We start from the raw sequence: 277,627 nt of genomic DNA, 5'->3' as shown, positions 1-277,627 counted from the left end.
CCTGCACAAGCTTTTTGCCTGCCGCCACGTAAGACGTGACTTTGCCCCTCCTTTGCCTTCCACCTTGATTGTGAGGCCTCCCCAGCCAAGTGGAACTGTGAATCCATTAAACCTCTTTCCTTTATAAATTACCCAGATTTGAGTATGTCTTTATTAGCAGCATGAGAACAGACTAATACAGTGGGTAAACAAATATTGTTGAATAAATAAGTGCACACATGAATCACACATTCTTTTTGCTCCCTCACAGCAAATTTCTGATGGTTCCCCCAAATTACTAAGCTATTGGCCTGCTTTTCTGGGCTCCCATAGTCCTCTCCTCTTAGTCCGGTTGCAGCTTTTATTACACTAATGTTAGCTTCAGAGAGGCAAAAATCTCTGCTTCTACCAGAGAACCCAGCATGTCTTGAGTGCTCTGTGCCTGACACTCTTTTCAAACTCTCATAGGACAATAATCTATGCGGTAGTTACTCCTATCATCCCCATTTTACAGATGAAGAAACTGAAGTATAGTTTGTCCTAGGGCCCACACTCTTTATCACTTTGTCTTGGAAGTCAGACCATCCTAGGTGCAAATCTCAGCTCTTCCACTTACTAACCATGAGTCTTGGGCAGGACAACTGACTGATGCAGGGCAGGCAGGCCCCAAAACAGAGCTTAGCCCATGAGGGTTCTTGGCTTCCTCCAGGCAAAAATTCAAGGGCGAGAAGAAAGTGTAGAAGAAAGCAGAGCTTTATTGAAGGGCCAGTGATAAAGCTCCAGTCTTTGACTGCTCCTGCAGAGCAGGGCTACCCCATAGGCAGAACAGCAGCTCAGGGCAGCCTCACAGTCGTATTTATACCCATGTTTAATTACATGGAGATTAAGCAGTGGTTTATACAGCAATTGCTAGGGAAAGGGTGGTAACTTTTGGGTTGTCAGGTCATTGCCATGGAAAGGGGTGGTAACTCCTGCATGTTGCCATGGCAATGGTAAACTGACATGGCCTACTGGTGGATGTGTCTTATAGAAAGCTGCTTTGCCCCCTCTATTTTAGCTAGTCCGCCATTTGGTCCGGTGTCCAAGCCCCACATCAGGAGTCAAGTCCTGCCTCCCACCTCATGATCACTCTGAATCTTGCCCTACTCATCTTTGAAATGGGGATAATAATATTTTCCTCTTGGGTTGTCTTGAGGTACAAATGAGCCTGTCCACATAGAAATTTTAGCCACAATGTCCACCCTAGAACAACCACTTACTCTCAGTAAATGACAAATTTCATCCGTTCTAAGACACACATTTTCACATTTTCACATCCTTGAAGTCAAAATGTGTTTTACAATCGATGGCATCTCATAATCTCCTTGGACAGTGACAGTTGTGACAGTCGTCATTGTCTCTGCAAGAGCAAACCTGGTTCCAACTGTTCCCATTGTTGACACTTCCATGCCTCAGCATCAAATAGCTCTTTCAGTAAGAATAAAATAAAAATATGATGGGCTAAGAAAGCATCATGCCATACTTTCGTTCACAGCCACTTTTCTTTCTTAGTGGTACATAAATTAATGGTGTGTCTTGCAGCTTAGGTTTGATAGAATGCAGTACAATATTATTATCATAAGTCTCTCGTCCACACTGTGGGTGATTGGATTATTGTGACCTATTCTTCCTGCCTCCCTGTTAGAGAATTAGGCATCCTTGCTTTTGCTATGTGATTTTGCAGTGCCTCACATCAGAGGAGGCAAAGTGTATTTCCCCACCACACTGATGATGTAGGCCTTGCCCGTGTAACCTGTCTCCATATGTGGGCAGCATGACAGTACCCCAGTTCTAAGATGAACCCTTAGGAGACATTGTGTGTTCCTTCCCAGTCATGAAAACAGGACCTGAGTATTTTTCTTTTTCACTGGTGCAAGGAGAATGAGAGACAGGTGAAGCCAACCTGGCCAACCTGCAGCCTGAAGCAGAACCACCCCAGCCGACCCAGCCAGCTGGGAACAAGAAGGATAACTGCTTGTGGTTGCAAGCAACTGAGATGTGGGAGCTGGGGGCTGCTTGTTATGGGGCATTAGCATAGCAGCAATAGCTAATACACTCACTAAACTACAGGTGCTTTAAGGGCAAGGCTCATGGCTCGTTTATCTCTATATCCCTAGCATCTAGACTGGTACCTGGACATGGTGGGTGTAGAGGGCACAGGGAGAGACCATGGAAAAAGGCAGGCTTTGGAGTCACACAGATTGGATTCAAGTCTCAGCACTGCCACTGAAAAGCTAGGTGAACTTGGGCAGTCCTCTGGAGTTCCCAAGCCTCAGTTTCTTCATCTGTAAAATGGGGAACCCCATATCACAGGAGTGATTCAAAGGGAAATGAAGGATGTGCGGGGGCCTCGCTCAGTCCCTTGCAGCAGGCGCTGCAGACGCACACTGGTTCGCTTATCACGGTAGATGTTTGTGATATAATACATGACCAAGCCCCCTGTAACCCATTTCTGTACCCCCAGACCTGCCAGAAAACTCTCTTCCAGATGTTCCTGGCACATGGCAGCAGGTTCTAGCGAGGAGGGAATATTCCTGGGATAGAAGGTCTGGAAGGAGCCAGGAGAGGCAGTTGCCAAGCTGCTCCCAGCAGCCCAGTCCCCCAGGGACCCCTTTACCAGTTCTATTTCCAAGTGCCTGGCAGCCAGGTGCCTGGGTTGGTGCCAGGTTTAAACTTGGCAGACTTTGTGCTCCCCTAGAATTTTCCACCCCAGTCACTCCCTGTGAAAAGGCAAAGGTGGAGAAAATAGCAGAGGAGAGGGCTGCCCATCTGGCCCAGGGAGGGGGCAGGAGTGACCCAGCTGTCCTGACGGGAGTTCTGCCAGCCAGGGGGGCCCACATGCACAGCACATTCTGGTCCACCCACTGTGGGTCCTACCCTGGGAGAGTGTTCAGCAAGGAGGCCTGGATTCCAGGCCTGACTTTGCCACAGCCTGCTGTATGGCCTGGACAGGTCTCTTAACCTCTCTGTGCCTCCATTTCCATGTCTTTACAATGGGTAATATCTAGACAGTCTCCATGGTTTGGGTCCCAGACCCATCTGAGAACCTGGTGGAAGCCATGGACGGCCTCCTGAAAACAATGCATTAATTTCAGCAGTCCAGGGCCTGGGAGCCAACGACCCCAAAGGAACCATCTACTGGGCCCAGAGAGGCCTGTGCTTCCTGGACTGTTAGGGCTACAGGCCCAGGGGCTTATCTCCCACCTGGACCCTCTCTGATATCTCTCTTCCAAGGAAGCCCACATGGTCACGGAGAGAAAGCCCAGTGGACCTTCCTCCCAAGCTGCTCTCCACGTGGCCTCGGGGACACCAGGTTCCTGGCCTCCTCCATCCCTGATCATTAATTATCCCGTGGTTGCCATGGTTTTTCTGAGTCTTCCACACAGACCAGGGCCAGAAACAAGCAGCAAATCAGATCATCAGCCAGTCTTGGGCTGGAAGGGTCTCCAGAGGTGACCTATACACACACACACACACACACGCACACACACACACACTCACTCCAGTCCTGTGCCTCAGTCTTCCACCCCCAGTACCCTGGGGCTGCTCCCCACCCCAGGGGCCCACTGACTGGCACCATCACTTCCTCTTCTGCTCCCCACCCTCTGACACTGTTGTTCCATTTCTGGCAAAGCCTGTGGTGCCCACCACAATCAATAAGGATTAGGGGGCACAAATGGTTAAAACCGGGCAGCTAGGAACTGCAGCATCATCAGCCCTGTCACACCCTGGCTACATGACCCTGGGGTTCATCGACGATATTTTCTATGCTGCCATTGTTTTCTTACATTTCACACAGCCTTCAACATACATCGTGTACTATACAAAGTGCTTACGTGAATTTAATCCTCACAACAAACCTACAAGATAGTTATCCCCACATGTTATTTATCCATTACTGTGTAGTCAATTACTCCAAAACTTAGCAGCTTAAAACAACAAACATTTATTATCTCATGCAGCTTCTGGGGATCAGCAATCTGAGAGTGGCTTAGCTGAATGGCTTTGGGTTTCCCGTGATGTTGTAGTCACCTGTTGGCCAGGACTGTGGTCTCACCTCAAGACTTGACTGGGGCTGGAGGACGTGCTTCCAAGCTCATCCAAGTGGTCACTGCAGGCCTCAGTTCCTCACTGGCTATTGGCCATGTGGGCCTCTTCACAAGCTGCCTGAATGGACTCAGGGCATGGAACTGACTTCCCCCACAGTGAATGGCCAGAGAGAGAGAGAGAACCTAAAACAGAACCCACAGCATCTCTCATAACCTCACCTCCAAAGATACTAACATCAATTCTGCTATATTCTATGGGTCACACAGAACAACCCTGGGACAATGTGGGAGGAGATTGACCAAGGCTATAAATACCAGGGAATGACACTCTTTGGAGGCCATCTTGGAAGCTGGATAGCACATCCAGTTTCACAGATGAAGACGCTGAGACTCAGGGAGATGAAGGGACTTACCTAAGGTCGTGTAACCAGCAAGTGATGGAGTAGAGATTTGAATGCAAACTGTCTAGCTCCTACATCTATACCCTTGATTGTATATTGTCTCCCCATCCCCAGTCTGGCCTCAGGTTCCTCAAATGCTAGTGTTAGACTGGATAATCTTTAATGGCCTTTCCATTTAGAAAGTTCAAAGGCTGAATGAGCCAGGTACAGCACTAGGACCTGAATCTCAGTCTCCTGACTTCCAGCCACCAGGCTCTTGTCTGCTTCAGTCCTCAATCCTAGGCAACTTCTCTTCTGTATAAAATTGCCTCGTGCAAGTCTCAAACATCTCTGGGTCTTGGTTACCTCTTCTGGAGAATGTGAGGAAGGGAAACAAAAGACAAGAGCTGATGACGATGCCAATCACAAGGAAGCCAGTGATGATGATGGTGGTGATGATGATAAAGAAGATGATGCCGGTGATGGAGATGAAGATGAAATGGCGATGATGATGTTGCCAACCACAAGGAAGCCAGTGATGATGGCAGTAACGATGATAAAGAAGATGATGCCAGTGATGGAGATGAAGATGAAATGGTGACGATGATGATGATGATGACAGATGTGGTGATGATGATAAGTAGTGTGTACTTTGAGCACTTCCTACAAGCTAAGAACTTACCTTGCATTTTGTCTTCACAACCTTTGCCTTTCAAAATGTGGCCCATGGACCAGCAGCATGGCTGTCACCTGAGCACTTGTTAGAAATTCAGAGTCCAGGCCGGGCGCGGTGGCTCACGCCTGTAATCCCAGCAATTTGGGAGACCGAGGCGGATGGATCACAAGGTCAGGAGATCGAGCCCATCCTGGCTAACACGGTGAAACCCCGTCTCTACTAAAAAATACAAAAAAATTAGCCGGGCGTGGTGGCAGGCACCTGTAGTCCCAGATACTCGGGAGGCTGAGGCAGAAGAATGGCGTGAACTCAGGAGGTGGAATTTGCAGTGAGCCGAGATCGTGCCACTGCACTCCAGTCTGGGCAACAGAGCAAGACTCCATCTCAAAAAAAAAAAAGAAAGAAAAGAAAAAAAAAATTCAGAGTCCAGAGTCCATCTTACCTCCACCTCGCCACCTGCCCTGGTGATTGGTGTGCACAGTGCCATTTACATCATCTGGAAGGGGAAGCGTTATTCTTGCCCCCCTTTTGCAGATGACAAAACTGAGGCTTGGAGAAGTTCCCCAGCCGACAAGGGGTAGAGCCAAAATAAGGGTCTGGGTCCTCACTCCAGACTCCTCCCCCGCCACTCCGTTGGGCTGAGCCTCTGTTTGCCCCTGGGTGAGGTGAGGCTGCAGCCATCCTGGGCCCAGCCCTGAACGCATCAAGACTGGCCCCGTGTGGCTCCCCAACCATGCAGCCTCCTGCTGTCCCAGCACCTCAGCCTTGCAGGCCTGCCAGCAAGTAGATTGGGGGTAAGGAGGCGCGCCTGGTGAACAGTGACCTTGTCCCAAATTACTCTGGGGGAAGGACACGCAGAATCAAGAGATAGCACTCGGTGCAACTGCAGACAAGCATTCCTGAAAGAGGGGGAAAAATTAAGTCTTTGAAATAACATTAATCATGATAATGCTTTTGCTGGTTCCCTCCCTTGGTGGTTGCTAGATGTTGTTTCTCGAGGTAGATTTAACCCTCAGTAGCCCGGCCTCCTGAAGGGTCCCCAGGGCTGTGTACTCTCCCTCCCTTGGCCAAGTCACTTGCCAGTTCCTGGAAGCACCGAGAGCACATCTGTTCCCATCTCCACCGGCCTTCCTGGGTCTAGTGGTCACTCCCAGGCAGAGGCAAAACTCAGGAGCCAGGCAGGTAAAATAAATGATGGAAATGGGTTGAGGTTAGGATGAAAGCGACAAATTCAAGCAGGTGTGGTGGCTCATGCCTGTAATTCCAGCACTTTGGGAGGTCAAGGCAGGTAGATCACCTGAGGTCAGGAGTTCGAGACCAGCCTGGCCAACATGGCAAAACCCTATCTACTAAAAATACAAAAATTAGTTGCGCATGGTGGCATGTGCCTGTAATCCCAGTTACTCGGGAAGCTGAGGCAGGAGAAACGCTTGAACCTGGGAGGCAGAGGTTGCAGTGAGCCAAGATCGCACAGCTGCACTCCAGCCTGGGCGACAGAGTAAAACTTGGTCTCAACAAAAAAAGAAAAAAAGAAAGCAACCAATTCATCTTGGTTTGCCTGGTTTTAAAATAGAGAGTTCCATCCCAGGCACCCCCTCAGTCCCAGGCAAACCCTAAAGGTTGGTCAGCCTAAGTGGGACTGTCATGAACAGAAAAAAATATATATATCCTGTCCTGTGGGGGCAGCAGCTACTCAGTCTTGGGCCGATTGCTACCATGTGGTGTTATGGGCTGAACCCTGTCCCCCTCCAAATCCATATGTTGAAGCCCTAATCCCCAATGTGACTACATTGACAGAGAGAGCCTCATAGGAGGTGATTAAGGTTAAATGAGGTCCTAAGGGTGGGACCCTAATCCAGTGTGGCTGGTGTCCTTGTGAGAAGAGGAAGAGACACCAGGAGGACCCACACACAGAGAAAAGGCCATGTGAGGGCACAGCAAGAAGGTGGCCATCTGCAAGCCAGGGAGAGAGGCCTCAGAAGAAACCAACCCTGCCTGCACCTTGATCTTGCACTTCCAGCCTCCAGAACAGTAATGGCAGCCCTAGCTGCCATAGTATCTGCTGCGGGGGAAATAACAGTAACAAAAGTTAACATGTACACAGCCCTCAATGTGTTCTAGGCTCTACATGGATTAATTTACTCAACAAACGAACCTATGAGGCAGGTTTTTTTTGTTTTTTGTTTTTGGTTTTTTGTTTGTTTTTTTTTTTTTTTTTTTTGCAGGAGACTGGAGTTTTATTATTACTCAAATCAGTCTCCCCAAGCATTCAGGAAGCAAAGTTTTTAAGGATAACTTGTTGGGTGGGGGAGGCCAGTGAGCCACGAGTGTTGACTGGTCAGAGATGAAATCATAGGGAGTCAGAGCTGTCTTCTTGTGCTCAGTCAGTTCCTGGGTGGGGGCCACAAGATCAGATGGGCCAGTTTATTGATAGGAGGCCAGCTGATCCATCAAGTGCAGGTTCTGCAAAATATCTCAAGCCCTGATCTTAGGAGCAGTTTAGGGAGGGTCAGAATCTTGTAACCTCCAGCTGCATGACCCCTAAACCATAATTTCTAATCTTGTGGCTAATGTGAGTCCTACAAAGGCAATCTAGTCTCCAGGCAAGGAGATCTGCTTTGGGAAAGGGCTGTTACCATCTTTGTTTAAACTATAAACTAAGTTTCTCCCAAAGTTAGTTCAGTGAGGCAGGTATCATCTCCATTTCACAGATAAGAAAACTGAGGTACAAAGGGTTTGAGTCACTTCCCCGGAAGACTAACAGCTAAAAACGGCAACACTGGGATTGGAACCTATCAAGCTCAATGCAAAGCTTAGGCTCTCTGCCACTGTGCTGGGAGCAGGATCCCATGTTGCCTAACCTTTCAGTTTTCCAAAGAAAGTTGAAAAATCACCTGATTTTAAATGCTGGCTGCTAATTAAGAAGAAATAAATACTATTTGTGGATGTACACAAAAGATACCTGTGTCTCATTCTCAGCTGCCAGCTTATAATTGCTGCTCTTAGAGAATTTCAGCAAGTCAGAATTAAAATGTCATCCACCACCGCCCACACCACTCCCTTGGATTTACAGGATGAATGTGGATCTTACAACTGTGGAGTTTGGAGATTTAGAAAATTAGTGAACACTGAGGCCCAATGGGATTTTAGGAGCTGTGGTATCTAAGCCCTCATTTCACAGATGGCATCATTACATTCAGAGAGAATCAATGGATCGCCAAGTTCACACAGCAAGCTAGCATCAGGGCCAATGAGACTTGTTCACTCATCGCCCATGAAATTGAGAACAAAGAGATCCACTGTGCAGCCTGGCTTCATTACCTGTTTTTCTCTGTGCCTCCAAATCTGGCTTTCTGTCTGTCTATCCATCCAGCTAGCCAGCCAGCCTGGTTCAAGGTCTCTGAACTGCTTGACATCAACAGCTTGACTTGCCTGGTTTTGTGTCCTCAACTTGCCGCAGGGTGGCGTCCGGCACAGTCTTCCCCAACTTAGCCCCTTGTTAGCTGTTATCCTTGGACAAGAAACTTCACCTCCCTAAGCCTCAGTTATTTTATCTATAAAAGGGGGACATGACATCACCTACCTCATGTCATGAGGAGGAGGAGGAGATGCAGGCACATAGTAGGTGTGCATTCACAGCTAGCTGTGAGCATTGGCTGTCATGATGAGTAGGAGCCCAGGCTCCAAGGCCCCTCCCAGCTCCACACCGCTGTGACATGACAGGGCGGCTGGGCAGCCTTCCTGCATGAGAGGAGACTGCGGTGGGTCACAGATTGAGGAGTGCAGGCCAAGACTGCAGAAAGCTGACCAGAGACTCAGCCTTGCAGAAGACAAACAGGGACAAAGAGAGAGGTTAGCTTGGCTGTGAGGCCAGTGAGGTCTGCCCCGCAGTCCAGTCGGGGGGAAGACATGCCCGGCCTCGGTGTCCCTCCTGGGACAGCACATGCTCAAGGAGGCAGGGACACCCGCCTGCTCCCTGCCTGGCACAGCTACCAGAATCACACAGGGCTGCTCCAGCTTCCCCATCACCAGCCTCTGTGAAAAATCAACTGTGATAGCTGAACTTCTGTTCCATTGTTGTTATTGTTTTTTAATTACACCTCTTTAAAGAGAAAAAAAAAAGCCTTAGGAACCAAATTGGATCTGGCCGACCTGAAACTAATTTGTAGCATAACACAGGGGCATGGAAAACTGGGCCATCAGCTCTCGGGTTGCCGGGGGTGGGGGGTGGGAAGGTGACTGCTCAGCCTTTCTGCCTCTTCCACTCTCTGCAGGGGGAAGCCCTTCTTTCTGCAGCTTTTGATACCTTCATTCTTCCACAACTGCTTATGAGCACCTACTGGGCGCCAGGCCTTGGCTGGGCATTAGAGAGGGATACAGCCGTGAATGTGCTGGTCAGGGTTTCTGCCCAAGGAGCTTGCAGCCCAGCTTTGTCATTGAGAATCTTAAGATTCTAAAGAACAAAAACAACAGAAAACAGTTTTCTCCAGAGCCTCCTATCAGCCTGAGGTTTAGTACAAGATTTTATTGATGTCCCCAATTAGATTTTATCAAAGAAATGCAGGAAGGAATGAAAAATCACTCTTGTATCTTTCACTGGGGTAGACACTTTACACAATGAAGCATCTCATGTCATCCTTAGGGTGCTAACTTTATACCCATTTTACGGATGAGAAAACTGAGGTTCAAATGGGGCCAAACTGGCCCATGATGAGGAAGTGACAAAGCTGGAACCTGAACTCAGACCTGAGTGATTCCCAAACCTGTTCCTAGAACCATCAGGCTGTTCGGCCTCTGACAGAAAACCACTGTGTCTTGGGCCCTTCCCTGTCCCCAGGAGCCGAGGGTCAGACCTGAGTGTGATCCTGTGATCCTAGAACGCCAAGTGCCAGAAATGAGTGAGGGCCAAGGTGTGTGATGGCCACAGTGGGGACTGTGGGCAAAAGTCTCGCCTTGGCAGGGGGCGATGTTCCCCATTCCTGCCCCCCAATCCTCCTCTCTGCCTTGAAGTGGAGATGGACAGCTGGTTCAGGTGGCCTTTTTGTCCTCTTCCTTTCTCCTTGATCCTGTCACCATTAGGGAAAAAAAATATGTCCTCCTCTGCGGATCTGAGACTGAAGATAAGCCAGTGCATGGGGATGTGGGCCTCTGTTTCAGGGCTCGGATGCTTCAGTGTCTTTTTGCTCAAGGTGGAGGGTGGGGGAGGAGAAGGAGCAGCCTCCCACAGCATTCAAGGGGTCCTCTTGGAAACAGCCTCTCCTCCCCTCCAGAAGTGGACAGATAAGCCCAGAGGCCCAAGCTGAGAGCTCCTCAGGGCAGCCAAAAACCAGCCCTGTGCGGCTCAGGATTCATCTTGCAGCTGTCCGGGACCCACTGGGATGTGCATCTTGGGGTCTCGCGGTCCCTGCCCCATGGCTGGGTTCTTGCAAGTTGTTCCCAGCAGCTTCTGAGCTCCCAGCAGGAGCAGGAGCAGGAGCAGGCCCGGCCCCCTCCCCTCCCCGCCTCTCCTCAACCCATCCCTCCTCCACCCATCCCTCCTCCACCCTCAGAGGCATCAGGCAGCTCCCTCAGAGGGAACACCCCCAGGAAAGAGAAGTCTACTTTGTCCATTTCCTATCACCCTGGACTTGATTTCCCAACGGCCGTCTCCAGATTTCCTTTTTAAACCGGAGTCCACTTGGGACTCAAAATACAACAGCCTCTGTAAATACGGTCTGTATAAGATGGCCTTTAAATAGAACATAATATTAGGGCAAAAATACATACAGACATTAAACTGTGAACTTTGAGCAGGGGAAGATTACCAACGACTTCCCCCTTCTACCTTTCTGTATTATTTTAATGTTTTGCTATAAGCAAATGTTACTTTTTCATCAGGAAAGCGAAAGAGAGTTGTTTCAAAAACAGACAAGAGCCAGAAACATTGATTCCTCTAAGAAACCCCCAAAGAGTTTTCAGTCTCTGGAATAAAGCCAGCAAACTATGGCAGGCGGGCCAAATCCAGGCCACTCACTCCCTGTTTCATTGGAACACAGCCACTTCCACTCATTCACACGTTGCCTACGGCTCCTTCGGCACTACAGCAGTGGAGTTGAGTTGTGCAGTTGTAACAGAAATCATATGGCCTCCAAAGCCAAAATAATTTACTTGTTTGGTCCCTTACAGAAAAAGTTTGCAGAAACCTGGTCTAGGAAAACATCACTTTGTGAAGATTAGTTGGACATCACAGAATCCTGGGTCATTCAGGATTCAGAAGCCATTCAGTCCATCCCCTGCCTCCATGCCCCGTAGAAGAGGGTCTCTGCTCTGACCACTCACCCAGGGAGAGCAATACCACAACCATCTACTGCAGGTGAAGTTCCTTTTTTTTTTTTTTTTTTTTTTTTTTGTGACAGAGTTTTGCTCTTCTTGCCCAGGCTGGAGTGCAGTGGTGCGATCTTCATTCACTGCAACCTCTACCTTTCAGGTTCAAGCGATTCTCCTGCCTCAGCCTCCCAAGTAGCTGGGATTACATGTGTGCACCACCATGCCCAGCTAATTTTTTATATTTTTAGTAGAGACTGGGTTTCACCACGTTGATCAGGCTGGTCCCAAACTCCTGACCTCAGGTGATCCACCTGCCTCCCAAAGTGCTGGGATTACAGACTTGAGCCACCAAGCCGGGCCCAGGAAGTTCTTTCTTAAATCTGACTTAAATCCTGCACCCCCTAATCCTCCTGTTCCCAGCTCAGACCCTTAGCCAACTTTGGTAGGTCTCTAGCTGTTATTGGTTAAGGCTTGGAGCTTGCTCAGTGCCCTGTCAAGCCTGCAAGACCTCAACCATCCGGAGGGCAATGGCACTACGGACAAACCTATGACCAGCCAGCCCTGCTCCTCCCCTTCTTGGGCTCCACACCCCAGGGATGTGCACAGGCAGGGGCTGACCAAGCGGGTCACCACACCAGCATTAAGAGAAAGTCGATGGCTTTGGAAGCAATCGCTACCACTTCTGGAAGAATGATTATTTGAGCGCTGCATAAACACCCATCCAGACCTGTTCTGTGGGGGTAAATGAAAGTACAAGAGCATCCGGGCTGATTTATCTTGGCCAGAGGAAACCGGAGAAATTCATTTCCCCTCTAAATGATCTGCTCCGGCTCCTAAATATTCAATAATTTCCAAGCTGGGAAATGGATTTCCTCCCCTTTCCCCGGCAGCCGGTTTGCATTCTCATGCACGACCTCCTTGAGGTTTTAAGGGGCGCACTCTATAGCAGGTTCTGGTCTGTGGCCCCCAATCCCTTTCTAGCTCAGGGAGGCTTAGTAGCATCCCAGGACCACCCTTCTGAGCTGTGTCCAATCAGCCCCACCTGTCCCTGAGCCAGGCCAGAGCCAAGGGCTGCAGCGATTGTCCGAGCCTAGCCCGCTGCTGGGTCTGCTCAAAAAGAGGTCTGGCCACCCAGACCTGGAATCTGCTGAGAGCTCTGCACTCAGAGCCCCCCAGTTGTCTGTCTGCTTGTCTGTTTTCCCCACTAGGGGGTGACTTTGAGGGCAGAGATTGTCTCGGGTTTACTCCTATACAGTAGTAGGTGCTTGCTATTTACCGAATAAATGAATGGATACATGAATGAATGAATGAATGAATGAATGAATGAATGACAAATGGATAGAAGGGTGGGTGAATGGCATCTTAAGCATTATCCTTTTAACTCACCAGGGTAAGGACTGTGACTATTTCTCTCTCCCTCTGCCTGAAGCACCACAGGCAGTCAATACCTGTCACCAAATTAATATTGATCAGAGAATGAACCACAGCCACCACCCCGACCAGGCTTGAGGACCTCGCTTCCTGACCCAACCAAGATTGAAACCTGCCCATTGGGGGCTCTGCCCCTTGAGTAGCCCCCTGGTGCACAAGCCTGGGGAGAGGGGAAAGGCGGGATGCTCCGTGTGCCCTCACCAGGGAGGGAATCTTATATCCACAGGTAGTGGGAGGGAAACAGGTCAAGCAGTTGCCAAAGGGGTCTTGGAGCTTGAGGTTTGGAAAGTGTTTATCAAGAGGAAGGGGGTGTGGGCAGGGAAGAGAGCCAACCAGGAAAGGTGCTGTCCAAGGAGACAGAGCTAGAAAAAAATCCAACTGTCCTAAGGTGTCAGTGGTCCGACTGGGTGCTGGAGGGGTGGAGATAGGCAAACAAAGGAGAAACAGAGATGGAAGGGGTCAAAAACCGGAGACAAAAAAAAAAAAAACCCTTACCTGGCGCGGTGGCTCACGCCTATAATCCCAGAACTTTGGGAAGCTGAGGTGGGAGAATTGCTTGAGCCCACGAGTTCAAGACCAGCCTGGGCAGCATAGAGAGACCTCATCTCTATTAAAATTTTTAAAAAATTAGCCTGACATGCTGTTATGCACCTGTAGTCCCAGCTACTTGGGGGGCTGAGGCAAGAGGATCCCTTGAGCCAGGGAAGTTGAGGCTGCAGTGAGCCATGATCATGCCACTGCATTCCAGCCTGGGTGACAAAGCAAGACCCTGTCTCTAAAAAAAGAGAGAGAGAGAGAGAGAGACTGTCAGCCAAAGAAGGAACAAAATGGGGCAGAGACCTAAGATAGAAGGGGCTCCTAGACCACCACCAGGAGACAAGCCCATGAGTAGGGGAGGCTGCTGCCATCTTTGCTGCAGGCAGGAGTTGGACTGGGTGACCGTGAGGTGCCTAGAAACTGACCAACGTCTGCCAACAAGAAACAGTCAAACCCCTTCTTGGCTGGTTTTGGAGAATCTCCCCAGAGGGTATACAGAGAGCCCACCCGCTGTCCCCTGCCCAGCCCTGACTCCACTGCCTGTCCCAGTATCTAGCTTCCATCACCTTGACAGTCATGAGTATGAACAAAGGGAGCCTTGGGTGCCAGGACACCTTTGGACCATGAGTGTGGTCCAGTGTGGTCCATAGCCACATTGATGCTATGAACTGCTTGATGGTGGGGAGCTCTGTCTGCCTCATTCATCCCCATGGTCTAGAACAGTGCCATGTCTACTGAATACAGGCAGGTAGATGAATGAATGGACCCCCTAGCAGTGCTACCTCAGTAGCTCCAAGGGGAGGCCCCTGCGCTGCCTGGCCCTGAGTCTGGGGGTTCCCCACTGGGAGCTAAGCCCAAGGTGTGTCTTTTGCCTCCCCCATCTCAGAACCTTTAGCAGGGTACAGGTGCTCACTCACCTCACCCCAAACTTGGCTGATTCCCAGCTCATGACTGCACCAGAATCACCCAGAGAACCTTTTAAATGTCCTGCTCCATCCCAGACCAATTAAGTCAACCTCTAGGAGTGAGGTCTGGGGCCCCTGACAGAGTTTTCAAAGCTTCATGGACGATGCCCGGGTGCAGCTGGGGCTGAGAACCCATCATCTCACCTCTAGAACAGTGGTCTTCACAGTGTGGCCTCACAGACCTTGGAACTTGTTACAAGTGTAAATTCTTGGCCTCTACTCCAGACCTGCTAAATCTGAAACTCTGGGAGTGGGCCCAGCAGGCTGTGTTTTACAAAGCCCCCTAGCTGATTGTGATGCAGCTCAAGTGTGAGAGCCAAGCTCTGGAATGTTCCTCCAAATTCCCTCCTGGAAGAAATCACTCACAGGGACCCCTGCTGCCCCTAAATGAACTCAGGGAAAGTCAGGTTGCTGAGAGCCTGGAGAGTAGAAAGCAAAGCTCCTGGGGTATCAACAGCACAGTAGAATCAATACTTGCAGGGGATCAATTTCCTGAGATGGGCACTCAGTACTTCTTAAATAACAGTGTTCTTGGGCAATTAATGCTCCTACAATCACAATTTCCAGAGCTTGAGGTCCCAATAATCCTTAAAGATCAGTATTCCTGGGGCATTCGCTTTCTGGGGTATCAGTAATCCAATAGGAACATTACGAGACCAACAGGGTTGGGGCATCAGTCTCCCAAGATGGGATCCAATCCCCCTTCAATATTGGGTCTGGCAGGGCATCGTTTATTTCAAGGCTGTTTCTCTCCACTTTCTGGGGGATCCCTTCCTGTCTTCCCCACTCATTTGCCAAATGGGGCCAGTTTCCACAGGTTTTTTTTTTTTTTTTTTTTTTTTTTTTGACAGAGTCTCACTCTGTCGCCAGGCTGGAGTGCAGTGGCGAGATCTTGGCTCACTGCAACCTTAGCCTCCTGGGTTCAAGCGATTCTCCTGCCTCAGTGTCCCAAGTAGTTGTGACTACAGGCATGCACCACCATGCCCAGGTAATTTTTGTATTTTTAGTAGAGACGCGGTTTCACCATGTTGGCCAGGATGGTCTCGATCTCTTGACCTTATGATCCGCCCGCCTCTGCCTTCCAAAGTGCTGGGATTACAGGAGTGAGCCACCACACCCGGCCTCCACAGGTTTTTTTGGAAGGTGTGCCACAGATGGACACAGTTTGTAACTGGCCAGACCCATCAGAAGAGGCATAAGAGGGCTGAGCCAAGAAGCCACAGAACCTGCAGCTGGGATGTGGGTGACACCACCCACCAGGTGGGGAGGATCCTGAAGTCTCAACAAGGAAGGCCACCAGAGGTGACTTCTTGGACCCGGGCTCTGGATGCTGGAAACTTCTGGCCCTGGCTGCATCCCAAACGCTGTGTAATTCTGGAAGCTCTCTCCTTTTCTCTATGCTTTAGTGACCATAGTGTTAAAAGGACAGAATGAGCCTGGATGGATTCTGAGGCCCCTTCGAGTCTATTCCATTCCATCTAATCAATCCTCTGCCTTCTTTCAGCAGAGGATATCACCATCTTAAAGGTGCAGCAACAGAGGCCTAAAGAGGTGAAGTAACTTGCCTGAGGTCACATGATGAGTCAGGGACAGAGGGGAGACCCAGAGCCCTGGGCCCCTGTCCGCAAAATAAGGTGGAAGGATTTAGAGATTTAAATCCCAGCTCTCTAAGGTCAGATGCGGTGCTCATGCCTGTAATCCCAACACTTTGGGAGGCCGAGGAGGGAAGGATTGATTGAGGCCAGGAGTTCAAGACCAGCCTGGGCAACACAGCAAGGCCATGTCTCTAGCATAAATAAATAAATCCCAGCTCTCCCTTCAAAGCTATGTGGCCCTGGACAAGTTCCTCCCCTCTCTAATCCTCAGTTTTCTGATGACCTCTCAGAGGGTTCTCACATGAAGATCAAATAGAAGAATGACCACAAATGCTTACACAACCCTGACTCTGGGCCAGGCATGGTTCTAGGCACTCACACAGATTGACTCGTTTGCCTCTCAAAATCGCCTGGTACTCCTTACTGCCAGTGTCCCCAGCTCACAGAGGAGGAACCTGAGGCTAAGAACAGTCAGATTCCTCACCCAGAGACCCTGGCTTTCGAGTAGCAGAGCCAGGATGCCACGAGGTCTGACCAAGCCTCCACATTCTTTGAGCTGTGTTGAGCCACCTCCGTGGTGAGCATCTGAAATGTGGGCCCATGTCACAGGGGTCAGCTGTTTCTCTCTCCCTCCAGCATCACAGCCAAATCTGGGTCCCTTTACCATGACAAGGGTCTCCCAGCAGAGCAAGTGAACCAGCTAGAGTCAGCCAAGGAGGCAGAGACTTTAGGTAGGGCAACAGCAGTTTCACCTCTCTACTGCCTATGAGGCAAGAGCCCTCAGGGTACCCCCGAGAAACAGAGCCCCCCTCTCCACCATGGCTAGGAGGAAAATGAGCCAACAGCCAAAGAGGATCAAGGGGAGCGCCATCTTTTCTTTCTCAAATTAGGTACTGAGACCCTTCCCTGCCAGGCCAACACCAGTCCTTGTCCTTGCAGGTGGGAGCTCATAGCCTAAAAGTGGCCCTTGCCATGACACAGCCTCCACCCCGAACTAGACAAAGTACCATCATTTCCAGGGGAACACCGTCACTCCCTGCTTGGTGACAGAGGCAGGCACCAATGCATTGCATGGAACCAATCCAGCACTGAGACTTCACACAAGCAGCTCGGGGTGCATTTCCCAACAGAAGCCCTGGGCTTTAAGGAATTTCCAGGTAGTGGCTGGGCACTCGCAGCAGCAGCTGGGGGTGGGGAGGGGAAGCAGCCAGCAGACCAGATAATTGTTTCATCTTGTCTGAGAAGGAAAATCTGAGCGCTGCCTGCAGCCTGATAAAGAAGCCCTCCCCACCCTGGGCCAGAGGTGCGCAATGGCCCCAGATTTGGCTGGGGTGAGATAAGGTTATTAATTCACCATTCGAGCCCTATTCAATGGTTCTCATCCTTAATTGCAATCAAGCAGGCATGAGGCTGAGGGAGGGATGGGAAAGGAGGGACCTGCTCCCAGGACCAGGGACTGGGGCTGAGGCGGCCCCAGTACAGCAGGCAGCAGGGTGCTGGGGGCTTCAGGGATATCCCCAGACCCGTAGTGGGGGTGGAGGGGCTGCTGTCAGAGTTTCACCCAAGCTGGGTTCATTCTCCATTATGCATATGGATCCCAGCATCAGATAAATGGGTTCCAGTCCCAGCTCTGCCCCTCGGGGGCTGTGCAGCCTTGGAAAAGTTACCACACCAACCTGAGCCTGGTGTCTCCACCTGAAAAGGGAATCCTAATACCCCCATTTCAGATGGTTACCTAGAGATTAAACTAGATAATCCATAACAAGCACCAAGCCCAGCACCTGCTCCCTGTCCACAGTCAGTGAATGAGAACTGGCACCATCCGAGTCAAGAATAAAACAAAAGACTTTTTTTGTAAATAAACTTCTCTGCAGAATGCCCGCTGATGGCTGTAAAGGGAGGCCTGTGCCTTTAAGAGAGGAATCGATCCAGCCCTGGGCCAGGCCAAGGAAGAATAGCAATCCTAGGGCACATTAGGAACAGGGATTGATTGGGAGCACGGAGGGTGTGAAGAGCCCTGACTCTGGCCAGCCCTCATAGGCTACCCCTTGCAGTGGGGCTCAGGGAAGCGGGGGCTGTGGGACCCGTGGGGGTGAGAAAGCCACTCCAAACCACTACTCCGAGGCCTTTTCCCACAGGAGCAGCTGGCATGTGAGACCCCTGCCCAGACACACACACACCGAGCCATGCCCACGTCCCACCGATCACTGCAGGACAGCTGTTTACAGAGCACCTACTAGTGCCAGGCCCTGGTGCACTGACCGGAATGGGGGACAGGCCCTGCCCTCAAGAGGCTCACAGCCCTGTTTGGAAAATAGATGAAATAGGGAGTTACTGCCTGGGTGATTACTATGCTGAGAGAAGCAAACCCAGGGGCTGCAGGAACCCAGGGGAGGGACACAAGCCCAGGCTAAAGGCAAGGAGGGCTTCCTGGAGGAGGCAACCACTGTGCTGAGCCCAAAAGAGGAGGAAGGGCTTTGTTAGGCTACGAAGGGAGAGGGAAAGGTGTTCCAGCTGGGGGAACAACATGAAAAAGAGCCAGAGGCAGAAAAAAGGGTGGGTGTGTCCAGGGCTTAGCAGCCATTCTGCAGTGGGACAAGAGCCAGGGGGAGAGCAGGGGTCCTGGTGTTATCTTATGTACTTTTGAAGAATCAGTTCTAGGCCGTCTCTCTGGAGTGGGGCCTGGGTGGGAGAGCGGGTGACATGGAAGAGAAGGGTGTTATCCAGAGCTCCAGGGAGGCCCCAAGCAACCCCAGATTCTCCAGGATCCCAGTCTATCCTTCTGGAAGCTTTGTGACCTCTGCTGGGAGTCCAACAGAGCAGGGAGCCATCCTTGACTCACAAAGCGACCTCCGCAGCTGACACTTGGGCAACAGTCCTTTCGGTGAGAGTTGAAGGGAATCCTGGATACAGAAGGGAGGTTTATCACCACCTGATTCCAGTCCAGGCTCCCTGTGTGACCCAGGCCATTCACTCCAACCCCTGGGTTTTCTAGTTCTCTTCACTGTAATACCCCCTTCCTTCCCTTGGTGGGAGGGAGGGAGAGGGGGAAGGAAACAAACTTAAACCTAGTAAGTGCCAACTATGGGTCAGAGGCTGCCGTTTGTTTCTCTGTTGACCACTAGAAAATTTCTCTTTGCCGAATTTGCTGTGTGATCTTGAGCAGGTCACATTCCCTCTCTGGGCCTCAGTTTTCCAACTGTAAAATGCCATGGTTGGTTCTTGTCTTTAGGGGTTCAATCGGTGCTAACACTCTGGGTAGGACAAAGAAAATTCTTTTTCTGTTGTTTTTTGTTTTGTTTTTGAGACTGAGTCTCACTCCGTCGCCCTGGCTGGAGGGCAGTGGCGCGATCTTGGCTCACTGCAACCTCCACCTCCCAGGTTCAAGCGATTCTCCTGCCTCAGCCTCTCGAGTAGCTGTGATTACAATCGCGCATCACCACGCCCGGCTAATTTTTTGTATTTTTAGTAGAGATGAGGTTTCACTATGTTGGCCAGACTGGTCTAGAGCTCCTGACCTCAGGCGATCTACCTGCCTCGGTCTCCCAAAGTGCTGGCATTTACAGGCAGGCGCGAGCCAAGAAAATTCTTTAGGAGTCAAATTCCTGGCTTCCTGATTATTAGGTTGTGTGACCTTAGGCAAGTTCCCCAAATCTTCTGGGCCTCATCTTCTTCTGGAGAATGGGAATAATAACTCTCACCTGGCCAAAAAGAGCGGGCATGCAGTGAGACAGCTTATGCAAAGCACCCAGCACATCTTGGGCACACAGAGACGCCTTAGTACAGAGCTTCTGATTCCTGGTGAGGAGCTGACCTTCTCCAAGCCCAAACCAGCTCCGGCCAGGCCAAGAAACTAGCTGCAGCAAAGGACAGGGGCAGCCGAAATACACACAGGCGCCGGCTGTTTGTTCAGGCTCTCAGCTTGGAATGAATCTCCTTTTATCCCAGCGAGTGAAGTCGCCTGCGCTGGGCCACTCGCGTCCAAAGTGAGGGTCTACAACCACGCGGGTCCCCATTTATCACGCGGCGTTTGATGGAATATTCCTCCTTGAGGAATCGTGCTCCCAGACACTCCTCATGCTCTGCAAGGGTCTTTGAAACTTAACAGCGGGCTCTTTAAAGGGACAGGAGAGGCGTGCTGCATCCCAATATGAGGCTTTGAACATGTCAACATTAATAGAGGTCACCGTTCCAGGGGACGCCGGGCCCTTCCCAGAAATAAATCAACAGCTGCTCCTGCCGGCCAACCGATTCATTTTGCTTGAGTTTCCTTCTCAATCGTGTGCTGGTGTCGGGGCCGGGGGGTGGAGGGTTAGAGGGATGGAGGAGGAGGCAGACATATCTGCACCCGCATTATTGGACCTTGAGGGGAAGAATCCTGTCTGAAATGGGCCTAGAGAGGTCATCTGTCATCCTGTCCCTTCCACTACTGCTACAGAGGATGGCGGTGTTTGGGGCTGGGACACCAGGGAGCATTACGGAGGGTTTACTGGGTGCCAGACCCCCGACTAAGGGTTCGGGGTACACCCTCTCATTTCATCCTTATAGCTATCTGGGAAAACTGAGGCCCAGAGAGGTTAAGATCCTTGCCCAAAGTCACACAGCCAGGAAGAGACTTATCTGAACCTCAAACTCCAGTTTCCCCAATCCAAAGTCTGACCTTAACCATGCAGCAAGCTGCCTGTCAGAAAGGCTTTCCGATCAAGAATGCGAGGAAATGGGATTTCCTGACCTGTAGGCCCACTGGGCCGAGGGCCATCTATCTACCCTGACCCAGCACCCTGGAGCAGGGCTACTGATTTAGGAAGACTGGAGTCAGTATGACCTGAAAAATAAGCCTGGGAGTTTGCAACCAGATACAGCTGGTTTGAATCCCAGCTCTACCATGTCCTAGCTGTGTGGCCTTGGGCAAATGGCTTGAGCTCTCTGAGCCTCAATTTGTACACATTCTTTCACTCTTGGTTTGAAGGCAAGTCCCCTCTGGCAAGGCCTTTGCTCAGTAGGATCTGTGTGCATCACCCTCATGGCCTCAGGTCCCTCTGACTCTTTTCCCAGCCCATCACTGTCTGCAATGATGCAGGCACAGACCAGCTTGCCCCTGCGATGGTCCTGCCACATTTAAAACTCCTAACAAACAGCTAGATATAGATTGTTTTATGTTTCTGTCATTTCTCAGTTACTGATTGTTTTATCAATAGTGCTGTTTATGTGACTTCCACAATTTATCTGGTTCTTCTCCCACCTCCCTATGTGGCCCTGGGTGAGTCATTCATCCTCCTGAATCACAGAATACAGGCACTGGAAGGGAGTGACCTCAGAGATCATCAATCCAGGCCTTTCATTATAGGGATAATAACCACAGTAACAACTCAAACTACCTATGGATCTGCGGCAGACCAGCACATCTGCTGGTGGTCCCAGTGAACCATGCCTCTCAGTGTTTCTGCCCTCCTGAAGTCCCCTCTCACATTGACTCTGGGGGAGGCCATGCCCCTTGCTTTGGTCTTTGGGGCATTAGCTAGCAGAAGCAAGTGGGTGCTCTATGGGTGCTCACTCCTTGGGTTTTGTTTTGTTTTTGTTTTTTGTTTTTTTTTTTAGACGAAGTCTCGCTCTGTTGCCCAGGCTAGAGTGCAGTGGTGCGATCTTGGCTCACTGCAACCTCCGCCTACCGGGTTCAAGCGATTCTCCTGCCTCAGCCTCTCGAGTAGCTGGGATTACAGGCGCGCACCATCACGCACGGCTAACTTTTGTATTTTTGTATTTTTAGTAGAGACGGAGTAGCTGGGACTACAGGCGCGTGCTACCACGCCCGGCTAATTTTTTGTATTTTTAGTAGAGGTGGGGTTTCACTGTGTTAGCCAGGATGGTCTCGATCTCCTGACCTCATGATCCACTCGCCTCGGCCTCCCAAAGTGCTGGGATTACAGGCGTGAGCCACTGCACCCGGCCTTGTGTGTGTGTGTGTGTGTGTGTGTGTGTGTAAGTGACAGGGTCTCTGTCTGTCACCCAGGCTGGAGTGCAGTGGTGCAATCTTGGCTCACTGCAACCTCCGCCTCCCAGGTTCAAGTGATTCTCCTGCCTCAGCCTCCCAAGTAGCTGGGATTACAGGTGTGCACCATCACACCCGGCTAACTTTTGTATTTTTAGTAGAGACGGTTTTGCCATGTTAGCCAGGCTGGTCTCAAACTCTGACCTCTAGTGATCTGCCCACCTTGGCCTCCCAAAGTGCTGGGATTACAGGCGTGAGCCCGGCTGGGCTTTCACTCTTGGGACACTCCCTCTTGGAATGCTGCCTTGAGAACTGCATGCTGTAAGGAAGTCCAGGCTATAAAGAAAAACCTAGAAGCCCTGGCAGAGAGTACTAGCTGAGCTCCCAGTCCACAGCTAGCACCAACTGCCAACCACATGACTGAAGCCATCCTGGATCCCCCCAGCCCAGCAAGCCTACAGCGGCTGCAGCTACATGAATGATCCAGGCAATAACAAGGTGACCAACTCATCTCAGGTGGCCTAGGACACTCCCAGTTTTCAATTCCCAGGAACACTCCCCCCTGCCCCTACCCCACCACCCTACGGAACACAGATTGAGCAGAAAACTCAACCCATTAGCCCATAGAATTAAGAAAACGATCAATAGCTGTTGTTTTAAACCTCAAAGTGTTGGGGTGTGTTGGGATGCAGCAATAGATAACTGGAACAAGTCCCTAATATGTGCCAAGCACTGGACTCAGCCCTTCCTGTAAGAATTTGTAGTCTGTACGACAGTCCTGTAAGATGGCTTGATTACCCAGCAAGGGAAGGAAATGAGGCTCAGACAGGCCAAGTGATAAGTCAAGTTCAGGCATGAAGAAAGGGGTGAAGCTAACGTTCAAACCCCAGTCTAATTCTAGCAACGAAGCTTAGCGAGAACTGTCACCACGAAAGCCCTGGGTGTTAAGACTGCCACTTAGCAAATAGGAACTCACAGTTCAGAAAGATGTGACTTCCCCAAGGCCACATAGCAAGTTAGTACACAGGGCTACCTCTGTCATTCTAAAGTAAATCATACAAGTATCTATATCAGTTATCTAGTGCCATAACAATGCTGTGTAACAAACCAGCCCAAAACTCAGTGGCTTGAAACAACTGGCATTTCTTAAGTTTATGAGTCTGTGGGTCAGTTGGATGGCTCTGGTTTGTGTCATGGGGTTGGTTGACTGATCTGGGCTGGCTTCAATTAGGGCAACTCAGCTCCTCCCCATGTCTCCTCTCCACTAGGTAGCCAGGAATGTTCTTCTGACAACGGAAGTGCAAGAGCATGCCAGTGGAAATGTACAAGGCCTAGACTCTGATCTGGCCCATCATTGCTTCCACCACATTCTATGGCCACAGCACATCACAAAGCCAGACCAGGTGCAGAGGATGGGGAGATCACCTCTGCTTCTTGAGTGAAAGCAACTTCAAAGTCTCATTGCAAAGCCTCTAGGTATGGGAAAGACTGAAAACTTGAGGTTGTTAATGCAATCAGTTTATCATAATAGAGTCTCTACCAGGCACCAGGCACCAGGCTGTGTGCTGGGTGTTTTACACTTGTTATCATTTATTTCTTGAGTCATTCCTATAATTTAATTACATATTGTTATTAGTCTCCATATCCCAGTTAGGGATGCGGAGTCAGATGAAGGTTAAGCAACTAGCTCAAGGTCAGACAGAATAAATGGCAAAGCCAGAATTCAAGGCCAGGGTCGCTTTACTCCAAAGTTTGCGCCCTCAACAACTGAGCCACCCCCTAGTCCCTGCACTAAGCAGCCAGAAGTTTCTGCTGATGCGGCGGGAAGTCCTATGCACAGAGATGAAAGCCTCTTTGCCGGGCAAGGCAGCTCTGCTGACAAAGGACAGGCTTCCTTTGGAGTCAGCCCTCTGGGAGGGGAGCAGGTGGGAGCCACTGGCAGCGGGGGAATGCGGCAGTGGAGAGCCTTCCCTGAGCATGCAGGTGGGGCGGGAACCCCCAAGACTTACCTGCGTCCGTGGAACCCAAGGCAGCATGGGGTTCAGAAGACAAAGGCTGCCTGAACTACTAAGGAACCAGGGATTATCCAGGCCAAGGGCTTCTGGGACAGATGGAGAAACTGAGGCCGGAGAGGTGCAGAGACTTAACTGAGCCACACAGCCAGATGGAGGCCAACGGGACCCTGGGTACTCGTCTTGCCAGCTGGTAGCCCAGCTCATCCCTGAGTCATGTTGGGGGCCTCTCTGGGTGCTCCCCCTGAGAAAGGGGCCTTATAAAAGCAGGGGTCTTCCACGGTCTCACATTGCCTGGTCCTTGTGTCTTCTGGGGAAGTCAGGCCTTGGGGAATGTGGAGCCCGCAGAGCTATTTCTGGGTTTTTTTTCAAGGAGATTCTTCCGAACACAGCGCCCAACGGCAAACACCATTTATTAAGTCCGCTCCTGGAGCTCCGCTCTCTGAGACAGATAATGCTCCTTATCTCCACCTGGAGAGCAGGGTGCAGGAGGCCCGGAATGAGATGCCCGCTTTAGTGATAAGGCTTTGGAAGCACCAGCCTCTGCAGCTGTGAGCAAACGCAGCACCCGGGCAGGCGTGGCATTTGCATAGGGGATTTCACAAAGTGCAGCTCTGGAAGGCTCCATGGAGACCCCCTGGCAATGTAGAGGACTCTGGGGAGACGTGCCTGGGACACCATGCAACTCAGGCCTTGCCTCTGCCCCTGACTCCTCAGATGACCTTGAACAAGTCAGGAGACCTCACTGGGTCCCCTTCCCCCACCTGCTCAAGGAGGGGTATGGACCAGACTAGGGGTTTTCAAAGTACATTCCTTGGGACCCCAGGGTTCTCCACAATGGCCTCAGGGGCATCTTAAATAGGAGGAAGAGAAAGTGGCACCCTGTCCCTGACCCTGACTGCCACCAGACCAGACCTGCTCTAATCTGTGTGATGTGCCGGGAGTCCCTGTAAGATGTCATTTCCACAAAGGATTTCACTACTTTAAGGGAAGTCCAGACTAGATGGGCCATGAGGACCTTCTGGGAGTCTAGGCGGGTGAGGAAGAGATGGTGGAGAGACAAGACTGAGGGCTGCAGGATGGCTTGAGGTGGGGGCTGTCAGGACTAAGAGTGGGCACAGCCGCCACCTGGCAGAGCTATGGCCACCTATTTCATCTCCTCCCACTCGGCGCCTCCCCAGGGCTCCCTGCCTTGTAAAATATAGTGCCTGCCTTTCACCTGGGTGGTCTGGCCTGGAAGGCCGAGCTGCAGAGGCAGGGGATGGAAGTAGGGATGCAGGGGACGTGATGGTGGGGGTCAGGGGGCAGGGGGGACATCTGGTTGCCAATCCTGACCCCACTCCTGCCCAGCCAAGTAACCTGGGGCTTGTTTCTTTACTTCTTTGAGTCTGGTTTCCTCCCTTGTAAAATGCAGAGGGAAGTAACGACTGCCTTGTAGAACTGGGAGGATCAAATAAGATGTTAAAGTGGCCGGGTGTGGTGGCTCATGCCTGTAATCCCAGCATTTTGGGAGGGATGCAGGAAGACTGCTTGAGGCCAGGAGTTCGAGACCAGTCTTGGCAAAGCAGCAAGAGCCCCTACTTCTCAAAAAAAAAAATTAGCCAGACATGGTGGCTCAAGCCTGTAGTCCCACTGCTTGGAGTGGAGAGGGCGACATGAGCCCAGGAGTTCAAGGATGCGGTGAGTTGTGATTGTGCCACTGCACTTCAGCCTGGTGATATGGTTTGGCTGTGTCCCCCCACAAATCTCCACTTGAATTGTATCTCCTAGAATTCTCATGTGTTGTGGGAGGGATCCAGGGGGAGGTAATTGAATCATGGGGGGGCCAGTCTTTCCCATGCTATTCTTGTGATAGTGAATAAGTCTCATGAGATCTGATGGGTTTATCAGAGGTTTCTGCTTTTGCTTCTTCCTCATTTTATTTTGCCACCACCATGTAAGAAGTGCCTTTCACCTCCTGCCATGATTCTGAGGCCTCCCCAGCCACGTGGAACTGTAAGTCCAATTAGACCTCTTTTTCTTCCCAGTTTCAAGTATGTCTTTATCAGCAGTGTGACAACAGACTAATACACTGGGTAACAGAACAAGACACAGTCGAAAGAAAAAGAAGGAAAGAGAAAGAGAGAGGGAGGGAGGGAAGTAAGGAGGGAGGGAGGGAGGGAGGGAAAGAAGGAAGGAAGCAAGCAAGGAAGGAAGAAGGAAGGAAGGAAAGAAAAAGAAAGAAAGAAAGAAAGAAAGGAAGAAGGAAGGAAGGAAAGAAAAAGAAAAAGAAAGAAAGAAAGAAAGAAAGAAAGAAAGAAAGAAAGGAAAGAAAGAAAGAAAGAAAAGAAAGAAAGAAAGAAAGAAAAGAGAGAGAGAGAAGAAAAAGATGTGAATATGCCCAGCACAGGGCTGGAACAGAGCAGTTGCTCATCAAGAAAGACACAAAAATGGCCAGGCATGGTAACTTATGCCTATAATCCCAGCATTTTGGGAGGCTGAGGTGGGTGGATGACTTGAGTTCAGGAGTTCAAGACCAGCCTGGCCAACATAGCAAAACCCCAACTGTACTAAAAATACAAAAATTAACCAGGCCTGTTGGTACATACCTGTAATCCCAGCTACTCAGGAGGCTGAGGCATGAGAATCACTTGAACCCAGGAGGTGGAGGTTGCAGTGAGCCAAGATCGTGCCACTGCACTCCAACCTGGGTGACAGAGCGAGACTCCATCTCCAAAAAACATGGAAGACACAAAAGCATGGAAGTCCAGCTGTGGTCTTGGAGTCTAGGGACCGAGAGGGACTATTACTGCAGGGTACCCCTCAGCACTCCCAGGCCAGGGGTTGGGGACTGAGTGACCCAGCGAGGCAGAGATGCAGGTGTGCACCCTCCTTCACGCCTATTGTTTCGTCCCTGCAAATCCATAGCTGGAATCACCCCAAAAAACAATGGCAGGGGAGTTCGCGCAAAGGAGTGCCCCAAGCTGTACTAGGACAGGGCAGAGATTCCAAAGAAAGAAGCCCTAAACGCCAGGGTAGTCCGTGCAAAGTACTCATTAGGGAACTTACAGAGTGCTATGACAATCCTCTGAGGGACCGTGAGAGAAAAGGGGCATCTACTGAGGTTATGTCAGCAGCGAGGGGGTGAGGTATGGAATTTACATGAGGGCTTAAGGAGTTTGGCTAAAGGGCTGGGCCAATTTCTTTCTAGTAACCCTAGATATCTTTTGCAGTGCCTAGGAATGTTCAAGGTCCTAGTTTGGGTTCAAACGTGCTGTGAAAAAAATTGAAGCTGGCCTGGTCACAGGCCGTGGGTCAAGGCACTCTGATTTTTGGTCAGCACACAGCAAAAAAGCCGGGGACACTGGCGGATTCTACCCCTCTGCAAATCCTCTCACTGCCCCTGCCATGCCTTCTCCAGCCACTGCTGCAGGGACCAATTCTACACAGACCTCCAGCAACATCTTGCAAGGGTCACCTCACAGTGCTTGGAACTCCTTCTCTGAAGCAGCAGAGGGATTCACAGATGCACAGTCCGGACACAGGGGAGTTAACACCTGTGGGGCCACCTCTACTGGCAGGGACACAGACTGGTGGGTAAACGTTCCATCTCCCCTGGTGGACAGTTCAGAGATGCATTTCCTAAGGCTTCTCAGAATGTTCCAGCAAGAGGGAGCACTGTCCCCCACACCAAAGTCTAACTTGTAGCACTTGAATCCTCTCTTCTCTTCCCCTGGTTCCCAGAATCAAGCCCTACATAAACTACCTGTAACAAGCACTGTCTTGGGGTCTGCCTTTGGGAGGGGGACCCCAAAATGAGAGAGATACGCTCCAGGAAACGATTCTCTAGGGTGATGTGCCTTTGGTGCTGCCTGCCAGGCAGGTTTACAGGGATTCTTCTGGGGATACCCCAGGGCCCACCAACAGCCACCAACTGGCCATCTCAGGGTCAGGCCACACCACCAGCCACCAGGTGGAGAGGGGGCTGGGAGCACCATCTGCAGGTGGAGAGTGGGCCGGGAGCACCAGCTGAATGACTCCTGAAGCCCAGCTCCCTGGCAAGCTCCAGGAGAGTATCATTGCCCCAGCAGGGAAGATTCTATAAGCTTGAGGGATTAAAAAAACTTTGAGGGGCCAGGCATGGTGGCTTACGCCTGTAATCCCAGCACTTCGGGAGGCTGAGGTGGGTGGATCGTTTGAGGCCAGGAGATCAAAACCAGCCTGGCCAACATGGTGAAACGCCATCTCTACTAAAAATAAAAAAATTAGCCAGGCGTGGTGGCACAGGCTTGTAGTCCCAGCTACTTGGGAGGCTGAGGTAGGAGAATTTCTTGATCCCAGGAGGCGGAGGCTGCAGTGAGCTGAGATTGCATCTCTGCACTCCAGCCTGGGCAATAGAATGAGACTCTGTCTCAAAAACAAAAGGTGGGTTTTGAGACAAAGGGTTATTTATGCCTCAGGGAGAGAGTCAAGAGGAGCCACACCCTGAGTCCCCAGCTGCCCGCACTCCCCGGGGAATAATGGAGGCTGCTAGAGAATCCCTGGGAAATCCTGAATCCGGCTTCACCTTGAAGCTCTTCGCAGGATCAGAACTACTGCAGCCATAGCCAAGCACAAGCGGGACTGAGAAAGAGAAGGGCAAGAGGAGCTCAGGCAGGCCACGGAACCCCAGCTCTGCCACCTCCACGCTGCATGACCTCAGGCAGGTGACTCAACTCTGAGTATCCACCCCATGGGGTGTGATGAGGAGCAAATGAAGTTAGAGGTGGGAAGAGTTAGGTTGGGGCCTAGTAGATAGTGAGAGCTCAAAGAATTCAGCTAAGTCTGTATGTGGACATTGTATACTGTTACTTCTCTAGGGTCAGAGGAGGCATTATTATACCTGTTGCTCAGATACAAAGCCCAAAACCAGAGAAGATAAGGAACTTCTTCAAAACCACAAACCTGGAAACGGGTAGAGCTGGGATTCAAACCCAGGTCTGTGCGACTCCAAAGTTTATCTTCGGAACACGATGGCAGACTTTCCCTTCTCACTCAAACTGGTCCTTTTTTTTTTTTTTTTTTTTTTTTTGAGAAAGAGTTTTGCTCTTGTTGGCCAGGCTGAAGTGCAATGGCACGATCTCAGCTCACTGCAACCTCCACCTCCTGGGTTCAAGCAATTCTCCTGCCTCAGCCTCCTGAGTAGTTAGATTACAGGCATCCACTACCAGGCCCAGCCAATTTTTGTATTTTTAGTAGAGACAGGGTTTCGCCATGTTGGCCAGGCTGGTCTCGAACTCCTGGCCTCAGGTGATCCACCCACCTCAGCCTCCCAAAGTGCTGGGATTACAGGTGTGAGCCACCTTGCCCAGCCTCAAACAGGTCCTTTAAAAAGAATCCCTACAGAAAGCTTTCCTGGATTCATTAGCAAAGAGCTAAGCCCTTGTCGCCTCTTCACCTCGAACCTCATAACCCAAACTCTGGCCTCATTCCCCAAAGGACCCTGTCAGTGCTAGAAGTCTAAGAGCAGGGACCACACCTCCTATTCACGCCCCCTAATGGAGTGAGATGAGCATGAGTCGGGGAGGTTCAACCCCACGCTGCCCCTCTCACTGGCTGTGTGACGGGGGTAAGTGTCTTCACCTCTCTGAGGCTGTTTTCTCAACTATTTAAGGTGAATCATCACATAGGGCTGGTGGGAAGATCCGATGAGATGGCATATAGAGAGAGAACACAACAGTAGGTGCTCAGGATTCCACCCCGCACCTCAGACAGGAGTGGGGCTGGATGTAGGGGTGGAAGGAGGCTGGATTTCCCAGCCCCACCATGGAAGGAGCTAGCTAGCCTCCAAGGCCCCCATGCAAAATGCATCTGCTGCAAGAAGCCTCAAGGTGGATCATTCAGCAACTCCACAGGCAGAGCCAAGGTCAAGGCCAGTGGGCTGGAGATTTAGTTGCTGCAGCAGAACATTGGCCCATGAACTTCTCAGAGTGGCTCAGCCCTTTCCAGGCGCAGGCAGTTCACAGCAGCAGGGAGCAGGAAAGGGGGCTGACCCTGAACTTCTTTCCTCCTCCAGACCAGCTCTGAGCCCCCAAACCTCTCCAGCCCCGCTCTCAGCACCAACACCCCTCAAGGCCCCTGCTGGCCACGGGAGAGAATGATTGGGAGCAGAAAGTGTGGAACTGGACTGCCTAGGTTCAAAGCCCCGTCCTACCGTTCCCAACTGTGTGGCCTTGGATGAGTGATTCCCCTGTCTGTGCTTTAGTTTCTTCCACTATCAAAGAAGGTTTCACAACAAATAACTGAGCAAATCCACGTAAATCAGTTAGAATAGGGTCTGGCACCTAGCAAATGCTCAATAAATACTAGCTGTTCTTATTTGGGGTTCTAACCAAGGTTCCTCCAGAGTCTTCTTCGTGTACCACCCCACCCCCAAAAAGTTCAGAAAGCTGGGGCATTCTGTGCTAACTGCCTAGCTTCTGACACAGGCAGAAGATGTGGAAGAAATCAGGAGGTTCGTTTAAAAGCAATGGTTATTACCACAAGCCAGCTAAGGAATCCCCAGACCTCCATGAAAGCGTGGGGATCTGAGACAGAGGGAGTCTATGCTGCCAATCCCAAAGGAAGCAAGGAGACCCCAAAGTCCCTGCGTCAGCACAGCATGAGAGCAGAAGAAAAGACTGCCTGACCACCTGTGGGGTCCACGCAGAGGGCCTGACTGCCTGCCGCATTCTCACAACCCAGACAGAGAATGTTTTCTATACACAGAGAACCGTGGGACCAGAAGAGCCTGTAGGATCAGGAATGGAGAGGCACAGGCGGTGGCCAAACAGATCAAAGACTGACAACCACACCACACCAAGAACCTCATAGGTGCCAGTGCAAGATGCAGTCCAAAGGGGGAAATGTGGTGGGGGTCCCTGAGCTGACAGAGACTAGGTTTTTGCCACTTGGTCATCTCAGAGTCTTGAAATAAAAATTAAACTCAGTTCTAGAACAATAAAGAGGGTTGCATTTTTCTTACACATGGCAGTTGGCAGACTGAGATGGATACTAATGACATGTAAGCATAAAAAATCAAGATCACGGTGGTGCCAGGTTTTCCCCGCTATGAGTAACACAGCCGTGGATGGCTTTATATATCATTCAATGTCCATCTCTCCCATTATCTGAACATGAATTCCTGGAAATAAAATTTCTGGAAGTCAAAGGGTACAAAATGCTCAAGACTCTTAAAACAATGTAGAAGCTCTCACTTCCAGAAAGCTCATATTAATTTCTATGTTATCAGGCAGGAATAAACAACCTGCATCACTCCACACTCCCCAGCATCAAGAAACATGGTTTGTTGTTTGTTTGTTTGCTTTGTTTGTTTGTTTTTGAGATGGAGTTTCACTCTTGTTGCCCAGGCTGGAGTGCAATGGCATGATCACGGCTCACTGCAACCTCCGCCTCCAGGGTTCAAGCGATTCTCGTACCTCAGCCTCCCGAGTATCTGGGATTACAGGCATGCGCCACCATGCCAGGCTAATTTTTGTATTATTAGTAGAGACAAGGTTTCTCCATGTTGGTCAGGCTGGTCTCGAACTCCCAACCTCAGGTAATCCACCCACCTCAGCCTCCCAAAGTGCTGGAATTACAGGCGTGAGCCATCACACACAGCCCAAGAAACATGGTTTTATTCACCTTTGCCAATTTGAGGGGCAAAAATTAGCCTCATCTCCATTTGTATTCTTTGGTTTCCAGAGTGAGGTACAACAGTGGATTTGGGGAAAGAAGTATGAAGACTGTGTGCGCCTTGTTCAGCATATGTGTACACACAGGATTTTTGCTGTAAGAAACCCACAATGGCAAGCTGGATCTCCTCTCCAGGGAACACACCGTCCCTCAGCAGACAACGCCATCCTGTTTCCTGGCTGCTCTGATCGTCAGTTTCCTCCTCCATGAAATGGGGGGAATAATATCTCTCTCGTGGGAAGAAAGGAGTGGGTATTTATTTGTCATTTGCCTCCTTGATATTCTCTTTTCTTTTCTTTCTTCCTCCCCTTGTCCTAAATTTCTTGCCCATGCACTTTGGCCTTGAGAGTGCTTGACTGGCTTAGACCAATCAGTGTCTCCCACCTCTTCAGCCACAGTGATTGGCTCAGGAATGGGCTTGTGTCCCTAGTCTGACCAACCACAGGTCAAATCCTGAAACTGGGATTTGAGTTATTGGGTGGAATAGACCCTCTCATTTACTCACAGATGTGGAGGAGGAAGCTGCTGGTGACTCTCTTGGAGGCAGGAGGGACATGCCTGCTGTGAATGATGCTGACACTGAGGAAGCAGAGCCTAGAAATGGAGAAAAAGAAAACTCACTGGTCCTATTCATACCAATCAATGCATTGCAGCTGGATCAATCCTTGCCTGAAGCAGACACTACCTGTTTTTCAGTTATGTAAGCCAGTGAATTCTCTTTATTATTTAAGTCCTTTGAATTGGATTTTCTGACATTTGCAACTAAAACTGCAGTAATCGGGATGGGTATTAATGCAGAAAACAGGGCCCGGTTTGGCACAGAAATGTCATTTGGAAGATCACAGACTTGTGCACAGAGGGATAGAGCAGGCAAACTAAGAGCATGGGCCTCCATATCAGGCAGATCTGGGTTCAAAGCTCAGTTCCATCTGCTCTGTGCTCTGCTGTGTGAACCTGGGCAAGGGACTTTACCTCTCTGAGGCTCAGTTTGCCTAGCTGTAATTAAGGATAATAACATCTGTCTTCTCATCGTTTGTAAGAATTAAAATAAAATCCATGTAAAGCTCTTTACATTTCCTAGCCCGTAATAAATACTCAATATTTAGTAATTATTAAAGATGTTGTGACCGTAATTTTATTAAAGATGTTGTTTCCTATCTCCCATGCTTGGCTATGAGCTCCTTGGGGGTAGGGGAGGGTTTGAGTTGCCTTCTGTGTCTACCACACCGATCTGAATTATCACTTAATGGTCAACTGTGTTTTGTGTTTTGCCTCCTTGAACCCAGGAGCAAGTTCTCTAAGGACAGGAGTGAGGACACATGGCTTAGCTCTGCAGTGGGCAGATGGGCCAAGTGCCCCACACTCTCCTAGATGCATGAATCATAAGCCCTGCTGCGTCTAAGAAGCATAACACCCAGCAGGAGGCCATCACCATGCTCCAGTTTTGACCAATGAAGAAACTAAGGCCTGGTATGGGGAGGTCAAAGGCCCCAGGGTCACCGTGGCAGGTGCCAGGACCCGCGTCAGAGCCCAAGTCTGTCTGACACCAGGGTCCAGGCTCTCTACACAGGCCTGAGCTGGCATTCAAGATGGTGAGGGGCATCGGTGAGCTGGTGATTCACCCAATGGGAGAAGTGACAAAGGCAACCCCCCGAGCAGACAGGACTAAGGGTTCAGGAGCAAACATCGACTTCATTATGGTTATTGTTGGCGTGATTGATATACAGTTAGACCTCAGTTCTGGTTGCTGCAGCTTGAGAGAAAGAAATGGTGGAGCTGATGAAGAGTAAATGGCCAAGAGGATTGGTGAGGAGGAGGCCTAGGCAGGTGGGGGAGAAAAGGCTGAGGAGTCGAGGCCTCTCAGTCTGGGGTTCCGGCCTCTGGCTCCTGGGAAGCTGGACAGGAGGGTGAGGAGCCTCTGCCCCTGACTTCACATCCTCCCCTCAAGGCAGTTCCTTTAGGTCCAGTAGGAGCCCCCTCCCAACTCCCACACAGGCTGTGAGCACACAGCGGGGGCAGTGGCTAAGGGCCTAGAAAGACCTAGAATATTCCAGAAATTGATCCAAAAAGAGATACTGAGGGGGATTCCCTCACCTCGGACACCAGAAAACAGGCTTCCTGGTGACTCAGCAAAACCACTGCAGAAACTGGGTCTCCGAGAATTGTGTGGCTCACCCAAGGCCCCACAGCTGGGCAGAGAAAGCCAATTAGACTTAGAGTCCACACTCTTTCCCGGCACCAGGAGCCTCCTTCTCAGAGGACATAGGCAGCTGGGCACCCCTCTGCCCGCCCTCCCTCAAAGGCCCTGCCCAATGGGGACCAGGGCTGCCTACACTGAGTCAGGCAGTGTTTGGCACCCACATTTGTCTCTGAGGCCTGAGATGGGAAATCCTGGTCTCCTACCCTCTCTGCAAGGCCAGGGCAGGCCTGAGAGGCTTAGCATAGCCATTGGACGGATGAGGAAACTGAGGCTTATAGAGGCGCATGATATGTTCCTGTTCCCCAGCCAGCAGGAGGCTCTGTAGAAGTTAGATCCCAGGTCTGTTCCCACCTTCTGGTCCCCCCAGGCAGCTCTGAGCTTCTGCTGCAAAGCCCGAGGCTGGAGGCCCTTCCCAGCAAAGCCTGTGTCTGACAAGGTGGGGAGGGTCTGGAGCTTCCAGGCGGCGAGTTTCTCAGGATGCAGAAACACCAAGGTGAGGAAGCCAGACACTCTCTCTCCTCCGAGGAGGCTATCGGAGGCAGAGGCGACAATTTACAAGCACCTTGCGATGATGGGGGAACCATCTCTGCAGACACCCAGCACCTCTAAAAGCAATTTAACTTGACGTCCCTTCCCCTCCTCAGCCTTCCTCTCTCCCCACAACTATCGATCCCCCAGGGTCTCCTCTGTTCCTCCCAGCAACATATCCAGCCCCCGGCTCAGCCACCAACCAGCCACACCACCAGCAGCACCTTCACCTCTGCAACCCCGCCTCCTCATCTGAAACTGCAGATGACAATGGCTGCACCCCACAGGACTGTTTTTAGGGTGGCTCCTGGCACTTCGCAAACACTTGGTAATGTGGGTTTCTTTTTTTATTATTTTTTAAATTTATTTATTTATTTATTTTGTTGTTGCTTACTCTTTTTTATTTTTTTTAATTTTTTATTTCCATAGGGTTTTGGGGAACAGGTGGTATTTGGTTACATGAATAACTTCTTTAAGTAACGTTGGCTTCTTTCCTGGCCAGAAGCAGCCACAGGCTCAGGCCCTGCAGCACACCAGGCCTGTGCATCCCTCCCCTCTCCCTGTGGCTCCAGAGAGACCCTCGCTGTGCCTCTGGTACTTGTCTTCCCTCCCTGCCTTCCCAGAACCCAGGGTCACACATGTCCATTTTCTCGGGAGTCATTTCCCCCAGCCTTGTTCCCTGCTGTCCAACCAAGGCCTGGAGCAGGGCCCAGCCTGTTCTCAGAGCTCAGTGAATAACTGTCTAGCGACTGACCAACCAACAGGGAACACCAAATCCAGCAAGTTGCTGCCAAGAACCCCCTCTTCCAGGAAGACCTCCCTGACCTCCACCCGGGCCAGGTTAGGGGCTCTTCATGCAAGATTCCGTGACGCCCAGAACTGTAAAATAGTTATAAAGTGTAGGTTCTGCAGTCCAAGTCTCAGCTGTCACTGATTAGTTGTCTTTGGGCGAGTGGCATAACCTCCCTGTGCTTCCATGTCCTCACCTGTAAAATAAGAATAACAATACCAGTGCCTGCCAGAGAGCATCCTCATGAGGCGTCACGGGACACGTACAACACGCAGAATGAGACCCAATGCATTCCGAACACTCACAGGCGTGAGCGGTGTGTGTGGTCGCAGGGAGGGCGCTGTATTGTCTCATTTATTTGACTGCCTTCTGCCACCTGCCTGTGAATCCGTCAGCACCTGTAGCTGAGCCCGTCAGGTGTTGCTTCCCATCCCATTGTCGTCCCTGTGAGCCTGGCTACTGACCTCAGCCTCCCCTCCAGTGGCTGCATCTGCAACTCTTCAGCAGCCCCCACCACCACCGTGCCCACATCTTCAGGGAGCTGAGCTGTGTGGGAGTCGACACCCCAAAGCCTGGCCCTTGGCCGATGACTGACAGGCCCCCGAGTCAGGACCAACTCCAGAGTGCCCTATGGTATGAGGCTGAGGCCACTCTCTCTGGGGCTTTTCTGGAAATCACACCCTGGCTTGGCTGCTCCCACCTCCCCAGCACCTCCCCCACTTTCCCTACTCCCTTGCTCTTTCTCCTGGGAGCACCGATTGTACCCAAATCTTTATGCCCCGTTGCAGCCACCTAAGACAGTGACTAACATCTGTTCACTTCTATCTCATGCCTAGCAGTGCCCAGATATGGACTTGGACAGTGTGAACAGAGCAATGTCATCAGGAATAAGACTGAGGGAGTCAGCCTCAGCCAAGGGAGGAATCCTAAGAGGAAGAAGTGGAGGCTGAGAGCTGGTGGCCTCCCCGTTCCAGCCGCCTCACCCTAAGCATGCGCAGCCCCCTCCCTTGCCTGCACGGAGGAGCCATTTGCAGCCATAAATGTTCAATGGAGCGTGTGGTCTTTAGTGCATGGGCCTCGAGCTGCATAAACAAGGTTGTAAAATTTAAAGGCAAACCAGGCTGGGATCCCATGGGCAGCCACGCTGACATCACAGACAGAGGTGGGGCTTGCGTGGAGGAGCAGGAGGCAGCCATGGCAGCACTAAGGCTGGGACAGAAAGAAGGGGCATCTCGCCCTACCTGATGGCGGCTCACGTTTATTCGTTTTTTCGCCGTTGACCCGAATGGAAGCAGGCCCTCCGTGAGACTGTGCCACAGTTCCAGGGGTGTAGATAGATTATCTTTTCCAAAGAGAATCAATGCTCCTCTCTGCTGGTGAACCAGCGACCCAGCACGGAATTGTACATGTTGGGGATGAACCAGCAACTCAGCACGGGATTGTACATGCTGGGGATGAACCAGCAACTCAGCACGGGATTGTACATGCTGGGGCTTCAGCTTCAAGTGAACAAGATGAAGTCCTTGCCCTCCTGGAGCTTACATTCTAGAGGAAGGGAAAAAAAAACACGCAAGTAAAAAAAAAAAGTAAACCAAGAGAGTCATGATAATTTTAATACTGATCAGTGATAGAAAAATGAGATTGAGGCCAGGCATGGTGGCTCATGCCTGTAATCTCAGCACTTTGGGAGGCCGAGGCGGTCAGATCACTTGAGGCCAGGAGTTCGAGACCAGCCTGGGCAATATGGCAAAATGCTGTCTCTACTAAAAATACAAAAATTAGCCGGACGTGGTAGCACACGCATGTAATTCCAGCTATTCGGGAGTCTGAGTCAGGAGAATCGCTTGAACCCGGGAGGTGGAGGTTGCAGAGAGCCAAAATTGCACCACTGCACTCCATCCTGGGCAACAGAGCAAGATGAAAGAAAGAAAGAAAGAAAGAAAGAAAGAAAGAAAGAAAGAAAGAAAGAAAGAAAGAAAGAAGGAAGGAAGGAAGGAAGGAAGGAAGGAAGGAAGGAAGGAAGGAAGGAAGGAAGGGGAAGGGAAGGGAAGGGAAGGAAGGAAGGAAGGGAAGGAAGAGAGAAAGATGGGATTGGGAGGGAAGCCTACTTCAGATGGGAGAATCACAGTGAAATGAGACTCCAGTAACATTTGTGGGACTTCTGGCCTCCTGAGTCCTCAGGAAGGAGGCGTTGGCCACAGAGTTCTTTGCTGCTGAGCAGCGGCCAGCTACTCTATCAGCAGGCTGTTCCATCAGCAGGCCACTCCAGCCTTCTTCCCTGCCTCCCTTCACTGCAAATCAGGCAGCTGTTTACAGATCAGGCCCATCTTTTCTTTTTCTTTTTTTTTCTCTAGTGTCAGGATCTCATTCAGTCACCCAGGTCATAGTGCAGTGGCATAATCATAGCTCGCTGCAGCCTCAAACTTCCTGGGCTCAAGCAATCCTCCCACCTCAGCCTCCTGAGGAGCTGGGACTAAAGGCACATGCCACCATGCCCAGCTAATTTTTTAAATTATTTCTAGAGACAGGGTCTCAATATGTTCACCAGGCTGGTCTCGAACTCCTGGGCTCCAGTGATCCTCTTGCCTCTGCCTCTGCCTCCTGCCTCCCAAAGTGCTGGGATTATAGGCATGAGCCACTGTGTCTGACCTGGGCCCATCTTACGGAGCATCGCTGAGTTGGGAGTTCTCCTGGGAGAAGCCCAGCTTCCAGACTCCCCACATCATCACTGGTTATGCATGTGGACTCTGGAGCCACGGTCCGGGGTTCCATTCCCACCTCTGCCATTTACTATCTGTGTGCCCCTGGGCAAGACACTTCCCTTCCCTGAGCCTCATTCCCTGCACTGTCAAATGGAAATAATGACAGTACTCACCTGGGAGAATTCAGTGAGGCAGGGCACGGTGTATGCTCAGCCTGCCACAGAGCTATTGTTTTTGCTGTCATTATTCCCTCCTTCCTGTGACCAGGGACGGCTCTACCGCAACATAAGCTGATCCAGCAGGCTGGGAGAAGGGGTGAAGGCAAAGAGTGGGGGACTCAGGGGTGCCAGCTGCAAGAGTCTGGCTGAGTGAGGAAGAGAAGCACCCAGTCAAGTGGGGATGGAAGTAGCTGGCATGGTGAGGAAGGGGCTTGGGCAGAGAGGCGAGGCCCTGAGTGCTTGAGGATCAGGACAAGAATGAACGTGGAGCCAGGTGGGGGCTGCATGGCCTCATTCAAGAGATACCACAGCAGATTCTGCAGGCAGGGAGGACAGTCCCTTCCAACTCTGGGGTGCCTGTTGAAAGTTACCCCAATTTGTGAGATGAAAGAGGCAGCAAAGGGGGACAGAGGTGTCTGATAGGCCTGGGCCAAATCCTGGCTGCAGGGTCGTGTGAACTTGGCCAAAGTAACTTGCTCTCCTTAGGCCTCAATGGCATCATCTGTAAAATGGGGACAATCCTAGGATCCATCACACAGTCGTTGCGAGGACTGAGGGAGACGATGCATGAGGTCTGTGCTCACTGGGTGCAAGTTAATAACAGTCACAGTGAAGAGTCTCTGGTTTTAAGATTGGGTGAAACCAAGACTCAAAATTTTAAGATTCTAAGTGAGAAGTTTAAGCCTAAATTCTTACTAGAATGTTGGGTCTGTGAAGACAGGGGTTTGGTCTGTTTTGTTCATGGCTTTATGAACGGTACTTGGCACCCACGGCCTGGCATACAATAGGTGGGCATATGTGTGTATATTCACATGTGTATTTGGTGAGTGAGTGAATGAGTGAATGAATGAATGAATGAATTGGCAAGGCTGACCACTCTCTGTCCAGTTGCTCAAGCCGGAAATGAGGCTACCTGCACCCCGTCCCCCACTCCTCCTAAGGAGCAGGCCTCCCGGCAGCTCCCTGTCTTCCTTCCCATAATGACAGCCACCCTCGCTCACCTGGAGCCGCCACAGCTCCGTATTGGCCTCTCAACTTTCAGTCTCGCCTGTCTTCTCCTCCCATCTTAAAAATCTCATTTACAGAAAGAAAAGAAGTTCATTTACCAAATTGGGGGCATTCTGCTGCAGGGCTGAGCCATTAGCAGGCACAAAAGAAAGTCATATCTCAGTCACTTACAAAATTAACAAGGAGGAGCTTGGAGCAAGGAATCTGTCTGTGCTAGAATAAAAAGGCCTCCCAGGTACTGCAGGTCGCAGCACATCCGCCTGCTCAAGAAGTCCTGGAGTGATAAACTGGCACCTGGCAAAGTGAGGACTTTCGCAGGGGGAAGGAGGAAATGACCAGCGGTGATCATTCACAGCCCTGAACGAGGACAGAGCGGGAAGCCCACAGCAGTCACAGTCACGCTGACAGCTCCACTCTCCTCCACTCCAGGACACTTGGTACCTGAGTCCAGCCACTCCTGCCTCATTAAGCAGCCTGCACAGGGCCCTGGGAAATGACCTCATTAGGTGGCCACACTGGCTTGTGTAAATTAATTTGATAAAGATAATGAAGTTCATCAGAGCAGAGCTGACCATGTTTCCAGGAGCAACTATCCTGAGGGCTGAGCTCTGAGGACCAGGAGCCAGGAAGTGGTGAATGGGCTTTGGCAGCAGTGCCTCCGGGGCACACTGTCCCCCCAGCCCAGAAGCATTTTATCCTCGGCAGGCTGAAGGACCCAGGGAATCCATGTTGTCCTAATGGTTTCTGGAAGCAAGCGGGTCTTCAGTCTTGGCTTTGCCATGTGCTACGGGCGTCTAGTCACCTGGTTTCTGACAGCCTGTTTTCTCAGCTGTAAAATGAGCATAACAGTTCTGCCTCCCAGCACTAGTTAAGCAAGAAAACACACATAGGCCAGGTGCAGTGGCTCACGCCTATAATCCTAGCACTTTGGGAGGCTGAGGTGGGTGGATCACCTGATGTCAGGAGTTCGAGACCAGCCTGGCCAACATGGTGAAACCCCATCTCTACTAAAAATACAAAAAGTAGCCGGGCGTGGTGGTGAGCACCTGTAATCCTAGCTACCTGGGAGGCTAAGGCAGGAGAATTGCTTGAACCTAGGGGGCGGAGGTTGCAGTGAGCTGAGATCACGCCACTGCACTCCGGCCTGGGCAAAAGAGCAAGACTCCATCTCAAAAAAAAACAAAAAACAAAAAAACAGAAAACACACATAAAGCATTTGGCACCTGCCTGGAGTACATAGTGGGCCCTCAATACATCAGAGCAGTTATTTTCGTCACTGAAGTGAAACAACGGAAGCCCCCCTCTCTGAGCCTGGAGCGTCCATTTGGAAAGTGGCTCTTTTAGCTAAACCTTTCAAGCCTGGTTTTCGTAAGCTTCTCTCATGCTGCTCTGCTCCTTTTGGGGTTCAAAGCGTTGATGAATTTGGCCAAGGTCACACAGCTGGTGAGTAGCAGATGTAACATTTGAACCCAGATCTTCCGACCCCGCAGAAAGGCCCATGAACGTGCTAAGAAGGGCAGCGTGCAGATGTGTGGGCCTGCAGATAACGGGTAGAGCCAGCGCCTGTACATGTTGGATGATTCTGTTTCCTCTCTGATCCGGATTTACCAACATGGTCAGCTGCAGAGGAGATTTAAACAACCTTGAGGCCGCATTGGCCACACACAGTGGGTGGAAAGACTGTCAGCTTAGGGGTCAGGAGAGCTGGGGTTCAGGCATAGGTCAGTCACAACCAACTGTGGTACCTTAACCAAGTTGTATCCCTCTCTGAGCCTCAGTTTCCCCCATCTGTAAAAGAGAAGGAAGGTTTCTGGCCCTGAACAGCTCCCAGCCTGATTCCTTCCACAGATTCTCCTCTGAGCCACCTGGTCTTTGGGTTGGAGTACCTGAAATTTGTCACCATGCATCCTGCATCCTGGCACGGTGTCATCCCATGGGGCTGAGTTCATTGGAGCCATCTGCATTCCATCTCCTCAGAGAGCAGCCAGAAGACCTAAGGGTAGACATCAGGGGTTCCCTGATTCTAAACAGTCTAGTATTGCAGGGATGAAGGATCCTGAAACTGAAGTTCTCCTTGGGATGTAAAATCCAAGGAGAGCTGGGGTGACAACTGCTGCTCAGCAAGGAAGAATAACAATGAGAGTGCAAAGCATTTGTTTCCCTTGCTGTAAATGAAAGTGATGAATTGGGTGTCTAATTAGCAAAATATTCGATAATTGGTGTAATCTGGTACTATTCCCTTTCTGACAGCCTCTGCCGTGTTGTCCCATTTCAAGCTTGAGCTGCCGGTAATATCGGGCAGATAATTGTAATACTGAAAATGAAAAATCAAATCAGAGTCATCGGAGGCTCCCATTAAATTGATTTAGGACTGGAAAAATTAATGGGATTCCCTTTCCTCCCCCCTTCTCCCCCGCCCAGTCTCTGCTTCATTCTATCCCAGAGCAGGGACACCGCACCTTGAGAGGGAATCGGGGGCATCCTGAACCGCAGATCCCACCTCAATGGGTTTCTGCCTCTCAGCCTCTGACCTGCCACCATCTTACCCTGAAAAACAGTCAGGAGGCACCTCCCTGGAAGGCAGCGGTGAGTGTTTGGTAAGAGGAAAGAGGAAAGCACCCAACACTGGGGCCTATGACAGAGCACGTGTACATTTTCTTTCCTTCCCCATGAAAACTGAGCCTCTGAGACAGAGAACAGCACAGCCCGTGCTATTTCTAGCTAGATAAGGAGAAGAACAGAATTGGCATGAAATGGATCCCATCAGTTGCAGTGACAGAAATCAACTCAAACTAACTTAAGGAAAAAAGAACATTTATTGGCTCATGAAACTGGGAAGTCCTGAGGGAGAACTGGCCCAGAGACGCAAAGAGCCCAAAGGTGTCACCACCACTGCTCGGTCCCTGTTTTGGCCCCCTTCCCTCTCATGTGGCTGGGACTGCTCCATACTGAGCAGAGGTGGGAATGGAGTGGGGGACATGACCACACCAATTCAGGGTTTACATCTTCCCAACTTAGCAATCCCAGAAAAATCTGAGTTCTTCTCCCAACAAGCATCAACATGTGAAAGCCAGAGAAGGGCCCTGATTGGTTCCTTTTGGGCCACATGCCCATCTCTGGACCAATCACTATTGCCAGGGGTGAGTCATTTTACTGATCAGGCCTGGGTCCCACATCCACTCCTGTGGGGGAAGGGACAGTGTATGTTTTTTATTGGCATCCCCACCAGGTTAGCAGGTGAGGGGGGATTTCAAAAGGATGCTTTTACTACCAAAAGAGGAGAGATGAGGTCACACAGAACAAACCACCCCAAAACTGAGCATCTTAAAACAGCAAGCTTTGTAATGATCTCATGAGTCTGTGCTCAGCTGGGCAGTTCTTCTGCTCGACAAGATGGCGTCTGGCCACTTGAACAGGCAGCAGTGTCTGAGATGACTCCCCAGTGTGTGCTGCCTGGGTGAGGCCAACTGGGGGTGCCAGGCCTCTCTCTCAGGTCCTCTATGTCTCCATGAGTATGCCCACATGATTTCTCCATCAGGGTACCTAGACTTCTTTTGGGATCAGGGTTCCTAAAAGCATGAAAGCAGAAGCTGCCAGGCCCAGAACTGGCACAGCACTCCTTCCATCATATTCCACAGTTCAAGCAAAGACCAACTCAGATTCAAGGGGAAGGAAAATAAACTCCACTTCGCAATGTGGGGAAGTGGCAAAGAACCTTCCAACCACATTTAACTTACCCTGGGAGGGTTGGGCACATCAAGAAGCACCTATGGAGGTCCTGCTTGGGGCCAGGCCTTGTAGTGGGGGCTGGGGCTGAAGTTCCTTCCCTCAAAGGACACAGGATCTCTTAAAGGACACAGGATGTTCTCATAACGAGCTGCCCCACCACCCTGCCACATTGCCATGGAAACCTGGAGGTTCAGGGGCTCCTACTGTTCCTGCCTTCCTTGTACCTGAGGCAATCCAGTGAAACAGAAGAAGAGAAGTCCTTTCTCTGGAAAAGAAGGGAGGTTCAGGAGGTTCTGAGGAAGGCATGGAGGCCACCACACCCATGGCTCCTGGGACTGCCAGAGGTTGGGTTTCTTACTCTCCTAAATCAAGACAGTAAAGTTCTGGAACCAAATCAACCTGTGTTTGAGTCTAGGGCCTCCAAAGACCAGTCACATGGCCTTGGATAGGTCACTTTGGGTCTCTGAACCTCAGTTTGCTGATCTCTAAAATGGATTTGAAAGCAGCACACATCTAAGTCTCTGAGGAGACAATGGGCTGACAGAGCAGGCGCGTCACCGTGTTTGACAAACACCACTATTTTAAGTTCACCTTGATTTAAAAACTGCCCAAATCCGGCCCCAAAACATCAGCCTAATAGCTAATGTCAGCATAACCAGAAACATTCCAATCCTAAGATAAACTCTCCTCCAACGAGAAACACACCAACCCCAAGATGGCCTCCGCTCCAACCAGAGACATTCCAACATCTCAATCAACTTTCCCCCACATAGAAACATTCTGAGCCTGCACTAAGCTCTCCCCTTCCTAAACCCTTAAATGTCCTTAGACTGTAAGAGAGAATGCCCCTGACCAAAATCGGCCAGAAGCCCCTCTCAGATTTACTCTCCAAAATAAAGCTGTCTTTGACTGTTGAGCTGCTTTTTGTGTTTCTTTCCTCTTTCTTTAACTGTTACACTAACATTCCTGAAGACTCTGGTGCAGTGCCTGGCACATAGTAGGTGCTGAACAACCAGGGCCTATTAGAACAGGTGCCACCATACCCCGTCTACACCTGTCTGCAGTTCTGAGGTCTGTGCTGGGCAGCTGAGGATGCCCTGTGCTGTGGTTTCATCTCAGCTTCTTTAGCTCCTTTGCACCCAGCTGCCCAAAGCTCCCCTTTCCCCCTGGTCCAGAGTTACACAGGAAAGAGCTGACCCCGGGGTCCCTCCCTGCTCTAACCATCCTTTGGGGACCACCCACCCCTCTGAGCTCCTCCATCCCTGCCTGTGCAGTTCAGGCCAGCTAAGAAGGGTAGACTTAACACACTTATTTTGTTTTACACACTTTGAGTTTGGGCCTCTTGAACCTCACACCCAGAGAAACATGCAAATAGGATGTAAATAGGCCCTCTGGTGTATGCAAAACAGTCTATAAATGCATGGCCTCAGAAAGGAAAAATGAAGCAAAACAACAAAAGATAAATAAATGAAATAAATGCACGGCCCTGGATTTGCCAAAGAAAAAATGCCTGGTCATCCAATTTAGCATAAATAACAGGAGAAGAAGACTGTATCTCCTCCTTAGAGTTAGGTTCAGACCAGAAAGAACTCACAACACCTTCTGGAAGGGAGCTGAGGGATCCCTGGCCACCCTGGGTCACAGCACTCCCCTGACAGCCCAGTTCCTGAAGCCACAAGCCCCCAGCCCTGGGTTTGAGAACAGAGTCCAGCCTCACAATGGTGCCCAATTCCCCTGCAGCTGAGCACCTGGATCTCTCCACCTTCCAGATGGGGTCCTCGCAGAGGATGGTCCCCAGCCCCAGGCTCAGTCCCATCATACCAGCCCCACCCACACACAACCATACACTCACAACAGGTCAGGCCCACCATTAATGTTATTACCATTAAAAATAGTTGCTGTTCTTTGGGAGGCCGAGACGGGCGGATCCTGAGGTCAGGAGCTCGAGACCATCCTGGCTAACACGGTGAAACCCCGTCTCTACTAAAAATACAAAAAATTAGCTGGGCGTGGTGGTGGGCACCTGTAATCCCAGCTACTTGGGAGACTGAGGCAGGAGAATGGCGTGAACCCAGGAGGCAGAGCTTGCAGTGAGTGGAGATTGCACCACTGCACTCCAGCCTGGGCAACAGAGCGAGACTCCATCTCAAATACATACGTAAATAAATAAATAAATAAATAAATATAAAAAAATAGTTGCCGTTGATGGCACACCTCCCCTTCACCAGGCCCTGTGCTAAGCACTGTGTACACATCATCTCCTCTAATCCCAGCAGCAGCCCAGGATAAGTCCTGTTACCACCATCTTACAGAGGGGGAAACTGAGGCCAGTAGAGGGTAGAGCCCCAGGAGTGGAGCCAAGTGGGAGACTCCACATCTGTGAGGCCCCAAAGCCACCAGCATTCTCTTCCCTGAACTCTTTTTTTTTCATTATTTTTTTTCTTTCTTTCTTTCTTTGTTTTTTTTTATTTGTTTGTTTGTTTGTTTTGAGACAGGATTTCACTTTGTCTCCCAGACTGGAGTGCAGTGGCACCATCACAACTCACTGCAGTCTTAACCTCCTGGGCCCAGGTGATCCTCCAATCTCAGCGTCCGAGTAGCTGCACCACAGGCATGTGCCACCACCCCCAGCTAACTTTTTCATTTTGTATAGAGACAACGGTCTCCCTGTGTTGGCCAGGCTGGTCTCAAACTCCTGGGCTCAAGCAGTCCTCCCACCTCGGCCTCCCAAAGTGCTGGGATTACAAGTGTGAGCCACTGTGCCCAACCAAACTTTTTCTTTTCAAGCCTGTCTCACCTATGAAGCTAGAGGCTCAGATCCAGGAGGGTAGGGCTGTGTCTGTCCTCCACTGCCCAGGTGCCAGAGCCCAGCCCAGAGCCCGGCACACAGTGGCCAGCAGTAGACATTTGCTGAATGAATAGGTAGCACTTACCCAAAGCCAACTGGGTTTTCTGCAAATTCGCACCACCCACTCTCTAGACCACTGTATGGGCCATGATGGGATATGTATTTGACAGTACACTGCCTACTACAGTTTGTCCTTGTTTTCTAAAAATGCTTCGTGAGTGGCATCAGTGTTTGTATGCCCTAAGCCAGCAGAATGGAAAGAAGTTTCTACACAGACAGCGGGGCTTTCCAGCAAGCTTAAGGGGGACTGTGCCACTCTTAAGAAGGTGCTAAGGGCTGCTGGGCATGGTGGCTCATGCCTGTAATCCCAGCACTTTGGGAAGTCGAGGCAGGAGGATCACTTGAGATCAGAAGTTTGAGACCAGCCTGGCCAATATGGTGAAACCCCGACTCTATTAAAAATACAAAAATCAGCCCGGCATGGTGGTGGGTGCCTGTAATCCCAGCCACTCAGGAGGCTGAGGCAGGAGAATCGCTTGAACCCAGGAGGCAGAGGTTGCAGTGAGCCAGGATCACGCCACTGCACTCCAGCCTGGGCAACAGAGTGAGACTGTCAGGAAAAAAAAAAAAAAGAAGGTACTGAGGGCTCAGCAAGATGCCTATGCCTGGGTGTGTGACCCTCCAAAGAGGGGCCTCTCAGAACACAGGTAGACACCTGGCAGACCCTGCGCAAGACGGTGATAATCAAGTTAACGAGGGCCCACTAGAGGCCGGGAGCTGAGTATTTTACATGAGTCAATTCATTTCATCCTTGAAACAGCCCCTGCAGTGAATGCTGTGAAAAGCCCCATGTTCTGGAAGAGGAAACTGAGGCCCAGGGTTTGCAAGCATTCTGCAGCTTGTATTGACACGTCACCTGTTCTCACACAAGGTCCTCACACAGCAAAGTGTTGGAGGGTTGGGGGTTGCTGGGAAACAGGCTTTGTTTTCTGACTGAGGATAGGGGCAGCAGTCGGGGCACGGTTAAAGCTATGGTATTGAGTCCATAGCCCTGGGTCCGCTTCTGTTCTGTGTGACCCCGGGCAAGTGACTTCACCTCCCTGACCTCCGTTTCCTCTGTAAGGTGGGGACAATAATAGCACCTCCCCCTGGGCGTGGTTGTGAAGACTCCTGTCATGGAAGGTGGAATGCACGCATCCCAGTACCGGAACCCAGCGAGAGTGCAGCACATCTGGACAGGATTGGATTCACAGAGGATCACCCAGCAAACCGGTGACAGAGCCAGAACTCAAACCCAGGTCTCCCAAATCCAGGACCCTCTGGAACCTACAAGCCCGGCACCTGGAAGGGCCCACGATGCAGAGGGGGAGCCTCAGTTCCCTGCCTCAGGCGGAGAGCCCAGAATGACCGCCACTCACCAGGAAAGGTTTTGTGGTTTCTGTGGAGATTAAGAGTTGACAAGAAATAGCTCGGGTAATTATATTAATTTTCCTCAATTTACACATTCTTGCTACTTGCCATTTCCCCAGGAACGTGTAAATGAGGAGTTTAGAGTGGTTGGCAATGCCGTAATTAGGTCTGCATTGTTAAAAAGTGTCTGCTGCGTGTCTTATTATTGGGTCTCTTTCACGGTTGGGCGACCTGTCTCCCATTCAGACTGGGAGCTCACCAAGGGCACGGGTTTATCTTCCACTTCAGCCCGGGGATCGGATTGGAGCATCCTCTGAGGACAGGGAAATATCTCCCCCAGCAGCTTAGAGTCTCCCCCTGGGCAGAAATTAGATCTTCCCCCATGGGAGAGCAGGGTCAGGGCTCCCTAGCAGACTTTTGGCTTCCCCATCAAACCCGGTGATAGGAGCTATGCGTCCTCCAGCAGCCTGGGAGCTCCCTAAGAACAAGGCCATCTCCCCCAGCAGGTGGGGAACATCCCGGGTCAGTGGCTCAGTATCACCCATCAGAGCGGTAGGACTGTGAAGACTAAAGTTCAGACCTCATCCTCCTGCGACCACCCCACCACCCCATGGCCTCCTGCATGAACACACAGGCTCGTGCTTTGGAGTCTAAAGAAAGCAGGCATTGAGGCTGGAAGCGGTGGCTCATGTAATCCCAGCATGGTGGGAGGCTGAGGTGGCAGATTGCTTGAGCCCAGGAGTTCAAGATTGGCCTGACCAACATGGCGAGATCCCGTCTCAACAAAAGATTGGAAAAACTAGCCAGGCATGGTGGCATGTGCCTGTGGTCCCAGCTACTCAGGAGGCTGAGGCAGGAGGATCTTTTGGGCTTGAGCAACACAGCAAGACACTGTCTCAAAAAAAAAAAAAAAAAAGCAGGCACTGGGCCCTTCAGAAGGCATGCTTCAGAGGCTCCATTACCCCCAGGGAACCACAGGGAAGCTCCTGGGCTGTGTGTGTATCCTGGGCTTTCACAGGGCTGGAGCCAGCTGGGGGGCCACACAGAACAAATTGGTGGCAGGAGGGCCAGTTCCACTCTGAAAGGGCAACAGACCTGTGGCCAGGAGCCTGACATGGCTCTGGCCCCAGGGAGTGATGGCTGGGGTCTCCTCCTGAGCCCAGGTTTAGAAACAGATCACACCAGCTTGGACTGAAACACAGCCTCAAGCCCCAGCCTCAGCCCTCCCAGGACCAGATCTCCCCAGGACCTCTTCAGTCCTCCCTCCCCCAGCCCCAGCTCTAGCCCCAGCCCCAGCTCATGGCCCAGCCCCAGCCCCAGCCCTCCCCAGGGCCTCCCTCAGTCCTCCTTCCCTCACCCCCAAGCCTGTGAGCACTCCTGCAGGCCACTGCATCCACCGAGGCTTCATTTCATCTGTCTCCCTTTCTGGTTAATTTTGAGGATTCCCAGAGATAATGCTTGTAGAAGCAGCGGCAGGGCCTGGAGACACACTACAAACCGCTCACACCTGAGGCCCCCTAGGTGCTCACAGCTACCCCTTAAGGAAGCCCTCAAAAGCCCATTTGTTCAGCTGAGGACACAGAAGCCCAGGAGGTAGCACTCGTCTAAGGCCACACAGTCAATATGTAACAGAGCCAAGATCCAAACTCAAATCTGCTCCAACACCTACATCTGCTGTGCCACACCTCCCTGCCTCCAGGAAGCCTTCCTTGGTTGACTCTCCTTGGCGCCAGCATCCTGCCTATTGGACTACATGTTCAGAGAGGACAGGGACACTCTTACATCCTCAGTACCTCTAGCCTAATGTCAGGTACAGCAAAGGTGCTTAGTTGTGTAGTGGGGGTGATTTGGTGGAGACATAGCCTGAAGTTTATTTTTATCCTTTATTGTATGAGTCCTTTCTCACAGTGCTATAAAGAAATTCCTGAGACTGGGTAATTTATAAATAAAGGAGGTTTGATTGACTTACAATTCCCCATGGCTGGGGAGGCCTCAGGAAACTTACAATCATGGTGGAAGGGGAAGCAGACGCCTTCTTCCAAGGCAGTAGGGAGCATCTGAGAGCAGGGGGGCCGGGCGCGGTGGCTCATGCCTGTAATCCCAGCACTTTGGGAGGCTGAGGCGTGTAGGTCACAAGGTCAGGAGATCGAGACCATCCTGGCTAACACGGTGAAACCCCGTCTCTACTAAAAATACAAAAAAATTAGCCGGGCGTGGTGGTGGGCACCTGTGGTCCCAGCTACTCAGGAAGCTGAGGCAAGAGAATGGCATGAACCCTGGAGGCAGAGCCTGCAGTAAGCCGAGATCACACCACTGCACTCCAGCCTGGGCAACAGAGAGAAACTCCGTCTCAAAAAAAAAAAAAAAAAAAGGGCAGGGAAAGCTGATCTCGAGAACCATCAGATCTCATGAGAACTCACTATCACGAGAACAGCATGGGGCAAACTGCCCCCATAATCCAATCACTTCCCACCAGGTCTCTCCCTAAACACTTGGGATTACAACTCAAGATAAGATTTGGGTGAGGACACAAAGCCTAACCGTATCACTTAGAAATCTTGATGAGTTGATGTTTCCCCACCTCCACCTCACTGAGTCGGTGCCATTTATTACATGTTGTGCGGTGGGGGGTAGGAAGAGTGTTATGGCCTTAACATTTGTGTCCCCTCAAAGTTCATGTGTTGATGTTCTAAACCCCAATGTGATGATATTTGGAGGTGGGGCCATTGGGAGTTGATTATGTCATGAGGGTAGAGCCCCCATGATGGGGTTCACACCTTTATAAAAAGAAGAAAGAGGCCGGGCATGGTGGCTTACACCTGTAATCCCAGCACCAGCACTTTAGGAGGCCGAGGTGGGCGGCTCACCTCAGGTCAGGAGTTTGAGACCAGCCTGACCAACATGGTAAAACCCTGTCTCTACTAAAAATACAAAAATTAAGCAGGTGTGGTGGTGCGCACCTGTGATCCCAGCTACTCAGGAGGCTGAGACAGAAGAATTGCTTGAACCCAAGAGGCAGAGGTTGCAGTGAGCCGGGTTCGCACCACTGCACTCCAGCCTGGGTGACAGAGCAAGACTCCGTCTCAAAAAAAAAAAAAAAAAAAAAGGTGAAAGAGAGACCAGAGCTTACACTCTCTGCCACGTGAGGACACTACAAAAAAGCAGCTGCCTGCCACCTGGGAGGAGCCTCCCAGACACTGAATCCCCCAGCTCCTTGCTCTTGCACTTCCAGCCTGCCGAACTGTGAGAATAATTGTTTGTTGTTTAAGACGCCTGGCAAGTGGTGTTTTGTTAGAACGGCGTGAGCTGAGACAGGGGGATATAACCTAGAACAAACAACCAGCTTTGAGTTCCAAATTCCACATCTTTGTGTCCACAGCAAGACTGTCCTCTTGAAAGTCTGGCTTTGTTGGGATGGAAAAAATTTTCAATGATAAAAGCCACAGCTTGCTATGGGCACTTGCTATAGCGCACAGGCAAGCCTGCCGGCTCTCTCCACCTTAGTCCCCTCTCTGGCTAACAAGGAAGCAGACAGAACTGACAGGGACTCACGCCTCCAGGGGCAGCTCAGCCAGGCACCCAGCTGGTGGGGGTCGGAGGAGAAAGCTCTGCACCGTCTCCCAGAGCCCCTCAGCAGACTTGAGCCCGAGGTACCCACTTAGTAACATGTTCAATACCTCCCCCGGCACTGGCTGCCTTCTCTTCCCCATTTTATGCCCCCATCGGGGTTCCCTGGTCTCCCCTCCCAAATAAACGACCTGAATCAAAATCCTTGTCTCAGGCTCTGCTTCCTTTTACAAAGCAAGAACAGAGCTCAGCGCCTGAGCACACAGCTCCTACAGGCCGAAGGGCAGCTTTCTCGTTAGGAAATCCCTTTGTAAGCAGCAAGTCGGCAACGGGATGGACTGGAGGGACCTGCCTGAGGTTGGACTCACCTGGCCTCTAGGAGTCAATCAGAAAGGTTGAAGGGAGCACGAGAGCCCACGGGCAGGGGTCTGATCCCCGACATGCCCCCCAGGGTGGGGATAGCAGGGCAGAGGAGGGGTCTGGGGTACACAGGTCTGTGAGTGTCCTGGGGGTGGAGGCTGGTGGGGGTGTGGAAAGGTTAAGGGGGACTGAGATAGGGTTGGGGGGTACAGAAGGTGAGGTGCCCAAGACCAGAGACAGGCAGCACTGATGATGCCAGCCTGACACCAAGGATGCCAGCCTGACCACCATGGCAGGGGACCTAAGGGCATGGAGACCAAAAGAAGCCAGAATAGAGAGTAGGGACATCTCCAATGCCTCTGCCACTGTGCAGACACCTGCACCCTAGTTATTACCACTGCATCCTATTAGTGTCCCCCGGGTTCATATGCCAGGCGGGGGACAGAAGGGAAGGAAAGGGAAGGAGATAGGCCTAAAAGACTGTCAGTTCACCCCAAATAGACTGTGTTAGCCCCAAGAAGCAGCTTAAGCTCCAGAAATGACTATGTCACCTTTAATGAAGAATTAGAGGCCAGGCACAGTGGCTCATACCTGTAATCCCAGCACTTTGAGAGGCTGAGGTGGGTGGATCACCTGAGGTCAGGAGTTCAAGACCAGCCTGGCCAACATGGAAAAACCCTGTCTCTACTAAAAACACAAAAATTAGCCGGGTGTGGTGGCCAGCACCTGTAACCCCAGCTACTTGGGAGGCTGAGGTAGGAGAATTGCTTGAACTCGGGAGGAGGTTGCAGTGAGCGAAGATGGCGCCACTGCACTCCAGCCTGGGCGAGAGTGAGACTCCGTCTCAAAAAAAAAAAAGAATTAGAGTTTTCTGCTATGGGGTGTCCAAACTACAGTAAGGTCAGTCATCGGAACAAAGTGAGAGGGCCATTTCTGTGCCCCCCACCACAGGCAGTCAGGCTCCAAGGAAGGGGACTGCTCAGATGCTGGATGAGGACAGCCTCTGCTTCCCTCCCACCTTTGGAGTCCATGTCTCGGGGCCAGAAGTGCCCAGAGAACAACCCCCACCTCCATCTGAGGGATGGGGATGTCAGGCCTTGACCTCCCCAGGCCTGAGCACAGAGACAGGAACAGAGGCCTTTGGCAGTAACCCAGCATGGCAGGCTGGGCTCCCCACGGGGTGGGGTTGGGGCAACCTGTCACCAGCCGGAGATTCTCAATCAGCCGCTGCTCAGGATTCCTGCTGGGAGACCGGCCTGGCTCACAGCTGCCTCCTGATAACTGGGCTTGTCTGCAGCCTCGGCCTGCTCACCAGGGGTAGAGAAAGTGATTCTCCCCCTTGGGCAAGGGCAAGGGGATGAAGGCCCATGAACTGATAAACTCTGGGCCCTCTGAGCTGTGGCTTGCATGGCTGGGGCATCTGTCACGGCCCCTCCTTCCCTCCACCGAATCACTGGGGCCTGAGAACCACCCAGGACCCCGCTGCTCACATGCTCCTCTCCCAGACCCTCCCTCCGCATCCTCAGGCTTCCCCGCCACCACTTCTGCCCACATACCTCTCGTAAGGGCACAGAAGGCCTCCGTGTGGCTAAATCCAAGGTAGGCCTCAGGCTCCTCCTTAACCTCAGCAGCATTCAGCACAGATCACCCCCTCCCCTTCCAACCCTCACCCTGCCCTTCCGGTCTTCCACCTTCATCCGGGCATCTCAGCCTCCCCCGTGCTTCCTGATCAGCTCCTGGACCTCCCGACACTGGCCTTCCCTGGACTCTGTCCTCACACCTCCTCCGTCTACTCTGCTCCCTTGGAGGCTGCATCCAGGCTCAGGCACCCCTGGCATGGACCTCTCTGCTGACTCCAAATTCACACAGTCAACTGTCCTCCCTACGTCTCTGCTCGGATGCTCAAAAGCAACTTAAATGTAGCCGATCCAAACCCCATTCCCGCTCTTCCTGTGGAAAAGCTGCCCCTCACAGCCACCCTGCCAGGGAAGCTGGCAGCTCTGACCTTCCAGTCGCCAGGCCAGACCTCAGAGGCATGCTTGACTCCTCTCTTTCCTTCCCAGCCCATCTATCTGCAAACCCAGTGGGCTCTGGGACATCAGAATCCACCCGGAAGCTGACCGCTCTCTATTGCTGCCCCCCACCTTGCAAACCTGGCTGACTGCAACAGCTCTCAACAAGGGGACTCCTGGCTCCCACACTGCTGTCCCCCTCTCCATGGATTATTCTTAATTTAGCAGCCAAACGTGATTGTTTGAAAACATCAGACAGACAGTGTCATTCTTCTGCTCGAAACCCTCCAGTGATTTCCCACTGCCCACTGCCTCCCCTCCCCCGCCCGCACCTGCTCCAGCCACACTCCTGCCCCCACACTTTGCTCCTGCACTTGCCCTCAGCCCGAAATGTTCTACCACCCGATGTCTGCTCCACCTTCAGGTCTTAGCTCGGACGTCATCTCCTCAGTGAGGCCTCTTGACCACCCTCTTTGACATCATGAGCCCCCTCCCCAGCCCTTCCCATCCCCCTTCTCCAGAGCACAAATATCATCTGACATATTTTTCTCCCGGTCTGTTCCCTCCTGACCCTGCCAGTAGAATGGACAACGAGGTGTGCCTGGGATTTGTCTTTTTCACTACGCCCTACCCAGTGTCTACTTGAAAACGGGTCCAGGCACGTAATCGGCGTTCAATGAATACTGAATGAATGATGGTCCGTTCCCATGGCAGGGTCTCCCTGAGACACAGATTAAGGCACTTGCCTGTTAAGGCAACTCTGCTCTGTTTGTCTCCAGAGTTTTGCTCTGGGGGGCAAGTAGTCTGGTAGTTAAGAGCCGTCTTGGTGGCAGACAGACCACAGTCCCGGGCCTGACTTTTAGGCTCTGAGGCTTCCTAGGCAGGTTGCTTAGATCCCTGAGCCTCAGACCCCTCACCTACAAAACGAGGCAAACAAAAGCAGCCTCAGAGAGCAGTTGTACCGACGAAAGGAGCTCAGGCACCCGGAGCGCTCTGGGTATTATTACTCTTATCAATATCTAAGGCCAGGCCTCCACTCACATGTGATGCACGTCCTCAGTGGGTCTCAGGAGCCATTCGCGGCGCCCCCGACCCTCCCTCGCTCTGTTGTCGGAGGCATGGGAGATGAGCTGGTGACTGATGTGATAATTTCACTGAAGTAGCAAAGTCAGTCGTTTTCTCCGTGACGTGATTTAACGGGCTCCATTCGATCTCCCAGGTCCCTTTTAGCTGAGCGATCTGTAGGTCTAGGATCTAACAGGCCCACGGAGATCCCAGATGCCAGCTCCAGCACCAGAGGAGACTCCTCAGTAAGAACCACTGGCCTCAAATCGTTTGGAGCGAGGATATAAGGAACCATCACCAAAAATGCCACCGGAGGGCTGTTCCAGATGCTTTCTGTGGTTCTGGTACCTTGAACTCTGTGACACATCATCCCCTCTGTTCTAGAGATATGGAAATGGAGGGACGTGCTGGGAGCCACGGAGGGACGTGCTGGGAGCCACACAGACGCGTTTTGGTGGTGCTGGACTTGATCACAGGCCTGCCAGACCCTAGAGTCCAGGCTTACTCCTTGTCCCAGGCAGCCTCGACTCACTGGTCTCTGTCTCAGGAAGTCTTGGTTGACATTTGATTGATGAGATAAACACACCCCCTGGGAGTCCCATCCAGAGAGAGTATTTATTCAATAACCCACTTGTGCAATAAAAATGGAACTAGCGTACTTTATTCTCTTCCAAGAGAGGTGGACAGGGCAGTGATGGTTCTTTTGATACAAAATGGGATCCTGAGGCCCAAAGGAGGTGGACATGTCTGAGCCGTAGTCAGTGTAGGAGCCAGACCTTCAGGTGTACTGGTTCCTCTGGACCAGCTTCCTTTCTCCCCTTCCTGGGGACCCACACTGGCTACCTCCCTCTGGGAATAGCCAACCTCTGTCCACCCTCCACCTGAGCACGGGCTGCTCCTCTATCCCCCTTCCTCCTCCGCAGCACCCTCGATCTCCCCAAGCCTTCGCTCGCTGGTGTTTATGCTTGCCTTCCCCGCTACAACATGCACTTCCTGTGGGCATGGACGGCTGCAGTCTTGTCCACATAGCCCAGTGCCCAGCAAATAGCAGGAACTCAAGGGGTTTGCAAAACGAATGAATGAATGACTTCTCTAGTGGGCGAGAACCTATCATGAGGTTAGAACCCGGCTGGAATGTCCACTCCTTGGTGGCTTTTCCACTGGGTTCCCAGAACTTCAGTGGAAAGATCTCAATGCAAGTACCGGTGGGTGGTGGGTAGACAGATGACAGAGAGGTAGAGGGTGGAGAGATGGAGGAAACACTTCCCTTTTGGGTGGCGGCTTTTGGTTTTGATTTTCTTTCCTGCAAGCAGCTCTAGAAATCTGAGGACGAACTGCGACAGAAGAGAGGAGCCAGGGCCAGAGGCAGCCCCACCCGCCCATCCCACCTGCAGCCTGGGCTCTGCTCCTGCAGCTGATGGACCTCACCTGAAGCCCACCCTGTCCTCCCTCTGACCCCAAGTCCTGGGACATGGCTGCCAGCCTGCAGAGAAGCCCCTCATCTTCCCCTCGCTTCTGGCTTGCACTGTTAGACACCAAGGCCTTCTGCCCCCATGCTACTCCAGACCTGGGGTGAACCAGTCTTTTTTCCAAAACATATTCACAAAAGAAGCTCCCAGAGCCCCTTCTGGAGCAGAAGTGAGCTTTCTTCTATAGCAGAAATGGTCATATCTGTGCCGTCTCATCCTTCACCACTCACCACTCAAGCCACATCTGAAATGTGGCTACGGTGACTGAGAGATTGAATGTTTGATTTTTCATTAATTTGAAAATTAATTAGCCACCTGTGGCTAATGGTGACCAGATTGGACTGTGAAGTTCTAGAGCTGATTCCCGTAGCAGCTCCACCCTCCCACCAAGCCTAAGAGTGGCTCCTGGGTCCCGAATAAACCCTCTCTACCAATAGCTGCTCTCTCTATCTCTTTCCCATCATGCTTTAAAAAACCACAACAAAACCTCAATCCAAGTCCAGATGTAACTCTTGTCTTTTATTCCAGCATCTCCCAGAGCTCCAATATGTACAGACTTTATTTATACACATATAATATACACCATATATACTTATTTATAGATATTCACACACCAGCCCACACACTCGCACACACTCACACGCACACACCCTTCCAGGAGGGGCGTGTGGCTGCCTTGGAGTCCCGCTAGGGCCCAAACAAGTGATACTGGGCTTGCCAGGCAGTTGTGAGGTTTTGTGTTTTTTGCTTTTAAAAAGAAGGCCATTTCCTCCAGATGTGTCCTCCCTCTCCCCAAGCCCTAAAACTCCTCCCCAAAACACTCTGAAAAAAATTTTTTTAAAACAAGAGGTTTTCCTTTGCTCTGCCCAAGTAGTTTCTGGAGAGTCCAGGCCCATCCACAAGTCCCGTGCAGGTCCTAGAGCACGAGAGCCGGGCGTGGCCTTGGTCAGGCCTGCAGCTGTGCCCTCTGAGGGGAGAGGGGAGGCGCTATAGCATCAAGGGCACCTGCCAGATGAGGAGGGTGCTGTCCGTCTCCCCACACGGGGCCTGCCTCCCACTGCTGCCCAGAGCGCTGCCAAAGTTGCGGTAGCCCTGCCCGCCGGAGATGATGGCCACAGAGCAAATCTCCTTGCGGTGGGCGTCGCGGGCGCAGGGCCGGCTGCGCACCCAGATGTCGGGGTCGTCGGCCATCTCGTAAATGGAGCCGTCCTCCTCGCTGTGCTCCAAAGCTGCGCCATCAGCAGGCGCCGGCTCCCGCATGGAGAGCAGCGGGCCCGGGAGGTGTGCGGTGGAGCGCAGGCGGTACTGCAAGAGGATGCCCTTCTTGCGGGTCAGCTCTCGGCCCACGTGGCTATCGGGCATGGGCTCGTGTGCCTGCCCGTCTGGCTTGTCCTCCTCAGCCCGGGGCCCCTCAGCCTCCTCCTGGTCACTCCGCAGGATGTCAGGGGCCAGGATGCTGGTAGCCACAGCCAGGAAGGCCACAGGCCCACAGTGCCCGTTGAGTGAGACCATGCCTTTCCCTGCAGAAAATGGGGCGAGAGAGAAAGGGGCCCAAAGGCCCAGCGCATTAAGGGAAGCACCTGAGTCTCTCTCCTGGAGAACATTCTGGGTGGGTATTTGGGGGGGTCACTTCTGTCTATGTTGGCACCTCCCCCGAAGGCCACAGGCTCTGGCTATCCCGTGCTCCTGCACAACTTCCTCAGGGGAGTGGAACAGAAACCACCTTATACACCACACGGGGGAGCCTCAGTGTGAAATTCCAAGAATTTCCTGAGCCTTTGCCAAGCAGCTCCTCTGCCTAGAAATCCTTTCCTGTCTACTTGATTCTGCAACTCTTTCAGCAAGGCCCAGCTCACACTCCTCACTGTGAATCCCTCCTGAATTCATGCATGGGGAGCTGCTCGCCCCAGTCTCTGTGTCCCCAGCCCCCGGAGCACCCTCATCCCAGCACCTGTCACCCGAGCTATGATGACCCCCAGGAGACCATCAGCTTGTTGAGAGCAGGGTCTCTGCCCGATTTCATCCCTGCATCCCAGGATTCTACCTGGAAATAGACCCTCCACAAATGCCCCCTGGATGGACAAAATGCCCTATTTGATGAAACCTTGAAAATAGAAAATCTCAGAATTTAGAAGCAACTTTTTTTTTTTTTTTTGAGATGGTGTCTCACTCTGTCCCCCAGGCTGGAGTGCAATGGCGCAATCTCGGCTCACTGCAACCTCCACCTCCCGGGTTCAAGAAATTCTCTTGCCTCAGCTTCCCAAGTAACTGGGATTACAGGCGCACACCGCCATGCCCAGCTAATTTTTTATTTTTATTTTTTTTTATTTTTTAGTAGAGATGGGGTTTCACTGTGTTGCCCAGGCTGGTCTCAAACTCCTGAGCTCAGGCAATCCACCCACCTCGGCCTCCCAAAGTGCTAGGATTACAGGTGTGAGCCACCGCGCCCAGCCAAAGCAATTCTTCTTTATCAGAAGGACTTGAGGTCTGCGCAGGGAGCCAGCCCACCCCCAGGGCTTCCTATTGGCCCTGCTCCCTTGCTGGAAAAGACCACAGTCATCATTCTCAGGGTGGTGGAGGGGGACCCGGAGCTCCAGGCATCCAAGTGTGGGGGTCTTCTCTGATCCTGCCCTTGTTGTCCTGGGCCCAGTAGTGCAGATCAGAGCAGACCTTCCTCTGATCTATGTGAACACATTCATTTGCACATGGACCCCACGAGCAGGCCGGGCCTGGCCCCAGAAGCACTCAGTTATTTCTTTCTCTGGAGCCTGGACATCTTGAAACTGCTATGGGAAGCAGCAGAAAGGGCCAGTGGAGCCCCTGCCATTAGGCAGGTGTCTCAGCCAGGCCCCAAGCCACTCTTGTGTCCATCTGCCAGATTAGGAAACTGACACTCAGAAAGGTGGGAGACTGGGGCCAGGACGATTCAGTTCTACTGGCCACCATGCCACCTGAGATGAGAGGAAGCTGGAGACTGGAACCCCATCCCTATACCAATGAGGGCATAATACACCCTCCCCGCCAAGCCCCACTGGCCACCTGCAGCTGACCCCCTGGTCCTGCCAACACCAGCTCCCAAAGCCTCACCTGTGATCTTGGGGATGCCTTCCAGCCGAGGCACGGGCAGCAGGACGATGACACCCTGGTCAGTGCCCACCCAGAGCAGACCCTGGCAGATCAGGAGGCTGGTGACACACAAGTGCTTCTGGCCTGCAGAAAGAGAGGGCGGCTGAGCAGTGCCCTCCTGGGGAGACAGCATGGGCTCTGGGTACCACCACGAGATGAGGGCCTGGCACAGCGGGCTCCTCCCCTGAAACCAGCAAGAAGTTGGGCGGTGGGGTGGGGAAGAGCTGGGGCTTTGGAGGCTGACCTGCCTGGGGTCTGGCCACGAGGTCCTGCAGCTGAGCACTCCCCTAACCAGCCTCAGTTTCCGCCTGTGTAAAGTGGGGCTGCCATACGGATGCATTGGGGGAACACCACAGGCACAGCGCCTGGTCTGTGTGCGCTCTCAATACACGGCGGCCAGGTCATCCGGCACAAAGGGTTGTCCAAGGGCAATCCATGCAGGGATCCAGCCAGCCAGCTACGAGCAAAACCAGGGAAGACTGGGGAGGTGCAAGCTTCTCATCGGTGTTGGTGCAGATGGAAGGCATAAGTAGGGCCGGGTGGGGCTCGAGAGGCATCGAGGTGGCTCTGCTGCAGCCCCTCAGGGCCTGCCCGTGTGGGTGCTTCTTCAGATGAGGTCACAGCACACCCTGCAGGCCCTGGGCCCAAGAGTGAAGCACAAAACTCGCTGGTGGGAAGCAGCATGTTTCTGATGCCAGTCCAGATTCATTCTTTTTAGCTCTCCCCTCAGCTCTGTCTCTTCATTTTAGCAAGAATAGCAATGTCAGAGAGGGCGTGGGGGCAGGCCCCTGCTCCTAACAGAGAGGATGCCAGGTGTGGGCTGCCCAGCACGGTGGCTGAGAACAGGGCTCCAGAGCCAGGTGCGGGATTCACACCTTGGCTCTGCCACTCTCCAGCTACATGACCTGGGGCCCATCCTAAACTCCTCTGGGCCATGGTGTCCTCACTTGTAAAAGGGGCCAAGGATAATACAGTCACATGTCACATAATGACCTTTCAGTCAACAACAGACCATGTATACAATGGCAGTCCTATAGGACCGTATTTTTACTGTCCCTTTTTGATGTTTGGAACACAGATACTCTCCATTGGGTTAAATGAATGAACGTAAAACAACCCCGTGCCTGCACATGGCAAAATGGGCGCTACCTGCTGTCATCGCTGCTGCTGCACTGTTGCCAACAATTCTAGCAATGGGAATGGGCACAAGGGAGAGGCTGGGAGTGCAGGGGGCAGGAGGCTTTCTGAGGGGGCTGAGAGGCGTGGGGTACAGGCTGCCGGCTCAGGGACAGACCCTCCACCATGTCACACACAGGGTGGACGGCGCTGCCACACTTCCTTAGGCTTCACTGGGCAGCTGCCTTTCTAAAGGGCTGTCTCCTTCTTGCCCTGATCCTGCTGCCCTCTGGGAGAGGCTTAGGCTGCATTCCAGAAGGTTTCCACTTTCTGCTGCTTCTGGTCCATGGATCACATTTGAAAAAACACAGCTTTGGAGTTTCCAAAGCACTCGTATACCTGCTCTCATCTGACACAAGGCTTGCAACAGCCAAGACGTATGCAAGACACAAATGCCGGCCCCATTTTCCAGGCACGGATGTTAAGGCTCAAAGAGGTCCCCCACCTGGTGAGTGCAGGGTGGGGTGGAGTTGAGGTCTGCTGCTCACCACTGCCCAGTGCTTCCATCACCTCTCCCTCCTTGGGCATGACACTTCAACTCCATACATGTGGGTGTATGTGCTTCCTCTGCAGTGCAGGCACAGAGAGAAATGGTGTGGCTCTCTCACCCCAAAAGGCAGGTTACCGACTCGGGGTACACCCAGCATTGCCTAACACAGTGTGCCATCCCATCACCAATCCATTTACCTCCCAGATGCCTACTGCATGGCAGACCCCACACTAGGTGCTGGGGGCACAGCTGGGACCATGTACATAGAGTCCTGTCTTAAGGAGCAGACACTCTAGAACTTTCTTTGATGATGGACATGTTCCCTACCGTGCTGTCCAATTTGACAGCCATCAGCCACATGTGGCTTCCGAGCACTGGAAATATAGCTAGTGGCACTGAGGGACTGAATGTGTTATTTTCTTTCATTGTAATAATGGCTACTGTATTAGACACAGAGGTGTAGAGAGGAGATACAGGAAACAAAAACAGAAACAAGGGATGTAAACACCAGGCAGAGGATTGAAACAGGGCGACAGGGCAGAGCCAGTGGAGGATTCCCGGGTCTTCAGGCCTCCCTCTACTTCCTGGAAGGATAGGGAGGCAGGCGTGAGGCTGCTGGGTGACAAGGCGGAGGTGGCCACACCAAGACCTGAGCCAAGGCCCAGGAGACAGGGCATGCAAAGGCCCTGTGACAGGAATGAGCTCATCCAGTCCGCCGAGCAGAGTGAAGCCAGTGCACCTGGGGCACAGAAGGCAGACTCCAGATGGTCAGAAGAGGGGATGGGTCAGGGCCAGGACTGGGGCTCATAATTCTGGCTGCAGTGAAAAGCTACCGGAAGGCCTAGGCAGGGGAGTAGCGTGACGTGATTTGAGTGGAACGTTCTAGCTACAGTTGTGGAGGGTGGGAGTGGGAGGAGCAAGGAGCCCAGCAGGGGCTCCCGCAGCTGCCCAGGTGGGAAGGGCGGCGGCAGTGAGGTGAGGAGAGCCCAACCTGTTTTAGACCTGTTTGGAGCAGAGCGACAGAGCTGCTGGGAGAGGGGAGCAGAGGTGGAGCAGAGGAAGGAACCCAGGATAGCACTGAGGCTCCTCTGCCTGGAGCAGCTGGGTGCATAGCAGTGCCATGGCCTGGGATGGCAAAGGAGCCGGTTTGGGGGTTGAAGCCCAGAGCTCCTGGTTGGATGTGTGGTCTGAGACACAAATTAGACACACCCGAATGGAGCTATCAAGCAGGCGGTGGGATTCGAGTCTGGCAACATGATGCAAACTCAAAAAATCACATTCATAGCGTCCCTGCAATGTGGAAATGCAAACTAGGCTGAAAAAAAAAGCCCACTAGTGACTTACAGCCTTGGCCAACAGGGGCTATTTCACAAACAGTACCTGGGTGTCTGTGGAGCTGGGACTATTTCCCACACCTAAATCCATTCCAAAAGTGAAGGCTCAGAACTATGATGGCAGCCTCCGGTCCAGGGTCAGGCCCCCAGCCCTCCTGGAGTTGGCCAACATGGGAGGCTCAGGCCATGAGCCCCTTTCAACAGCTGACTTCTCTTCTTAGCCCTGGTCAAGGTCTGTGATGACCTTATTTTGCTATTTGTTTACTTATGACAAGCTTTGTGAGGGCAGTGACTTATCTGTGTGCTCATGGTTAACTCCCCAACTCCTGGCCAAGTACCTTGGCTCATGGTAGACTCTCAAGAAGTATCTGTGAGTGAATGAGTAAATGGATGGATGGATGGACAGATGGATGGATGAAGGAAAGGAGAAAACTTGGACAAATCATTTCTCTCATCCATCAATGAGTACTACAAACCTGCCTTGCTCAATTTTATAATTATTAGAAATATTAAATATATACACACATATATATATACATATAATATATATACACAATTGAGCACAGCTCTTAGCCCATAGTATACAATCAATAAATAGAGGCTATTAGGATAATGTTTATGATTATTAAAAGGATCTGGACGCTAATGTCTTAAGATCAGCTCCATCAGAGCCATAAACCCACAAGAACAATTAAGCCAAGAGAGGGGACAGTGGTGAATTTTTCATTCCACAAGCCTCATCGCCTCCCTCTCCAAGACCCCCAGGGCATGGAGACCGGCAGGAGACCATTTCCTGCTGCCCCTGCATCCTCCCAGCCCCCACTGGACGGCAAAACCGACAAATGGGAGGAAGGCAAGCAAGAAACCGAAAGAGATGCCGGAATTGAGAAATGGCTTCATCTGCAGACCTCATTCTGGGGCCTTCCCCCTCCCCCTCCACCTCAAGGAAAAGAGCAAGACACTTCACAAACAGTCCGAAAGAAAAAAAAAATTCTAATGGTGAATAAATATTTTATCACAGAGACTTAATGCGGCAGTGTTCAACTCACCCAAGCCATCTATCTGGAGATATACAACTTTAAAAAGCTCAGGCTCTTGGAGAACATTTTATTAATGACCTGTCTGGTTAAAAGGAGGAGGGAGTTTAGGTTAAAAAATGCATTAATACCAGTCGAGTATGCGAGTGGAAGAAAGGGGTCAGGGGAAGGAAGTGCAATAAATTGTTAACACACACTAAAAAAATCCACACTTAGTGTAGGAACAAATTTATTACTAATTATGCAATTATTTCATTTGCTGGTGTGGGGGAAGAAAAAAATACTTAAAAGCCTTTTAAAAATATCTCTAATAAAGAACTTAAGAATCCTGCTGTGTTGCGCTTCTGCAAAGGCACAACGTGGGGTGGATCTGCAGCTGCCCCCCACGCTCTGGTCCCCAGCATGGTGGCTGGGGCTGGCTCTGGCTCAGCTTGGAGCTCAGGGAGCCACTCTCAGATATGAGGGGTCAGGAGGAACTGGTCTGGCAGGGCCCCAGGCTCCACTGGGTTACTGATTGGGAAAGTTCAGGCCTGAGGGAAGAGGGAACCTTCGGGAAACCCCACACTCTGGAACCTCGGCCTACATCCAGCCTTCTCCAGGGTTCAGCCTCAGGGAGGTCTGCCAAAAGAGCGGTCACCTCTGTCTGCACTGATGCAGCTGATGCGACAGGAATGGCACACTGACCTGGAGGGTCTTAGGAGGGGCAAGGAGCCCTCGCAGGAGATGCAGGGCGGGTATGCCGTAAAGACGATGACGGCAAAATGTCACCATCATGGACCGCTGCTGGCTTGAGACGGGGACTGTGGGCACTGTCCTCACACTGTCTCACACAACACCTACACCTGCCCTGCGGGGTAGGGACCGAGGATGGGAAGCTGGTGCTCTGAGTGCTCCCAGTCAGAGCTGGAAGACAGGGGAGGGATTCCAGGAGGAATTCTGGCTCCAGGCTCTGGTGTACCCCACCCAGCATGGCCAAGCTGACTCAAATCTCAGCCCTTTGTTATATGAATGGGGAAACTGAGGCCCAGGACAGGGACACAACCGCCCAAGGCTACACAGTAAGTGTGAGGAAGCTCTAACGAGAGTCCGTGGGGCTGCTCCTGGCTCTGTCCATATCAGCACTGCGATAGCAGACCAGTCATTTCACCTCCTGAGCCCCAGTTTACCTGGCCCTCAAATCATCATCATAACAACGAATGCCCTTCCTTCCTTAAAGGGTAACTGCAAAGAGTAAGTAAGACAACGGGCGTGAAGGTGCATGTGAAACACAGTAAAGTCAGGGTTGTACAGGCAGGAGTGGCTGTTCTAACTACAGCCAGGTCTGTCCACACATCCTGCCTCCCACCACTTGATCAGCTTGACTCTCTCTCACTCTCCTCTGCGCAGACAAGACGAGATTCCAAAGATTTTTAAAAGCCCATGAGATTATCCATTTCTTCATTGTTCCACTAACTTGAAATAATTTAGCTATCAGAGGAAATGTGGAGATAGTTTTGTGATACAGAGACATTTTTATCGTAGTTAAAATGGATTGAACCTGTATAATGGCTAAATACTATGAAACAAGAAAGGGAGGAAGGAGGGAGGGAGGAAGGAGGGAGGGAGGGAAGAAGAGAGGGAGGGAGGGAAGGAGGGAGGGAGGGAAGAAGAGAGGGAGGGAAGGAGGGAGGGAGGGAAGAAGAGAGGGAGGGAGGGAGGCAGGGAGGGAGAGAGGGAGGTAGGGGAAGGAGGCAGGGAGGGAGGGAGAGAGGGGGAAGGAGGCAACCCAAACACAGGTCCCATCAAGCCTCTCACACACCCCAGGAGAACGTGAGTGAAGGGTTCAGTCTCATCGGGCACCTGCCACCCTGCCGGCCCAGGACAGCCACCTTCCCAGCCCACCAGCATTTATCCTCATAACAGTCCCTGAGCTGGGACCTACATCCCATCTTACAGAGGGATGAGGGGCTCCGGGAGATTAAGGGACTTGTCTGATACTGTGTGTTGGCCAAGCCAGGCCTCAAGCCAACTCTCTTTCTCCATTACATACAGTAGGATGCTGGACTGAGTCCGGCCTGATGTGACTGTGGTCCTGCCTCTGGTCTACTGCATGACCACGAGCAAGACGCCCGGCCTGCTGAACCAATCTCAGTGTCTGCATCTGTAATGTGGGGATAATCCCCAGCTCGCAGGGTTAGGGTGAAATGAGATCCTGCACATAAGCACTTGGGGCCTCATCACCTCAGGCCCGGGCAGGGTGGCAGTTATTACACCATTGTGACTGCCGTGGACTGTGTTGTTAGTAACCACCATCCCCGTGTGATCAGTTCAGACTCAAGGACCATCGTGACTGGCTAGAGGGAAGCAGAAACCAGGGTGATTTCCAGGGCCTCGGGAGGGAGTTAGGGACCGGGCCCCTGGGGTAGGCAGAGGTCCCTAAGGCTCCTGCAGTGCTGGCTAACATGCCTGCCCTCAGTATGGCCCCAGAAGACAGGATGCTCAACCCTGCTGGGCATATGGCCACTCCCAGCCTCTGCCATGGCCCATCTGCCAGGTCCTGTGACAATCAGCTCCAGGCCCCCACCTGCCACACGGGCTGTGTTTCCCTGGCCCGAGGGCCCTTTGGCTCTCCCAGCTGCTGAACCCAGCCCTGCCTGGGGCACTGGGACAAGACAGAGCCACTGCACCCTCCCACACTGGCCGCAGGTCAGTCTCTCTGGGGGAAGCTGGGCCAAGGAGGGAAGCAAGGTTAGCTGATGCCTGCTGGCCCCGTGGTCTGCTCTGAAGCCAGCTGGGGTGAGGATGGGCATGGTGCCTGCATCTTGAGCAGCAGATGGCAACGAAAGGCTGAGAGCCAATTCCATGGAGGCCTTGGGGGGCATTTGGTGAGCTCCAGCCTTAATCCTTCGCCGCCATTCCCCTCCACCACCAATCCTGTCCACTTCATCTACACACAGCTACGCAGGAGGGGCCCCAGCCACAGCAGATGCCATCCAAACCCACAGACTAGAAGGCCCAAGAGGGGAATTTGCCTTTCTCAGAAAAAACTCCAAGGACAGAGACCACCCGTTGGCTTTCTCACTTTCCCATCACCTCATCCTGCAGGGCATTTGAGGCAGAATTGGGTGTTTGGTCAACCTGGGCAGTGGGGCAGAATGAAAGGCCTGGGTTCCTGCCCAGCTTGGCCTTTCCTTAGCAGCTGCCTGACTTTGGAGGGTCCAGTGGGCTGGGGGCCATTTCCTGAGCGCCCCAGGCTGCTGTGATGCGGTGGCTGGGCACAGTGACAGGCAGGGGCTTTGAGATGACAGTCCTAGGTGTGAATCCCAACCCCACCACTTCCTGGGGAGTGCCCCAAATTAAAGCCCCAGTTTTCAGGGCTGATGAGGGAAAATGGGATGGGCTGCCCAGGTCACACCACTACCTGGCCGTGGAAGGTGCTCTGTGACTGTCCGCTCCCCCGTGCCCGAGGCAGCCTCACCTGGCAGGAGGAAGGTGGTCCTGGTGGCGATGTTGATCTCTTGCAGATGCTCCAGGGTCTCAGTGTGGAAGAGGCGGATGGAGGTGCCGGAGGAGAAGGCCATCCAGACGCCGCTGCCCGCCTTCACCATGTGTGTCACGCTCACTGCCTCGTCCTGGTGCGCCTCGAAGCTTTGCTGTGGCACAAAGGGAGGAGTGTCGATACTGGCTGGGCCTGCCAGCTGAGCCTCCCTACAAGCCCCCACCCCTGGGCCAGCCATTCTCACATTCTTCAAAAGCTCAAGCTACTCAGGGAACATTAGAAGCCCAGCTATGAGGTTGGCCAAAGTTTAACAACTGGAATCTTAGAAGCCCAGCTGTGCTGTGTTGGCCAAAGTTTAACAACTGGCAGGGAATCCTGGTTTGCAGCGTTTGCCAATTTCCATGGTGTAAACATTCTAACGTGGCCAGTTGCAAACTACCAGCATGATATCACCGAGTGAGGAGCAGGAAAGACATGCACACGCTCACTCACGAGCAGACAGGACCAGGCATGGTCCCAGTGGCCCCTCAGAGCTTTACCTTACGGAAGGGAAAGATGGAGCCGAAAATCATGAAAGAAGTTGTGGTTTATGTAAATGATTTAAAGTGACAAAGGCAACCGAGAGAATGACCGGGGAAGGAACGGGGGTAATATGGGCCAAATCCTCATCATTCACAGCAAGGAGACAACAGGTGATGTCCCAAAATTGATACATCAAGAAGCAGCAGAGTGAACAAGTTTGGGTCCTGAGGAAAGTGCCAGGTGGATTAAAAAAAGAACAGGTGAAAAGCATTCTCTTCCAAAAAGCAGGACTGAGATGTGGAGTGTGGACGAGCCTTTCAGGATAAACCACTCCATGCTTTTTTTTTTTTTCTTGCAAGTATATGTACCATTTTGATCTTAAAACAAATAAAAACTTTTTTAAAAAAGAAGATACAAATGATCAAGCTTCCCATCCACTGCAGGAGAAAGTCCAAGTTCCTTAGCTCAGCATTCGGGGCCCCAGTGCTGCCCCCACTCCTGCCCTTCCTTGTGGGCTCCCTACGTTTCAGGCCAGCCAATGCTCAAGATGTACCACACAGCCGCACCCCTGCCCTGGCCATGACTTGCACACAGCACGCACTGCCCCCCCGAACTGTCCTCCTCCAACATCTGAAGACTCCACTTCAGAGTGGCGTCCTCAGTCCAGGAGGCAGGCCCCACCCCGCCACGGACCAGCCACTTCCTTCTGAATGGCGTGCTCTGCTGTCTAGCCTGGAATACCTACACCATTCTGTGGTTCTACTTGGCCACTTCCCACATAAGACTGTGGACTCCAAGGACAGAGCCTGGGCCTCATGCCCTTTAGTGCCTGTCACCTGCTTGGCACAGGGCCCAGCACAGTAAAATTTGGTCAAAAAAATGAATGGATGGACACTTGAATTCTATCTACAACACTCAGATGTCACTAACTCAGGCACAGCAGACTAGAAACAACCCAAATCCCCAAGCCATGGGGACAGTCAGGTAACTCTGTGTATCCAGCTCTGTACTGTCCTCCCTGCATTTAAACTCACACTTACAGACACTGCATGACAGACACAGAAAAATGTGAATGCTACAGAAAATGCAAAAAAAAAAGAAAGAAAGAAAGAAAGAAAGAAAGAAAAAAAACAAAACAAAACAAACACACCAAAAGCTGGGGGAAGAAGCGGGACAGGGGAGGAAGAGCTGCACCCTGAGGCTTACTCCAGGAGCAGGACGGGATGATTTTCCTCTTTTCCAGTTTTCTGGCTTTTCTCCTTTTTCCATAAAGAATTTGTCCTGGGAGGAAGCCCAAGACTGCAGGAGGATCCTGGACGGGGCATTTATTTGAGATCCAACCTGCTATTAAATCTGACTTCCTTGGCAGCTTCACAGGCCCAGGCCTCAGTTTCCTCAATTGTAAGTACACGCTGCTATGAGGATTACAGGTACCTGGGTGAGGAGAGCTTGGCACAGGCCCAGTGCCTAGTAGGGTCTCATTTATTCAGCAGATGTTCTTGAGTCCCTACTATGTGTCTGGTGTGGGTGTAAGTGCTGGAAATGTCGTGATGACTGCAAGACCCACTCTTGTGGGGCAAACGTTCTCAGGACAGGAGGCAATTAAAACAAAGAAAGATTACATCAGATAGTGAGAAGCACTGCACAGAAAAAATACTGAAAGCCATTAAGACTGGGGTCAGGGAAGGTGTCTCTAGGAGGTGACATTTAGTGAGAGACCTGAATAATGGGGAGGAAACAGCCCCTCAATGATTGGGAGGAGGGGGAAGAGCATTCTAGGCAAAGGGCACAGCAGTGCAAAGGCCCGGAGGCAGGAATGAGAAGCAGAGGGACCCGTGGTGGGGGGCACAGCAATGGGACAGGCCAGAGCAGGTAGGGCCAGATTGCACCAGGCCACCTTGGAATCCATGGGGAACAGTTTAGATTTTATTTGCCCACTGGAGGGGGTTGAGCTGGTAAGTGACAGAGTCAGTTTTACTTTTAAAGAAGCTCAGTCTGACAACAGTGTGGGGAAGGCTGGCTTCTTTGTCCAGCCCCCGAAGACCTCGCGTGGGCTTAGCAAGTGGAGAGGGAGGAACAGGACTCAGCTTCTTTTGCCCTGGAGGATGGCCCCAGCTCCTTCCCAGCTCAAATCACTAAGCGGTTTCCCACTGAGTTAAGGAAGCTTGTGAGGGGCGGGGGTCTCCATGCGGAGCTAAGCCAGTGAGCTCCGGGCTCATTCCTGATCAGAGTGTGGGGACCAGGAGGGCAAGACTGTGAGCTGTCCAAGGAAATTGCTTTTTCTGAGCCAGTCCCTGATGGCTGAGCTGCGAGTAGCAAGGGAGGCAGGGGTAGCAGGAAAGGCCAGGCTCCCCAGAGGAGGGGAGGGGAGGGGAGAAGAGACAGCAGTGTGGTTCCTCTCCCCAGGGTCAGGCTGCTCTTGGAACAGGGGTTCTACTGCACAGCCCACCCCTGACCAGGGGGATGCCCCCAGAGCAGAAGCTGTAGTTTCCTCAGACCGAAAGTTCACCAAAGGCAGGGGTGCGGTGTCTCCATTGGGTGGGGGCCCCCCAAGAGCAAGGACAGAATCTTGTATCAAGCTGGGCATGCTCAGAGGAAGCGAACTGTCTCCTGTCTCAGATTGGGGGCTCAGGCTAAGGGCTCCAGAGGTATCGGGGGTCTCTTCCTCTTTTCTTAGCCACCCACTCCCGGCCCTCAGAGAAGGCCCAGGTGCAAGAGGCTCAGAGCCTCTGATTTTTGGGAGGAGGCCACGCCTCCTCACAGCCTGTGCAAAGTCAGGTTTAGTAGTCCATGCTGTGTAGGGGAGAGACCATGCCCCCATCTCTCTAGCCCTCCGCCCATATCTGCTGCCCACAGCCCGGGCCGTCCTGGCTTTCAGTTCTCTCTTCCTGCGATGTATGTTCCTTCAAGGAAACATGCAGAATGATTTTGTTTTGCCAAACCAGCCTGTAGGAGGAATCCAGGAGGAAGGAAACCTCCCATGAGGCCTTGCTGGGAAAAGCCAGCTGAGGCAGCATCAGCCCAAATCACAGATGAGGACAGTGAGGCCAAGGGGACCCCTTCAGCACCTGCTGTCGGCGAGCAGTGGGGCGAATGGATGGGGTAGCAGGACAGTCAGTGAGACCCAACATGCTTTGTCTGCAGGCTTTTCCAAAACACAGCACGCAGCTCCTTGCTCACGGATGCACAAACATGCACACACTGAGAGAGGTATCTGCATGCTCACACGCGTGCAGCCAGCCTGCCGCTCGACTCCCGAAGAAAGGTCAGAAGTATTTTCAGCCTCCGAAAAAGCCAAGCGCACTGAAACCCAGAGGCCTGGGACCAAGGAAAGCTGCACCTGAATCTGCAGCCAGCCAACCCTGTGTGCTGCTGTCAGAATCTAATTAAAAGAGAAGTCGGTGGTGGAAATCCAGGCTCATTTCTCCAGTGGCATAACAAGTCTGTCTCCAGGCCCAGAGGGCTTAGCAGAAGGCTTGTGCAAACCTGCTGAGCCCAAAGCGGGGAGGCCGGCGGGGGAAAGGGCAGGAATGAATAGGGAGAACAGCACAGCACCTCCAGCCCCAGCCCTAGCCCCAGCCCCAGCCTGGCATGTCTCAGCTACCTCTGGGCTCCTGGGTCCCCTTCTCACACCACGAGCCTGGAGTCCTGCCTGAGCCTCCTGGGCCCACAGGGCAGGGAGTAGGTGGAGCCAGAGAGACATGCCAGGATCACGGGTCCCAGAGGGGGCTGAGGGACTGAGCCTGGCACCCAAGTGAGAGCAGGGGGCAGTGAGCACCCGGGTGAGAGCAGGAGGCAGTGAGCACCCCGGTGAGAGCAGGGGGCAGTGAGCACCCCGGTGAGAGCAGGGGGCAGTGAGCACCCCGGTGAGAGCAGGGGGCAGTGAGCACCCGGGTGAGAGCAGGGGGCAGTGAGCACCCCGGTGAGAGCAGGGGGCAGTGAGCACCCGGGTGAGAGCAGGGGGCAGTGAGCACCCGGGTGAGAGCAGGGGGCAGTGAGCACCCCGGTGAGAGCAGGGGGCAGTGAGCACCACGGTGAGAGCAGGGGGCAGTGAGCACCGCGGTGAGAGCAGGGGGCAGTGAGCACCCCGGTGAGAGCAGGGGGCAGTGAGCACCCTGGTGAGAGCAGGGGGGAAGCCCTCACTGCTCACTGGTCTTGCTGCTGCCAGGCCATGCAGCTCATTTCATTTTCCAAACACAAGGTATCCACGTACCCTGAGAGAGCTCAGAATTCATTGCCAGGGGAGGCTGTCAGCTCATCAAACTCTGCTCTCCTCCCAACCAGAAAAGGGTGAAACCCTGCTCACCCAGCACCCCAATCCCAGGCCAAGCACCTCCAGACCTGTGCCCTCATCCTTGGCTGGTCTGGGAGGCCCAGAAGTGTGGGGTTGGTGGGGTCAGGGGCTGTCCTACTCTCTAAGAGGCCTCTAGCCCCCTTATCCCTGAAAAAGGCCACCTGCCCACCCACCACCAGGAATGCCCAGTGCTTCCTGCCCCCTCAGCCTCCATTATCCAGACACAGCTATTTACTGGGTGAGCGCTCACCCTGCACCAGAAACCGTGCTGTTAGGTTTATACACTAGAGCAGCCGTCTGCAAACAATGCCCCTCAGGCTACAACCAGCCTGCACCAGTTTTGGTAAATGAAGCTTTATTGGAACACAGTCACATCCGCATAGAAAAGAACCCATTCAAGTAGCTCAGGATCATGGCATTCCAACTGTACACCCCTGGTCCCTGCTGAAGGACAAAATGATCTGCAAGGGAAACCTCAACTTCCTTGGCAGGCTTGGAGGTGGTGGGGCAGGCACAGTGATTCTGAACCTATGTGGTGGGACTGAGATACACTGATGTTATTGGGAACCAGGGTTTGCACAGAGAGAAGAGAGTCCGGTGTGGAATGGGAGAGACGAGGGTAGACTCCAGGATCTCAAATCTAAATCAGAGGTATCAAAACGAACCCCAACTCGAGAGTTCTTCCCTGGCCCTGTCCACTGAAAGAGCCTGAAGGCAGTGACTCTAGCCAGGGTGCCCTGGAGAAATGCCTAGAACTTCTCACAGATGAAAAGCAAGGAAGGGCTCAAAGAACAATGGGGATGTGTCCAAAGGACCCAGGAGCCAACACGAAGGGGTCCCCGCTGGCCAAATTCAAGACAATGTGAACATCAAAAATAATAATGATGGTCCTGATTAGAGCACGCTGGATTTTTTTTTTTTAAATCTAGGAATTTGTAGTGATAGTAAGGGCAGGGTGTGGAGTGGGGTCAGGTGAATCTCTGTAACTAGTGACAACTAGTCAATGCAGAAGGCAAGGCAGAATTAGACAATGGTGAATTAGCAATCACCAAGGATCACCCATGGATGACAAAGCCCCAGGGGGAAAGTTTGTGGAGGAACTGGATATTCACACAGTCTCCAAGAATCACCCAAAGGTGACTGAGTAATCACAAAGGGAAACCAGCACCTTTAGAAGGAGAGATCCAGCCGACGCTACCCTAACCAAGTGATCAGGACGGGGCCAGCTGCTCTTCTTCCTCCCCGAGGACTGCTGTGGGAGGTGTAGGGCTCCCCTGACCCCCAGCCCCACAGCACCTGGCCGAACACTGGCAGCTCATTGGGAGGAAATAACCAGGCAATTCCAGACTGTGGAACTTCTATGAGACGCTGGCTTGGACTTGTCAACAAAGTCAATATCATGAAGAAAACAAAAAAGCAAAGGGATTATTCTAGATTAAAAGGAGACTTAAGAGACATGAAAACCAAAGGCTGCCTGTGATTTCAGGCTGGATCCTGGATGGCATTTGGGGGAGTAGCTCTGAAAGATATTTTGGGGACAACTGGGAAAACCTGTACCTGGACAGTATTTAGATAGCATCAGTGCATAGACCTAAATTCCTGGGTGTGATATGCCATGCAGTTACGTTGAAGAGACATGCCGAAGTATTTAGGGGTAAAGGGTAATGATGCCTGCAACTGACTTTTTTAAAAGTGGGTGTATGTCTCTGTGCATGTATAATATGGGGGAAGATTGTAGCAACATGTTAACAGTTACCTGGGTGAAGAATATCTGTGTATTGTATTATTCTCTCACCTTTCCTGTAGTTTGAAATTTTTCAAAGTAAAAAGTTATGGGGGACCAGGCGTAGTGGCTCACGCCTGTAATCCCAGCACTTTGGGAGGCTAAGATGGGTGGATCACTTGAGGTCAGCAGTTCAAGACCAGCCTGGCCAACATGTCTCTACTAAAATTACAAAACTTATCTGGGCATGGTGGTGGGCACTTGTAATCCCAGCTACTTGGGAGGCTGAAGCAGGAGAATCGCTTGAACCCGGGAGGCAGAAATTGCAGTGAGCCGAGATCACGCCACTGCAATTCAGCCTGAGCAACAGAGTGAAACTCCGTCTCCAAAAAAAAAAAAAGTTATGGGAGAAAAGGCAAAGTAATTTAAAAAAAAAAAAAAAAAGCTGGCAGTTGGAGGGGAGGGGTTGTGCCCGCCTCCTCCAGCTCCCAGATCCCCACTACCCAGTGACTCAGTCTCCTCTGTCATCTGTACACGGGGACAAAAAGAGAACACGCCTCTGGGGCACGGTGAGGATTCCAGGGAGAGCATTGGCGCACTGTGACCTGGAATGAACCCAGGTGAGCTGAGACAAACCTGTGTGTCCTGAGCCTGCCCACGGAGCCCCTCCCTGCAGCCCCCCATCCACCCGCTACAGGCGCCCACACAGTCAGTTTCAGGTGGGTGATACTGCTCCAAATAGTGCTGACACAGCCCAACCTCCAGTCCTACAATATTTATGTGCCTCCAGGTGACGCTTCTGTGCATGGTTTCCATAAATTCCCAGGGTGAGCAGCTCAGCACTCAAAGTCATTAGAGCTGAGATGTCGCCAAGGGGCCGGAAGGCTCGCTGGGCACAGGGGCTCTCAGGGGCTGCCAGCTCCTGAGGAAACAGCAGGATGCTGGTGGGGCTTCTACTTTACAGGTACCCACCGTGTGTCAGGACTTTCCAATGCCTGACTGGGCACTGTGCGCGCAGCGTCCCACCTCACGGAGACTCTATGAAAAGAGAGCGAACCAACCCCGGGTGGCCCAGATGGGCAGGGGCAGGGCAGGGCAGGGGCAGGGGCAGGGTGGGGCAAGGCGGGGCAGAAGCGTGCACCTCGCTCCAAGCTCACATGCTGTCCTCCGAGGGTCTCATGGGGGACTCTCAACGCTGAGCACCAGAGCTGAATGTGAGCATGAAGGGGCTGTGCCACCCATTCCCGGCCCAGTCACCACCGAGCTGGCCCTGGGAGACACAGTCGTGGGCCCAGAGATCACCCACGATCACCTGCAAGCACCTCACCTACTCTGCCTCCCTTTAATCCCCACAGACACCTGGCAGGTGGGTGCCACCATTCCATCCTCATCCCATAGCTAGGGCACAAGAAATGACCTGTGCAGGGCCACCCCGCCAGCAAAGGGCAGGGCTGCGAATTCAGACCCGGGGTCACGTCCGCTCTGCACGGCTGCACTGAGCATGTGGAAGGGCCATCTTCTACAGGCAATTAGCACAACTCCCTTCCCTGTCTTTATCTCATTCTTATCAACACTTTACCGCTGAGGAAACAAACTGACAGGCTAAATGATGTGCAAAGTCGCGCTGCTTAGGACATGGGAGGAAAGCCAAATTCAAACCTAGGGTGACCAGTCCTACCCGGTTTGCTCAGGACTGTCCAGGCTGCGGCACTGGAAGCCCCAAACCCAGGAAATTCCTCAATCCTGGGCAAACCAAGACACTTGGTCACCCTAACGGGACTCCAGTGCCAATACTCAGCCTCCAAGCCATGGATGGATCCCTCTCTGTGAGCTCTGTCTGATTCCCCAACACTCCTGCCCTCAGAGTCTGACCTGGTTGAGGCCAAGAGGTTGTGCACCAGGAGCAGATCTGCCCTGCCTGACGCATTTCTCAGGGAGGCTCCGGGTGCAACGACCAGTCCACCTCTTCCCAGCAAACTGGTTAAGGTCTCTGGGACTCTGTTCATTCATCTGTAAGGTGGGTGTGAGGTCATCCTTTGGAGCAGAGACTTCACTGGATGCTGGACTCTCCTAGCTCAGGGCCATCATGGGAGCCTGCAAGGGATGGAGCGATGGACGTCCTGCCAGCTCCAAGACTGGTGGCCAGACCCCAAATTTCCTTTAACAATCCATTTTGGAATTGATTGTACAAAATTTGGTATTTTTGGTGTGTCTTTCTAGAAAGATCGTTAACTATTTTTACTAGCATTTCCAAGAGGTCTATAAATCACCCTTGCCTACCTCCGAAAAAGTTAACAATTCCTACAGTAAGGCCTACTTGTTACTAAGCACACAAGAAGGTGGACACAGATGTTGGTGTCAACCCAAAAACCCAGACCAAGGCATACAGAAAGTGCCACTGCAGAGAACGCTGTCCTGACCTGGCTGTGCCAAAATTTTGCCTTTAAAAACAAAACTAATCTGAAATCCAGCCGGGTGCGGTGGCTCATGCCTGTAATCCCAGCACTTTGGGAAGCTGAGGTGGGCAGATCACCTGAGGTCAGGGGTTCAAAACCAGCCTGGCCAACGTGGTGAAACCTCATCTCTACTAAAAATACAAAATTAGCCAGGGGTGGTGGCGCATGCCTGTAATCCCAGCTACTTGGGAGGCTGAGACCGGAGAGTCGCCTGAACCTGGGAGGCAGATGTTGCAGTGAGCCGAGATCACGCCATTGCACTCTAGCCTGTTCAACAAGAACAAAACTCCATCTCAAAAAAAAAAAAAAAAAAACCCTGAAATCTATCAGTGCACCTGGCTATTCTGGAGGAAGTGGAATAGAAAAAGCATCTTGAAGTATGGGCTATTGATATTCTCCTCATTAGTCCTATTTAATTTCCTTTTGTTTTCTTCAATTATGACAGCCAGCCTAGTGTTTCTTCTCCAGCATCGACACTTTAGGACGGAGGGTTGGGCAGCCAGCCACCTGGGTCACCTGGGGCCAGCAACCACCTTTGCTGCGAGTCTTACCCTTGGCAGCTACTCCAACCTTGCCCTGTACAAGCAGGTGCCAGGGCTGAGCTAGTGCCTGTGCCTGCCCACCACCCTGGGGACCCGGTGAAGACTGAGCCATAGAGAGGGGGCCAGGCATCTTCCGGCTCCTGCACGTGCTGGGCTGCCCACAGCTCAGCTCAGCTCAGCTCAGCTCACCCGCAGCCCCCATGAGGAAGGAGGGACCACCGAGCCTCTAGTCAGAGAGGACAGGGAGGCCCAGCAGGGGAGTGACCAGTGCAGGCAGTGATGGCGCCCAGCCTGGGTCTGCATGACATTCACCGTGGCCTGGGATTGTCTTGTTATCTGTTCGCTATTTGCAAGAAACAATAAACCCACAGGCCCGGAGGCAGACCTACAGGGTTCAGCTCCTGACCCCACCACTTCCTGCCTTGGTTTCTTCCATTTTAAAGTGGGTGTGATAATATTAATAGTACCTACTGCACAGAGCTGCCGTAAGATGACTCAAGTTGCTGCTAATGGAGAGCTCAAAGCAGCCTCTGGGACCCATGAGTCTTAATACAGATTAAGTGGATGGTGGTGGTCTCTCCCCCCCTGATCTCCCTCCCCTACCATGCCCATATCAGAGAGGCAGGTCCATGAGGGCAGGGGCTGCTGCTGGAACCCAGTGCCAAGCACAGGGACTAAAGCTCCAGCCAGTGCCCACCCTGGGCCAGAAGGCCTGGAAGAGCCGGGGCGGCACCGATCGAAGGAGACACCGATACAGAGTTAGAAGCTGAGATCAGCAGAGAGTGAGCGTGCAAACCAGACCACCAGGGAGGAAGAGACGAGTGAGTGCTGAAAGAGAGACAGACAGACAGAGGTAAGGCAGAAGAAAGAACGCCTGTGCGTGCACGAGGGTGCAGGTGAGCAGGTGCAGTCAGGGTTGTTTCTCTGGATTCATTTAACATCTAGAAAGTGAAGCACTGAAGGCAAAATCAGGTCCCTGGCTGAGCCCCCGGCACACAGTAGGAGTCAAAACTCCTATCGGCTCCTCACCTGACGTAAAGGGATTTCCTATGCCCTGCTGATCGCAGGCAAGCGACTGCCTCTGCCCATCTCCTTTCCTTGGTCCTGCTAGCTCACTCAGCAAACCTCATGGAGCGTCCATGCCTGCCGGGCCCTGAGGACACAGCACGGCCAGGGAGATGCCCAGAGTCCTGTTTACGGCCCGATGCAGAGAGTGCGATGGAGGAGGGAGTGAGGACTAAGGGAGCCCAGAGGAGAACTAGTGGAGGCAGTTGGGCTCCATGGAGAAAGGGGCAGGAAGTCAGAGTGACCACGAAGATTCTGCCCAATCAGAAGACAGCCTGAGAGTCCCAGCAGGGAGAGCAGTGGGTGCAAAGGCCTGGGGGAACAGAGTGCTCAGGCAGAGCCTTTAGGGGACTGGGACCTGTCCAGTGGCTGGAGAAGGGGAACCCAGGGGATATCGACCAAGTGCAGCCTGGGGGGCCTTGACTTTGGGCCACAGGCAACCTGGATAGTTCTGATGCAGGGTCAGATGTGATAGGAGCTTTGTTCTATCACGTCTGCCTCATAGCAGTCAAGCCTCAGCATGAGGCCCAGAAAGCGTCCCCAGGCACTGGCTGTGGCTGCCCTGCTCTGCTCTGAGCTCTGCATAGGGGAGCCACATGGAGCCTGCAGGCCTCGCCTGCATGATATTGAATGGTGGAATCCAGACAACTCACCTGGCCCTCCACCACCCCACACCTGCACCCACACCTGCACCCATGCCTGCACCTACACATGAACATACACCTGTACCCACACCTGCATCTACACCTCACCCACACCTGCACCCACACCTGCACCCACGCCTGCACCCACACGTGAACATACACCTGTACCCACACCTGCATCTACACCTCACCCACACCTGCAACTACACCTGCACCCACACCTGCACCCACGCCTGCACCCACACATGAACATACACCTGTACCCACACCTGCACCTATGCCTGCACCTACACCTGTACCCACACCTGCACCCACGCCTGCACCTACACCTGCACCTACACCTGCACCCACGCCTGCACCCATGCCTGCACGTACACCTGCACCTACACCCGCACCCATGCCTGCACCTACACCTGCACCCATGCCTGCACCTACACCTGCATCCATACCTGCACACATACCTGCATCCACACCTGCACCCACACCTGCACACACCTGCACCCACACTTGCACACACACCTGTACACACACCTGTACCCATGACTGCACACAAACCTGTACCCACACTTGCACACAAACCTTTACCCATGCCTGCACCTACACCTGCACCCACACCTGTACCCACACCTGCACCCACACCTGAACACACACCTGTACCCACACCTGCACCCATGCCTGTACCTACACCTGAACACACCTGCACCCATACCTGCACTCATGCCTGTACCTACACCTGAACACACCTGCACCCACACCTGCACACAGGCCTGCACCTACACTTGAACACACCTGTACCACATGTGCACCCACACCTGCACCCATGCCTGCACCAACACCTGCACACAAACCTATCCCCACACTTGCACACAAACCTGTACCCACACCTGCACACATCCCTGCATCCACACCTGCACACACATCTGCACGCACACCTGCACCCATACCTGCACCCACACATGCACACAAACCTGTACCCACACACCTATACACACACACCTGCACACACACCTGTACCCACACCTGCACCCACACCTACACCCACACCTGCACCCATACGTGCACAGTATCTGCTCAGCACCCATTTGCCCGTGCTTAGCCAGAGGGGGCATCACCAACATCTTGAGGCTGAGACTCTAAGTTCCCCTTGGTGACAGTGCGGGGAGGTGGGGAGGCCACAGGGTGGGATGGCTCAGCCAAGGCGGTTGCCCTGCTTCCCACATAGGCTGTGAGAACTGCAGGGAAGGGTGGTTCTGTTTCCACATGTAAATCCACATCCAAGACTGCTGGGCGGTGTTGGGCAAGAAAGGTCAGAATTGATGCGACCAACACAAAGCTGGGACCAACCCAGAACAGGTAGGGCTGGGGAGGGGGAGTGGGAGAGTTGGGGTTTCCAGGCTTGATCAGACCCCCAGCTCCCAACTGGACATTGCCCAAAAGACTCAAGCCACAGTCAAGAACTTATATGATACAGCCACGTGTTGCTTAACGACAGGAATAATGCCGTTCTGAGAAAGGCATCATTAGGCAATTTTGTCATGTGATCATAGAGTGACCTTACACAGATCTAGGCGGTAAAGCTGACTGCACACCTAAGTCATGCTGTACAGCCTGTTGCTCCTAGGCCTCATACCCGTACAGCATGAGACGGTACTGAACACTGCAGGCGACTGTAACACAATGGTATTTGTGAATCTGAACATATCTAAACATAGAAAAGGTACAGTAAAATACTGTATTGTAATCGTATAGGACCATCATAATATGTGTGGTCTGTTGTTGACTGAAAGTCACTATGCAGCACGTGACTATGTTAATATAACTGACCAGTTTCCCACCCTCTCACAGGCATGCACAGGCATCAGCTCACGCTTCTCAGGGGCCCTCCCGCTAAATGCCCTCCAGAGAGCCTGGCCCACCCCGCTCTCACTCCCCTCTCTCGCTCCCCTCCTGGGTTCCTTCCTGGGCTCCTCGGATCAGTGGCAGGTGTGTCTGCCTCACAGCTGGGCACGTGTATGCGGCTGACCCGCATCCTCTCCTGTGGGTGAGACTCCCTCATTGGGGCACCTGCTCTGCAGGACCTGTGCTGTCACTGGGCTGGTGTCACCACCCACTCTATGAAGCTCGCTTCTCTCCCCAGGTACCTGGGAGGAGCCAAGATCCCGGTCTTCACCTGTGGTCAGCAGCCCCAATCAGGGCCCACTAGTCATGTAAACACCATGGACCAAGGGTCCCAGGGGTAACTGGAGCCCTGGAAGGCTCAGGGTCAGGCAGAAGGGAAGAGCTGGCGTGGGAAAAAAGGGGAGATTTTGGGGAGAAAGAAAGCAAAGGAGAGAGAGAAGCCAAGTCAATGCCTGTACTTGCACTGCAGGACAATACAGAGAGGATAAGACACTGGCCCTGCTCACAGATATTTTGCCATCTGGAGGGAGGATGGTGCGGACATACGCACCCACAAGACCCAATGGAACACGGGGCTGATGGGGCAGAGGACGGCAGACCAGGTGGGGGCTTCAGAATCAGAGGCACCCTGAGATCCTGGCTCCACCAACGAGTGTGTGGTCCCAGTCACCCTGAGCAAGTCCTGTGACCACAATGACACAACAACTGACACGTGGTGCTTCCTCCCACCAGGCACAGCCCTGGGACCTGCATGTACACGGAGCTGCTTAGTCCTGGGGCAGGTTCTATAATTATCCCCCATTTTACAGGAAGGAAACTGAGGCCATCAGTGGGAAGGCCAGCCAACCCAGCCCCTGAGCCCACACTGACCACCATCCAAGCCCACTCAGACAAGGCATGCAGGGGCAGCCGGGAATGCCTCCTGCAGAGGTTGCCTCCTGTGGACCTTCCCTGCTACCCCGCTGCCAGGCTCACAGAGGACCATTGCGTAGCGGCCACTCTGCCTGAGTGTGCATTAGGCACTAGCCTACACCCTCTGCACATGTGACCTCATTCATTCTTCCCAACCACCCAGGGAGGGAGCCTCCCTAATTACACCCAGGGCCTGACCTCCACTGCATTAAGCCCTCAGCCTAGCAGCTGACATTCAGCGGATCCATGTCCATGGCTCTATTTGTTCCTTGCCAAGTTCCAAAAGGACTGGGCAGCTGCCCCTTGGGCATCTGCCCTCCCCCTCTCCCTGCTGCCGGGCTCAGAGGGGAGGGGGATGTGGAAGAGACACACAGAGTGGAGGGGAGGCGAGGATCGGGGGCTGGCTGCTACCAGCTAAGACTGGGGGGTGGCTCACAAGGACAGGACTGCCCCTGCCGTGCCAGCTCCCCTTCCTCACCTCCCGTCCCATATGTCCTCTCCACGATGTCTGTTCATCCGCCTTCCCTGTACCGGTTCCCTTTTTCCTCCAGGTTCCCTCCTGCTCCAGGTCAGGCTTCACCAAGCCTGTTCCCTGAGCCATCAGCGACCAACTTCTTTTTAAAATCATGAAATCTTTTCATCACCTAAATCTTCTGGTTGGGGGGAATCCAAGTGCTAGACACAGGAAAGATCTGAGCTCCTCCAGGTGAGGAGAGAGGGGCCTGGAGGCCTGACCCTCAGCCATCTACTGCCCCACAAGACATGCCTTGAGATGCTCTTCACCCCCTCCAGGCCCGAGTTTGCAACCAGCCAACTTATTTCTGACCCTCCACATAAGAAGGCCCTATGGGGTCCCAAACCCACCCCTACCTCCCATGCCTCACAAACTTCCTGAAAGGGAGTCCTTCTGAACATCTAACTTCAAGCCTTCCTGATGCTGGAAAACACTCATCTTCCTTGTGAACTTGTTCTTGTCGGAGCCTCCTGGGAAGTCTCCACAATCTTTAGAAAATCCATTTCTCAAGTTTTGCTTGCCAACTTTTAATTTAAAAAACATAACAGGGTGACAACCACAATGACACACACATTAACAAAAAAAATTAAGACAAACTGCCGAGCAGAGCCGACTCCATGCAGTGATAGGACGCGAGACCCTGCATGCTCTGGCAGTGGCCCAGACACCAGGCGCTCCTCCTCGGCAGCTCCTGGGCGCTGGGAGGGCCTGGTGCATCTTTTCACCCTCACGCCAATTTGCATACCATTACCCAAGAAGCCCTGCGCCTGAATTTCTCTTTTGCAAATTCCCACCCGTTTCATGTCATAAATAAGATAGGAGACAGAAAACTAATACAGCCCAGTGATGCATTATTCATGCCGCATCACACTCGTATGATAGATTTACAACAGCTAATACATGCAAACTAAGTTTAGGCACTAAACATGAAAATTAAGGGTGGGGAAGGCGGCTGGGGCGGGGGGTGGGCAGGGGAAATCAAGGGGCTGTTGGTGTTCAGGAGCCCAGAGAAGTTTCTTCTCTGTCCTGCTTAGGGACAAAAAGCATGAGAGCCGGTATGAGAGGCCAGTGCAGAGGTACCGGCAGGAGGCATCAGATGCAGAGCAGATTGCTGACCGCACGCGCTTCAGGAAGCACCTTCATGCTCCGAAGCCGGTTAAAACCAAGCCTCGGTCAGCTGCTCTGCAATGCCCCCACCCCCCACTTGGGGAAACATTACAGACAGAGCCCATCTCCCTGAGGGGCTTCTGGCCTTAACCACCCTTTACTGAGCACCTGCTCTGCGTCAGGCCTGGCCTTGGGCCATGGGGATAGGATGGTAACAATGGGAGCCAGCCAGGCCCAGTCCCACCCTACTCAGCTTCAGTCTGGTTAATCCCATAACCGGCCCCAGGATGTCAGCATGTAGCTGTGGTGTATGTAGGAGGTGAAATGGTCCAGACAGGCTTCTCCAAGGATGGGAAGCCCGGGTCTAATGGGGGAGGGGCTGCCCCAGTTAACCCCACCACAGCCCCTCAAGGCAGGAACCAGGCCTGGGGTCCAAATGCTGACGCCACTTGCCCTGAGTTCCAGCACTTTCCAGGAAGGACCCAGGCCTGTGCTTCTTGCAACTGCACCAGGGAGGCTGAAAATCTGCTTGGGGGAAGGGGGTTGCCATAGAAACACCACAAGGCTGGTGCGGGTGCAGGTCCAGGCAGGGTTCTCACCCTTGAGTGACACTGTTGTCCATCTGTCCCCGGCTGCCATCCAGGCAGGGACTATCCCCACTGGCCACAGACCCTCTGGACAAGCCCCTTCTGCGAATTCCTCCCTCCCTTCTCTTGGGAGGGGACTCCCTGCCCTACTTCCTTGAAGGCACAGTTCTTCCCAGGACACTTCCCTAACTGCCCCAGCGCAGAAAGAATGCCTAACCCCCCGAATCTCACCTTCCTGCAGAGTCCTGCGAGGGCCCTGCGACCGCCCTGCACAGGCGGCTCCGCCGTGGCGGAGGAAGGTGCCGGCACACTCACCCCTAACTGGCTGAGAGGCTGCGCCGTGCCCGGCCCTGGGACTCACTGGTTAACAAGGCAGTGAGGCGCCGGTGCAGACGGACAACTGCACTCAAGGAGATAATTGCAGAAAGTGACCAACACTCTGAAGGCAATAAAGCCGGGTGATGTGCTGAGACCATGAAGGGGTAGGGATGACTCGGCTGGAGCAGTCAGGGTGGCTTCACTGAGGAGGCGGCAGTTAAGCCGAGACCCAAGCTAAAGAAGAGCCACACAGGAGGGGAACAGTGCTCCAGGCAGAGGGAACAACAGAGGTGAAGGCCTGGTGGTGGGAAGGGGCCAGCATGGCTGCACACTGCAAGCCAAAGGGCCTGGCTTCTAGTCCACATCCCCATCTGTAAAATGGGCCCAGCGGGTCACTCCTCAGCGTTGCGGAGATCCAATAGCATAATGTGTATTCATAGCCCAGCCGGGTCCCCAACGCCCCACGCTGTCACTACTGTTGTCCTCCCACAAGCCAGGGTGGCAGAGACGCCAGCTCACACCTTGTCAGGGAGCAGCCTTGCAGGGCACTGGCCCTCCATGCAGCCGAGCACACCTCATGTGCCGCAGGCCTGCTATCAGCCTGTTCCCAATAAGTTTTTTTAAATTAAGATGCAACAATCATCCCACAGCCAGCTTCCCCCTCCAGCAATCGGTTAAAATGAACTCCAAACGACTGGATTAGACTTTGAAGGCGGTGCGATCTAGATCATGAACGCGGAGGACGCGGTGTTGACACGGGCCCCGGTGAGCGACATTATTATTTAACAGGCCTCGCTTCTGCCTCTGCTGGGATCAAGGAGCTGAACAAGCAGTTGGTGGGCAAGCGTAAAACCCAGAGACAGACCGCGGGTGCCAGCTCTGCAGGGGATGGTGGCACAAAACAGGTCAAGGCAGCCCAGCAGGGACCAGCTGGACAAGGCGCAGAGTCCAGGCCATGTGGGCCTCAGGGAGGCAGTCTTCAGCTCAGGCGCCCCACCCTTGGAGGCCTTCTGGCCACTTGCGGGCTGCCTCTGGCCTAGGCGTGGCTCGCGGTGCTTTCTTCTGGCCAGAACATCACTTCCCCTCTTCCTTCATAGTCACACACCAACTCACCCGCATAGCCGAGCTCGGGGATCCTGGCCTCCAGACAACTGTCTCCTGCTCCTGTCCTGCGTCCAGCTGGGTCTGGCACCCCTCTCGCCTCCTCTGGGATCCCGCCTCCCCTGGGCTTTCCCTGTCCCTGGTCTCATGACACTGGGCGGAAGCTGACAGTCCCAGCTCTGTCTCTGCACACTGGACTCCGAGCTCCTGGACTGCTGAGCCCACCTTGCTCATTTCTGTGCCTCCAGCACCTCATACAGAGAGCCTGGAATTGGGAGCCCCTGCTAGATGCCAGTGATCCAGGCACTGTGGAAACAAAGATGAACACAACACAGTCCTCGGCCCGGAAGGCGTGCTCATGGAAACAAGAGGAGCTCCTGGGAGTTACATCTGACGCAGACAGAAAGCTTTGGGGGGCCCAGGCACCCCAAGGAAACTGAGACTTCTGCCCACCAAGGTGGGTGGGTTAAGCACAGGGGTTAAGACTCAGAATGCCTGTGTTCAAATCCCAACCCTGCCTCTTCTAGCTGTGTGACCTTGGGCAAGTTACTTAACCTCTCTGTGCCTCTGTTTCCTCATCTGTAAAGTGGGAATAATCGTATTCATCTCAAAGCGTGATTTGAGGATTAAATGAGATCCTATAGGTAAAGCGCAAAACTCATTTCTGGTCCAAAGGAATCGCTCAGTATACATTGGTTTACTTCCCGAGGGTGGGAGGAGTCAGAAAAAGCCCCTTAGAGGTAACACAGTCCTAGATTAAGCCCCTGTGTTTTCACATTTGGTCCTGGGCCATGCTAGCCACAACCTCAGCCAAAGCACATGCCTGGGTCTCCTGGCTTGGAGCATTGAACGGCTCTAAGAATCTCAAACCCCATAGGGGGTTTTCTCAAGCCTGGGGCAGATTCTGCCACATGGCTGCCAGCAAGGAATGCCCTTCCTCTGAAGGCAGGCATTCTGCTGCAGACATCACACGCGAGGCACAGCCCACAGATGCTGAGCCCTAGGCACACATACGAGACCACAGCCAGTGAGAGAGCAGCAGCAGCCCCGGCTCCAGGCGGCTCCCCCAGGCCTGGCTGGCCATGCAGTGGCCACTGTGGTGAGCGTGGAGCCGGGCAGCCCAGGAGCAGGTCAAGCAGTCGTTAGCAGCAACCAGACGGAGCCATTTCCAGATCTCCAGCGCCAAGGTGGAGCCGGCTTCCCCTGTATTCCAAGCAGCAGGAGCATGGCTTATTAAATACGCATAGCGATCACCTTGTTACTGTGCCGAATGGTTGTGTGTACTGAAGGCAAGCTGCCCGCACCGCGCAGCGAACAGAAACTTTTCCATTTCCCTGGCTGCACATGGGGGCGTGTGCTCCCTCTGGCCCCTGCTGCAGAGGCTCCCTGGCCACCCCTTCCTCCATCTCGCCTCCCTCCAGCCAACAGCCCTCCTGATGCCCCCGAGGTGTGCAAAGCAGGTGAAAGGCCATATTGATCCCCTTCTTTACAGCAGCTGGTCCAGAACTAATCTTAAATCATCACAGCCTCGTGCTGTAGCCTGGTGGCCATTGGGGCCCCAGGGATGGTCACGCCAGAGCTGAGCTCTGTGGGCTGGGAGTTGACTGCACTACGGCTGGCAAGGGGCAAGAACAGGTGAGAGCCAGGCAGGGCCTGACCCGGGCCCCTGTCCTTCCCTTGGCCATCCGTCCCATGCTCCTGGACAGCTGTCGGCAGGAGGAAGGCTGTCTTCCAGTGAGGCGAGAGGATGGCAGACCTGCAGTGTGGGCTCGATGCCCCACACCCACTGACAACACCGACCCCGGGAGCAGCTTGATTTTCCAAATAAACGACATATACAGCAATGCGGATTTAAGATAGGTAAATTATTACAATGACAGCAAATAATGTTCACCCTGCCCTCGCCACGTGCCAAGACCGTGTGAAACGGCCCTTTCGCTTGAATGTTCTCGGTTTGTCCTCCTGCTAACTCCCCACTGGTACTGTTTTCATTCCATTTTACAGATGAAGTAACTGAGGCCCAGGAAGGCTCCATGACTTATGCAAGGTTGCATAGCTTGGCAGGGGCACAGCTACGGTCCCGTCTGAAGCAGCCTGCTCTCCAACTGCACACCTCCAAGGGGGTAGGGTGCCAGCTGCCCGGAGTTGGAAGTGGCCGGGACACAGGCAAGGGCTGCTGTCTTCAATGACGCCTCCCCAGTCCTACCCACTCCTGAAGTCTCAAGTGCTCCTGAGCTGCCTGAAGAGCCTGGGAGGAGCCCCACAGGCCCAGCTCACAGGGGCAGCTCTGTGCCCTGGGGCCGCGCCACTCACACCTCCCCTGCCAGCAGCCGGCAGCCACTTCTCTGCTCTCGCAGGCCCCTGCCTGTAATTTCTGGCTTCCCCTCCCTCCAGACCCTTTCATTAAAAGATTCTTCCTTGGAAACCCCTCTCAGTTTACCCTGCCTCCTGTTTCCTGAGCTGCCTCCTACCTGGTGTGCCCCAATTCTCCTACTGGCAGCACTGAGAGAATGTCCTCTGACCAACAGGGGGCTGAGGGCCTGCACCCTCCCATCCCATTCTTTCTCTGTTCTCGGCTTCTTCCTGTCTCGGGCCCCACTCCCCCCAATATTGAGAACAGGGACTGGGTCTCCCTCATCAGACTAGAGGCCCTCAAAGGGCAGGCTGTGCCTCCTCCGTTAGACTGGAGGCCCTCCAAGGGCAGGCTGTGTCTCTCTCCACAGACTGAAGCCCCCACCTCCAAAGACAGGCTGTGTCTTCCACATCAGACTGAAGGTTGCCCCAAGGGCTGGGTCTCCCCCAGCAGATTGGAGACCCCCAGAGCAGGCTGGGCCTCCTTTCCTCCTCACACCACTGCCCTGAATGGGCGCCCAGCACACTAGGCCTACAGGCCGAGCACCTGTCCACCAGTATACTCCTGGGCTGAGTCAGACGCTGTGCTAGGGGGTCTGCAGGAGACCGCTTGCAGAGCAGTCAGACCTGCTGTGAGGACAGTGCTCAGACACTTGGGGGCTACTGGGAGAGGCAGGCCAAGGGGTCAGACATGTCCTTCCTGGCTTGAGACCCAGATGGGTCAGAGGACCCGAAAGGGCCTGGGAAAGCTAGTGCTCCTCGCTCACCTTCCTCTCAGAAGGCCAAGGAAGTGCAAGGCCCTTGGAGGAAAGAGATGGGGTGGGGTGGGCTGGGGTGATAGCAGGGAAGCCCCCAGCGTGAACCAGGGGCTGGGAAGGGAGGGGGTGGGGTGGGCTTGGGGTAGAGCAGGAAGCCCCCAGCATGAACCAGGGGCTGGGAAGGGATGAGGTGAGGTGGGCTGGGGGGATAGCAGGGAAGCCCCCAGCATGAACCAGGGGCTGGGAAGGGAGTCTGCAGCTGCAGTTGCTCCAGCTGTTCTTGGGGGAGAAAGGGGACCGAGGAACCGGGAGTGCTAAGGCAGGAGTTTCCCTCCTGTTGGTGTCTCACTGTCCCTTGGCCCAGCCCAGTAGCACCAGTGAGGTTAAAGGTCCTCACTGCCAGGTCCTGGCATGAGTCCAGGAGATGAGGTTGGAGCTCATGCTGCCCATGAAGGGTGCCCAGCCCAAGAGTCACCATCAGCCCCCAGGCCCCTGCTCCTCAAAAGAGCAAAAGCTCACCCACTGGTCCTGCACATGGCACTGCCTCTCCCTTCTGTCTAAGGAGCTGGGCTGGGTAACTCCACCTCCCCTTCCCAGCACCCAGGAAGAGCTGCTGATCAATTATCTCCTGGGCTGGCAACTGGCCAGGTACCATGGCTTCCAAGCATCATCTCACTCCATGAGAGATGGTTAATTTTATGTGTCAACTTGACTGAGCCACGAGGAGCCCAGATATTTGGTTAAACGTGGCTCTGAGTGTGTCTGTGAGGGTGTCTCCAGATGAGATTAGCATCTGAATGGTAGGTTTAGTCATGCACATGGCCTTCCCAGTGTGGGTGGGCCTCACCCAATCTGCTGAAGCCTGAATGGAAAAGGCTGGGAGGGGAGAATTCGCTCCCTGCCTGACTACCTTCCACTGGTTCTTTCCTGCCTTCAGAATCACACTGAAGCATCAGCTCTTTTGGGGTCTCAGGTCTCCCAGCTTTTGAACTGGAAGGCACACCACCGGCTCACAGGTTCCCAGGCCTCCGTATTCACACTGAACTATGCCGGCAGCTCGCCTGGGTCTCCAGCTTGCTGTCCACAGATGCTGGGGCTTCACAGCCTCCATCACCCCATGAGCCGACTCTTTATAATAAGTCTCTTTCTATATACGTGTGTATACATATACTTGCGCAAACACACACTCACATACGTTCCATTGGTTCTGTTCCTCTGGACAACCCTGACTGATACAGTAAGGAAAAGGATTCCAGGAACGGGACACTTATTCCCATTACAGACTGGAAGCCTCGTGCTCCCACGGGAGCCAGCACAGAGGCGCCCAGATGTAAGTGGCAGAACTGAAAGACGGTCTGGTAGGTCCGGCTCCAACGACAACACCTCTGTGCTGCTACAACACCAGAAAAGCAAGCCAGGGAAAGGGGCGGACCACATCCCCCAGACTCAGCCCCCAGTCTCAGAGCTCATCCATAAGGCCCCGTGCCTCAGTTTCCCCCTTTGTCAAATGAGAGTTGTGTCATCTGGAGCCCAGCCCTGATCATCTGTGCTCTTAAGATCCCAGGACTCCACTTAGTGTCTCTGCCAGGCTGTTGAGCAGCTGATTTACAGCTGCATGAGAGAGAACTAGGCAGGCGAATGAAGACTGCCCCTCATGAGGGAGCGCCCTGGGAGAGCTCCACTCCAGGCCAGGTGGCGACTCATTGCAATCGATAATCCAAACAAATCAAATATCACCAAAATACCTCTTGGGGAACCATGCTGAGTCTCCCGCCCAGGATGGACTGCAGGTGTGAAGGTGAGCGGGCAGTGCTATTGGTCAGAGACAGGCACGGGCCTAGGCTGAGCCAGGGATGAGCCCCCCAGACCAGTCCCTCATCCTGGGGGCCAAGGCATGGGCAGTGCTGGAACCAGGGCAAGGCAGGACCCAGGCAGCCTCTCCCTCCATGTGGTTTGAAGAGCCCAGCGGATGGCTGCATCCACCCTGGCCACACCCTCAGCATTGCCCGGGCTCTGTGGGTACAAGTCCTGGGTACCAGTCCAAGGACAGGGACCCCAATCCCACTTCCACAGGCAGCAACCGACACAACTCAGGATCCAGGCCACAGTGCAGTGCAGCTGGGCACTTTCTGTTCTTGGTAGCCTTGGCGATGTGTGGCAGAGGAAGAGGTCAGGCCCAATAGGGACCTTGGGCCCCCTCTGCTTCCGGACAAACTCTGCCCAATCGATCCTTGGAATGCCACTGGGAGCTGAAAGCGGTGCCGGGGTGGACATAAGAAAGGGTCAGCAAAAGGAAGGCAGGCCTCCAGGGCCACAAGCCAAAGGATAGTGCAGTACCTGAGGCTGCAGGGTGGTGGCTTCCAGGACAGTGACCCGGGGCCCACAGCTGGCCCACACGGCATCCTCCAGGCTCAACAGGGTGCGGACAGGCCCGGGCCCCACAGTCAGGCACACGGGAGGGCTCTCCAGGTCCCACAGGACACCTCCTGCAGGGAGAGAGGGGAGGCAGGTCAGGGGCCAGGAGCGGCAAGCAGGTCTCCTGGGAACGCAGGCCAGCAGCAGGGGGCTCAGCAGGGCCCCCCACACCCTCTCCCCGCTCTCCAGGGCCTTTCTCTCTCCATCAGCTGGGTGGTGGCTGTCCCCATCTGCCTCCGACTCCCACCATTCATGTCCCACACCCAGCCACCCCTACTCTCAGATTCGTCCCTTCCTTCCTCCCTCCATTCTCTTTCCCCCTTCCCTTCCCTGCCTCTCTCTCTCTTTCCCTCTCTCCCATTCATTCATTCCGCACACATGCAGTAAGCACCTACTCCACCCATGCCATGCACTGGGTGCTGGGAAGACAGAAAGGAATCAGACACAGGTCTCGCCCTCTAGGAAGCCCCACTGGTCAGAGCAACCAACAGGTTAATCAACAGTTATCACATGACACGCCAAGCACAAATGAGCAGGTGTGCACAAGGGCCTTGAGAACTGCTGAGATGGAAGGAACTAACTCTGCACCAGGGGAAATCCAGGGAGGCTTCTCAGAAGAGGCAGCATGATATGGTGGAAAGTGTCCTGGACCCGGAATCGGGAGACTTGGGGTCTGGCCCTGGTTCTGCTACTACTAACTTGCTAAGGACCTTGAGCACATCTCTACCCTTCACGAGGCCTCAGTTTCCCCATCTGTAAAATGGGGTGGGGAGCTGACAAGATTGTCTCTGAGGACTTTTCTGATGCTGTAGCTTATCTAGACTGAATCTTGATTTCTCATGAATCTTCTGGCCGACTCCAAGGCACTTCTGTCAAATTTACCAAGATCTCTTTCTCTTCCAGAAACACCACTGCTGCCAGGTGAGGTGGAGGGTGGTTTTTTTTTGTTTTTTTTTTTTTCTTTGAGACAGAATCTCACTCTGTCTCCCAGGCTGGATTGCAGTGGCATAGTCTTGGCTCACTGCAACCTCTGCCTCCCCGGGTTCCAGCGATTCTCTTGCCTCAGCCTCCGAAGTAGCTGAGATTATAGGCGCCCGCCACCACACCCAGTTAATTTTTTGTATTTTTAGTAGACACGGGGTTTTGCCATGTTGGCCAGGCTGGTCTTGAACTCCTGACCTCAAGTGATCCACCCACCTCGGCCTCCCAAAGTTCTGGGATTACAGGCATGAGCCACCGTGCCTGATCCAGAGGATGTTCTGAGAGGCAATGAATCCCCAGTCGGCCATCCCTGAAAACCAAACAGACCTAGGAGCCTGGCCCAAGCAAGGTCCTCCCCTCCCCTGGGATGATCAGCGCACCCAAGAACCATTTTCTCCGGCATCCAAGCGGCGCGCGCCAAGATTGTTTCTTCTCAGAAGTCACACCTGATGCCACACAGAACCCCGGTGGCTGCCCTGTCTTGTCAGGGTGCCAGGTGGGAAAGGGGGGTTGAAGAGGAAGCTGGGTCCCAGCCTGGAGCAGCCTGGGCCATGGCATGCTCTGGAGAGACAGGCAGCAGTGGCGGGGGACTAGAAGGCAGGACACAGCTAGCTGTGAGCTTGTCAGAGCCCTGCTACCCCACCTGCCCTCCACTGGGTCCCTGGTAAGAGTACAGAGCAGCCCATCACAGGCAGACCCTTCCCCTCTGAGCCAGCTGCTTGGTGGCACGATGGGGCACAGCTGTCTCCAAAGCCGGAAGGGCCCCAGGGTACGTGATGGAAGCCACTGCTGGGGTGTGGTCACAAGAGCCAAACTAGACTCCCACCCCCTCCCCATCCTTCCCTACCATACCCTGGCCTACCCCATGCTCTGCCAGGCCCAGTTTTCCCTCCCTCCCCACCTCTTTCCCATCTATAAAACAGGTTCCCCTTCTGCCCTTATGCCCTACTTAAAATGGGCAGAATCCAAGCTCCGCAAAGAAGCAGGGGAACAGGGACTCCCCTCGACCTCCAGGCACACAGAGCGCTCTGCCCGGCCAGCCAGCGTGAGCACCAAGGGAAGCAGGCAGAGCAGGGCAGTCCTCGGCCTCAGAACTTCTGTGTGAACTTGGACGGGGGCTTCGCCTCTCTGGACCTCAGTTTCCCTTATCTGCACACTGGGCATGATAACCACGCCTGCCCTTCTCCGGATGTTGCAGGGAGTCAATACAATATGCAAGAATATTTATCTGGGCACACAGTCAGGGTCTTGACAGCGGTTGTTACGCAGCGTTCTGTGTCCGCACACCAGGCCCTCCTTCCTTGAATTATTTCCTTAACTCCCAACAAGCATGTGTGGTAGATACTATTATTATCCCTGTTCATAACGGAGACAACCGAGACACAGCGAGTTTAAATAACTACCCCAATTCACTCAGCTACAGAGGAGTCTGTGTCCGTGGCTCTTACTGTTTGATGCCATTTGCCACAACACAACAGTGTGTGGAAGCAAGTGTTGACTTCACTTAACCAACGTGACAACGGCGACCCATGGAGCTAAGGCCTTGCACAAAGACACCCAAGGGGTGACAGGCCAGACGGGTTTTGAACTCGGCTCTGTCTGACTCTGGGCCTGGCCTGCTTCTCCAACCCCACTGCCCTCTCAGGTTTCTGAAGGCCTCTGCAGCTGGGCCTGGTGTCCAGGAGGGGCGAGTGACCCGAAGGCGGCCAGGGCTCCGCCAGGGATGCTGGTCCACAGCAGGAGGCTGGAGCCAAGAAAATGCAAGGCTTTGAGCGCCCCCCAGTGGCCAGAGGTGAGTAGTGTTCGTGGCTGGAAGCTGGAGTCTAATTAGGCTGCTATGGCTGAGATGGGGGCTGGGACCCCTCCCAGGGAAAAAGCAGCTAGGGATGCTGAGAAAACACCCCCCCAAAACTGGAAAGTGGGGCTCTATCCAACAGTGATAGCCACCGGAGCCCTTGCATCCACTCCCCTGGAACAGAGCCTCGCTGTGGAAGCCTAGGGTAGGAGCTAGGGTCTAAAACCCTAAGGACTGCATGAATGCCATTCCTGCATTTGCTGGGAGTCTCCAGAAATCCTCTAAGAAGTCGACTCCAGGGCAGAATGATGAACTGTGATCAAATTTAATAATGCTAATACTGATAGATCAAAAAACTCATAAAGGCCGGGTACGGTGGCTCACGCCTGTAATCCCAACACTTTGGGAGGCCGGGGCGGCCGGATCACCTGAGGTTGGGAGTTCGAGACCAGCCTAGCCAACATGGTGAAACCCCTTCTCTATTAAAAATACAAAAATTAGCTGGGTGTGGTGGTGTGCGCCTGTAATCCCAGCTACTCGGGAGGCTGAGGCAGGAGAATCACTTGAACCCGGGAGGCCAAGGTTGCAGTGGAGTGCCACTGCACTCCAGCCTGGGTGACAGAGTGAAACTCTGTCTCAGAAAAAAGCTCATAAGGGACACTGGACAGGAGTCCCTGAGTAGAGGGCCCATGGTGGGATCCTGAACAAGAGACTTCCCCTTGCTGGGACTCAGTTTTCCTATCTGCACCATGAGGACAAAACTCTGTCCTCTGAGATTATTTCCAGCTCTCACACACTGTGATTCTGAGATCCTAAACCCAATTGCTGTGAGCTCTGGTGAGAGCCGCCCCTGCCTGATGGGAGCCCCGCCCTTTCCACCCCCTCCTCACCTTACCCTCCAGTGGCTGTGGGAAAGCACGCACATATTCTGGAAAACAGACCCACACGCACAAGCCTGCCCCTGTATGACAGCCCATTCTTCTGGGCCTGGCACCAGCTCTTGTGGCCAGCGCCAGGGAGATGAAGGCCCTGTCTCAGCAAAGGCACCTTCAGGAGGCTGGCATCCCTCCTCCCCCAGCCAGCAGTGGAGAAAGCCCCTGGGTCTCCCTCAGGGGTCGAGATTGGGCTGGAGCCAGAGAGCAGGTCCCAGAGTGAAAGTCATCACGGCTGAGAGGGGCCCAAAGGGCAGCCCCTGCCTGGTGACAGTAAATAGCGACTGTGATGATGATGACTGTGATAAAGGGACACGTGGGAGGTGCCAATCCTCCAGGCTGTGTCGCGGCACTCGTGGGAATTGCCATGTCTACCCTTCACAACCATTCTATGAAGTGGGGCTGTCCACACCCCCATTTCACGGGTGAGGAAACTGAGGATTAGAGGGGCAAAGGAAAGGCCCAAGCTCTCACAGTGAGGACTCAATCCCGGCAGCCTGATGCCCAACCCATCCCTTACCCATTATGCCATCTGCCTCCTCAAGGGGGGACTCCGAACCACAGCCCCAGCGCCCAACCAGGGATAGTCCCGCATCCCCACCCAAGGCGTGGCAATGCCCTTGTGCCTTCTCAGAGGCAGGGGAGAACCCAGGTAGCACGCCAGCAAGGACAGTGGCCGGCTGTCTCAGCTCCGGGCCCCAGCACCCTGCTGCATGCCTGACACCTCAGGGGCACTGGCTTCTTGAGCAAATGAAGGAGTGAATGAATGAATGAGAACAAGCAGATGCTCCTGAGGACAGCAGAGTGACTGCCATGGCCACATTGCTCTTGGCCTCAGTTTCCCTGTCTCTCAGCTGCAGGTGGGACTCTGAGGCCACTCCAGCTCTGCCAGTCCATTCCTCCACGTGGCCTGGTCACCCTGGAGCCTGGACAGTCTACTCTCAGCTGCTGGTTCTGTGGGTTCTGTCCTACAGACCTATATGTGTCTGGTCCTGTCCTTCTCCAATAAGCCAAAGCATGGCCAGGAATGCCAGTTTTAGCAGGAATGCCAGTCTTGGTCTCAGCCTAACCCGGCAGGACAGTGAACATGTCACTTCAAACACCAGCAAATATTTCATGGAGTACCTGCTTCTAGACGAAGATGAGGGGTCTAGATTTTCACAATCCCTGGACCCTCCACACCACCAGGGCCACTATGGTGGGTTCTGAGGTTGATACAGAGCCTGCGAGGTTGATGCGGGTGCAGTTCCAAGCCCTGGCTCTGCTGCTGGGATGGGTGGGGGTATCTGAGGGGTATCTAAGGCCTCAGTGAATCTGGATGAGGGCCAAGCTGATGCCAGTCCCACAGCTGGTCACGGACCAGGTGGATGATTCAAGACCTGGCCGCATGTAATCCAGGTGGAAGGTGATGGGGGTGAATCCTGCCCACCACATACCATGTAGCAGGTCCTGAGAACACAGCTGCCTGCTTGGGCCACCTCTGAAAGATACCACTGGGTACGGGTGGGGAGACCAGGTAAGGCAAGCCCCTTCTCAGGGGCCTCCTTGGCCACAGCCAAACTGGACACCCAGAGAGTAGGTTCACTGGGAGAGCGTGACCACCAAATTCACCTGCCCAGGTGGTGCCTCAGCCTCCCAGCCAGCCAACCTGCCTCCCCTCCTGTCTACCAGCCAGAGGGAACCCAGTGCTTGGCCACCTCTAACATGCCTCTCTACTCCCTGACACACTGAGACAAGTTGGAGCCCTCGCAAACAGCTCTGTCTGCCCCCGGGTCACGCCCAGTGCCACTTCCTCTTCCAGCTGTCCAGCAAAATGGCTTCCTCTCCGGGTTCCCCCACCAAATCAAGCATTCTCCTGCCTCTGGGCCTTTGCGTATACTGTTCCCTCTACCAAGAACACCATTCCCCCAACTCTCCACTTGCCTGGCTTCTTAAGATCTCAGCCCCAGGATCCCCCTCCTCAGGGAGGCCTTTGCAGCACAGCTTGCCCCACACTTGGGCAGTGAGGCTCTCACACAACACTCTTTCCTTTCCGTCGGAGCCCTCGGCATCATGTACAGTCTTATACTTCTGCTTGTTTACTAACCGATTCCCTCTCCCTCTATAGACTGTAAGCTCCATGAGAGCAGGCGGCCTGTCCATTTTGCTCACCACTGTGTCCATGGCATATAGTACGTGCTCAGTAAGCGTTTGGTACACACATGTTTGCAAGGCAGGAAAGCTGGTAGAACATCTCAGCCTTCAGACCCCATGTCCTCCACTCTACCTGGACAAGCCAAAGCCCCCTCACATCTGCAGAGAGCTCAGCCTGGGAGGCAGGGTACTGGGTGCAGGTTCAGCTCAGTCAGGGGGCTCTGGACAGTCTGCTCCCATCCAGAAAATGAGGGCGTGGGGTTCAATGGTCCCAGTGGCTCTTTTGGTCCTGACTAACAGGCTCCAACCCCAGACTAGAAGCCAATGGGTGGACCCCAAACCCCATGTTTTGGGGTAAACTGTGCCTCCTCATCTGTATGTTGAGGTCCCAGCCCCCAGTACCTCAGAATATGACCTCCTTGGGAAGTAAGGTCATTGCAGATGTAATTAGTTAAGATGAGTTCATACTGGAGAGGGACAGGTCCCTAATCCAATATGACTTGTGTCCTCATAAAAAAGTGAAATTTGCACACAGACACACAGCCAGGGAAAACACCATGCAGAGGCTGGAGTTCTGCTGCCACAGGCAAGGAAACACCTGAAGCAGCTGGGAGTAAGGCCCTTCCCTAGTGCCTTCTGAGGGCACATGACCCATCCAAACACGGACCCCAGGCTTCCAGCCTCTAGGATATGCGACGCTACATGTCTGCCATTTGTGGTCCTTGTCAGGGCAGCCTCACCTCCTTCCAACCCAGGTGCCCAAACTGGTGAATCGAGCAGTAAGAGGGAATGGGCCAAAGCCAACCCAAGCTGGGGACCAGAGCGCCAGGGTGGCACAGGCCGGGCTCACAGTGTTCCGTGGGAGCCGGTTGGGAGTGGTCGCTCTAGAACTCCCCATGAGTCTCCGCAGATCTGAGCCCATATTTACATTCACATGCACGCTCTGTCTGACGGTGAGAAGGGTTTTTTCCCTCCCTCTTCCCCCTTTAATTAAAAACTATAAATGCCTTATCAAAAGCTAATTAAAAATACCAACACAGTGCCAAGTGGCAAAAAAAAAAAAATTAGCTCAGTACAAATATCCGTTTATAACCCTGTAACAGGCTGTGATGACGCGGCAATCACAGCCTGGCTGGCGGAAAAGGCAGGGGAGAAGAGACGCTGCGGGCCCTTCAGGCTCCTCTGCCCCTTCCAGGGGACTGGGGGCTGGCTACACTCTCTACTCAGCCCCCTTCATCAAATCGGGGCTGAACAAGCCCAGAGGATGGGGACCACAGCACTCCACATGGCTGGGGAGAAGGTGCGTCTGGTCTCCAGTCAGCATCATCTCAGTAAAGCAAAGGAAATTCTCAAGGGGTGCATGAGAATTAAGATAACACACACGCATTAAGCACTTTACCCCTGCCCTGGAGCACAGCAGTCCAAACACGGTTAGCCCTGCCCTCCTGCCCTCCTGACATCGTAACCTGTGCTAGGGATGGCTCAATAAAACAACCCAGATGGAAATACTTGACTCCACTGAGCCCTTGGCCTGGCCCTGTGCTTTGCCCTCATGGAGTTGTCTAACCCTCCAGGACCCATGAGTGGTGGGCACTGCCCTTATTCTCATGAAGAGTCCCAGGCACCAAAGAAGGGAGGCCACGCAACAAGGGATACAGCTGTCATCGGGCAAAGCCTGAACGGGAAGCCAGGTCTCTCCAACCTGCGAGTACCTCTCTTATCCACTACAGTCTCCTGTCAACAGGTTCCACTGCCCACATGGTAGTGAGCACCCTATTCCAGCAGGTATTCACATATGGGGGACCACCCATTGAACCCCAGCGGGGCTCACGGATCTCCAAATGCCCTCAGCACTGAGATTTCCCAATTCATTCCTGCCCAGCCTCCTGTATCCTCTCTTGGTAGAGAATCTGGCACCCAGCTGGCATCCAGGACTGCCCCCCTTCCCCCATTCCCCCCAGTCCTCACCGCTGGTCCGAGGGTAAGCAGCAAGGGTCCCATCCTGCAGGCCAGCGAGCAGGTGGAAGGGGCTGTGTCGCAGGCAGAGCACAGGCTGCAGACCTGGGCTCCTGCAGCTCACCAGGCACTGGGTGCCAGTGTCCACACTGCTGTAGAGGAGGATGCTGCGGGGAGAGGTTGGAGAAGCGGTCATGACACACTGAGCACTCCCACCCACTCACTGCCCCCATGCCCTCCTAGGGAGAGGGCCCCAGGGAGCTGACCCCTCTCAGCCACGCCTTTCGGCTGTGTGGCCAGGCCATAGCTCCACCATGCGGGAGCTCACTTTTCCATGGTTTTCTGGGACGGTACCCTCCCTGACACCTCTGTCACGAAGAGGACTCAGGGAGGCAAAAGAGCCAGCCATTCTGCCTGGGAGGAGCCAGGCAACTGCACTGCAGGCCGCTCCCGACACTTTGGCTCCCACACTGGGCAGCTCTGGTGCCCACCTTCCTGGAGACCAGGGGCAGAGAATGTTGGTGGGCAACAGGCAGATCCGGAAGGCTACAGGGACAGCCCCCACCCACTGCCCAGCCCTGCAGAGGCTGCTCTCACCCCTCCTTCCGGGCCCCTCACCTGCCATCCTGGAGCCCGAGGCAGATGGTTGGATGCACCGTGGCCGAGGGGTCAGCAACTGTCGGGCTCTCGTCTCTGCTCTCCGCCTCCTCCTCCAGCTCCGGGATATACTCCATGCAGAGCACAGGGGCTGCCAGTGGGAAGGACTTGACGGTGCGGGGCGAGGGCCGGTTCAAGGAAAAGATTTCCACCTGGCCCCCTGCGCCTTCCTGTCCGCCCCCGACCTGGGAGCAGAGACCCAGAGAGGCCATCAGGTGGGAACCACAGGAGGGAGCAGAGGAGGACCTCAGCCCCTGCTTTCCCAAGGACCCCATCCCCTGAGAGAAGCATCCCTTCTCCTGCCCACACACATCCTGCCTTCACAAAGGTCATTTATCCCCAGCTGCCATGGCAACAAATAAGCTTCAGGGCCCACAGGAAATCAGGTAAGGAGCTAAGGTGGACTAAATACTCAGTCAGCTTTCTATTTCCTCCTCTGCAGGGTGCATTTCAACCAATATAAAGTAAACATCTACTCCATCCCTTTAAAATGCCCTTCTCTGTGTTGACCATTGTTTTACCTCTGTGTCTAGCATATGATAGATACATACTCAATATATTCTTGTTGGATGGATGGATGGATAGATGGATGGATGGATGGATGGATGGATGGATGGATGGATGGACAGATGATAGACAGATAGATGGAAGGATGTATCGGTGAATGAATGGATGGGTGGGTGGGTGGATGGATGGACAGATAAATAAATGGATGGATTAAATATATATTCTTGTTGGATGGATAAATGGATAGGTAGGTGGGTGGGTGGATGGATAGATGGATAGGTGGGTGGATAGATGGATGGATGATGGATGGATGGATATACCATGTGCTAGATCATGGGAAATGATGAGGAACAAATCACTCTCAGAAGGGAAGCAGCAATGACAGGGCACAATTTGCAGCACAAGGAACATAGTGGAGGGTACCTCACTTGAATCAAGGGAGGCTTTGCCAGGAAGCCCAAGGATAGAAAGGTGGGCTGGAATGTCTGCATGAGTAGGGCACTAGCCAGCCCTGCCTCCTGACTCCAGGGGTGAAGATCCTGAGACCCAGGTCCTCTGCACAGCTCCCCCTTTCACTTCCTTCTCAGCCCTGTCACCATTTGCAAAAGGCACACTCTCTTTTTAGCTCCCTGGTTTTCTGTTGCCCCAGATGAGGTTGCACCTCCCAACTCCAAATGCAGTGCCTGGCACCAGAGGTGCCCAGGAAGACCTTGGTGGATGAAGCTGCATGAGATGAGGCAGGCAGCTGCTGTCTCCAGCACCCCCTCCCAGGTGCCGCTCTCCCTACTCCTGTCCTGAGGCCAGAATGCCCAGCTGGGCAGGGGGGTGACTCACCCAGAGGTAGCCCTGTGGAAGGGAGGTGCTGACTGCTGAGAAACCCAGCAGGGGACAGTTGACAGGACTGTGGACCAGGGCCCCAAGCTGCAGAGACAGAGACGGTACATGTGAGGTTAATCATCAAGGTGCCCAGATGCCAATATTTGGCAGATTCCTGGGCCCCATCCAACTCTCCCTGGATTAGAATCCCTGTGGGTGGGGGCCAGGAAAGCAACATGCTTCACGAGTGCCTGCTTCTCCAGGCAGTTCCTACACGCTCACATTTGTTCTTCCTTTCCTAGAACCTTCCGGCTAGAAGAGGCCTGCAAGAGGCTCTGTATCAGCCCAGGGTCTCTGAAAGTGAGCAGCTTTCAGATAAGATTTCTTGAAAGCCACCCACCCCTCCTTATTTTACAAACAGGGAAATGAGGGTCACAGAGGGCAGGTGACTACCCTAGACCACAGAGGAGGTGAGTGGCAGGGCTGGGCGGCTTGTGAGGGCCACGCACAGAAACCAGGGCTCAGCCTGTCACCGCTGTCACCAGTAACCACCTTCCGCCTGCTCCCCCCTGAATCAGCTGCCACAGACCCCATGTTGGGTGGCCTCTCTCTGAGGCCTGTCTCCTGAGCTAGACCTGGTCAGTCCCTCTCTCTGGCCAGGACAGCAATTCTAGGAAATGGCCTGGCCCACTCATGGGCCACACTGAAGGAGAAGACAGAGTAGAGACTGCTCTTGGCTGGAAGGAGGATGCAGCCGACCACTGGGCCCTTTTCCAGGCAGCTGCTGCCCTCTGCTGGTGCTAAAGGCCCCAGCCGTCCCTGGACCCATTGTTAGAATATTCTAACAAAATTTCTAATGGCCATGGGCGAGGGCCCTAAGAGGTCACCTCATCCAGCCTCCTCATTGCGCAGATGCCAACTTGAAGGTCAGAGGGAGGCGTGCCTGGCTCAATGTCACACAGCATGTTAGTGGCAGAGTGAGGGCTAGAATTCAAACCTTCAACATCTGGTTCAGGGCTCTTTCTATTCTGGTTGAATTTTACCCCAGAAGCCTGGCTGCACACCAGAGGCCTTGGCACTCTGGGGCCCCAGTTCTGCCTGCTGAAAAAGTGTGTCCTCACATTCAGAGCAGGGGGCTTCGCTAAGCCCGGCCTCTGGGCTCCCTGTCTTCTCTGCTTCCTGGTGGCAGCATCTAGTTGAGGGTGCATGCCCTTTCTGCTGGGCTGATGCTCTCTCTGCTCCCTTGGTGGAGACGAGGCCACGGCAGCCCCTGCTGAGGCATTTCCATGGCAACTCCAGTGGGCCCTGATGTCAGCTGAGTCAACAGAGCCGGGTCGAAGATGGTGGAAAATACTCAAATGGCTCCTCTCCTTCACAGGCAAGGCCCTAGCCCCTAAATGTCTTGCCTGTGCCAGGAAACTGGGAAGTCAAGGCACCCTATGCAGAAGAGAGGAGGGGAGCACGAAGCTGTGAAGGGAAGCAGCTTTAGGTACAGCCAACACGGCTCCAGCCCCAGCTCAGTGGTTACCATCTGGATGGTACTGAACAAATCAGGTCCTCACCTACAGAGCAGAGACCCTGAAATCTCTCAGGATGGCCGTGGGGACTGGAGAGGGAAAGTGTAAAGCACCCGGCCCAGGGCCAGGTACCCAGTACCCTGCAGCTACTAAGGCTTACCAAGGGCCTCTCATGGGATATTCTAGCACTTCACACACCTTAGCTCATTTCATCATCAGAGCAAGGCTATGAGGGCAGAGCCATCAAGGATGAGCAGGAGACAGGGTACACGGCCAACAGCAGTTCTGGCTGAGGTTGGTGAAGGTCAAGACACAGCCCAATGAGCTTGTGAGCTTTGGCCTAAGCAAGCCTGGCCACAGACCCCCTGTGGGTCTGGGCTACACCCCTTAGGCTCCCAAGGTGCTCGAGTTTTAAAGCATCTCAGAGCAGGCAGCACCCCCAGCCCCATCCCCAAGGCCCTGTCCCCAGGTGGGCTCTGAGACTGACCATCAGGGAAATGGGTTTGCGCTGAACCCTCCCTGCCCTCCTGCCACCCCTCCAGAGACAGCATTCCCCCTTGGATGGAGCCAGGGGTCCAAGAAGAACCTTCGACACCGTAGTAGTCAGGCGTTCAGAAATGCCACAGAATAGACTCCGGTGTCCTCACCTTCCTGGGGACCAGGGTGTCCTCAGGTGTTTGCTTCTGTTTCTTGACCCCTGAGCGCACCCCATGCAACTGGCTAAGCACTTGACCCAAATCATATCCTTTAATCCTCAAGGTGACCCAGTCAGGAAGGTGCTGTGACCACCCTAGTTTAAGATACCATGAGCTGAGGCAGCATTCCTGATGTCACACTGTTGGGACTCAATCCAAGGCAGGTGGCCCCTGCTGATGCTCCTTCACACTCCCAACTGATTCCCTTGAGTCAGAAGGCCTTGGTGTGGCCCAGCGTGGGCAGGGGCCACTGTCAGCACAGACAAGAGACCTACTCCTGCCTCCTGCCCCAACACCCCTGATCCCTTGAAGGAAAGAACCCAACACATCCTCATCCACTGGTACAGAGTGCCGACCCTGTCTACACTGTGGCCAGCAACTCCCTCTGCCCAGCCCAAGCCCTCCCTAGACAAATAGTCTGGGCCACTGCTCGCCATGAGGCCAGCCAGAGCTGGAGTCACCCCCTGCCCCAGGACCACCTGGAAACGTGGTGAGCTGGAAGGGGGCCTGGGCAGAGGTTCACACAGTCACATCTGCTTCTGCAGTAATTGGACAGGGCCTTGGTACTCCCAGGCCCTATTTCATCAGGCTGCCAGCACACAGCTGATGGGGCACATTTGTCTGGACTGGTGGTGGGGTGGGGTAGGGTGTGGGCAGAGGGGGACAGCGATTTGAGGCCTAGCTAGTGCAGCCAGGCAGGCTCTGCTCTGGCTTCTGGGAGCTCCACAGGCCCCTTACCACAGAGAGTCACTCGCCTCCCTCCACTAGCCCTGGCGCTCCTAAGGAGACAGTGAGCCGGGGCCAGCAGGACTGAGGATGCTTCTGGCCTACATATTCCTGGGCCCTGAGAGCTCGCACTGAGGAGGTTCGTGGGCCCTGGTTCCCCAGGTTCGAGGTGGCAGAGGCTCCCCACCTGGATGGGGGTTTCTTTTGGGGAGGCCTTGGAGGCAGTGGCCAGTTCTGTGACTCCACCACTGGGGTCTGATCTGTCAGGGCTCAGCCTGCATCCTGTGCTCTCAAGAGACCCAAGGCCCTGGGGGAGACAGGAGAATCCAACGCCCACCATAAAGTCACCCAGGGCCAGCCTTCTGCAGGGATGCGCTAAGGCCAAGCTGGCCGCAGGCACAGTGGGCCCTGATACTCCCTACTCCATGGTCGCTGCCTCCAGCCCAAGGCCCCAGGGCCCACAGGTAACCCCCCATCTGGCATACGCCATCTATCACCAGTTAAGCCTGTCCCACCCCAACACATCCCCAATGTGTCCACCTCCCTTGCCGACGGCCTCCACCAGGGCCAGGACTAGGGTGATAGACTGGGGCACCTAGCTTGGGTACAAAATTTAAAAGGGCACCAAAAACTCAGTCACAAAAATGTATATATATAGAGAGAGAGTAAGGCAACTTTAAAAAAATCAATATTAATGCAAAAAATCCACACTGAATAGTTATTTAAAAGTTTAAATACAGACAAAACTTCACCCTACACTTGCACGACCCTGGCTCACTTGCCTCACCCTAATCCTGGCCCTTTATGTATCAAGAGACAAAAAGAGCGGCCAAACCACAAGGAAAAATTTGCTGATTTGATTATATTTACGCACTGCATTAAAATAGTATTTATCTTAATTATTGAGATTTTTGACATCGGCTGAAATTTTGTGCCTGAGGCAAAGGCGCCTTACTCCAGTCACAGCCCTGGCCTCCGCCCACATCAAGTCTTGCCACGTCTCAGCAGGACCCTGAGCTGAGCTCTGAGCTGCTCCCTCCAGGTCCATTTTTTTTTTTTTTTTTTTTTTTGAGACAGGGTCTTACTCTGTCACCCAGGCTGGAATGCAGTGGCATGATTTCGGCTCACTGCAACCTCCGCTTCCCGGGTTCAAGTGTTTTTTCCACCTCAGCCTCTCCAGTAGCTAGGACTACAGGTGTGCACCATCAAGCTCAGCTAATTTTTGTATTTTTGGTAGAGACAGGGTTTCACCATGTTGGCCAGGCTGGTCTCAAACTCCTGACCTCAAGTGATCCACCTGCCTTGGCCTCCCAAAATCCTGGGATTACAGACGTGAGCTACCTCACCCAGCCGACATCCAGTCCTTTTGTATTATTTACTTATTTATTTGAGACAGGGTCTCACTCTGTCCCCTAGGCTGGAGTGCAGTGGTACAATCACAGCTCACTGCAGCCTCAACCTCCTGGGCTCAAGCGATCCTCCCACCTCAGCCTCCCAAGTAGCTGGGACTATAGGCTCATGGCACACCTGGCTAATTTTTTTTTATTTTTATTTTGTAGAGATGGGGATCTTACTATGTTGCCCAGGCTGGTCTCGAACTCCTGGACTCAAGTGACCCTCCCACCTCAGCCTCCCAAAGTGCTGGGATTACAGGCATGAGCCACCACGCTCAGTCCCGGTATCCATTCTTATCTGCAATTCACTCTCACACACCAGCCAGAAGGATCCAAAAAATGCGAACTATATATCAAATTGTGCTAGTCCCTAGCTTGGGAAACATCTGTTTCCAAGGCTTTTTACTGCTCTGAGAACAAAATCCAAAGCTGACCCAGCCTGCAAGGCTGGCGTGGTCCAGCTCACCCACCAGCGAACCTCGGGGCCCGCCCTCTCTCCTCCTGCCTCGCCTGGCTTCCCCCACTGTTTCTGCTGCACCCTCTGTGTGGGTTTGTCTACTGGGAATATTGTTCCCATCCCTGGGCTGAATCCTTCTCGCCATTCAGTTCTCAGTTTAAATGCCACCTCCTCCAAGAGGCCATCTCTGAACCTCAGCCCACCCACGTATCTACTGTGGCCCCGATGTCTTTATTACACACCTCACTCTTTTCTATTTCCTTTGGCTTGCTGGGGTTTTGCCTCTCTCTCTCCCTGCTAGGATTCAAAGCTACATAAGGGTTGGGACCTTCTATGTCTTAGTCACCACTGTATTCCCAGGGTCTAGCACACAACAGGTGCTCAGAAAATTGCATGCAGAATGGACAAGTGAACAAATGAACTCATATCTCAAGGATTTGTTCTTTCAGCTGTTTAGATCCCCAGTCTACAGCCCAATCGGCGCATCTCTTGGGGCTCACCAATCTGGGCCTGGGTCCCCAACTGGTGCTCCTATCCCTGGAGCTGAGATGACCTCATCTCCCTGGGAAAGGGGAGGCAGTAATTGCTCTAGATGGAGGGCGAGCTAGGACAGGGTATAAGGGCAGGTAACCCGTGAAGGCTGAACATCCTCATGGTTAAGACCCTGGGTGTTGTGATCAGGCAGGGCAAGGTTCAAATTCTTACTAGCTATGTCCTTTTTGGAAAATCATAGCACCTGTCTTAGCCTTAGTTTCCTTATCTGTGAAATGGATAGAGAAACATCTACTCGCAAGGTTCTTATAGATATTAAAATAAGAGAATAGCAGGAAAGAACCAGGGGGCACAGCAGGTGCTCAATACACGGGAGGCCTGATGGCGCTGGAGCATTCCATGATGAGGGCAATCCCTGCGCCAAAGCCGGCTCCCGCCTGGCGAACCACAAAGCACCCAACCCACAGTGGCTGGCACAGCCGCTTCGGCATGATCTGGAGCCATGCCATCAACAGATGAGATCATTGCTGTTTATTATCTCAAAATAATGGAATTTTCCATTCACTTGACCCACAGTGGTCGTTCGCCTCCATTTTTGTGGTGGGAAAGCTGATTCCCGAAGCAACAAAAAGGCTTGACCAAATCTGTCAGTAAGAATTTAGAAGCCACAGCTGGAACCTGAGCCTTCCCTGCTGTGGGCGCTCCCTGGAAACTCTGGTTCTCCCAGGCGAGGGGGAGCCGCAGCCACCTTCGAGGTCGGCTCAGCAAGATCCGCTCCACTCACCTGCAGGCTGAGTGCCCGGGAGGAGAAGGCAGGGATGCAGCAGGCCAGGATCGGGCACCAGAATGGGGCTTTGCTCTTCTTGTCCTCATCCGGGCATAGCCAGCCTGGCTGGTTCTCCTCCCCTACAGCAAGAGGAAGGAGGTGGGTAGAGCTGGTCAGAGTCCAAGGACCAACTGGGCCATGAGGAGCCCTCCAAGCCCCAGGGAGCCACTGCAGGCCCCAGAAGCCTGGCCCCATCCAGTCACTCCCCACCCTACTCCTGCCGGACTGAGATGAAATCCAGCCTCAGGAGTGATGCCGTGGCCAGGGTCTCAGGCAGGGAGTTGAAAAACAAGGTCCCAGCTTGACCACCCTACCGCTGAACAACCCTGTGCCAGTCACCCCAACTCTCTGAGCCTCAATTTCTTTGCCTAGAAAATAGGAATGCTAGAAATGCCTTCGTCCTGTGGTTGTTGTGAGGACCAAATGAAATAATAGATGTAAAAGGGTTTTTAAAAAATGTTAAGATGCTGAACAGAGTCCAGACCCCTGTTGCCTTGAATTTCTGTTGCAGAGTAGGAGACAGACCATGAACGATCAGAGGACAGGAGGTCGCCATTGCGGCACTCACACTTGACCATGGTGGTGATGGAAATGCAGAAGAATCACACTCCTGCTTCCTTCAAGACAACCCTGAAATTAGGAAGCCGCCTGCCTCCAGTTCACCCACCCTAGCTGGGCCTCAAAGCTCCCAGGGACCCGTTACAAGTACAGATGCCTAACCCGACCCCAGACCCAGGACTCACCACGGGAGGTCACCATGCTAAAGAGCATCTGCTAAACCTCGTTCTCTGTGGAGGCTCCTTTACATGGCTCGGGGCTCTGCTCACATGTCCCCTCCTCCGAGAAGTCCTCCCTGACCACCCTGACTACAGTGGCCCCTTCTCTCAGGAATCACTCTAAAGACCCTGTCTTACTTTCCTCGCAGCCTTCATAATGATCTAAAATCATCCGTGGTCCATTTCCATAAGTCTCTAATATCAAAGCTGTAGTCAGTGGGGGTCTGCACTGTCTCATTCACCACTGTCCCCTGACACCCAGCACACTGCAAGGCACATAGCGAGTGCTCGGAAAACATGGCTGGAAAGAATGAATAAAAGGAAGGAGGGAGGAATAAACCACCGTCTGTCCTGAAGAATTCTCCCTGCGGAGGATCCCTTCCTTCTTTACACTCCCTATGAGGACTCCCTTCCAGCAAGCCCACAGCAGGGATGAGCGTGATGAAGACACCACCTACTATGCACCCACACATCAGGCACCACACTGAGCGCCGCCGTCTATGCCCTGGCTTAGTCTTCACAATCGCTGAGCACAGCCAGAATCATTATTTTCACTCCACAGAGGATGACACTGGCACTCAGGGATTTAGTAACGTGGCCAGGCCACAGCCATGGCTAGGGGGCAGCACCCAGATTCAGGCCTAGATCTGACACCCAAGACTGAATTCTCTGGACTAAACCAGGCAGCCTTCAGCAACCGCGCCCGCTGATGCTCCATCGCAGAGGCCTGTGGGCACGGTGATGCTAGAGTAGCTCTGTCGCAGGCAGCCGGAGCCTGCCCCTCCCCTAGGAGGCGCCAGGTCAGCCGGAGAGTTCCCGCCAGCCACACTGGGGCCCCCTGACACTACAGTCATCTTTGCTCGGCAGCCAGGCCCATCCTGCTAAAACTTACACCTGGCCTCGCCGTTCCCCTGCTTGGAAACATCAGTGGAGTCCCAGTCAGCCCAGAATAAGATCCAAACTCTCCTGGAAGAGCTGCGAAGGTCCCTTCCCTCCCCAGCCTCCTCCCTCGGCCACTGGCTCCACCGTGCTGGACTGTGCTCAGCAACCTCGCCGGGACGGGCCCAGAGGTTCCCGCTGTCCGGAACGCTGCCCCTCACCTCCCCAGGGCTGGCTCCTCTCCTTCTCAGAGAGGCCTGCACCACCCATGTCTCCATGCCCTGGCCTCCACCACCTGTCGTCTCAGCCCATTGGAGGGTATCACACCTCTCACAGCTACTCCCTGCTCCTCCACCAGTGTGGCTCTTCTTCGTTGTGTGCACATGTGCACGTGTGCACGCGTGCGTGTGTGTGCACATGGAGGTAGGCGCTCCCCCACCATGCCAGTGTTCTATGAAGGCCGAAACCTCCCACCCTATTTCCTTCTACACCTCACCCAACCCACCCACGCAGGGCTGGACCCACCACAGACCATCACTACATTTAGGGATATGAACAAAAAGTCTCTTTTCTCAGAGCCTCATTTTCCAGGTTTGTCAGATGTACCCACGACATGAACGTTAATCTGACTCGCTTTCATCAAAGAGATCCTGCCGGGTCAGAGAGAAGGGCTGGACATGAGTGAGGAAGGACCACCCTGAGAGCAGCCCTCATGCCGTCACTGCCCGAGAGAGGTGGCACCTGAATGCTGGCACAGCAAGAGGAGCTGGAATGAGGTGGCAGGTGAGGATGCTATTTGAGAAGTGAAAGACATTCCCAAATGTCAGGCTTGATGATGTGAAGGCGCCAGCACCCGGCGGGCTCACACCCTCCGGCCTGAGTCACTGAGCAGTGAACTCATTCCCGAAATGGGCCCAGAGGCATCCTCCATGTCTGGTCCTCTACCCTGCTGGGCCCTGGAAACAGAGTCATGTAAGACCTGATCCCTGCCACCAGGGAGGAAAGGCCTACATAAGAGACCCTCAGGGAAAGGGCACGACCACACAGGGCACGCGCGTTGCCATAACAGACACTTCTACGTGCCCTGCACCTCACAGTTTCCACACTGCCTCACTGCATCCTCACAGCCATCACGGGAGATACGTCCTTCTATCCGCACTCCACGCTGGCCAGCAGAGGAAAGGGGAAAGCAGGGGAAGATCCAGATGCCAAGGAACTAACCCACGGGGGCGCCTTGCACGGTGCCTGCGACGCACCTTGTCCCGGGGCAGCACGGCTCTCCTAGCCTCTGCTAGTGTGCCAGCGCTCGCCATGCTGCCTCTTGGACAAGCCCCTGGGCAGCAAATAAAGATAGGCCAGATTTGAGAGCTTGTCCCTGCTCTCAAGGAACTTACAATCAAGCAGACCCTCACCTCTACCAGCCAAGAGCTCTGGTCTGGACCCCCAATTCCTCACCCCACAACCTGTAGGAGCTGGGTGAGCGAGCATCTCCCCACCCTAGCCCCTGTCACCAGGGCGCCCAGAGCTCAGCTCCTCTCTTTCCTCCCCGAACACCCATAGCCCATCAAGTCCTGGCAATTTATTCATACGTATTTTTTTTAATGATCTGACCTTCTCCTTCCAGATGGTGCCTTCCCTGCCTGCGACTGGGGACGTTACAAGAAAATGGAGTCGTTGCTCCCCATCTGCCACTGCCATTGTTCCCGTCACAAAACCAGAGTGGCGGAGACCAAATTAGAAGACTGCTGTCGCTGAAAATTGAAAGCCCGCTTGGGATAAGTGACATTAAGAACTGGCACCGACTGCAGAACCGCAATTTCCAGTTGACGCTAAGTGGGGGCTTATTTAGCACCCAGCTCTGTTTGCCAACACCCCCTGGGCATGAGAGCTCCCCATGGGACACAGGGAGCAGCTCCAGGGTTGCAGATCCCCCGCTACCCTCAGAACAATCCCCTCTGATCTGCTAGAAGGGCCCGGGCAGATCCCACCTCAGTCTCCAACTCACTATGTGACACGGAGCCAAGTGCTTACCCTCTCTGAGCCTGTGGCCTCATGTAGAAAATGGGGGAAGGAACGCCAACCATCTGGAGTTGTGAGCACTGGAAATCATATATATCATGACCAGCAGACACCAGGCACTCCGGAAATAGCAGCCATGGTGGTCACTGTCCTCGCTGCTCATGGTCTGACTGTCGCTATTACTGAGGGCAGCTGAGCCCACCGCGGGCCCAGCCCTGCTTCTCCAGCCCGACCTGCCTCCCAGACTCCTACTGGGCTCAGTCCCAGTATCGTGCCTTTACTGCTCTTCCCGAACTTCCCAAACTTAAAGCCACCTTCAAGATACCGCTCACACCTCCCCAGCACCATGGAGATGCTGCTGGCCACAGCCACAGATGTCAGGCTGGGCTGGACCTCAGCAGGCATCTCATCCAACCACCTGTCCCCTACAGAGAGGGCCACTGGTGTCCAGGGAGGCCAAGCAAGTAGCCACAGTCTCCCAGCTGGGGTAAAACCAGGGTCGGACTCCAAGGCCACGCCCTCGGCCCTACTCCTGGAGAGGAGACCCATCCCTTCCAGCTGCAGGGTGTGGGCAGATCCCAGCACCAGCCTGTGGGACAGCAGTGAGGGTTCAAGGACATGCTGAGGTCTAGAACACACTTCACACTCTGCCAGGGCTGTGCTCAGGACCCAACAGCTGGAGTCATCCCGGAAGGAATATTGGCGTCAGTGTGACGACTATGGGCCGGAAAACTAAACCAAATGAGAGGCAGCAAGGGAGGGCCCAGCCCTGCGCTCAGGCTCACTGCCTTGGGCCACCTGGTTATGTCCCTGTGAGTTTGGCATTAGCCATGGCCTGCCAGGCCCATGTCCCCTTGAGAGGTGGGAATGAGAAGGGCCATGGGTGGGAGGAGCTCCAAGGGCCCGGGGAGGGTAAGAGGCAGCAATGCAGCTTTGTGAGCAGAGCAGGTGGTGGCGGGGGAGGGTACAGGAGGGAAATGAGGGAGCCCCCTACCTCACCTCTTCCTTCTCTGGGACCTTCCATCTGCAGCCCTGTTCTGGAGCTTTTACCAACAAGAGCCTAACCGGTAGAAAGAGGTAGGAAGATATCCTGGCCCTGTACTAAATCGCGTGTGACCTCAGAAAGGCCATTCCCCATCTGAAATGCAGACACTCCTTGACCTAGGAGCCCCTCTCACAGCTCCTATGTGCCAAGGGCTGGCTGTCTAGGCATCTTCCATGCACCATCTCCCCACATTTTCACGAGAGCCCTGTGCAGGGGGCACTGGCATTTTCCCCGTTTTCTGGTGGAAAATCCAAGGCATCTCAGAGTTAGTTTGCTGGGATCACAGAGCTGGTCAGTGGCAGAGCTGGGAACGGAACCCACATGGTCTAGCTCCATTTCCCATGGTGCTGAGGACCACCCCTTACTGCCTCTCAAACCTTCCTGTGTGCCAAAGAATGCAACAGGGCCCTTGGAGATCTATTCCAACTCACAAATAGGAAAACTGGGTCTCAGGATGGAGTCTGCCTTTCCCAGGACCACAAGGCGTGGTGGTGGCCATGCTGGGGTTTGAACGGGGTCCCCAGATTCCCCAGGGCTCCCTGCCCTTCCAAGGGGCAGAGCTGATCCCCTCTCCCAGATCGCAGGCTCCCCCACCACATCCCTCTCCTTTCTCAATCTTCAGATTATGATCCTGACACACTGTAGTCAGGGAGGGAGGAAGATATAGAAAATAAAATAAAGGAATAACAGCCTTTGTGAATAAATGTTTTTAACATATTCTATTTCTAACAGGCTCATATTATCATCCCCTCCCAAACCAGCCACTGCAGATAAAAAGAAAAAAAATACTGGCAAAATAAAAGAAACAAATTATTCAAGCCCCAGGGGAACCCAGGCATTCAAATAAGATTTCAAATGACTCTTCTTCCATTAAAACTTTTGCTGCAGTGAAGCTGTGTGGAGATAAGGCAGCCCAGCATCTTCACAGGCTGCCAAGAGCTGGGGCTGCCCGAATCACCGTCTCCCATCCCTCCAGCACCAAGCCCCATGCAGCAAAGCACATGCGGTTCAAACAGGACATTCATCTGCCTTTAAAGCAGGTGTAACATGGGGCTCGGGCACTTCTCAGGATGGAAGTGATGCATGGGGTGGGGAGGGGAGCGCATGGCCCAAGGGGCAGGGAAGCCACATTAGCCTTTCTGAGGGCCAGGATTCCCAAAGTCTTCTGCCAGGGACAGGACAGCTTCTGCTTAAAACACTTTCTGCACCCTCCAAAGGCCTTCTGGTCACCCAGAAACATCCAGCTGAGGTCAGAGCAATATCAGCACTGGATCCAAGAAGGGATGGGCTGAGTAGAAGCCTCTGGTCCAGGTTCCTCCACAGGCAACCCCTCCCCATTCCTGCTCCCACCTCCACACCTGCCCCTCCCATGCCCTCTCCCCACAGCAGCCAGAATGACCCACTTAAATGAAAATCAGATCGGGACACTATCCAGCTCTCAATGCTATAATGCACAGCTTCCCATCATGCCCAGAACAAATCCCATACGGCTCTCCCCGGCTTCCCAGAAAACCTGCCCGCAACACACCCACCTACCTCCCTCCCCTTCATCTGCCAGTGCTGGCCACTCTGGGCTTCCTTCTGTCCCTACCTCAGGGCCTTTGTACTTGCTATCCCCATACCTGGATCACTCTGACCAGATATTTGTGCAGCTTCTGAGGACCCCGCCTCAGGGGTCCCCCAGATGGCAGCCCCAGCCCAGCTCTATGCCCTGTACAGCATAACACCTGCTTGCAGATTTGCTCCCCATTTAATGTCCACCTGCCTGCCCCTCATAAATCTAAGTTCCTTGAGAGCAGAGATCTCTCTGTTTTTGTCATTATTCTTCCCCCATGCCCAAAACTATGTAGAGTCTCAACAGTTTTTTCCATTAATGAAAACCAGTGACATAGGTCCTAACTTCTTTTTTTTTTCTTTTTTTTTTCTTTTTTTTTAAGACGGAGTCTCACTCTATCACTCAGGCTGGAGTACAGTGGCACGATCTTGGCTCACTGCAACCTCCGCCTCCTAGGTTCAAGTGATTCTCCTGCCTCAACCTCTCGAGTAGCTGGGACTACAGACATGCGCCACCATGTCTGGCTAATTTTTTTGTATTTTTAGTAGAGATGGGGTTTCACCATGTTGGCCAGGATGGTCTCGAACTCCTGACCTCAGGTGATCTGCCCGCCTCGGCCTCCCAAAGTGCTAGGATTACAGGCGCGAGCCACCACGCCCAGCCAAAGGTCCTGACTTCTTTCCAGAAATGTCTTTTTGTTTGTTTTGTTGTGTTTTGTTTTGTTTTGTTTTGTTTTTGAGATGGAGTCTGGCTCTGTTGCCCAGGCTGGAGTGCAGTGGCATGATCTTGGCTCGCCGCAAACTCGAACTCCCGGATTCAAGCAATTCTCCTGCTTTGGCCTCCCGAGTAGCTGGGACTACAGGCGTGTGCCAGGCTAATTTTTTGTATTTTTAGTAGAAACAGGGTTTCACCATGTTAGCCAGGATGGTCTCGATCTCCTGACCTTGTGATCCACCCGCCTCAGCCTCCCAAAGTGCTGGGATTACAGGCGTGAGCCACTGCGCCCGGCCTTCCATAAATGTGTTAAAACCTATTGAAAATGTAAGCTTCTCTATAGAAAGATCATACCAGAAACAAAAATAAAAAAACGTTCCTGCTATTGGCTGGCATCGGCAAATGGGAACTGTAGTACATCATAGGGAATAATAGCTCTGTCTGGAGGGGACATAAGCCTCTCACCAACTCAAAAAATGGACAAGTAAAGTAATTATAACTTAATGAATGCAGTCTGCAGACAGACTCTTGCCAAGCCAAGGAAGCAGAATGGATGGGGATCGAGACTGGGCTTTGGAGTCAGGCCACACAGGGTCTGCGGCCCAGATCTGCCCCTTCCTTCTGTGTGACCTCAGGCAAGTCCCCGCACATCTCTGGGCCTCAGAATCCTCAATGGAAAAAGAGATTCTCAACAGACCTAACTCTTAAGGCTACTGTGAATGTGAAATGAAAAAGATGCACAAAAAATACTCAGAAAAGTGCATGTAAATATCCATTTATGTATCTGTATTCATACCATGGGGTGCACAGGAAGAAAAACATAGTAACGAGGTCTTTGGTCTTTGAGAATCAGTATAGTCCAACCTGCATCATTTTTCTGGGTAACAGCTTTATTGAGATACAATCCAGTTACCATAAAACGCATCCTTTTAAAGTGCACACGCCACTGATTTTTGGTGTAGTCACAGAGTTGAGCAATCACCACCATCTAATTTTAGAACATTTTCATCACCTCCACCAAAACCCCTAGCAGTCTAGCAGTCATTCTCCATTATCCTCTCCTCTCAGGTCCCTGGCAACCACTAATTTACTTTCTGTCAAGTTCCATCAATTCCTGGATGGGGAAGCTGAGGCTCAGAGAGGGGAAGTGACTTGTCCAGGGTCACAAAGCAGAGCCTCCGGCTCTGGCCCCAGCTGTTTCTCCACCGCACCACCTCCCTCCCACTCAGAAGCCTCCCTGCCCCCCGCTGACCCCGAACACCCATCCTGTACCCTCACTCACCCCAAACCTCCCCGTTCCACACCCCTGCCCCCTGAGGCACTCTCCCTGGGGCTATACTCACGGAGTCCGATTTTGGCCAAATGTAACCTGTTGACCCAGGAAATCTTGCTCAGGGGGTTGGGGGTGATGAAAACCACCATGAAGCTAATGGGGCGGCCGGACCTGTGGTGAGAAGGGTTAGAGTGGATGTGTGAGTACCCACACAAGGGCCAGGCTCCCCCAGCTGTCACGTAGTACTTCCTCCAACCCACGCGCCCTGGAGATCAAGGAGGTCTGGTCAGAGCATCCCCAAAACGTGGCCAAAGAGGTCAGTGGCTTGGCAAAGCCTCGGTCCCCTGGGGGAGGAATCCCTCCGCCCACAATGACCCCCAGAGGGAGGTACCTGGCCAGGGTGGCTGAGCCACGCTCCCCAGCCTGGCTCCAGGAGCCTCTGGCTTTGTGCCCGGCAGAGCCTCTGCAGGCTGTGACTCCACCTGGTCAGCGGTCAGCTGTCCACAGGTCTTAGACACCTTACATGTCTGACCACGTGCCTCTAGAGGGAGGAATGGGTCTCACTTGGGTCTGTTCCCAGCACCTGGCATGGGACAGTTGCTCAGTAAATGTTTGCTGAGTGGACACAGGAATGAATGAAGAAATGAATGAATCAGGTTAAGCACCAGCTTGGGGCAACCAGAGGTTGCTGTTGTCACCACGCTGTCCTCTCACCTCAGAGCAGTGGGGGCCTTCCCAGCCCTTTGGGAGGTGGGCAGGGCAGTGTCACAAGCCTCTAGGGTGCACGTGGAGAATGAGAGGCAGAGAGAAGGGAGATGGAGGAAGGGAGACGGACAGGCCACTCAACAGGGAGGCGGCAGATTCAAAGCTGCTGACTCCTACACATGGTCCCCTGGGGGACTGAGCCCATGGTCCTACCTCAAATGATAGTGCTCCAACCTTCTCTTCCTTGCAGCCACTGTGCTTGTGACACTCTATCCCCACCTTCACCCCACCCTGGAGGCCAAAACCTGGGCATTGAGCCCCCTCATTGCACTGGCCTGGGCTTCAGAGTCAGACCTCATCAGGACCCAGCTCTGTCTCTCACGATGTGGCCTTCAGCCTCTCCTGAAACTCTGAGCCTCACCTTCCTCATCTGTAAAATGGAAATAAAAAGACCCAACTTACAAAGCCTCAGGAGGACCAGAAAGATCCCGTTCCCTGTCTCTGCCAGGCCGAGCAGCTATGGCTGTCATCAGTTCCACAAACCTCAGTTGGGGTCTACTGTGCACAGCTCCTGTGGTGGGCATTCTGGGGCTAAGGTGGTGCTGGGGGGAGGCTGGGTCCAGAGAGAGGAAACCCAGGGCCTGGCCTGGGGGCCTAGATAGGCTGAAGTGACTGAAAAGGACACAGCGCAAATGGAACTGACCAATGGCAGAGTGTCTGAGTATCCTAACAGTGGGCCAGGCTTATCCAGGACATGACCAGGCTGTTCATTAATTCATTCATTCATTCCACAGTCTTTTCATGAGCACCTACTGCGTGCCAGATGCTATCCCAGACATGGCCCACGATGCCTACATATCCACTCCCACCATGGCATCTCGACAAATAAGAGGGCTCCAGGTACCCTCTCCGGATCCCCTGCTCCACTGGAAGCCCAGCAGAGGCAGCAGCCCTCCCTCCAAGACCCCCTCCTCTCACTTGTCGGGTTTCCCAGGAAGCAGGAGCCTGAGACGGCACTTGTTGGCCGAGTGGATCTCTTCCTCCTTCACCCGCATCAGCCTCTGCAGGGCCAGGCACCAGTCTTGAGCCACAGTCATGTTCAGGTTCTAGGGTTCAGGAGGCCAATGAGGTCACCACACAGCACACTGGCTCCCCAAAAGCCACACCAGATCCTATAGGAATCACAGCACCCCAGAGGAAGAGAAACTGAAGAAGTCCTGGAGCCTCACTGAGGCTGCACATTTAGCCCCACGCAGGAGGCCAACTCGCCATGCCCCAGGCTTCCCAGCCCTGGGCTCAGATCCCACCTGGAGCCCTCCTCTGAGAGGGACATGCCGTCGCAGCCAGCTTCCCCTCCACACTGGGTAGAGGCCCAGGAGGGGCCACATAACGGAATGGCCACTGTGCAGAGAACAAACAAAGGCCCCACAGCCAGGCTCCACTCAACCCAAACCAGAGGATGCGCCCGAACCAGCGGCCGCAAAAGAGACTTCCAGGCAGGGACATGGAGCTTCAGCAGCGACAGTTGCCAACAGGAGCTCAGAAGCTAGGAGCACATCGGGGACATGGGCCAGGAGAGGAGCCCCTCCCTACTCAGCTTTCTGAATCCAGGCACTGCCCACACTGGGGAGCTCAGGCCAAAAAGGTCAGGCCAGGCCACGTACCTGGTAGGTGCCGTGCAGCGTGCTGATGAGAAGCGTGATCTGCTCCACCACGGCCAGGTCCTTCTGCAGGTCCTGCAGCTCCTGGAAGAGGCGTGGGGGGCCGAGGTACACCTTATCTGGGCAGAGAAGAGACCAACTCAGGCACAGGTGAAGGCGCTAACAAGAAGCCAAGCATCTGCTCACAACAAAAAAGATCCAGAGGCTGGGCGCGGTGGCTCACGCCTGTAATCCCAGCACTTTGGGAGGCCGAGGCAGGCAGATCACGAGGTCAGGAGATCGAGACCATCCTGGCTAATACGGTGAAACCCCGTCTGTACTAAAAAATACAAAGAAAAAAATTAGCCGGGCATGGTGGCGGGCACCTGTAGTACCAGCTACTCAGGAGGCTGAGGCAGGAGAATGACGTGAACCTGGGAGGCGGAGCTTGCAGTGAGCCGAGATCACGCCACTGCACTCCAGCCTGGGTGACAGAGCAAGACTCCAACCCAAAAAAAAAAGAAAGAGTTCCAGAAAGTAACATCCAGTTCCTACCCTGACCAGAGCGCCCAGACTAGCTGGGAAGCCAGATCCTTTCAAGAGTAAAGTCTAACACCTGAGATCCAGGCCATAGTCAGTCTGTACAAAGGGCTGTATGAGACCACAAGACCAAGAGCAAGCTGTGCCTGGGAGAGAGGAGGGGCCTGCATAGGGCTGGAAGTGTGGTGGGCACTGCCAGGAGAGAAAGACAAGAGCGTGTGCAAAGGCACTGTGGCTTGAGGCAGCCCATGAACAGCAAGTTGTTCAAAGACATCCTGAGGACCTATCGTGTGCCAGACTCCATGCTAGAGACTGGAGACAGCAGTACACAAGACAGACAGGGTCCTCATTCTTCCGGAGCTTATGACCTTGGCAGGACAAGTGGCGGAGGAAGCAGTCAGTTAACAATGGTGGGTGGTAGGAGGTGGTGGGGAGAAAGATATCAGTGTGGTGGGACAGTGATGGGGTGAGGGGGCCCAGATCACCAGTGATGATACAGATGGAGTAAGGGTGAGATGGGGGTAGGGGGTGGCAGGTAGAGATAGAGCAGGAGGGTCCAGGAGGACCAGATGGGGAAGGCCTTGAACGCTAGGCCCCTGGGCTAGGAATTTGGACTGTATTCTCTAGGCCGTGGTTTTGCACACTGAGGTCTTATGAAGCCCCAGGGGAGTGGAGGGGAAGCCTTATTTGGGGTTTTCATTTAGATAATTATCTGAGTCACCTGTGTGGAATGAGTTTAAAGCCACACTCTGCTGCCTGATATCAAGGCTTCCATGGACTATGGCACCTGAATGGTCACCTGGTAACAAGCAAAGAGCATGGCGAGCTTGGGATGTGGACAATGTGCTCACATCAGAGGGGCTCTGCAGTGACCCAAACTGGGGAGCTCATGGGAAATGCAGATCCCCACAGGGCACCCTGTGGCACAGGCACGAAAGCGCAGAGGAACCTGCTCTACCAGGGCCTGAGCCACATCCACACTGTGAACAAATTGGTTTCAGCAAAACAACATCATCCATCACATTACATTAATGCTGTTAATTTGAATGTTATGGTTTTGTAGCTTTATTTTTATTCAATTTGTGATTTGGTGTTGGTTTTATGGTTCTTCAAGGGCTATAAGCAGAAGGAGTTGATTACAGGGAGTTTTGCGTTTGTATATATTTGAATAACAATATAATGAAGGGTTCCACAAGAACTTCTTTCCCCTTTCGAAGGGGTCTGGCAGTACGTGACTCTGGTTTGAGGAATGCGGCCACAGACACATCATTGTCACCGAAGGAGGGATCCCCTAAGCGTCCCTGGAGTGCATGAAGGATGCTAGACCGCATGACCAGCAGAAAGGAACCCTGTGCCCCAAGCGGCGGGGAGGGAGTGCAGTTGAGCCAGGGCAGAAGGTGCCTCCGAGGAAGGCACGTGGGGCAGAGGACTCTTCCTACCCAGCAGAGCTGAGGAAAGAGACAGCATCTGGAAGTGGGCACAGCTGTCACGGACCAGCACCCAGACGGCAAGAGTAGGTGGTGCAATCACTCCCTCAGAATTTCCAGAATTGTGGGTGGCCCATGAGGCAGCCTCCTGGGTCAGACAGCAGACAGAGGGGGAAGTGAAACCCCAGTGCCTTTCTCACCCACAGAAGATGCCTCGGGCACCAGGGTTCCTTTCTGCTGCAATTTAGCATCCTGCATGCATTCAAGGAACACTTATTAATGCCCACCGTACCCTAGGCTCCTGGACAGAGCTGCAGCCAGGCTGAGAGGAGAGACATCAACCGATCAATCACCCATAAAGGGGAAAATGTACCAGAGGTCTCGAGAGCACAGGAGGGGCGACCTGGCCCAGCATGAGGGCATAAGAAAAGGCTTCTCTGAGGAAGTGCCATTTGAGCCAAGAGCAGATGAGACAAAAACAGGATGGCAGGAGAGTACTTGGCAAAAGGCACAGGCTGGAGAGGGCGTGGTGGGAGGGAGCATGGCCCATCCAGGAGCCCAGAGGGGCTGGCATGGCTGCAGCAGAGAGAAGGGGCAGAGGGAGGTGAGTGAGGCAGGTGGTACACCCTCAGGACCGGCAATGGGAAGCCACTGGGGCGGGATGACGTGCACTGATCTGACCTGCATTTGGAAGAATCAGCCCTGGGGATGGGCAGAGGATGGACAGGGAGGGGGCCCAGGTAGGAGGAGGGAGGAAGAGCAGCCAGGTAGCTGGCACAGCAGGACAGAGTGTGTGGCAGCCAATGTGAAGGTGGAGCAAAGTGTGTGGATTGGGAGATGCACCTGCGCACACCCAGGTGAGGCCATGGCTCTGCATTAAGGTCCAGGGTGGGGCTGCAAAACCAGCAAGAGCTTCCTGGCCAAGCCACCCATCAGCCTATGTAGGGGTCCCCAAGACAGGGCCAAGCCTGGGTAGGAGCAGCCCAGGCTGTGGCTGGTGAGGGCGAGGGTGACGAACGCAGGGCACAGAGAGGGGGTACTCACTCTGAGCCTGCCCTGAGGCAGAGGCCTTCTTGGCGCCTGAGTGCTGGATGAGCACATTGTCCTTGTCATAGGTGCCACCGTCCTGGCCCACCTCCACCACCTGCACCTGGGGCAGCGCCGTGTTCCACTTCACCACATACTTGGGCCCCAGGGGCACCAGGCTGCTGATCTCCAGCTGGCCCCTGTTGGAACAGAGAGGACAAGGCCCTGGAGAGGCTGCAGCCACCCTGCCCCAGGGCTGGCCCAGGGCATTGCTCCTCCACACCAGCTCAGCCAGGCTTCACGCAGCCCCAGCGCAAGACCTCAGACCAAAACCAAGCCAGGCAGAGCAGGGATCCCTCGCCAGGGTAGAAGCACCAGGCGCCCAGGCCCCAGCCCCATATCCAGAATCACATGGCACCAGAGCCCCAGAGCCCCAGAGCCCCAGAGCCCCGGAGCCCCCTGAACCACGTACCTGTGGTTGGCAGGCCTGGGAAAAAAGACAAGAAGGAAAGGGAGATTGTTATTACAATGGAGTGGCTAATCTGGGGGCTGTGACCCCGCTGGGGGCCAGCCATGGGGCTGGGCATCGGGAATAGAAGGAGAGACAGCCTCCTGCGGGGAATGAGGGCATCAGAGGCCAGGTGTGGACAGAAGCGGGCCTTCCTTCATCTCTGGGTCTCACAACAGCCCCGCTAGGAAGCTTAGATGATCCCAGACAAGGACACTGATCCTCAGTCAAGTGAAGTGACTCAGCCCAAATCACCCAAACTGATTCCCCAAAACCGGGCCACTAGCACCCCACTTTGCACTTTGCGCTAGAGCAACATGAAGGCAGAGAGGGTATTCATCATACCGCCGGCACCACACGGTGCCCAGGATATAAACGGGACTGAAGAATTACCTTCTTTGATTGAGTGAGTGAGTAAATGAATGAATGGGTCAGCCATAAGCCCTGCCCAGACCCATGTGTGACAGAGGCTTCCTTGCCTGAGTCCCCAACCAGGCCCTGAGCTCCCGGAGGCAGGGGCTGGATCTCATTCTAGGTGTGAACTGGCACAGAGCCAGGTCTCGGACTACATTCAATGGATTCATAGACGGGTGGACAAATGGGTGGATGGTGAATGAGTGCACAGGTCCTGAAACAGCCCTGCTTGTCCCCTTCCAGGACTCGTGATCGGTAACCATGGAAAATCCCCAAACCTACTCTGTGGCCAAACCCAGGAAGGCCCAAGCTGACTCGGTACAGGGCCTAGAACTGATTCAGCTGGGAGGCGGGAGAGCTATGCTGGGATTCACATTCCACTGAGGTGATTGTTTCCCTCCTGGATTTCGGTGATGGTAGCCATACTATTGCTTCTGTGATGCTTTTTAAAGTGGTGTCGAGGTGGGGCACGGTGGCTTACGCCTGTAATCCCAGCACTTTGGGAGGCTGAGGCGGGCCGATCACCTGAGGTCAGGAGTTTGAGACCAGCCTGGCCAACATGGTGAAACCCCTCTCTAATAAAAATACAATTAAAAAAAAAATTAGCTAGGTGTGGTGGCACATGCCTATAATCCCAGCTACTCGGGAGGCTGAGGCAGAAGAATCACTTAAACCCAGGAGGCAGAGGTTGCAGTGAACCGAGATCATGCCATTGCACTCCAGCCTGGGAGACAGAGCAAGATTCCATCTCAAAAAATAATAAAATAAAATAAAGTCTTGTCAAATATTGAGAGCAGAGGTTCTCCTAAGAGCCTGGCTAGAAAAACCACAGCTGAAGTTCTCAGGGAGTATTTGATACAGGGTCCCCTGCAGGACCAAGCAGGGGATGCGAGCAGGTGAGCTGGGCAAAGCAGAAAGGCTGGAGAATGGCAGGGCCCAAGCCCCAGTGCCAGGCCCACGTGGCCTCAGGCAGCCAGGCCCCAGAATGTCAGATCTCTCCTATGTCTCACCCATGGTGTGGGCTCCCTGTGTTAGTAAAACATAAGATACCCAGGAGCCTAAAGCAACTGATGGGCCACATCTTCAGGCTCTGGCCTAAAGCCTCACCCTCACCCCACACCAGGGCTCCGGCTCCCAGGCACAGCCCAGCAGCCGGGCTTTGGGCATTTCCACAATCCCCGGCCCAGAACCAGCAAACCAGGCTCCTCTGGGCCGATGATGATGCTCCGGTCTGTGGGGGAAAGGCAAAGGCTCACACTGAGAAATTCTGCAATCTGGCCAGAGCAAAACAGATTTGAGTTAAAGCCGCAGGGATCTGGGGTAGACACAAGGAAGAATCTCTTGAATTTCAATGTGGACAAAACCACTGTTTAGTCACCAACTGCAGAGTTCCAAAACAAACAACTCTGTACCATGGACAGCTGTGTGCCCGAGGCTGAGGGCTGCCCCCGATGACTGCTCCAGGTACTTCCCAGCGTTGGGGACCAGTGGCAGAGCAGGGCAAGAGGGATGGGAGAGGAATATTGGAAGCCTAAACCAAGCTCACATGGGGTCCCACTGTAGTGCGGCCGGCCAAGAGACTGGAGTAGGGCGGGATGGGGTCTCCAGGGAGGGGTGATTGCCCCCTCCAACCCAGGCCCACTTACTTGAAGTTGATGTTGGCACAGACAAGCATGTCGTTGAGCAGGAAGACCCGACGCTCCTTGGACTTAATTAGCTGCCCGCGGTCACCGTACACGGTCTCCGTCAACGTCTCACACAGGAGCAGCTGCCGCTGGCCTGAGGTCAACAGCTGGAGGAGGGGCAGGGAAGGTCAGCATCAGCATCGCGGCCCGGCGGCTTTACCGCGCCGGAGACCCAGAATCCTCCCATGGTGCAGAAAGGGAGACTGAGGCTGGGAGAGGTGGAGGAGATGAAGCCACTCCCTCCATCCCTGGGTGACAAGATGCACTGGGGAGGAAGACCAGAGGACCACACATCGGGGCCTCCTCTCGGAGGCCATGGGGAGACTGAGCATTCACCAGCACCCGTGTGGGCCCAGCAGCCAGTGCCCCCTTCTCAGGTGAGCCAGCCATTGCCAGCCCCTCTCTGTAGGGATTCTGCCTGATTGCCACTGCCAAGGACACAGCTCTGGAGTTACAGAGGTGGCTCTGCCCCCATCCCCACTCCTGCTGTGAAGCCCTTGGGCAGGTCACTTCACATGTCCAAGCCTTAGTTTACTCAGCTACCAAGTGGGGGCAGATACCTCTACTGCTCAGATCACACAAGGTAATGAACATGTGACCGGGTCTGGCTACATGACTCTTGCGGTCCAGTGCAAAACGAAAACACAGGCTCTTGTTCAAAGTGACTATGAATTTCAAGATGACCATGGCAGAACATGAAAGCAAGCATGGGGCCCTTCTGGGCACCAGCCATGTATGATGGCACAGGTCATGTGTGATGGCACAGGTCACGTGTGATGACACGGGTCACGTGTGATGACACAGGTCATGGCCTGAGAGGCCGGCCCTGTATGTGTGCTCCATAGACAACTACTGTCTGTGATGGTCTTCACAGTGGAGCAGGCGTGGCCTTGTGCAGGGGACCCCATCCTGCACCCCAACCTGTTGAAAGCCTTGGCCTGTCTCGCCTCTTAGGTGGCCTCATGACAGAGTTGGAACAGACCTGCCAGTCAATAACACCACCCTCTGAGGACAAAGACTTTCACACCCCAGGCATCCAAGCAGGCATTTGCCAACCTCAGGCTGGATGTCAAGACCCCCCCTGCTAGTGTCAGGGCCACCAACCCATCCAGGGACACCCTGGGAAAACGTCTTTTTTCTAAAGGGGATTTTTTTCTGGGAGGGAGGGAGGATATTCAGCAAAATTCATTCCCAAAACCCGTGACTCTGACGACAACCATTACTCTCCCCTTCCTTCCCCATCCTGTCTGGGAAAAGGACAGATCACCCCGAGCCTCCCCGGGACATAAAAGGACAGATCACCCTGAGCCTCCCCAAAGAGAAAAAGACAGATCACCCCCAGGCAACCCCAGGACAGAAAAGGACAGATCACTCTGAGCCTCCCCAGAGAGAAAAAGATAGATCACCCCCGGGCATCCCCAGGACAGAAAAGGACAGATCACCCCGAGCATCCCCAGGAGAGAAAAGGACAGAACACCCTGAGCCTCCCCAGAGAGAAAAACACAGATCACCCCCAGGCATCCCCAGGAGAGAAAAGGACAGATCACCCCGAGCCTCCTCGGGAGAGAATGCTGTTGTTCTCCAAAGCATCATCTCTCTCAAGTCGGCACACAACCAAAAGTCCCAGTGGGACCAAATGCCCAGGGTGTGCCAGGCACTGAGGATGGCTCTTAATATTCCACATCTCATTGAATCAGCTCAGCGGTCCTTGAGGCCATCCCCATTGCCCAGGTGAGGAAACTGAGATTCCAGGGGTAAAGTGACTCGCTGAGACCCACCCACTGTTGATTGACAGCACAGGACAGAGCCAGGCCACGTTCACCATTCCCTGCATTGAGCAGCTAGTGCACAGTGTGACAGGAGCCAGGGGAGGCCCCACCGCTCCTAACATGCAGGAGGACTTGGGGTCCCCCACAGCTGCTAAGGCCAGGCTCCGCCTCACTATTTCCACAAGGAAACCAAACGCCAACTCAAGAGACCACTACTCGGACCTTGAAGACAGCAGGGCCCCCCGCCCCAAGGGCTGCCAAATGTGCCATGACCCAAAACTTGGAAGAGGAAAGTCCCGTGGGCTCTGGCAGTCAGCGCTGCCCCCTTGGCAGATGAAAACCAACAAAAAGAAAAAGAAAACCAGGATATTGCACAAACGGCCCTCTGGAGGCTCCTGCCTAGGCTATTTTGAAACAGCTGGCATGGTTCCGTTTCGGGTTACACCCAGTTTCGTTTCTGCTTCTCCCTGGGTGATGGTGATAGGGACATCACTAAACAGGTCACAGAACTGGCCAGGACTGTCCAGGGAGGGCCCTGGAGGGGGAAGCCCAGGGTGCGGCCTCCACCACACTCTTCCTAACATCTCACATGGTCCAACCTACCCTCACCCAGCAAATGGAGACATGGAAGCTTAGAGCCTCTAGTCCTTTGCCCAGCATCAAAGAGGTCTCCCTTACCTCCAGCCAGGGCCCACCTCACAGAGCAGGAGAGGGCAGAACGGCTCTTCCCAACCACTACGGAATTTATTTCCTCCTCCCAAGAGGCCTCTCCCCACTGTGGCTGCACAGGTGTATGAGGCAAAGCAAGAGAAAGCCTCTTGGTCACCGAAGAGGGAGCCGAAGGTGGGGAGAGGAGAAGATTCCTGAGCGCAAAGGCCAGCACGGGTGGTCATGGCGGGGCTGAAGGCTTTTTCTCCCGAGACATTCCAAACTCGAGGCTTGTGTGGGGGATGGCTGAGTTAGTCCTGCCTGGAACCAGGGGGTGGAGAGTGACCCTGCCCCTCATGCCCAACCTGAGCCACGTGGATGGGGACATCCCCAGGAGAGGGCGCTGTCCCCTCCCCATCTCGTCTTCCCCAGCCCAATCCTCCTGGAGCAGGTAAAATAAACTCAGATGCCTTAGGGGCTTGCAGGTAACATCAGTGGGAAAGGTGGGTAGGAACCAAGGGGAAGTGGGCAGCTGCCACTCGGGGGCTGGTGCCACGTGGGAAGGTGGGTCGGTGAGCCAGCTCTTCCTACCCTCCCAGGAGACCCACAAGTCTGAATTTTATAGGATCTCTCTCAATTTTTAAATGTTGGCAACTACTGCCATGTTCTTAAAACTACTGTGTGGGCCGGGCACCGTGGCTCATGCCTGTGATCCCAACACTTTGGGAGGCTGAGGCAGGAGGATCACTTGATCCCAGGAGTTTGAGACCAGCCTGGGCATCATAGTGAGACCCCATCTCTACAAAAAAAAAAAAAAAATTAATTAGCTGGGTGTGGTAGCTCGTGCTTGTAGTCCCAGCTACTCAAGAGGCTGAGGCAGGAGGCTCACTTGAGCCCAGGAGCTCAAGGCTGCAGTGAGCCGTTATTGTACCACTGTACTCCAGCCTGGGCAACAGCATGAGGCCCTGTCTCAAAATAAAATTAAATTAAATAGAATAAAATACTGTGTGGGCCACAACACAACCTGCAACCTGAATTTGGCCTGAAGCAACAGAGTCCTAAGATGTGGGTTGCCTGAAGCTTGGCACTGCAGGGGACCCTACAGGAGGCCTTGTCCCTGCCCCACTTCACAGGCATGGGGTGGAAAGCAAAGATGCTGATGCAGGTTAGACAGCATTCTATACTGTAAAGTGCAGCACACATGGAAAGGGCCACTCTCCCTCTGGGTACTCCTTCCTGGACTCTTAGAAAGGTCTACCCCGTGCTGCTGAAACCTCCCTCCTGGGAACAGCCAGCCATAGGCCTTAGTTCTGCTTCTAGGACCCCACAGAGCCAAGAGGCTCCCAGTTTATTCCCCAGAAAATTTGAACCTCTCCCTATGACCTCACACAGTATCCGTTCTCCAAAGAACAGTCCTGCAATGTGCCCAGGGCCTGGGCACCCCAGCCTAAACTATCCCAGCCCTCCCCTACCCTCCAGTAGGTGAACAGGGGGGCTGGGGTGTGGGACCTCCCAGAGACCCCAGCACAGAGCCAGGCAGTTCATGTCATGTGCTGAGAGGGAAGAAGAGGGACTCCAGTGACCAACAGGTGACTCTGTGAGGTGACCTTGTGCTTTAAAAACAGGCTCCTCTACAGACTCATTTGCAAGTCTTTTGGTTTTGTTTGGTTTTTTTCCTTTAGAGACAGAGTCTCCCTCTGTCACCCAGGCTGGAGTACAGTGGCACAATCTCGGTTCACTGCAACCTCTGCCTCCTGAATTCAAGTGATTCTCCTTCCTCAGCCTTCCGGGATTACAGGCGTGTGCCACCATGCCTGGCTAATTTTTATATTTTTAGTAGAGACAAGGTTTCACCATGTTGGCCAGGCTGGTCTCGAACTCCTGACCTCAGGTGATCTGCCTGCCTCAGCCTCCCAAAGTGCTGGGACTACAGGCGTGAGCTACCACGCCCAGCCCAATTTTCTTTTTTTTTTTTTAATAGCATGTTCCTAAGCGGCAACCCCAAAACATGGCATGGACTTTTCATCTTTCTTCTTGTGTTAAGGACAATCACGAAGCCACTTTGCCAGCTCCCTCTTTTGCGGCAGCAGCCCTAGGGCTCCGGTGCTATTAAATGCTCCTCATTTCAAAGGGAGCAAGTGAGGTTCAGAGAGGGTGGGTGATTCCCTTGAGGGCACACAGCAAGCACCTATGGCAAAATCTGGATCTAAACCCAGATTCTGACTCTCCAGAGCCTGTTCATTTAACTAGGCTTTGATTTCTGGAGACTTTACTGGAAATCACACTGATGCACAAAATGAACTTTTATCTTAAAATAACATGAACAGGAATGAACGTGGGGGTCCCGCTGAGGATCCAATCCCCAAGGTCACATCCTTGGAAGAGCAAGGCCTCCCCTCCCTCAGAGAACACTGCCACCTAGTGTGGGTGGCGTGGGGCAGGGGCACGGGCAGGAGCACAGGTGAGGGCAGGCAGGTGAGGGCAGGCAGGTGGGAGGCCCAGCTCACCTTGTTGAGGCTGCTGCGGTCACTGACGCTCTTGGTCAGCTGCTGGATCTCAGCCACCTGGTCAGCCAGCCGCTTCTGCTCGTTCAGCTTCTCAGCCAGCGTCTCCAGCTCTGTGAGGGCCAGCTGCAGCGACAGCCTGTCCGGATGGCCCCTGGGGGTGTTCTTCAGCATGTCCTGCCAGGTCAGAGCAGAGACTGAGCAGCCCACCCATGACCAACTCTACCCCAGCCTGGGGCAAAGCCTCACCCTGCGCAACCCCCTACACACACTGGGTCTGCAAAGGGCCCGGCCTGAGGCCAGGACAGATGGCACCAGATGCAGAACAAGACCTCAAGAAACAGCTAATGCATGAAAAAGAAAACAAAAGCATGGATCTTTCTAGGAATAGACCCACATGAACTGAAAGCGGGGTCTCAAACAGATATTTGTCCAGCCATGTTCATAGCAGCATTAGCCACAGTCGCCAAAATGTGGAGGCAAAAATGTCCGTCGACAGACTAACGCGTAAACAAAATGTGGTCTCTCCATACAATGGCGTATTATTCAGCCTTGAAAAGGAAGGAAATTCAGACACATGCTAGGACACGATGAATCTTGAAGACCTCATGTTAAGGAAAACAAGCCAGTCACGAAAAGAAAAACATTGTATGATTCCACGTATACGTGTTTTCCTAGAGCAGTCAGAGTCATAGAGACACAGGGTAGAATGGTGGTTGCCGGAGGCTGTGGGGAGGGAGAATCGGGAGTTGTTGAATGGGCAGAGTTTCGGTTCAGGATGATGAGAAAGTTCTGGGATGGGTGGTGGTGATGGTTGCAGAACAATGTGAATGCACTTAGAAATGGTTATGATGGTAAATAAATAAACTTATAGATCAATCACTGATCAATTGATAAATGGTATGGTTACATAAGAGCCCACTCCCACAGGCCAGCAGCACTGAGAGTGGATAGCAATGTGCCACCGGACCCCTCAGCCTGGTAGCCACCCTCTCAGCTCCCTGATGAGGGCCAGCCCCTGCCCAAGGACCCTCAGTGGTTGGGACAGTGTCCCAAGCTCTCCAGGACCCTGTGTGGGGCTAATGTCCCTTAGGAATCCCCTGTTCTGAAGCTCGAATCTGAAATGGCCAAGCTCAGCATGTTTACTGAGCATCTCCTCCATGCCAGGAGCCCTGCGGGTCCCGGGATTCCCTGTGCCTTCACTCCCTTCCTGCAACCCAGACTCAGGCCACCAGCAGTCCCTCAGCGTCCCCCACAGAGGGGCGTGCAAACTGAGCTGTCAGTTACAATCAATTTCACTCTAGAAGTGGAGAAAGATGAGGCCAGAGTCCCACAGCAGGTTGGGTGGGTTATGGATCACGGACAAGAGCCCAGACCTCCTCCCTCCTACCCCAGGAGGCACCTCCCAGCCCACAGGCAAACCCTGTGGGTTGAAGCTGCTGGAATCCTGAGCAGTACCTGAAGCAGGAGTATGAACTGTGGGAACCTCTGGATGGGCTTGACCATCAGCCCGTAGAGGGTGACACGGTCTGGGCTGCACACCTGCCGTCGCTGGTGGAGACAAGGTTCCGTCATTCGCTGACCCCCTGCAGAGAGGGCCCAGTGCCCCAGAGTCCAGACACTGTCCCCATTCTGGGCTCCTCTCCCCAGGCCCTAAGACCCTGCCTATCCCTGGGCTTGCAAGAAGAGCTGAGAGAGGTCCGTGGTTCTGCAGCCAGGGATCCCTCTCCCACCAGTGCCCCTGCATGGCCGCGCACCCTCAGGAGACTAAAGCAGTCATCTTAAGGTCTCTGAACTAAAGGCATAACTGGGAAACTCAGCAATTTATTCAAGATGTCAGACTTCTAGAAGTGGCCAAGGCAACCATTCCCTCCACTTAAACTAAATGCAGACAGATTTGGGCTAGGGTAAGGGGCGGGGCACAGGGGGACCTTCTGTCCTGTCTCTTGCATCCATCCCCCACTCCATCCACACACCTGTTACCTGGTCCTGGCCCCCATATGCTGCAATCCCACAGTTTCTCCACCTGCCTCCACTTCCATCTACCCTAGCTCAAAATCCTTCAATGGCTCCCCATTACCTGAAATATTACATCCTAGGCCCTGGGCCTGGAGGTCTAGAACCACCCAACTGAACTCAGCCGCCTCTTAGTGTGCACACTCAGGCCTTCTCTCCTGGGACTCCCCAACAGGCATCAGTGCTCCCAGAATCCAAACAGACCTGCCCATCCCTCTCCTCCTGCCTCTAACCTTTGCTCCACTATCCTTACACCTGATATAGGCTCTCCTCTGTCTTTATTTGGCACAATCCCACCATCCCCCGCCAGGGCCCATGTCAGATGGTGGCTCCTCCTGATCCCCTGTTCTCTTTGATGGGGACAGTGGGTTCCTCCACTGAGGCCGTGGCATCTAACCTGTGCTGCCGGCACATGTGTGCGTGTCCTGGCACCTAGCCCAGTTGCATCCTCTGCCAGCCAGCAGGCTCCCTACAGGCAGGGGCTCTGACTCACCAGACTACACTCCCAAAGAAATCAGCAGAGGCTGGGCACATGAGAACTCAGAAGCTTTTCGAAGCCTTTAACCTTTACTCTCCCAAGCAATGCCCAAGATACCCCTATAAGGAATTTCCTCACCCTTTTATAAATGAGGAAAAGGAACCAGCTTAGCAACCCGGGAGCCACAGCCCACCACAGGGCCAGCCAGGCAGACCCACCCACTCACCAGGGCACAGGAGGCAAAGGGTCAGCAAGATGACACAGGTCTTCCCTCCACCCTGCCAAAGCTCCAGGATCCCAGTTGCTTACAGACACTTGGCTACGCTCCTCCCAGGGGCAGGAGGGAACGATTTTCTTCCCATGGGACTGGGCTGCCCCAAAAGAAAGAGGGGAGCTGTCCAGGCCAAAGCTATGATGTCATACCCAAAGCTGGGGCCAAAATGCTCCCTTCCTCCTGAGCAATCTCCCTGCCCACCCTGACCAGGCACGGTACCACCATGGAGGCCCACCTTGAGGAACTCGAGGAAGGCAGGCTTGGTGAGGCAGGCCTTCTTGATGATGGACATGGCACTGGTGAAGTTGTTCACGTAGTCACTGTACACATCTAGCACCATGGACTTGGAAAACTGAAACAAGGCAGGTGTGGGCCAGGGAGACCGCCTCAATGCAGGGAGCAGAAGGAAACGAGGCAGGTGTGGGCCAGGGAGGCCGCCTCAAGGCAGGGAGCAGAAGGGCGCCTGCACTCACCCCACACTCCCTTGGGACCTCGAGCTGTGCAAATCCATCACCCCCACTGGGGTGTGGACATGGAGCTCAGAGAGGTAGAGAGGCTGGCCTGAGGTCACAGGTGGGATGGGGTGGTGCCACAGGAGAGCCCAGGGGACCTTCGCCTCCCAGGTCTCCATCCCCAGTGCAGCAGCCCAAGCCCACAGGTGGAGGGAGGAGAAGGGCAGGGGGAACACCCCTTCTACTGCATTCACGTTCAGGAAATCGAATGCCCCTTGCCCTCCACCTTTAAGGAAAGTGCTCCTGGCCTCTCACCGGGCAGCGTGCCCAGAGTTGAGTTACCAAGGGAGGGATGGTCGGCCTGGAGTCAATCAACTCTCTCTCCAGAGCCCCTTGATATACACCCAGAACATCAGACCTATTCAGTGACTCTATCGAGCGCTGTGGCTTTCAAAAAAAAGTTTTTTTCTTTTAGCAAAACCTAGTTACCTAAAACACATCAAAGTAGAGTGCTACCAACTTGACCTTCCCTCACCCCATGAACATCTGGGGTCCGCAGACTTCAGCTAGAAAAGCCAGAAATCCAGTGCACCCCTCATTCCACAGATGGCAAGCCTGGGCTCAGAGTGGGCCCTGGACCTGCCCTAGGTTGCAGAACTGAGCTGGGACCAGAACCAGGTCCCCCGGATCGTGAGCCAGTGCCCTTTCCCCAGCACTGCGGCACATCCTCTCCGGGCCAAAGTTGTGGTCTTTCACAGCATTTCACACTGGCTTGAAACCCCTCAAGTGCTCGGTAAGAGAGCTTGTGACCGGCCAGGTGGCTGCCCACAGTGACTGGGAGGCCAGGGGGTGCTGCCACCTGGGAGGAGCCAGGACAGCCACCTGGCTTCATCAGCACCATGGCCTGCCAGGTATATCCAAGGACATCCTGGCCACTTCAAGGTGTCACACTCACCCCTAGATCAGGCCCAGAAGACCCTGCCACCCTCTAATCCCACTGACTTGAACAAGGCAAGCAGGCAGAGGCAGGAGGCTGGACTGCATGGCCCCGGGGTCAGACTGGTTGTGGTTTTACCTTGGTGGGCTGGGGAAAAAGTTTGGGGACACTTACCGAGGCCACGAAGAGGTCCCCGATCTTCTCGGTGGAATCCCACTCAGCCACGCGGGAGGACAGGGCGATCTGGAACATGGAGTGGCAGTGCAGGATCTCCTTCACGCGGAAGAACACCACCTGGCACTTGCGGGCGCTCAGCGCCTTGGGCTCCATCTCCATCAGGGGGTTGCGGTAGTCCTGCCGGGGAGGGCGGGGTGAGGCCGCAGGCCAGGCCGCAGCCTCTCTCCCTACCTGCCCTCATGCAGAACTCGGCCAGCCATGAATGGGCCTTCCCGTGGCACGGAGGGGAGGCACTCATCCCTCACTCCTCATGCGTCCTTCCGGAAGGATCTCCATCACCATAACACCCCTGGCCTCACTGGCCACACACAACACCCCCATGCTTCTGTGTTAATTGGTCGGGAGGAAGAGGGTCTTTTATGCGCCATCTGCCTGCAAGGAGCTCCTTGGAGGCCGGCCTGAGGGCGAAGCTCTGCCTGTCACTGAGCCCACGAGCGGTAAGGTCACTACAAGCTCCCTTGGCTCCCACACCCCGCGTCACTCTCCAATTAGCTTTGTCAGAGACAGGTGATATATTCATCTCTACCTGCCTGATGCCTAGGATCCCTCTCTGAGGATCCAAACTCAAGAGGGGAAGAGAGGGTATCATTAGCAACAATTCCCCACCCTGGTGGCCTTACTCTGGTAGCCCACAACCGCCCGGAAAAGTCACTGTCTCAGGGATTCAAACACTGTCTCAGGGATTCTCAGGTTGGCACATACTAGTCACTTCATGCAAGCATCTGCTCAGCAACCCCTGGGCCTCCTGATGCAAAAAAGAGGACTCGATCCTACTCCTCTCGATGCAAGAAGGAGGACTCCATCCTACACATCTTCCCAACTAAGGATCCCAGGAGGATGGGAAGACATGGCCCAAGCCCCAGGGGCTTCCAGAGTGGCAGGAGGACACAGTGCCTTCCAGTCATAAATGGGAGTATATGCCCTCAGCTCTCCAGGAGTCATTTCAAAGAATCCCATTTTGTTCACAAAGAAGTCACTCCCGTGAACACCAGGGCATCAGGAATTCTTGCTGCCTACATTTGGAGGTTCTACTGTCCCCATAAAGCAGTGCTGGCTTATGGTCCTGTCCCCTTAAAACTGCCCACAGTCCCCAAACACTCCGTATAAAGTTACCCTCCAGGGCCCTCCCTGCTTCTCCCCAGAGACCCTTGAGAACTCCCTGAAGTCGCACCTGGAGTATCCGCTTCAGAGACTCCACGTAGCTGCCTTCGCTCTGCACGATGGAGCCCAGGATATGCCTCCGGACCACCTGCTCGGGCCAAAAAGCACGGTCAGCGCACATGACACCTGCTGCACAGGGCCCAAGTGACAGGAAGGGGAGCTGACAACTATAGGACAGAGAAACCCATCCCTCCCAGGTCCCACCTGGGACCACTGGGCCTGGTGGCCACTCTTCCTTCCAGAGCCCCTGCCAACCCTAAATAAATGCCCTGCTGCCTGGCTACAGAATGGAGGAGGAAGGGCACATCCCAGGGAAAGCCCCTCTGTGCACATACATCTGGGGATGGGGTAATCACCACGCTCCTCCATGGTGGCGGGTGACCACCTCCATCTTTGGACAACTCTAATAGAAAATCCTAGGCCAGGCAAGGTGGCTCATGCTTGTAATCCCAGCACTTTGGGAGGCAGAGATGGGCAAATCACCTGAAGTCAGGAGTTCGAAACCAGCCTGGCCAACATGGTGAAACCCTGTCTCTAGTAAAAATACAAAAATCAGCTGGGCGTGGTGGCACGCGCCTATAGTCCCAGCTACTTTGGAGGCTGAAGCAAGAGAATTGCTGGAACCTGGGAGGCAGAGGTTGCAGTGGGCCAAGATCGCGCCACTGCACTCCAGCCTGGGCAACAGAGCAAGACTCCATCTCAAAAAAAAAGAAAAGAAAATTCTGTCTTAGCATTAGCATGAACCGAATCTCAGCTCCCTTCACTTGCGAATGAAATCCTTGAGCTATCCCTCTTCCACAAGACAGGCCTTGGGGTACCGTCCCCCCACACGAGTGGTCTCTGCTTCTGGCTAAACATCCCCAGTCCCTTCTCCTTTCCCTTCCACCATCACCGTAACCCTCCAGAAGCCTGGCCCACGGAGTGGATCACAACCCCTCAGCTGCAGCCTGCAGTACCCCGTCGAGCATGGTGTGGCTTGCACCTCCCTCAGCTGAGGATCTTTCCAACACAGTCACCTGGCTCCCACCCCAGACCTTCTGAAGTTCTACCGTCCTCTGAACAAGGTGGAACCTGGATACCAGGGACTTTGAAATCTTCCCAGGTGGCTCTATTGTGCAGCAAAGTTAGGACGCTGCTCACAGGAGGTGTCACATGTGACAGGGGTCTGAAGGGGAGCCCATCCCTCTCGATCTCGGGTTGGGAGGTGACTGACCCCCTACTCTACCCCCACAGCTGTCCTGAGCGTCCATCAGGAGCCCACCACCACCAGAACCCCGGCTCCCTGCCCTACTCCCTCTGCTGCCTCCTCCTGCCTCCAGCAGGCTCTTCTCCCATCTTCCCACTGCCCTGCCTGCAGCCAGGCCTGGCCATGGCCTGGCCACACAGTCCCAGCAGATGGCAAGACCACTGTCCCATTGTTGATCCATTGTCAACAATCCCCAGGTACTCAAGTGGCACCCAGAGCAGAGCACAAGGACATCTGGGGCCAAGTAACTCCCCATAGTGGGGCTGTCCCGTGCCTCGTAGGATGTTCAGCAGCTTCCCTGGTCTCTACCCACCATCCTACAACACATCCTGCTCAGTGGCCTCACAGCCAGAGGAATCAGGGATCTCGCACCCTGTTTCATGGCTGGCAAAACACAGATAGCGAAGGGACAACATGACTGGGCTGAGATCCCAGAGCAAAGCTGCCCGACCTCAGCACGATGCTCTACAAGAAGGAAGCCATTTTTTTTTTTTTTTTTTGAGACAGAGTCTCACTCGCTGTGTCACCAGGCTGGAGTGCAGTGGCGCGATCTCGGCTCACTGCAACCTCTGCCTCCCAGGTTCAAGTGATTCTCCTGCCTCAGCCTCCCGAATAGCTGAGACTACAAGCGTGTACCACCATGCACATCTAATTTTTTTTGTTTGTTTTTTGTATTTTTAGTAGAGATGGGGTTTCACCATGTTGGCCAGGATGGTCTCGAACTCCTGACCTCAGCTGACCCACCGGCTTCACCCTCCCAAAGTGCTGGGGTTACAGGCATGAGCCACCGCACCCAGCCAAGGAAGCCATTCTTAAAGAGCCTCAGTTCCTGGTGGGAGCTTGTGGCAGCTCTGAGGCCCAGGGTGAGGACAGGTGGACAGATGGCAGGGACTGGGCACCTACACACCTGCAGCCTCACCTGAGTCTGGATCCCATCTCATTCTTCAAATGACACCTTAGTCAGAAACAGCCAACGGGACTGCTCTGCATGCCATGGAGTTGGGGGACGCAAGCGTTCTAGATGCCGGGAGCCCACCCCCCAAAACCAACAGCACAGAGCACACGGGGTAGAAAGTGGAAAGCCTGTTCAATAGCTGAGGAGAGAACCTAGGAGGCCCCTATCCAGCTGGGCTCTGCCAAGAGCCCCCAGTCATCATATCCCCTGTGAGATCCAGACAAGCGTGGCCCCAGAGAACAGGCTGGAACCCCCAAGCCACCCCTTCCCCTGCAGACCCCCACCTGCCCCACTCCCCCACAGACCTGCTGAGGGCTCAGGCCCTCTGGCATGGGGCCCAGCTCTGGGGCTGGGGGCTTGATGTCCGAAACGCTGACCTCCAGGAGCCCCATGTCCTCCTCCTCCGAGTCACCTGGAAAGTCAGATGGGCCGATGACACAGCTAAGGCAGGGACAGCACACCCTGCTCAGGCCTCAGGAGCTGAGAGCCCCCCTAGACCAGCCTTGGACCCAGGTCCTAGGGTGCAAGCAGCTCCTGGGGCCCCGTGGGGTTAGAGCCGCCCGGTAGCTCCTTCTCAGGAGTTCCCTGCTACGTCCCAGGGCCTGGAACATTCCATCAGTGAATAATTGTGAGCAAGTGAGCGAGAGGGTGAACAGGCAGAAATCAAAGCTGCGTCCTGTGGGGCCTGGGTTCTCGGCGTCCATGCTGCCAGAAGCCACTGTCCCTGCTCAGGCCCGCCCGCTCTGGCCTGGCGAAGGCTAGCTGCCCATGTCCCCATCACTAGGAACTAAAAATAGTTTTCTTCTGGAAGTCTAAAAGGGGGAAGAAAATAAGCCCCGAGAAGAACAGGGCAGCGTGGTTTGGCACTTTCCTTTTGAAATAAAACATGCAGAGCTAAAGGGAAAAAGTTCAACAGGAGCCTGACATGGAATCCCAGGAGTGAGTGGAGCTGGACCTCAGACGGAGGACGGAATGAGATGGACAGAGGCCCAAGCCTCTGAGAGTGGGAGGAGGTCAGATAGTGAGGGAGGCTCCGGAGAGGGTTCCAGCCCCCAACAGAGCAAGGTACAGGTGCCGGGAGAGGGGATCCCAGCTGCTGAATGGCTCTGACTCCAGCGGTGGCTGTGGGCAGCAGGAAATGGGAGCTGTGAGGAAGCTGGGGAGGAAAGAAGAAGCGGCAGCAACCCCAAGGGTGGGAGGGGGTAGAGACACCCCAATAGGCCCTTACCTGAGCAGGAGACAGAGGAGGAGGAGGAGGAGGGACAGCGGATGACGGCGTGGGGGTGGGGGTGGTGCAGACCCTCCTGCCGGGCCCACATCACGCCCCGGGCATCACTCCGCACCCACCCCAGCCTGCCTCGCAGCTTCCTCTTCCCCCACGAGCTGCTGGGTAACATTCTTGGCCTGTGATTCGAGCCCTGCCACGGCTATTAATATCGCCTCTGCAGGGAGGGTCACTTCAGGAAGGCGCTGGGCTTGTGGGCGGGGTGGGGAGGGCTGAGGAGAGCCCTAGCCAGCCTGGGGTTGGGAGGGTGACCCAGGAAGAGTTCCCAGCCAGCTGGCCTGGCCACGTTATCCTGTCTTCGGACCATCTCAATGAGTTTAGAATGGCCACTTGGCCTGCTCCCTCCATCATCGGGGGTCAGTGCTCCCCAAAATGCAGAGGGAACATGGACATTCACTGAGCACCCAGCCTGTGCCAGGCCTGTGCACACCCACTCTGGCTGAGCACCGCACCAAGTGCACGGGTGGGGCTCAACCCATGTTACAGATGAAAACCCATTTATGGTCTGCCGCCCCAAGAGGGGAAAAAGTGCAAGGCGACACAGCCAGAAAGCCGCAGAGCCAGGGTCTGAACAGGCCAGCACGAGGCCGTCCTGGCACCAAACGCCTCCACTTAGGGACTGACCGCCCACCAAGAATAACGTCTGCTACATGGGGCTCTCTCTCTCCTCATACTACCTAGGACATCCTCACCACAGCCCTACAAGACAGACAGCCACCCCACTGTACGGATGAGGAAACTGAGGCACAGGGAGATTACAGAATTTTCTAGGATGACACAGGCTCTCAAAGTCCTGCCTGGCTCGAGGCCTGTGTTCCTTCTGCTGCATCAGGCCATGTGCCGAGGGCAGGCAGCAGACAAAGCCTCCTTCCTTCCAAAGAGAACTGGCATCCCAGAATTCCATCAGCTGTGAGCCCACTGTACTGGGATTCCTTGTCTCCTTGTCTGTCACCTCTAAAGATGTGAGATGGGCAGCAGGGGCCGGTCTTACTTGACCCTGTCCCACCAATGCCTGGGAATACATCAGGGGCCCTGACCTAGACATTCTCCAGAGGAATGGACTGGAGCCTGGTGGGGACCAGGAGCAAGGGTAGGCACCTGAAGGGGGCTTCAGGGGATCAGGGGCAGGACTCATATTCACAGCTGTGTCCCATGGCTTTAGGACAGTTCCTAGCACATAGTAGATGCTTAATAAAACTTGTCACATGAATGATCAATTGATCAAATCTGACCATGGGACGCTTCTGCGTAAAACCCTCTAATGGGGTTTATGCAGCATCCTTAAGACCAAAGGCAAATGCCCAGCAAGGCTGACAGAGCCTGTACTGACCGGACCCTGGCCTATCATGCCCGCCCTCACTTCCGCCACCTGAGGCCTCCTCTATCCCTTCCAGGCCTGTGTGTCCTCAGCCCTGACACAACCTCTCTGTGCCTATTCCCTCATCTGCTGCGTGGGAATGTGAGAGTTCTGTGCGCCTTGTGTGGTGAGGATAAGGATGAAGTGAGGAACTGTAGGCTCATAGGGCAGCACCTGGCACACAATAAATACTCAGTCAGTGCTGACTAAGAGCATCTCTGGAACATCTCGTACTTTCCCACATCCGGGGCTCTGCACACCCGCTCGCTCCTCTTCCCAGAGCACCCACTCCGCTCTGCCTGGTGACCTGTGCCTCCTCCTTCCCTGACCTTTCATCCCCCAAGTCCATCCTCATTTCCTCCATGCCCCCCAGGGCACCCCAGTGGACCACTTGTCAACCTGTCCTGTCATTTCCCATGCCTGTGCCTGTCTCCCGCGCTGTGCCAACAGCTGGCCCCAGAGGCACTGCTGATACATGCATCGTGGGTCCCTGCATGCAGCACAGGCTGTGGCGCTTAGTAGGATTCCGTAAATGTCAGCTGGTTGGAGAGATGGGTGGATGGATAAAGGAAGGAGGGAACAGGAACAAAAAAGATGAGGACAGGTGAGCCAGACAGCGCAGGGGGCAGGAGGCCAAGACGGCCGTGACAAAAGCAGGAGCAGGGACGCTGAAAGAAGAGGCCCAGCTCTCCCAGAAGGGACAGGCCACGCCTGCCAGAGGAGGGGGAGGCACACTGGGACCTACCAGGATATTTGGGACTCAGCCCCCAACCCCCACCACCAGAGGAACCATACGCCAAGTGGTACCCACCCAGCATGACCTCTGGGGTGTAAAGCAAAATCCCACCCTCCCCGACCCCCAGTCAGAGCTGGGCACCAGACCCTCCCGCTCGGGCAGCGCCTCACCGAGGACGTCCTTCCTGTGCAGGAAGGAGACTTTGCGCATCACGGCCATCCGTGTCTTCTCCAGCCCATCCTTGGTCCCGCTCTTGGCGGCCTTCATGAGCTGGGTCATCTGAGCAAAGGTAGAGAGGCTCATCAGGGAAGGGACGGCCTGGGATGCCTGCTACCGAGGGCCACCCGCCTCCCCAGGCCTCGGCCTGCAGAGATCAGAACCACCCAGACCCTTCCCTCCCAGGTCCGTGAGCAAAGGCCAAGGACGACAGTGGGGGTGAGAAGGTGCGTTCATGCCCGGGGATCTCCCTCTTTAGGGGCAACAGGAGGCTGTAACCGATTTTTTTCCTTTCAGGACAGACTATGTGAGCAGATTTCTAATCCAGGAGATGATGTGACCTGGTGAGGAGGGGGCCGAGGGGTGCTGGAGACCTGGAGCCCTGGGCCACCCGCCAATGGCATGACTCTGGGCACGTCACTGAACGTCACTGAGCCTCCATTTCCCCAGGCAAAACTGAGGAACAGCAATACCGATCCTTGCCAGGGTCTGTGAGCACCAAACATTCCGGGTCTGGGAAAGCTCCCTGAGCAGAAAAATGCACTCCACGAATGTTGAACATGACCTTAGGAGCAACTAAAGGAGGTGTGTGCACACCCCCATCCCATCCGCCAAACCCAGGTGAGGGACCCGTCCCTTGCCTCCCCCGAAACAGCCAGGTTTCTTACTGAGCCACCATCCGGGAAAAGGAGAAAAGGCTGAAGTTGCCAGAAAGAAGAGGCAGCTTCCTCTGGCAGTGGGGAGGGGATCCATGGACACGAGCGTAGCAAGCTAAGCAGAACATGAGACGTAAGGAGACCGCGTGCCCAGAAGAGGGAAGTGGGCATCCGAGGTGCTGGGGGAACCCAGGCCTGACAGAGCTGCTGTCCCCTCAGCCAGTCCTTTGTCCTCCCAAGCCCCAGCCCTAGCACCCGCATCTTCTCCAGCATACAGCAGCACCAGCAAAGAGAAGGCTCTGCAATGACAGAAACACTCTGTATCTGCCCTGTCCAAAATGGGAGCCACGGGCCACATGCGACTATTGAGCACTTGAAATGTGCTGGTGCGAGGAAGCACCCAAATTTCTAATTATATTTACTTTTAGTTAATTTCCATTTAAAGAGCCACGTGGCTATCATAATGGACAGTGCAGTCCTAAGAAAACCTTCTCCTTCCTAAAACTCTCTGCTGAAGGTGGGGAGCACTAATCTGCGGGGTGGGGTTGTCTCTGGTCTCTGCTCTATCACCTCCAATAACCCTTTGGTCCCCACTTAAGTATCCAAGCACTTCTTGGGGGTCTGGGCAAGGAAGGGTTGCTGAAAAGCCACCAGGTGCTGTGCATGGGGAAGCAGGGGTGGTGGCTTTCAAGGAACAAGGCTGACTTTCTGGAAGGAACCAGCAGCAGGGAAAAAGAAGGAAGTCCCCTGCCTGCCCTGCATTTCTACGGGACAATCCTAGAGAAGCTGTGCTTGGCCTTTTCTGGGGTTGGGCAAGGGGAGTAATCATAGAGGCCTTTGAGAATCTAACGAAAGGGATGGCATAGACGCTCATCTTCTTCTTGTTGGGGGGTGGGAGGAGGGGGTCACACCCTCAGAGATCTGAAACCTCTGTTCCAGAATCCAGTTCCTGTCCTGGCAGAAAGCCATCAGTGGTGCTGTCCTGCGAGCCCCCAAAGTGGTCTTTCAAGGGATCATCTGAGGCCCTTCTCTTGGCATTTTCCTGGGCAAAAAAGAACAGGCCAACACCCTAGAAGGTGTCCCCGAGTACACCTGCCGAATCCACCCATTCCCACAGTGTGTGGCCGAAGCGGGGGAAAGGCCCAGTCTTAGACTCTGCCCTTCTCTAGCTCTGGGCACCTCTCTAAGCCTTGGCTTCCTGAGAGGTTAGCCCCGCCCCTACCCTGGGTTGCAGGCCTCTCGCGGGTATCTGTGAAAGGTCTCGTAACTGTAAAGGGTCTGCTCTCCTCCTCCTGGAAGGCTTCACATTCCAATAAAGCGGGCAGCACTGCAGGATGGAGGACGTTTGAGCTCTGGCACACTGCAGACCCAAGTTGGAATCCCAGCTCTGTCGTGAACCACTGCTGTGGCCACTAGCCGGGTACTTGACACTAAAAGATGCAGAAAGGCAGCTACTGCCCAGAGTGCCACAAGGACAGGGCGGTCAGGCATGTAGATAACAACAGCCACTGTCCACTGAGCTTCTAGACCCAGCACAGCACCGTACACCCAAGAGGCCTGATCGTTGACCTTCAAAGCCACCCTGGGGGCTGGTACTGTGAATGCCCCCATTTCAAAGGCAGGGAAACCGAGGCTCAGAGAGGCCAAGGGGCCTGCTCAGGATCACACCATGAGGAAGTGGTGAGATTGGGATTCAAACCAGGCCCACAGACCTCGAAAGTCCATGCCTTTAGCCAAGACACAGAGCAGGTGCTCAGTTAATGGAAGCTACTGTTGTCGATATCATCATCCAAAAGTTTAAGCAAGTACTGTGATTTCTCCTACAGACTTCCTTATCCTGGATTCCTCTGAATAGTGTGGAGAGATAGGAACATCCAATGTCAGCAACACTCACGTTTTTCAATGTGTAACCCCAACTGTGCAGATTATGAAATGTGCAGATTCCTGAGCCTCGTCCCAGACCTACGTAAGTGGCACCCTTGGGGCTGGAACTCAGGAACCTGCATTTTTAACACAGCACCCCAGGTGATTGCAAGGGTCCTAAAGTTTGAAAACCCTCCTGGGAATTCTTGTGGACTATCAGGGTTTCACTTGCAGGTGGGGAGAAAGATAGGGGTGAGAACATGGAAGGGAACATGTGGCTTAAGGCATCTGCCAGTTCCAGCACAGATGCAAGGGTGGCCAGGGTCCAGGTCTCAGGACAGCCCTGGGACTCAAGGGTGGGCCTGGTAGGCTTCGTGGTACCAGGGCAGCAGGAAAACCCTTGGAGGTAGCTGCAGCTGGAAACAGCCCCCATCCAGGGCTTGAGGGGACAGACAGACAATACCTTACAATCGTACTTGTGCTTCAGCTCCTGCATGTCTCTCCCCCCAACTCTCAAAGCCAAGATGTCTCTCTTAGTCCTGGCGTATCTCTCCTTTAGCCTAGTCAGGTCTGGAGAAAGCTGGAGCCCCAAGCGGCCAGGCAGAAGGAAAGCAGGTGAGAGGAGCAGGCGGGACAGGAAGGAGACAAAACACAGACAACAGGGGAGAAAGGAGACTCAGGTAAAGTGCGGACGGACAGCTCGGGCAGGCGGGATGCGGCACCCCAGGTCCCAGGCAGCAGTCCAGCCAGATCCTGCCCGGAATCTGCTCCAGCTGTGTCCAACCCCACCATGCCAGGCAGCTGGGGGCCGGGTCTCTGCAGCAGGGAATCTGGGCTGCTGGGGCGGAGAGGCGGGAGGGGAGTAAATCCAGGTCTCCTGTCTTAGGGAAAAGGGAAAATGCTCTGAGGGCAAGAACTGTGTCTTCTCCCCGGCCCTGTGGCCCAGCACAGGGCTTGTAACATAGGAGCTTCTCTGTAAGTTTGTGAGATAGACAGATGGCAGGTGGATGGATAGATGGAATGAGGTTGGGGGATAAATGGATAAGTGGGTAAATCCACAGAAAGATGAATGGAAGGGTAGAAGAAGAGTTTGGCAGATGGATGGGCAACAGACAGGCAGGTGGATGGGTAGACGAACAGGCTCATAGAGGGATGGATGGATGAATAAATAAATGGATGAATGAATAGATGCACAGATAAATAGATGGATGAGCAAATGGATAAATTTGGTTAGGTGACTATATAGCTGGGCAAATGGACAGATGGATGGATGAAGAGACAGTCAGATGAAGGAATAAGAGGATGGATGGACGGTAGGAGAATGGATTCAGGCAGTGCTGTGCTGGCAAATATTTAACAACCAGTTCTGCAGGAAAAAGGGCCCTGCTTTGAAGCATTTCCATGGTGTGAATACTTCCACCAATTCCAAGCTACCAAAGTGACATCACTGAATGGGAATTTGTAAAGAGATGCTCATAACTGGCTCCTGAGTTCTTGTGAGCTGACACTAGCTGCCTCTGGCACACTGCTGGAGAATGAATGGAGGGAGGATGGGTGAAGGGTAAAAGGGAGGGAGGGGGATGGGCAACTGGATGGAAGAATGGATGCTCAGCTTACAGACTATCTGGAGGATGGATGGATGGATGGATGGATGGATGGACAAACCGATGGGAGAACAGGTAGATGGACAGAAGAACAGATAGATATTCAAATGCACGAACCATATGAGCAACAGTGATATTTGGTAAAGTACACAAAAGACCAAGACAGGTGCTACTTCTAGAGAAGTAGACAGAAGGATCAAGAGTGTGAGTTCTGGAGGCATGTAGGCTCCTGCTCAAATCATGGATCTCTGCTTACTAGCTAGAGAAGTCTCTTTACCTGAGCTGCAGCTTCCTCACTGGTAAAGTGGCCATAATAGTAGCTACTGCATAGGGTTGTTGAGAAAATTAAATGTACATGCAAAGCCCAGAGCTTATTAAGTATTCAAAAAATGGAAGCCATTATTATCTTTTAAATTGCAAGTGCTCAATATTTGTTGGATGGGTGAATGGATGAGTGGATGGATGGATGGATGGATGGATGGATGGATGGATGGATGGATATACAGACAGATGAGGCACCTGTGATATTGCATTCTACATCATTTAAGTCTCTCTGAGCTTCACACAGGTTTTCTGATCAACAAAATGAGAATCTTAAGGACAATAATACTGACCACTTAGGGTACTGGGAAAATTAAATGACACTGCTTTGTAAAGTGTACCATTCTAGGCAAATGTTCAATATTGTTATGCAAAGAAGTATGCATGCAGGACAGGGGTCCCTCTGAGAGCTACCCAGACTCCCAAAAAACTGAGGAGTTTGGGGTTTGACCTGAGTCCTGTTCATCCATAAAATAGTTTCACATAATAAAACCATAAAGCCCCTGGGCCTTCTGGTGCTCCATCACTTCTCTCAGGGTCAGAAGAACTAGGAAATGTTAGGATCAGAGGCCACTTGCTGAGTTGGCCAGATCAGAGCAGGGGGTAGACCAGGCTGGGCCAGGGCTGGCGTTTCTGTAATGAATCCATGAGTTCTGCCCAGTCCCCGTCCAGCTGGATCAGAGACCTTGATTTCAAAGAGGTCACCACTGGAGAGTGGGAGAGTTCAATGCAATCCATCCCACAACTGGAAAAAAAAAAAACCACAGATCCTGGATTGGCACCAGCAGGACCACTTGTTCACATAACAGGATGAGGCAGCTGCTTCCACTTGGGTCCGTGCCCCTCTACAGACCCCATGGTCACTTTTTTTGGCAAGAGTCCACCTGCCTAGGGACGGCCTCTTCGGATCTCTGAAGAAGGGGTTCCATTAGTTCTCTTGCAGCTGGGCAGGGTGCCTGGCCATGGTCAGTCTCCAAGAACAGGACAAAACACATCCCCAGACCCCTGCTGTCAGCTTGTGCCCACAGCACACACAGCACATAGCCAAGCAGCAGTGGCCCTAAAACATGCAGCTGCTGCAATGCCAGCGGGTGAGCAGGTGCGCCCCAAGCAGCTCAGGAGGGTGAAGCACCACAGGCAGGCTCAGTAGAGTCCCTGGCAGAAGTGGGTACCAGAGGAAAAGCCCTCCGCAACCTCCTGTCTCCCTAGGAGCCTGCTGATCAGCGAGCAGGTGGGCCTTGGCCACGGCCAGAGAAAAACTCCAAGTGGTTAGAAATCCCAACAACTGTGCCACATAGTTTTTCTGCTGAGGAAGGGTCCAAAGCCCCCAGCCTGAGAGTGTGAGGGACACGAGCTCACAGGCAGCCCCCAGAGGTCCCAGGGCCAGGCCATGGTGAGTACAGCCCAGCATTTCTTGGAGTGCTCTGTGGGCCCCTTATACCCCCTGGGGGCAGAGAGCTGCTTAAAAGGCAGATTACCGGGCCCCACCCAACCCCTGAATCAGAGTCCCTGGTGAGGCCCTGGCATCTGTGATTCAATCAGTTACCCATGTGGTTCTGATGCCCGTGGAAGCATGGGGACCACCGCTGGAAAGCCTGAATTCAGCATTGTCATCCCTCCTTCCCTCTGAGAGACACGCATGGTTTCCTCCCAGTCCCAGCAAGAGGGCCGGGGACAACATGGGAGAGGAGGAGGAACGCCAGAGGCTGAGGCTAAAAGGCTGGGCCAGGACTCGAGAGCCCCATCTGGTCACACTGCCCAGAGCAGGGCTGGGACGCACGGGTCCTGCCATATGGAGAGGCTACTGGGGGGAGTGGGGGCTTCATAACCAAAGCCCCCTTCCCTAAAGCAGTGCATGCTGCCCCTTCTGAACTGCAGGAAGCAGCAACGAGCTGTTCCTGGGCTTCTGCCTGGGCCGCTCCTCCAGCCTGGATCACCTGTCCTGTCTCCTCTAGCTCCTAAGCCCAGCTCCAACTCACCGCTCTCAGAGGCGTCTCTGATTGGTCTCATCAGTCCCTACCCCTGTCAGGCACACAGCCAGGCTGGACACAGGCTCATGTTTACGTAAAGGCATTTTTGTCTTCATTATGTTTTGAAGGGCATGATAGTTTAGCTTTGAAAATTGTACCACACTGATCATGATGACCAGCATTTTGTGTTCATTTTTGACAAACTGTTTCCCATTCAGTGTCTCCTATGGACCGTAAAGGTTCACTGAGCACAGATTAGGTCTTCCTGTTCCAATGTATCCCGTCCCACAACTGAAGATATGGACTAGGCACACAGTAGGTGTTGTAAATGCTTCGCTTTTTGGCTAGCAAGACATTAAGGCTGTTTTCCACAGCCCACCCCTGGAGGCCCATCCCTGGAAACAGCAGGCTGAGAGAGACCTGCTCAGTCCCAGGCTTGCTCAGGACTCAGGGAGCCCATCTTGGTCTGAGGAATGGCTGCCTGAGGACTCAGGTGTGGGTGTTCCTCCGGCCAGCATGCCTCTCCCAGAGTGGATCCCCCAAGCCCAGAAAAGGTGGGAGGCACTGGGAAAGTCCCCTCTCTTGTCCCCACCCTGCCCATGCAGGAATGGCCCCAGGTGGAGCTCTCCCGCCCCGCTACATCTTTTAAAAGGAGCTTGAGGCTGGGCATGGTGGCTCACACCTGTAATCCCAGCACTTTAGGAGGCCGAGGCAGGTGGATCACTTGAGGCCAGGAGTTTGAGACCAGCCTGGGCAACATGACGAAACCCCATCTCTACAAAAATACAAAAATTAGCCAGGCATGATGGTGCACGCCTGTAATCCCAGCTACCTGGGAGGCTGAAGCAGAAAATTGCTTGAACCCAGGAAACAGAGGGTACAGTGAGCCGAGATAGGGCCACTGTACTCCAGCCTGGGCGAAAGAGTGAGACTCTGCCTCAAAAGAATAATTAATAAAAATAAACATAAAAGTAGCCTGAGAGGGACGCCATCCCCTCTGCTCAGTCAGGGCCTGTAAGAAGCTGTCCCCATGAAACTGCAAATCTCAGCACGGACAGACACTGCCTCTTGGTGGCTTCCGCAGAACAACAGGGAAGGAGCATGGGTGCCATGGGAAAGAAGGAACCAGATGACCTATCCCCCTCACAGCCTCAGGGGCTCCCCTCCAGGAAATAAGCAGAATGGTCTCTACTCCAGGCAGAAACACGAGGAAAGCTGAATGCATGGATGGCACCGTGTGAGGCCCTGGAGAGAAGGCTTCCAGGCCGCTCTGGCTTAGCCACAGCAGCCCCCACTCTCCACTGCCCCAGAGCAGAGAGGACTGCGCGGGCTGAGGCCTGGTCTGAGCATCAGTCCCAGAAGGCGGGGAGAGCAAGTGGATCTGATCCAGGCTCCACCTCTAAGCAAGTGGCTGGGCTACCTGGAGTGCGGCGTTGAGAGGACTCTGAAGCCCAGTCTGAGCCCGTGAGCATCAGGATCAATTGACCAGGTCTGCCATAGCAAGGGGGTGGGGGGAGCACCTGTGCCAGGTACCAGCCATGCCCATCCCGGGCTTAGGGCTGCCAACAGCAATGTCTACGAGTCACCTCCTGTTTCGGGATGACCTGGGCTTCTGGCTCCCCTCTCACCACACATACCCGGGAATCCCTGGGACCCAGACGTGAGTCCTAGGCCTGGCCCTCACTACCCAGCTCCCTCCCTCCCTCCCTCCCTGAAGGGGTCTCCGTGCCCTGACTGAGGTGAGCGACACCCCCGGTCCCCTCACCTTGGGCTGGAAGGACACTCGGTGCTTGGCGGGCTCGACCTCGACCTCCGGCTTGGCCTCCTCCCCCGAGTCCTCGCTGTAGCTCTCGAACTCACTGGAGCTCCAGCCTAGGTCCTCCGCCTGCCGAGGGGCCCCAGCCCGGTGCGCATCCTCGTAGAGCAGGTTCCTCTCTGCCCCTGCTGGCCAAGCGGCAGCCGGTGAGCCCAGGCCCTGAGGCCAAGCCTACCAGACTTCCAGCCTCAGACCCAATTTCTGAACCCAGGTGGGGCGAGGGGGGGTCAGGGAGAACATGGGGGCCCTGGGGCTCCAGCTCTACCTCCTCAACCATGAAACGAAGATGATAATACATTTTCCCCCTCGTAGGGCAAGGAGGGCCTGAGAAAATGGGGAAAACCCAAGAAATGGGTCAGACGTGCACAAGCCCGCTCACTTCCTTTTGCTCCCAGCACTGCTTTTGTATGGTCTCAGCGCTCATTGTGAGCCTCCTTGGCAATTTTGTTTTAGAGACAGGGTCTCATTGTCTCGCCCAGGCTGGAGTGCAGTGGTACAATCATAGCTCACTGTGGCCTCAAACTCCTGGGCTCAAGAGATCCTCCTATCTCAGCTTCCCAGGTAGCCGGGACTACAGGTGTGCACCATCACACCCAGCTAATTTTTTAATTTTTTGTAGAGACGGAGTCTTGTTATGTTGCCCAGGCTGGTCTTGAGCTCCTGGACTCAAGTGATCCTCCTGCCACGGCCTCCCAAAGTGCCAGGGTTACAGGCGTGAGCCACCACACCCAGCCGAGCCACCACACGTGGCCTGTTTCTTACTGGAAAAGAGAAGACCCGGAGCCAAGTCCTGGCTCAGGCCCTCAGCATCCTCAGGAATGAAACAGAGATTGTTGGGGCCTCAGGGCTCCTCACCCCAAATCTGACTTCACGTGCAGCCTGGGATCTTCCAGTAGGGGGCGCAGCTGGCCCAGAGTCCAGGAGCTCCTTTCCTTCCTAAGCCTGCGGGAAATGCCTTGGACTGAAAACTTGGGGACAAAAAGCTAAGAGTCTGGAGGGACAGGTCCCACAAGGGCCAGGGCACTCGTGGGGCCCATTCAACTCGGCTATGAGATGCCACTTGAAGCCTGAGGTGGGAAAGCCACTGTCCCGAGGCCGGAACACAGGGTCCCAGCCCCAGCTCCGTCACTGGGGGATCTTGGGCAAGGCCCTTTGCCCCACTGGGTTTCATTTCTTCATCTGTTACCTGGAGAACTGCAGACCTCATGAAACTGGGGTCAGACGCCAAAAAGTACATGAAGATGAAAATGCTTTTGTCATCACAGAAGAAATATAGCATTGGGAAGGGTTTTTTTGTTTTTGTGTTTTTTTAAAAAAAAAAAAAAAGGAATCTGACTGGTCGCGGTGGCTCACACCTGTAATCCCACCACTTTGGGAGGCTGAGATGGGTGGATCGCCTGAGGTCAGGAGTTCAAGACCAGCCTGGCCAACATGATGAAACCCCATCTCTACTAAAAATACAAAAACTAGCCGGGTGTGGTGGCACGCACCTGTAGTCCCAGCTACTCAGGAGGCTGAGGCAGGAGAATTGCTTGAACCCGGGAGGCGGAAGCTGCAGTGAGCCGAGACCGTGCCACTGAACTCCAGCCTGGGTGACAGAGAGAGACAACATCTCAAAAAAAAAAAGAAGAAGAAGAAGAAGAAAAGAAATCTGCTCAGAAACGACTGTGCTGAAAAACTGCGAGCTTTGGTCATCAGAGACCTCTCTGCAAAATGTGGCTAATAATAAGTGGACAAGTTGAGTAAATAAAACAGGCACGGAGCTCTTGGCAAAGTGCCTGACACATAGCACGCACTCGGCTGAGAGCAGTAGGCCGTCACTCATGGTGGCTCTGGGGGAGCTTGGGTGTCAGTCCATAGACCCAGGGCCCCCCAGCTTCACCCCACAGGAAAGGTGGGGTGCGAGAGGTTGGGGGCAAGAGTGTCAGCCAAAGAACAAAACAGATGTGCCAAAGCTTAGTGGGAGACGGGTCCCAGAACCAGGAGGGAACATGAGGCTATTTTTAAGCAAAAGATAATAGTAACTAATGTCTTTAGAGAGTGGAGCAGCTGCGACCTTCAGAAGGCCAGGCTGATTGTCCTGTTATTGCAGTGGAGGCCCCTGAACTAGTGGCCAAAGAGGCAGAGTTCTCAGGGTAGCCCTGAGGAGGAACCCTGGCAGCATGTGGCAGGTCCACGCCTCCACAGGGCTGAGCCGTGCACCCAACCACCTCCATCCTCGGTGTGCCACGGCTCCCAGCGGCCCTGTGCAGACAGCAGGGTGTGAATGATCACTCCTCCTATTAGACAGATGGGAGAGATGTGGCTGGCCACAGTAAGACAGTGAACGGGGCCAGGGTTCTGTACCACCTTCCGTTGAAGTCCCCGCCATCTACACATATAGAAATATCCTCTCCAGTGGAGACAGAGTCACAGAACTCTTGTGCCTGTGTGCAGCCCGAGGGCCAACTCCTCAGCTTTCAGGGACCACATAAGGGTCCCCTCATGCTTCCTGCTCAGTGTCCTCATCAATTACCTCATGGAATCTACGCTACCACCCTAGGACTGGCTATTATTGCCCCAGTTCTACAGATGGGTCAACTGAGGCCCAGAGAGATTGGTCAGGACCCCGTGTGACCCTCCCCAAAGGCCTGTGAGCTGGGGATTTTCCTGCTTTATGTGAAGAAGCCAAGGCACAAAGGCACAAAGCCCTGTGCCCAAATCAATGGCAGAGCTGGCCCGAGCTCCTCTCCAAGCTTCTGCTGAGCCCACATCAGCCCCAGGCAGGCCAGTGCTGGGACCCTCGGCAGGCATAACACTAACAACAACAGCAACAGTGGCCCTGTGTGAAAAGCATCTCCAAAACTCCACCCTGCACTGAGCTTTGTGCAGCCTTGTCACAAATGATCCTCCCACAGCCCAGCATATGGGGATCCTGGGGTGGGTACTGTGGTCCCCATTTGCAGGCTCAGAGCTAGGGTGCAAACACAGGCTGTGTGACACCCAGGCCATGAACATGCCACATCCTCCCAGACCCTGAGGACAGTGAAGACAGGAGCCAGGGACTTAGTGACTTGATTGAATTCAGGTGGGAAATAGGCCAAATGGGTTAAACAACAACTGAGGCCCCTCAGCCGCTCAGACCTCCCAGCTCTGGGACTTTTCTGAGACTCCTTTGCCTCCTAATACAGTGGGAATCCATTGCTCCCTGGACTCAAGTGAGCTACAAACAGGAAAATGTGCTCCAAGCACATCCCAGGCTTGCTAAAGGGATAAGCATATCCTTGGCCCAGGTGTCCCCGTTCCTGAGACAGGAGTCAGGAGTGTGGCTCTGGGGCCCTCGGGCCTTGCCGTGTTGTCTGTGTGTCTCTCCCATTGCGCTCTGTGCTGCTCAAGGATGGTTAGAGCTGCCCCATCAGACTCGGAGCTCCTCAAAAGCAGGGGCTGTGCTTCCCCATTGGACGGAGAGCCCCTGAAAACAGGAAGAATCGCATAGTAGGAAAAGAAGTCGCTGTTCAAATCCTGGCTGTGTACTCTGGGGCTGGTGATTTAACCTCTTCATCATGGGAGCCATAAATAAGCCTGGCCCTGCTGACCTCAAGGGGTCGTGGGATCAGTGGGATCAAATGTGCCTCATCTGTCACAAAATGCCACAGAAATCCTCCTGGGGTAGGGGACAGAGCATTGAACTGGGGGTCAGAATGACCCACATTCAAATCCTAGCCCTGCCTCTGCCGTTCCCTTGTCTGTAAAATGAGAAGGTAACATCCCAAAGTCTTGAAGCCATTACATGATTGAAAATATGCTTGGCCTAACGTGTCCAAGCAAAGACGGCTCTTCCTGTTAATTGCCAATGAACAGTCCTCTCTTCCATCAGGTGAGTTCCAGCAAGACTCGCCCCAGGCCCGCCCCATCTCCCTTCTGCGGCCACAATCGCCTGCCTGCCTGCCCACCTCAGCCCTCAACCCAGAGCAGGGCGCAGGGCTTTGCAAAGCTTTATCTGCTTCACCCTTTGAGTGTAACAGTCTGTCGTCTTCCCCAACAGCCCCAGAAAGCCTGGGGTATGGCCCCATTTTCCTGAAGGAGGAACCAAGGCTTAGAAAGGTGATTACCTGCCCGGGGACCCATAGCCGGAGCATGGCCCTGCCCATGATGCCCAAGCCCTGCCCGGCCCCGGTGGCCACGCCCTCAGCCATCTCCAGATTCTCCCCGATGACTACAGTTGTTTCTAAAGACAAGAAGGAGGGGCACTTGGCCAGGTGGGGACAGAAGGAAACGGAAAGAGACAACCCTCCCCAGTCCCAGCCTCCCTCCCCTGTCCCCAAGAGAAACAGGGAAGCACTGCAGACATCATACCGGGCTGATGCGCATCTGGGCTCTCGCAGGGGACGTCGTCATAAATCACATCCTCTTCCAGGGCGGGGAAAGTGAACCGGTCAACTGGGAGGGAAGTGGGGAGAGAGAGCACCACCGTGGGCTGTGGCAGCCTGGCCAGAGGTGCTGCAGATGACATCAGGACTGCACCAGCTGGTGGCACGCAGCACCCTCCTTTCTGATAGCCCAGCCCAGCCCTTAGCTCCGCCAGCTGCCCTCAGGGGATGCCGGCTCCCTCGCTTCTCCCCGCCCCCCACCCCCTCCAAGGCGCCCTCCCAGTGACTGCACAGACCCCACCTGGCTCCCTGCTGCCCGCAGGCCTGCCCATCTGGCTAATGGACAGCTGCTCCCGGCCCCTGCAGGGAGCATGACGCAGTCCAGCACCTGTGCCCTGGCCCTAGCATCCTCAGTCACCCAGGACCCCGGGGCTAGACCCTCGTCACTGAGCAGTGCTAGGACTTGGAAAACCAGCCCCCACCCCTGATGGGAGCCGGTCCTTGACCCACAGGCCTTCCAGGAAGAAGTCACGAGACCCACTGGCCTGTGATGCTTCCCTAGGTCCTGGGCCCCTAGAGCCCTGTCAGAGCCCCCTCTTCCTCCCCACACCAGCTCCCAGGCCTGCCCACCTCTCTCTAGACCCCTAGTTCCCACCCTCAGACTTCCTGTCCTACAAGACCACGATAGCCTCCCAGCAGGCTCCACCCTTCCCCACCTGGTCTCCTACACTGCCCCCACCCCAGTGCAACAGGACTGAAAGGCAAAGGCAGCCACATCACTGGCCTTCCTTCTGTGGCTTCCTATTGCCTTGAGAACCTTAAGCACTGCCTCTGGGGCCCTGAGGAGCTGCAGGGCCCGCAGCCACACCTCACCCCATAACGCTCCCCCACACCCCACAGATGAGGCCCTTGCTGCTTCCCGGGAGTCAGGGGTCCTCCTGCCCTCAGGCCCTTGTACAAGTTGGCCCCTCTGTCTGGGACCCTCTTTCCCCCACCCCTGCTGCCTCCCTCTCTTTCTGGAGGGCTCATCTGGGCAGGCACCTTCCCATGGCAAGGTGTCTGGTTCTGTTAACAGAGGGACCTCATTCTGGTCCCCAGGGCACTCCCACCACTGGGCCGCCCTGGCCTGTTGTGGGAACTTCGTAAGTATTTGAGGAGCAGATGAAAAACTGGGTGTGTCAACTGATCCTGGACCTTGGCTCTTGGGGGCGGTGGTTGGTCCTCCAGGGCCACAGAAGCCCCCGGTGAGGATGAACCCTGGGCTCACAGGAGCCCACATCAGCTCTCTTGGGTTAGAAAGACTAGAATATCCTGGAGCTTGCTACCTGGGGTGGGCGGTGGGCCGGAGGGGAGACTTACTGCGACGGGAACTCTTCCGCTTCCAGCTGGAGTGCCGGGCCCCGGAGAAGGCTGCGTCCGCTGCATCCCCATTGCTCACCCAGGCTGGCACCCTGCGGGCAAGAGATGGCACTGCAGAGGTGTCCAGAGGTGGCTCCCAGAAGCCTCTGGCAGCCCCTCACCTGGTCAGCGGGACATGATGGGCAAAAGTGGGCTGAGGGCCAGGCTGCTGGGGAGACCTGAGGTGGAGTTGGCCTCAGACAAGCCCCCAGGCTCCTCATCTTTAGAAGGCGTGCATAAGGTTGGGCTGGCACTTCACAAGAGCATGAAGATCAACCTTGTTCACAGTGATAAGCACCAAGCACTCTCCGCAAGGGGGCTGTCTCGTCTCTCCCTAGTGCAGACTCAAAGGGAACCTCCACCTCTCCACTCTCCCACATACAACAGAAGGGGCAGGCTGGGGGATCCCTGCCTCTTGAAAGAAACAAGGACTTGGCTGGACACGGTAGCTCATGCCTGTAATCACAGCACTTTGGGAGGCCAAGGCATGTGGATCACTTGAGGTCAGGAGTTCAAGACCAGCCTGGCCAACATGGTGGAACTCCGTCTCTACTAAAAATACAAAAATTAGCCAGGCGTGGTGGTGCATGCCTGTAGCCCCAGCTACTCAGGAGGCTGGTGCACAAGAATCACTTGAACCCAGAAGAGGAAGGTTGCAGTGACCCAAGATCATGCCACTACACTCCAGCCTGGATGACAAAACAACACTCCATCAAAAAAAGGAAAAAGAAACAAGACTTGCAAAGCTTCAAAAGACTGTAAGTGGGAGGTAGAGCTTAGTCCCTCATGCACACTTGAGGATGGGCTGGCCCAGTGAGTCCCTTCCACAGAGCAGACATGCAAATGGGAAACAGCAGAGGAGCCCAGCAGACACGTCCCGAACCAAGAGACCCAGGTGAGCATCTGTAGAGACGCCACGCAGGTGCCATGTGTCCTGATAAGACGTCATGAAATGGGTACTTCACCTCCATGGTGTTTTTATCCAAAACGCATAACCCCAGTCTAATCACAGAGAAGACACCAGACAAAATCGGAGTGGGGAACATTGTACCGAATACCTGGCATTACTCCTCAAGACTCTTTTTGTTTTTTTAGAGTTTTTTGTTTTTTGTTTTTTTTTTTTTTTTTTTGAGACAGAGCCTCGCTCTGTCGCCCAGGCTTCAGGGCGGTGGTGCGATCTCGGCTCACTGCAACCTCTGCCTCCCGGGTTCAAGCAATCCTCCCACCTCAGTCTCCCAAGTAGCTGGAATTACAGGCATGCGCCACCACACCCAGCTAATTTTTGCACTTTTGGTAGAGATGGGGTTTCACCATGTTGGCCAGGTTGGTCTCAAACTCCTGAACTCAAGTGATCCACCCACCTCAGCCTCCCAAAGTGCTGGGATTACAGGAGTGAGTCACCGCACCTAAACATCACTCCTCAATATTCTCAAGGTCTTGGAAATCAAGGAAAGACTGAGAAACTGCCACGGGCTGGAGCAGGCTACAGAGACATGACAGTTAAGCGCAACGTGGGATCCCAGATTGGATCCTGGGTCAAAAAATAAACATAAGTAGGAAAACTGATGAAATCCACACAAAATCTGTTTAGTGAATGGTAATGTGCCAACGTAGGTCTCAGCTTTGACAACTGTGCCAAGGCCATGTGAGATGCTCATAGCAGGGAAGCTGGATGAGGGGTATGTGGAGCTCTATGTTCCCTCTTCAGAACATCTCTGAAAATCTAAAGCTATTCTAACGTGAATTTTTTTGAAGTCCAGGTTCAAAAAAACAAAACAAAGACCAAAGACCACTTATGCCAACCTAGAGGGCAGAGGCCTTAGACTGTCAAGAGAACAGCACCGTTGCCAAAGAATCAACTTGAACTTCCCTTCCTGGCACCCGAGCCTGTAGCAGATGAAGAGTAGGACAGGGCAGGGGAAGAGGGAGGGGAGGAGGCTGCGAGGAGGGATCTCTGCTGTTGAGCACCTCCTGTGAGCCAGGCCCTCTGCCTCACCTTCCCAGCACCACACAGGATCCTGGCATCTTCTGCATTCTGCAGGGAAGTAGAAGAACCTGCCCAAGATCACTCTGCCAGGGAGTGGCAGGGCCAGACCATGAGGCCAGCTTGTCTAGCTCCCAAGCTGGGCTCTGAGTGCCACCCTCCACTGCCTCTCAGATAATAAGCAGAGCGGTGGTGGTGGCGAGAATGCTCCTGCCTGTCCTATCCGGTGCAGCAGCCACCAGCCACGTGGCTATTGAGCACTTGACATGTGGCTAGTGGGACTAAGGAACTTAATTTTTAACTCTATTTGATTTCAAGTAATTTAATTTTAAATAGCTACACATGACTAGTGGCCACTGGACTGGGTGGTGCAGGTCTAAGTCACCTGCCCTATTAGAGGAGCAAGTGTCAGCTCACATTTCACTGCCAGAAGTCAACAGTGTCACCCCAGGGCAAGGAAGGCAGCACATTTGGTCCTGGGGAGACACTTTCCACCAATGACAGGAAGTAAAGGCCAAGAGAGGACAGGGCTTCTCTGGACCAGGAAGGTGGGTGATGGGCTGATGGGAGCCACCTGAACCCCGATTTCTAACAGCTGCTTCGCTGAGCCGCCACCTCCTCAACACAGAAACATCCTGAAGGCGCCACATCAGTTGCTCGGAATTGCTCAGACAGAACCAAACTCTTCCGGCTGGAACAGACGTGAGCTTAGAAGAGGTTGGCTGGACAGTCTCCCGGCCACAGGTCCTCTTTGCTCTGATATGTGGCCATGACAGTGACCGTGACAAAGCATCCGCCATGCACTGCTTGCTCTGCTTTACATGTAATTGCACGTTTTTTTTTTCTTTTTCTTTTTTTTTTTTTGACAGTCTCACTTGGTCACCCAGGCTGGAGTGCAGCAGCACGATCTCAGCTCACTGCAACCTCTACCTCCTGGATTTAAGCAATTCTCCCATCTTAGCCTTCCAAGTAGATGGGACTACAGGCACGCGCCACTATGCCCACCTAATTTTTGTATTTTTAGTAGAGATGGGGTTTCGCCACGTTGGCCAGGCTGGTCTCGAACTCCTGACCTCAGGTGATCTGCCCACCTTGGCCTCCCAAAGTGCTGGGAGTGAGCCTACAAGCCCGACCTGCACATTTAATTTTGCAGGAACACACCGGAGGCAGGTGTTGTTACCCCTATTCTACAGGTGGGGAAACTGAGCCTCACAAAGTTTCAATTACCCAGAAATCACTCAGCTAATTAGTGGGAGCTGGGATCTTACACTACGTCTACCTGCAAAGCTTCTATTGTTTCAACCAGACCACCTGGAAGTCGAGAACTTGCATGTAGACATTCACCTACATCACAGGTTTGCTGTGGCATATGGTTACCTCAGATCTTGCCTGTTTAGCTACCATTTTATAAAAAAAAAAAAAGAGAGAGAGAGAGCAGTAGCCCTCGGCACACTCAGAGGCTCAAGTTCAAGTCTCCATCTGCTATGGTATGAATGTCTGTGTTCCCCTGACAAAAAAAGTCCATGTGTTAAAATCCTCACCCCCAAGGTGATAGTATTAGGCGGTGGGGCCTTTGCAGAGGTGATTAGGTCATAAGAGCAGAGCCCCCATGGTTGGGATTAGTGCCCATATAAAAGAGGCCCTAGAGAGCTCCTCTGCCCTTTCTACCATGTAAGGACACAGTGAGAAGGTGTCATCTATGATCAGGAAATGAGCCCTCATCAGACACTGAATCTGCTGGCACCCTGATCTTGGACCTCCCAGCCTTGTGAACTGTGAGAAATAAGTCTCTTAGGCACAGTGTGGTGGCTCACGCCTCTAATCCCTGAACTTCGGAAGGTTAAGGTGGGTAGATCACTGGAGGTCAGGAGTTTGAGACCAGCCTGGCCAATATGGTGAAACTCTGTCTCTACCAAAAATACAAAAATTAGCCAGGCATGGTGGTACATGCCTGTAATCCCAGCTACTCAGGAGGCTGAGATGGGAGAATCGCTTGAACCCGGGAAGCGGAGGTTGCAGTGAGCTGAGATCGTGCCACTGCACTCCAGCCTGAGGGACAGGGCAATACTTCATCTCAAAAAAAAAAAAAAAAAGTTTCTCTTGTTTATAAGCCACCCAATCTATGGCATTGTCTTACAGCAGCCCAAATGAACTCAGACACTGTCCAAGAGAAAGCGTAACACCCAGCTCAAAGGCTGCAGCACGCTTTAACCGAAAGAATGCAGTTTAACCAAGAGAACACCAGAGAAAGCCCCATGTAAACTGTAAAGGTGACGTGGAGGTGGGCAGAGGCATCACTGGGTGAGGTCAGGCAACTTCAGGAGGGATTTGGAAACACCTGATGAGCCGACTCATAGGCAGGGGGAGGCTCCTCCTCGCTGCACCTTATCAAAACCCAGTGAGCGACCAGCCCAGGTACTGGCTCTGGTGTACTGGGCTGGGGAATGGGGGTCCCCACAGCATAGAGAGGTCACTTCCTGCCCACCCCCACTACCCAAGTCACCTGACCAGCAAGTGGCACAGCGGCAGTTTGAACCCCGGTGATCTATCTGCAAAGCCTTGCTCTCAGGACCACCTCCGCTGCCTCCCTAGACTGGAGCAGGTGTTCCTCGGGCCGATGAGATGGGGAAAGGGCTTCCCAGGCAGGGGAAGAGGAATAAAGTTGGGGGAGCAGGGACACGAGCAACGTTCCAGCTCAAGACACGCATGCAAAGAGGGCACGGCAAGAAATGAGGCTGGGGGCCCCTCCTGTACCCGTGACCCTCCCTGATGCCTGCCAAGGCCCTGGACCCACCCTGTACCCACCCGGAGCAGCCTCTCCCAGCCGCTGTCCATGGAAGCCACGCAGGGCTGCCGTGTCTAATTCTCCCTGTGAACAAACACTCCTTCAGGGGCCTCCGGGTCATAAAAGAGCCATAAAAACCAGTAAGAGGCAATTATCTCACCCTTATCTGAGCTTCCTGCTCTCCTAATGCCTCTCAGCTTGCAAATGAGAGTAAGGCCAGCAACCTGAATGCAAAGGAAAGAAGCTGAATCCATGGTGAGGGGCAGGAGATGGGGAGGAAAAGGCAGAAGCAGATGCAGAAGCAGGGAAGAGAGGAAAGGACCCCTCCCAGCACCCCCAAGCAGCAACCTACATTGCCGGCAGAGGAGTTCAAGTGCACCAGAAGGCCACCTGGTGCGTTTCTGGTCCACAGAGCTCCAAGCACCTTTGTGCCCCACCTCTTCTCTCTCCAAAGAGCAGCAGGGCAGGGAGGGGTAGGTCCCCGTGTGCCACCACGCCCATCTACTTTTTTTTGTATTTTTAGTTGAGACAGGGTTTCATCATGTTGGCCAGGCTGGTCTTGAACTCCTGACCTCAGGTGACCCACCTGCCTCGGATCCGCCTAGTACTCCCAAAGTACTGGGATTACAGGCATGAGCCACCGCGCCGGGCCCCCAGCCTGTTTTAAAGATAAGAAGCCCCACTCCAGAGAATGGCACCCGCCACCCCTGCAGGGGCTGCTACAGGCCCCAGTTTCTCAGTGAACCTCCAAGGGTCCCTTCCCAGAGGCTGCACCATGTGGGTGGTCGGGGAGGAGACCCCCAAAACCAGAACAAGCTAAGGATTCCTGGCCAGCATGGTCCACACGCACAAGCATTCTGGGGCCCTTGCCAGGACAAGGCATAACAAATATGAGAAAGGAAAGAACTTCACCTTTGGGGATGGGACTAGAAAGGACTGGAATGACATTTGCCTTATAAGGCCTCAAGGAAAACCCAAGCTGCAGCACAGGGAGGGACAGGACAGGAGAGTTTGCGTAGGACAGCCCCACACAGTGTCACCGCCCGCCTCGGAAACTCCTCCCAGCATGATGGCCCGATCAAGAGACACGAAGGAAAGGGAAGAACACGCAGCCCAGGTTCAGCCTGCTGCTGGGTCTCTTTTTGGCCCTGGCCACTTGACCTGGTTGTACAGCATGTCAAAGCTGAGGACCTTAGAGAGCATCTGGCTTGGCGGCCCACTAGAGTCAGCAGGGCGCCCCTAGAAGATGTGGGCGCCAGGGCCCCCGCCCCAGAGACTCTGACTGTTGGTCAGGGGTAAGCTCCCTGCAGGCTGCAGCATGCAGCCAGGGTTGAGAACCAGGGCTCCCAGGCGTGAGGGGGGAAGAAGTAAGCACCCCGGGGCCACGACCTGGGATATGACTGTGGCTCAGCCACTTGGCTGTGTGCACCGGGACAAGTTACTGAATGTGGACCAGGGTGAAGTATCAGTCCTACTTCCAGCTGTGAGGATTCAGTGAGATGATGCAGATAAAGCACTTAGCATTTCTCCGTGCCTCAGTTTCCATATCTGTAAAATGAGGCAACACTACCTCCCTCGCAGGGTTCTGGTACGGAGTAAATAAAGAAGGCATGTAAATCCTCTGGCACAGGGGCTGGCACGTGGTATGGCCTCGTGTGTGCTGCTTCCCCGCCCCCTCCTTCCCTCCGCCTCTCCTCCAGGCACGGGGGCCTCACCTGCATGTGTTCCCTCTTCCCTCTGTGGCCGCCCATCCTGTGCACAGAGGGCTTCCAGGACCCCGTGTGTCTCTCCTGTGCCACCCCACACATGGTCACAGATCCCCTTACTGGATGAGTAGAGAGCAGTGAGAAGCCCCCCAGGGGAAGTCTCAGAGCGGCCCTCAGGTGGCATCATATCACAGACCTCAGCAGGGAGTGAGCGTCGAGGCCTCTGGGGAGCCATCTCTGTACAGGTGGCCCCCCACACACATGCTGGGCCAAAGCCCAGCCTCTGGCCTCCTGCTCTGTGGCAATGCACCTCCCTCCCTGACATCTCAGGGGCCCCAGGGCTTGGTCAGACATGGAGAGGCCCTGCACCCCTGGCAAAAATGTATCGAGAGCCATGTGGGTTGTTGCAAAACAATACAAGTTCCCCTGGGGAAATGCTCATGATATGTAATTAGCTTTAAAAAAAAAAAAAAAAAAAAAAAAAGGTGAGCCACGAAACAGCATGTGCAATAAACCACAGTTCTATAAAAACAATCATGCATACTTGCATACATGCCTAGCAAAGAAGCTGGACAGAAACACATCATGGTAGGATTAAAAGTTGCTTTTAGTCTATCATTTTCTGTACTTTCTAATTTTTCTACAACAAACTGTATTTTTTTTAAAAAGGAAGAGAGAGGAGGAGGTAGGGAGGAGGGATGGACTGAAGAGCATCTCAGGTAATGCTAAGCAATGCACAGGCCAGGGAGGGGTCCCTTGTGCCTGGAGTCAGCCCCAGACAGCTCCACACCCTTTGGAGACAGTGACAATGAGCAGCTCACCGAGTAAGCACCTAATCTCTCCCATCTCATTTCATCCCCACCAACAGTGCCATCCGGTGAGTCTCATCACCCTGCTTTACAGAGATTAGCAACTGAGGGGGCCGGGTATGGTGGCTCACACCTATAATCCTAGCACTTTGGGAAGCCAAGGCAGGCAGATCACTTGAGGTCAGGAGTTTGAAACCAGCCTGGCCAACATGGTGAGACCCCGTTTCTACTAAAAATAGAAAAAAATTAGCCGGGCATGGTGGCGGGTGCCTGTAATCCCAGCTACTCGGGAGGCCGAGGCAGAAGAATCACTTGAACCCAGGGGGCAGAGCAGAGGTTGGAGTGAGCCAAGATCACGCCACTGCACTCCAGCCTGGGCGACAGAGACTCCATCTCAAAAGAAAGAAAAGAAAAGAAACTGAGGGTTAGGCAGAGAAGCCAAAGAGCATGTCCTGGGTCATGCAGCTAACATGTAGGGCAGGCGGGATCCAAACCAGCTCTGTGTGGGAGACGGTTGCACCAGAGGGATTAGAACACAGGTTCTGGAAGCCAGCTGGGGTTAACTCTGGCTCTGCTCATCTTTCTCTGTGACCTTGGGCTGATGTCATGTCCTCTCTGTGCCAGTTCCCACATCTCTAGAATGCAGATTGTATCAGCGCCTGTCCTGTGAGAGTGTTGCAAGGATGAATGGCACTGGGGAGGGAAAGCTCTCAGAGCGCAGCATGTAAGAAGTGCTGGGTACATTCAGGCCATTATGATCTGGCCCTAGAGCCAAACACACACACAGGCACATAAAAATAACATGGCCTGGCAGAGCATGTCAGCCCCCATCGCAGTCACTCAGTAAAGAGGTGCTGGGTGAAAGGACAGGAAGACGCAAGGGAAGGGCAGGGGAATACCGGCCAGTCAGCAGAGCACCATCCTAGATGCACAGAGAGGGCCATAGAGAAAGGGCAAACAGAGCCCCTGGCCTGAGGCTTTGAGCCCAAGCACCATGCCTGCCAGCCCAGCCCCACAGACAAGTGACGCTCTCTCCCAGGTCTGGTCTGCAAAATGGTGCCCACGATAATTTCCTCTTTCCAGGGCTGTCGTGTTAGTTTCCTATGGCTGCTGTAACAGATGACCACGAACTTAGTGACTTACAACACAAATCTGTTCTCACAGGTGTGGAGGTCAGAAGGCCATCAAGGGGTTCGCAGGGCTAAAAGCGAGGTTTCGGCAGGGCTGTGCTCTCACTAAAAGCGAGGTTTCAGCAGGGGCAGCTCCAGGGGAGAAGCCATCCCCCACCTTTTCCAGCCTCGAGAAGCCACCTGCATTCCTTGGTCACAATCCCGTCCTCCATTTCCAAGGCCAGGAGCGTGGCATCTTCCCACCTCTTTCTGACTCTGGCCCTCCTGTCTCCCTCTTGTCACAACCCTTGTGGTGCCACTGGGCCCACAGATAACCCAGGGTCATCTCCCCATCTCAAAACCCCTCACTTAATCACATCTGCCAAGTCCCTTTGCCACGCAGCGTCACAGATTCACAGGTGCTGGGGATGAAGACACGGAAATCTCCAAGGGGTGGAAGGGCCATGATTCTGCCTCCCACAGTTGTGAGAATCAAAATGAGATGTAAACTGTAAAGTCCGTGCACGTGTAGGCTGTTAGTATTGTTGCACCATCTCTGCCAGGCACTGGGATAAAAAACGAGTGAGGCAGAGTCCCACCGCTGCAGGGATGCAGGGAGGAACGTCACAGGATTCCTTGAAGGCATATTTATACCATGAAGAGATGTGCCAACCAGGTACCCTGCAAGTGCCTTCTTCAATGAAGAGGCTGTGGGGGTCCTCAAAGGGCCTGGGATCCAAAGGTCCTGGCTCTGATTGGAAACTGGGAGCCCTTGTTTCTACCCTCGGAGAAGGAAAAGAAGGAAAGAAAACACAAAAACCAGCTTGTCCAATTTATGGATTTGGCAAGGGACCTTTAAAGAAAGATTTTTAATGGAAAGAAAGACCTGGTCCCCATAACCCTCCCATGGGGGACTCCATGGGCGGAGAGCCGGTATCTGCCATGCCTCACGTCCCGCATGGACCCTGCGGGACAGGACGCAGGAGGCTCAAATGTTCCGGATTTGGGAAACAGCACATGTAAGGAGAAGCCCAGGATTCCAAACAACTCCAGACTAGGTCTGCGGCAATCTGGGAAATCTTGAAGATTTCCTCCAGACGCTGCGGACCCACTCCGGCCTTGCTGACCTGCCCTTCCCATGAGCCCCTATGTCCCCCACACCTAGCAGTCTCAGAAGCCACAGGCCACCAGCGCCCTGTTTCCATCCTGTGCCAATACTGCTTTGCTGAGCCTGGTCTCCTCTTGCCCTGATCCTCTCAGCCCCTGATACATCCAGGGAAGATGAGTCTCCCTGTCCTCTCCCAGAATACGGCTGCCCCATCACTTCCCCTGGCTCCAGGCCCCAATGAGAGACACTAGCCAACAGGCAGTACAACCATCTTATCCAGAAAAGCCCAGGAAGGGGTAGGCCAGGTACCTTCAGGGAGCCCATGAGAATCCCTGCGACCAGGGCCAGGAGCCAAAACCCTGACCCACAGAAAAGTGCTGAGGTCACAGGGGGATAAAGGCAAAACTAAACAGGAAAAGCAAACAACTCCAGAGGGGGCCAGAGTCCATGGGGCTATTGCACTCAGAGGTGAGGGGTGCAGGCCTGAGTCCAGGAAAAACACAGGAAGCCAGCGATCTGTGGCGCTCACGTTTCCCAGGCACTGCTGGGTACTCAGGGCTGCTCTTTCAACCACGACTCCCCCAGCGAGAGCTCAGGGTGGACATGAGTGCACGTGCTTCAGAGTCCACCAGGAGAAGCAAACCCTGTGGGCCTCAGTAGACAGCTTTGAGGGCAGACAGGCCTAGTCCCAGCCCTGCCATTTACTAGCTCCATGAGATTTGGGTAAATTACTTCAGTTCTCTAAGCCTCAGCTGCTCATCTGCAAAATGGGCATATTCAATAGTACCTGTCTTCTAGGGCTCCTAGGGGTACAAGTAATAAGATAATACAGGCCAGATGCAGTGGTTCATGCCTGTAATCCCAGCACTTTGGGACACCAAGGCAGGAGGATTGCTTGAGCCAAGAGTTCAAGACCAGCCTGGGCAACAGAGTGAGATCTCCATCTCTACAAAAAATATGAAAGTTAGGCCAGGCGCGGTGGCTCACGCCTATAATCCCTGCACTTTGGGAGGCCGAGGTGGGTGGATCACCTGAGGTCAGGAGCTCAAGACCAGCCTGGCCAACATGATGAAACCCCATCTCTACTAAAAATACAAAAAATTAGTTCGGCGTGGTGGCACACACCTGTAATCCCAGCTACTCAGGAGGCTGGGCAGGAGAATCACTTGAACCCAGGAGGCAAAGGTTGCAGTGAGCCGAGATGGCGCCACCACACTCCAGCCTGGGCAACAAGAGCAAAACTGTCTCAGAAAAAAAAAAAAAAAAAAAATAGCCAGGCATGATGGCACATGCCTGTAGTCCCAGCTACTCGGGAGGCTAAGGCAGGAGAATCGCTCAAGCCTGGAAGGTCAAGGATGCAGTGAGCCATGATCACACCACTGCACTCCAGCCTGGGCAACAGAGTGAGACCCTGTTTCAAACAACAACAAAAAGAGATAATGTACACAGAGCACTTAGCACAGCCTGTGGCTCAGCACAGCACCATCAGCACCAGTGAGGTCAGGTGGCTCTAGCCATGTGGCCTTGGGCCACACAACCACTCTGCGCTTCCCTTCCCTGGCCTCTGTCTTGGCCTCTACAGCTGCCAGAGTCAGAATCCAATAGAAACCCTATTGACATGCCATTCATTTGGGGGTAGAGGGGTGGGGTGGTATTCTTTGGTTGGTTTTGTTTCTTTGTTTGTTTGTTTTTGAGACAGAGTATCGCTTTGTCACACAGGCTGGAGTGAAATGGCGCAATCTCGCCTCACTACAACCTCCACCTCCCAGGTTCAAGCGATTCTCCTGCCTCAGCCTCCCCAGTAGCTGGAATTACAGGCACCGTTCACCAGGACCGGCTAATTTTTGTATTTTCTGTAGAGACGGGGTTTCACCATGTTGGCCAGGCTGGGTCTTGAACTCCTGACCTCAGTGGTCCACCCACCTTGACTTCCCAAAGTGCTGGGATTACAGGCGTGAGCCACTTCACCAGGTCTGACATGCTGTTTGCTTTCTCCTTGCTTCCATGGAACACAGACCCTCCTTGTCCTTCTGTCCATCATTCGTTCACCAAGGACGTCTTTGGCACTCACCCCGTGCCTGCCACTTAAGCCATGAGGTTTGGCAGCAAACAAAACATCCCCCTCCAAAAAATCAAAAAGTCCCTGTCCCCATAGAGGCAACTGCTGGTGGAGAGACACACCTGCACACCCCTCCGCCCTCACAAGATCTCTGTGTTGGGGGAGCGAAGAGCCGGCTCTTTTTGCTCTGCTCTCATGTCAAGGGAAGGGACCTCACCAGGAATCACACACCAGGCACTGCCGCACAAGCCTCCCCGGGAGGGACCTATGGAACATTCCACCGACTGCTTAGACGCCACTCTCCCAAGAGCTCAGAGATCATCTCTGAGTGGGCAAAAATCTTTCCTCAAAAAATGTACACACAATCAGATCATTCCTATGAAGCCAGCCACACCCTCTCATCAGGGACCAGCGCATGAGCTCCTGGAGGCAGAGAAGCACGGTGGCCCAGCGCCTGGCCTCGGTGTCAGAGGGGCCTTGGTCTCTCTTCTGAATGAGCATCTACTTATCTACATGGAACCCTGAGCACATCACCTAACTCCTGGGGTCTCCAAGAGGGTAGCTTGAAGGAAGTGAGTGTGCTGACCACCCTGTGTGCCAGCCCTGTACCTCTGCTCAGGGGCTTCCTCAGCAGGCACTCCCCCTGCCCCTCTGCCATCCTGAATGGAGAATTTCCATTCACTCGCTGAGCCAGGACCTGGCCCAGAAGTCTTCCCTGACGACCCCATCCTTGCTCCCCTCCAGTCAGTGTCCCAGCTCCCTGGGCGTCCGTCTCTGTCCCACTCTGACGCATCTGCATCTCCCACCAGACTGAGTTTCTCCACAACTTCACCCCTGGCCCACCCTGGAGATATAAACCCTTGGAAGACTGCAGCCATCACGGCCCTTCCCAGCCCAGGTGCAGGACGAATGGCTGCTGATTCATTTCAGGTCCCTAATCAGGAAGGAGAGGCTGGCCTCTAATTCTCACCTTAATTACATAGTAGCAAGCTCAGGAGAAACCCTCCCCAAGTCCACCCACTCTGGACAGCAAATGAGCACATGAAGGACTTCTCCTCTGGGGGCCTGGGCCTGCAACCTGCATCTCTGAAACCTCCCGTTGGGTGACACCACCCTGAGAATTAGCCCCTCTTGCTCAGTTTGGGGCACCCCAGGAAGACAAAGCAGGGCTCAGACATGCCTCCCCTCACCAGGGTAGTGAGGATTTAAACTCAGGGTTCCAGATGCTTGGGCCATTCATTTGGAGCCTAGACCCCTCCACTGCTTAGGCAAGGAGGCTCTAAACACCTGGTCCTGAGAGGCCTCAGCTCCCACCACCTCCAGTTACCCAATTACCCTTCCAACCCAGACCTGACTTGCAGAAGACAAAGAAGAACTGTGATAAAAAGCAAATGCCTTGATTAGGCACCTACCACGAGGCTGGGCATCTTACCCGATAGCCCATTTTACAGATGAGAAAACCAAAGGGGGACTTGACTGACATGAGGACCTGTGGCCAGTGTGGGGGCCACAGCCAAGACGCAGGCCCTCACCCCAACATCCAGGCTCCTAACCACTAGGCTACACTGCCTCTGACAGGCTCCCAGGCACAGAGGGCAGGGTCCCTAATAGCAACTGTCATAGGAATGGGAATGATATTAACAAGACAAATGGCAACTGCAAAAATAATTACAATGGGCTGCACCCCCCCCACCCTCAAACCCCCCCAACCTCCCCCACTACACACACACACACACACACACACACACACACACACACACACACACACACTGGGGACCCTCCAGCTGTTTGCTTCTCCAAGACAAACCCAACAGAGGGGGTGCTCTCATTGTTTCCCCTTCAGCCGCAAACAGACTGACACTTGGAGAGTTTCTGTGACTCCTCCAAGGCCACAGAGGTAGGGTTTGGAGCCAGGCCTGCCTCCTGCGGTTTCAGAGGTTTGTGGGCAAAATAAAGGAAAAAGTACCATGAGTTTCTGGAACTGACCTCTTCCCCCAGGGCACAGGGCCTCAGTGAAATGCTTTCCTCCTTAGCCAAAGACCAGTCGGGTCCTCTGGGCCTCAGCTCCACCCCATCCCCACCCACTGCCCGGTGTCTCCCTGTTTCCAACCGCCAAAGCAAAGGAGCAAGGTTCACTTACCCTGTGCCGGGTGGAGCAGCTGCTGGGTCTGGGTCTGCAAAAGAAGAGCAGACAGAGAGCCTGTCAGGCCAGAGGCTGGCCCCAGGCACTCAGGCCTTCCCCGCCCCTTTCCCAGCCTCCCCAGGGGCGCCGCAGACAGGGCCTGGCCAGTCTGGGTGCCTGCTGAGCCCCGCCTCCCTCCCCCAGCCCTGGCTCAGTCATCAGCTCCCCTACCTGGCCTGCACCACCCCCACCCACCCCGTGGCCCACTTCCCAACTCCAGCCAGAACCCGTGGCAGCCACCCTGCCTGCTCTGGGCCTGCCCTCCACCCCCAGCTGCTCCAGGAGCCCGCTGTCCCCAAGCCTGCAGGAAGTTCCAGCTGGTCCAGTCCCCAGATTCTCTCTCTCAGATAACAGACTCTAAGAGCCCAGAAGCTGCCATTTAACACCAGCTTATCAGGGCCCTCCTGCCCCCCAGGGTTGCCAGCTCCCCAAGGCAGACAGGAGAGGGAACCTCTGGGAGGCTGCTCTTCTGGCTGGTGTGGATTCTTTAGGAGAAGCTGCAGGGAGGACTTCAGAGACACAAGCTCTGGGCAGCAACTGTCTCCAAAGCAAAACTCAGGCCAACCACTTCCATTTACAATGTGCCAAAGTGCGCCAGATGTTGCAGGAATGCTAGGAATTTCCAATTCACCAGGGAAGCCACAGACTGCAGCTTCTTCCCACTGGCTTTTCCCTTCCTGCTTTCTGGGGACAGCGGAGGGGCCACCAGGCATCCCTGAGAGCCTGGAGCTTCCGCCCAGTTCTCCATGCTCCCTGTAGCCCCAGGACCGGAAGTTCCCAGAAACATCTTACCAGTGACAGGGATGGAGTCCAAGTGGATCAGTGGGGGGTCTGTGTCCCTCTCAGGAGCAAGGCTGGGGACGCCCAGGGCTGCGCTGGTGTCCTCTTCATCATCACTGTCATCAAACTCAAACGCCTCTCCTGGGTCGTCCTCTGCCTCAGAGGAGGGGCCTGGGACTCCTGGAACCAGCTGATCTCCTGGAAGAGAGAAGGAGTTGGCCAGGCTGCAGGATCTCCGAGGTTTGGTCAATGGAGAGATGGCTGGGGTAGGTGGGCATGGCTGGAACTGGGTGAGCACCTCAGGTCTGAGCCAGGGAATGAGAGCCATCAAACTCAAGCCACATGGCCCTACAGTGCTGGTAAGGCCGGGGGGAGGGGGTTGGGTTAGGTCTCTAAGCAAGTGGCAGTTGAGGGAGGGAAGGGAGTGTGCTCCCAGGGCGAGCCTGTGCACCTCAGTACTTCAATGTATATCTTTCCTCTTCTTATTTCGTGTTTCCCTGTTTTGTGAGCAAGGGGTCTTTTTACATGTGTGTTTATGCGTGAGCACAAGCTTATTGTATGTTTGTGTGTTGATGTGTCTGTGTGCTTTGTGTGTGCAAATGAGCACAGACAGCGCATCCTTCCCACTACACTTTATTTGGTATGTGCAGCAGCATGAAACACAGCTGCCTGGGAATGCCTGGACTTGGAGGCAGCCAGCTTGCAGGTACTAGGGCACAGACTGGCTGGGGCAGGGGAAGGCACCAAGCTCTCAGCATGGAGGTCAGCTTGCTAGGCCTCATTCCCTGCTTTTACCCTCCTGGGGAACCCCTTTCGTGACTATGAACTCCTGTCCTCCTCTCCCATTAAAGCTCAACTCAAGCAGAGAGACTGTCCCCGCCTACCCTACTACAGGAGGTGTGGCCTCTCCTTCTCTGCCCCTGCCCCTTGTTTGTACTCCCCACCAAGCTCGGATCCCTGAGAGCAGACATCTCACCTGTCTGTCCCCTCTACTCTCTGGTCCTGGACCGGCCCAGACCAGGAGCTCAGCGGCTTTTGTTACATGAGTGAAGGGATGAATTCTCTATCCTAGAGAGCACGAGAAGCCATTTCCAGCCATTTCACCACATGGAGGTTCCCCAGTCCTCTTCCTAGAAGACTTCCTTCCTAAACTCTGGGCTGAATGGAACTTCAGGAGTTCAATAACTCCATCCCCTACCTTATGCAAACCATTGCAAAACCAACGGGCAGTTTGGTTCTGTTTTTAAACATCTGCCAAGCTGACCGCCCTAAGCAGCCCTCTCGTGGGCACATGACACACAGCTTAGGCATGAGCTCTGCGCTCACATGGCCCTGTCTGAGCTCCCTGCTAGCTGTGTGGTTCTGAGCAAGTCACTTTGCCTCTCTGAATTTTGGTTTCCTCTGCAAACTGGAGAATAAAAACAGCACTTTCCCCATAAGGCTGACATGAACATCAGCTGAGCTGCAGCTTAGGTTTTCTCAGCCTTGGTACAATTGATACTTGGGACTGGATAATTCTTTTTGTGGGTGGAGAGGGGGCTATCCTGTGCACTGTAGGACGATTAGCAGCATCCCTGGCTTCTACACCCTACAGGCCCAGGGGACCCTCCAGCTGTGACAACCAAAAATGTCTCCACACATTGCCATATGTCCCCCTGGAGGGTAAAATCACCACTATCAGAGAACCACTGGGTAGGAGTAGCCCTCGGCACAGTGCCCGTATATGTAAGGATTATGACAACAACAGCCGCAGATCCTTGAGGACAAACAGGATTTTCTAGCCCATGGGTCTGCGGACCCAGCCCTGGCAAATGCTCAATAAACATTAGATGGATGGATGAGTGATGGGTGAGGAGGTGGCTGGAACAGAGAGATGGGCAGATGGTCCAGCAGATGAACAGATGGACAGATGGACATATCTGATTCCAACAGTCTCTTGGACTAGAAAAATCCAGTCACTCCCCTACAATGACCTGGAGGTTCCCAGAGCATAATATTTTGGGGGCAGATGTAAGAAACCCCTTCTTCAGCTGCTCGACTGCAATGGAAGCCCAGAGTACGCCCTCCCTCCCCAGAATGAGAAGTACCCAACTTCCTCTGAGGCCACGGAGGAGGAGACACAGCCACTCCTCCTGGGGCTTTGGGGATCCCACAGGCCAGGTCAGCAGGGGTGGACTCTGGGCAGCGATGTGGCCTGTAGAGCAAACTCCTTCCCCAGGTGTCATGAAGCAAGTCCTGAGAGATCCCGAGCTGTGCCCCAGGCAGCTTCCTGATCCAGCCTCAGGATCACCTCCATTTACCCAAGACCCCAGAGACAGAAGCAAAGCAATGTGCCCACAGTCAGCAGCTAAGAGGATGGGGATGGACTGGAACCCAGCTCCATTCACCCTCCATACTCTTCTACTAAGCCCTCAGACATTCTGCCCTGCGCTGACAGAAAGGGCTTGGGTGGGAGCTGGATCTGTGGTTTTCGGACGCAGTTCCCAACCCCTGGTAGCTCATAAGTTTAATTAGGGGATTCCCAATCAGCATTGTATTTGGTGTTTGGATTGATAGCTTGTTTTGTTTCAGATGTTTCTAAACATTGTATTCTAATATTAATAAAATCATATGGGGTATCTTTTTGATATTATAATACCAAATAAAATACATTTGGTATTGAATTATTTCAGATGTTTAAAAAATAATGTATTGTGATACTAATGAATTCACCTTGGTATAATTTCAATATTGGTTTTGACACTTCTGTTTCAGTTACATATACACATTGGGTAGGGGTGTGTGTGTGTGTGTGTGTGTGCACGCACACGTGCACATGTGCGTAGAATCTTCTGCTCATCCCTTGCTCCCTCCACTCCAGCCACACTGATCTCCTTCCTGTACCACAAATGTGCCAGGCATGCTCCTGCCTCAGGACCTTTGCACCCGCAGCCCCAGGGCCTAGCACGTTCTTCCTTCGAGTATCTTCTCCTGCTCTCCCCTCTTTCAGATCTTTACTGCGCATCATCTCTCTGCATGCTGCGGCATCTCTACTGCACGCTGCCATAGAGACCTGCTGAGACTCCCGGTTTGCCCTGCCTACTTTACCTTTCTCTATGGCTGTTGTCAGCATATGATGCCATATGCTATTTGTGTTGCTGTCTGTCTCCTCTACTCGAATATAAGCTTCACGAGGGCAGGTATTTTTGTCTGTTTTGTTTGCTGTTGCATCCTCAGCATCTAGTGTAACGTCCAGCATACAGGAGGCACGTGATAAGCATTTGTCCCCCTGTTGTCATGTCTATGGGTGGTAATTTTCAAAGTTTAAAACATAGGCTGGGTGCTGTGGCTGACGCCTGTAATCCCAGCACTTTGGGAGCCTGGGGCAGGAGGATGGCTTCAGCTCAAAAGCTTGTGACCAGCCCAGGTAACATGGTGAGACCTTGTCTCTACTAAAAATGAGAAAATTAGCCAGGTGTAGTAGCATACACCTGTAGTCCCAGCTACTTGGGAGGCTGAGGTGGAGGGATCACTTGAACCCAGGAGTTCAAGGCTGCACTGAGCCATGATTGTGCCACTGCACCCCAGCCTGGGTGACAAAGCGAGACTCTGTCTCAAAAAAAAATAAACAAAAGTAAAAATTTTTTAATAATTTTAAAATCGGCTGGGTGTGGTGGTATGTGCCGGCAGTCTCAGCTACTCAGGAGGCTGTAGCAGGAGAATGGCTTGAGCCCAGGAATTTGAGGCTGCAGTGAGCCATGATCACACCATTGTACTCCAGCCTGGGTAACAGAGCAAAATCCTGTCTCAAAAAAAAATTTGTTTAAATACTGGAATAAATGACCACAAAGTCCCTACCCACTATTTTGGGGGTACCAGCTACAGGCCCATCCTGACTTACACAGGGTTTTCTTAGCCTCTCAGTGCCCACTGGTCCTTGCCTAAGTGAATCTGCTGGGCAGGGAGTGGGGGTGGGGGTCTCCCTTTATATGTGGATGGTGTCACTGCAGTGACTAAGGTTCTAGAGTCGGGCCACCTGGGTTCAGCTCAGACTCCAGCTCACCCAGGTACCAGCTGGATGAGTGTCGGGTTATTTGACCCCCTCCTAGTTTCCTGATCTCTAAAATGAGGTCAATAACAGCAACTACCTCACAGGGTTGTTGGGAGGAGGGAATGAATGAACATAAATAAAGCACCTGGTGCAGGGTGCGTGCTCACCAAATGTTAGCTTTTCTGACGATGATGATTCTGCTTATTATTATCACCATCGTTACATCATCACTGTCGTATTATTACCACCATTATCACTGTTATTATTATGATTACAGCCTTGTCATAGCCCAGTCCCTGCTGCTGGGTGAGAAGGGCAGTCCTCTCCAACTCACAGGCAAGACCCGGCCTCAGGCAACCCTGCCCCCAGCCATGTCCAGGGACTCAGGTCATTTCTACACCTTCTTTTTTTTTTTTTTTTTTTTTAAATGAAGCTCACTCTGTCACCCAGGCTGGAGGGCAGTGGTGCGATCATGGCTCACTGCAGCCTCAACCTCCTGGGCTCAAGTGATCCTCCTACTTCAGACTCCCAGGTAGCATCACCATGCCCAGCTATTTTTTTTTTTTTTCATTTTTTGTAGAGACAGGGTTCCACTCTGTTGTCCAGACTGGTCTCAAACTCTGGAGCTCAAGCAAGGTTTCTCAAAGTGCTAGGATTATAGGCATGAGCCACTGTGCCTGGCCTGCACCTCCTCCCTTTAAGAGTACAAATAGCTTCAGTTATCCATGCATGCAGTGAGCAGCTCCCAGCATCCAGTGGGCAGGGAGGGGGAAGGAAAGGTAAGACACAGTCCTGGGGTTCGGGGTGGGTGACTGTGAGCTCCCCTCCGGAGCTCACTGTGAGGCTGACAGGACAGAGCCAGCAGGAGAAAACCAAAAACCTCAGAGACTGAGACGGTGCCAAGAGGAAGGGGCTGGGGCTCTCTGGGGCTTCAGGAAGGGCTCCGAGGATGAGGCTGCCCTCGCACTGAGCCTTAAAGGATGAGAAAAGGCCTGACAAGCTCCAACTAAAGCGTGGATTCCAGGCAGAGGCCACAGCAAAGACAGAGAACAAACACCAAGTGCCCCGGGGGTGCTGAAGACACGCGCAGGAATGAAGGTCATTAGACAGTTGACAAGGTGCGTGGGGAATCCCCTACTCAGGAATTTGAATTTAATTTGGGAAGGTAATGGGAAGCTCTCAGAGAATGAGAAAATGGCAAAGAGCTGGGTTCACCCAGATGATACTAGCCAGCAATATTAGAAAGAGCTGGAACAACAAATATTTGTCAAATGTTTGCTGAACAGAACAGAATTGACTTAGTCATAAATTTTTTTTTCTCACTCCCCATGTTCAGGTTCAGGCCTCTTGGTGGGGAGAGGAAAGGGAACAGGTGCCCATGGCAGCAGGGGCGGGATGGGGCAAGGCCAGGCATGCTGGGACCCAAATCCCAGTCATGAATTGGGAGGTGAGATGTGCTTGTCTCCAAGGCCGCCTTCTATCCTCCCCCCGGCAATCAGGCATTGCTCCTTATCAGAAGGAAAACTCAGGAGGCCCATCCCAGCACAGCTGAGAGCTGAAGGAAGCCCTTCCTAATAGCCTGCAAAGGTGGCACAGCCAGAGCTGGTCACTCATGCCTCTGATGTTCCTGGACAGACCCGGTCCTTGTGAGAAAATACAAGCGAGTCCAGGAGGCGAGGGACCCTAGGAAGCCACCCATTGCCACAGGGAAGACAGGTCTGCTGTGCTGCTCCCCACCCCCCGCCCAAGAAGAACCCCGAGGCTCAGGGAGGAGGAGATGCATCATTTGGCTCTCCCAGGGGTGCAGGGCATGGCACACGCTGTCTGTCCTGCTGACACCCACGATGATAAGCACTCCCGTCAGTGAGCAATTGATTACCCCATGCCCACGCCTGACATATATTTAAACCTTGCAACAGCCCAGGAGAGGGTATCATTGTCCCCATGTTTACTGATGATGAAACTAAGCCACAGAGACAACATGTCACTTAACCAGCCCCACAGTCTAAGTGGCAGGGTCAGGATTCAAACTCAGATGGGGCTGAGGACAAAGCCCTCACTCATTACCATCTGCAATTCTGCCTCTCTCATAGTGATACAAGAGGACAGGAAGCTGCTGCCTGGGTGAAACAGCCCTGGGCCCATTTCCTCCCAGGCGGGGCCTGGATTCCACCTGCAGTGTCTGAGGCCCCAGTGCCAGGGTTGCCAAATAACATACAGGACACAGACTTGAATTTCAGATAAACGACGAATAATTTTGTTAGTATAAGTATGTATTTTTCTTTTTCTCTTTTCTTTTTTTTTTTTTTTTTTTTTTTGAGACAGTCTTGCTCTGTCACCCAGGCTGGAGTGCAGTGGTGTGATCTTGGCTCACTGCAACCTCCATCTCCCAGGTTCAAGCAATTCTCCTGCCTCAGCCTCTCAAGTAGCTGAGATTACAAGTGCCACACCATACCCAGCTAATTTTTGTATTTTTGTAGAGATGGGATTTCACCATGTTGGCCAGGCTGGTCCCGAACTCGTGACCTCAAGTGATCTGCCCGCCTCGGCCTCCCAAAGTGCTGGGATTACAGGCATGAGACACCATGCCTGGCTGTATTTTTCTTTTACTTTCTCTTTTTTTCACTAAATGCGGCAATGCTACCACTGTTCAACGGCCTGACCCTATGGCGCAACCCTCTCCTCCAACCTCAGTTCCTCACCCCTGATTTATAAGCTTCAGCCTGAGACCCCCGTGTGTTCACCTCTCCGGCGGATCTCAGGGAGACAGGAAAAGGATTGACCCTTGCTCAGAGCCTCCTCCGTGAGCAGAAAGTTACTTCTATTTTGTAGACAAGGAACGTGAGATAGAGGATGCGGCCCAGGCAGGGCCAGCAGCCAGCAGAGCAGACTTCCCACCCGGCGCCATGCTGCTCCAGAGCAAGGCCCTCCGCCGGCCCCCAGCGGCCCCCTTCTAAGAAAGGATGAGAGGGACAGGAAGCCCTGGGTACGGTACCTATGGCAGGCTGTGGAGGAGGGTTGGAGGAAGCCATCAGACAAGGTCCAGCTCAGACCAGCACCGTCCCAGCTACACACCTGTGGAAAGAAGACCAGAAATCGCATTAGCTGGAGTCAGGGCTGCAGTTTCAGCTACTGAGACAAGTCACTGGCTCACAACCTGTGCTTCAGCCCAGTGGCTCTCAGAGCACAGGGCAGCCCCAGAAAGGCCCCAGCCTCCAGCCTTCATAAATCATTAACCCATAGAAACATCAGCAGCTGTGCAGCCCAAATCCTTCTTCCCAGAAAACCCTGCAGCCACAGACCTTCCTGTTGCCAGTGCCAAGGGACCTGCAGGGACCTGCTGGGTGTCCGTCCTCATCCCCTCTGGCTTACAGGTGAAATCTGGCCCCAGAGTCCAGGATCATGCTCAGCCCCCAACCTTCCAGGAATCAGATCACACCTGACTGTCACAAATGGGGCTGGATACTTCCTCCTCCTGGCTGCCCAGGAAGCATGGGCTCCCTTAGGTCTGCCCACTCCTGTCAGTCCCTTCCGGTAGCCCTGCTGAAGGCCACTCTGACTCTGCCTCTTCCTGTCCTGCCCCATGGGTTGACCAGCAGGCAGGAGGTAACCTGGCCTTGGCACATGGGTGTGAGGAAAGCAATGGCTCCAGAGGCCAATGGCATAAGACAGGGACAGAATCCCAAATGCTCAGCGTGGGGGCACAGTTCCTCCTGGCCCAAGGTGGCACCGCCCTCCCCTCACAGTGGGAGCTCACATAAGCAAAAGGCTGATGCCTCCGGTGGGCTTCCTGGGCCCTGGAGCCAACCCTGCCCCCGCTCCCTACTGTCACCTTCAATTGTGCACTGGGGGCTGTCCTCCTAGACATCTTGTGGAGGAGAGAATGCACCCTGGAGGGAAAGCACCCAGCCCCCTGGTCTAATCTGCCCAGGCCACAAACCGGCTGTGTTCCTGTTTTCCTTTCCATTCCTAAAGGCTTTATTTTTATTAAACTGGCTTACTAAACAAAAATGAAATGCAGGTTAATGGCAATATTAGTAACAGTAGACATTCTTGCATTGCCAACGATACCTCAGACATAATTTTAAGCACTTTACAAATATTAACGTCTATTATTCCAAATTATAAATGAGAAAATGAGACCAAGAATGGTTAAGTAACTTGCCCAAGATCACACAGCTAGGAAGAGCCAGGGTTCGAACCCAGGCCATGGGGCTCTGGAGTCTGTGCTTAGAAGCAGCTACTACACTCTAGCACCTTTCAAGACTCAAACGATACAACAGGTAGACAATGAAAAGTTAGTCTCCGAGCCGGGCACAGTGTCTCACGCCTGTATCTCAGCACTTTGGGAGGCTGAGGTGGGCGGATCACTTCAGGTCAGGAGTTCGAGACCAGCCTGGCCAACGTGGTGAAACTCCATCTCTACTAAAAATACAAAAATTAGCTGGGCATGGTGGCACATGCCTTTAATCCCAGCTACTCAGTAGGCTGAGGCAGGAGAATCACTTGAACGTGGGAGGCGGAGGTTGCAGTGAGCCAAGACCGTGCCACCGCACTCCAGTCTGGGAAACAGAGCAAGACTCTGTCTCAAAAAATTAAAAAAAAAAAAGTTAGTCAACCTCCCACCCTGGTTGCCCTAATCCCCCAGTCCCCCAGAAGAGATGACTGTTACTGACTTCTCAAGAATCCTTCCAGAACTCTCCCATGCATGGGCCAACTTGCATATCTGCAGATATGCCTTGTTTCATACAGAAGGAGCACACAGCACTCACAGTGCTGCAACTGCCTTTTTAACCTAAATCTCAGTGATGATTTCAGAATAGTACTAATACATAGAAATCAACCCCACTTTTTTTAACAGCTGCATAGTAGGTTTGGTTTTGTTTTGAGGTAGGTGTTTTTTGTGGGGGTATAATTTATATAGCCCCCATCGATAGGTACTGAGGCTGCTTTGGTCTCGATTTCCCAGGTTGGAGTGCAGTGGCACAATCATGGCTCACTGTAGCCTGGAACTCCTGGGTCAAGTGATCCTCTCGCCTCAGCCTCCCCAGTAGCTGGGACTACAGGCACACACCACCATGCCTGGCTAATTTTTTAAAATTTTTTCTAGAGATAGGGTCTTACTCTGTTGCCCAGGCTGGTCCCAAACTCCTGGGCTCAAGCCATCCTCCCTTGTTGACCTCAACAAGTGCTGGGATCACAGATGTGAACCCTGACACCTGCCTGCATTTCTCACTGTGACTGATGATACCAGTTACTCTCTGCTAAGCGTGTGACTGTGCCTTTTAGACCCACGCTGAAAACTCTCAGGACTAAACTTTTACTTCAGCAAAGGATTTTGGAAAACAAACCTGTAGCTGCACGGCACTCCTGCTACAGGGCCCCCTCCCAGTGGGCTCATTCAAAACCTCTGAGGTCTGCTCAGCCTTTCTCTGAGGGCTCTGCTGCCCCAAGAGTTCCAGGAGGGAAGCAGCAGAAAGACCTATACCCATTTTACAGAAGGAAAAAGGGAGGCACTTTGCCCAGCCTCCTGTCCAAATTGCTCCTTAAATACAATTTGATGATGATACAGAAAGAGGCTGCTACTCTACCCTGGGGCCAAAACCCAGGATCCTTCCCTTCCAGGGCAGAAAGTCCAATGTCCTCCCCTTTCTTCACCCTTTGGGACTGATTCCTGCCCTCCCCTCCAAAGCCCAAGGCTTTCCCTAGAAAGGAAGAGAGACACCAACATGTATGGAGCCTGACACTTTATTAGCATTATTCTATCTAATTCTCGTAACACCCCAGCTTACGGATGAGGAAACAGAGGCTCAGAGAAGCAAATATTTGCCCCAGGTCACAGAAGCAAGAGGACAAGGTGACCACACTAGGATTCCAGCCAGTGAGCACTGACCCTAAAGCCTAATCTCAATCCTCTGATCGCACTGCCTCCCTAGCCTTTGGGGCTGGAATCTGGAAGGTGTTTGCTACAGGCTAATGCGGGGCTCTGAAGTGTCGGGACGAGGACGCAGCCCAGCAAGCCCTGCCCATACCCATAGGCCTGTGGCCACCATTTTGCACACACAGGCTGTTAGTCTCAGAAGGATGTGGACAAGGGAGTGGGGATGGCTCACAGCAGCCCCCTGCCACCACCACAGATCCTCACGGGGTTAGAAAAGAGTTCAGGTTCCCCAATACCACCTGGGTTCCACTCAGCAGCTATGAGACCTTGGATGAGTTAATCCTATCTCTGGGCCTCAGTTTACTCATCTGCAAAATGGGGATTAAAAAGTACCCACTTCAGGCCAGTCATGGTGGCTCATGCCTGTAATCCCAGCACTTTGGGAGGCCGGGGCAGGCAGATCACTTGAGGTCAGGAGTTCGAAACCAGCCTGGCCAACATGGTGAAACCCCATCTCTACTAAAAATACAAAAAATTAGCCAGCCGTGGTGGCACATGCCTGTAGTCCCAGCTACTCGAGAAGCTGAAGCAGGAGAATCACTTGAACCTGGGAGGTGGATGTTGCAGTGAGCCAAGATCACACCACTGCCACTCCAGCCTAGGCGACAGAGCAAGACTGTCTCAAAAATAAATAAATAAATAAACAATAACCATTCTCATCTTTAAAAAGAGAACTAATACAAAAGCATGGCATGTCAGAACCAGAAAGTAGCTCCAAGAGGGCAGTGTTGCTCTTGCTTTACAGATGTGGAAACTGAGTCCAAAGGAGGAGGGCACTGCCCACAGCACGGTGACTCTCCAGGCGGTGACACCGAAGGCCACGTTTAGAGGATAGGATTTGGTGCCGGGATGATTCAGGTTCAAATCCCAGCTCTGCCACTTGCCACAGCAGCAGTGAATTCCTTTCTCACTGGGGCGGTGGGAGTAAGACCAGCACCTGCTTCCTGAGCGTCCTGTGCTGATGAAATGAGGACCCAGCAGTGGGTGTGATGAATTCTACGCTCCATGCCCTGCACGGAGTAAGCTCTGGGTAGACAGGGGCCTCTGTTACCATGGGGACCCTATCCAGGCTATGCTTGGGTGGTGGGGTTATAGGAGATTGTTTTCTCTTGGAGGTCACCTTTTTAACAATGACCACCAAACCCAAGGAACAGGCGGACACTGAACAGTTCCCCTTCCTGCTACTGCGTGGAATGGCTGAGGAGGAGGCAGTGCTCAGACAAGGGAGGAAGAGGGGAGGCCCCAGCTCCCGGCTATGGGGTGTGCCCACCAGAGGCCCGGAGCAGGTTAGGCTCAGCGACGGGACCACCCAGAGCAGCCCGGCATTGGCACCTCCCTCTGCCCTCAGCTGCCCAGCTCATCACAGCAGGTGTCTTCCTGGCTTGGCTAATTTAGTCAGTGCTTATTAGTTCCCCTCCCACTAGGGTTCAAAGTCCATCTGCCCAGAGGCCCCACTAGGAAACCCTCCTCCTGCCTGCCCCTGTCCCACCCCGGGCCCCCCAAGACCATCTCCCACCCCTCACACATCAAGCTGCCCCATCCCTCTTCCACCTGAATGAGGCCTGGAGGAAGAAAACACTTGGGGGCCCTGAAAGTCTGGAAGGCTGCGCAAGTCGTGCCTTGAGGACAGGAAAGGCCGGCCTCTTTCTCTAACAAGGTCCAGGCAGAAGCGGGGGAAGCAGCAGCTGGACTGCTGGGATGAGCTGGGCAGCGGCCACCCAGCCCTGCCCAGAGAGAAGCAAGGAATCGGTTCTGGCCCAAGCACGCTTGTCAAGCTCTGGCCTCAGAGGCCCTCTGCAGGGCCCACCTCCTGAAGCAGAAAGAAGGTGGGGAATGGGGGGAAAGACCAGGTGCTTGGGCTGGTCAGGACCAGAACTCCTCCACGTACCTGTGTTCTCTGAGAGGTCTCTCTGGCTTTCAACTCTCATTAGACACACGCTAGGCCAACCCACCTGCCACCTCCGCTGCCACAGAGACACTCCGCAAACACACCTGTCACATCACCTTATTGCTTCAAACCCTTCCCCATCACTGTCAGAATGGAGCCTGGGTCCTAAGCAAGGCCCTCCAAGATTCGCCCCCTCCACCGACCTCTCGGATCTCATCGGCTCCGGGCCTGGCCTGGAACTCTGCTCTGGCTCTCACGAATGGCTTTCAGCCCCATGACCATGCCACCTGACCTGTTTGACATCTCCAGGCCTTTGCTTAAGCTGTCTGTTCCCTCCACATGGAATTCTCTCTCACAACCAGCAAGCAAATTCCTGTTCAGTCATCAAAACCAGACCCCATTTCTCCTCTGCAAAGCTTCCTTAGACCCATTTCACACAGTGGTTTCCAGTTGTGAAGCTTTTTAAAAATATTTATGTCCCAGGCCCACACCCAGAGATTCTGATTCAGTGGCTCAGAGGTGCAGCTGATAGGGGGCCAACAGGCTGTTTTCAAAGAGCATGGGTGGTGCTGGGACAGGTACATGCCTGCAGACACAGCCCCATTATAACTGTTGCCCTCCCCAAGAGCCTGTGACCTCTCTGGGGGCACTGGGCTTCTTTCCATCTCAGCATGGGTAGCACTGGGTCTGGCCCGGGGTACACACTAGACAACAGCTGAGACCTTCCCCTGCTTGGGACCCACCCAGCATGGAACCAAAGGGCACAGACCAGGAACCCATGAGGCTGGGACATCCCTGGACCTGGGGAGCTGCTTGTGTGGGGCTTCGGCCCAGAGGAGGGGAGAACAGATGGAAGGTGAGGTACAAGCCCTCCTGGTGTCCTCTGCCTGTCCTGAAAGCCCGGGGCCCGGAAGGAAGAGAAGGGGATGCAAACCACACAATGGAGCTGGAACAGGAAGTGGGGCGGGGTCTCCTGACAGAGAAGAGGGCCCACGGCTCCCCCACGCAGGGCAGCAAGATGCCCACAGCTCTTCTCAGCGCAAAGGGCCACCTGGTGGAGAGTCCGGGATGGGGAGAGAGGAGCTGCCTTCAAGAAAACACAGGCAGAGCTATAGCAGGAGGGGCGCAGGCAGAAGAGAAGGATGAGGTGTGTGGACAGGAACCCGGCCTTGGTATGAAGCCAGCCCAGACAACACTCATCCTCTGCTCTCCAGCAGCCCCACTCCGAAGCAGGCAGCCCTCTGCGCCTCCTGTGCTTACCTGTCAGGTGCAGGTGTAAATAAGATGACATTGGACAACACTGGTAGGTTTGTAATGAATGTCAGTTTCCTTCCCACGGTTCCTGCCAGTCCCTGAGGACCAACAGCATTTTCTCATTTTACAGACTGCTAAACTAAGTCCAAGACAAACGTATTCCACCGGAACACCAGGCCTGAGATCACAAAATTTGAAATGACAATAGCTGACACCTCCGAGCACTGTCTGCACCGGGCCCCATACTGAACATTTTAGTTTGCATCTCATTTGATTCCCATAGCAGATGAGGAAAATGAGGCTGACAGAGACTGAGGGGCATCCCCAAGGCCACACAGCTACGGAGCCCCTGGGAGCAAGAGGGCAGGACCCTCAGCCTGGTCCCAGGCCCAGGGTGGAAGGGGGAGTAGGGGAGTGGGTGGGTCAGGGAGCGTCCTCCCAGACCCTCCTCAACCCTGCAGGTGCCAGAGCTGCAGAATCTGGCAAGGGACCACACACCCCAGCTCCTCCCTCACCGACCTGATGGACACTCAAAGGGCTTCCCGAGGTGGGGGCGGCTCCAACTTCCTTTCCTCTTCACCAGGGAGGGGGAGGGGAGCTCTGAGAAGGGGGCCTGCCTCACTGGGGCAGGGGCCAAGTTTGGTCAATGGCTGGAGCCTCAGACAATGGAGACTCTGTCCTGAGCCCAGAGTCGGTGGCACCCACCCTCCCGCACTGACCTCCTAGGGAGCCCCTGGTGAGGATCTGCAGGCAGGAAGAGTGGGGAGCACTGGGGAGGGGGCCCTGGGAGTAGGTCTCTGTGGGAAGGAGCCGACCCTGAGGCCAGGCCAGAGGGGACCCCTGGGGGCTGTTGCCTGGGAAACCAGAGCCAGCCTGGAGAAGTGGCTGGACAGCGTGGGAGGGGGGCGGCCCCAGACTCTATCTCCAGCCCCCCTCCTCTACCTCCTCCTCCTGCTCTTCCTCCTTCCCTCCCAGCCCCCAGACACATTAACCCCTTTGTCCCCGGCGATCCAGCCCAGCAGAAGGAGTGAAGAAGCTGAAGTGCCGGAGGAAGCCACCTGCCATCAGCTGAACTGACCCCCCTCTTCTCCAGAGAACCCCAGACCCTCAGCCCCACATCAGGGGTGTCCCTGTGATGGGGCACCGTGGCTCCCACCTGGAAGCCAGAGAGGGGACAGCAGCTGGCATGACACATACTGTGTGCCATCAACTCGCCCATCAGAGCCTCAGCTTCCCCACCTACAACAGGGATGCCCGCCTCCCAGCTGCTGGGCGTCCTCGCTGCTGGGCCCTCGCCACTTAGCATGAGAGTGTGTTTAGGCTGCAGGCAGCCTGAGAGGTGGGTTTCCTCACCTCCTTTTTAGACACAGGGAAGCTGAGGCTCAGATGGGAAGGGACCTACCCAAAGCCCCCCAGGAGGATGAGGCAGGCAGGGAAAGGGAGGTCCATGTGCGTCCCTGCAACCCAGCAGGTGTACAGACGGAAGAATGGCAGGAAAGAGCTGGAGCTCACGGAGGGGCACTGCCAAGGGAAACAGTAGGATTTGGGGGCACACACAGGGGTGTCTACCACTCCCCAGGCATCAGGGTGGAGCCAAAGGGAGGGGCAGCGTTGCTCCTGCTACACCTCAGGGCTGAACTAAAGCCTCCAGGGGGCCAAGCTGAGGTACAACCTTTGGGGAATCTGTGACCCCAGTTCACCCTCCTCACCTCCAGGGGTCAGGCTCACCTCCTCCACCTTTCACAAAGTAAGCCACTCATCCTTCCCCACTCAGCCAACTTCTCACTGCGCACCTACTGCCTGCCAGGCCCCAGCTTGGCACTGGGGACAAAGAAACAAAAGAGAGTTCCGGGTTCCTGTCCTCAGGCAGCAGCCACAGGAGGCCAGCGGGTACATACCCAAGGCAGGGGAGGGCACAGTGCCCCACTTCCAGATCAGAGCCAGGGCAGGGGCTAGGGGATCAGGCGTGTTCTGATCCTGGCTCCACCACTGGCTTAGGCTTCTTAGACTCACTTAGCTTTGTAAGTAAAAGGGGGGAGTGTGCAAGGAGGTGAGGCTCTCTCCAGTTCAGATGAGGAAGAAGTAAGGTAATAAACTTGGCCCAGCCCTGGGCAGGAACTCACCTAAAGCACAACAGAGGGACAGCAGGAAGGGGCCCGCACCACGCTCTCCATCGGTCACAGGTGGGAGCTAACCCACAGCTAAACTCTCCATGCCTGCAGAGTTTTCTACCCTGATATTCCCACAAGGCCCCATGGAGCAGGGGGCTGAGGAGGGCGTCCCGGGCTCCCAAAATGGACCCAGTACAAGGCGTTCTCCTCTGCCGGTGCCCTGGTGGTCTCTCCCAGGCCGCACCCTCCCACATCGGGTGGACTGACCCCCGCAAGCAAAGAATTCGGGCTGGGTCAGGGAGATGGTTGCGCACAGCTGGATCTCAGAATTGCTGCCCATCCATGGCCCCTGCCTTTCTGAGCGGAATTACCTGCAGGGGTCCCCTGCCCATCCCATCACTGGTCCACAGGTCTGCAGATGGGCAACTGGAGGAGCCCCCCCAAACTGGCCTCTGAGCTGATGCCAGAAATGAGATGGGGTAAGGAGGGAAGGGAGGAGTCTTTTGCATGGTACAAGGACGTCTTTCTAGGGTAGAAGCCGAGGCCACCAAGAGACGCAGCTCCTCTCTACTGGATCCTTCCCAGCAAATAGAAATATGTGGCCAGACATGGTGGTTCATGCCTATAATCCCAGCACTTTGGGAGGCCAAGGCTGGTGGATCACTTGAGCTCAGAGGTCCAAGACCAGCCTGGTCAAGGTGGTGAAACCCTATCTCTACTAAAAATACAAAAATTAGCCGGGAGTGGTGACGGGCACCTGTAATCCCAGTTACTCGGGAGGCTGAGGCAGGAGAATCACTTGAACCCAGGAGGCAGAGGTTGCAGTGAGCCAAGATCGCACTACTGCACTCCAGCTGGGGTGACAGAACAAGACTCCATCTCAAAAAAGTCATAATAAATAAATGAATAAATACGCTGCATTACTGCTCATCTGATCCCATACCCTCTCCACCCACTACCCCATTTCTCTGCTCCCCTTTACAAGACTTCCCCGAGGAGTGCCCATGCTCCGTCTCCTGTCCCTGTCTCCTATTCTGTGCTGAGCTACCTATTCCCAACCAAGTGTGTGCCCACCGCTTTGCCAGCCAGCTCACGAGGTCACCTGCGGCCTCCACTACACCGGTTCTGATGGACCAGGATGGGGAGAGAGGAGCATCTCGGTCCCCATTCTGCCTGACCTGCCAGCTGCTCCCTTCTTTCACGTCTCGCTCCAGCTCCCCTTCCTCCGCTCCTCCTTCCTCCCTCCAGGTTGGCAGTTCCCAGGTTCAGGCTACACCGCGGCTCCTCCCTGGGCCACCTGGGTCACCTGGCTCACTTCGTGGGTCCTAAGCCATGGCCATAGTGATGCCTCCAGCCTGTCCTGCCCTTGAACTCCAGGCTCTGCCCCTCTGCCTGCTCTGTGTCTTCACTCAGTGATTGATCGGGCATCTCAGCCTTAACGTGCCCATACCCACCTCCTGATCACCATGCTGCCAGAACAAAGAACCCTGCTCCTCCCAGTCTTCCCATCCCGCTTGCTAGCACCATCCCACCAGCTGCTAAGGCCAAAACCTTGGAGTCATCCTTGACACCTCTGTCTCACACCCAGGGCCCACCCTTCAGCAAACCTGCTGGCTCTACCTTCAACATACGCCCAGAATCCGAGCGCATCTCACCCCCTCCACAGTACCACCATGGCCCAAACCACCATCATCTCTCACCTGGGCTATTCAAAACGCCTCCTGACCAGTCCCTCTGCTCTCACCTCTACCCCTGCCCTGACATGTTGTTCTCAGCACAGCGGCCAAGTTCATCCTCCGCTCAGAGCCTGGAATGTTTTCTCACCTCATTTAAGGAAGACCCAAGCCCTCATCTTGATCTCTGAGGCCCCACGTGTCAGAGCCCCCACAACCCCCCCGACTTCATGTCCTACCTCTCTCCACACAGCTCACTCTAGTCACCACCACCTTCCAGCTCCCTGAATGCCCCAAGCATGTTTCTGCCTCAGGGCCTTTGCACTTGCTGTTCCCACTGCCTGAAATGCTGTTCCCCCAGATACCCACACACTGCTGCCCTCACCTTCAGGGCTCTGCTCCAAGGTCGCTGTATCAGAGGCCTTCTCCTGACAGCCCACACACATGCCCTGACCCAGTGTCCCCATCCTCACAGGATTTAACACCTCTGGCAACTACAAATTTTAGTTATTTATCAGTTTCCTCCTATGAGAATGTGGACTCCATGAAGGCAGGACTGTGACCACTGTTCACCGCTCTTATCTGCACCCATGGCACAGGCCTGACACACAGGCGACCCAAGGCACAGTTGCCAAAGGAATGCAGAAATCCCTCGTCCCAAGTCGGGCCCCTGGGGAGGAGGCGGCCACAGCTGGGCCCCTCCCTTCTGAAACCAGCCTGCACCCAGGACAGCTCCTCCCCAGTAAGGTTCACAAACAGATTCACAGCCAAGTTGCAAAGGGGCAGTTCCCCAAAACCAGAGTGGAAAGAGGTCTGGGGCTGATGCCAGGAAATGGTCAGAAGGGGAGGAGTGGGACAGGGCCAGAGGAGGACTTGGACTATTTTTAAAAACTCTCTCCCAAAAAGACCACATTCTTCCTCTGATGAGTCAGAAGCATGTGGCCGGCAAAGGGGACAGGATCCGCGAGCCTCCGCGGCTGCCACCGTCACCAGGCAGGCACATACCCCAGCCTTTCCCACGGGGCAGGTGTGAGACCCTGGCGTCTATTCAGTTTCCCAGGGAAGGAGCAAGGCTGGGCACCGGTGTCCCAGGTTGGCAGGCCACAGAGAGCAAACCAGGCCTCCCTTTCAAAGCCCACAGGGTCCCATCTGGCTCCAAGCTCTTTCTTCAGGCCCAATCTCTGTCTGGCAGGGAGGGGCCTGTTCACTCTGTCCCACGAGGGAGCTCTGGGCAGGAAAGAAACAGCCTTTGCAAAGCTTAGAGCTAAAAACAGCTCAACCCACCCAACAACGGCAGGGCAAGCAGGCCAGCAGCATCTGAGGTCTCCTGAAATGCAAGCCCAGCATGGAGCCCCAGGACCCCCGGGGGCCCTCAGCCACACAGCCCAGGATAGCTCTGGCTGAATTCAGAGCAGCCAGCACTTATGATTCAAACCACACCCCTCAGTGATGTGCTGTCCTCCCCAGATAAGGGTGTGAGTGCAGTTCCAGCTGTTCTGGGGCACCTCTGGCGGGAGTTGGCTCTGAGCACTGCTCCAGGCCAGGGGATGCCTGGTGCCTCCCCTAATCCTCCCACCAGTTCCTCCAGGGGCAGAGCCAACCCACGAATGGCAGGTACCTGACCCTGTTTTACAGAGGAGGAAACTGAGGCTCAGAGAGGGAGAGAGATTTGTTCAAAGCCAAGAATCTGATCAAAGGTGGATCCATGATTAGACCCAAGGTCTTTCAGCTGTGACTGGAAAGATCCATCAGGATCAGGCCAATGGGTCCATCCCACTCCCTTGCAATTAACTTCACAATCTGAGAAGATGCGGACTGGGGCTGTGGGAAGGGGACAGGGAAGACTGGGCTGGAGGTGTTGGGGGAGGGAGAGCAGGGAGGGATGGCTTCAATCATTAAAAGGATTTGCCCTGAGTCCTGTTGTCCTGAGTTGAAGTCAAATCCGGGACCAGGATCCCCCAAGAGAACTGTTCCCAAACACCCGTCCTCTTTCCCTATCAGCTTTAACAAGAGCTGAACTGCTGCTGACCAACCCTGTGGTGCGACTTACGAGGAACCAGACAATGCGGATGCCGCCCACAGCCTGGTCCTAAACTCCCCCTAGTATTCCTTCTGCCTTGGCATGGAAGCCACACTGGGTGTAATGAGCTTCAAGCACCCCCCGACATCCTGCAGGCAGAGACACCACTGCTTGCCCAGTGAAAAATGGGACCACTCTACTCCAGGTCATTTCTGCTCTGAAGCAATCTCTGGTCCTGCCAGTGTGCCCCCCAGGTTCCCCTTTTTGCCATGTCACCATCATGCCCTGGGTAGGGATTTTTAGGAGACTGAGCTCTGTGCTCGATCCCAGCTGAGGCCAGCTGTGACACAGATGCCATCCACTGCTCCGATCCCTGGTTTCCTCTTCCATACAATGACAACTATAAGAATCACCATGCACAGGGCTGTTCTAATGATTAAATGAGATAATAATTCTCAGAAAGTGCTTCACTGAGAGCCTGGAACACAGTAAGTGCTCAATAAATGTTTGTTGAATGAATAAATGACTGCCTCCTGCTAAATGAACAGCAGCACCGGCCTACAAGAAGGGGTGGTGTCCCAGGCTAGAGCTGAAGGGTCCCAGAGCTCCCCGTCACTGCCCTCCAGGAAGGCACTGCCTGCCTGGATGGTGAAGGCAAGGCTTAGGAGGCAGCCCCTCTAGCAGCATCTGACCATGCAGTACCTGCCCTCACTGAAGTGCTACAGGAAGCCATCAGCTTGGCCCAGTGCTGAGCACCCAAAAGCCTGCACCCAGCCCCTTCCTCTTTTAAAGTCAAGATTCCAGGGAAGAGGGTCAAGGACAGGAAGGGGGAGGATCCAAAAATGAGACAGCAAGGCCAGAGTTGCCTTAGTTGGTGCGAAATGCAGCAATGACCAAGCTCTGTGCATGGTGCCAAAGAGACATTCCAATTCCCTGCATCCGCATAGTCAGCACAGGGCCAGCTTGGAGCCATCTGCAGACATGGACCCTTCAAGCAAAGCACGCCGGCTGGAGAATCAGCCCCGGGAACTCAGGTTCCACTTCCTGACTGGATCTCAAAAAATATTCTGCTAGGCTGGTCACAGTGGTTCACGCCTGTAATCCCAGCACTTTGGGAGGCCAAGACAGGTGGATCACTTGAGGTCAGGAGTTTGAGACCAGTCTGACCAACATGGTAAAACCCTGTCTCTACTAAAAATACAAAAAAGGAGCTGGGCATGGTGGCACATGCCTGTAATCCCAGCTACTCAAGAGGCTGAAGCAGGAGCATCGCTTGAACCTGGGAGGCGAAGATTACAGTGAGCCGAGATCGCGCCATTGTACTCCAGCCTGGGCGACAGAGTGAGACTACATCTCAAAAAAAAAATTCTGCTCAATTTAGGGACAGCAAACCCCTCCAGGCAGCAAACCTTCAATGATCCACCAGCATGTCCCCAATGTCACTTGACACAGGAGCATCCCAAGTAACCAGCAGAAAGAGGCCAGTGGCCTGGGAAGGTGGGATCAAGGGCTCGCTTCTTGCAGACTGCCAGCAAGCATAACAGGTGCCCAAAAATGCTAGCTGGAGGGGCGGATGCACGGATGGCCACCTGGACACTGCCTGCCAACACTGAGCCTTTGCCAGGTCTATCCAAGGTCGTCCTGTGGCCCAGTTCTTTGTCAGAGGACAGGGACACGGGGACACCATCTGCTTCCAGATCAGGGTGCAAAGCAGGAAGAGAGTGATGGCAGTCACATCTTCCACACGTGCTTTGTCAGAGCCAAGGTCTCCAGACCCCGCTCCCTCACTCTGGGGACTTTTAAGTTCAACGGCATTCGAGAGGGTGACAGAAAAGCCAGTCTGCATCCCTTGGCATCCCTCTGCCATCCAACAACCCCCCCTTGCTCATTCAGCAAATCTTTATTGTGCCCCAGGAAGCACTCGAGGTTATGGGGTTTGCTGATGAGCACTTGGTCCCCTGGTCATAGGTGCTGTGAGGTGAAGGAGAATACCGGGGCTGAACTGAGATTCAAGAGGACAGTTGAACATCTGGACTCAACTCTCCCAGGTCTGATACTGGCCCTGCATACTCCATGTGGCCATGTGATGACCGGCCCAACACTGCATCCACACAGAACAGGGCACATGAACACCTGGCAATGATCCAGTTCATTCCGCCAGGGGCCCTGCTTCTCTGTGGCCTGGGCAAGGTGCACAGCCTCCAAGGGCCCCTCCACATCCCAGAAGATGTTTGTGTTTTATGCCAAACCAGATCACTGATGCTCCCAAGGTACATGGGATGTTGGGGAGGGAGACAGTATTGGATTTCAAAATTTCCATCCCACCTTGATTTATAGTTACAGCTTTACAGATCTATGGGAGGCCATGGTTCTCAACCAGGGGCTGTTGTGTCCCCCAAGGGACATTTGGCAATGGCAGTAGACACTTTGGTTGCCACACTAGGTGGGGAGGGGGGACACTACTGGCATCTGGTGGGTGGAAGCCAGGGAAGCCGCTAAACATCCTTTAGGGCACAGGACAGCCCCAACACAAAGAATGATCCAGCCCAAATGTCAATGGATCGAGGTTGGGAAACCCGGATCAGAGGGCATTGGTGAAGTCCTCTGGGGATCTATAGCAGACGCTGGCCTGTTAATGCAGGGTTGTGTCACCATTACTAGTCACAGGAATACAAAGACCAAAGCCATTGCCACTGGTTTCCATGGCAGACAAACACCAGGCTACAAGTATCTAAAGAAACTGCATTCTGCTACAGTACTTGTTTTTGTGCCTCTCCCCGCTAGACTGTGGGGGCAGAGACCACGACCTACTTGTGTCTGTATCTGCACCACCTGGCCCAGCATCCGCAATACAGGAGGTGGGGAGAGGAGGCAGCCAGGGAGGGAGGGGGAATATGTACAGCCGCCTCTTTAAGGTGGGACTGCATCTTTTGCCTCTCCATGTCCTCAGTGCCCAGCCACGGTCCTGGTACCCGAGTTAGTAAATAAACAACCAGACTGCCGAGCTCTCCGAGGCCAGGAGCTGCACCCTCCTGCCCTGTGTCCCGGAGCCTAGCGCATGGCTCAACCCTCTATGCATATTCATCAAGTATCCCCTGCTGTGGTGAGAAAGACACAGCCACTGGCGGTCCAGAAGGGGAAGGAGAACTGAACAGTGTTGACAATAGCAGCTGGGCTTCCCTTCGGGAGACCTGGGGGCTGCAGAAACTCCTGAGAGCAGACTTGAGCCTAGATTCAGGCAATGAGGAGTTGGAGGGGGGCCGTCCACCAGTTAGTGCTCCTTGAAAGGGTGACCAAAAGCATGGATAGTTCGTCTGCAATGCCTGGGATGCAGCAGCAAGGAGCAAATGTTAAGCAGGAGGGAGAAGGGAAGAAGGTAGAAATGAGGGCTTCCAGGGCCTGTGCCTTGAGCCCCACAGTATTTGCATGTTTTTATCCCCCTAAAATTCCTATGCGGAAACCTCACCCCCAAGGTGATGGATTAGGCAGTGGGGCTTTGGGGAGGTAATCAGGTCATGAGGGTAGAGCCCTCGTGAATGGGATTAGTATCCTTGTAAACAAGGCCCCGGCTAGGCCCTCCCACCACGCAGGGACACAGTGAGAAGGTACCATCTATAAGGAACAGGCCCTCACCAGACACCGAATCTGCTGTTGCCTTGATCATGGGCTTCCAGCCTTCAGAACTTTGAGAAATAACTGCCTGTTGCTGGTAAGAGTCACGGCATTTCGTTACAGCTGCCCGAATGGGGCCTTGGGTGGGAGTGAAGTGCCCGGGTGCTGCCTTTGCTCTTCTTGTCCCTGCTGACCTGGCCCATTCATGACAAGCATTACTGAGGAAGTGGAATCCAGGTGCCAGCCACAGGGCACAGCAGAAATGCAGTGGCTCCTTGGGTTGCCCAATGTCAGTGCCAAAATCAACATCAGACACCGAACACGTGTTAACTGCGTGCTAAGGGCCCAGTGCTAATCCAAGCCCTTTACTCCTACAGCTCCTATAATTTCCTCCTAAAAACCCTCTGAGACAGGGGCCACTCTCATTCCCTTTTACAGGTTAGGAAATAGAGGCATAGAGAGGTTCAGAAAATTGCTCGAGGTCACATAGTCAATAAATGAGAGCGCTGGCCTTTGAACCCAGGCCACGTGGCTGCAGAGCCTGTGTCTTGAGCCCCTACAGTATTTACAGGTTAAAACCTCAGCCACGAGCCAGCCACCAGTCAGCTGGGCTCCTGTGCTGCTGGGGTACACTCAGGTGGGACCATGAAGCCTCCACCCATGGGAGCAAGTAGGACAGGGCCCCAGTGGGACAGCACATCAGGAGGAGAACTTGGGGGACTCAGATCAAGTGCCCAAGACCAGTGGCCCCCCTGAAGTGTTGCAGCGGCACTGCCCCTAACAGAGCCTCTCAAAGCAGCCCCCCTCCAAGTCTCTCTGGGTCCCAGCCCTAAGCTCCTGGGCATTCTGGTCCAGAACCACCTGGGGGCTGAGGGCAGGCACATGTCCCCGTGAACACCTGGGATTCACCCAGGCCATCTAGCCACCACCCTGGAGATGCACCCAGGCAGGGGTGACCTGAGACACGGGCCCCACTGTGCAGGCCAGAGCAAGCACTATGTGCCAGCTGTGCCAGAGCCAGCACCCTCCCGCTCTGTGGCTGAGGATAACGATGATGTCAGACCAAGCCTGGAAGGGCCTCCTTGGGGCTGGCAGCATCCATCTCTCTCCCAACCTGGCTCCTTGAAAGGGCACCCACTGATCAGAACAGGAGTTAGTGGCAGGAGCCATCTGCTGTCACTTGCAGCACTGACCCAGCTGTTGTCTGGGTCATTTTGTTTCTTCCCACAATCAGACGCTCTCAGACGACGGAGGGGTCTTTGAGAGGTTGAAATCCAACCTGTCAGCCACAGAAAGAATTCCTCCTTGAGGATCCTAATAGATGGGTGGGTCTGTGCACCGGCTCTGGAGTCAGACAGTGGGGACTCCAAATCCCAGCTCCACAACCTAGCAAATGTGCAACTTAACCTCCCTAAGCCTCAGTTTATTCATCTGCAAACTGGGTGTCATGACACTCCTGAGACCCAATTAGGTAATATTCATTCATTCATCCAACCATTCATTCATTCAACCCACATTTATTAAGCACCTCCATGAGCCAAGTCCTGTTCTGAGTACTTGGGACACATCAGTGAACAAACAGAAAAGAAAAAGGGCCTGGGCACAGTGGCTCATGCCTGTAACTCCAGCACTTTGGGAGGCCGAGACAGGCAGATTCCTTGAGCTCAGGAGTTCAAGACCATCCCGGGCAACATGGGGAAACCCCATGTCTACAAAAAATACAAAAATTAGCCAGGCATGGTGGTACACGCCTGTAGTCCCAGCTACTCAGGAGGCTAAAGTGGGAGGATCACTTGAGCCTGGGAGGTCGAGGGTGCAGTGAGCCAAGATGGCGCCACTGCGCTCCACCCTGGGCAATGGAACGAGACCCTGTCTCAAAAAAAAAAAAAAAGAAAAGGGCTCTCTGACAAAGCTTACTGATCCTAGCCCTGTGCCTGGCCCAGTGTGGGTATTCCATAAATGCCCCCCACTCTAAGCCCGAATCACTGACCCACATCATACCCCCATATTGAAATTCTTCCTTTGGCAGAAGATTCATCGTCCCCCAGGAGAAGAGTCTAAATCTGCCTCCTCCCCGCATCCAGCCCTCCCCTCATCCTCGAGTTTCTCAGAATGAGGCCTCTCCTCCTGCACAGGCCAGTCCTCAACTTCCGCTCCTATCCCAGGGCCCCTCTTGCCCTGGTCAGATGGTCCCATGGCCGCCTGCTGTGGCTCCCAGACCCCCGGCTCCCACGTCAATCACACTGCTAGGATGTGCCCCAGCTTGCCACTGCCTCTCCTATTAGTTCAACAAACACCTCTTGGGTGCCCAGCATGGGCCAGGAGTGGACTGCCCTAGGACAGGGCACCACATGGGCTGCGCTTCCTCCTTCAAAGGTCTGGGCACACATGGGAACATGGCAGCCTCAGCTCACAACCAGGGACTAGCTCACCTCGCCAATGTATACAAAAAATCAACACAGTACCAGCAGAAGCAGCCTCCGCACTTTCCTGCTAACAAGTATGAAATCAAAGTGACAATGATTCACCTGAAATCTCAGCACTGCTCTCACTAGCCAGGAATAAATGAATGCTCACTGTCATTTCTGAGACTCTACTAAAACCAGGAACCATATGCAGTGCTTTATGTGTTATTTCACGTGATCCTCACAACGCTATGAGGTGGATATCCAGGGCCCCACTTGACTCCCCACTCTTTTTGTTTGTTTGTTTGAGACAAGGTCTCACTCTGTTGCACAGGCTGGAGTGCAGTGGCACTATTATGGTTCACTGCAGCCTCTACTACCCAGGCTCAAATGATCCTCCCACTTCAGCCTCCTGAGTAGCTAGGACTACAGGTGTACGCCACCACGCCCAGCCAATTTTTTGTATTTTTTCGTAGAGACGGGGTCTCATCATGCTGCCCAGGCTGGTCTCCAAGTCCTAGGATCAAGTGATGCACCCACTTCAGCCTCCCAAAGTGCTGGGATTACAGGTGTGAGCCACTACACCCAACCCCGACTCAATCTTGAGGTTCCCAGGGGAGCTGCTCCACCTGCAATGGCTAATATCATACTGGGCACTAACAAGTCTTCAATAAATGTTGGTTGGATTGAACTGAATCTGAAAACTGAGGCTGAGAGAGGCAAAGCGACTTGTCCAAGGTCACATAGCTAGGGAGTAGGTCAGCCAAGCTATGGCCCAGGTCTGTGCAGCTCTGATGCCTTTGCTCGGCCTCCCTTGGAACCTTCCCGATTGAGCAGCTGTGGTCGACAGCTAACAGGAGCTCTGCCAGGACAGGCTTTCCAGGGCAAAAGGCACTGCCATCTCAGAGCCCCAAGAAAGGAGAAGCAAGGGCCACAGGAGACCGTATTAGGGAAAAGTAAAAGAAAGGAAAACAAAAAGTGGAAGGGCCAGCCTTGTGAGTCATGTGCCCCAGAATATTCCTTCATAGCTGGCTCCAGGGCAGGCCAGGGAGGCCAGGGCACCCGACAGCCCCAGGGACCTACGCCAAGGAGCTAGGAGTGCAGCATCGGGATCGGGTGGGCCTCAGGCTGGGGGTCAGCCTGGCTCTGCCACCAGCGCCCATCGACGCTGGGCAAGTCACTTCTGCTGTCAGGGTTTGTGAGGCTCCCCCTCTGCGAGACAGGAGAGGAAGGCACTCAGAACTGCAGAGGGCTCATTGGGGCTGCCTCTGACTGCAAGGCTGCGGGGGGCAGGACCAAGGAAAAGCCAGCATCTCCCTCTCCTCCCAGTCAAGCCTGGCCCCACCTCCCAGTGCCCCCACTGTGGAGCTGACGCCCGCTTCTGCCCCATCTCCAGCTGCCCACAGAACCGTGAGAGACTGCTCCCGGGCTGCCAGCATGACGGGGCGGGGGGGAGGTGCAGGGCAGGGGAAGCAGCCCTCAATCGCCTTTGAGGCCCACTGGTTGCTCTCAGACTTAGAAGACAGTCATCTGAGGTTCTGGGCAGGGGAAACCACCTTACTGAGCACCTACTACGTGCTGGGAGCTTTGCAGACACCATCTCACTTTAGCCTCACAATGCACTCTGAAGTAAGGCTTGTTATTCCCATCTTTGGAGGGAGCCCCAAAGGCTGAGCAAGGCAAAGGCACCTGCCCAAGACCACACAGCTACTAAGACCCAAGATTCAAACCCAGTCCTGGAGCCCCTAAACCTGTGTTCTCACTCTTGCTCACGTGTCAGCTCCCAGAGGACAGAAACTGTGGCTCCTCCCTGGGTGTCCCCACAGTGCCTCCTGGCAGGTCTTCAAGAGATGCTTGAGGGCCAGGCGCAGTGGCTCACACCTGTAATCCCAGCACTTTGGGAGGCCAAGGTGGGCAGATCACCTGAGATCAGGAGTTCGAGACCAGCCTGACCAACATGGAGAAACCCCACCTCTACTAAAAATACAAAATTAGCTGGGTGTGGTGGTGCATGCCTGTAATCCCAGCTATTCAGGAGGCTGAAGCAGGAAAATCTATTGAACCCAGAAGGCAGAGGTTGTGGTGAGCCGAGATTGCGCCATTGTACTCCAGCCTGGGCAACAAGAGTGAAACTCCGTCTCAAAAAAAAGATCGTTGTTTGGCTGGCCAGGTGGTTACTCCCAAATCCAAGCCCAGGCCCCATTACTGCACTCAAGTGTCCTGGGCTGGTTCCTGCCTATCAGGGACCCCAAACCAGCCTGGCCCCACTTCACAAAAGGGGCATTTGAGGCCCAGGCAAAGTGGAGCCAGAAAGCAAACCTCAGGTGCCTCTGATACACATAGCATTGCCTTGTGACCCTAACAGCAAGGAGACAGCTGGAGATCCAGGTGGGGAAAGTGTGGACTTTGCAGGGAGGCACTCCTGGGTTCTAGCCATAGGCCCATTTCTCATTAACTGTGTAAACCGAGCTGGCCTCCTCCTGATGTCTTGGTTTCCTCCTCTGCTGTAAAATAGATACAGCAGCCCCTGCCCCCGGACAGTGGTGCGAATTCAGTACAATCACCTGGCACAAAGCAGGTGACCTCGTTCCCCTGGAGGGCACCTGCTTACCTTGGCCATCAGCTGGGGGAAGAGGGGGACACTCGGAGCCTAGCTGTCCCCCAAGAAGCCAGCCCAAACAGGTTTGCATTTGGAGCTATGCGTGTGGGTTAATATTTACCTGCTTGTGAACCAAATCTTGCAGGGCATCAGGCATGCCTGAGTCACCCAACCCTGAGAATTCAAATCAAGCAGGAACATGAGGTGTGGAGGGACAGGAGTGCTGAACCCAGGGCAGGCACCAGAAACCTCAGTCTCTCCCAGGCACCCAGACCCAGTGTGGCTGGAGGAGGACAGTCACCCTCCCCAGCACTCCTGCAAATGAAATGGCACCAGCCTGACCCTCTGCCCCTGTAGCACCTTGTTCTGAAGACCCTGGGCCCCAGTCACATGACGGTCCCTTTCCTTAGGAACCTGCAACAGTGAGGGCAACTAAGGGAAAAGGCCAGGGCCAAGAGAGGTGGCCCTACAGACCCCACAGACTGACCCCCAGGCATGGCCATCCAGGCCACCCTAGCAAATGAAGATTTCACTCCTCCTGTTTAGAGTTTTCCTACCTCAATCATAAGCCCAATGCAGAGAATGAGCCATCAGACCCAGTGACTCCTCCCAGCGGCCCTGGGGGGTGTCGGTCCCCTATTCACAGATGACAAATCTGAGCTCAGAGCATTGAATCAGCCTGCCAAGGTCTCTACAATCAGTCAGAGGTAGGGGTGGGATTCCAAGCAGGTCTTCTGGCTCCAAGGCTAATAAATACCCAGCCCCTTCTAGTGTCCCGCCCCTGTGACAGGGCTGCCTCCAAAGCTCCACACCGAAGCTGCCTTGTGTCGATACTTACCATGTACCAGGATTGCACTAAGTGCTTTACCAGAAATAACTCCTAATCGTCCCAACAGCCATATGAGATAGGGACTGATATTATCCCCAACTGAATAACTGAACTGAAACAGAAAGGTTGAGACACTTGCCCCAGGACACACAGCTGACAAATGGCAGAAGTAAGACTCCCACATCAGGCAGTCTGATTCCGGAGGCCAAGGCTCTTAGCTGCCACAGCATCCACCACTCTCCCCACATCATTCTGCTCCCCCCACACCCCAACTGAGGCCGGGCCCTGTGGGTTGCAGGAAATTCACTGGTGGAAAGGAGTCATCAGCTTTCATGAATGCAAAGGCTCCAATCTACACAAGAAAAGAGCTGAAAGCCGAGGAAGCTGGGGAAGGGCCCCTCAGCCCTCCCCACCATTCTCCCTGCCCAGCCCAGGGAGCCTGTGGCACAGTGTTGTCCCCTGCCTGGACCCTATCTGTGGCCCCACAGAGCCACAGCTCCTCAGTGAGGTTCACAGGGCATCCTTTCTGACTCATCTCCCCATTCACTGACAACTCATGTTGGCTAAGCATCTACTGAGGCCCAGACCTCGTGGGACCACTTGCAAAACCAAAGAGAACCTGAGTGTCAAAAGAGGAAAAGGTCCCCACCTGCCCCAGCCACGATGACCTGCCTTCCCAAAGGCAAGACCCTTCCAGGGCCTGAAAGCCATTCCCCACCTCATCTGCCTGGGCCACTCCCAAATACACTTTGCTTAGCACATGCAGCTGGCATCAGAGCAGTCTCCCATGATGACCACTGGGACAGACAGCTGGCCACTTGTCCCTCTGGGCACCTAACACTCTGGACTGGAATCATTTGCTTAGTTTTCTGACAGCCCACTAGACTGTGAGTTCCTTGAAGGCAAGAATAATGCCTTTCATTTCTGTCTCTCCAATACCCAGGGCAGTCCTTAGCATGCCGAAGAGATTCAAGAGATGATGGGTGGATGAGTGGGTGAATAAATGGGCGGGTGGGTGGATGGATAGATGAATGAATGAGTAGGTGGATGGGTAGATAAATGGATGAATGGATGGGCAGGCGGATGGATGGATGGATGGATGGATGGGTGGATGGATGGATGGATGCATAGATGGATGGATGGATAAATGGATGAATGGATGAGTGAATGGATGGATGGATGGACAATGGACAAACGGGTAGACAGATGGACAGATGGACAGATGGATGCACGGGTGGGTGGGTAAATGAATGGAGAGATGAATGAATGGGCGAGTGGGTGGATGGTGGGGAGGAAGAGTCGATGGATGACAGGAGAATGTAAGTAGTGGTCAGAGGACACTGTGCCCAGGGCTCTATTTCAGTGTGGAATTTACTGGAGCTCAGCAACCCAGGAATCCTAGCTTTACCCCAAGTATTTAGTCTGACCCAACCATTTCCTTGCTACGTGTTTCCCCAGCCTGGCCAATCATCCCTATGTAATCACCGTCTGTCTCCTTTACCAAGCCATAGAGCAGGTGACATAATGTCCGAGACTGTGTCTGGCCTTACAATTACATGAGTCCTTCCCCGGACCTAGGCCATCTTCCCCTGGGCCTAGGCCATTCCATCACAGGCCTCGAGACATACTTGTCGAACGAATGATAAATTAACAAAAGACCTGAGAAGCTTTTCAAACATGGGGATTCCGCGGTCCCAGCCGAGATCTGCTGCTTCAGAATCTCTAAGGATGAGGCTCAGGAATTCCTATTTTGTTCAAAAGCTTCCTGGCAATTCTGACAATCAGCCAGGTTTGGGACACACCAGTGTGTGGGAAGAGGAGTCACTAGCTCTTGAAGGCTGATACTGCAGGTGAGGGCATCCAACACAGAGCCCGTCACCAACCCCAAAAGGTTAGCATGTTCCTACGCATTTTCTTTTTGTTTTTTTTGGTTTTTTTTGTTTTTTTTTTTTTGAGATGGAGTCTGGCTGTGTCACCCAGGCTGGAGTGCAATGGCACAATCTTGCCTCACTGCAACCTCCCCCTCCTGGGTTCAAGCAATTCTCCTGCCTCAGCCTCCTGAGTAGCTGGGATTACAGGTGCATGCCACCACACCCAGCTAATTTTCGTATTTTTAGTAGAGACAAGGTTTCACCATGTTGCCCAGGCTGGTCTCAAACTCCTGATCTCAAGTGATCCATCCACCTCAGTGTCCCAAAGTGCTGGGATTATAGGCCTGAGCCACTGCACTTGGCCACATTTTCTTTTTTTTTTTTTTTTTTTAAGAGATGGAGTCTTGCTATGTTGTCCGAACTGGAGGGCAGTAGCTATTCACAAGCACAATCACAGCATATTGCACCTCTTACTCCTGGACTCAAGTGATCCTCCTGCGTTAGCCTCCTGATTAGCTGGGACTATAGGCAAGTGCCGCTGTGCCCAGCCTTTCCTAAGGCTCAAAGAGTCTAACGGCCTTTTTCAAAAAGTGGTCCTTGAACTACTGACTTCAGAGTCACCTGAGTGAACGGGAGGCTTCTTTTAAATGCAGATGCTAAGCTCCTGATACCAACCTATAATACTAGAGTCTCTTGGGATGAGGCCCAAGAATCTGCCTTCTTAGCAGGCTTGTCTGGGTGACCCTGGCTCACATTAACATATGAGAATTACTAGCTCTCAGTTCCCAGGGTGCTTAGGCCACCTGCCAGTCTCCAGCACCTTCGCACACACTGCGCCTTCTGAGAGAGAAAAGTTCCTGATGGGGCAAGCCTTGGTGGACCCCAAGAAACCCAGCAAACCAGGGTGTGGCCAAAAGGTACGAAATGTACCTATTCCTCCATTACTCAGTTCACAGAACGTCAGCCCTGAAGGCAATCAACAAATCACTAAGCCCAGGCCTTCATTTCACAGATGAGGAAACTGAGGCCCAGAGAGGACTGTGCCTTGCCCAAGGTCATAAAAGGGTGAATGACAGAGCCAAGCTTACCCCCATGCTCCCAGGCCCACCCCCGTGCTCCCAGGCCCGCCCTGTGCTCCCAGGCCCCCCCCCCGCCGCCATGCTCCCAGGCCCACCTCTATGCTCCCAGGCTCACCTCCGTGCTCCCAGCCTCCCCCTGTGCTCCCAGGCCCCTCTCCGGGCTCCCAGCCTCCCCCAATGCTCCCAGGCCCCCCATATGCTCCCAGGCCCCCCTGTGTTTCCAGGCCCCCCCCATGCTCCCAGGCTCATCCCTGTGTTCCCAGGCCCACCCCCGTGCTCCCAGGCTCAACCCCGTGCTCCCAGGCTGCCCTAACCTAATTGGGAGTCTCTGCTTCTCCCTCGCCATCCTCTTTGCCTCCAAATATGCTCCCAGGTGAGCCAGCGTCCCTGGGAAGAGCCTTTGTAGGGCAGCTGCTGCTGCCCAAGACATCTCAGCCAGTCTTCCTGCCCCACAAAGGCAGGGTGGTTCCAATTACAGGAGCCTGACCTTCCTCCCAGGAAGGCTCCCGCTGTAAAGCAATGGGTGCTCCAGGGTAGAAGGGACACGACAGAAAGAAGCAAGAACAGATGCAGGTGGGGCATGGTTATGGTGCTCCTGACCCCAGAGGGGGGTTGACTGTCACAGCTCAGTAGATGTGTCCCCCAAAACTCCATAATCAGTCCACAGTGTCTGAGTTTAAAAGCTTAAACAGGCCAGGCGTGGTGGTTCACACCTGTAATCCCAGCACTTTGGGAGGCCAAGGTGGGTGGATCACCTGAGGTCAGGAGTTCAAGACCAGCCTGACCAACATGGAGAAACCCCGTCTCTACTAAAAATACAAAGTTATCTGGGCATGGTGGTGTGCACCTGTAATCCCAGCTGCTTGAGAGGCTAAGAAAGCATTTAATCCAGGAGGCAGAGGTTGCAATGAGCTGAGATCATGCCATTACACTCCAACCTAGGAGACAGAGCAAGACTATCTCAAAAAAAAAAAAAAGTAGTTTAAACAGTCCTGACAAACCACTGACACCAGTGTTGTCAATCTGTATATTTGGGGAAACATCTGTGCCCTGAAATATGTCAATAGGTGCTCATTGGGAGAAAAAAAAAAGCATTCAATACTCAAAGAACAATGGAAAACCACAGCAGAAGTCTCCCTGCTGGAGAATAACAATACTCCACATGTTAAAGGCACTGAGAAGTGCTGCAATTTCAGAATCTGCTTAAACCATGACGCAGCTAAAGGAACTTGGAGGCTAAGAGGAGTAACGTGCCTTGCCCAGAGTCATCCACCTAGGAAGAGGAGGAGGTGGGACTTGGGTACAGTCTACCCATATTGGCAACACACATGCTTAGGATTTAGCAAGATGATTCCTTTATTATTGTTGCTGTTTGTTCTTGTTCTCCTGATTGGAGAAAGAGAAGGCAAACAGCATAGTGCCTGGTCAGAAAGTCATGCCCATGAAAGTGGCCAGGGTCGGGCACAGTGGCTCATGCCTCTAATCCAGGCACTTTGGGAGGCCAAGGCAGAAAGACCGCTTGAACGCAGGAGTTTGAGACCAGCCTGGGCAACGTGGCAAAACCCCATCTCTACAAAAAAATGCAAAAACTAGCTTAGCATGTTGGCATGTGCCTGTAGCTCCAGTTACTCGGTACGCTGAGGTGGGTTGAAGGATCACCTGAGCCCAGGAAATCAAGGCTGCAGTGAGCTGTAATCATGCCACTGTGTTCCAGCCTGGGCGACAGAGCAAGACCCTGTCAAAAAAAAAAAAAAAAAAAAAAGGAAGGAAGGAAAGGAGGGAGGGAGGGAGGCTGAGGATTCAGCCTCCCAAAATCCCCTTCTATTGCTGGGTCTGGCATCATGGGCTGTGTGACCTAGGGTAAGTCCCAGCCCCTCTCTGGGACTGAGATGTCCTATGTGTGGACTAGATGATCCCTGAAAACTCTTCTAGCTCTGCTGTCTGACCCTCAGCTCCTCTGTCTCCCTCCCTGCCAGCCGCATCCTCTCTCTGCTCCCAAGTCCCCTTCTCTGTAAATAGCTGAGGCCTGCCCCCTGGGCTGGGCTCCTTGGCAAGGCTGAGCTCTGGCCAATGGTGGGCTAAGCACTGTTCCTCCCTGCCCAGCCCCTCACCATCCTCACTGTGACTCACCCATTTAGTGTTTCCAGATCTGACTCAACATCATTTCTCAAGGGCGGATGAACTGGGTGGATTTTTGCATCTAGGGCCCGGGAGAACGGGTTTTGCAGAGAGCTCCAAGTGATGGGACGTGAGGTAGAGAGGCCGTACCCACCCCCACAAGGAAGCACCTAGCAAACGTATCCTCTGCACTTCCTCTGGTCTTTGAAGTCCAGCTTTCATATACAGGTCATGCAATCACTTGACCCTTGGGAAAGTTAGCTAAACGTTTTGTGTCTCAGTTCTCACATTTAACATGGAGCTAATCATACTCGCCTCCCTGTTGAGTAGGCAAAAAAATAATTCATGATGCAGCCAGCACAGTGCCTGGCACCCAGTGGTACTCAAGTGATAGTCGTCATCATACGCTGCTATTAAGCTATATATTTTTTATTTTTTAGAGACAGGGTCTCACTCTGCTGCCCAGGCTGGAGTGCAGTGGTGCCATCATAGCTCACTGCAGCCTCAACCTCCTGGGCTCAAGCCATCTTTCCGCCTCAGCCTCCTGAGTAGCTGGGACTACAGGTGCCCACCATCATGCCTGGCTAATTTTTGTTTTTTGGCTTTTTTTTAAAGATGGGGTCTCACTATGTTGCCCAGGCTGGTCTTGAACTCCAGGGCTCAAGCGACACTCCCACCTCAGCCTCCCAAAGTGCTGGGATTACAGGCATGAGCCACCACCCTCAAACTACAGTGTGTCAAACTATAGAGGGTTCACTGAATTGTTTCCTCATCTCAGTCTCCTCGAGTCCCACAGGCAATAGAGGACAGGAAGTAGAAAAAGGTGGCAAATGTTTGACTCTTACAGATTCCTAGATAGAAACCTGAAATCTTACACTTATGAATTATTAGAATTGGTAGAGATTCTAGATTCTCAATCTACCCATCTCACAGAAGAGGAAACTGAGGCTTAGGGTAAAGGCAGGGGGCAAAGTGAAATGTTGCCCAAGCTCTTCTGGCTGGTCCAAGGAAGAAGTGGGATTAGAACCCAGGCAACTGGCTCCCAGTCCAGTCCCCCTCTGAGGCCCTGGAGGAGTGAAAGGAGCAGAAGGCCAGGAGTCTGGGATGCTGGGGTTCTGGTCCCGGGTCTGCCCCACTTGGCTGAAAGATGATGAGCCAGGGGCTGAGGCCCACTGGAGCTCCAAGTCTTCGTGATAAAACTTAAGGGGTTGTAGGGACTGGGGTGTCCCAAAGTCAAGTGGGCAGAATGCTAGTGCCCCACAGGATCCTATCAAGTGATTTGCCAAGGAAGGGACTCATGCTCAGCTGAACAAAGTTTGAAGGGGGACCACAGGGATTTCAGGGGAGGGCTCCAGAGTTAGAGGGTCAGGTTCAAATTCTGCCATTTACTAGCTGTGTGACCTGGGACAAAATATCTACCCTTTCTGTTCCTTAGCTGTGTCATCTATAAAATGAAGATAATGACCATCCATAGCTCACAAGATGACAAGGGATTGAAACAAGAGGCTGGACACGGTGGCTCACGCCTGTAACCCCAGCACTTTGGGAGGCTGAGGGGAGCAGATTACTGGAGGTCAGGAGTTTGAGACCAGCCTGGCTGATATGGTGAAACCCTGTATCTACTAAAAAAAAAAAAAAAAAAAAAAAAAAAAAAAACGAAAATTAGCCAGCTGTGGTAGCATGCACCTGTAGTCCCAACTACTTGGGAGGCTGAGGCAGGAGAATCACTTGAACCCGGGAAGCAGAGGTTGCAGTGAGCCAAGAACATGCCACTGCACTGCAGCCGGGTGACACAGTGAGATTCTATCTCAAAAGAAAAAAAAAAGATAGATTGAAACAAGATCATGCGTGGTACCTGGCACACTTCAGGCCTACAGTGGACACTGGTTATTACTTCAGTCCTATTGGTCACATTTCATATTATCTCTACAGGCGAGGGAACCAAGACTGCAGAGAGGTGAGACACCTGCCCAAAGTGACAGAGCTCATAGCACAGGGCTCTGGGAAGTGCTCCCCATCTCCCCCTCCCCTCGCCCTCTGCCTGGCATCTGCCCTTCCCAGCAGGGACTGCCTCCCTCACTGGCCTCATGTGACCTGTTAATCAAATCCTGCACCAGCCCCATGGAGTTTTCCCATCACTCATTGGGGAGGAAGCAGATGCCCAGGAAACTGCTTAAATAACCCGTGCAGCTCTGGGAAAGCCCCAGCCCTGGCTCCCAGCAGCAGCCCAGCTCCTCCTGCCCAGAAGCACCAACTGTTCTCTGAGACTGCAAAAAGGCAATGTTTAAAGCCACACGGGGACTGTGGACGGTGACCTTCAACTCAAGCCTCCAGTGAGCCGCTCCCTGGGGTTACTCACCATCCGCTTCCACCCCTGGGACTGTGGTTGTTTTAGTTAGAAGACCAGTCCCAGCCTGGATGACCTGGCACGCTGGGAGACCTCAGGCAAGTTGCTTAACCTCTCTGACTCGGAAATCTTTTTGGAAGAGAAAAATGAGCAGAATTTGGGAAGGAGTAAGGAAGCAGCAGGGTTCAGAGAATGACCTAGGAATCGAGAGCCTTTTAACAGCCTTGAAAGCTCTCCCTGGTAACTCTTCTGTCCCTTGCAGCCCAATCTCTACCCCAAACAAAAAGTTCTAATCCCGTCATCCCCTAGCTTGAAACAGTTGACTGGCTCGCAGGGCCCACAAGATAAAGTACAAGCCCCTAGTACAATGGACAGAGCTCCTGAGCAGCACCCTCCTGCACCCTCCCTGACATGGCCCTGCTATTCCCTCCCCTGAGCCTTGGCACATGCCTGGATGCCTCCTGCTTCCTGACCTAACTCTGCCTTTTCCACTGCTTGGCTTGGACACTCCCCTGGGAAGCCTCCTCGGAGTCCCTCCACCTGCATCAGGCACCGCCCACCCTTCAGCTGTTGCCCATCCACCTCCCTCACCAGATTAAGGGGCGCCACACCTTACTCATCTTGGAATCTCCAGTTCCTTGCCCAGTGCACAGCATTCAGTAGGTGCTTAGTAAATATGTGTTGGGAGGAGAGGAATGCAAGGACAGACAAATGAAAACAAATGAACAAAACCACAAGCTTTGGAATCCTCCTCTGCAACACGGGAATGCCGTGGGCAAACGAGGTGGACTGCCCCCCTTGGTGTGAATCCTCACTCCCTACACAGTCGTGCACCTGCTGGCAGGTGCACTGGGTCACCTCCGGGCCTCTTTCCGCTTCGATAAGGTGAGACGCTTAATAGCACCTGCACCTCACAGACTTATCGTGAGGACCAGGGGCCGATCCTCCCCAGGTGTTTAGTTCAGCACCTGGCACTAAAGGTAAGTTCCTTGCACCCATCTTCCCCTAGCTCCCAGGCTGCCTGCCCTGGCTCCTCCTCCTCCACCAGACTATAAATATAAGAGCTCCCAGAGCTCACCTCCCTGTGGAGGGATCTCTCCTCTGAATTGTCTCTCTGGGTGGTCACACCTGTCCCCTTTATATGTTAAGGATGCCCAAGTTTGCATCTCCAGCCCAGAGGCCCTCACTACCCCCTTGGACTTCTTTGGGGTTTTTTGGCTTTTTTTTTTTCGTTTTTGAGATGGAGTTTCACTCTCGTTGCCCACACTATACTGCAATGGCACAGTCTCAGCTCACTGCAACCTCCACCCTCCTGGGTTCGAGCAATTCTCCTGCCTCAGCCCCTGAGTAGCTGGGATTACAGGCGCCCGCCACCACACCTGGCTAATTTTTGTATTTTCAGTAGAGATGGGGTTTCACCTTGTTGCCCAGGCTGGTCTCAAACTCCCAACCTCAAGTGATCCTCCCGCCTTGGCCTCCCAAAGTGCTGGGATTACAGGCGTGAGCCACTGTGCCCGGCCTACCCCCTTGGACTTCTAACCAGCCTTTCAATGTGAACCTGCCCCAAACCTAACCCTTGGTTTCTCCAAAAGCCATGCTCCTCACTCCCTCTTAACCGTCTCCTTTCATGACACCACCACTCACTCAGAGACTCAAAAGAAGAATCTAGAAGTCATGCTCAGTTCTTCTCTTTCCCTCACCCCTGTGTACAATCCACCAGAAATTCCAGTTGATTCCAGCTGATATATAACCCAAACCCCAGACTTTTCTCCTATTCCACTGCCAAATGGGAACCTTTCCTTGCCTTTCCTCTGGTTCCCAGCTCCACCCCTCCACCCTGGCTCTCTACAGCCAGTTCTCCTCCCAGCAGACATGGGATCTTTTGCAAAGGTAAATCAGTCCCTCCCTGCCCTTGACCCTGCAAATGTTCGTAGTCTTGTTTGCTGGACCATGGGTTATTGGAGCGTAAAACTTCACCATATCTTTGTACCCATCCATCACCCCACAGCACTGAGTCAAGTGCTTCCACATCATAGGCACTTGGTAAATTATTTTTGAATAAATTATTGGAAAAAGGTGAATTTCTTAACAGAGTTTTTACTAGCTGGAATCTTGGAACTATATTTCATTAGTAAAGGTATTTATGGGAAGTGGAAAACAAACCTCCGATGGTTTCCTTTTGCACCTAGAGTAACAGTCCTAACTAACATGGCCTCTTCCACACCCTCCTAAACAGGCCAAGTTCATCTGGCCTCAGGGCTTTTGCATTTGCTGTAGCTCCTACCCGGAATACTTTTCCCTCAGATCCTTGCAGGGGGAGCTCCTGCTTGTCATTCAGGTCTGGCTTAAATGTCTCTCTTCAGAGAGGCCTCCCTGACCACCTGCAGCTAACGAATCCTGTACCCCCACCCCCACATACACCCTCTCTACCCCTCATCCCCAGTTATCACCATCCACCAGTCTGTTTCCTTCACAGGACTTAATGCATAACATGTGGTTACTTTATAAATTTGATGTGTTTGATTTTTGTCTCCTCCACCATCATATAAGACTCACGAGGCTGGGCACCGTGGCTCACACCTGTAATCCCAGCACTTTGGGAGGCTGAGGTGGGAGAATCACTTGAGGTCAGGAGTTCGAGACCAGCCTGGCCAACATAGTGAAACCCCATCTCTACTAAAAATACAAAACTTAGCCAGGTATAGTGGCAGGCGCCTGTAATCCCATCTACTCAGGAGGCTGAGGCTGGAGAATCGCTCGAACCCAGGATGCAGAGGATGCAGTGAGCCAAGATCATGCCATCACACTCCAGCCGGGGTGACAGAGCAACACTCCATCTCAAAAACAAAAACAAAAACAAAACCACCAGGGCAAGGTTAATGTCAGCTTACTCACTGTTGTAACTGAAAAGGATCAGAATATGCCATCCCAGGGCCAGAAGTGGTGGTTCACACCTATAGTCCCAGCACTTTGGGAGGCTGAGGCAGGAGAATCATTTGAGGTCAGGAGTTCAAGACCAGCCTGGCCAACATGGTGAAACCCTGTCTCTACTAAAAATACAAAAATTAGCTGAGTGTGGTGGTGCGCACCTGTAATCCCATCTACTCAGGAGGCTGAGGCTGGAGAATTGCTTGAACCCAGGAGGCAGAGGATGCAGTGAGCCAAGACCATTGCACTCCAGCCTGGGCAACAGAGCAAGATGCTGTCTCAAAAAAAAAAAAAAAAAAAAAAAAAGAATTATTTTGAGCTCAAGGTACTTGAGCAGCAGCCAATACAGGAAGAGCTCTTTGCCTCCCCTTTTCTGCCTAAAAGCAGGGCACACATTTCCCTTTGTAAAGGTGACATAAATTTCCATTTGCAAAGGTGTACCCCTCTACCTTACTTTATCTGCATAACAAACCTTACTAAACCACCCTTATCTACCATACATTTCCTAGTCACTTTCCTGAAATTTACTGACCCCTAAGAGTCCAATACTTTTCTTTTGTCTCCTCACTTCTCCACAATTTATCGCCCTTTGTTAAAATGTTACGTAAGCTCCTGGGTCTAACTGCCTCTTTGGATTTTCATTTCTTTTCTATGGAGACCCCTTACAGTAAAAAAATACATATATATAGTAACATTAAATAAAATCTATATGCCTTTTCTCCTATTAATCTGTCTTTTGTCAGTTTAATTCATAGGCTCTATCACAGAACCTAACAGGGTAGAAGAAAAGATATTCCTCCCCTACATGACAAAAGCCAACATTACTAAGCTTTGACCTGGGCCACGCAATATCATGAGCATCCTACCTGCCCTTTCTTGTCAAATCTCCATGCCTTATGACACAGCTACTAGTGTTATCCCTATTCCACAGATGAGAAAACAGATAAGAGAAGGGTCAAGTGAGTTGCCCAAGGCCCAACATAGAAAGAGCCCCAGCAGGGAGCAGGGTACCCCTCTACTCCCAGCGTCTACTCCCAGAACCCAACACAGCCTCTCCCTTTGTGGGCCCTAAATAGATACTTGCCAAATGAGTAAATGAATCACTGAATACATGAATGATATGCACCACAATATTGAGAGAGGCTGTCTTCAGGTGGCAAAATGATTTCCATTTTCTTCTCTCTGTATTTTCTCTGTGTTTTCTTCAGTGGTCATGCGATACATGTATAACTTAAAGTAAAACAAATGCCTGTTTTAAAAGAAATTCAAAGGTTGTGGGTAATGTCTAGGTTCAGGAATATTTTTCTTCAATTTCGGGAGACTGTTATTTTCCTACTTAATTTAACCATTGTTTTTCTAGGGAAATTGAATAAAAAGCCCACATTTCCAAAGCTCACTCCAAGTCTGCCCACTTCAAACAATGAAGAGAGGGGAGTAATGAGAGCTGGCTCCCGCCTTGTATGCTAATGGCCGGGATTCTGGGATGCATACCAATCAGCCAGCGACTAGAACCAGGACTTTTACAGAGAGGAGGGCACTCTGGGGCCAGGCTCTCAAGGAGAAAGAGGGGTTCCAAAACTCAGAAATGCCACCTCATCTTGGGCCCAACATGCCAACATGGGCTGGCACCATCACAAACCACCTGCACTGCCCTGGACTGGGGATGTATCTGCAAGAAGGTGGTGTTGGGGCCTGGTCTGAGACCATCCTCTCAACCAACAGGCCAGTGGGAAGATGAACCCCATGGCAGGGAGCTCAGTGCTGGCTCTAACCAAGAGGTGGGCAGACCCTGGGCCTGTGGCCAAGTGGTCAATTATCCTTCCCCATTTTCCATAGCATATGGGCACTGCTGCTAGGGGCTGTCAAAGGCACAGCCGGGCCAGGCCCTGGGAGGGTTGGCGCTGCTCAAGGAAAGACACAAGAGTGGAGAGGCAGGACTCCGGGGCGAGCAGAATGTGGTGCTTCTAACTCTTGGTTGCTCAACCCTGGGCAAGTTCAATGGAGGCAAAACAGAGATAATGATGCACCCCACCTCTTGGAGTAGCTGAGAACTGAGAAAGCTCCCACGAGCCATGCACTACCAAGGTGCCTGCCACTCTGCAATTATGAGCCATTAGTATTAGCTCTTTCCTGACACCAGGCCTAGGGAGCCCGTGTGGGTACCAGAATTCTATTCTCATCCTTGCCCCTGAGCCACAAGGTAACAAACCCAGCTATGACCAGACTGGGCCTTGCCAACACTGAATTAAAAAAACATACATTAACTCCGAACTAAGAAAGGCAAAGTGTGCTGAGATTCCAGGCATGTGATGAATCTCTCCCTCCCCTCCTCAAAGGGAAAAGGAAAACCGCATAAAGGAGGGGAGCACGGGACTGCAGAAAGATCTCAGGGCCTGCCGGGTTCAAATCCTGCCACTTACAAACACAGTGCCCTTGGATAAGTCTCTGAGACTCAATTTCCTCATCGATAAGATCGGAAAATAGGACGTACTTGCAGGATCGGCATGGAAATTAAATGAATTGATGCATGAAAAATATCTGGCACCTATAGGCATAAAGTCAAAATCAGTTGCCTTTAAGCAAACAAGTTCTCAATTATCTGCCTAAATGAAGGACAGAAGCAGCTTTTCTGGTATCAATTAGCAATGGGGGGAGAACAGGAGACCCCTCTTCCCAATTAAGTTTTGTGCTTGATATTAACATGGATTTTTTTTGAGAATCCACCAGCCACAGATGCAGGGGCTGGAAGACCAGCAAGCTTCAGGGACAGCAGGAAACTACCAAGAAACCTCAAAGATTTTTAGGGAAGCAGGGTGATCCACACAGCACAAGGCCCCTGACAGGTGAGGTTTGTCAGATTTCCTTTGCTGGCACCCAGATGATGCTGTGCCTCCTGACTTGAGGAAGGTTCAATGCTTCCCCTACTCTGTTTCAAGCCCTGCAGACTTTTGATTCACCTGACACCAGAGCCAGACTGAACTCTCAATAATTCATGCCTCTGAGCCTTTGCACATGCCATTCCTTCTGGGTGGAGAAAACACACATTAACTCCCCTGGGTAGAAGGAGCAGCATGTGCAAAGGTTCAGAGGCATGAATTGTTCCCCTCTCCCTACCCCATTCCCCTGCTACACTCCGCACATCCCTCCACTGTATGTAACATGTGCACATGTCCATCTTCCAACCAGAGATCACAGGATGTACAAGAGCAACCGTCTGCCTCTACTCTCTCATGCAGGTCCTGAATCCATATGGACAGGTCATGCCCACTGTTGCCTATGTCAGCTCTAGCCACCCATGTCCTGGACATCACAACTCCACAAGCCCCAAGCTACTTAATTTGTCCACGGTCTGTCCTCAGACACCACTGCTGCTTTTCCTCCCAGATGCCTGAGTCATCCTGAATAGGGTTACTCAATGGCAAAGTCAGCTCTCAATTAACTGAATTTCCTCCTTGTCCCATTTCCTCTCTTCCTGGTGCATGGTAACAACTCACTTGCTGGAATGGAGAGCTCCTGTGATTTGAGGGCAATTTACAACCTCTATCACCAAAGCAGGCCCTGCCCAGCAGCTGCCCCTCAGCAATGAGGACACTAAGATCAGTCCTGGAGCGCCATCACACCAAAATGTAAGTTCAAAGGGAGGGACTGAGTTGCTCATTGCTGGATTCCCAGTGGTGTGCTGGTAAACAGGCTCTTCAGGGGAAAAGATTCTGATTTGCAGTGTTTGCCAATTTCTGTGATATAAATACTCTCACTCTGGCCAATTTCAAGCTGCCAATGTGACATCACTGAATGGAGTTGAGATATGCAGTAGCACACCACTACGTACATTACACACACACCCACACCCACACTCACACCCCTTGATATGGTTTGGCTGCGTCCCCACCCAAATCTCATCTTGAATTGTAGCTCCCATAATCCCTGCATGTCATGGGAGGGACGTGGTGGGAGGTAATTGAATCACAGGGGCAGGTTTTCCCCATGCTGTTCTCATGATAGTGAATAAGTCTCCCAAGACCTGAAGGTTTTATAAAGGACAGTTCCCTTACACAGGCTCTCTCGCCTGCCACCATGTAAAATGTGCCTTTGCTCCTCCTTCGCCTTCTACCATGATTGTGAGACCTCCCCAGCCATGTGGAACTGTGAGTCCATTAAATCTCTTTTTCTTTACAAATTACCTAGTCTCAGGTATTTCTTCATAGCAGTATGAAAATAGCAGTATGAAAAAGAACTAATACACTCCCCAACGCACACACACACAAAGCAGCAAATAACCACAAAAGCACAGGTAATAATAGAATAAAATAATTAGGAAAAAAATTGAGTATTTATTACTTTATAAAATATAATTTACAGGCTGGGCATGGTGGCTCACGCCTGTAATCCCAGCACTTTGGGAGGCTGAGGTGGGCAGATCACCTGAGGTCAGGAGTTTGAGACCAGCCTGGCCCACATGGTGAAACCCCGTCTCTACTAAAAATACAAAAATTAGCCGGGAGTAGTGGTGCACGCCTGTAGTCCCAGCTACTCGGGAGGCTGAGGCATGAGAATCGCTTGAACGTGCGTGGGAGGCAGAGGTTGTAGTGAGCCGAGATCATGCCATTGCACTCCAGCCTGAGCAACAAGAGCCAAAACTCCATCTCAAAAAAAAAATTATTATATATATATATACACACATATATATGTATAAAATTTATGGCCAGTCACAGTGGCTCATAATTGTAATTCCAGCACTTTGAGAGGCTGAGGCAGGTGGACCACCTGAGGTCAGCAGTTCAAGACCAGCCTGGCCAACATAGTGAAACCCCATCTCTACTAAAATACAAAAAATTAGCCAGGTGTGGTGGCAGGCACCTGTAATCCCAGCTACTGTAATCCCAGAGGCTGAGGCAGGAGAATCACTTGAACCCAGGAGGTGGAGGTTGCAGTGAGCAGAGATCACGCCACTGCATTCCAGCCTGAGCAACAAGAGTGAAACTCCATCTCAAAAATATATAATAGCAGCCAGGCGCGGTGGCTCATGCCTGTAATCCCAGCACTTTGGGAGGCTGAGGCAGGTGGATCACCTGAGGTCAGGAGTTTGAGACCAGCCTGGCCAACATGGTAAAACCCCGTCTCTACTAAAAATACAAAAATTAGCTGGGCGTGGTGGCAGGCACCTGTAATTCCAGCTACTGAGGGGGCTGAGGCAGGAGAATCACTTGAAACCAGGGGGCGGTGGTTGCAGTGAGCTAAGATTGTACCATTTCACTCCAGCCTGGGCAAAAGAGTGAGACTCCATCTCAAAAAACAAACAAACAAACAAACTATATATATATAATTTACTTAATGATGAATGTATACACTCAAAAAAAATTTTTTTTTTTGAGACGGAGTTTTACTCTTGTCCCCCAGGCTGGAGTACAATGGCACAACCTCGGCTCACTGCAACCTCCGCCTCCTGGGTTCCAGCAATTCTCCTGCCTCAGACTCCCGAGTAGCTGGGATTACAGGCATGGGCCACCACACCCAGCTAATTTTTGTATTTTTAGTAGAGATGGGGTTTCACCATGTTGGCCAGGCTAGTCTCGAACTCCCGACCTCAGGGGATCTGCCTGCCTTGGCCTCCCAAAGTGCTGGGATTACACGCATGAGCCATCGCTCCTGGCCTCAGAATTTTTTATAATGGTTGTGTTTAACAACCGGCTCATAAAATTCCTAAAATTTAGCAATCAGCTCTTATGTGTAGGTGTGAGCTGGCTCCCAACTCACCACTGCCCAGGACCCGGCAGAGGCTCTGTAAGGACCAGTCACTCCTGGGAATGTCATCAGACCAGGGTCCTGAATGAAAATGGCTCTGATGCCCTCCACTGAGGTAGAGAGAAGAAGAACTCTCTGGGACACTGCAAGGAAGGAGCTGAGCTGGGCCCAAGGTGGCACCATGGGGCGGAACAACTCTGGCACACTCAGTTGTTAAAGAGCCTGATTCTCTCCTGGACTTTAGACCCCTTGAGGGCAAGAACAGTGGCCCATTCACCCTTGTCTAGCCGGGTGACAGGAATACAAAAGGCACTGGAGACAGTTGTGCAGAAGAAAGCAAGGACTGAGTGGCCAGGGAGTCCCAGGCTGAGTGCTGGCGCCTTCGCTGACTCGCTTCAGCAGTGACCTTCGACAGTCACTTAAATGCTGTATGCTCAGCTTCCTCATCTGTAAGATGGATATGAACCCATCTCCCTGCCTAACTACTAGGGTGTTGTCAAAACAAAGAGATAGCAGATATGAAAGTACAATATAAATCCACGTTATTATCTTATCATGGCATATATATCATTTACTTTATCTTTTCAAAATTAATCATAGAAGATTACATGTATTCTTTCCACTCTGTTCCTTCTCAGTGTGTAAGAGGTACATGCTTAAAGCATCTAGCCCAACACCTGGCACTCAGCATATACTATAAATGTCTGTTAATTAATATACTATTTCCCCAAGTAACAGTACACTTTTCTCATATATATAATTAAGACAGGGTCTCCCTCTGTCACTTAAGCTGTAGTACGGTGGCACAATCACAGCTCACTGCAGCCTCGAACTTCCAGGCTCAAGTGATCCTCCCATCTCAGCCTCCTGAGTAGCTGGGACTACAGGCGTGCACCAGCACATCCAACTAATTTTTAAAATTTTTTGTAGAGACATGTTCTCTTGTGTTGCCCAGGCTGGTCCCGAACACCTGCGCTCAAGTGATCCTCCCACCTGAGGCTCCTAAAGTGCTGGGATTACAAGCATGAGCCACCATGCTCAATCTTCTTCTTTTCTTTTCTTTTTTTCTTTTGAGATAGAATCTCATTCTGTTACCCAGGCTGGAGTGCAGTGGCACAATCTTGGTTCACTGTAACCTCCGCCTCCCGGGTTCAAGCGACCCTCCCACCTCAGCCTCCCAAATAGCTGGGATTACAGACGTGCACCACCACACCCAGCTAATTTCTGTTTTCGTTTTTGTTTTGAAATGGAGTTTCACTCTTGTCACCCAAGCTGGAGTGCAATGGTGCGATCTTGGCTCACTGCAACCTGCACTTCCCGGGTTCAAGCGATTCTCCTGCTTCAGCCTCCCGAGTAGCTGGGACTACAGGCATGTGCCACTATGCCCAGCTAATTTTATATTTTTAGTAGAGATGGGGTTTCACCATGTTGGCCAGGCTAGTCCTGAACTCCTGACCTCAGGTAATCCGCCCACCTCAGCCTCCCAAAGTGCTGGGATTACAGACATGAGCTACTGAGCCTGGCCATAATTTTTGCATTTTTAGTAAAGACAGGGTTTCACCATGTTGGCCAAGCTGATCCCGAACTCCTGACCTCAAGTGATCCACCCAACTTGGCCTCCCAAAGTGCTGGGATTACAAGGGTGAGCCACCACACCCAACCTCCTCTTATACTAACCTGGTACCTGGGCCCCAGAGCAGTACACCAGCTTTCGCCCCTCCCCAGACTACTCCAGAGTTAAAACTTGAAACAGAATTTGGGAACCATTAGTTATTGGACATTCATTTATTCAGCAACTATGTGTAGAGCACCCACTATGCACCAGGCACTGTTCTGAGCTGTGATCAAGGACAGACATGGCCCCTGTTCCACTGGAAGACTGAAAAAAGCCCCCCGCCCCCACAACTGGGGCAGGAACCCTCAGAGCACTGTGGCTACCCTGGCTCACTGGAGAGGAAGTAGCTCCCGAGTGAGAAATGAAAGAGGTGAAGGATGGGACCCACTTCCTGGATAGAGAGAACAGCCCACAGAGGCTCTTTGGTGGAAGGGGAAGGGACAGGGGGCCTCAGGAAGGCAAGCGCCTGGGGACAGAGCGAGCATCAGATTCGGGCACCCCAGGAAGCCTTCCTTACAGGAGGGTTCTGAGCTTCAGCCTGAGGGCCCGATGAAGGGGAAGGGCAGTCCCCAGCCCACAGTCACAGGGAGCTTGGAGATTTCCGGAGGCTGACCTGCTTTCTAGTCTGTGTGTCCAGGGCCTGAACACCGTGGGGGGCACAGTGCTGGGCGGATGCTGGGAAGAGCTATGCATTCTAATGAGCCCGCACAACCTGCCCTCTCTCCCCAGAACCCGAGGAGGAGCAGATGGGGCTCCCGGCAGGTGGGGCGTGGCTTCCCAGTAGCATCCTTAAGGGAGGCCAAGGACTCTGGGGCAGAAACTGAGCTCCAAAGCCAGTGGGAAAGTGCAGCCCACCAGCCACCACCTCTCTACTTGGCACTGATGCAACGCAGGGCCTCCTGGCTTTCAGGGCCAAAGGAAGATTCGAGACCCCCGCCCCAGGGCCCCGCTTTGGCAGAGGGAGGAAGAATTGTCCCCATGCCCCCTACAGTCAGGCCTGCTCTCCCTCTCGGAGGCCATCCCAGCGACTCCAGGGGGGCTGGTCTTCATCTAGGGCCCTCCCTGACATATATCCCTGTTCCAGGGAGGATCCGGGACTGGCGGCTCCGCAGCCACGGCCTCCGGCTGACCCGGCATCCTCTCCTCCCACAGTCTCCTCCTGCAGGAGGCCGTCCCGTTCCGCCTCTGGGCGGGGGTCCAGGGTGGGAGAGGCTGACTCACCACAGAGGCGACAGGGGCACTCCCTGACTTCACCCGATCCCAGGGACCCCCAAGGTCAGCGCAGGAAGAAGTGGACCACAGGGGAAAGTGAGGCACAGGGTGGGGGTGGGGGTTCCCAAACTGTCCTGACTCCAGCCGGCTGGAGGCCACACACACACACAAGCTGAAGCACAAAGGCCACTCGCCCTAGTAACACCAGAACTCCAGTGACACAAGGAGAGACCCACACAGAGGGGAGACGCGGGCTCGGGGCTCTCACACCCAGACACAGGGACACAGCGGCGGACACGGCCCCCGCCCGCCCACGGCGACACGCCCAGGACACCCGGAGGACCCTGGCGCCTGGAGCGCCTCCCGCGCACTCGCAGACTCCGGCACACGCGAGGATCCCGCGGAGGCAGGGCCCCCGCGCTCACTCACCCACCTCGGCTGCCCGGGCCCGCGCCTTTGTCGTCCGCGCCGCTCACAAAGGCGCCTGGCGGCCGGCGCCGCGCCTCCAGCTCCGCAGGCCGCCGCGGGCGCCCATGGCCGGGACGGCGCCCCCACCGCCGCAGCCGCCGCCACCCGAGCCAATGGCCGCGCCGCCCGCCCGCCCGCGAGGTCCGGGCCCGCCGGGACTGCGCCCGCGCCCGCCGCGCTCCGAGGCCTGGTCCCGCCGCCGCCGCCGTGCGCGACGCGGCGCCGCCCCCGCCCGCCCGGTCCCGGGGCGCCGCGGCTGAGGTCACCGCTTAACCCCTGGTGGCCGGGGCAGCGGCCGCCGCGCCCCCTCCCTGCTCCCAGCGCGCCGCGAGGGAGACGTGGCCTCCCCCGACCCGCTGCGAGCCCCCAGCGGTCCCGGCAGCCCACCGGCCCCCCACAGTACAGGGGGGAAACTGAGGCCCGCGGGGATGGGGCCCGGCCCCGGCCACACGGCGACCTCCTCGCTCCTTCACCTACCCCGGGGTCCCCACTTCCCGCCTCCCGGTTCTCCTTCCCCGGTTCTCCGCGGGGAGACCCCGCAGGCGCGCAGGGTGCTGGCTTCTCCTCCCCCACTTCAACATTTTGCCCTGAGGTTCCCCCAAAAGGGTGAGAATCCTGGACCGGCCCCAGGGGAAACCCTAGACTTATGACCTGCCCCTCAACCAGTCTTGGCGGCCCCGTATTGCCCCCCACCCCCGCCATGGCAACATGGGGAACCTTGCAGCCATGCAGCCAAACCTCCAAGAACAACCCTGGCGGGTTCAGGCATTGACGGCTTTGAGACCGGCAACACCCCAGTGATGTAGCCCCATTTTCCCTAGGAGAAAACTGAGGCTCAGAACTGAGAGTAACTTGGCAAAGCTCACTGAGCAGCAAAGTGCTGAGACTGAGATCCTAGCATTCCCCTGCCTTTGCAGCTCCAAAGCTGCCAAACACTAGGTACTCCCTCCTGAAATTCCAAAGAGGGCCTCTGGATATGATGCAATTAATTACAGTTATCAGGTCATTAATTAAGATTATCCGCGTTGTTGTTAAACACTCCCCCGCTACCCCTCTATTTGCAAGGAAATTCACACGCGGGCTTATCAGCAATTACTCCTGGGTTGATAATGATAAGTTCTGCAGCCTCCAAAGGGTACAGGTGCACGTAGGTTGAAATCATTTTCAGCTTGTGTTCCTTACAGCCCACAGCCAGCAAAAACTTTTTTTTTTTTTTTTTTTTAACTACTCCCTATTTGTCAGGCACCAGCCTCAGGGGCTACCAGTGAGACAAAGAACCAGACAGACCCCAGCCCCGCCCCCTCGGAGCTCATAGGCTTAGGAGAAGACGCAAATAAACAAACGGCTACAGTGCAGTGAGACAAGCCACACAGGCCACGCACTGAAATCATCTTATTCACCGACTTGTTGGTTTGTTTATTGTCCCTCTCGACACAAGAACATAAGCACCACAGAGTTGTCCTGAGCCCCAGGCTAGGGCAACACTGGCTCATAGTTTAAGTAGGCAGGAGATATTCTTTGAGCATTTTTGCTCTGTTCCAGACATCGTTCTAGGCACGCAGGAGACACCAGTGAACACAACAGGCACGGCCCCTGCCCTGCTGTGAATAAATGATGGCAGGACAGCAGACAGGAGAGGTTTGGGGATGCTAGCAAAGCAGGAAGAAGACTTCAGATGTCCATTGAGTGACCTCAGGCTCATGGCATTAAGCTTTGGACCAGAAATGGACTTTTGAGTCCTGCCGTCATAGCCAGAGCCAAGTACACATCCCAGACCAGCATCGCGGTCTTTCACAGTGTACTCCAACCCCTTCCTTGGCTATGTTTTTTTTCTTTCTTTGTTTTTTTTTAAGAGACTGGGTCTTGCCCTGTGGCTCAGGCTGGCACAATCAGCTCACCGTAACCTCAAACTCCTAGGCTCAAGCAATCCTCCTGCCTCAGCCTGCAAGTAGCTGGCACTACAGGTGCGGGCATGGTGGTGCCTGTAGTGCCTATATTGCCAGGTAGCCATGCCTGGCTCATTTTTTTTTTCTTTTCTTTCTTTTTTTTTTTTTTTTTTTTGTAGAGATGGTGGTCTTACTATGTTGTCCAGGCTGGTCTTGAACTCCTGGGCTCAAGAGATCATCCCATCTTGGCCTCCCAAAGTGCTGGGATTACAGGTGTGAATCACCGTGCCCGGCCTTCTTTATTGTCTTATTTCCCATCTGATCCTGAAATGTCTGACGCCTCCAGCTCAGGATGCCCCTTACCTTCTTTGGTTGTACTAAGTCTTACCCTCCTGTCTGAGAACCAACACAAGGCCCAGAATCTCCAGGAGGCCTTTTCACATGGCCTCCTCCATTCCCTGACCTCTCCCTCCTCTGAGCTCTATAGCACCTAGTCCTTTTGTTGTAAGTTGGCTCTGGGTGCATAACTGATTTGACCCATCTAGCTTGAGGGCAGCTATGATACAGCCTTGAGGGCAGGGGCCATGCCCCAGACCCCCGTTGTGCCCTCAGAGCCCAGCACAGGTTAGGGGCACACTCTTTAGAGGATCGTAATGGATTCTAAAGGACACCCTAGAACCCTTATCAATATAACCCTCTGGGTCTAGGGTTCCAAACCACCTGCTCATAAAACAAATTGAGTCTGCAGAAGCATTTTGTTTTGCCCACAGTGGTTTTGTTGTTGTTAGTTGCCATCATTTAATCATTGGGAGATTTCCCATAAAAAGTCAGATTGCAGCCAGGAGCAGTGGCTCATGCCTGTAATCCCAGCACTTTAGGAGGCCAAGGCAAGAGGATTGCTTGAGGCCAGGCATTTTAGACCAGCCTGGGCAACATAGGGAGACCCCTGTCTCTACAAAAATAAAATAAAATAAAATAAAATAAAATAAAAATCTAGCCAGATGCGGTAGTGCATGCCTATAGTCCCAGCTACTCAGGTGGCTGAGGTGGGAGGATCACTTGAGCCCAGGAGTTTGAGGCTGCAGTGAGCCATGATCCCACCGCTGCACCCCAGCCTAGGCAACAGCATGACTCTGTCTCTGAAAAAAAAAAATTAAAAGCCAGATTTCTAGCTTCTCTTAACAAATCGGAAGATCTGATAATGCCAGGTCCACATTCCCCCAGGGCCACACTCTGCAGGGCCCCAGGAGTGGTGGCCCTTTAGACACAGCTGTGCTCTCCACTTGTCAACGTCACTCGCAGCCCTCTGTCACTCCTCTGATTTAAGGCCCCTCCTCTGTGATAGTGTTTTGATTTCATTTTCCCTCTACTCTCCACTCTGGCGAGAAAGAGTGACATCACAAAACATATGCTGGAAAATAAATAAACCTGCAGCCCTCACAGTCCAGGCCAGCCCTCAGCAGGCCACATCTTCACGTATTCTTGCCCTCTTGACATGCACCCGCCTCTTCACTCTCACTTCCCCAGAAGCACATTCTTGTTTTTCTTTTTTGGTGATAGAGTCTTGCTCTGTCATTGAGGCCAGTGTGCAATGATGTGATCTCAGCTCACCGCAACCTCCGCCTCCCAGGCTTAAGTGACCCCCCTACCACAGCCTCCTAACTGAGACTACAGGTGTGCACCATCATGCCCCGCCAATTTTTGTATTTTTTTGTAGAGATGGGGTTTCACCATGTTGCCCAGGCTGGTCTTGAACTCCTGGGCTCAAGTGATTCTCCTGCTCTGGCCTCCCAAAGTGCCGGGATTACAGGTGTGAGCCATTGTGCCCTGCCCCAGCTGCACACTCTAAGCTCCACAGCACAAATGAATGCACAGGTGTTTCTCTGAGCCTTTGCCCTCGGCTGGAATGCCCCTGACTACTCCATCCCCCAGACACTATGGTTAACTGCTTTTTAGTGCTGTCAACATAAACAGCACCTTCTCAGGGAGCTCCTTCCAAGGACGGCCACACTGGGCCCCAGGCCCCTACCTGCAGCCTGCATTCCCTGGTCAGTGTGCCCAACCTACCACATGTGGTGGCATGTTTGCCCCATGTCTCCCCCCCGGACTGTGAGTCCACGGAGGCTGGACTCTGTTGTCTCATTCCGGGTGGTATCCCCAGCACCTGCTCCAGAACCTGGTGCAGCATAGACACGAGACAAATATGTGCTGAATAGATGAGTGGATGGGTTTCAATAGCCACAAAAGGAACAAAAAGGATTTCTGGGAACATTTCCATGTCCCAGAACATTCAATTAACCAGAATTACCCACTCACTGAGCACTCTGGTGAGGGCAGGATTTATTGTGTAAGCAAAATCATCAATGATACATTACATCTGGATGGGACTCAGGAGTCTGTCCTCCTTGTCTCCGCTGCTGACCTGGGAAAGAGAGAATGAGGGCATACAGGGGTGGTATTTCCCTGGTCAGAGAGGTTAGGTGACTTGTCCAAGATTGCTCAGCAATCTGGTGGCAAAGCCAAGATGGGGACCCAGGGCCCCCGCCGCTGCCTCCCAGTCTGGCCCCGCTCCCACCAGTCAGCTCCATAGTGCAGGGGTCCCCAACCCTCAGGCCATGGATCAGAACCAGGCTGTGGCCTGTTAGGAACCAGGTCACACAGCAGGAGGGGAGTGGCAGGTAAGCAAGCTTCATCTCTATGTATAGCCATGCCCATCACTCACATTACCACCTGAGCTCTGCTTCCTATCAGATCAGCAATGGTGGCATTAGATTCTCAGAGGACCACAAGCCCTGTTGTGAACTGTGCATGTGAGGGATCTAGACTGCGCGCCCCTTATGAGAATCTAATGCCTGATGATCTGTCAGTGTCTCCCATCACCCCCAGATGGGACCATCTGGTTGCAGGAAAACAAGCTCAGGGCTTCCACTGATTCTACATTATGGTGAGTTGTATAATTATTTCATTATATATTACAATATAATAATAGAAATAAAGTGCACAATAAATGTAATGCGTTTGAATCATCCCAAAACCATCCCCCCACCCCATCCATGGAAAAATTGTCTTCCACATCCCCGAAACCAGTTCCTGAGGCCAAAAAGTTTGAGGGCCTCTGCCATAGTAGATCAAACAGAAAGTGGCCCGGCATGGTGGCTCACACCTGTAATCTCAGCACTTTAGGATGCCAAGGCAGATGGATCATCTGAGGTCAGGAGTTTGAGACCAGCCTGGCCAACATGGTGAAACCCTGTCTCCACTAAAAATACAAAATTAGCCAGGCATGGTGGCACATGCCTGCAATCCCAGCTACTAGGGAGGCTGAGGCAGGAGAATCACTTGAACCCAGGAGGCAGAGGTTGCAGTGAGCTGAGATTGTGCCACTGCACTCCAGCCTGGGCAACAGAGCAAGACTCCTTCTCAAAAAAAAAAAAAAAATCAGAAAATGGGTGGGCCAGGCATGGTGGCTGGCCAGGCACCATGACTCATGCCTGTAATCCCAGCACTTTGGGAGGCCGAGGTGGGTGGATCACTTGAGGTCAGGAGTTCGAGACCAGCCTGGCCAACATGGCAAAACCCCGTCTCTACTAAAAATACAAAAATTAGCAGCCAAGCACGGTGGTTCACACCTGTAATCCCAGAACTTTGGGAGGCCGAGGTGGGGCAGATCACAAGGTCAGGAGCTCGAGACCATCCTGGCTAACATGGTGAAACCCCGTCTCTACTAAAAATACAAAAGATTAGCCGGGCGTGGAGGCGGGCGCCTGTAGTCCCAGCTACTTCGGAGGCTGAGGCAGGAGAATGGCGTGAACCCAGGAGGCGGAGCTTGCAGTGAGCTGAAATCACGCCACTGCACTCCAGCCTGGGTGACAAAGTGAGACTCCGTCTCAAAAAAAAAAAATTAGCTAGGTGTGGTGGCAGCTGCTTGTAATCCCAGCTACCCAGGAAGCTGAGGCAGGAGAATCTCTTAAACCCAGAAGGCAGAGGTTGCAGTGAGCCAAGATCACGCCACTGCACTCCAGCCTGAGAGACATAGCAAGACTCCGTCTCAAGAAAAAAAAAAAGAAGAAGAAGAAAGTGGGTGGATGGGAATGTGGACTTCCCGAGTCTGGATACCGGCCTCGCATAGGCAGTATGAATGGAGAGTGCCCAGCCAGCAGCCAGTCTTTGTTATGTACTACATCATCAAGCCAATCATGAACAGGCTAGTATCAAAGAGAGACTAGGTCACGTTTTGCTACAAATAAGGATGATAGAGTCGGTCTCATCAAGATGAAACCCTCCTTCCATAACATTCCTGCCCCTGTTCAATAGGACAGGCATTTTGAGGGGGGCTGGGATGCACGGAGCAACACCTCAAGCCTTCTAGGTTCTTCATAACCCAAGACCTGCATCTGGGGGGAAACAAGCTAAAGTCAAAGACAGCCACAGGTGTCCTGGGGGATCAGGTCAAAGGACGCCTCACTTCCCTGAGCTGCTCCTTTACGGGACTTAGTATCAGGAGAGACTAGTCTGAATAGCCCATTCTCCTGGGGAATGTAGTGTCAAAATCACCACAGCAAGCCGGCACAGTGGCTCACGCTTATAATCTCAGCATTTTGGGAGGGCAAGGTGGGAGGATTGCTTGAGGCCAAGAGTTCAAGACCAGCCTGGGCAACATAGCAAGACCCCATCTGTACAAAAATAATGATAAGATAATAATAGCAAATGCTTAATAGCACTCTCTAAACACCAGGTTCTGTTTAAACACTTCACATGTATTAGCTCATTTAATCCTCACAGTAACCCTATAAAGTGGATACTTTTATCCCCATTTTACCAATGAGGAAACTGAGGCACAAAGACACTCTGTCCTAGCCTTGAATGTTCGTCAAGAAGACCTGTTCTTACTCAGCACCCCCTTCACTTGAGCCACTTGAGTGGATTTTTATTTCTTGAAAGCCAAGAAGCCTGTGATGAGAGGAGAGATGAATATTCAGGTGGTACTGTCTGTCCCTGGCCACTGTCTTGGTGCAGGATGAAGGGGGCATTCCTGAGTCCTTTGCAAAGAGAGGGACCAGTTAAGGCACAAGGTATACCCAGCACCGTGCTTTAGCCTTCCTGTATCTCCTAAAACAGAAAAGGTCAAGAGGGGGTGGTGGGTGCAGTAGCTCACACTTGTAATCCCAACACTTTGGGAGGCCGAGGCAGGCAGATCACCTGAGGTCAGGAGTTCAAGACGAGCCTGGCCAATATAGGGAAACCCCGTCTCTACTGAAAACACAAAAATTAGCTGGGCATGGTGGTCTGTGCCTGTAGTCCCAGCTACTCGGGAGGCTGAGGCAGGAGAATAGCTTGAACCTGGATGACGGAGGTTGCAGTGAGCCGAGATCACGCCACTTCACTCCAGCCCGGGCAACAGAGCAAGACTCCATCTCAAAAAAAAAAAAAAAAGATCAAGGGTGAAGGGACAAAGGACAAAGCCTTAGCACAGGGTAAATGTGGGCTGGGGTATCAGAGGCAGCTGCAAACACATACAGCTCCTCTACCCAGCAGGCCAAACCCCACAGGCCCCAGGGGGCCACCTACTCCTCAGGGGTATCTGCAGCCTCCTCTAGGGATAACAGGCAGAGCACTTGGGGATGTCTGCTGAGCCAAGGGGAGGTTGGATTTCTCAGCTTGGGGCCTGGCCAAGGAGCCAGAAAGGACAAGGAGACAAGGTCTTTGCTTCCTGGCATCAGATTACTGCTCCAACCCAGGGATCAGAGCACCAGGCCAGGCTCCCAGGCATAAGAGTTGCTGGTCAGCTGACAGCAGACAGGGCCGAGGGCCTGTTCTAGAAGTTACCATGAAGATAGAGGGGATGTGTCGGTGGCTGCTGAGGAGAGGGAGCAGGGAGAGAGCCCAGGGGACACAGCGAGCCTCCAGCCTTGCCAAGCAGACCTGGCTGGAGACTGCGGGCCAGGACAAGAGGTTCTCAGGAGGGCAGGGCCTGGGCCTGGGCCTAGAGAAAGACTTCAGTGACACTTGGCTGGTGGGTGGTGGTGGGGGGTGCTCAGCTCCCACTGGCTCGCCTAGGCTGTGGCAGGAGGGCCTGGCCATGGCTGCAGCCTGGCACCAGCCCCAGAAACCTTCATCATCTCACAGTTTCACTGCCCAGGGCGGGGAGGCTCCATAAGCTCCCTGGTCTCCCAGATGAAAGACGCTTTCTAAGAGTCATAAAACCATCTCCACTCAGAACAATGGGCTCTTATCCGGCTGTGTCCTTCACATAAACTCCCATGAGCAACACACCAGAAGCTGCAGGCAGGGGTTTTATAGACTGGCTTTTTGGACCAGCCCCAGAGCTCATTAACATCTACTCCCTTGCCCTCTGTGGAGGCTGTGTGGAGGCCGCATGGAATCACACCCATCTCTCCCGTTTACAGAGGCCCACTGTGTGCTAAGCCTCCAGGCAACCCTGCAGGGAAGGTGGCTCTATCCTGCTTTATGAATAAATAGGCCCAGAGAGGTTAAGTGACTTGTCCAAGGTCACACAGTGGGAGAGTGAAAGAGCTGGGATTTAAATCCAGAGTTCATGCTCCTTCCCCCAGACCATGTGACCTTCGGATAAGCTTACCCAAGTCTTCCCCCAAGAACTCAAGGGGTTAAGCTCCCAGATATGACATCTTCTGAGACCCGAAAGCCTTCACCAGGATGGTCATGTTGACCCACCTAGTGGGTCAGCAGAGGCACAGGGGTGGGTCAGTTTGGAAGGGAGACTCAGCACGTCAGGGACGTGAAAGAGGCCCGGAGCCCCTTCCCTCTGCCAAAACCCTGAGTCCCCACTGTATCCCACATTCACCCTTCCAAAGACCTTTCACCCCACTCCTCCTCTGAAGGCCACCTGTGCTGATGATGCCCCCACTTTTACTGTGCATCTATTTACATTTACCATACGCCAGGCTCTGCAGTCTTCATGCATGATCCCATTGACTCTTGCAAGAACTCTGTAGGATGGCTGCCTTCTTTTTTTCTTTTTTTTATTTTTATTTTTATTTTTTTTTGAGATGGAGTCTTGCTGTGTCACCCAGGCTGGAGTGCAGTGGCACGATCTCGGCTCATTGCAACCTCTGCCTCCCGTGTTCAAGCAATTCTCTTGCTTCAGCCTCCCAAGTAGCTGGGATTATAGGAGCCTGCCACCACGCCCGGCTAATTTTTGTATTCGGGGTTTTCACCATGTTGGCCAGGCTGGTTTCGAACTCCTAACCTCAAGTGATCCACCCACCTCAGCCTCCCCAATGCTAGGATTACAGGCGTGAGCCACCACGCCCAACCAGAATGGCTGCTTTCAAGATCCTCTTTTTCATACAAGAAACTGAGGTCCGGAAAGGTAAGCAGCCTGCCTGAGGTCACACAGCAAGTAAACAACAGATCCCAGGTCTATGTGACTCTCCCCCACCACATTGCCCCAAAACTTCACAATGTCCAGCAGGCACTCTATCCCCACCTTCTCAATCCCACAGTACTGGCTCACAACCCTGGGTGTCACCACAGATGCATGGATAATGACAATAACAGCTGATCCTTTGTGGGTACCTTCTGAGAGCTAACCTCACCCCCTGCACCATCTCCTATCTACACAACAACCCTCAATGTTGATATTGCAATTCCTATTCTGCAGATGAGGAAACTGAGGCTCAGAAAGGGAAAATGTCTTACCCATTGTCCCACAGAGCTGATTAAGTGGGGGTGCCAGGGTTTGAACCCTCTTCTCTCTGGTTCCAGAACCACTGTTCCTTACAGGTAAGCCAGCATGATAGTTAGACCAAACCATCCCAATAGAGACTTGGCATGCATTCAACAAACATCCCAGGTGCCTAGGGTGTGCCCAGCACCATTCCAGGAGCTGCCAGTAAAGGAAACAAGACTGCTGTGTGGCCAGGTGCGGTGGCTCACATCTGTAATCTCAGCACTTTGGAATGCCGAAGTGAGTGGATCACCTGAGGTCAGGAGTTCAAGACCAGCCTGGCCAACATGGTGAAACCCCATCTCTACTAAAAATACAAAAATTAGCCGGGCATGGTGGCAGGCGCCTGTAGTCCCAGCTACTCGGGAGCCTGAGGCAGGAGAATTGCTTGAACCTGGGAGGTGGAGGTCACAGTGAGCCGAGATCGTCACACTGCACTCCAGCCTAGGCAACAAGAGCAAGATTGCGTCTCAAAAAAAAAAAAAAAAAAAAAAAAAGACTGATGTGTTCCTGGCCCCATGGCCCCATAAGCCCCATGGGAGGTTACCAGGGACCCCCTGATCATTCCTGGCTGCTCTGCTTAGAGCTCCACCTATAGCTGCCTCCTGTCATCCTCCAGTGCCACCCACCTCCTCTGAGCTCCCAGGAACTTCCCAGATAGCCTGCCCCAGCCCCTGCAAAGGCAGTTCACAGCTTGTCATTCATGGGTCATTTTGCCCTCAGATGCTTCTCAACCAGCTCCTAACTGGGCAAACCAGATAGGCAGCTGTGGTGGCCCAGGCTTCCCTGAAGAACCCCTTAGACCCAGCCCAGAAGGCATGGCTAGCATCCACAGCACCTGTGTGGAGGTGATTTGCTCATAGCCCTCCCCACCCTGAGAAGCTGGCTTGGGGTCTGCCCTATGTCACCATCCCCTCTACTGTCTGTGGCTGCCAAGGACAAGCCAACTTCCCAGAACAACCCATGGATACATCTGGTTAACTAGTTAATGCCGGACACTGTGTTAAATGATCTTAATTGGCCGGATGTGGTGACTCGTGCCTGTAAACCCAGCACATTGGGAGGCCGAGGAAGGTGGATCACTTGAGGTCAGGAGTTCAAGACTAGCCTGGCCAACATGGTGAAACCCTGTTTCTACTAAAAATACAAAAATTAGCTGGGTGTGGTGGTGCATGCCTGTAGTCCTAGCTACTTGGGAGGCTGAGGCAGGAGATCGCTTGAACCCAGGAGGTAGAGGTTGCAGTGAGCCAAGATCACGCCACTGTACTCCAGCCTGGGCAACAGAGGGAGACTCCATCTCAAAAAACAAAACAAAACAAAATGATCTTAATCATCATCATCTATATCACCATCCTCACAACCATCATCATCAACATGGCTAACATTTATTGAGCATTTGCTACACGACAAGACCTGAGCCAGCCCTTTACCGTATTATCCCATGGAAACACAATAATCCCATGAAGTAAGTACTGGAACCATCCCATGCAACAGATGAGCACACTGATAAGCACACGTTAAGCCTAGCACCAAGTACTATAGTGCTTGTTAAATTGTCTGTTACCCCTGCTATACTATTATCCCCCGAGGGCAGGATCATGTATCCAGTGCACAGAGTTGTGTCTCCAGAATGCAGTGTCTGGCACAGAAGAGGAATTCAATAAACAGTCTTCAGATGAATGAATGGATGGAGGATGGATGGATGGATGAAAATTATGGGTGGTGGACAAATGGATGGATGGAGGATGGATGGCTGGATGGATGGATGGATGGATGGGTGGATGGATGAATACAACTGAAAACCAAAAGGAGGCCGAGCACAGCGGTTCATGCCTATAACACTTTAAGAGGTCGAGGTGGGAGGATCACTTGGGCCCAGGAGTTCAAGACCAGCCTGGGCAACACAGTGAGACCCTGTCTCTACAAAAAGTAAAAATAAATTATACAGGCATAGTGGTGTATGCCTGTGGTCCCAGCTACTTGGGAGGCTAAAGTGGGAGGATCACTTGAGCCCAGGAGTTCAGTGAGCTGTGATCATGCCACTGTACTCCAGCCTGGGGGACAGAGCAAGACTCTGTTTCAAATAAATAAATAAACAAATAAAGAAAGAAAATAATTATCTTAATGAATTTTTTCAAAGTAAAGAAAACCAAGAGGAAAAGGGACAGGCGCAGTGGCTCACACCTACAATCCTAGCATTTTGGGAGACCAAGGCAGGTGGATCACTTGAGTCCAGGAGTTTGAGACCAACATGGCAAAACCTCATCTCTACTAAAAATACAAAAATTAGCCAGGTATGGTGGCTCATGCCTGTGGTCCCAGCCACTCAGGAGACTGAGGCAGGAGAATCGCTTGAACCCAGGAGGCGGAGGTTGCAGTGAGCCAAGATCATGCCACTGCATTCCAGCTTGGGTGACAGAGTGAGACTCTATCTCAAAAAAAAAAAAAAAAGAAAAGAAAGAAAGAAAGAAAAGCAAGAGGAAAAGCACTAGAGGGCAATAACCCTCGCCTCCCAGTCACCTACCCCCTCAGTGAATAGGTCGGAAACTGGATGCAGTTTTTCTGCTAACTGGAAAATCCCCTGGCAAGGATTCCAGGCAAAGCAGAGAAGAGTATGTTGATGTTTCAGGCGTAGAAAAAAAAAAAGGAGTGTCTTGGGGGTGATGAACTTTGAGAGAGCTCAGTAAAGACAGCAGTGCACAGAGTCTGATCAAGCATTTTCCCAGAAGCCACCAGGGAATTTAACCTGCTCAATCCCAAACTACAGGTCTCTGGATCGGCTCCGGGTGAGGGGTACGGGTGGTGCCATAAAATGTCTCCAATGTAGTGAGCTCCCTGCCCTGTGGCTCCAGGGTGGGGCCTGGGAACAGAGCCGTGCCAGCCTCTCAAGTTCTGGTCGGAGTCAATCCCAACCCATTCCCTGGGTGCTGTCTCAGAATTGTGTGTGGAGCACCCGCCAGGAGGCTAGAGCTTTAGGGAGATTATTCTCTGGTGTATTAAAAGATCTCATGCTGACCTACAAATCCTCCGACCACATGAATTCTGATCAGCGGCGTCAGCCAGCCACCCGGTTCTGGGGTGAGATCAATGTGAAGCAGGTTGCCCCCTTCCCCCACCCCTGCATTCCCTGATCAGAGCCCAGGGTTTCTAGTTTCCTTTGGGAGAAGCAAGACTCAGAGATGAAACAAGTCGGTAGTCCCAGGAGAGCAGGCATGGAGGCCTGTGGCCCAGTTTTGTAGTTTCCAGAACAACTTTTCAAGAAAATGAAGAAGAGAAAAAGGCTAGAAAGCAGAGTGGGATCCCGGCCCCACTTAGAGACATCCGCCCGCCTGAATGGAACAAGTCATTGCCATCCAAGACAGCACAACGAGGCATCCTGCCATCCCTGAGCCTTGTCTTTTTTTTTTTTTTTCTTTTGGAGACAGGGTCTCACTCTCTTGTCCAGGCTGGAGTGCAGTGGTGTGATCTTGGCTCACTGTAAACTCTGCCTCACAGGCTCAAGCGATTCTCATGCTTCAGCCTCTAAGTAGCTGAGACTACAGGCATACACCACCATGTCTGACTAATTTTTCATATTTTCAGTAGAGACGGGGTTTCGCCATGTTGCCCAGGCTGGTCTCAAACTCCTGGGCTCAAGCAATCTGCCCACCTCGGCCTCCCCAAGTGCTGGGATTACAGGTGTGAGTGACTGTGCCCGGCCAGCCTTGTCTCTTTGTCAGAAACAGGGAGTTGGGGCAACCCTGGTGCCAAGATATGGCCTTCCTTTCATTGAGCATTTGCTGTGCACCAGGTTTAGTGATCTGCCTGGGATAACTCATAACCCTCTCAACACCTCAGTGAGACCAAGTGACTCATCCAAGTTCACACCATCAGAAGGGACAGAGCTGAGATCTGAACCCAACTCTGACCAAAAAGTCCAAATTTTTCCACTAATAAGGTGGAAAGGACTTAGGAGGCCTCTTCTCCCACAAACGTTGGCATCCCAGGTTTATTCCAAAAATTGGCCACACAGACTAGGGGCAGGTTTTTACAGAGATCACTCCAGTCTTGGCCAGTCCCCTGAATATCGGAAGCAATAAGAACCTCCCCTGCATTCCTGTGCTCCCTGGGCTTTGCAGCCACACAGGGAGGAAGGAGAGGGAGCACTGGCAGGGAACCCAGAGAGGGCACTGGGGAGCCATCCATTTGAGCAATTCAGAGACTTTCAGAGGGGAAGGGCCCTGAGGAATAGGGGGTGGGAGATGGGGAGTGGGGGAGTTATTGCCCTCTAGTTCTTTTCCTCCTGGTTTTCTTTTTTCTTTTCTTTTTTTTTTTTTTTTTGAGACAGAGTCTCACTCTATCACCCAGGCTAGGGTGCAGTGGTGGGATCTCAGCTCACTGCAACCTCCACCTGCAGGATTCAAGCGATTCTTCCATCTCGGCTTCCCAAGTGGCTGGGACACAGGCGCACGCCACCACACCTGGCTAATTTTTGTATTTTTAGCAGAGACGGGGTTTTACCATGTTGGCCAGGCTGGTTTCAGACTCCCAATCTCAAGTGGTCTGCCCATCTCAGCCCCCCAAAGTGCTGGGATTACAGTCATGAGCCACAGCACCCAGCCTCTTTACTTTAAAAAAAAATTATTAAAAGAATGATTTTATTTATTTGTTTATTTATTTATTTGGAAAGGAGTCTCGCTCTGTTGCCCAGGCTGGAGTGCAGTGGTGTCATCACAGCTCACTGCAGCCTTGAACTTCTGGACTCAGGCGATCCTTCCATCTCAGCCTCCTGAGTAGCTGGGACCACAGGCGTGTGCCACCAGGAACAAGACTAGAACCCATGGCTCAAGCCAACATCCTCCTTTCCTAGAGAGAAACTGAGGCCCCAAGAGGTCAAGCATTTGCTCAAGGTCATGCAGGGCGTGAAGAATGGCGTGGGGAGCAGAGGCAGCCTCCTGGCTCCCAGCCTAGGGTCCCATCCCCCACCCCAGTTGGCTCAAACCAACCATGACATTGGGACCTTTTTTATCAGATAGAACGGATGCTTATCAGATTTAATTATAACATTGCTCAGGGGGAGAGACAGGGTAGACTAAGATGCGGAGGGAGAAGGTGGGCAGGGGCACTACTTAACCCCGCTGGCTCCCTCCCTCTCCTCCCTCCCCATGCTGGGGTATTGGATGTCTCTACAGTAGCTGAGCTGGGTTTGGCTGGGCCAGCAGGAAGGACCAGGGTTACCTGCAGAGCAGGTCACAGTGTGGTCCGGAGAGCTCCCTGTTTTCTTGGTTCCCCTTGAAACAAAGGCTGCCTCTGTTTCTGAGACAAGGAAGGATGGGGGAAGGGGGTCTCTGTCATTCTGCTGAAGGAAAAAATGGGAGCAGGCCTGAGCAGGGGAGAAGAGGACTTACTTGGTGGCAGCTCCAGGCCACCTCCCTCAGACCTACCTGCTAAGCTCCTAAACCTTGTTCCTATAAGACTGGCCACCTGGAATCCAAGGAGTCCATGCTCCAAACCTGTTCACTGCTTCTCGCCTGAGTACCCTGGGAGAGTCCCATTCCCCGGGGAGCTGCCTCTCAACATGATGGGAGGTGCTTACTTCTGGAGACATGAAGACCAGACCAAGTTCAAATCCTTGGTTCCCCATCTCCTGGTCCTGTGACCTTGAGTGAGTGAGTTCATGTCCCTGAGTCTCAGCTTCCCCACAATAGAACATGGTTGTGTTCCTGCATCCCAAGGTCATTTTATACATACACATATATAACATTTTCTTTGAGACAGTGTCTCACTCTGCTGCCCAGGGTGGAGTGCAGTGGTGCCATCTTGGCTCACTGCAGCCTCGACCTCCTGGGCTCAAGCGATCCTCCTACCTCACCCTCCTGAGTAGCTGGGACTACAGGCGAGCCACCACACCAGGCTAATTTTGTGTGTGTGTGTGTGTGTGTGTGTGTGTGTGTGTGTGTGTGTGTGTGTGTGTGTGTAGAGACGGGGTTTTATTATGTTGCCCAGGCTGATCCAAGGTCTTTCTTTTTTTTTTTCTTGAGACGGAGTCTCGCTCTGTCACCCAAGCTGGAGTGCAGTGACACCATCTCAGCTCACTGCAATCTCAGCTCACTGCAATCTCAGCTCACTGCAACCTCCACCTCCCAGGTTCAAGCAATTGTCCTGCCTCAGCCTCTTGAGTAGCTGGAACTACAGGTGCACAACACCATGCCCAGCTAATTTTTGTATTTTAGTAGAGATGAGGTTTCGCCATGTTCACCAGGCTGGTCTCGAACTCCTGACCTCATGTGATCCACCTGCCTCAGCCTCCCAAAGTGCTGGGATTATAGGCATGAGCCACCCATATCCGGAGGTCCAAGTTCATTCTTATGATTAAATATCAAAGCTTTCACAGTCACAGAAGAGACTGCAGACATGGCTTGGGCAATTATCTCTCTTCATACTAACTCTCTGTGTGCATGTGCCAATGTTTCAAAGGCATTCCCAGCCATAACTATTACTCACAGGGAATAAATCACCAGCCCCTGCACTCAGATGGTGTGACCCAGGCCACCAGAGATTGAGTGGCTTGTTTAATGTCCTGTAAAGGCAGAAACAACTCTAGAACCCATGGCTCAAAAGTCCCACTGTAGCCCAACCCAAAGGCACTGAGTGGGAAGAGCAGGAAATCAGGATTCAGCCAAGCCAGGCTCTAGTCTTGGCTGTGCCATGAACAGTGTGTGACCTTGGGTGGTGACTTTGGGTGAAGTGCGCTTTCAACTTTCTGACTGATGATTTCAGTGTCATTGACCAGCTATGTGACCCAGGGCAAGTGACTTCATCTTTCTGGACTTCAGCTTCCTCATCTGTGAAATGGGGTTGCCAGGAGGGCTCAATGAGCCATGGCCAGCAGGATGCCTGGCACAGAGCTTGGTATACGGTGGGTGCCCAATAAATGAAAATGTAGCAATGGTGGGCCGGGCGCGGTGGCTCACACCTGTAATCCCAGCACTTTAGGAGGCCAAGGCGGGCTGATTACTTGAGGCCAGGAGTTCGAGACCAGCCTGGCCAACATGGTGAAACCCCATCTCTACTGAGAATACAAAAATTAGCTGGGCGTGGTGGTGGTGGGCACCTATAGTCCCAGCTACTTGGGAGGCTGAGGCAGGATAATCACTTGAACTCAGGAGGTGGACGTTGCAGTGAGCCAAGATCACACCACTACACTCCAGTCTGGGCAACAGAGCTAGACTCCATCTCAAAAAAAAAAAAAAAAAAATGGAAAACAAATAAAAAGAAAATGGAACAATGGCAATCACAGTTCACTGCAGCCTCAAACTTCTGGGCTCAGGAGATCCTTCCATCTCAGCTTCCCGAGTAGCTGGGACCACAGACATGTGCCACCAGGAACATGACTAGTATTAGTGGTCAATATTGCTGTGATTAGTATTATCATTAGGAGAGGGAGAAGACAGGATGGGATCAACTTAAGAATCTCTTGTTCCCATGACTGCCCTGGAGAGGAAGTCCTGGAAGAAGATATCAGGGACCCTTCTTTCACCTTCCAGGGGGGAGGGATGTGAATGGAGCCAGGCCAGTCACCCCCCTGAAAGTCCCAAAGTCTCATTAACTGAAGAGATCCAGCCAGAAGGCCTGCTGGCATCACACTCAGAGCAAGCCTTTGCGGGCACAGAAGAGAGGGGTAGCCCCCAGCCACCTCAGGAGACTCTAATTTAGGGGCCAAAAGCCAGGGAGGCAGCCCTGCCTCAGCAGCCCTGACACTTCTGCCCCCGACGAGGATTTCTCTGGAGGAAAAACCACCGAGAGGAGGAGCCAGCTTTGGTGTGGAGCTTGCTCTGTTAGAAGCCAGGGGTCGGGGGGTTGGGGAGGCAGGATCTGACTCTGTTCCATCACTTAGCTGTGTGGCCCCAGGCAGCTCACCTGACGTCTCTGAGCCTCTATTCCTCAACTATGAGCATCATCACAATTCCTGCCCTTCCCAGCTCCCCAGGCTGTTGTGAGCACCCTTCAGGACGGCGTTGGCTGGCTTTGTAAACTGTCCAACACCTTAGGATGAGGCGCTGCCCTCATTAACCACCAAGCTCCCCTAAATAGACGGGCAAGGTGGGGTGGACAGGCCGCACGTGAGGTGCCACTCCAGGAGGCCAAAATGTTGATAAGGAAACAGACGCAGGGCCCAGGCCCCTCCCACCCCTCTGCCACGCCCACTCTCACCTCCTGCCTCCTTTGCCCGGGACACTCCAAGGAAACCCTGACAGTGGTATCGAAGATCCTGGGCCACGGCTTTCAACCCTCCCTCTGTTGTTGCACACAACCGTCCGTCCTGGGAGTCATGAGCCATTGGTCCTGGACTCTGGTAGCTGGGGGCTACGTAAGGATAGGGTAATTTGCCAAGGAGGCAAAGCAGGTGACGGGAGAAGAACTTGGATAGTGACATTTCAGCCCCAGGAGGCCAACCAGCCAGAGCGTCACACAGTCACCTAAATGTCCCCCTTCCAACCTCAGCTTCACCATGACAGGCAGGACCCCCTCCCTAGGAAGCCCCATTCTCCTATGGTAGCAGCCAAGTACAGCAGCTAAGAGCTTGGCTGAGCACTAGAACCACACTCCCTGGGTTCAAAGCTCGGCTCCTCCTTCTCAAGCTGTGAAATCTTCAGTAAGTTACTTAACCTCTCTGTGCCTGTTTCCTCCGCTGTAAAATAAGAGTGATAACAACAACACCTCATTGGGGTGTCGGGAATGAAAGGCATTTACACACCTACTGTGCTTTGTTAGCAAAGTGCTCGCCATGAAGTAAGTGCCCAGTAATTTGCCAGACAGTGGTCATGCAAATGAAAGAGGCTGCCTCCAAAAACATCGAGCTCTACGCCTGCAATCCCAGCACTTTGGGAGGCCGAGGCGGGCAGATCAACTGAGGTCGGGAGTTTGAGACCAGCCTGACCAACATGGAGAAACCCCGTCTCTACTAAAAATACAAAATTAGCCGGGCGTGGTGGCGCATGCCTGTAATCCCAGCTACTCGGGAGGCTGAGGCAGGAGAATCGCTTGAGCCTGGGAGGTGGAGGTTGTGGTAAGCCCAGATCATGCCATTGCACTCTAGCCTGGGCAACAAGAGTGAAACTCTGTCTCAAAAAAACAAAACAAAACAAAACAAAACAGTGAGCTCTCCATTCCCGGAGATAGTCAAGCTGTGGCTAAACAGCCACCTGTCAGAGGTTCATGGCCTGGATGACCTTCAAAATGCCTTCCAAATGTGAGCCCATAAAATCCCCCTGTGAAATGGCTCCCACCAGCTGCATTCCTCCTCCCTGCTGAGGCCCGGATGGCATGGGAGAGAGCCGAGTGGAAAAGCAGGGGGAAACAGCCTGGAACAGGCATGGAGGACCAAGGAAGGAGCCCTGGGCGGGGAGTCAGCCAGTCCGCCTTCCAACCCCAGTTCCAGCACCAATGCATCAATCCACCTCAGTTACTCCCTCTCCTCCAAGCCTCAGTTTTCCCAGCTGTAAAATGATGCCATTGAACTGAAGCCATCTCAAGCTGCATCCCTCACTCTGTGACCCTAAGAAGGAAGTGAGGGAAGTCCCCCCTACACACGCCCTTGCAGTCCACCTCTGCCGTTCTCACTCCAGGTTGCCGTGACCTGCCCTGCTAGGTGGCTGTAGGATCGGGGTCACACCCATAGAGGCACCCAGCACGGTTCTCCTCACAGAGTCCATCCCAAGGTGTCCCCAAGCTCCAGCACCTGCTGGGAGGGAGTAGGGTGCCCCAGGGCCTGACACACAAGGGTGTCAATGACAGCTGAGACCCCTCCCCCACGACCTCCAAAAGATTCTCCTCCAATTTAGCGAGGGGCAGAGATGGTTAAAAAGAGAAAGGAAACTGACCTCAATCCTGTGCAGTCCAATCGCAGTCCTCCGGGAAGGGAGCACAAGTGACAGGGGCAGCCCCCTTCTACTGGGAAGGGTCCCGTCTGTCAGTTGAAGTAGCAGGCAGGAGCCCAGAGGGTGAGTACGCTGGCTCCCCGGGCTGGGCCCACACAGAGCCCAGGTGTGTGAGTCACTCACTTGCCCGACCTGCTGGGCGGGCAAGGGCGGTAAGCAGGAGGACAGGAGGCAGCCCTGGCAGTCCACGAGGAAAAGCTAGACTGAGTCAAGCCAGCCGGGGCTGAGCCATCCATCAACCAGCCTGGGAGGACCAGGAAGCTGGCCTGGGTGAGGAAGGGAGGGGCAAGAACCAAGATGGGGAATCCAGAGGGGGGTGCCAAGTAGTAGGGCTGAGCTCCGACCACTGCCCGCTGGCCTGGGAAGGCACACAGGGCCTGGGTACAGGGCAGGGTTGGAGGGTCACCCATGGGCTGCACCCCTTTTAGCCAGAGAAGGTGGAAAGGAATATGCTTTGAAGTCAGAAAGATCCAAGTGCCAATCCCCGCCCTCTCCAGCCATGTGACATCATGCAACCGGCCTTGTCTCTCTGAGCCTCAGTTTCCTCTTTTTTTTTTTTGAGATGGAGTCTCTGGTCATCGCCCAGGCTGGAGTAAAATGGTGCGATCTTGACTCACTGCATCGCTGCAACCTCCACCTCCCAGGTTCAAGTGATTCTCCTGCCTCAGCCTCCCGAGTAGCTGGGATTACAGGCACCCACCACCATGCCCAGCTAATTTTTGTATTTTAGCAGAGATGGGGTTTCACCAGGTTGGCCATGATGGAGTTTCCTCCTTTTTTTTCATTTTCTTTTTTTGAGGCAAGGGCTCTCTCTGTCACACAGTGGCGGGATGATCAGATCACGGCTCACTACAGCCTCAAACTCCAGGGCTCAGGTGATCCTCCCACCTCAGCCTCCCAAGTAGCTGGGACCACAGGTGCATGCCACCACTCCTGGTTAATTTTTGTATTTTTTGTAAAGACAGGGTTTCACCATATTGCCCAGGCTGGCCTCGAACTCCTGGGTTCAAGTGATCCTCCTGCCTAGGCCTCCCAAAGTGCTGGGATTATAGCTGTGAGCCACGTGCCCATCCAGTTTCCTCCTTCTTAACCTGGGGTGATTATAATAGTCCCTACCTGATGGGGTTTTTGTGAGAATTAAATGAGACTGTGTAGGGAAAGGGCTCCTGGCTCCGAGAGAATTGGCCCTAATGGTGGCTCTGATTATGCTGATGCCTTTTTTTTTTTAGACAGAGTTTCACTCTTGTTGCCCAGGCTGGAGTGCAATAGTTCGATCTCGGCTCACCGCAACCTCCGCCTCCCAGGTTCAAGCGATTCTCCTGCCTCAGCCTCCCGAGTAGCTGGGATTACAGGCATGCGCCACCCGACCCAGCTAATTTTGTATTTTTAGTAGAGACGGGGTTTCTCCATGTTGGTCAGGCTGGGGCTGGTCTCGAACTCCCAGCCTCAGGTGATCCACCCACCTCGGCCTCCCAAAGTGCTGGGATTGCCAGTGTGAGCCACTGCACCTGGCACTGATGCTGCTTAAGGGCAGAGGGACCAGCACACTGAGTTCTTCTTCTTTTTTCTTTCTTTCTTTTTTTTTTTTTTTTTTTTTTTGAGACAGAATCTTGCTCTATTACCCAGGCTGGAATGCAGTGGGTTCCACTTGGAACAATCTTGGCTCACCGCAACCTCCGCCTCCCAGGTTCAAGTGATTCTCCTGCCTCAGCCTCCCAAGTAACTGGGACTACAGGTGTGCACCACTATGCCCAGCTAATTTTTGCATTTTTAATAGAGACGGGGTTTCACCATGTTGGCTAGGCTGGTCTCAAACTCCTGACCTCAGGTGATCTGCCCGCCTCAGCCTCCCAAAGTGCTGGGATTATAGGCTTGAGCCACTGCGCCTGGCCTCACTGAGTTCTTATTGTCAGTTTTGATTACCCCCAGATCTTAGCCAACATCTTCTGGGATCATTAAGAGCACAAGTATCTAGACATCAGGAACAAGTCATTCAACCACACACACTTGCTCTGCCCTTCTAATGTGCTCCTGAGAACCGAGGATGGGGTCTCAAAGGTAATCAACCCCTGCCCTCAACACACTCACGGATCAGCAGTCTGCACACAGATGTGTGAATTTCACACCAAAGCCCAGCCCCACTTTCTGCTCAGACACCAGCAATAGAGGCCTCAGGGTCCCAGACTGGGGTCCAGCAAACTATGGCCCATGGGCCAAATCCAGCCCATCATCTCTTTTGATAAGTAAAGTTTTATGGAAATACAGCCACACCCATTTGCTAATTTACCATATTGTCCATAGGTACTCTGGAGACACAACAACACATTTGATCAGCGACAGAGACTGAAGGACCCATAAAGCCAAAAATATTTACAATCTGGCCCTTTACAGAGAAGTTTACTGACCCCTGGCTTAGATGATGAAAATAATAATAATGAGGGCCAGGCGCTGTGGCTCACGCCTATAATTCCAACACTTTTGGGAGGCCGAGGCGGTTGGATCATCTGAGCTCAGGAGTTTGAGAAGAGCCTGGCCAATATGGTGAAACCCCGTCTCTACTAAAAATACAAAAAATTAGCCAAGCTTGGAGGTGGGCACCTGTAATTCCAGCTACTCAGGAGGCTGAGGCAGGAGAATTGTTTGAACCCCGGAGGTGGAGGTTGCAGTGAGCCAAGATCGTGCCATTGTACTCCAGCCTGGGTGACAGAGGGAGACTCCATCTCAAAAAGAAAGAAAAGAATAATAATGATAATCCTGGCTATTGGCTCTTACATGTGTTATACTCTAAAAACCTTTGACAGTGGCTCACACCTATAATCTTAGCACTTTGGGAGGCCAAGGTGGGCAGATTACTTGAGGCCAGGAGTTTGAGACCAGCCTGGGCAACATGGCGAAACTCTCTCTACAAAAACTAGCCAGGCATGGTGGCACGCACCTGTAGTCCTAGCTACTCAGGAGGCTGAGGCAAGAGAATCACTGAACCTGGAAGTTGCAGTGAGCTGAGATTGCACCACTGCGCACTCCAGCCTGGGCGACAGACCAAGACTTGGTCTCAAAAATAAATAATAATAATAAAAAACACCTCTCCATACATAATTTCATATAAGCTTCACAACAAGATTTCCCCTTTTTTATAAAGAGGGAAACTGAGGATTCTCAGAGCTAAAGTAACTTGCCCAAGGTCACACTGAAAGTCTGTAGTACATGGATGTTTTGAATGAAGGGCTGACCAAATCCAAAGTCTCTGGCTCACCTGGTTACCCAAATGAGGAAGTCCCTGTTGGATTGAAAAGTCCTGGAGCACGGGAGAGTAAACACATGCCTGGTTGACTGGGTTCCCTCCTGGGAGGCTGCCGACCTTTGCACCAGAGTCAGACTGCCCAGATTTGAGTCCTGGCTCTGATTATGAAATAGGAATACAACCATGCAGGAGAATTAAATGCAGGTTTGCCTATATAGCACCTAGAACAGCGTCCACCAGGCAGAAAGCCTTCTGCCACTGTGAGAGCTTTGTGGTCCTTATATGGAGGCTTGGAGTGTAAGAGAAGAGGAGGGAAGGTGGAAACCGGCTGCTCCACCTGCAGAAGTAATAGCATGGAGACCTCTTCGTTGGCGGGGACCTGGCCAGAGATGGGAGGGGCGATTCCAGGTTCCCTTGTTCTGGGGTTTTGCAGGGGATGATGCTGCCCCCTCCCACCCCCTAGCCTTGATTCCTGCACTTTCCTTAACCCTGGCAAGGAGGAGGTTGCAGCAGTTGGGAGGCTGCATTCTCATTCCCAGAGCTCCACCTGGGAAGGGCTGCCTTCTCATCTCACCCACCGGGAAGGCTGACCCGGGCCTTCCACTCCCACGGCAGCAGCAGCAGCAGAGGTCAGGGGACAGGGACGGGGAGTGTGGAGCTGCCAGAGCTGGCCTTTGTGTGTTCACTTGAAACCCTGGACCAGCCCCCATCTGTTGAAGGGTGGAAATGTCTCTGGAATCTCCTCTCTGGCCCTGTAGAGGGGAGGGATCTTCTCTACTCTTGCCCCTCTTCACCCCACCCACACCCCCAGCGGGCCCTGCAAAGGCCCGAGGAGGGCAAAGGAGGGGCTGAATATTAGGGAAGGAACCACGAGTTCAGAGAAAAACAAATCAGTAAATCCACTTCCACTTTTTTTCCCCCAAACTGTCGGTCACTCCAAGAGGTGAGGGGAGGCTTGCTTTTCCCCACTGGTAGCATAATGAGTTTCCTAAGCCATACTCCACTCAGCAAGGCTGCCGGGCAACCGGCTCCCCCAGCACACTGGAAGCAGCCCTTGCCAGCAGCAGCTGTGCCCACCTACAGTCACTTAGTCACTGAGACAGTACCCCAAGGAGCCCCTCACCAAGCCGTTAGTCTTCTCTGCCATCTGTACAGGGCCTCAAAGCAGTACCATGCTGGGCTCACCATTAACTGAGGCTCAACTTTGATTTAGAAGCAGTATCTGGGCAGGTGCAGTGGCTCACACTTGTAATCCCAGCATTTGACTCAGGCGGGCAGATCTCTTGAGTCCAGGAGTTCAAGACCAGGCTGGGCCACATGCAGAACCCTGTCTCTACTAAAAGTGCAAAAGTTAGCCAGGCATGGTGGTGCACACCTGTTCTCCCAGTTACTCAGGAGGCTGAGGTGGGAGGATCTCTTGAGCCCAGGAGGCATAGGTTGCAATAAGCCATGATTGTATCACTGTACCCTAGCTTGAGTGACAGAGCAAGACCCTGTCTCAAAAAAAAGAAAAGAAAAAAAGAAAAGCAAAAAGAGAAGAAAAGAAAAATAAATAGTATCTGGCAGGGCACAGTGGCTTCAGCCTGTAATCCCAGCACTTTGGGAGGCCGAGGCAGGAGGATCCCCTGAGGTCAAGAGTTCAAGACCAGCCTGGCCAACATGGTGAAACCCCATCTCTACTAAAAATAAAAATACAAAAATTAGCCAGGCATGGTGGCCCACGCCTATAATCCCAGCTACTCCAGAGGCTGAGGCAGGAGAATCACTTGAACCTAGAAGGCAGAGGTTGCAGTGAGCCGAGATCACACCACTGCACTCCAGCCTGGGCAGCACAGTGAGACTCTGTCTCAAACAAAAAAAAAAAAAAAAGAGAGAAAAAGAAATAATATCTAAGTGCCCACCATGTACCCTGGCCTCCCCTACAAGATGCCAGGAGCACCCTCTCCCACACTTCTGTCAGCCAAAAATGTCTGCAGACGTTGCCTAATGTCCCCTTCCCCAGGACAAGTTGCCCCCCATTGAGGACCCTTGTTCACAACCACCAATTTCATGTGATTCCCGCACCAACTTTCTGAAGAAAGCAGGCTGGGCATTTTATCCATAGGAAAGCAGAGGCTTGGTGCTATCAAGAGGGTGTCCCATTTCAAATAGTCAGTGGCTCATGCTCCGCAAAAAGAAGCTGGAAAGGGAACAAGTCGCTCCCTCAAGGGGCCGGAAGGACAAGAGGTGCCGGGCCGAGGTGGGCTGGACGGGGCCGCTGGCACGAGAGGCTCAGAGGCCGCAGCTGGGGCTCCCTCCTCCCCCACCTCCAGCCAACTGGCCTCCAAGCTGAGTAGGTCCCCAGGCCAGGTCAATGTGGTGGCCTAACCAAGGCCCAGGATGACTTTTAGAGGTCCCCCCAACACACACACCTCAAAAGCAATAAGCCAGAAGACACAAAAGATATAGGTAAGGCAAAATGAAAATAGCATCTTTCTAAATCTTCTGATTGAAAATTCCCAGATGATTTCATCAGAGTGGAAGTGATTCCATAAAGGGGTGTCCCAATTCATTTCTTATTGAGGAGGAGCTTGCCCAATCCCAAACAACCCTCCCATTTCCTTCCTGAGAAGCATGTTCCACTCCCAAGGATGGATCCCAGCAGGCATAGTGATACCATGCGATCCATGCCATGGCTTGCCCACTCGACAGTCACATTCTCTGCCTCAGAAATTTGGAACTGGCAAGTCAGGTGCAGTGGCTCACGCCTGTAATCCCAGGACTTTGGGAGTCTGAGGCGGGTGGATCACTTGAGATCAGGAGTTCAAGACCAGCCTGGCCAACATGGCAAAACCCTGTCTCTACTAAAAATACAAAAATTAGCTGGGCGTGGTGGCAGGCGCCTGTAATCTCAGCTACTCGGGAGGCTGAGGCAGGAGAATCATTTAAACTCAAGAGGCGGGGTTGCAGTAAGCTGAGATCATGCCACTGTACTCCAGCCTGGGCAACGGAGCGAGACTCTGTCAAAAAAAAAAAAAAAAAAAAAAAAAAAAAAAGAGGCTGGGTGAGGTGGCTCACACCTGTAATCCCAGCACTTTGGGAGGCCGAGGCAGGCAGATCACCTGAGGTCAGGAGTTCGAGACCAGCCTGACCAACATGGAGAAACCCTGTCTCTACTAAAAGTACAAAATTAGCTGGGCATGGTGGTGCATGCCTGTAATCCCAGCTACTCAGGAGCCTGAGGCCGGAGAATCGCTTGAACCTGGGAGGCGGAGGTTGCAGTGAGCTGAGACTGGACTGAGCCAAGATTGTGTCATTGCACTCCAGTCTGGACAACAAAAGAGCGAAACTCCGTCTCAAAAAAAGAAAAAAGAAAGAGAAAAAAAGAAAGAATTTCCATGTAACATCTGGGGACAGTTGTTTCTGGAAGAGCATCACCCTCTGCCCAAGGTCAGCCCTCCAAAATTAATACCTCCAATTGGATACCCCAGATTTCTCTTTCTGACCCATGCGAGAATCATCCTGCAAACATTTTTGATTGTGAAATTGCTTAATGCAGCTCTATGGCCCTCCATGGTTGAAAACCTTTCTCTACCCTCCCCAACCTGCATTTTGTTTCCACTTGTCCTTGTCAGTATTTCCCAGCTCAAATTTTCACCTGAAGTCAGCAGTCTTGGGTCCAAAGGATTTCTTGCTAATTCCAAACACCAGACTGACCCTTGGAGAATGAATGCCCTCTCCACTGAATACATTCAAAGCTGTGCCCAGGCTCTGAAGACATTTCCAAGAGCAAAGTTCCCAGGAGTGTCAGGGTTCAGGTGTGTCGCTGGAGGAAGTAGAGCCTTCTAACTGTAACTGCTATAAAGGGACAATAGTCTCTTACATGGATAAGCACTCCTGTGGTTAGAACAAAATCACAGAAAAAATGTTTACAGGTTACACCCTGTTTTTCCACGGCAGTTGGGGAAATGCTGCCAATACCCCACGTTCCTGGAAGAATAGGATTTGACTTGACCAAGGCAGTATGATCACCCAGAAACCGGGCAAAGTCATTTTACATAAGCCATCTGGTTTACTCCCAAACAGCCTGAGCTGCAGATCTTTGTAATTTTTTTTAATTAATTAATTAATTATTATTATTATTATTATTTTGGAGACAGAGTCTTGCTCTGTCACCCAGCCTGGAGTACAGTGGCACGATCTCAGCTTACTGCAACCTCTACCTCCCGGGTTCAAACAATTCTCCTGCCTCAGCCTCCCAAGCAGCTGGGATTACAGGCGCCCGCCACCACACCCAGCTAATTTTCATATTTTTAGTAGAGACAGGATTTTGCCATGTTGGCCAGGCTGGTCTCCAACTCCTGGCCTCAAGTGATCTGCCTGCCTTGGCCTCCCAAAGTGCTGGGATTACAGGCATGAGCCACTGCACCCAGCCTGCAGATCTTATTATGCCCATTTGAAAGATGAGGGGCTGAGCACTGTGGCTCACACCTGTAATCGCAGCACTTTGGGAGGCCAAGGTGGAAGGACTCCTTGAAGCCAGGAATTCAAGACCAACCAGGGTGACATAGCCAGGACCCCATCTCTACGAAAATAAAAAAATTAACCAGGCATCATAGTGTGTGCCTGTAGTCCCAGCTACTCGGGAGGCTGAGGCAGGGGGATCACTTGAACCCAGGAGGTCGAGGCTGCGGTAAGCTGAGATCATGCCACTGAACTCCAGCATGAGCAAGACAGCAAGACCCTGTCTCAAAAAAATTAAATGTAGGCTGGGCGCGGTGGCTCAGCCTTGTAATATCAGCACTTTGGGAGGCCAAAGCAGGTGTATCACTTGAAGTCAGGAGTTCGCGACCATCCTAGCCAACATGGTATAACCCTGTCTCTACTAAAAATATTTAAAAATTAGCTGGGCATGGTGGCAGGTGCCTGTAATCCCAGCTACTCAGGAGGCTGAGGCAGGAGAATCACTTGAACCCGGGAGGCAGAGGTTGCAATGAGCCAAGATCACACCACTGCACTCCAGCCTGGGTGACAGCAAGACTCCGTCTCAAAAAAAAAAATTTTTTTTAATTTAAAAATGAAAAATGAAAGATGAGGAAACTGAGGCTAACAGAGGTTAAATAATTTGACAAGTCATACAGCTATTAAGTGAGAGTACTGGTATTTAAATCTAGGTTCTTTAATTTCCAGGGCCCAGGCTCTTAACCAAGGGGAGAAATGGATTGAGGCAGCCAGTGGCAGGTGGTACCAGAAACAGGGAGTCCAGATTCTGGGCTCAAGGTTCTCCAATTGGCTCCCAACCTCCTAAGCCACCTGCCCGCAGCCTTGACAGTGTAAGAAGTCATGGCCACATGACAAAGTGGGCCTCGCATGCTGCATGAATGCAGAACGGGAACTCTTATCCGCACCCCTCATCCTCATCCCACTTTTGCAAACAAGGTTGAGGCCAGATGCCCATTTTCAGGGTCAACCTCTTAGAGACAGATGCCATTTGCTCCCTTTCGCTGTGGGACAAATTGCTGGGTTGGGCCTTGACTTTAGCAACTTCTAGCTCAGATGGGAGGTCCTCACCCTAGGTGAGGGGATGTGATCTACTTGCCCCTTCCTGAGTTGCTCTCTCCCAAGCCTCCAGCCACACATCCTCAAGAGCTCCCAACTGAGATGGAGACGCAGCAACAAATACTGTAGGCCTGTAATTACAACAGGGAGGGATCAAACAAACCCAAGTTTGAATCCAGCTTCATCAGCAAGCCCTGTGACTTTGGGAAAGCCACTTGACCCTTTGACCTCCATATGCCCGTCTGTAAAATGGGGATAAAGACACTCAACTATAAAGGCTGGTGTAAGGAGTAAATGAGCTCATTTGTATAAAGCACTTAGACTGTAGGCTTAGCAGGCCATTCATTATGCAGGGACCATGGGGGCACTTATGGTTTTTTATTCTATTATCCTAAAAAAACCTTCAGATTTCATGGGGCTGGAACTTACCTTTGTATCCTTTAAGTTTTAATAAGCAAATTAGTTTGTTTCTTCCAAAGCATTTACTGCAATCACTAATGAGGTGATATATCTCTTGGCTTAGATTTTATCTATGCCCTCAACTGGGTCATAAAGTCCGTGGAAATCAGACTCTGCCAGCCTGATTCACTGGTGTACCTACTGCCTAACCCAGTGTTGAGCGCATAGTAGGGGGCTGATAAGCATGTATTGAAGAAATGAATAAATTTAAGAAAGCAAAAGTGAACACCGTGGAAGCCCCATGTGCACTCACGATGGCCAGGATAACAGCAAATGCTTCTTATCTGTCATTTAAACAGATCTACTGAAAACCTCCACTGCACCAAATCAATTCATCAAAAATGCAGAGGAGAGATTAAACTCTCGCCTTGGTGCTCAGGATTTCAGCTGCCTCATCTATGCTAGACTGTCCTGAGTTGAGGGGCAGGAGTAGGTAAGGTCTAGGTGGAACAGAAGTGGGGAAGCCTTACCTAAACGGCTAGGGCTCTGAGGGGAAGAGAATTTGGCAGCTAAGGACAGGCACGGCAGCTCACACCTGTCATCCCAGCTACTTGGTGAGGCTGAGGCAGAAGAATCACTTGAACCCAGGAGCTGGAGGATGCAGTGAACCGAGATCGTGCCACTGCATTCCAGCCTGGGCAACAGAGCAAGACTATGTCTCAAAAAAAAAAAAAAAGAATTTGACAGCTGGCATTTTCTGGGTACCTGCTCCATCCCCACCACTGAGCCACCTTACCTGGTTCCGCCAAGATTCACCCCACCTATTTGTAATAGGTTTATTATTATCCCCATTTTTTAGAGGTGGGGTCTCACTGTGTTGCCCAGGCTGGTCTCAAAATCCTGGGCTCAAGTGATTCTCCTGCCTCTGCCTTCCAAAGAGCTAGGATTACTGGTGTGAACCACCGTGCCTGGCCATTATCCCCATTTTGTAGATGAGAACATTGAGATTCAAAGAGATTTAAGCGTCTTGTCCAATCATCACAAAGAGAGAAAGAGGCAGAGTTGGGATGTGGAGCTTCTTCTTCCTTCTTCTTCTAATTTGGGCCCAGTTTGGGCAAATGTCAGCCCATCAGCGGCTGTCCCAAGTTGGAGTCCTGAGAGCAGCATCCAGGCAGCCGCATTCCTCAGTGTCAGGGGCTGATGCCACCGCAATGTGGAGATATCCCTCCAGTTGCCTTGGCCAGGGAAGGAGGATCCCTATGGGGCCCCTCCTACTGCAAGAGATGGGCAGAGTATAGGGCCCAGCCCAGGGAAACCAAGGCAGGCAGTCAGGTGCATGGCACAGGTAGGGCAAGGTAGGCCATGGAGGGCCCTTTCTCCTCCTCGTTGGTAGGCAAAGCCCACACAGGCCAGGCCAGCACTGGCAGTTGGAGGTGACAGAGCCTTAGTCTTACCACATCGTACAACTCGAGAGGTGCCTTCACAGCCTGGGGACGGTGCCCCCAGAGTCATGCAGTGCTCCGCCCTGACATCAGGCACCTGGACTGCACCAAAGGCAAGGCTGCCCCGAGTCCTGGGAAACGTAAAGGCTGATTCACTGAAAATCGGTCCCTTCCAGAGGCCCCACAAGCCTCAGGAGAGGCCTCACTTTCCCCTCTCCCCTGCCCCTCTGAAGCCAGTGAGTTCCCAGGCTTTCAACACTGAATGCAGCAGCTTCCTCAAAGACTTCCTGTTTGTAAGTCATTAGGCCTCAGGATCACCGGTGAAATCAGGGAGGAAGGAACTTTTTAAAGTTAAGTGATTTCTGGCAGGGCACAGTGGCTCACACCTGTAATCCTAGCACTTTGGGAGACCGAGGCAGACGGATCATCTGAGGTCAGGAGTTCGAGACCAGCCTGGCCAACATGCCGAAACTCTGTCTCTACTAAAAATACAAAAATTAGCTGGGCATGGTGGCAGGCACTTGTAATCCCACCTACTGAGGAGGCTGAGGCAGGAGAATTGCTTGAACCTGAGAGGCGGAGGTTGCAGTGAGCTGAGATTGTGCCACTGCACTCCAGCCTGGGTGACAGAGCAAGACTCTGTCTCAAAAAATAATAATAATGATGAAAATAAATTAAGTGATCTGTATTGCCAATAAAGCTCCTCAGTGGGGCCCCTGATGAGACCCCACCCCCACTTTCCAGACAAGTGTCAGCCAGCCAAGGACAACTGTGGAAGTCATTGCTCATTGGGGCTGGCACCTTCCATGACTGGGGGGAGGAGGGCATGGAGAGGTAGGGGGAGGAAGGGATGGGAGAGGAGAAGGATGGGGTGCGAGCCGGGGTGGATGGGCAGCCATGGGGCTTGGTGCTGGGAGGCAAAGGGGCAGGAAAGAGGGCAGGACAGGGCTGGGCACAGTGGCTCACACCTGTAATCCTAGCACTTTTGGAGGCTGAGGCAGGCAGATCACTTGAGTTCAGGAGTTCAAGACCAGCCTGGCCAACATGGTGAAACCCCATCTCTACTAAAAATACAAAAACTAGCCAGGCATGGTGGTGCACACCTGTGCTCTCAGCTACTCAGGAGGCTGAGACAGGAGAATTGTTTGAACCCAGGAGGTGGAGGTTGCAGTGAGCCGAGATCACACCACTGCACTCCAGCCTGGGTGAGAGAGCAAGACTCCATCTCAAAAAAAACAGAGGTCAGGACAGGTGCTCAGGGGCCCATGTTAGGATGAGCTGAACATGGAACTCACGTGGAGCAGAGCAGGGAGGAGCAGCAAGTCAGCTAGAAAGCCTGTGCGGCCTCAACCTCTGCATCCCAAAATAGGTGGGAAAGGGTCACCGTGAACAAAGGCCACGAGGAGCAGAGGATGGAGTGTTTGGTGCCCAGTAGCTGCCTGTGCCTAGAAGGGGCTGCTGCTGTTGTCCCTGTGGCATGTCACCAGTCACATTCCTTTTTCCCAGAGAGCAGTGTCTCCTGTGCGCCAGGCCCCGACGCCCACCTGCAGCCCAGCATGGCCTCCCACAGCACATCAGGAGGCCCAGGGCAGAGGCCCTGAGATCAGTCCATTCTGTACAGATGGAAGCATCTCCAGAGACCTGTCTCCCCTTGCCTATGTAACCACCGGAGGCTGCTCCTGGAACTGCACCCAGGAGCTGTGATGGACAAGGCAACCATCCACGGCTCTCTCCCCAACCTCCCAGCAGATCCATGAGGACCAGTGGCTCATAAACTTACTTCCCTGGGTTCAGGGGGCACCCGCAGCAAAGCAGGAAGGCAAGAAGCTGTCATTAACCACCTACCAAGTGCCAGGTGCTTTCATAAGCCTTTCTACCTCCCAACAAGCTCCTGAGGTGGGTGCCATTGGCACACCCATGTTCCAGATGAGGATGCCGAGGCCCACAGTGGGACAGTGCCTTGCCAGAGTCAAAAAGACATGATCTGGCCGGGCACAGTGGCTCACACCTGTAATCCCAGCCCTTTAGGAGGCCGAGGCAAGAGGATCACTTGAGGTCAGGAGTTCCAGACTAGCCTGGCCAACATGGTGAAACCCTGTCTCTACTAAAAATTAAAAAATTAGCCTGGCGTGGTGGTGTATGCCTGTAGTCCCAGCTAATCGGGAGATTGAGAGAAGATGGCTTCAGCCCAGAAGTTGCAGGTGGTAGTGACTACAGGCGCCCACCACCACACCTGGCTAATTTTTGTATTTTTAGTACAGACAGGGTTTCACCATGCTGGCCAGGCTGGTCTCAAACTCCTGACCTCAAGTGATCCGCTGCCTTGGCCTCCCAAAGTTCTGGGATTACAGGTGTGAGCCATGGCACCCAGCCAGGACACTGGATTTGAACCAGTTGACCAGTCTGTGACCTTGAACATGTCCCAGAGCCTCGGATACCATGTTTGTAGAGTTGGAGTCATAATAACTGCTTGAGTGTGTGTGTGTGTGCATGTGGTGGAAGGTGCCTAGGGGAGATCAGATGAGTTCAAGAGCTCAAGAATGTAAGAACCCTTTATAGCTTAAGGTTAGAGGTGAAGACGTGGGGTGAGGCTGCCTGAGTTCCAATTCTGGTTCCTTACCAGCTGTAGGACCTTGGACAGGACATGTACCTCTCTGTGCATGTGTTCCCACTTGTATAACATGGGGATAATAACAGAGGGTTTGGGGAGCTTTCAATAAGAAAACATATGTATACATATGTAACTAACCTGTACATTGTGCACATGTACCCTAAAACTTAAAGTATAATAATAATTAAAAAAAAGTGGAAAAAAATAAATAAATAAAAAATAAAGTTAAATTGTTATCAATTTAAAAAAAAAAAAAAAAAAGAAAATGCTCACAAAGCCCTTGGCATAGTGTGGGTAGACGGTGCCGGTGCAGTCAACACAGACTATTGTTATGAACGGCTGTGTGAGGTGAGGAGCCACCGTCAGTCTGATGGGGCTAAGGAGGCCCTGTGCCTCTTGGCTACCTCAGCCTACACTGGAATTCCTCAAAGGAATTTATAGCACAAAACTGGAAGGATCGGGGGAGTGAAGGCGCAAAACCAGACAGTTCTTGGCTGATTTCTTTTCTTTTCAGAGATGGCAGTCTCACTATTTTGCCCAAGCTGGTCTTGAACCCCTGGCCTCAGGGAATTCTCCCACCTCAGCCTCCCAAAGTGCTGGGATTACAGGCATGAGCCACTGTACTTGACCTATTCTTTGCTGATTCCTGATCATAACTGACAGGAGTCCAGATGGACCAGTTCAGTCGATGGACAGCCTGGTCTGGCTCCTTGCCTAATCTCTGGGACACCTTGGTCAGCCTTTGGGGAGCATTAAAAAGGGGTCACAGCCGGGCGCAGTGGCTCACACCTATAATCCCAGCACTTTGGGAGGCCGAGGCAGGCAGATCACCTGAGGTCAGGAGTTCGAGACCAGCCTGACCAACATGGAGAAACCCTGTCCCTACTAAAAATACAAAATTAGCCAAGCATGGTGGCGCATGCCTGTAATCCCAGCTACTCGGGAGGCTTAGGCAGGATAATCGCTTGAACCCAGGAGGCGGAAGGTGTGGTTAAGACGAGATCGGGCCATTGCACTCCAGTCTGGGCAACAAGAGCAAAACTCCGTCTCAAAAAAAAATAGAGTCCTGGATCCAAATCCTGGCTCTGCCACAAACCTGGCAATGCCAGGCAGGTCCCTTACACTCTCTGAGCCTCATCCTGCTTTAAAAGGGGGATAATAAGATTGATCTAACAGGGTTCTTGTAAGGATTCAATGACACAGATAAAAGGCCTGTCCCTGTGCTGGCATACAGTAGGTACTCAATACGTGGAGCCGCTATTATGCTATTGTGATTTCTATTACCATTGCTTCCAGCTGGGCGCAGTGGCTCATGCCTGAAATCCCAGCACTTTAGGAGGCCGAGGTGGGTGTATTGCTTGAGCTCAGGAGTTCGAGATCACCCTGGGCAACATGGTGAAACCCATCTCTACCAAAAATACAAAAATTAGCTGGGCATGGTAGAGGGCACCTGTAATCCCAGCTACCCGGGAAGCTGAGGCAGGAGAATTACTGGAACCTGGGAGGCGGAGGCTTCAGTGAGCCAAGATCACACCACTGCACTCCAGGCTGGGTGACAAAGTGAGACCCTGTCTCAAAAAGACAAAACAAAACAATATTGCTTCTTTTTATTTTCACTTTACTACTCTCCCAACTTGAGGACTCAAGCAGAAAGCAATACCTAACACTCATTCACTGCTCATATGAAGTTGTAAATGTTGTTCACCAAATACTTCCAGCTGTCCCCTTCTAGAAAGAAGGATGGGCCCTTTGGGTGGGTGGGGCCGATGAGTCCTGAACTCCCTCCTGAGCTTCTCTTTTCTCTCTGGGGCAGTGGCCAGAAAAGTGCTGAGATGAAGAACGTCACCAGCCCTGGACTCTACGTGACCATAATGCTCACAGCTCCTGGTCCACCTACTGCAGACATGTAACAAGGGCAAGAAATAGACGCTTGCTGTTTTGTTGTTGTTGTTGCTTGAGATGGAGTCTCACTCTGTTGCCCAGGCTGGAATGCAATGGCACGATCTCGGCTCACTGCAACCTCTGCTCCTGGATTCAAGCAATTCTCCTGACTCAGCCTCCCGAGTAGCTGGAACTACAGGCGCCCGCCACCATGCCTGGCTAATTTTTTTGTGCATGTGTGTATTTTTAGTAGAGTCGGGGTTTCACCGTGTTAGCAAGGATGGTCTTGATCTCCTGACCTTATGATCTGCCCACCTCGGCCTCTCAAAGTGCTGAGATTACAGGCATGAGCCACCCCGCCCAGACTTTTTTTTTTTTTTTTTGAAACGGAGTCTTGCTCTGTCGCCCAGGCTGGAGTGCAGTGGCACGATCTCGGCTCACTGCAACCTCCGCCTCCTGGGTTCAAGCGATTCTCCTGCCTCAGCCTCCCTAGTAACTGAGATTGCAGGCGCGTGCCACCATGCCCAGATAATTTTTGTATTTTTATTTTTTTCCAAGACGGAGTCTTGCTCTGTCACCCAGGCTTGAGTGCAGTGGCCTGATCTCGGCTCACTGCAACCTCTGTCTCCTGGGTTCAAGCAATTCTCCTGCCTCAGCCGCCCGAGTAGCTGGGATTACAGGTGCCTGCCAACATACCTGGCTAATTTTTGTATTTTTAGTAGAGACGGAGTTTAACCCATGTTGGCCAGGCTGGTCTCAAACTGCTGACCTCGTGATCTGCCCACCTCTGCCTCCCAAAGTGCTGGGATTATAGGCGTGAGCCACTGTGCCCAGCTAATTTTTGTATTTTTATTAGAGATGGAGTTTTACCATATTGGCCAGGCTAGTCTCGAACTCCTGACCTCGTGATTTGCCCGCCTCCGCCTCCCAAAGTTCTGGGATTACAGGTGTGAGCCACCGGACCTGGCCGACCTTTGCTGTTTAAAGTCACTAATATTTGGGATTGCTAATTTTTTTTTTTTTTTTTTGAGATGGAGTCTTGCTCTGTCACACAGGCTGGAGTGTAGTGGCATGATCTTGGCTCACTGAAGCCCCCGCCTCCCGAGTTCCAGCGATTCTCCTGCCTCAGCTCCCCAGGTAGCTGGGACTACAGGCGAGCACCACTACTCGCGGCTAATTTTTGTATTTTTAGTACAGACAGGGTTTCACCATGTTGGCCAGGCTGGTCTCAAACTCCTGATCTCAGGTGATCCACCTGCCTCAGCCTCCCAAAGTGCTGGGATTACAGGCATGAGCCACTGGGCGCAGCCTAGGGTTGCTAATTATGGCAGCACCACCAGGCCCGTTCCAGCTGATATTCTCCATGTCAGACACTGTGAGAAGAATCTTATGAACATTTAATTTATTCCTCATATTGCTTCTCTGGGACAGAGACTACTATCATATAGCGTTACCTGTTTCACAGATAAAGAAATTGAGGCGGCCGGGCGCGGTGGCTCACGCCTGTAATCCCAGCACTTTGGGAGGCCGAGGCGGGTGGATCACGAGGTCAGGAGATCGAGACCATCCTGACTAACACAGTGAAACCCCGTCTCTACTAAAAATGCAAAAAAATTAGCCAGGCGTGGTGGCAGGCGCCTGTAGTCCCAGCTACTAGGGAGGCTGAGGCAGGAGAATGGCATGAACCTGGGAGTCAGAGCTTGCAGTGAGCGGAGATCATGCCACTGCACTCCAGCCTGGGCAACAAAGCAAGACTCCATCTCAAAAAAAAAAAAAAAAAGAAAAGAAATTGAGGCTCACAGAGTATGCAAATGGACCATGACCATTTCACTATAATTGGCCATATCAGTTAATTGTTGCTGCATAATAAACTAATCTAAATGGAATGACTTATAAAATGATAAGCCTCTATTACAGTTCAGGATCTGCAGGTTCGCCGTGTGGTTTTGCTGGCCAGGGTTGAGCTAGGTTGAACTCAACTGGACTTGGCTTTCTCAGGAGTCTGCTGTCAGCTGGCAGGCCTGATGGGGACAGGCTGGTCTAGGATGGCCTTGCTTGGGACACTCTCCTCCTCATGGTCTCTCATCCCCCTGCACTCTAACCCAGGCTCATATCACACCAAGGTCCGAGAGAGAGAATGTGGAAGTGGGCAAGACCTCTTGAGGGCCTGGCTTGGAAGCCACAAGTCCTCACTTCCATCACTTCGTATTGGTCCAAAAGAAGTGGAAAAATATGCCTCAACAATGGGAGAAATGAAGCATGGTGGCTATTTTTGACACGCACACAGTGGTTGGCTCAGGACTGGAACACAGACCCGTCACTTCACTATTATGTCATCCTGACCCTACTTCCAGCTCAAATTGCCAACAGGCACCTTGTTGAGGATGGAACTTGCACTTCTTCCCTTTCCAGCTCAGGCCCATAAACATTCTTCTGAGGATGAGTTACCCCACGGAGAGCTTCAGAGGCACAACTTTTTTACTTATTTATACCTATTTGCCTGGCCACCCATGCATTTATGAGATTCCTATTGCAGGAATTAAATTCACAGCACAGGCAGCTGGGGCACAGGCAAGACATCACAGAAAGGAAAGCAAGTACGAGGAGGCCTTGGATCACATGGCTTGGCAGGGGCCCAGTCCCCAAGGGCCCAGTCATGAGTATCATGGATCATTCCCATTTATAATGCTGTCCTCACGAAACCATCTCCGCAGAAATCGGTCGAAGAAGGCAGCAGCTGCAGCCCCAAGGACTGGGAAACCACAGAGGGTTCTTCGATGCGCATGGCGCCCCCTGGCGTCGTGCACTGAGCAGCACCTCCAGGACTGCGGGGACTGTATGAAGGGCATGATCCTGTGCCCCTTACCCCGCCCCATAGGCAGCCTCTGGGCTTGCAGGTGTGGACCTTGAACCAGTCACTCAGTGTTCTGGAGCCTCAGTTTTCTTGTCCACTAATCAGGATTATGATGCTACCTCTCATCCTGGCTCCGAGGAATCAATGAAATAAAAGGTTAGAGCCTGGTGGTGGCCACAGAGCATCTTTTCCTCCATCCAGAGGTCAGTAGCTCCACCTCCCCAATCAGAAACAGAAACATAGCCAGGTGCGGTGGCTCACGCCTGTAATCCCAGCACTTTGGGAGGCTGAGGCAGGAGGATCACAAGGTCAGGAGTTCGAGACCAGCCTGACCAACATGGTGAAACCCTGTCTCTACTAAAAATACAAAAATTAGCCAGGCATGGTGGTGGGAGCCTGTAATCCCAGCTACTTGAGAGGCTGAGGCAGGAGAATCGCTTGAACCCAGGAGGTGGAGGTTACAGTGAGCCGAGATCGTGCCACTGCACTCCAGCCTGGGCAACAGAGCAAGACTGTGTCTCCAAAAAAAAAAAAAAAAAGAGGAAGAAAGAAACAGAAATATGAATGCCAACCAATGTGGAACTCAGGGTCAACCCTCACCATTAGTCTCAGGGTGCTCACCTGGACAATATACTCTTGTATTGCTCAAGTAAAAATCACATAGAAACCCTGCAGGAGATAAAAGATTTCTTTGTTTTGTGTGTGTGTGTGTGTGTTGTGTGTGTGTGTGTGTGTGTGTGTTTGAGACAAAGTCCCTTTGTCACCCAGGCTACCCAGGCTGGAGTGCAGTGGCGTGATCTCAGCTCACTGCAACCTCCACCTCTCAGGTTCAAGCAATTCTCCTGCCTCAGCCTCGATCCACCTGCCTCGGCCTCCCAAAGTGCTAGGATTACAGGCATGAGCCACTGAGCCCAGCTGAGAAGATTTCTTTTCCTCACCCATCACTAGGTTCTTGGCTGAGCCACCTGTAACAAAAAACAAATTAAGAGAAAAGCATAGTGATGTGTTTAATATAAGTCCTACATGCCACGGGAGGCTTCAAAAATGAAAACCAAAAGAAACAGGGAAACTTCCCAGCTAGAGCAATCAGGCAAGAGAAAGAAAGAAAGAGCATCCAAATTGGAAAAGAAGAAGTCTAGCTCTGTTTGCCGATGATATAATCACCCACCTACAAAACCCTAAAGACTCCTCCAAAAGACTTCTAGATTTGTAAACTAATTCAGTAAAGTCTCAGGTTACAAAATAAATGTACACAAATCAATAGCACTGCTATACACCAACAACGACCAAGCTGAGAATCAACTCAAGAATTCTATCCCTTCTACAATAGCTGTAAAAACAAAGTAAAATACCTAACAAAATATTCTTTTTTTTTTTTTTAATAAAGATAGGGGTCTCACTATGTTGACCAGGCTGGTCTCGAACTCCTGGCCTCGAGTGATCCTCCCATCTCACCTCCGAAAGTGCTGGGATTACAGGCATGAGACACCATGCCTGGCCTCTTAGGATTATTCTTAACCAAGCATGTGAAAACTCTTTCTGGCTGGGCATGGTGGCTCACACCTGTAATTCCAGCACTTTGGGAGGCCAAGGCAAGTGGATCACTTGAGGTCAGGAGTTCAAGACCAGCCTGGCCAACATGGCGAGACTCTGTCTCTACTAAAAAAATTGAAAAATTAGCCAGGCGTGGTGGCACACGTCTGTAGTCCCAGCTACTCGGGAGGCTGAGGCACAAGAATCGTTTGAACCCAAGAGGTGGAGGTTGCAGTGAGCCGAGATTGTGCCACCACTGCCCTACAGCCTGGGTAACACAGCAAGACTCTGTCTCAAAAAAAAAAAAAAAAAAAGAAAGAAAGATCTAAGGAGATCTACAGAACACTGCTGAAATAAGTCATAGATGACACAAGCAAATGAAAATACATCCCATGCTCATGGATTAGAAGAATCAATATCATGTAAATGACCATACTTCCCAAAGTCATCCACCGATTCAATGCAATTCCTATCAAAATACCAACATCATTTTTCACACAATTAGAAAAAACAAGGGGCTGGGCATGGTGGCTCACGCCTGTAATGCCAGGACTTCGGGTGGCCGAGTTGGGTGGATCACGAGGTCAAGAGGTCAAGACCATCCTGGCCAACATGGTGAAACCCCGTCTCTACTAAAAATACAAAAAATTAGCCGGGCGTGGTGGCAGGCACCTGTAGTCCCAGCTACTCGGGAGGCTGAGGCAGGAGAATGGTGTGAACCCAGAAGGCGGAGCTTGCAGTGAGGGGTGATCACGCCACTGCACTCCAGCCTGGGTGACAGAGCGAGACTCCATCTCAAAAAAAAAACAAAAAACAAAAATTAACTGGGCATAGTGGCTCGTGCCTGTAGTCCCAGCTACTCAGGAGGCTGAGGCAGAAGAATCACTTGAACCCAGGAGGCGGAGGTTGAAGTGAGCTGAGATCACACCACTGCACTCCAGCCTGGCAACAGAGCAAGACTCCATCTCAAAAAAAAAAAAAAAAAAAAAAAAAATCCTAAAATTCATATTGAACCAAAAAAGACCCCAAATAGCCAAAGTAATCCTAAGCAAAAAGAACAAATCTGGAGGCATCACATTACCTGACTTTGAATTATACAAGGCTATAGTTATCAAAACATCATGATACTGGTATAAAAGCAGACACATAGGCCAACAGAACACAACAGAGAACCCAGAAATAAAGCCAAATACTTAAAACCAACTGATCTTCAACAAAGTATACAAAAACATAAATTGGGGAAAGGACACCCTATTTAATAAACGGTGCTAGGAAAACTGGCCACATGTAGAAGAATGAAACTGGGCCAGGTACAGTGGCTCACACCTGTAATCCTAGCACTTTGGGAGGCCGAAGTGGGTGGACCACCTGAGGTCAGGAGTTCGAAATTAGCCTGGCCAACATGGTGAAACCTCATCTCTACTAAAAATACAAAAATTAGACGGGCATGGTGGCAGGCGCTGTAATCCCAGCTACTGGGGAGGCTGAGGCAGGAGAATTGCTTGAATCCAGGAGGTGGAGGTTGCAGTGAGCCGAGATTGCACCACTGCACTCCAGCCTGGGTGACAAAGCGAGACGTCGTCTCAAAAAAAAAACAAAAAAAAGAAGAATGCAACTGGATTCCTATCTATCTCTCACCTCATACAAAAATCAACTCGAGATGGTCAAAGACTTAAATCTAAGGCCTGAAACAACAACAATTCTAGAAGACAACATTGGAAAAACTCTTCTGGGCATTGGCTTAGGCAAACAATTTATGACTAAGAACCCAAAAGCAAATACAACAAAAACAAAGATAAAAATGGGACCTAATTAAACTAAAAAGCTTCTGTACAGTGAAAGAAATAATCATCAAACAGACAACCCACAGAATGGCAGAAAATATTTACAAACTATGCACCCGACAAAGGACTAATATCCAGAATCTATAAGGAACTCAAACAAGTCAGCAAGAAAAAAACAAATAATCTCATCAAAAAGTGGGCAAAGGACATGAATAGATATTCCTCAAAAGAAAATATACAAACGGCCAACAAACAAATGAAAAAATGCTCAACATCACTAATCATCAGGGAAATGCAAATTAAAACCACAGTGAGATACTACCTCACCCCTGCAAGAATGGCCATTATTAAAAAGTCAAAAAACAATAGATATTGGCATGGATGTGGTAAAAAGGGAACACTTATACACTGCTGGTGAGAATGTAGATTCTCACCAACAGTGTATAATCTGTTGTACAGATTATACAGATTCCACAGAATGTACAACCTCTGTGGAAAAGAGTATGGAGCTTTCTTAAAGAACTAAATGCTGGGTCTGTCCTGCAGACCCTGGCTGATGGATGAAATGAGTACTCAGACACAGGTATGCAGTGTAAGAGCAACTAGGTGGCTGCCTGGCTCTCGTGGCCAGAGAGCAGTCCCAAGAAGCTGGAGCCGCTTGCTTTTATTCAGTGCAGGCACAATGCCAAAAACCTGGAGCCAACACAACCTGTAAGTAATTAACATTAATTGTTCCCCTTTCAGCAATCTCACACGTGTGTGAGGATGATCAAAGGTCAGTTGCTGGTCAACATAAGTAAACAAGCCTGTTTCAGATAAATTCCTCTACACTCCCTTCTACCTACTCCTTGCCCTCTGCCTGAGGGTTATAGAACAGTTGCCTTCAGCTATTCTCCCCCGGGGCTCTGCAGAACCTTCCGACCTTTCAGAAGATTTGCGTCCTTTCCCGGTAGTTTTTCCCACCTCTCTGACCGATCCCCCACAACTAAAAGTAGATCTACCATTCAATCCAGCAATCCCACTACTGGGTATCTATCCAGAGGGAAAGTAGTCATTAGGCTGGGTGCTGTGGCTCACACCTGTAATCCCAGCATTTTGGGAGGCCAAGGCAGGCATGCGGATCACCTAAGGTCAGGAGTTCAAGACCAGCCTGGCCAACGTGGTGAAACCCTGTCTCTACTACAAATACAAAAAAGCCTGTAATCCCAGTTACTCAGGAGGTTGAGACAGGAGAATTGCTTGACCCCAGGCGGCAGAAGTTGCAGTGAGCCAAGATTGTGCCACTTCACTCTACACGGAGCAAGACTCTTATCTCAAAAAAAAAAAAGATACCTATATGCATATATTTATTACAGCACACTTCACAATTGCAAAGATATGGAACCAACTTCAGTGCCCATTGACCAATAGGTGGATAAAGAAAATGTGGTACGTATACACCATGGAACATTACTTGGGCATAAAAAAGAATGAAACAATGTCTTTTGTAGCAACTTGGATGGAGCTGGAGGCCATTATTTGAAGGTCATTATTCTAAGCAAAGTAACTCAGGAATGGAAAACCAAATACTGTATGTCCTCACTTATAAGTGGGAGGTAAGCTATGGGTATGCAAAGGCATATAGAGTGGTATAATGGACTTTGGAGACTCAGAAGAGGGAGGATGGGAGGGGATAAAAAAAGAGGGTCTCATTGTACATACTGGGTACAATGTACATTACTTGGGTGACAGGTGCGCTAGAATCTCAGACTTCATCACTGTACAATTCATCCATGTCACCAAAACACACTCGTACCCCAAAAGCTATCAAGAAAAGATTTTTAAAAAGAAGAAACACGGCTGGGTGCGGCAGCTCACACCTGTAACCCTAACACTTCAGGAGGCCGAGGCAGATGGATTGCCTGAGCTCAGGAGTTCAAGACCAGCCTGGGCAACATGGTGAAACCCTGTCTCTACTAAAATACAAAAAATTAGCCCGGCATGGTGGCATGCAGCTGTAGTACCAGCTACTCGGGAGACTGAGGCAGGAGAATTGCTTGAACCCAGGAGGCAGAAATTGCAGTGAGCCAAGATAGCGCCACTGCACTTCAGCCTGGGCAACAGAGCAACACTCCATTTCAAAAAAAAAAGAAAAGAAACAGGTAGCCAGGCACGGTGGCTCACAACTGTAAACCCAGCACTTTGGGAGCCCGAGGTGGGTGAATTGCTTGAGCCCAGGAGTTCAAGACCTATCTGGGCAACATGGCAAAACCCTGTCTCTACTAAAATATAAAAAATTAGGCAGGTGTGGCAGCACGCACTTGTAGTCCCAGCAACTCCCGAGGCTGAGACATGAGAATTGCTTGAACCCAGGAGGTGGAGGTGGCAGTGAGCCGAGATTGTGCCACTGCACTCCAGCCTGGGTGATAGAGTGAGGCATGGTCTCCAGAAGAAAAAAAAAAAAGAAGAAGAAGAAGAAACAGGTAAATTTGTGTGCTTTTCTGCTTTGGTTTGATGAAGAGTAGGCAGTTGTGAAGAAGTATAATTGGAGAACAAAAGAGTCTGATCTAATGATAATAGATAGGGGGCGGTGAGGGGTGGCAGGACGGTGGAAATGGGACTTAGCAAGGCCTGATTGTTCAGATTCTTCTTGGCATCTCTGTGTCTTTGGCTCCTTTCCTTTGGGAATAGAGAGGGCACCTCCCCAGTGAAAGCTTTATGGTCTGATCAGGGAAGAAGGGAGAGGCAAAGGTGAGAGACTGCCCATCTGCTTCTGCTGTTTTCTCCAATGTTAAGATGCCATGGGCCGGGTGCGGTGGCTCACGCCTGTAATCCCAGCACTTTGGGAGGCCGAGGCAGGCGGATTACCTGAGGTCAGGATTTCAAGACCAGCCTGACCAACATGGAGAAATCCCATCTCTACTCAAAATACAAAAATTAGCTGGGCGTGGTGGCGCATGCCTATAATCCCAGCTACTCAGGAGGCTGAGGCTGGAGAATCGATTGAACCTGGTAGGCGGAGGTTGCGGTGAGCCGAGATCGTACCATTGCACTCCAGCCTAGGCAACAAGAGTGAAACTCTGTCTCAAAAAAAAAAAAAAAAAAGACTGAGTGGGCACAGTGGCTCACGCCTGTAATCTCAATGCTTTAGGAGGCTGAGGGAGGAGGATGGCTTGAGTTCAGGAGTCCGAGACCAGTCTGGGCAACATGGCAAGACCCTGTCTCTACAAAAAAATTTAAAAATCAGGCCAGGCACAGTGGCTCACACCTGTAATCCCAGCACTTTGGGAGGCTGAGGCAGGCGGATCACCTGAGGTCAGGAGTTTGAAACAGCCTGGCCAACATGGCGAAACCCTGTCTCTACTAAAAATACAAAAATTAGCCAGGCGTAGTGGCAGGCGCCCGTAACCCAGCTACTCGGGAGGCTGAGGCAGGAGAATTGCTTGAAACTGGGAGGCAGAGGTTGCAGTGAGCCAAGATTGCGCCACTGTACTCTCCATCCCAGGCAACAGCGTGAGACTCCATCTAAAAAAAAAAAAAAAAAAGGGTGGGCGTGGTGGCTCATGCCTGTAACCCCAGCACTTTGGGAGGCCGAGGCGAGCGGATCACCTGAGGAGTTCGAGACTAGCCTGGTCCAACATGGTGAAACCCTGTCTCTACTAAAAATACAAAAATTAGCTGGGCGTGGTGGTGGGCACCTGTAATCCTAAGTACTCGGGAGGCTGAAGCAGGAGAATCGCTTGAACCCAGGAGCTGGAGGTTGCAGTGAGCCGAGATCTTGCCACTGCACTCCAGCCTGGGTGACAGAGCGAGACTCCATCTCAGATAAAAAAAAAAAAAAAAAAAAGTCCAGGCACGGTGGCTCACGCCTGTAATCCCAGCACTTTGGGAGGCTGAGGCAGGCAGACCATGAGGTCAGGAGTTCGAAACCAGCTTGACCAACATGGAGACACCCCATCTCTACTAAAAATACAAAAATTAGTAGGGCATGGTGGCAGGCGCCTGTAATCCCAGCTACTTGGGAGGCTGAGGCAAGAGAATTGCTTGAACCCAGGAGGCAGAGGTTGCAATGAGCCAAGATCGTGCCACTGCACTCCAGCCTGGGCAACAGAGCAAGACTCTGTTTAAAAAAAAAAAAAAAAAGGTGTCACAGCCTCTACCCTGGAGTCATCATGGGTGCAACATGGCAGGTGAAAGTTGGAGCTGGGACATTCTCTCATCAACCAGCAATGATAATAAAGGGAAATAATAACACAGCCCTGGCCATGTGCCTGACGCTCTGCTTCATATTTTATAGAATAACTCATTTAATTGTCCCAACAGCCCTATGAGGTGGTTACAATTATCCCCATTTTGCAGGCGAGGAAACTGAGGCACAGAGAGGCAAAATCACTAGTCCATGGTTACCCAGCTAGCAAGCGGTGCCTCTAAGCTCAGCACTGCACTGATGATTTTATTAGCTCACAAACTCCCCAAGGTAATACAGCCAGTTTATAGATGAGAAAATCAAGGGTCAGATGGGAAAGTCACAGACTCCAAGATCACACAGGTAGCAGTGTCTGCACCCAAGGCCTGAGCACTTTGTTCTCAGAGAACAAAGGAGGTCTCCCCTCTGTCCGGAAGCCTCCTGAGGACAAGGAGGTTGGCTGTGGCCCCACTGGAGGCTGGACCCACCTGGGCAGAATCGTGGTGCGGAGGCGCCCTCTGCTGGCAGCAGGGAAAAGACCAGCAAAAGGAGCCTTCCTTTCCTCCCTTTGCTTCTGGCCTAGAGCAGGTTCTTGAGCACCTCCTCTGGGCCTTGCCTGGCACTGGGGATGCTGAAATGGATGAGTCATCACCCCTCTCTTATCCCCTCAGAGGAAATGAACCATTTTGAAAGGGTTATCAGCAGAGGGCTGGGGAGAAACACCTGACCTAGCCTGGGCAGTCTGAGAGGGCTTCCTGGAGGAGGTGATCTGCATTGAATGAAAGGTAGCCTGATTCAGTTCAAGTCTCTGGGACCAAAACAATTTAGGCTTCATTGGCCAGGGTAGTTGTCACAGGCCACCCTGATCATGATATCAAGAAAACCCAAGAGCCAGATGCAGTGGCTCATGCCTGTAATCCCAACTCTTTGGGAGGCCAAGGAGGGAGGAGCGCTTGAGCCAAGGAGTTTGAGACCAGACTGAGCAACATAGAAAGACCCCCACTCTACAAAAAAAAATTAAAAAATTAGCCAGGCATGATAGCACACACCTGTGATCCCAGCTACTTGAAAAGCTGAGGTGGGAGAATCCCTTAAGCCCCGGACATCAAGGCTGAAGTGAGCTGTGATGGTGCCACTGCACACCAGCCTGGGTGACAGAGCAAAACCCCATCTCAAAAAAAAGAAAAAAGAAAACCCACAGAAGTGAAATGTAAATGAGGGCTCTGATAAGCCAAGGAATTTCAGGGGGAAGTGCCTTCCAGGCAAAAGGAACAGAGAGGGCAAAGGCTCTGAACACAGAAGGTGAGACAGACCAAGGAACAGCAAGGGGGCAGGTGTGGCTGGATCAGAGTGAGCAGAGGGGAAGGAAAAGAGTTAGGGAAGGGAGCTAATAGAAAAATTATGACTTTATGTGTGGGTGTGCTGCCTAATTCACCCAATCCACCTTTCATTGTCTTTTTTTTTTTTTTTGAAACAGTCTCGCTCTATTGCCCAGGCTGGAGTGCAGTGGTACAATCTCAGCTCACTGCAACCTCTGCCTCTTGGGTTCAAGTGATTCTCCTGCCTCAGCCTCCCAAGTAGCTGGGATTACAGGCACTCACCACCATGCCCGGCTAATTTTTTGTATTTTTAGTAGAGATGGGGTTTCACTATGCTGGCCAGGCTGGTCTCAAACTCCTGACCTCGTGATCCACCCACCTCGGCCTCCCAAAGTGCTGGGATTATAGGCGTGAGCCACAGCGCCTGGCAAATTTGGTTACTTCTATGGTTTACAATAACTTAGCATAATAGCCATAATTATAATTGATAGCATATACTTAGACATTGGAATTTTAGAAATCCCATACCATTTTGGAATATATATTAGTACTATTCACAAAAATATAACCTAAAGAAGATTGACTGCCTGGCCGCTGCACTGTCTGGGAAGTGAGGAGTGCCTCTGCCTGGTCGCCGTGCAACCCTCCAGGTGTGAAGTGGCAGCCTTGTGTGTGATCTTTCTGCCCTCCCCAAGTTTGCATTTTTGACAGTAAAGTTTACTTTTAAATTAAAAGATTTAAATTGGGGAAGATTAAAAAAAAAAAAAGAAGATTGAGCATCATTTTGGCAATCTCATGTACCTAAACATGTTGAATAATCCTGTTTACCTCCTTTCTGGATGTTTTCAGTGGCCCTCTGATCCATCCAAAAAGCCAGGCATTAGGAAAGACAATTTTGAAACTGAAGTTTGATTTTGGAATTCCAGATTACCGTAAGTTCTTTATTTTGCCAAAACGATGACTCAGAAATTTTAAAGAAGCAAAAACTTTGTATAACCCTTTTGAATTTAGTCAATATGTTCACACAGAGAACCTCTTCTGCAAATTAATTTTGCCAATTCTTCTACCACTTCTTTGAACCTTCAGCTTTTTCTATCTAACTCAAAACAATCATTTAACCCTAGGCAAAATTTACATTTCCATGCCTTCTTATAACCTTTTACAAAAAAAAAAAAAAACCACAACACATTTTACTGTTCTTATACACCTTGCATGTAAATCTATTTGCAGAAGTCTCGCTCTGTCACCCAGGCTGGAATGCAGTGGTATGATATCAGCTTACAGAAACTTCCACCTCCCGGGTTCAAGCAATTCTCCTGCCTCAGCCTCCCCAGTAGCTGGGATTATAGGCGTGTACCAACATGCCCAGCTAATCCTTATATTTTTAGCAGAGACGGGGTTTCACCATGTTGGCCAAGCTGGTTTCGAACTCCTAACCTCAGGCGATCCACCTGCCTCAGCCTCCCAAACTGCTGGGATTAGAGGCGTGAGCCACCATGCCCAGCCATATTTCCAGTAGTCTTGATTGCATGTTACAATGGTGACTCTTTGGCAATTTTAACTGTAATGTAAAACCTGGTAAGTTATGTTCTGATAAGATTTGACTGTTTTCAGCATAGCTAGGGCATTGCCAATTCCACATGTCCCCAGGCCTTACCTAGCTGGAAAGCAGGCAAGTAAAACAATTGCCATGAATTAAGAATATTCGCATGGGCTGGGCACAGTGACTCACACCTGTAATCCCAACACTGGGAGGTGGAGGCGGATGGATCACCTGAGATCAGGAGTTGGACACCAGCCTGGCCAACATGGTGAAACCTCGTCTCTATTACAAATACAAAATTAGCCAAGTATGATGATGGACGCCTGTAGTCCCAGCTACTTGGGAGGCTGAGGCAGGAGAATCACTTGAACTTGGGAGACAGAGGTTACAGTGAGCCGAGATCATGCCATGGCACTCCAGCCTGGGCAACAGAGAGAGACTCCACCTCAAAAAACAAAAACAAAAACAAAAAAGGCCAGGCGCAGCAGCTCATGCCTGTAATCCTAGCACTCTGGGAGGCCAAGACGGGCAGATTGCCTGAGCTCAGGAGTTTGAGACCAGCCTGGGCAAGGTGGTGAAACCCTGTCTGTACTAAAAAGAACTAAAAATCAGCTGGGCGTGGTGGTAGGTGCCTGTAATCCAGCTACTAAGGAGGCTGAGGCACGAGAATTGCTTGAACCTGGGAGGTGGAGGTTGCAGTGAGCCGAGTTCTTGCCAATGCACTCAGCCTGGGCAGCAAAGTAAAACTCTGTCTCAAAACAAAAAAATTCACTGGGCATGGTAGTGGATGCCTGTAACCCCAGGTAGTCGGGAGGCTGAGGCAGGAGAATCACCTGAACTCAGGAGGTGGAGGTTGTAGAGAGCAAAGATTGCACTCCAGCCTGGGTGACAGAGCGAGACTCTGTCTCAAAAAAAAAAGAAATGCAAAAACTTGAAAAGACATCTCAAAAGACCAATCTTAGGTTCTACCATAGTGATGTTCTCTGCAAGAGTAATTAGGGAAGTTGCAAATCTTAGAACCTCTGGAATAACGGCTGGGAATTATTATTAATTCAGGCCCCTCTCATTCTCCTAATTTGGTGGCTTTTCATTAGTTTTATGTGAACAGTTTTGGGGGAAGGGCTGTTATCATTTAAACTAAAAGGTAAATTTCTCCCAAAGTTAGCTTGGCCCACGGCCAGAAATGAGCAAAGGCAGGCAACCTCTGAGGCTAGAAGCAAGATGGAGTCAGCCATGTCAGTTCTCTTACTGCAGAGTTTTTGTTTTGTTTTGTTTTGTTTTGTTTTGTTTTGTTTTGTTTTGTTTTGGGACGGAGTTTCGCTCTTGTTGCCCAGGCTGGAGTGCAATGGCACGATCTCGGCTCACCACAGCCTCTGCCTCCCAGGTTCAAGCAATTCTCCTGCCTCAGCCTCCTGAGAAGCTGAGATTACAGGCATGCACCACCTCGCCCGGCTAATTTTGTACTTAGTAGAGACGGGGTTTCTCCATGTTGAGGCTGGTCTCAAACTCCTGACCTCAGGTGATCCGCCTGCCTCAGCCTCCCAAAGTGCTGGGATTACAGGCGTGAGCCACAGCGCCCGGCCACTGCATAGTTTACAAAGGTGTTTTCAGCACTAGAAATCAAGAACACACAATTTAGGCCGGGCGAAGTGGTGCATGCCTGTAATCCCAGCACTTAGGGAAACCAAGGTGGGCGGCTCACTTGAGACCAGGAGTTCAAGACCAGCCTGGCCAACGTGGCAAAACCCTGTCTGTACAAAATTTAGCCAGGCATGGTGGTGCAGTCCTGTAATCCCAGCTACTCAGAAAGCTGAGGCAGGAAAACCACTTGAACCCAGGAGACAAAGGTTGCAGTGAGCGGAGATTGCGCCACTGCACTCCAGCCTGGTGACAGAGCAAGACCCTGTCTCAAAACAAAACAGCTGGATGTGGTGGCTCACGCCTATAATCCCAGCACATTGGAGGCCAAGGTGGGCGGATCACAAGGTCAGGAGTTCAAGACCAGCCTGGCCAACATAGTGAAACCCCGTCTCTACCAAGAATACAAAAATATAGCTGAGCGTGGTGGCGGGTGCCTGTAATCCCAGCTACTCGGGAGGCTGAGGATCGCTTGAACCCGGGAGGCGGAGGTTGCAGGTTGCAGTGAGCAGAGATTGCGCCACTGTACTCCAGCCTGGGTGACTGTGCGAGACTCCATCTCCAAAAAAATAAAAAATAAAACCCACAGAATTTAGTAGTTAAACCTCCTTTCTGCAAAAGCCAACATGTGTGTGTACATCTGTACGTTTGTGTTTTTCTTTAAATCAACCCCAGGAGAAACATCAAATTTTCTAAGAACATTTGAGCCAGTTCAGCACAAAGCAAAAAGCTATTAAATGACCTCTCAGACTCCCTTCTAACCTTTTGATTTTTGTACTTTCTGGAAACAAACACCACCTGACCACTGGGTGGACAGATGATCTTCACATTTGGTTTTGTTTTTCCAGAAAGCTCAACATCATGAGGCTATTAGGAAACTTTTGCTGCAATTGTGCCCAGAATCATGGTCCAGGGTAGCAATGACGAATTTGCATTTACTAGGCAGGCCAATTGCAGGCCATACACTCTACTAGGCACCTTCCCATCTCTGGGTACATTTGATCCTCCTAACCCAGAGAAACCAAGTCACTTGCCTGAGGTCACACAGTCATGTAGACCTGGGACAGGATCCAATCCCAGATTCACCCTTCTCTTTCCCTCCATAGAATGAGACCTTTCTTCATTAACCAAGACATCACTTACTGTCATCACTTTTCACTGTACGCAAGCGAGCCTGGAAATGCTCTCCTCAGAATCCTCCCCCATCCCCAGGACAGTTTACAAATGCGGTAGGGTGAAGAAGTCAGTCTCTGAGGCCCCATGGAGATATAAAACACACATGGCTGTAAAGTCGGCTTGAGTGTTACAATCAAAGCTACACATCTGGTTCTGGCCACCTTCCCCTATACAGGCCCCATGCCAGCACCCCAGCTCTGACCACCACAGCTGAAAACAATTCTTTCCAGTAACTCAGTGATTCTTAACTGGGAGAGGGATGGTGATTTGGCCCCCAGGGAACATCTGTCAATGTCCAGGAAATATTTTTTATTTTTGTAACTGGAAGAGGTAGGTGCTTCGGCATCTAGTATGAAGCCAGGGATGCGGCTAAACAACCTCCTGGCCGGGCACAGTGGCCCATACCTGTAATCCCAGCACTTAGGGAGGCCGAGGCAGGTAGATCACCTGAGGTCAGGAGTTCGAGACCAGCCTGGGCAACATGGCGAAACCCTGTCTCTACTAAAAAATACAAAAATTAGCCAGGCATGGTGGTGGGCCCCTGTAGTCCCAGCTACTCAGGAGCCTGAGGCAGGAGAATTGCTTGAACCCAGGAGGCAGAGGTTGCAGCAAGCCAAGATCAGGCCACTGCACTCCAGCCTGGGCGACAGAGCAAGACCCTGTTTCAAAAAAAAAAAAAAAAAAAAAAGCCACCGAGTTAGGAGGCTGAGAGGTGCCAGAATTCTAAATAATTCTCAGCCATTATTTCAGAGGTCCTAAGGTTTGCAACTTCCCCAATTACTCTTGCAGAGAACATCACTATGGTAGAACCTACCATTGACCTTTTCTTCTTTTTTTTTTTTTTGAGACGGAGTTTCACTCTTGTTTCCCAGGCTGGAGTGTAGTGGTGCGATCTCGGCTTGCTGCAACCTCCACCTGCTGGGTTCAAGCAATTCTCCTGCCTCAGCCTCCTGAGTAGCTGGGGCTATAGGCATGTGCCACCATGCCCGGCTAATTTTATAATTTTACTAGAGATGGGGTTTCTCCATGTTGGTCAGGCTGTTCTCAAACTCCCAACCTCAGGTGATCCACCCGCCTCGGCCTCCCAAAGTGCTGGGATTACAGGCGTGAGCCTCCGCGGCCAGCCCCATTGATCTTTTCAAATGTCTTTTCAAGTTTTTACATTTCTGACAACCAGCTGGCCCCACCTGGACCCTCCAACTAGTCTGTGGTCCCCACCCAGGAAGTGACTCAGCACAAGAGAACAGCTTTCATTCCCTGTGAGTTCATCTTCAACCCAACCAATCAGCACATTCCCTACCCTGGCTCCCTGCCCACCAAACTATCTGAAAAACCCCTAGCCTAGGCCGGGCGTGGTGGCTCATGCCTGTAATCCCAGCACTTTGGGAGGCCGAGGTGGGTGGATCACCTGAGGTCAGGAGTTCGAGACCAGCCTAGCCAACATGGCGAAACCCCGTCTCTACTAAAAATACAAAAGTTAGCAAGGCATGGTGGCATGCGCCTATAATCCCAGCTACTTGGGAGGCTGAGACAGAAGAATCACTTGAACCTGGGAGGTGGAGGTTGCAGCGAGCCAAGATCACACCACTGCACTCCAGCCTGGGCAACAAGAGTGAAACTCCATCTCCAAAAAAAAAAGAAAGAAAGGCCAGGTGGGGTGGCTCATGCCTGTAATCCCAGCACTTTGCGAGGCCAAGGAGGCCAAGACGGGCAGATTGCCTGAGCTCAGGAGTTTGAGACCCATCTGGGCAACACGGTGAAACCCCATCTCTACCAAAAATACAAAAAATTAGCTGGGCATGGCAGCTTGCGCCTGTAAGGCCAGCTACTCGGGAGGCTGAGGCAGGAGAATCGCTTGAACCCAGGAGGTGGAGGTTGCAGTGAGCCAAGATTGCGCCACTGATCTCGAGCCTGGGTGACAGCGTGAGACTTCGTTTCAAAAAAAAAAAAAGCAAAAATCAGCCTAGTGTGGTGGTGCACGCCTGTAGTCCCAACTACTCAGGAGTTTGCGGTGGGGACAGCTTGAGCCTGGAAGGCAGAGGTTGCAGTGAGCCAAGATCTTGCCACTACACTCCAGTCTGGGCGTAAGAGCTAGACCTTGTCTCAAAAAGAAAAAAAAAAAGAAAAGCAATAACAAACTGGGTGTGGGAATGGGTGCTGGTCTTGCCAACAACGTCTTATTCCTAACTTTGTCATCACCCAGATACGTGACCTGGGACCAGCATCTTAATCAGCTCAGTTATAATCGACTCTGCTATAACAAAATACCATAGACAACAGAAATTTATTTCTCACTGTTCCGGCAGCTGAAAAGTCCAAGATCAAGGCATTGGTAGGTTCGGTGTCTGCCAAGGGCCCCTCTTCTGGTTGATAGATGGCGCTTCCTCTGTGTGTCCTCACATGGCAGAAGGGTGAGCAAGCTCTTGGGAGCAGCAAAGTTCTCTTATAAGGGCACTGATCTCATTCATGAGGGCTGTGACATAATCATCTCCCAAAGCCACACCTTCTAATACCGTCACATTGTGGGGTACGTTTCAACATACGAATTTTGCAGGGACGAAACATATAGCGGCGGTCCCCAGTGTTTTTGGCACCAGGAACCGGTTTCGTGGAGGATAATTTTTCCACAGACTGAGTCGGGGGAGGAAGAAAGGATGGCTTCTGGACGATTCAAGCGCTTGACATTTATCATTAGATTCTCATAAGGAGTGAGCAACCTAGATCCCTCACATGTGCAGTTCACAATAGGGTTCACGCTCCTGTGAGAATCTAATGCTGCCGTTGATCTGATAGGAGGACGAGCTCAGCTTCGCTAGAGCCAACCGCTCACCTCCTGCTGTGCGGCCAGGTTCCTAACAGGCCACAGACAGGTAATGCTCTGTAACCCAGGGGTTGGGGACTCCTGATCTAGAGCAATAAATAACCTCCCCTCTCTGGGCTTCTATTAATACTTTTTTTCCCCCCTGTGAAATGTGAGCCTTGGATTGGAGGAGCTGCAGGAGGCCTTCCAGTGCCAGGGATTCTACCTCTCTGAGGATCCCATGCACTTCAAGGCTTTATGTGGTCTGCCTCCCTGAGGTGGATAGACTCCCATATTTCTTTTTTTCTTTTCTTTTCTTTTTTTTTTTTTGAGACGGAGTCTCGCTTCATGGCCAGGCTGGATGGAGTGCAGTGGTGTGATCTTGGCTCACTGCAACCTCTGCCTCCCCGGTTCAAGCGATTCTCCTGTCTCAGCCTCCCAAGTAACTGGTATTACAGGCACGCACCACCGCGCCTGGCTACTTTTTGTATTTTTAGTAGAGATGGGGCTTCACCATGTTGGCCAGGATGGTCTCGATCTCTTGGCCTTGTGATCTGCCTGCCCTGGCCTCCCAAAGTGCTGGGATTACAGACATGAGCCACCACGCCCGGCCAGACTCTCGTATTTCTATCTCCAGGCCAGATCTCTCCAGATTCAGAGAGCCAACTGCTTATGCAGCACCTCCACCAGGATGCTGACAGCATCTTGTGTCCATGTGTCCTGGACATAGCTCCCAACTGCACACTCCCACCTGCTCCCCACACCATTGGTCCATCCATCTTCTTCTCTCCATTAATGGCCATGACTCCAGGCTTCCAGCAGCTTAGGGTAAATCCACACCCAACAACCAGTGAATCCTAATGGCTCCTCCTTCAAAATAGATCTCAAATGCAACCATGTTTGACCACCTTGCCTTCCTGCCAACATCCTGAGCAAACCGTGCTCACCTCTCCCTTGGATTTTCACAGTGGTCGCCAACCCACCTCCCTGCTACCAGCAGGGGGCAAGCACAGCATACCATCGTTCCTTCTCGACATAGCAAGCACGGCATTCCATTAAAAAATAAGATAAGTCGGCCACGCACGGCGGCTCACGCCTGAAATCCCAGCACTTTGGGAGGCCAAGGCAGGCAGATCACAAGTCAGGAGTTTGAGACCAGTGTGGCCAACACAGCAAAACCCCATCTCTACTAAAAATACAAAAATTAGCCAGATGGAGGCCGGGCGTGGTGGCTCACGCCTGTAATCCTAGCACTTTGGGAGGCCGAGGCGGGAGGATCACAAGGTCAGGAGTTCGAGACCATCCTGGCTAACACAGTGAAACCCCGTCTCTACTGAAAATAGAAAAAAATTAGCCGGGCGTGGTGGCAGGCGCCTGTAGTCCCAGCTACTCGGGAGGCTGAGGCAGGAGAATGACATGAACCCGGGAGGCAGAGTTTGCAGTGAGCTGAGATCACGCCACTGCACTCCAGCCTGGGTGACAGAGTGAGACTCCGTCTCAAAAAAAAAAAAAAAAAAAAAAAAAATTAGCCAGATGGGCCGAGCACGGTGGCTTACGCCTGTAATCCCAGCACTTTGGGAGGCCGAGGCGGGTAGATCACGAAGTCAAGAGATCGAGACCATCCTGGCCAACATGGTGAAACCCCGTTTCTACTAAAAATACAAAAAATTAGCCGGGCGTGGTGGCAGGTGCCTGTAGTCCCAGCTACTCGGGAGGCTGAGGCAGAAGAATCACTTGAACCCGGGAGGCAGAGGTTGCAGTGAGCTGAGATTGCACCATTGCACTCCAGTCTGGCGATGGAGTGAGACTCTGTCTCAAAAAAAAAAAAAAAAAATTAGCCGGGCATGGTGGCAGGCACCTGTAGTCCCAGCTACTTGGGAGGCTAAGGCAGGAGAATCGCTTGAACCCAGGAGATGGAGGTTGCAGTGAGCCGAGATTGTGCCATTGCACTCCAGCTGGGCTACACAGCGAGACTCTGTCTCGATCAATCAATCAATAATAAATAAGACAAGTCATGTCCCCTCCATTCAGTGCATTCCACAGGTAAAAGCTCCTGCACCCTGCACCCCTTACCTCTCCCTCTTCATCTCCTCCCCATCACTTCTCTCCTCACTCCACTCCAGTCACACCAGCTCCCTTGCCTGTGTAGCCTCAACACAATAGGCACACTCCTGCCCCAGAGCCTTTGCACCTGCTGGCCTCCTGAATGCTTCTTTCCCAGTGAAATCTTCTCTGCCCACATCCACACCTGCAGTTGCAACCTTTCTCTGCAATGGAGGTCTTCCCTCCCAGACCCCACCGTTCATTCTCTGTTTTGTTCAATGACTGCTTCCCCACATTAGAATGGAAGCCCTGGGAGGGCAGGATCTTTATTGGAATTGGTCACTGCTGTATTCCCAGTGCCTAAAGCCATCAGAGGAATATCTGTACTTCCAGCAAGTGGCTTTTGGAAAACGTCATGCTGGAGCATGTGCCTATGGAAAATAAGGTCAACTGGGCACAGTGGCTCATGCCTGTAATCCTAGCACTTTGGGAGGCCAAGACAGGATTGCTTGAGTTCAGGAGTTCAAGATCAGACTGGGCAATATGGTGAAACTCTGTCTCTACAAAAAAAGAATTAGGCTGCGTGCAGTGGCTCACGCCTGTAATCCCAACACTTTGGGAGGCGAGGCGAGCAGATCTTGAGGTCAAGAGATGGAGACAATCCTGGACAATATGGTGAAACCCCATCTCTACTAAAAATACAAAAATTAGCTGGGAGTGGTGGCACTCGCCTGTAGTCCTAACTACTCAGGAGGCTGAGGCAACAGAATTGCTTGAACCCGGGAGGCGGAGGTGGCAGTGAGCCAAGATCATGCCACTACACTCCAGCCTGGCGACAGAGCAAAACTCTGTCTCAAAAAAAAAAGAATTAGCCTGGCATGGTGGCACACATCTGTGGTCCCACCTACTTGGGAGGCTGAGGTGGGAGGATCACTTGAGCCAGGGAGGCAGAGGTTGCAGTGAGCCAAGATTCCACCACTGCACTCCAGCCTGGGTGACAGAGTGAGATTTCATCTCAAAAAAAAAAAAAAAAGGAAAACAAGGTTCAATTAATTCTGAGACATTTGCCCTAACTCTGAAAAAGTGCTTTCCTTTTCATTTTGCCCCTCACCTGCCCCTCCTCCCGCCTCCAGGTCCCAGCCCCCTCCCATCAAAATAATTTACAAATGGGGCCACCTGTATTAGTCTGTTCTCATGCTGCTATGAAGAAATACTCAAGACTGGGTAATTTATAAAGAAAAGAGGTTCAACTGACTCAGTTCCACATGTCTGGAAAGGCCGCAGGAAACTTACAATCACGGCGGAAGAGGAAGCAGACACGTGCTTCTTCACAGGGCGGCAGGAGAGGCTGGGCGCAGTGGCTCACACTTGTAATCCCAGCACTTTGGGATGCTGAGGAGGGTGGATCACTTGAGGTAGGGAGTTTGAGACCAGCCTGGCCAACATGGTGAAACCCTGTCTCTACTAAAAATACAAAATTAGCCAGGCGTGGTGGCGCATGCCTCTAATCCCAGCTACTCAGGAGGCTGAGGCAGGAGAATCGCTTGAACCTGGGAGGCGGAAATTGCGGTGAGCCGAGATCGTGCCATTTGCACTCCAGCCTGGGCAATGAGAGCGAAATTCCGTCTCAAAAAAAAAAATACAGATCTCCCAGCATTTTGGGAGGCTGAGGCAGGCGGATCACGAGGTCAGGGGTTCAAGACCAACCTGGCCAATATGTGAAACCCAGTCTCTACTGAAAAATACAAAAATTAGTCGGGCGTGGGGGTGAGCGCCTGTAATCCCAGCTACTTGGGAGCTGAGGCAGGAGAATCGCTTGAACCCGGGAGGCAGAGGTTGCAGTGAGCTGAGATCAAGCCACTGCACTCCAGCCTGAGTGACAGAGCAAGACTCCCTCTCAAAACAAAACAAAAGGCTGAGCGCGGTGGCTCACACCTGTAATCCCAGCACTTTGGGAGGCTGAGGTGGGCGGATCATGAGGTCAGGAGTTCAAGACGAGCCTGGCCAAGAGACCAGCCTGGGGTCAACATGGTGAAACCACGTCTCTACCAAAAATACAAAAATTAGCCAGGCGTGGTGGCGGGCGCCTGTAATTTCAGCTACTCGGGAGGCTGAGGCAGGATAATTGCCTAAACCCGGGAGGCGGAGGTTGCAGTGAGCCGAGATCATGCCATTGCACTCCAGCCTGGGTGACAGACCGAGACTCTGTCTCAAAAAAACACAAGGCGGCAGGAGAGAGAAGGAATGCCAGCAGGAGAAATGCTAGACACTTACAAAACCATCAGACCTCCTGAGACTCACTCATTATCACGAGAACAGCATGGGGGAAACCACCCCCATGATTCAATTACCTCCACCTGGTCCCTCCCACAACATGTGGGGATTATGGGAACTACAATTCAAGATGAGATTTGAGTGGGGACACAGCCAAACCATATCACCACCCTTTCCCTAATTTGCAAAAAAATGTGCCAGGTCTGGACGGGCCCGGTGGCTCACACCTGTAATCCCAGCACTTTGGGAGTCCGAGGCGGGCGGATCACCTGAGGTCGGGAGTTCGAGACTAGCATGATGAACATGGAGAAACCCCGTCTCTACTAAAAATACAAAAAAATTAACTGGGCATGGTGGCCCATGCTTGTAATCCCAGCTACTCGGGAGGCTGAGGCAGGAGAATCGCTTGAACCCAGAAGGCAGAGGTTGTGGTGAGCTGAGATCGAGCCATTGCACCCCAGCCAAGACAACAAAAGCGAAACTCTGTCTCAAAAAAATAAAAAAAGTGCCAGGTCTATCTCCCAGATCTGGGCTCTGGGAGTGAATAAACATCATGAATAAATCAGGTGAGCCCTTGCTTCCCCTCCTGACAGGGGCACTGTTAAAATAAAATTATTCACCTCCCTCACTCTGCCCCTTGGCTAGGTAGAGTGGCAAAATATGTCACGCCAAAACATGCAACTTTGGCATAAGGATCATGTTGAGCTGAAGCCAATTAAGAAGAAGCAGATACAAGAAAAGCTCTCTGCCCTTCCCCTAGTTGACAAAAAGCAAGATGTAAATTTACAAAGGTGGCCAGGCACGGTGGCTCACGCCTGTAATCCTAGCACTTTGGGAGGCCAAGCCGGGTGGATCACCTTAGGTCAGGAGTTCGAGACCAGCCTGACCAACATGGTGAAACCCCGTCTCTACTAAAACTAAAAAAATTTGCCAGGCATGGTGGCGTGCACCAGTAGTACCGGCTACTCAGGAGGCTGCAGCAGGAGAATCGCTTGAACCTGAGGGACAGAGGTTGCAGTGAGCTGAGATCGCACCACTGCATTCCAGGCTAGGTGACAGAGCAAGAAGACTCCGTCTCTAAATAAATAAATAGATAAATAAGTTTACTAAGGTATCCACTTCAAGACCACTAGAAAGGACTGAAGTTAATCCCAGAGACAGCTGTAGATTCTTATCCGCCTGGAATGGCACTGGAGGAGTCTACATAACCAACTCGACCAACTAGCCCTCATCTTCCATTCATTCCCCCATATATGACCCTCTCATGATTTGCTGCACTAGAAACTCAAAGTTCTTTCCCTTCATCTTGTCTAAAAATACTTCTTTAAAAATGTATTACTCGCCGGGCATGGTGGCTCACGCCTGTAATCCCAGCACTTTGGGAGGCTGAGGCGGGCGGATCACGAGGTCAGGAGTTCAAGACCAGCCTGGCCAATATGGTGAAACCCCATCTCTACTAAAAGTACAAAAATTAGCCGGGCGTGGTGGTGTGCGCCTGTAGTCCCAGCCACTCAGGAGGCTGAGGCAGAAGACTCGCTTGAACCTGGGAGGCAGAGGTTGCAGTGAGCCAAGATTGCGCCACTGCACTGTGACAGAGCGAGACTCTGTCTCAAAAAAATAAATAAATAAAATAAAAATGTATTACTCTTGACCAGGAGTGGTGGCTCATGCCTGTAATCCCAGCACTTTGGAAAGTTGAGGTGGGCAGATCCCCTGAGGTCAGGAGTTCAAGACCAGCCTGGCCAACATGGTGAAACCCCGTCTTTACTAAAAATACAAAAATCAGCTGGACATGGTGGCAGGTGCCTGTAATCCCAACTACTGGGGAAGCTGAGGCAGGAGAATCACTTGAGCCCGGGAGGCAGACGTTGCAGTGAGCTGAGACCACACCATTGCACTCCAACCTGAGCAATAAGAGTGAAACTCCGTCTCAAACAAACAAACAAACAAAAAAAAGTATTACTCTTTTGTTAAGCTGCTATATAAGCCCCAGTTCTTTTTTTTTTTTTCTTTTTCTTTTTTTTTCTTTTTTCAGACAGGGACTCACTCTGTCCCCGAGGCTGGATGCAGTAGCATGATCTTGGCTCACTGCAACCTCCACCTCCTGGGCTCAAGTGATCCTCCCACCTCAGCCTGAGTAGCTGGGACTACAGGCATGGTGGTGCCACCATGCCTGGCTAATTTTTGTATTTTTTGTAGAGACAGGATTTCACCATGTTCCCCAGGCTCGTCTCAAACTCCTGGGGCAAAGTGATCCACCCTCTTCGGCCTCCCAAAGCTTTGGAATTACAGGTATGAGCCACCACGCCTGGCCTCCCCGTTCTGATTGCCCTCCTGAGTTACTTATCTCTGGGTTTTCCCACGTGTATGTGTAATGCTCATGTTAACAAAACCATCTGTTTGTTTTTCTCTGTTAATCTGTCTTTTGTCAGCCCCATATACAAGGCCCCAGCCATAGAACCTATGAAGGCTAGTTAGAAAAAAAATTTTCCACCGCTATGGCTATAAATCCCCAGCTGTCTGTGCTGTATTCATAGTTGAGTTCAATCTCTCTCCACCACTGTAATAGACTTGAATAAAGTCTTGCTTTGCCATTTTTAACAAGTTTCCAATGCAACTTTTCCCCTTTAGTAGCACACATCATCATGGTTGTTTTTTGTTTTTTTCTTTTTTTTTTTTGAGACGGAGTCTTGCTCTGTCGCCCAGGCTGGAGTGCAGAGGCACAATCTTGGCTCACTGCAACCTCTGCCTTCTGGGTTCAAGCGATTCTCCTGCCTCTGCCTCCCACGTAGCTGGGATTACAGGTGCCTGCCACCATGCCTGGCTAATTTCTGTATTTTTAGTAGAGACAGGGTTTTGCCATATTGGCCAGGCTGGTATCGAATTCCTGGCCTCAAGTGATCCACCTGCCTGAACCCGGGAGGCGGAGGTTGCAGTGAGGAAGATAGTCTCATTGCACTCTAGCCTGGACGACAGATCGAGACTCCATCTCAAAAAAGAAAAAAAAAATAGTGCTGTCAACCATATATAACAAAATTCGGAAACTGTGATTAAGTACAGAGTTTATTCCAACTCAGAGCTTCAGGATGGCCACCCAGGAGCATAGATTTCAGGCTGCTCTGAATACACAGTCTGATTCACAGTAGTTAAAGTGGGTTTTTGGCTGGGCACGGTGGCTCATGCCTGTAATCCCAGCACTTTGGGAGGTCGAGGCGGGCGGATCATCTGAGATCAGGAGTTCGAGACCAGCCTGACCAACATGAAGAAACCCCATCTCTACTAAAAATACAAAATTAGCCGGGCGTGGTGGCACATGCCTGTAATCCCAGCTACTAGGGAGGTTGAGGCAAGAGAATCGCTTGAACCTGGGAGGCAGAGTTTGCGGTGAGCCGAGATCGTGCCATTGCACTCCAGCCTGGGCAACAAGAGCGAAACTCCGCCTCAAAAAATAAATAAATAAAATAAATAAAGTGGGTTTTTCGCCGGGTGCAGTGGCTCACGCCTGTAATCCCAGCATTTTGGGAGTCCGAGGCAGGCGGATCACAAGGTCAGGAGTTCAAGACCAGCCTGGCCAATATGGTGAAACCCCATCTCTACTAAAAAATACAGAAATTAGCCGGGCGTGGTGGTACGCGCCTATAGTCCCAGCTACTTGGGAGCTGAGGCAGGAGAATTGCTTGAACCCAGGAGGCGGAGGTTGCAGTGAGCTGAAATCCTGCCATTGCACTCAAGCCTGGGCAACAAGAGCAAAACTCCATCCCCTCCCCCACCCCAAAAAAAAGAAAGAAAAAGAAAAAGCACAAGGCCAGGCACGGTGGCTCATGCCTGTAATCCCAGCACTTTGGAAGGCTGAGGCGGGCTGATCACATGAGGTCAGCAGTTCGAGACCAACCTGGCCAACATGGTGAAACCCTGTCTCTACTAAAAATACAAAGATTAGCTGGGCATGGTGGTGCATGCCTGTAATCCCAGCTACTCGGGAGGCTGAGGCAGGAGAATCGCTTGAACCCAGGAGGTGAAGGTTGTAGTGAGCCAAGATCATGCCACTGCACTCCAGCCTGGGCAACAGGAACGAAACTCTGTCTCAAAAAAAAAAAAAGAAAAAAGAAAAAAGAAAAAGAAACCCTGTCTCTACTAAAAAATACAAAAATTAGCCCGGTGTGTTGGTGCATGCCTGTTATCCCAGCTACTCGGGAGACAGAAGCAGGAGAATCACTTGAACCCAGGACGTGGAGGTTGCAGTGAGCCGAGATCACACCACTGCATTCCAGCCTGGGCGACAGAGCAAGACCCCGTCCTAAAAAACAAGAAAAATCAAGGCCACCAAAGCAAAACATGCCCACGCTGAGTCCATGCTCAGGCCCTGCAAGGAAATGCAGAGCAGCAGAGAAACACAACTGCGGTTCCTGAGGGCAGAGTCAGCGGGTTTCAAGGCTGAAAAGGGAGTCAGTTGCACTCTGCGAATGAGGCCTGGAAAACCAGTGCCCGGGAGAGGAACGAATGGGTCCACAGGTCTGAACACAGTTGGTCCTGTTGTTCATTGATCAGAAAAACTTCCATTAGTATCTGCTGAGATCCTGGCCATTCCAACTTCAGGATCTTTTATCAGCTTCAGCTCACTAGAGCCCCTTGTGGTGAAATACAACACTTAGGTTTGAAGGCTCCTAGAAAGTGCTGCTATAAATGGAAAAAATAATTTACAAAGTGAAGCGTCAATGGACAACCTTTCTTCTCCCTCAACCTCCTTTTCTGTAATTTTTTTTTTTTTTTTTTTTGAGACGGAGTCTCACTCTGTCACCCAGGCTGGAGTGCAGTAGGGCAATCTTGGCTCACTGCCACCTCCACCTCCTGAGTTCAAGCGATTCTCCTGCCTCAGCCTACTGAGCAGCTGGGACTACAGGCACACACCACCACGCCCAGCTAGTTTTTGTATTTTTTAGTAGAGATGGGGTTTCACCATATTGGCCAGGATGGTCTCGATATCTTGACCTCGTGATCCACCTGCCTCAGCCTCCCAAAGTGCTGGGATTACAGGTGTGAGCCACCGTGCCCAGTCAACCTTTTCTGTATTTTTCTACTTTCCCTTCAGTGATCCTCTGTATTATTTTAATATTTACAAGAGACAGCAGGGCGTGATATCTCACACCTGTAATCCCAGCACTTTGGGAGGCCGAAGTGGGCAGATGATTTGAGGTCAGGAGTTTGAGACCAGCCTGGCCAACATGGTGAAACCCCATCACTACTTCTGGTCCCAGCTACTCAGGAGGCTGAGGCAAGAGAATCGCTTGAACGGGGGAAGCGGAAGCAGAGGTTGCAGTGAGCCGAGATTGTGCCACTGCACTCCAGCCTGAGGGAGTGAGACCTTGTCTCAAAAACAAAAAAGTTTACAACAGACTTTCAAGAAACATCAGTTGCCAGACACGGTGTCTCACACTGATAATCCCAGCACTTTGGGAGGCAGCGGCAGGCAGATCACCTGAGATCAGGAATTCGAGACTAGCCTGGACAACATGGTGAAACTTCGTCTCTACAATAATACAAAAAATTAGCCAGGCATGGTGGCGTGTGCCTGTAATCCCAGATACTCAGGAGGCTGAGACAGGAGAATAGCTTGAACCCATGAGGCGGAGGTTGCAGTGAGCCGAGATCACGCCACTGCACTCCAGCTTGGGCGACAAGAGCAAGACTCTGTCAAAAAAGAAAAAAAAAAAAAAGAAACATCATCTTAGTGAGGAGGGTGACCTTCACTTACAGCCATGCTGTAACTGGTACCCCACAAGCCCTCTCATCTTAAGAAACCATTAAACTAAACTGGACAAAAGCCGTGAATGCCAGTCTTCAGGCACTGAACCACAGGCAGC

At 52.7% G+C, this 277,627-nt stretch overlaps 1 protein-coding gene and 1 long non-coding RNA gene across 48 annotated transcripts, besides 34 other annotated features; both read right to left on the bottom strand.

Annotated features, from left to right (window-relative positions):
• Positions 1 to 31,579: 31,579 nt before the first annotated feature.
• LINC02810 (long intergenic non-protein coding RNA 2810) lies at positions 31,580 to 36,731 on the bottom strand. Of its 5 annotated transcripts, XR_007065511.1 has the most exons (4): positions 35,477 to 35,792; positions 35,136 to 35,367; positions 32,159 to 32,247; positions 31,580 to 31,884 (listed from the first exon to the last, which is right to left on the bottom strand). It is a non-coding gene; the product is annotated as a long intergenic non-protein coding RNA 2810 (long non-coding RNA). The 5 variants fall into 5 exon arrangements; XR_007065510.1 differs by lacking the exon at positions 35,477 to 35,792 and adding an exon at positions 36,155 to 36,354 and having other exon boundaries at positions 31,580 to 32,247; XR_002958658.2 differs by having other exon boundaries at positions 31,580 to 32,247.
• Positions 52,550 to 53,149: an enhancer, noted in NCBI's record as "H3K4me1 hESC enhancer chr1:18027273-18027872 (GRCh37/hg19 assembly coordinates)". NCBI's record gives its function as "activates a minimal SCP1, AML or CMV promoter by ChIP-STARR-seq in naive H9 embryonic stem cells {active_cell/tissue: H9 hESC(naive)}" and the evidence as "EXISTENCE:reporter gene assay evidence [ECO:0000049][PMID:30033119]".
• Positions 56,052 to 240,492, bottom strand: ARHGEF10L (Rho guanine nucleotide exchange factor 10 like). Of its 43 annotated transcripts, NR_137287.2 has the most exons (30): positions 213,977 to 214,229; positions 173,295 to 173,374; positions 166,282 to 166,467; positions 165,448 to 165,481; positions 151,709 to 151,800; positions 150,336 to 150,419; positions 145,950 to 146,128; positions 140,753 to 140,869; positions 137,725 to 137,833; positions 134,482 to 134,588; positions 131,986 to 132,063; positions 130,752 to 130,931; positions 129,424 to 129,540; positions 127,879 to 127,971; positions 126,424 to 126,597; positions 121,461 to 121,606; positions 119,365 to 119,379; positions 118,911 to 119,092; positions 115,924 to 116,039; positions 115,238 to 115,365; positions 113,946 to 114,689; positions 113,625 to 113,725; positions 105,252 to 105,373; positions 99,205 to 99,291; positions 97,825 to 98,048; positions 97,219 to 97,373; positions 89,332 to 89,480; positions 66,180 to 66,354; positions 58,647 to 58,769; positions 56,058 to 57,079 (listed from the first exon to the last, which is right to left on the bottom strand). NR_137287.2 is itself a non-coding variant. In NM_018125.4 (29 exons), the coding sequence occupies exons 2-29, from the start codon at positions 173,329 to 173,331 to the stop codon at positions 56,547 to 56,549; spliced, it is 3,840 nt and encodes a 1,279-aa protein (NP_060595.3). In that variant the 5' UTR covers positions 173,332 to 173,374; positions 213,977 to 214,229; the 3' UTR covers positions 56,058 to 56,546. The 43 variants fall into 43 exon arrangements, 39 of the variants coding, with proteins under 39 accessions (XP_024303829.1, XP_006710791.1, XP_006710794.1 ...); NR_137288.2 differs by lacking the exon at positions 140,753 to 140,869 and having other exon boundaries at positions 145,950 to 146,125; NM_018125.4 differs by lacking the exon at positions 113,946 to 114,689 and having other exon boundaries at positions 145,950 to 146,125.
• Positions 63,556 to 64,288: an enhancer, noted in NCBI's record as "H3K27ac-H3K4me1 hESC enhancer chr1:18016134-18016866 (GRCh37/hg19 assembly coordinates)". NCBI's record gives its function as "activates a minimal SCP1, AML or CMV promoter by ChIP-STARR-seq in naive H9 embryonic stem cells {active_cell/tissue: H9 hESC(naive)}" and the evidence as "EXISTENCE:reporter gene assay evidence [ECO:0000049][PMID:30033119]".
• Positions 66,815 to 67,315: an enhancer, noted in NCBI's record as "H3K4me1 hESC enhancer chr1:18013107-18013607 (GRCh37/hg19 assembly coordinates)". NCBI's record gives its function as "activates a minimal SCP1, AML or CMV promoter by ChIP-STARR-seq in primed H9 embryonic stem cells {active_cell/tissue: H9 hESC(primed)}" and the evidence as "EXISTENCE:reporter gene assay evidence [ECO:0000049][PMID:30033119]".
• Positions 67,316 to 67,816: an enhancer, noted in NCBI's record as "H3K4me1 hESC enhancer chr1:18012606-18013106 (GRCh37/hg19 assembly coordinates)". NCBI's record gives its function as "activates a minimal SCP1, AML or CMV promoter by ChIP-STARR-seq in primed H9 embryonic stem cells {active_cell/tissue: H9 hESC(primed)}" and the evidence as "EXISTENCE:reporter gene assay evidence [ECO:0000049][PMID:30033119]".
• Positions 69,300 to 69,901: an enhancer, noted in NCBI's record as "H3K4me1 hESC enhancer chr1:18010521-18011122 (GRCh37/hg19 assembly coordinates)". NCBI's record gives its function as "activates a minimal SCP1, AML or CMV promoter by ChIP-STARR-seq in naive H9 embryonic stem cells {active_cell/tissue: H9 hESC(naive)}" and the evidence as "EXISTENCE:reporter gene assay evidence [ECO:0000049][PMID:30033119]".
• Positions 70,688 to 71,248: an enhancer, noted in NCBI's record as "H3K27ac-H3K4me1 hESC enhancer chr1:18009174-18009734 (GRCh37/hg19 assembly coordinates)". NCBI's record gives its function as "activates a minimal SCP1, AML or CMV promoter by ChIP-STARR-seq in naive H9 embryonic stem cells {active_cell/tissue: H9 hESC(naive)}" and the evidence as "EXISTENCE:reporter gene assay evidence [ECO:0000049][PMID:30033119]".
• Positions 76,405 to 77,014: an enhancer, noted in NCBI's record as "H3K27ac-H3K4me1 hESC enhancer chr1:18003408-18004017 (GRCh37/hg19 assembly coordinates)". NCBI's record gives its function as "activates a minimal SCP1, AML or CMV promoter by ChIP-STARR-seq in naive H9 embryonic stem cells {active_cell/tissue: H9 hESC(naive)}" and the evidence as "EXISTENCE:reporter gene assay evidence [ECO:0000049][PMID:30033119]".
• Positions 86,378 to 87,164: an enhancer, noted in NCBI's record as "H3K4me1 hESC enhancer chr1:17993258-17994044 (GRCh37/hg19 assembly coordinates)". NCBI's record gives its function as "activates a minimal SCP1, AML or CMV promoter by ChIP-STARR-seq in naive H9 embryonic stem cells {active_cell/tissue: H9 hESC(naive)}" and the evidence as "EXISTENCE:reporter gene assay evidence [ECO:0000049][PMID:30033119]".
• Positions 87,684 to 88,183: an enhancer, noted in NCBI's record as "H3K4me1 hESC enhancer chr1:17992239-17992738 (GRCh37/hg19 assembly coordinates)". NCBI's record gives its function as "activates a minimal SCP1, AML or CMV promoter by ChIP-STARR-seq in naive H9 embryonic stem cells {active_cell/tissue: H9 hESC(naive)}" and the evidence as "EXISTENCE:reporter gene assay evidence [ECO:0000049][PMID:30033119]".
• Positions 105,312 to 105,813: an enhancer, noted in NCBI's record as "H3K4me1 hESC enhancer chr1:17974609-17975110 (GRCh37/hg19 assembly coordinates)". NCBI's record gives its function as "activates a minimal SCP1, AML or CMV promoter by ChIP-STARR-seq in primed H9 embryonic stem cells {active_cell/tissue: H9 hESC(primed)}" and the evidence as "EXISTENCE:reporter gene assay evidence [ECO:0000049][PMID:30033119]".
• Positions 123,132 to 123,783: an enhancer, noted in NCBI's record as "H3K27ac hESC enhancer chr1:17956639-17957290 (GRCh37/hg19 assembly coordinates)". NCBI's record gives its function as "activates a minimal SCP1, AML or CMV promoter by ChIP-STARR-seq in primed H9 embryonic stem cells {active_cell/tissue: H9 hESC(primed)}" and the evidence as "EXISTENCE:reporter gene assay evidence [ECO:0000049][PMID:30033119]".
• Positions 123,784 to 124,437: an enhancer, noted in NCBI's record as "H3K27ac-H3K4me1 hESC enhancer chr1:17955985-17956638 (GRCh37/hg19 assembly coordinates)". NCBI's record gives its function as "activates a minimal SCP1, AML or CMV promoter by ChIP-STARR-seq in primed H9 embryonic stem cells {active_cell/tissue: H9 hESC(primed)}" and the evidence as "EXISTENCE:reporter gene assay evidence [ECO:0000049][PMID:30033119]".
• Positions 137,036 to 137,537: an enhancer, noted in NCBI's record as "H3K27ac hESC enhancer chr1:17942885-17943386 (GRCh37/hg19 assembly coordinates)". NCBI's record gives its function as "activates a minimal SCP1, AML or CMV promoter by ChIP-STARR-seq in naive H9 embryonic stem cells {active_cell/tissue: H9 hESC(naive)}" and the evidence as "EXISTENCE:reporter gene assay evidence [ECO:0000049][PMID:30033119]".
• Positions 143,113 to 143,614: an enhancer, noted in NCBI's record as "H3K4me1 hESC enhancer chr1:17936808-17937309 (GRCh37/hg19 assembly coordinates)". NCBI's record gives its function as "activates a minimal SCP1, AML or CMV promoter by ChIP-STARR-seq in naive H9 embryonic stem cells {active_cell/tissue: H9 hESC(naive)}" and the evidence as "EXISTENCE:reporter gene assay evidence [ECO:0000049][PMID:30033119]".
• Positions 145,513 to 146,041: an enhancer, noted in NCBI's record as "H3K4me1 hESC enhancer chr1:17934381-17934909 (GRCh37/hg19 assembly coordinates)". NCBI's record gives its function as "activates a minimal SCP1, AML or CMV promoter by ChIP-STARR-seq in naive H9 embryonic stem cells {active_cell/tissue: H9 hESC(naive)}" and the evidence as "EXISTENCE:reporter gene assay evidence [ECO:0000049][PMID:30033119]".
• Positions 163,458 to 164,023: an enhancer, noted in NCBI's record as "H3K27ac-H3K4me1 hESC enhancer chr1:17916399-17916964 (GRCh37/hg19 assembly coordinates)". NCBI's record gives its function as "activates a minimal SCP1, AML or CMV promoter by ChIP-STARR-seq in naive H9 embryonic stem cells {active_cell/tissue: H9 hESC(naive)}" and the evidence as "EXISTENCE:reporter gene assay evidence [ECO:0000049][PMID:30033119]".
• Positions 164,590 to 165,155: an enhancer, noted in NCBI's record as "H3K27ac-H3K4me1 hESC enhancer chr1:17915267-17915832 (GRCh37/hg19 assembly coordinates)". NCBI's record gives its function as "activates a minimal SCP1, AML or CMV promoter by ChIP-STARR-seq in primed H9 embryonic stem cells {active_cell/tissue: H9 hESC(primed)}" and the evidence as "EXISTENCE:reporter gene assay evidence [ECO:0000049][PMID:30033119]".
• Positions 171,684 to 172,530: an enhancer, noted in NCBI's record as "H3K27ac-H3K4me1 hESC enhancer chr1:17907892-17908738 (GRCh37/hg19 assembly coordinates)". NCBI's record gives its function as "activates a minimal SCP1, AML or CMV promoter by ChIP-STARR-seq in primed H9 embryonic stem cells {active_cell/tissue: H9 hESC(primed)}" and the evidence as "EXISTENCE:reporter gene assay evidence [ECO:0000049][PMID:30033119]".
• Positions 182,889 to 183,405: an enhancer, noted in NCBI's record as "H3K27ac-H3K4me1 hESC enhancer chr1:17897017-17897533 (GRCh37/hg19 assembly coordinates)". NCBI's record gives its function as "activates a minimal SCP1, AML or CMV promoter by ChIP-STARR-seq in primed H9 embryonic stem cells {active_cell/tissue: H9 hESC(primed)}" and the evidence as "EXISTENCE:reporter gene assay evidence [ECO:0000049][PMID:30033119]".
• Positions 183,922 to 184,438: an enhancer, noted in NCBI's record as "H3K27ac-H3K4me1 hESC enhancer chr1:17895984-17896500 (GRCh37/hg19 assembly coordinates)". NCBI's record gives its function as "activates a minimal SCP1, AML or CMV promoter by ChIP-STARR-seq in primed H9 embryonic stem cells {active_cell/tissue: H9 hESC(primed)}" and the evidence as "EXISTENCE:reporter gene assay evidence [ECO:0000049][PMID:30033119]".
• Positions 184,439 to 184,733: an enhancer, noted in NCBI's record as "tiled region #13018; K562 Activating DNase matched - State 8:EnhW". NCBI's record gives its function as "activates a minimal TATA promoter and a strong SV40 promoter by Sharpr-MPRA in K562 cells {active_cell/tissue: K562}" and the evidence as "EXISTENCE:reporter gene assay evidence [ECO:0000049][PMID:27701403]".
• Positions 184,955 to 185,471: an enhancer, noted in NCBI's record as "H3K27ac-H3K4me1 hESC enhancer chr1:17894951-17895467 (GRCh37/hg19 assembly coordinates)". NCBI's record gives its function as "activates a minimal SCP1, AML or CMV promoter by ChIP-STARR-seq in primed H9 embryonic stem cells {active_cell/tissue: H9 hESC(primed)}" and the evidence as "EXISTENCE:reporter gene assay evidence [ECO:0000049][PMID:30033119]".
• Positions 187,714 to 188,333: an enhancer, noted in NCBI's record as "OCT4-H3K27ac-H3K4me1 hESC enhancer chr1:17892089-17892708 (GRCh37/hg19 assembly coordinates)". NCBI's record gives its function as "activates a minimal SCP1, AML or CMV promoter by ChIP-STARR-seq in naive H9 embryonic stem cells {active_cell/tissue: H9 hESC(naive)}" and the evidence as "EXISTENCE:reporter gene assay evidence [ECO:0000049][PMID:30033119]".
• Positions 188,334 to 188,955: an enhancer, noted in NCBI's record as "OCT4-H3K27ac-H3K4me1 hESC enhancer chr1:17891467-17892088 (GRCh37/hg19 assembly coordinates)". NCBI's record gives its function as "activates a minimal SCP1, AML or CMV promoter by ChIP-STARR-seq in primed H9 embryonic stem cells {active_cell/tissue: H9 hESC(primed)}" and the evidence as "EXISTENCE:reporter gene assay evidence [ECO:0000049][PMID:30033119]".
• Positions 199,619 to 199,913: a silencer, noted in NCBI's record as "tiled region #1053; K562 Repressive non-DNase unmatched - State 23:Low". NCBI's record gives its function as "represses a minimal TATA promoter and a strong SV40 promoter by Sharpr-MPRA in K562 cells {active_cell/tissue: K562}" and the evidence as "EXISTENCE:reporter gene assay evidence [ECO:0000049][PMID:27701403]".
• Positions 206,230 to 206,874: an enhancer, noted in NCBI's record as "H3K27ac-H3K4me1 hESC enhancer chr1:17873548-17874192 (GRCh37/hg19 assembly coordinates)". NCBI's record gives its function as "activates a minimal SCP1, AML or CMV promoter by ChIP-STARR-seq in primed H9 embryonic stem cells {active_cell/tissue: H9 hESC(primed)}" and the evidence as "EXISTENCE:reporter gene assay evidence [ECO:0000049][PMID:30033119]".
• Positions 217,089 to 217,138: an enhancer, noted in NCBI's record as "active region_280". NCBI's record gives its function as "activates an Ori minimal core promoter by ATAC-STARR-seq in GM12878 lymphoblastoid cells {active_cell/tissue: GM12878}" and the evidence as "EXISTENCE:reporter gene assay evidence [ECO:0000049][PMID:35858748]".
• Positions 217,649 to 217,698: an enhancer, noted in NCBI's record as "active region_279". NCBI's record gives its function as "activates an Ori minimal core promoter by ATAC-STARR-seq in GM12878 lymphoblastoid cells {active_cell/tissue: GM12878}" and the evidence as "EXISTENCE:reporter gene assay evidence [ECO:0000049][PMID:35858748]".
• Positions 231,306 to 231,970: an enhancer, noted in NCBI's record as "H3K4me1 hESC enhancer chr1:17848453-17849117 (GRCh37/hg19 assembly coordinates)". NCBI's record gives its function as "activates a minimal SCP1, AML or CMV promoter by ChIP-STARR-seq in primed H9 embryonic stem cells {active_cell/tissue: H9 hESC(primed)}" and the evidence as "EXISTENCE:reporter gene assay evidence [ECO:0000049][PMID:30033119]".
• Positions 231,971 to 232,637: an enhancer, noted in NCBI's record as "OCT4-NANOG-H3K4me1 hESC enhancer chr1:17847786-17848452 (GRCh37/hg19 assembly coordinates)". NCBI's record gives its function as "activates a minimal SCP1, AML or CMV promoter by ChIP-STARR-seq in primed H9 embryonic stem cells {active_cell/tissue: H9 hESC(primed)}" and the evidence as "EXISTENCE:reporter gene assay evidence [ECO:0000049][PMID:30033119]".
• Positions 238,993 to 239,494: an enhancer, noted in NCBI's record as "H3K4me1 hESC enhancer chr1:17840929-17841430 (GRCh37/hg19 assembly coordinates)". NCBI's record gives its function as "activates a minimal SCP1, AML or CMV promoter by ChIP-STARR-seq in primed H9 embryonic stem cells {active_cell/tissue: H9 hESC(primed)}" and the evidence as "EXISTENCE:reporter gene assay evidence [ECO:0000049][PMID:30033119]".
• Positions 259,355 to 259,497: a silencer, noted in NCBI's record as "fragment chr1:17820926-17821068 (GRCh37/hg19 assembly coordinates)". NCBI's record gives its function as "represses an EF-1alpha promoter that drives an FKBP-Casp9 reporter gene in an ReSE screen in phorbol 12-myristate 13-acetate-treated (for megakaryocytic differentiation) K562 erythroleukemia cells {active_cell/tissue: K562(+PMA)}" and the evidence as "EXISTENCE:reporter gene assay evidence [ECO:0000049][PMID:32094911]".
• Positions 265,689 to 266,332: an enhancer, noted in NCBI's record as "H3K27ac-H3K4me1 hESC enhancer chr1:17814091-17814734 (GRCh37/hg19 assembly coordinates)". NCBI's record gives its function as "activates a minimal SCP1, AML or CMV promoter by ChIP-STARR-seq in naive H9 embryonic stem cells {active_cell/tissue: H9 hESC(naive)}" and the evidence as "EXISTENCE:reporter gene assay evidence [ECO:0000049][PMID:30033119]".
• Positions 265,867 to 265,936: a silencer, noted in NCBI's record as "silent region_344". NCBI's record gives its function as "represses an Ori minimal core promoter by ATAC-STARR-seq in GM12878 lymphoblastoid cells {active_cell/tissue: GM12878}" and the evidence as "EXISTENCE:reporter gene assay evidence [ECO:0000049][PMID:35858748]".

The sequence above is a fragment of the Homo sapiens genome, chromosome 1 (genome assembly GCF_000001405.40).
Source record: "Homo sapiens chromosome 1, GRCh38.p14 Primary Assembly".
NCBI lineage: Eukaryota > Metazoa > Chordata > Mammalia > Primates > Hominidae > Homo > Homo sapiens.
The sequence above is the reverse complement of the archived record's forward strand: the minus strand, read 5'-3'. Positions and strand labels throughout refer to the sequence as shown.

Bases quoted from the DNA above. Each gene is read 5' to 3' on its own strand.
- ARHGEF10L (NM_018125.4), bottom strand. From the start codon at position 173,331: ATGGCTTCCTCCAACCCTCCTCCACAGCCTGCCATAG. The intron at 105,374-113,624 runs GTGAGTATAGCC...CTCTTGCTGTAG, and splicing joins TTTGGCCAAAATCGGACTCC to GGGAGGAGAACCAGCCAGGC. The intron at 97,374-97,824 runs GTGAGGGGCCCG...CTCTCCCCGCAG, and splicing joins CTCGGGCTCCAGGATGGCAG to CATCCTCCTCTACAGCAGTG.